Below are 288,358 nucleotides of genomic sequence, written 5' to 3' on the forward strand. Positions count from 1 at the left end.
GGTAGAATCCTAATAATCACTTATAAACTGTGTGGCCTTGGGAAAATAGCATATGTTCTTTGACCTGCCAATGTCTCAGCTTTCAAGAGGATCAATTACAATGTGCAATATTAATATTGATTGCAAAGACATTGTGAGAACTCACTGGGACATGGAATAGGCAAGTGCTTTGTAAATTCTAAAGCTACTAATATCAGCTGAGATTTTAAGAGCAATTTTTTCCCTTGACATCAAAGAGACAGAGTAATGATAAATGGCCTATTCTTCTTCTGCAAGATCATTGATTTTTGAACTCCTCAAGGATTGTAATAATAGTCTTTTTCTTCTTCGTCAGTGGGATTTAGTTTACCCTATTTTGAAGGCCAGGTATGGGCAATTGTATAGAACAACCTGTCAAGAAGTAGAATAGTGTTTGATGTAGCTTCACAGCAACATCTTCCACGAATTGTCTGAGAGCTGAGTTGGCAAGGCTCTCAAGGTGGGAAAATTCAAGATGAAGCACGTACTGGGACCCACTCAGAGAAATAGAGTTACACATGTCATTTTCATCTGCTTGTGATATCAATCTTTTCAGTGGAAGAGAAGCAATGTTTTGACTGCCTTGTGGATTTGATTAATTAAATGTATCTTGCTCAAATCCAGATTTACAAGAAAGAGGTGATAGTAAAAGGAGCAAAGGCAGTTTTTGAGACCAGGGCCGAAACAAGTGGACGAAGGCAATGAAGTGTTGTAAAATCTACCTGAGACTCTTCCTAAGTAAAAATATCAATTATCCAGATACAGTTTTGTTGGTATGATTTTGCTTTAACTACAAGAAGAGTCTATGGGGCTTACAAAGGAAGATTGTTCTGGCTGACCACAGATTTTCTGTGCTACTTACGTTGGTTGACCACAAATATTTAAGAGGCATCTAAGAAGTCCATAGGGCTCTATTTTCAGAATTACCTTATGTATAAAAGAATCCAATCACCCAGTCTGTTCCAAAGATGGTCTCAGTCTCAGTTAATGATTAAAGTGAGAACCAAAATAAATGTACATTAAAAAAAAAGAAGAAGAAACAGGAGTGACTGGCTCTCCAGCTCTACAGACCTATAAAGTTAGCACAGTGATTTTTTTCCCCTTATTTTTTAGTTTGCCTGCATTGTGCAACTTGTGAAACCCTAGTTCCCGACTGACCAACGATTGAACCCAGGCCACTGGCAGTGAAAGTGTGGGGTCCTAACCACTGGACTGAAAGGGAATTCCCAAGCGTGCTGATTCATAGGGCTGACATTGAGTGAGAGAAGTCTCTTAGCTTCATTCTACCATCAACTCTGGAAGCCACCTGCATTTATGATCTTAAATTGAGGAGAGACCTCATCTCTCCTTGTATGTATACTCCAGGAGTCATTTATGATCATTATCAGGATGGGACAAAATATCAAAAAATAGATGAGGATTAAAATCACCTCACACACTTAGGTAAATTTCCCTGGAAAGGAGATACAAGTGTGGTTGGTTTTTAACTTGCAAAACTATTTTCAGAAGCATGCACACTACTGTTTTGAGTATAACTGATATACAAACTGGTGCTTACAAATTTTGGTGCTGGAGGAGACTCTTAAGTCCCTTGGACTTCAAGGAGATCAAAGTAGTCAATCCTGGAAATCAACCCTGAATATTCATTGGAAGGATTGATGCTGAAGCTGAATACTTTGGTCCTCAGATATGAAGAGCCTACTCATTGGGGAAAAAAAAAACCCTGATACTGGGAAAGACTGAAGGGACAAGAAGAAGGGGGCAGCAGAGGGTGAGACGGTTCAATAGTATCACCAACTCAATGGACATGCATTTGGGCAAACTCCGGGAGATAGTGTGGGACGGGGAAGTCTGGCATGCTGCGATCCATGGGGTCCCAAAGAGTCAACCTCGACAAAGCAACTGAAAAACAACAACAACAACAACAACATACAAACTGAACCACAATAGAGTAACTGAATTCATTCAACCCGCTGATTCCCAAAGACAAGAACTGGCTATATTTCTACAGCTCACAGAACTCACTAGGACAGCTGCACTCACAAACCCACCAGCTCCTTTAGAAGGGAACACAAGGAACACGTCCTATTTCCTATTATCTTCTCCAAATTGCTTGATCATGAATTGATTGAGTCTGAACTGAACTGAATTCACTGCACATTACCCATTGTCCTTCAGGTTTGTGGGAGCAAAGCATATTCTGAACAGTGATCCATAATAACCAATAATACTGATTAACAAAAATATCTAGAATATTCTCTATACCATTCTTATAGTATATTAAAGGATATCTGCTGTGTAGTGAATACAAGATCAAATACAGAGAATGTACCAATTTCATCCTGAAATGAAAATATCTATCCTGCATATTCAATTGGAAGATAAACATGAGATGATCCACAGTTGTTCTTTTTTATAAATTCTAAAGACCTCACATGTATTTAGTTTAGTAGATTCCTAGATCAAATTAATTACATGAGTGTACACATACACACGTTAGGACCAGAGACAACTGTATTAGAACTCAGTTTTTCATAAAGAAATCCTCTCTTAGGTTTAGTTTCTGTAGAGAGAGAAAGAGAATGAATATGCTTGCTTTGAAATGCAATTAAAAATCATAGGCGTGATAACATGAAAGAAGCTGGGATTATTTCCTTTTCTTTCAGATAAAAGAAACATTCAATAATAAGGTTGTCTGCTATTTCCCTAGAAGATTTGGAATTTTATTCATTGGTAGTGGAAATGTCAAAGTCTTCCTTGATGGCCCAGGAGGTAAAGAATTCAGCTGCAATGCAGGAGACGCAAGAGAGTGAGTTTGATCCCTAGGTCGGGGAGATACCCTGGAGGAAAATGACAACATGCTCCAGGATTCTTGCCTGGGAAATCCCGTGGACAGAGGAGCCTGATGGGCTACAATCCAAAGGGTCAAAAAGAGTCAGACAATACTGACAAAATAAGCACACACACTGGAAATGCTGACCCTTGAATTAGTTTAGGGAATGGAGTGGACATATCTATTGTAACAAAATAAAAAGAATGGTATGCCAATACTGTTATAGATTCTATTAACTACATTTTATGCTATGATGGTAAAAGTCATGCTACATAGTACCAGCTACCCACAGTACAGAGATTTTACAAGGATGCACTGAACTGGCTGCTGCACATAATTTAGGGGCATAAATTTGGCAGCATAAAACAGAGCTGAGTAGCAGCTGTGGTCTAGACAACCCCCTTGCTGGTACAGCAAATATTCTGAGGTCTGTTGGGGTGCAACACATATCCTATTAGGGCCCCATTCAAGGATCCGGGGCGCTTTGCCAGCTCATGAACGCTGAGCACTGTGATTGCTTCTGCAGGTACACAGAGCTTCTTGGAAAGGTGAGCAACAGGTGTGGCTGAGAAGCCTACTGAGATGAGGAAGGAAATCAGGGATGTGATTCCAGACCCTGTGCTTCAATATCTGGCAGAACATTGAAAGGTGGGGGGAACCTGGAGGACCACGCAGAGTAAAAACGGTCCCACCTCAACAGCCAGCCCATCTGAGGGGCAAATACAAGCTACCAATCCATCCTCTAATCAGAGGATCTTATATTAAGAGAAAGTGAAGTGAAGTGAAAGTCGCTCAGTCGTGTCTGACCCCGTGGACTATACAGTCCATGGAATTCTCCAGGCCAGAATACTGGAGTGGGTAGCCTATCCCTTCTCCAGGGTATATTAAGAGAAGGCTGCCACTAAGTAAATTGTTCTGTTCATTTAAAAGACTGAGTAGAAGAATCAGTAACTCTCAGGGAACTAAGATTCCTTGATGGCAAAAGAAGTTGAAGAGCACAGAAACACTGCAGCCTTGGGTGTCGAGTTTTAAAATTGTGAGGGTGGCCTTTGACCTCTGGCTCTGCAAAGGCATGAAAAGACAAGTCAAAAATGGGTGGGAAAGGACTCAAAGATTTTAGAGACAGTCCCCTCCCCGGCTCCTTTGTTAACAGAGGCAACCGATTCAATGTTATGTCCTGCAAATGCTATGCTTTTAAATTAATAGAGTTTTGTTTCAAGTGGATATATTCTCTAACTGTAAGATAATTTTTCCCTAAATAGAAATATAAAATTCCTCTGAGGTTTATGGAATGTCCCTTAAAAAATAATGTGCTTTGATGGTTTGCAGTAGGTCTGTCTGTGCCCATAGCTTGATTCCTTTGCTACCCTGAAAAGAGCCCTTATGTGCAGAAGGGAGGGGATGGCTTTCCACACCTTTGCAGAAGGGTCCTCTTCAACCCTTTCTTTGAGGCCTCCCAGGCCTTCTTTAAGGTCTGAATATACAAACATATTCTGCACATGTGGGTGTTTAGAAAATGCTATTTGATGAAAATGATGATGATTTCCTGGAAGTGAGGGCTTTTCATCAGAGGGATGTGTGACTGTTGGAGGCTTCTGATTAGATTCTCTTGATCTCTTTTAAAAATAGGATGAATCTGCTCATCTGTTTCGGATGGTTGAAGTGTAATCTCATCTTAAGGCAGAGGAAGGATGGGATGACTTCAAGGTCCCATCTCATTTTATGAGTCTGTGAAGCAAAATCATTTGTGCTAAAGACAAAGTTGGAAGGTTCAGTGTATAGAAGATGGTGATCATCTGCTCTGTCTCCTTGCTGGTTATAGATGAGGAAATGTGCTTAAATTTGAATGTGAGGGATTAAGGCTTAGAGGGGAGAATTTCCTGACACCAAGGACGTGTTGAGCACAGAAGAGACCAGAAAACGCAGTCAGTTTACTTTCCTGGGTAGACCCAACTCCTGAGTGAAGAGGATCCTTGACTCAGTGGAGGAGAAGGCTCCTGTGTTTCCTTTCTCCTCTGTCCTTTTCCCCTGTGCCTACTCTTTCTACTGGAGTTGTTACATCTTCACGAGTTCTTCAAAAGGATCCCCAGGGAATGTGCTGACTGAGCTAGAAGCACAAATCCCTGGGTTGACACTCATCATTTTGTTTGTTAAAAGACACCCAAGAATCTACAGTTGCAGCTAGGATCCACCGGAAATGACTTTACTGTGCTCTCTTATTATTCTATGTAGCATAAGACTGACCACATGTTATGAATTGCACTAATTTTATTAATCTCAGAGGTGTAAACGCAGACATTAAAATATCATATTAAAGTCACTCCTCTCCCAATTTTCCACATTAGCTAAAACAATGATCAATTCTTGTTTTTTAAAGTCTTTGTGCTTGAGGATTTTAGAAATTTTATTTTAGAAATATTTGAAAATAAGTCAATTATCTAGACATTGTACTAATACTTGGTAGAGGTGCTCCACCTGTACTCTTGAAAAAAGAGAATAATTGGTAGAAACTATTAATAATTTTATAACAACTATTATTATGAGGGATGAAGTAACATGAGGACAACCAAATAATTCAGAATATCCATTATATAAAAGCTGTAGGGAGCTGATTATTTATAATAGTATTTTTGATGTTTAACAACTTAAAAAACATCTATTACAAAATATCAATAACATAGGAACTATATAATTTATTTAACATGTGTATCTTATAAACAGAGTAAGGTCTATGTACATATGGACAAGATATATATGTATAATATATAAACATGATATATTATATGTTAATATATATTTATTTATAGTGACATTCATTGTTGTTGTTTAGTCGCTAAGTCATGTCCAACTCTTTGTGACCCTATGGACTGTAGCTCCTCTGTCCATGGAATTCTCCAGGCAAGAACACTGGAGTGGGTTGCAATTTCCTTTTCCAGGGGATCTTCCCGACCCAGGGATTGAACCTGAGTCTCCAGCCTCTCCTGCATTGGCAGGTGAGTCCTTTACCACTGAGAAGCCCTATTTGATCCTAAAAAAAATATCAAAAATATCAAATAGTCAGAATGAAAGGTGACTGCTAAAATCCAGATTTAAAAATTTATTTCAAGTATGACCTAATAATACAATACAGACACACACACACACACAGACATACACTATAGCTTGAGACCCTGTGTTGTAACCACTATATAAATAACTCAAGTGTCGTTTAAATAGATGCTGAGTTCAGAATACCTAAGTACAGCCACTCAAACTGGCCAGATCGCTGTGCTGTGTGTAGTCGCTCAGACCCCAACTCTTTGCGACCCCGTGGACGTGGCCCACCAGGCTCCTCTGCCCGCGGGGGATCTCCAGGCACTGGGCCATGAAGAACAGAACGCGTGCAGAGCGGGGGCAGGCAGACTCCCGGGCGCAGGGCTCAGCGCAGCCTGCCCGCCCCCCAACCCACAGCGGCCGGCAGGCCCCCGGCTCTCAGCGGGCTCCGAAACCCGCTCCCTGCGCACGCGACGGTCAGGGCCGGCCTCCGGCCTCCGTTTCCCTGTCTGCCGAAAGAAGGCTTTTCCAGGAAGTCCTCCGGCGAGGTGCCTCACCTCTCATTGGTCAGAACGAGGTGTGGGCGCCACCCAGCTCCCAAGGACGATGCTGACCGCCCCGGGGAGCAGGGGTTTGCCGGCAGAGGCCTGGGGATGATGTCAGTTTCCATGAACACATGGTAACCTGGAGGAGGCGCCCGGACGCGAAAGGGGCTGCTGATTGGCCGACGGGAGTAGGGCCAAAATACATATATTTTTCTGTTTTATTGGCTAGGCCATAATATGACAGAGGGGCTTCCCTGGTGCCTCAAAAGGTAAACAATCTGCCTGCAATGCAGGAGACCTGGGTTCTATCCCTGGGTCAGGAAGATATGTCCTGTAGTGGAGAAGGGATTGACTATCCATTTCACTATTCTTGCCTGGAGAATTCCTTGGACAGAGGAGTCTGGGGGCTACAGTCCAGGGGGTCACAAAGAATTGGACATGACTGAGCAACTAACACCTTAATATGATAGAAATCCCTCTTTATGCATATCTACACAGATATACCAAAAAAAAAAAAAAAATACTAAAAACAGTAACAAAAGCAAACCAGAGAAATCATACTAATCATAGTCATTTGCGTCAAGAAACAAGAGATGGAGTCTCTCCTAGTTTCATTTGCTTACTGTACCAGCCAGATGGAAAGTCACGTTAAAACCACACCAGACTTTTCAAACCATCAAATAAAGATGCAGTTACCACTTTCCTATGCTTCGCATACAGAAGTAAAAAAAAGAAAAATAGAGTTAATCTTAATAGAATCAAAATCTTAATATTTACATTTATTCATTGAACTGGAAAATAACTTTTTAATAAAGAAAACACTGGTGTCTTTGGGTATTTTTTTCATCTGAAGAATGTGCTTGAAATTTTTATATTCCATCTATATAATTATGTGCTGCCACTGTAAGATTGTAATTCCATCCTGATTAAAGAACATTTTGTTGTTAATGCAATATGTGGTGATTTTTCTACAAGCCAAAAAAACCAGATTGTTTAAAATCCACATAAGTTTGAGATGTGTTTATATTTTAGATGTGATTGGCATTGGTATTTGTTCTAAGTTCCATGGAAGTCAATACTATTCCCATTCCTGAATATGCATGGGTGGATGGGGGTGTATTGAGAAAGGAACATTGATGATTTCACTATAACATGATACTTTGATTTGTGGTTGGAAAATAAACTAGACCCATACTTTTTTCTTAAATTGATAAAAGATACAACAATAAAATTAATAGAAGACTTAAAAGAATAGTCAATATTGCCATCAAGTAATTCTAAATACTATAAATATTAAATTGATATGTGTCCTTTATATATGTGATTCTTTAAATTTTATATATATGGTTGAATTACCAGTATAACTACTGAATATCGGATAGCTTTTCACAGTAAGGTTTCAGAGTCAGGTAATACAGTTCAGTTCAGTTCAGTGACCCCATGGACTGCAACACGCCAGGCTTCCCTGTTCATCACGAACTCCCAGAGCTTACTCACAACTCATGCCTATTGAGTCGGTGATGCCATCCAACCATCTCATCCTCTGTTGACCCCTTCTCCTCCCACTCTCAATCTTTCCTAGCATCAGGGTCTTTTCAGATGAGTCAGTTCTTCGCATCAGGTGGCCAAAGTATTGGAGTTTCAGCTTCAGTATCAGTCCTTCCAAAGAATATTCAGGACTGATTTCCTTTAGGACTAGGAATGGTGATAACTGTTTATTTTCTACCCGATATTGATCCCCTACTTTCGCCTCAGCAGATGGAAAGCAAGTGGCTCAGTCAAAGATGCTCCTGAAGTTTCCACTTCCAAAGCCTCTTTCACTTGGATGTGGTCAAATGACGTAGTTTTTGCCAAAAACATGTAAATTATGTACAAATGGATGACAGTCAACAGGGATTTTAGGAAGGCTGCTTGCTTTCCAGATGAAGCAGAATGTACAAACTTTTCTCCTGCCCTCCTTTTCATGTTTTGAATGTGGGCATGAAGCTTAAAACATCAGAAATCACCACAGTTCAGTCCTATGGGCAAGGATGAAAAAATAAGATGTGATGGTTTTGACATCACTGTCACTAATGCCAAAAATCTACCCATATCCAGGAAAAGATAGATCTTCATTTTTTAAAAAGCTTTGTGAATCAGATTTCCTTTTCCCTGTAGCTGAAAACTTTAACTGACACAGTTTTAACAATAAAGCCATAAAAATATAAGATGTATTGTGTCTTCACCTAGTTATTTGAAAAATTGCAGACAACTCCATAATCCAGTCATCATAGTCAAATCAGAATTGAAATTTGTTTTAAACATGAAAGTGTAAATGTTAGTTGCTTGGTCATATCCAACTCTTTGCCACCTCAAGGATTGTACCCTGCCATACTCCTCTGTCCATGGGATTCTCCAGGCAAGAATACTGGAGTGGGTGGCCATTCCCTTCTCCAGGGGATCTTCCCAACTCAGGGATAGAACCCAGGTCTCCTGCATTACAAGCAGATTCTTTATCATGTGAGCCACCAGGGAAGCCCAGCTGACTACCTAAAATTGTCCCATGGAACACAGAAAAGTTAATTACTTAGAAATTAGTGGATATAATTTCATCACCCAATTCTTGAGTAAAATAATAATTTTATATTTGGCAGTTACTGTATCATTTTGATTGTTCATGACAACAGGGAATGTGTGGGAGTTTCATTACAAGAAGGCACATTTTGGGCAGAGAGGTATTTTTATAGTTGATCAAATTTTAAGAAATTTTAAAAATATTCACATTGTGTACAAACTTACAAGTTTCTTTTGGTCTCACACACTGTCTATGGCATTTGCAATAGCCAATGTTTAAGGGGAAACATAAGTTATTGTTAGATAGTGAATTAAATACATACTCTGCTACATTTTGAGGAGAACAGTGCCCCACTGCCTGCTTCTTGACTCATTCATGATTTAGAGGAAAGTGGTCAAGAGTTTAGGCTCAAGTTGTTGTTTTTATTCAGTGTCTAAATCATGTCTGACTCTTTGCGACTCCATGGACTATAGACAGCCAGGATCCTGTGTCCATGGGATTTCCCAAGCAGGGATACTGGAGTGGGTTGCCACTTCCTTCTCCAGGGGATTTCCTGACCCAAGGATTGAACTGTGTCTCCTGCGTTAGCAGGCAGATATTTATCACTAAACCATCTGAGAACCTTAGATTCAGGAGTCAGACTTTTATTACACACATCACCTTGGGCCAGTAATTTGCCTTTTCAGATCTCTTTACTTATTGCTAAGCTTGGAATAAAAGTAAATATATCTGTTTTAAATGGTTTGGGGAGGGGGGGCGAGGTTAAGCATATCAATAAATGTACATCATTTAGAACCGTGACTCTTATTAGTTATTGAGTAAAACAGAAAAAAAAAGCTTCCCAGGTGGTGCTGTGGTAAAGGATCTGCCTGTCAATGCAGGAGACTGGTTCGATTCCTGGGCCGGGAAGAGCCCCTGGAGGAGGAGATGCCAGTATTCTTGCCCGGGAAATCCCACGGACGGCATGGTCTGTCGGGCTGCAGTCCTTGGGGTTGCTAAGTCGGACACCACTGAGCAACTGAGCACGCAGAATAGAAAAGGAGACAGCTATTAAAAAAGAAGCTGGAAGTAGCCTGAACTGATCAACTTAAAGGAAGATTGGAATCCTTTTACAAACAGAGCTCCTCTTTCTACTAGAAGAGAGTTAACAGTCACACTCACTGATGGTGGAGATGCAATCTGCATAAAGCTTGGACAAAGTCAATGGATTTGCTGGAGAAATGGCGTTGGCTATTGAAAGAGTGAACAGTTGCTCAAAAATAGACAGCTAGGGAGATACTCCCTGAGGCTGAGGCCAGCACAGAGGCACGATGAGGAGAACAGCTTTGAGGGATGAGCCCCGTAGCTGAGTAGGAGGAACAGAAAGTGCCCACCTGGGGGAGGGGGCGGTGTCCCGGTGGGGGATGGGGCGGGGGCGGGGCAGGTTCTTTTCATCTGCAAAGAAACCCCAGCTTCCTGCAATGCCTGGGGTGGAACAGGCACAGCTTCTTACACCTCTGCTGTGATACTGAAAAGGAAGGGTTACTAGAGCTGGTCAAAACTCTATATATATTTGTTGACATTTTTTCTCTCTTTGTCTATTTCTATACAAGTTTTGCTGGGTGGTTTCCAGTTGGATTTACCGTCACTGCACAGGTTTGCCCAAACAGGTGCCCTTGGTCATCCCCATTCTGCGAACCTTAGTCATTCATTCTTTTTACGTCTGCTCAGAGTTAACTCAGATCAGGCACAGCAGTATTTGGATGCCATTATTGAGAGTAACTTTCAAGCGTCACCACTTCCAATCATGCGTTTGTGATTCTGGTGCCAAATGAGGTATGTAAAGGACTGATGAATTTCAACGAGTCCTCCAAGCGGCTGCTGACGGAACCCGGAGGTGCTCAACACCAAATGGAAAATAAAACTGAAAATGCTGTCTTTTAAGACTTTGATTAGAAAATTGAAATTTTGTTAATAATACCCAGCTATAATTGTGTCTGTGTCTGTTAGGCGCTCAGTCCTGTCCAGATTCTTTGAAGCCCCATGGACTGAAGGCCCTTAGGCTCCTCTGTCCATGAAATCCCCTAGGTAAGAATACTGGAGTGGGTTGCCATTCCTTTCTTCAGGGGATCTTCCTGACCCAGGTATCGAACCTGGGTCTCCCACGTTTCAGGGAGATTCTCTACTGCCTGAGCCACCAGGGAAATCCCTGGCTGTAATCACTTTCCTATTAATATGCCATTTAATGGGACTGATAAAGGGTCAATAAATTGCTTCTTGACAATTACAAGCATGATATTTAGGCTTTACCCAAATAGAACCTGCAAAGCTGTGGTCAGGCTGTCAGAGTTGTATGTATGAATTTAACTGAGTGTTTCTTGTTTCAAAGTTCAGAACTGCATAGCAAGATTTGGATTAAACTGACAAAAGTAGAGAACTGCAGAGTTAAACCTGTCATATCACATTTGAGAATCCCTCTGATGTAAACCACTAATACTTGATGTCATATTTGTAAATACTGAAATGTGAAATCACTCTGAAATGTGAGTGCTACTCTTCTTGCCCCAAATGTATTTTCCTCTTCTTATTTACAACTTCCAGTGCTCTGACGATAAAGAGCGAGTTTTACAAGATGTAGTCAGCCAGTTGAAATGTTTGATGTCTCTGCATTATCTAAGGCAGAATGGAGTTGAATCGCAAAACACATGGAAATCATTTCCATCAAATGACAGGACAAGAAAGGTGTCCTTGGATAGCTCAGCGTGATGAATTTAAACTGAACATTAGGAAATTGATCTCTAATGCAGGTGTCTTTCATTTAATTTCTTCTCCAAGGTAAGGTCATTTATGATCTATTGTATAATGCTGTCAGGAAATTAGGCTATTATCAAGTGTTTCTTCTTCACAAAGAAATCCTATTAAAATATACTACTTGTATGTATAAATAGAACAAAGGTCATGTTATAATTATAGAACAAGTAGGATAGAAAGAAATGAAGCTAATTATTCCTTTAAACACTTGTGAATAATGTTAACACTTGAGGGCACAATTGTCAACAGTAAAAATCTTTCTATTCTATTTTTATTTCAAAGAAAAAAACTAACAGAATTTAGTGCTTTAAAAAAAAAACACATGACAGTAACAATAGATTACAAAAACTATCTCTGAGAGTTAATTATAGAACTATAATATATATACACTGGCATAGCAAAAGTAGATGCGTTAGTATATATACAATCTATATATATGTATGTGTACATATATATACAGACATACATATGCACACCTGTATGTGTAATGTAATGTTCCTTTCCTCTTTTCCAAGACAGAAATGTAGTGAGCTTCAGAAAAGATGAAAAATTAATGCTCCTAACAATTTTATCACCAAGGTTTATGTTTTTCCCCAAGTAAACATCTTTTATGTCTAAATATTTTTTTTTTTTATCTTAGTGAATATATCTTTGGGTCTTAAATACTAACAATCATGCCACATTTTTCCATAGTGGACATTACTAGTACTCATCAATACTTCCTGGACAGATGATACAATTGACTTGTCTTCTCTGACTCCCATGAGCCATGACCACGTATAGCAATGCTTTTAGGCCAATAAAATACCAGGGGAAGTGGAGTGTGTCAGCCCTCACAGGAGACATTTTAGAAGCAGTTCTTGATTATCCAGGTTTTCTCTCCCTGAACCCTCAAGTGTCATGTTCAGATGGAGGTGTCACATGTTACAGCATCAGGCTATCAGAGCTGACATAGAGCAGAAACCTGGTTCCCTTGGCATGTCTCTGAATACCCAGGTGGGCAGTGTGTGAACTGGAATCATTTTTGTGCTTTTAAGTCTTTGGGATTTTGGTGCTCTATGTTATTTCAGAAAAATTGATACTTTTCTTGTCCTGTTGGCCCAATCCCTCCCTTATTTTACATTCATATTTTAAAGAAAACATTTTCTTCTAGTCCTGTGTGTTTAGTGGTAATATTAGCAAATCTAAATCACCATTAAAATACGCCTTTCTTCATTTTTTATCTTTATTAGTATAAAATTTATAAATATATCATTTGCATGTATATGAAAAGGAGCATATTTAGTCTCAGAATACTTCTTTTCATATGGAAATCTGAATAAATTCATCTTCTTCCTTAAAAAGCAGTTATTGACGTGTGAACGCGGGATGAAAGAATGGATTGAAGGATGTGTGGGAAGATGGATGGATGAATGAATGGATGGAATACTGGTTATTTCATTATATGCAATAAGTAAATAAAACTAAATCTCTGAAACTCCTTAGCTTACAAAGGATGTCTCTGTACTTTGAGCTCTAAAAACGCACTTACTTTCATCACCACTTACTTACTTTAAGCCATATTTTATTTAAGACACCCTGTTTTCGAGCAATATTGGTAACTGGACGTGTCTTTCTTCTTGATCTAGACAAAAATTTAGAAATCAAGAACTATGTGCTGTATCTTCATATTACACTTCCCTACACGGAACCAGAGAAAATGCAAAGATTTCTAAAAGTGGTAAGAACTGGATATAGAATGTTTTTACTCCCCCTTGAATTCTGTAACACACTTAAATCTTATAACTCAATTACTTAAGCCTCAGTTTCTCCATTCAAAAAGGGAGGCAGTGTCTGTCTGAAATACTTTTTTAAATATTTAATATAAGGCACAAAACTACATATTAGGTCACCAAATGCTAGGTTTCTTTCTCACTATTTACCTCACACACACAGTTCACACACTTTGTGTGAAGTGAATCAGTAAATAATTAATGCAGCTACTTAATCCATCATCATTTGAACTAATTTATTATTTGAGATAAAATGTTTTAAGCTGAGCAGATGTCTGCCTGTTCGACCTTGTCTGTGAATGATAAATTTCACTTCTCTCATTAGGAATTTCCCTATAGGCTTGATACATCTAAGTTATTGTCAAGATTTAGAGAAAAAATAATTTTATGGAAAAAATTGAGAAGTTTTCTGCAAAATCGAATGTCTTTTTTGTAGAAAATAATATCTGCATTTTAGGCAAAGGATTCAGGGCAATTAAAATGATAAACATTGCACACAAGAACTTCCATGCCAATGGTATTTATTACCTTCTTAGAATAGTATAATCTTTGTGTGAAAAAATCATTGTCTTACGTTTGTAACATCATGGATTGACTTAAAAATGTACCTGCCCCCCCCTCCCCAAGAAGTACAGTTAAAGATAGAATGTTATTTGGAAGAAAACTGTCAGATTGGTGACTAAATTTAATACAGATGGCCAGCAATTGTCTATCCTGTTTATGTAGATTGAAATAAGCACAGATTTCAGAGTTACAGAGATGAGCTTGAAGTGGCCTGTGATTCGAGAGGAAGGACTAGGGAAAATTCAAGAGAACTTCTAGAGTTAAAATTCGTACAGCAACGTGACTGAGTCCATGTCAGAAGCAGGAAGGGCTCAAGTGTCTGGGTAAAATAATTTTTGGCTTTCCACATTTCCAAACTCTGTTGAGTTATTTGGCCTCAAAAGTTTTCTCCTTGGACCTTGCCTACTTATTGTCTAATTCTTCATATGCTTTATTCTAAAGGATTAGCAGGATTTAATGTTTTCAAAGCAATACACGATCGGAACAGGGAATGTTTCAAAGAATCCCTGGGTCAGGAAGATCCCTTGGATAAGGAAATGGCAACCCACTCCAGTATTCTTGCCTGAGAAATCCTTAGACAGACAAGGCTGGTGGGCTACAGTCCGTGGGGTCACAGAGAGTCAGACATGGCTGAGCATGAGGCTTCCTCTGTAGCCTATCTGGGTTTGATCTTTAGTGATGGAGAGCAACTGGTAATTATACTCTGTCAAAAAAAAAAAAAGAAAGAAAAAGCAAACTGTGGAAACACAGACAGGGTCATTGTACATTCAGCTGCCTCCACTCCCAGGGTAAAGAGCACTAAATTTCTTCCAGGGACTATAACATGAAAAAATGCTACCTAAATTCAGACACTTATCTCCAAACTTTACTTATCTAGGATAACGTGTTGGGGATCAACAGGTAACTACTTCAGATAGAAGGTGTAAGAACTGAGTCACCAGCTCAGTGATGTGTTAGGGCCAGCTCACACCCATCAGCAACAATCATTTGTGCTCATAATTTAAGGACATCATGAAAGTAATTTTAAATCCACCGCAGTGGGAATATTTACACCAGAGGAATTAGCAGATGCTATAATCAGGCCCTCCCCACCAACCATGATAGCCTAGTGTTAGGCATTTCCCTGTGATTGACTGCATGGGTTACAAATGCACAGGAGCGCTGTAGCTAGACTTTTTCTTTTGGTTATGCAAAACAAAGCTTTCTAAAACCAAGGCTTCAGGTTGCCATGAAAAGATGATTAGAGTTGGCTCCTAAGTGTAAGCCTACTTGGCAGTTTAATATGTCTACAGTATTTATGAGAGGCACTAACTTGGATAAGTAATGAACATCCAGAAAGATAGTAGACCCTTGATCTTGAGCCAAAAGAAACTTCTCTATAGCTATCTCCCTAATAACGCTGGAAGTGTTTTAGTTCAATGAAGAACCACAAGGGCTTCAAAAATACTTTCAGGTTAAAGAAATCAGGTTGTTTACCAATTATTTTTTGTAGTCTGTCTCCCAGTGACCTTCCTTTTAAAAAACGCTCCATAATAAACTCATTCCAGTAAAATGAAAGTTCCTGGGACCATGACCTTGTTATTTAATGATATACGTATCCTTTGATTCATGTCAATTCAGTCTCGTTAGTCAAGAGAACTTGAAGGATCTCACATCCTCTAGTCAACTCAAGAAATCCATGGTTAAGGAGTCTTCTCACAGGCCGACTCCATCCTCACGTCTGCCCTGAATGTCTTCATTTCCTCTCTACCTCAGATTAGTTACCAGAGGAACAGAAGCATTCAGATGTGCTGATCATCAAATGTTACTGGAAGAAATACTAAGCAAATGGGATACTTTGCAAAAGAAAACTGATCCCAGATGAAAAAATCAGGTTGCAAGGCACACTATACTTTATTCTGTCCCCCACCTTAACCTTAATTGATGTTTAATCTGATAATAGAATTGTAGAGTCGCAGATGTTTCTCCCTCTCTCTCTTTTTTTTTATTAAGGTGCAGGAGATAAGTTTAATTGTTATTTTATTTTATACAGGGTTTTCCTCTCTTGTAGTTTTTCAGAATATATATTTTGAAGTTCTATGATTTCATTATTCTGTGGATTTATTTTCATTTCCTTTTCTCAATACTAGGCCTGCACACTCAATCTGAAGGCTCACGTTTTTCTTCAGTTGTGTCAATTTCCCCACTTTTTTTTCAAACAGCATTTTTCTGTTATTCTCTTTCTCCTCCTATTTTGGGCATGTGTTGGAGTCTCTCAGGCTACCCTCTTTGTTTCTGAATTGCTCTTTTATATACAATCTGTATGTACACCTGTGTGTGCATGTGTACACACACACCTGAGTAAGTCATTCTTTAGTATATTCTATCACAGTTCAGTCACTCAGTCATGTCTGACTCTTTGTGACCCCATGGACTGCAGCACACCAGTCTTCCCTGTCCATCACCAACTCCCGGAGTTTACTCAAACTCAAGTCCACTGAGTCGGTGATGACATCCAACCATCTCATCCTCTGTCGTCTCCTTCTCCTCCTGCCTTCAGTCTTTCCCAGCATCAGGGTCTTTTCCAATGAGTCAGTTCTTTGCATCAGGTGGCCAAAATATTGCGATTTCAGCTTCAGCATCAGTTCTTCCAATGAATATTCCGGACTGATTTCCTTTAGGATGGACTGGTTGGATCTATTACATTTGGGGTGAATTCTTTCCTGTCGTCCCCAGTCTAGAAACTACCTATCAAGTATTTTTATGACAATGATTACCTCTCGTTTCTACTATTAAAATCTCTAATTCATTTTTTCCTGTAGCTACAAATGTATTTCTGCATCTGTTTGTTTCCTAATCTTTTTAGTTCTTTATATGGATGTTGCAGTAGACAAATAAGATGGTAGACAAATCAACACCCCCCTCACAGCACCCCAAGATGTGCGTCTCCTCGTCCCAGGACCCTGTACATATGTTACCTTGTGTGGCCAGAGGGGACTGTGTGGATGTGTTTATGTTAAAAATCTTGAGATGGGAAGACTAACCTGGATTGTGTAGGTGGGTCAAAAGCAATGTCGAGAATCCTTATCGGGAAGGAAGTCGTTTGAGAGACAAAGGGTTGGTTGGATGATAGAAGCAGAGTTTGGAGTGACGGGCTTTGAAGACAGAGGGAAGAGCCCAGGGCCAAGGAAGTCAGGTGTCCTCTGGCAGCTGGGAAAGGAAAGGAAGCAAGCTCCTGGTTAGAGCCTCCAAGATGAAGCAGCTCAACTGGCACACAGATTCTGACCCAGAGAGACCCCTGTTGGGCGTCTTTTAACCTAACGTAAAATGACACATCTGGCTGTTCCAAGCCACTGTATTTGAGGTCATTTGAAATTACAGCAGGAACAGGAAACTAATTCTCTTATGTCTGTCTTCTTCCTTTTGAGAATATTTACCATATTTAGAATCTTCTTTTCTATTGTTCTACTTGTTCTACTACATTTATTTTATTTGCAGTAGATTTATTTTTTTTTTTCTCCTTTCCCCATAATCCTACTCTTCCTCATTAGAGTCACATTTCTGACAGTTTCTCTTGTCTACACCCTGCCATTCCCCCATGTGGCTCTGACGTAAAGAATCCGTGTGCCAATGCGGGGGACACAGGAGACCTGGGTTCGATCTCTGGGTAGGGAAGATCCCCTGGAGGAGGAAATGGCAGCCCTCTCCAGTATCCTTGCCTGGAGAATCCCACGGACAGAGGAGCCTGGCGGGCTGCAGTCCACGGGGTCGCAAAGAGGTGGACACGACTGAGCATGAGGCTTCCCCCCTTGCCTGTCCTGAGGTCCCCACTCCAGAACTGAGTCCCAGAACAGGGCACGCTTTCCACTGGGATAAACTGGATGCCTCGGGTCCCACAGTGCATCCAACAGGCCACCCGGCCCCCCCTGGCTTCCTCCTCTTCCTGCCATAAACCTCGCTGCCCAAGCCTTAGCCCCAGGCAACAGTCAACCTTACATCTTTTCTCAGCGTCCTTTCCCAAGTCGGGTAGCCCAAATGCAGATTCTTATTTAAGCAGTGAAAGTGTTCCTGCCCACTCAGCTTGGATGTGGCACCCAGGCTCCTGGTCCCCAGAGGAGATGAGCAAGCCCCTGCTTTTGCCATCCTGCCAGGCCCTCAGCTGTGCCTGCCTTTGCCCTTTCTTCCTGATGGTGCCCGTTGGCGTGTTCATACTGCTTTTGACCATCCAAGTGTTTTCTCTATAATCTATATCATATTGTTTTTCTCTGCAGTTCAGGGGTGTGTCTCAAAACATGAATGTCAAAAACATCACCACAAATAGACACCTTCACATCCATCTTGTGTGTATATGTGTGTATCCTTTGGTGCTCAGTCATATCTGACTCTCTGCGACCCTTTGGACTGTAGCCCTCCAGACTTTCCTGTCCATGGGATTTTTCAGGCAAGAATACTGGAGTGGGTTGCCATTTCCCTTTTCCAGGGGATCTTGCCAACCCAGGGGTCGAACTTGTATCTCTTCCACTGCAAGCAGATTTTTTACCCGCTGAGCCATCAGGGAAGCCCTTTAGTGGGCAACAATTTCATTTTAGAAAGAACTCTTCGTGAGAGACAAAAGAAAATAAGCTCTCTATCTTGCAGCTAAGCAAGATACTATTCTTTCCAATGCCGATGCAATTGAATGTGCAACGTTTCCTGGAGCTCTGAGCTGAGGACAATCCTGAGCGTACATCTGTGCTTGCTGGAAAAGTGTGCCATCCTCGATTAATGAGGGTTTTAGGGTAGGGGGTGTGCCCCTCACCCAAACGTATTTGCCAGGATGCAGGCAGAACCCTGAGCTGTTAGAGTTACTTCTTTTCAAGCAACAGTGTCATGTGTGTGTGCTCAGTTGCAGAGTCCTACTTTTTGTGACCCCATGGACTGCAGCCTGCCAGGCTCCTCTGTCCATGGGATTCTCTGGGTAAGAATACTGGAGTGGGTTGCCATACCCTCCTCCAAGAGATCTTCTGGACTCAGGGACTAAACTCGAATCTCTTGGCAGGCGGGTTACTTACCACTAGCGCCACCTGGGAAGCCTGCGACATCATTAACCCTAAATAAATTAATTTTGGAAGGAAATTTCTTCCCTTGGATGAGTCAGAGTAGATCACCTCCCCAGAACCCCTGTCACTAGTTCAATGAAGAAGCATGCTGCCACTCCCTCGGCAAAGCCTCATGGAAATTGTTTGGTGTAAGAGTTAACGTATTGTCTCCTACAAGGCAGTAAACGTCAAGTATGGTCTTAGAGTCAGTGGAGAACATACCATTACAAAACATAAAGGCCCTCAAACCTATGCTGAAGTCCAAGATCAATATTTTCATGCCTTTTACAGCGTTCCAAATGAATCCTGAAAAGGATGTTCTAAATACTTTAAGTTTCCTTTTAATCTGGTTAAGCAAATAGCAACAACAAGATGTGAAAATTTGGCAGACCCAGAAATGTAAGCAGATCTATAAATACAGGATATCTTTTGTGGTCAGGCAGTTTTAATGTACTTTACTCATATGGAATATATATTTCCATGAGCCTTTGGGGATAGATTCATTTTTTTTTCCAGTGTGTGTGGATCTATCTGTAGATATGTCTATACATCTCTCTGTAGTTCAAGTTAAAATACATATCCATAGAGGTGTTAAAAGAACTCAGGTGATATTAAAATTACAGAATTACTGTTCATTCTTATTTTAGGAAAAGAGCACCTTCATCTATAAGGAGTCATGTGAACACTGATTTCAAAGAAGAAAAGAAATTAAAGTTATATGTTAACTGAAATGAGCATTGATTTAAAAACTTAACCCAGATTGAAAATTTGCTTAACAAAAGTTTAATTGCTATAATATTATTCCCACTATGAGAAATGATTTAAAGATAATTAAAATATATAGCAAAATGCCAATATTCTTTTAATAATTCATAGCACAGTGATGGAAAAATTATAATTGTATAGTTATAAGTAAAGACATTCAGAGGGCCAGTCCATTCATTTATTGGCAAGCTCCCTTGCTTTGCCAAGACCCGTAAAAATGAACTTGCTCATAACCTTAGACTTGACTAATATTCAAGTGATGGCACATGAAAACTCTGAGTGCAAATGTTTCAATTAGTTAAGAAATGTCGTTTCTAGTGCTTTTATTTCCTCTTGCACATTCTGATTTACTATTCACTGGGTCATACTGCATTAGGCATTGATTTAATATGTCCAGTTTAAGATATTATCCTTCTCTTTTACTGTATTTGGTTCCGTGTTCCGTGTCTAATCTCGTGTCTGTCACTTACTCCCAGACAACACAAATCCCATTCACAAAGGAAACAGCCTTGGTCCTCTTTGCTCTTCAGATGCACCAACAGAATTTCTTTTTCACTTTTGCTTCTCAAGGCCACTGCGCACAGAAAAATATCCTAATTAAAATACAAAGTTTGATTCTACTTTCTTCAAGGATTACTGGAAACTAAAAAGGTGAAAAGAATACAGATTTTTTAAAAAATTGTCTGAGCCCTAATAGAGATGTCTTTGTTTCACATTGGTAGCTTTCTTTTCTTCAACACCCTGTACCTTGTGAGAGGGAAAAACAACACGCGGATGCACGTGGACATCACTGGAGCTAGTTTAACGCACACGCTGTTGCACTAGTTTAATACACACAGGTGACCGCGGACAGAATTTCAGAAAGCATCTCAGCAGCGATGCATGGTACATGCAGAGAAGAGCTCCCTGTCACCTACTTTGTTGTTGTTCTTTAGGCACTGAATCGTGTCCCACTGTGTGTGACCCCAGGGGCTACAGTCCGCCAGGTTCCTCTGTCCATTCTCTCCAGGCAAAGAATACAGGAGTGGGCTGCCAGTTCCTCCTCCAGGGGGCCTTTCTGACACAGGGATCGAACCCACGTCTCATGTGTCTCGTGCACTGCGGGTAGATTCTTTGCCACTGCATAATCTTTGCTAAAAGATTCTTTCTCTCTTCCTGTCTTCCTCCTTCCTTCCTTTCTTCTTTCCTAGCTTCCCTCCTTCCTCTTTTTTCTTAATACTTTTTTCTTTCTATTCGCAGTGAGATTGCATGCATAGCAAAAGAAAAAGAAACGCAACCCTGCGTAGTAATCCCTTCAAGGTATTTAATTTCAGGATGATTTTCGTAAGGAGCGTGTAACTAGTTCCCTCGCATTTGTAGTTCATGGCAGGGTTCACACTCCTATGAGAATCTAATGCCACCACTGATCTGGCAGGAGGCAGCACCCAGGCATTAATGTGAGCAACGGGGAGTGAAGTACAGATGAAGCTACAGCTGAAGTCTCACTGGCTTGCTGCTTCTCACTGCCTGCAGTGTGGCCGGGTTCCTAATAGGCCACGAACCAGGACTGGGGTGGGGTTGGGGTTGGGGATGAATGCTCAGCCTCATCTGCCCTAAAAGGTCCAATTTAATCCAGAAAAGAATTACTTTGATGTTATGAGATTCTATTATCTCTATTTCCCCACTTTTCGGTAAACCCTGTAAACACTTGCTTCCATTATATTTAAAAATGACTTCCACCAAGGAAAAGTGAATCAGTTGAGGAAAAAAAAAAAGAAAAAAAACAAGAACCATCCTTTAGAAAGTTATAGTTGTACATGGATTATTATTAGAAGAAAATAGAGGAAGATGCATTTAATGATGTATATATAGCATACAGGAGGGTCGAGATGTTGAGAAATAAGAAGCTGAGAAATAAGCCCTTTGGAGTTTTCAGTACAATGTTTAACTTCATGGGAATCCAGCCTTGGGTTTGGAGTCATCATTCAAGACCTTTTTGCTCATTCTCATCATGAAAACCAGTCAATCCTAAAGGAAATCAGTCCTGAATATTCACTTGAAAGACTGATGCTGAAGCTGAAGCTCTAATACTTTGAGCATGTGATATGAAGAGTCAACTCACTGGAAAAAAACCCTGATGCTGAGAAAGACTGAGGGCAAGAGGAGAAGGGGCCAACAGAGGATGACATGGTTGGCTGGCATCATCAGCTCACTGGACATGAGTTTGAGCAAGCTCCGGGAGATGGTGAAGGACAGGGGAGCCTGGTGTGTCCCAGTCCATGGGGACACAAAGAGTCAGACACGACTGAGTGACTGAACAATAACAAGATTAAAGAGATGTTTGATATACTTGAACTTTTGATATCTTTGGATTACTTGAGGACACTGTTTATAAGCTTAGTTTTCAATTTATCACCCAAATTCCGTGCTATTATACATGCCCCAAATCTAAAAGCTGAGTTCCCATAAGGGAATTCTTTGAAGCTGTGCACATTCATTTTCACATGAAGAGTACATTGAAAGAAGCTCTTCTGTCGGAATGGAAGAAGTCAAGCTCTGCATTCTGCTTGATGATACTCTGGGCAGCAGCATCCACTAGAGTTGAGAGGAACGTGAGAACTCAGAGGTGAAATGACCAGCCCGAAAGAACACAGACAGCAGGAAATCTTGGCAGTAGAGCCCAGATCTCCTCGCTGTCTTTCTCAAGATACAACTACAAAAATATGGTGTCATCAGGGAGAACTAAGCTTTAAGACACACCATGGCAAATTAATTTTAAGATTTTTTTTTTTTGCAGTTTGATCTGTTTTGTTAAAATGATGCAGATATGTTCAAAAACTACATCTAAACAAAACAAACATAATAAAATGGAAAGGCAGGTAAAACACCCACCTCACTGACATTACCTTGCTAAAGGACGTGTTGGGGATGGCGGCCAGAGTTCTGTCACGTCCGTGCAGGCGCTGTTTGCTGTCACACACGTATCTCTCTCTTCCTTTCGTCTTAGTGCAAGCACACCTTTTTACATTTGGCCAATCCAATCTCTTTCTTACCGTTCAACAAAACATACAGTAGTTCATCAGAGCAGAAGCAAGCGAGTGCAGTTTTGACATTTCAGCGGCCAAAATTCTAAAGCTCTACAGCTATTAATAAATGTTTGTAAAACAAGAAAGGCAATTTTAAAATGTCACAGCACATGGTAATGAACTCACGGGGCTGAGGCTCCTGACGATGAGGAGTTCCAGTAGGGGAACCGCTTCCTCTTCCACAGAAGACAAGGAAGCGGTCACCCACATTTGGTGAAGTTGTTACTGAAAGGGTGTATGTGTCTGGCGGCTTGCCACTCAGAAGCCAATCAACAGGCCAGGCTGGTGGAAAGACGAGTTTGTTTTATTTCAGATGCCGGCAACTGAGGGGGGCGCAGGGTGGTGGACGTCCGCCCGAAGGCGAACTCCCGGCTCCCCTACTGGGGAAACCAGGGGGGCGGGAGCCTTCACAGACAGGAGGCGGGGGCTACCTGCAGAAACAGCCCACTCAGCTCTGCCAGTCATCTAGTTGGTCATCGGGGGTCTGACTAACATCACCATGGTTGTTTTGGGCACCGTTAATCAGTTCCAGAGTCCATTCATCCCCATTTCTTTGAGGTCAGTTCTTGGAATTGTGGCAGCTCACGTCCTGGGTGCAGTCTAGTTAGGTCCTGGGTCATCATTTGTTAACTTCTTCCACCTGGGGTTTCAGTATCTGTAAGAGAGCTCACAGGATATGGCTCAGAATATTATCTATAGCCTTTGAGATAGAACTAAACATCTTTGACTATGCTTAATGACTATGTTATTATTATTCAGTCTCCTTTGACTATTTTCCTTTGCTTCTGCATTTTTCACTTTTCTGATTAAACTTATTTTTTGGCTACAGTTTTCCAGAGACAGAAGGCAGGCTGAGGACACATTGGGGAAGGCGGGGCAAGGACCACAGGGTCTTGTTCCGCTTCAAGGTGACCAACGACACCTACTCAGGACCATGATTTTTGGAGAAGAGCAACCCATCTGGGTCGAATTGAAAGCTAAGTGGCTTTCCATTTGGAAAATAGTTAAATGTTCCTGCAAGTCTTCAGAAGACCACTAAGCATCTTACTCTAGATGGAGTGCCTCCCTGGGGCGCCCATGAGTGCTTTCAAGTTTAGGGAGGAAATATTCCCTCTCAAGAAACTTGGGTACTGCAAGGACCCGGAAAAGGAAGGTCCCCAAACTTCTGAGTGGGCCTCAGCTAGAAGCCCCTTTGCGGTGCTGACATCCCAGGCGGGACCCTGGGCAGCAGCCCATCAGAAGTGGCTTTAGGACCACAAGGGCTTTAGGATCACAAGCCCTAAAATGAAATGAGAAGGCGAAAGGTGGAGCCGAAGAACAGGAGTGCCTACAGCAGACACAGCAGATGAAAAGGCCGTGTGAGAAAGCCCGAGTGCTTGGTTTCTGCTAACTGAGGGGAAACCAGATCACTGAAGTTTAGGTAATTTCCAGGCTGATGGTTTCAGCGCTGATATGTTAGCCGTTCTACTTGGGGTGTGTTGTTTACAAGCTGAATTCAAACAGAACAGTCATATTTCACAAGACTCGGATTATGTTTCTTTCATACTGTATTGTCTGGATAGTGAGGTCCATGACAGGAGCCCAGGGACCCAGGAACAGGACTGCGGCTCACCCGCTGACGCCCAGCTGGGCTCTTCTGGTCCTTCCTTTCTCCGGTTCCTGCAGTGCACAAGTTTTCCTCCAGAAACTTTAGAGAAATCATGACGTCCCCCGCGGTGCTACATGTAGGGTAAGCAGTTTAATGCTCTTAGACAAGAATTGCCATAACATCTAAATATTTTCCAAATGGAAAGCATTTGAGCTTTCAGTTCCATCCAGACTGGCTGTTCTTCTCCAAAAAGCATTTAGGACGCCCATTTCACTCTCTCTCTCTCTCTCTCACACACACACCCATCCCACTGCACTGTTGCTCTGTAGCAACTGTATTTTATCAGAAGAAGCAAAGCTGGCAACAGAATTATAAAGACTGGGTTTTTTTTTAAGCTTTATTTGCCCATCTGCCAATGGAAAAACCAGGATTGTCTGAAAATAATAATACTGATTTTAACACCAGGAAGAGATCAGTCCCCTGCATAATATTTGGAACAAGAATGGTTAGTGATTCACAGAAGAGAGACCAGAGAACTTGGATGGTATTGAGAAGACACTACCCCCTGGAGAAGAGGCTTCTCTACTTCATTGAGGAAAAGCAGCTGGAAGATAGCATCAGAAACCATGATGCACACACGCACCAAAGGTATCAAAGTGAAGCAGGAAGCTCTTTGTGACTCTTATGACACAATGTGGACTCAATACACCTAAAGTTATGCCTCCATGAGCCATATAAAAGCCGCAGAAAAGAAACGCCTTCAGACTGTGACATAGGAATACCTGGACTTTATGAACATCACCTCACTATGAAAGTCAAGATTTTGATGCAAAACCTGGTCCAAGCATATTAGAGACATCCCTTATGGAAACTTCCCAGAGCACACTTTTATCTAGTGTTGGTGTTAGTCACTCTGTCATGTCTGACTCTTTGTGACCCCATGGACTGTAGTCCACCAGGCTCCTCCGTCCATGGGATTCTCCAGGCAACAATACTGGTGTGGGTAGCCATTCCCTTCTCCAGGGGATCTTCCCAACCAGGGATCCAGCCCATGTCTCCTGCATTGCAGGCAGATTCTTCACCACGTGAGCCAACAGCGAAGCCCTTTTATCTAGGTGCTCTTAATCAACTGTCTTAGACAGCCCCACTGCACAGCTTTTATTAGAGGAAAAATTATTAATAGCATCTCCCTTTTCTCTCACTTTTGTTCTGGTTCAGAAAACAGATTATGTGGTAACTAGACTCAGCCAAATGCTTTCACAGTGCCATCGTTTTACACTGAGGACACAGCATGCTTAAATACTCTCTCTGGTTTGCAAACAAAGCAGGGAAAGCATCATCTACAAAAACTGTTCATATAGGGGTTATTGGGCAACAGTCTTGTATAGCGTGGTATAAAGCATTTGAGGAGAAAGGATTTGGGGAGCCCGTGGAGTAGGGAGTCCTAGAAATCCGTCGTCCTGCACAGGCAACAACTGCACTGGCAGACTCTGATATAATTGCTTTGGAAGTCTGCAACCTATTGAAGGTTTACAACCCAGGGAAGGTTTGGGCAGTAAACTGGCTAATTTCCATCATTACAAGTTCTTAGCACAGCAGAAACAAACCATCCTACACCCCTCAGCTTCAGGGCCCACAGTAGTGGGTACCTTCTAAGAATGGCCTGCACACAACCTGCAAAGCCAGGCTGGACATTCAAGGGCCCTGTCCACCAAGCACGGAGGATCTGTGTTCTGGTGTTTCTTCTGGGCACAGAAGTGAAGATGGCGAAGCCAAGGTCATGATTGCTACCCCTCCCTCACCTTCCCTTTGGCTGGGGTCACTTCCAGGGGTTTTAAAGAGCCAACATGTTTCCCCTTCACTCTCTTGCACTTTTTTTTTCCTTTTTTTCTTTTGGGAGCAGGTCATTGAGGACCAGGGCACTCAAAAGCAACTGTGTATACAATCAGTTCCTGACCCATCATAGTTCAACTTATGATTCTTCAACTTGATGATGGTGGGAAAGCAATATGCATTGAAAACTGTATTTTGAGTTTTGAATTTTGATTCTTCTTGGGCTAAAGATACAGGGTCTCATACTCTCCTGCAGCAGCTAAAGCTCCCACTCAGCCATGCAATCATGAGGGTCAATAACTGACATGACAATTATGTAGAGACAACCATGCTGTTTTCCACTTTCAGCACAGCATTCGATAAATTACATGAGATACTCAACACTTTACTATAAGTGTGTGAGATGCATTTGCCCACCAAAGGCTAATGAAAGTGTTCTGAGACATGTAAGGCAGGCTGGGCTTAGCTATGATGTTCAGTTAGGTAGGAGTACTAAATGCATTTGACTTAAGATATTTTCAACTAAGCATGGGTTTAGCAGGATGCAATCCCACTCTAGGTCTAGTGGTAAAGAATCTACCAGCAATGCAAGAACCACAGGTTCGATCCCTGGGTCGGGAAGATCCCCTGGAGGAGGGCATGGCAACCCACTCCAGTGTTGTTGCTTGGAGAATCCCTTGGAAAGAAGAGCCTTGTGGCCTCCAGTCCATAAAATCGCAGAAAGTTGGACCCGACTAAAGCAACTGAGCACACACGCATACACACACGCCCACTGCAAGGTGAGAGAGACTTGAATAGGAAAATCAGAGCATCCGTGCATGTGGCTGGAGGAAGGCCCAGGCCCAGGACAGACAGGAGAACCTAGGTGTACCCCTCAGGGTGATGCTCAGCACAGAGCCAGCCTACAGCAATCAGAAAACAAAAGTAAAAACACAAACAAAGAAACTAAAAACAGCAAGCCACAGGGAATGGGAAGAATGTGATGTCCTGAGTTATCAAATTATTAGATTCAAAAGTCCAGTTTCCAACCACAAAAAAATCACAAGGCATACAAAGAAACCGGAGAGTGTGGCCAATTTCAAGAAAAAAAAAAATGAATAAACTAATACAAACTGTCCCTGAAAAGGATCTGATGGTGGATCTACTGGGCAATTTTTTTTTTTTTTTAACTGTCTAAAGCATGCTTTACTAACTAAAAGAAGATGTAGGGAATGTCAAGACAATGAGGAAGGAATAAAATGAAAACATCAATAGTGGCTAAACGGAAACCAAAAATAAGTTCTGGAGCTGAAAAGTGCAATAACAGAAGGGAAGCATTCGCTAGAGAGATTCGAAGGAAGATGTGAGCAGGCAGACGAAAGAACCAGTGAACTTGAGGATAGGACAGTGGAAACTGGTGAGTCTGAGAAACGGAAATGAAGAGATTGAACAAATGCAAACAGAGCCTTGGGGGCCTGCAGGTGGCTGTGAATTGGACCAGCACATGCTTGACCATTCACCCTCTTGAATACTAAAAACAGGATCAATTCTTAACACTCCCACGAGCCACACTAGTCATACATACTTTAAAAAATGTGTGTGAATGCACATCTGTGATCTTAACTATGTGATCATTCAGATTTTAAGTACTAAACGGTATTAGCTTTAAATAATCATTTCTAAGCAAGAGTTTATTATTTCTCCAGGACCACTCTTTCTATATTTTTCTTATTCTTTACATGTCCCCTCTCTGCAACGTCTTATCGATGCTAGCACTATGATGCTATTTTTCCCTATTTCTGTAAATCTCTTTCTCTATCTCTCTGTCTCTGTCTCTTTATCTCTCTCTCACACACACACACAAGCACACATACTATTCATCTCTCAACTGTCTCTGAGCACAGAAATTGCGTTCTGCTTAAGGCTGACACAGTTATTTGTATCTAAAACCTTCAAGGAGAAATGGGAAGGTATAATGACTTTAGTTTCCTATCGAAAGTATCTTTATCACATGTATTCTTGACACTGGGCCTTGAATGGTGGGGTGATGTGGGAAGAAAAGAGATAAGCCTTCTGGGTTTATTACTAAGCTGTCACACAAAAACCAGGAGGGAGGAGCTGGAGGAGGGAAAGGAAGAAGTTGAAGAGAAGAATCAAGTGCAATGAATAGTTGCAATTACAAATTAGGTAATTGGGCATAGAAACATTTGCTTTAATTTGAACATGTACTGTGCATTCTGAATTCACTACTATCTATTTGTGTCAATGCATCCCTATTTCTCACTCTTTAGTTGCTTTAAAAAAAAATAATTATCTTCAGCTGGAAGAAGATACTGTATGTGATACACTACAGAGAGGAAACCACATCACACATAGGATAATTCTTTCTGTTTTGGTTATCAAATAAATTTTAGAAAGTCTAAAAAAAAGGGAAAATAAATTCTCAATGCCTGATAAACTGATGACTGGAAACAATAGAATAAATCTCTTAACGTTACAGTTGTGAAACTAGAACCATTAAATATACATCAAGTTATATAATCCTCTGATTGAAACTGTATTTTTTAAATATGATTCAACAAAAAATCAGGGGGAAATGTTAGGCATTCTAAAATGAGACTGCTAGAGGAAAAATACTTGAATTAGAATTACTTAAAAAAATAACTCCTATACTCATAACTATAGCACAAAATTATCTCAGAATGGTAGCAGAATGATCCTCAGCTAAAGTCGGATATATTGGTAGCTAAAAACTATTCTATAACATCTTAATTAGAGAGTATTAGGGAGGTTCAACCACCTCCAACAAAATCTTTCTCCCAAAAAGTCCAACATCACTACTTTTTAAAGACATTTTTGTCACTGTAATCGGTAGGATATATTTATTATTTTTCTCTTCTAGGAGAGGCGCTACCATAGAGATTTGATGAGATGATTGTTATGAAAATGCTACGGCCACAACCTAATAAACTGTCAAACAAGCTACCAGCATAATTATGGAAGTTCGGTTGTTTTCTCCTACCTGCCTGTCGAAACATAATAACTTCTAAGCAAAACTTAAAAGTCAGCAGCAACGTACTTGATGTTGTGGTGTGCCTCTACGTGTGTGCCTTACAAAGTCTGGGGAGACTTTTTCCTTCTAGATGATATAATCCATACAAAACAATTAGAGCAAATCATTCAGCAAAAATTACTAGCTCATGAAAACCTCAGCTTTCTGAACTTTTTTATACTCTGAAGTGAGTATACTTCTATACTCTCTAAGTGAAATTTAGGACATTGATTTTGGATATGAGAAAACGATTTGCCTGGATGTTCTTTGTTTTCTGTTTTTCAGTTTATATTAGATTTGGGTGAAAATATGTAAACAAAAGGGATACAAGGAATAGTGAAAATCAATGACTAATACCTTTCTACAGGCTTCCGTGGTGGCTCAGTTGGTAAAGAATCCACCTGTCAGTGCAGGAGACCCGGGTTTCATCCCTGAGTGAGGAAGATTCTCAGGAGAAGGAAATGACAACCCACTCCAGTATTCGTGCCTGGAGAATCCCATGGACATAGGAGCCTACAGTCCTACAGGGCTGCAAGGAGTCAGACACGGCTGAGCGCGCACCTGATTATGCTGGTAGGTCTTAGCACTGCTCTCCCTGCTCTGACACCGTTATCCTCGGGTGCACTCGTCACTTGTTTCATCCACGAAACGTGGGCATGAGAAACGTGTCCTCTCCACTGAGGCCTTTTGAGACGAAACACGAACATATTCACCATGCTCCTTCTCTCTCTGATTGTCGCCAGTCTTCCAAAGAGAAGGTGTTCTGTTGTTTGCATGCTGGAGTGAAGGAGATGTGGGACAGAGTTTAAGCCAGTTGGTAAAGAGGACGTAACAGAAGTGGGAAATAAACCTCTATTGCAAGGTATGAAGGTGCAAGGTCAAGTGACTACAGTATAACAGCGTGTCCTGACTGATGAAGGAGGTGGCATCAAGGAGGCACGTGGTTATCCTTAGCAAATGATAAACAGGGTAACCTGATTAGCAAATGGTAAACATGTCAATACCCCTTGTGAACTAATCCACATCCGAAACAACACGCCCAATGTAGCTGAGCCCATTACTTTCCAGTTATCCAAGAAATTCTAGTGTCTCCTCCTGAAATCACACCCAACACTATACTATTTACTGTTTTTGCAAAGGATATGATGAAATAATTTATAAACACCCCAAAATATCACATCCTCAAAACTTAGAACAGCAAAAATGTAAATTGCAATGGTTTAAATGTTATGAGTACCACAACATTTAATAACCAAGGATAACTAGAAATAAGGCAGGACATTGATGAATGCTTTCTACAGAAAAACTTCTTAAAACAGCTGTTCCCTGAGTCTGCAAATTGCATGAAATATACTCAATGCTGACCACATTTATAATCAAAATTTAACTGAAGCAGGAGCATCTCATATTAGAATGATGAATTTTAATTGCCAGCACAGTCAGCGTGTACTGCTCACAGAGTAACTATTAAGCAAAACCATGGTAATGATCTGTACCTAAATACATGGTCCCTGACCAAAAAAAAGAAAAATTGTTTCTACTCCCAGAGATCCTTCTAAGCTCCAAAATGTTCTCCTTATGCATGCCTAGTACCTTAACAAAAGTATTTCGCTTTGCATGTATTTTGTTTACCTCCTGGTATCAGAATAGAAACCACCAACGTTAGTGCTTTTGTGTATCTTTATCAATGTGAGGATCTTTTCTTTTAGCTAAAGATACAGATATAAATATGGATATACAGCCATTTTTACTTTTAATTTTATATCATGGCTATATTTAATATAAAGAAACGCTACCATGTGAAAGTGATTCAGTGCGCACGTGGTTGCTTTGGCTACTGGCCAACAAGTCACGATTTTCAGAACTACTTATGAAAATCCAATGGCATGCACCCCGCAATGACAAAGTGGCAAAATCACAGTGTATGTAAGGCATTTTTAGATTTCTTTAACTCAATTTCTAAAGGTTTGCATCTTTCAAGAAAACTCTCTTGGCCAAAAGTTAATCTCAGAAAACCTGCTCGACTTCCTCCAGGATTAAGCCAAATCAGCCTTCCCCGGGGAAAGAGACGTGGGACCATGAGCAGATGTCTCAGCCTTCACAACTCCTTTGCCTCACTGACTTCAGTTCTAGAACGGGCTCCGGTCCTGACCCAGCTGCAGTTCTCAGCTGCCCCTCTTCCACTGATGAGACTCTAAGCGACCACATGCTTCCACTGAATCAGCTGGGGGTGGGCGTGGGGTGGGAGGTCTTGTAACTGGTTTGTTCAACTGTCTTATTAACCACGAGCAGATTAACCAATCAAATCAACAATATACTTTGGCTATTTGTTCATCAGAACACCTGAAACTTCTCTATTTGCTTTATCCTATGTTGCATGTATAGAATGTGTGTGTGTGTCTGTATTTGTCCATGTATGTATTTCAGAGAGAGAGGTCAGAGATAGCATTTATTAATTATGCAGTGCTGCCGTTTAGTCACTAAGTCATGTCCAACTCTAGCCCACCAGGCTCCTCTGTCCATGGGATTCTCCAGGCAAGAATACCAGGATGTGTTGCCATTTCCTCCTCGGGGGGATCTTACCGATGCAGGGATCTAACGCGCTTCTTCTGCGTGGTAGGCAGATTCTTCACCAGGAGTCACCTGAGAAGCCCTTTATTAAGTGCAAACATCGTAATAACAGTCAAATCCTCAAAATCTAACCACCTAGAACTTGCACTCCAGTTGTGGATAATATGTATATCTGGCACAGTGCCAGGAAAAGTGTAGAAAAGACCAGATTTTACTTCATTTTCAAAGCTAGTCATCCATGATTTAGTTCAGAGACTATATAAGAGAAAGATCAGTGTAACGAATACTCACAATGCTGACCGCACCTATTTTATTAAAGATTATTGTAAAAGAGAGAGTCAAGTAAAGTAATATGTGTGGCAAAGAGAGCTGATTTTTTTTTAATTTTTTTAACTGTTAAGTAATGTGTTCAAAATAGAAAGAAAAAGTCATTTGGGTGCAAATCCAGACGATGTGCTTCAGCAGCAGGTTAGAAGCTGAAAGCTCTGGAGACGTGGAGAGAAGTGTAGAAATCCAGGCTTGGGGCAGAAGAGGCAAGAGAGACGGGCGGTGGGGAGATCTGAGTGAGAACGGGGAGCAGCACGTGAAGGATGCCTCTTCAGGGTGCGCTTTTCTGCCAGGAGCAGGGCGCAATTCACCACGCGTTCACTGCGTAAAACATGGAGCTCACCGCGGGGAAAAGGAGACAGCCTGCTGGCGAATTATCCAAGGCCAGCGGCCAGTTCCATGAGAATGAAGTCCATTTTCAGACTGCCTCCAAATGATCCATAAATCATTCTAAGTCTCAACGATGTGACTTTCTCTTAAAGGTAGTTTTGCATTAGAAATTTAGATTATTTGTTGAATATCAGATTTCAAGATTCTAGCCAGCGCCCATACAATGAGTAACCAAAGACAGGTGTACGTATGTGTGTGTGTATTTCTGTAATTTGTCTCCTTCTGTGTGCCAGGAACTTGCTAACTTTATATATGTATGTATATGTGTATATATATGTTTATATATGTGTATATATGTATATATATACACACAATAAATTGATATATATTATAAAAACTTTACATATATTTATTATATAAATATATATTTATATATTATATATCAAGTATATATTATATATTTTCCATAGATTTTTATGGAAAATATAAAATATATATTAATACTTATATATATTATATAAGTATATACATATAAGTATATATATATATATATATGTATATACGTAAGTCTCTCTCTATATATATATATATGGGACTTCCCTGGTGGCTCAGATGATAAAGCGTCTGCCTTCAATGTGGGAGACCCGGGTGTGATCCCTGGGTTGGGAAGACCTCTTAGAGAAGGAAATGGCAACCCATTCCAGTAGTCTTGCCTGGAAAATCCCGTGGATGGAGAAGCCTGGTAGGCTAAAGTCCCTGGGGCCGCAAAGAGTTGGGCATGACTGAACAATTTCACTTAACTTCATATATAAGTATACATATATATATATATGTACATATAAGCATATATATATAAGGGAATGATAAATACTTATTCAAATATCACTGACTTGATAAAATTGATGCATAAAAATCTATGGAAAATGCAAATCTTTAAGTTTAAGAACATAAACGTTTCCTAAAATATATGCTATATTAGGAAACAATAAATGTTCCCTTCATTCCCCTTGGCTGCAGGGTTTTCCAACTTAAATGATACCACGTCTGCTATGTAATGTGTAATTTCTGCCTTCAGGCATACGATTCTCTGAACTATCTTCATTTTTCAGTTCTGTCAGTTTCTTAGGCATCACACTTTACATTCTGTGTCTTGGAACAATTACTGATATTCATTTTTATTTCAATGGTTATTTCTAAAATAGATGTCTGGAAAGACATGTGATAGATCTAATACACAGTTGCCCTAGTTCTCAGAGTTCCTGAGTGGATATAACTTGAAGCTCTGCATCCCTCCTTCTTTCCACTGCTGACACCTTCTCTTAGGGAGTCACCAACAAAAGACACTGAATGCCAAGGGGTCGAATAATATCATGAGCAAGATGGCTTAAAATGTTTCAATTGATTACTTGTCCTACCCTCAAGATCCTGAAAGGCAGGTGAGAACTTACTAATGGATTGATCATACATACATATCAGAGCTGCTACATGACAGCAGGAAGAGAGAAAGATGAGGCTCCAGGAGCCAAAAGGAGTGGAAAGGCTTCCAGGTTCGAATGCTCAACTCCAGATGTCATGAAGAATGTGTTAAGGCTCATCACTACGGCTTTCAGTATGTGAAAAACGGGGGCTTCCCAGGAAGTGCTAGTGTTAAAGAATCCACCTCCCATTGCAGGAGATGGAAGAGATGTGGGTTCACTCCCTGGGTCACAAAGATTTGCTGGAGCGTGGCAACCCACTCCAATATACTTACTTAGAAAATCCCATGGACAAAGGAGCCTGGTGGGACACAGTCAGTGGTGTCACAGAGTTGGACACTATTGAGCAAGTGAGCATGTGAAAAAAAAGAGCTAACTTGCTGCTAAGTCAATATAGTCTTTGAAAATACCACTTGATATTCTCAAATATATGAGGACAGAAAGTTTATGTGAGGGAGGTGCAAAAATGCATGGTGTCATGACCAGCAATAAGGAAGGAAACATTGGAGAAATACATGCTTTTATCAGGAAATACAATTTGCAAAGAATTATTCATATATTTAAAGGTAGACTGGTGGCTCAGATGGTAAAGAATCTGCCTGCAAAGCAAGAGACCCAGATTCGATTCCTGGGTCGGGAAGACCCCTGGAGAGGGATGGCAGCCCACTCCAGTATTCTTGCCTGGAGAATCCCATGGACAGAGGAGCCTGGGGGGTACAGTCCATGGAGTTGCAAAAAGTCAGACACAACTGAGTGACTAACATGCACACACACATGCACAATCTTCCTAGCAGTGACAGGATGTGTCTCCAGTAGATCTGAAATAAAAGTTTAACAAAAGCAGAAACTACTTTCAAATCACCATTGCTCTGCGTCTATCATCAACAACACATGCAGGGTCTTTTACAAGGGCAAAATCTTGGCATAAACCATGCTAAGCAAGACCAAGAGGTCCATCCTTCTTTTCTTAGAGCCAGTCTCTTTCAAGACCAGTGTGAAGAAACAATCGAGTGTCAGGAGAGGTCAAAAGCCAGGCTGAAGAGCCAGTCTGATTAAAAGCCTTCCCCGAGAGCAGCCAGCCTTGTCTCTGTTCTCCAAGTCAAACAGAGAGACATTTCGCTCATGCAAGTCTCCTGGTTAATTTTTCAAGAATATGGATTGTTAGGGATCAGAATACTGTATGAGCTTCAAAAGGTTTGCAAGGCTCTAGCTGGACCCAAACTGTGTGAGTTGGGTCTCCCTGCGAGAATAGCGCTCATTTTTTCCTTTAATTTCTGCTTTTCTTCCCACTACACATTTCTTTCTGACAGCCTTCCGTTCTAAAAGACACATTTTTAGGCTATATTATTTAAGACAAAGAATTTCTACAAAGCCTTGGAGGGGAACTGAGTCTTTACTTTCGAATGAAGCCAGCAGTAGAATATATATATTTTTTAAATCGGTGGCATTGACAGACGATCTTCAAAATTTTTTAAAGGATTAATTTTTATCCAAGTTACTTTAGTGCTGAAAAGCTCAGAAGATCAAATTTTCTTTTTATATTCCTATTACTTCCTGGTTTAAGCCAGATCTGAAATCTCACAAAATGGCTTGACTTGGAATCTTTTTTTTTTTAATACAAAAGTTTCCAAGTTTAAACACTGATGGAAACCCAGATTTCTCATTTATGTGATACAAGAAGCACAAGAGAAGAAAGAAAGAGAATAACATTCATAAGGATGGACAGACTGTATCTATGGGCCCATAAGACCCTGATCATTAATATCTGCAGGCCCCAGAGCTACCATGGAGGTCCACATACCATATGTGCAAAGAGTGCAAGTTAAAACCGAGGATACGACTTGGCAAACTTAACCATTTATTTTTATTAAAATCAACATAAAGATAAAAATTCAGAAAGTAGTATAAATGTGAAAATTATTAAGAAAAGAGACAAAAGAGTACAATTATTTTTAGTAATCTCTTCTCATTAGTCTACTTTAATGGGGCTTTTGTGGTAACCCAGACGGTAAAGAACCCACCTGCAGTTCTGGAGACCTGGGCTTGAACCCTGCGTTGGGAAGAGCCCCTGGAGGAGGGAATGACAACACACTCCAGAATTTTTGCCTGGAGAATTCCAGTGACAGAGGAGCCTGGCAGGCCACAGTTAATGGGATTGCAAAGAGTCAGACATGATTGAAGCAACTTACCAGGCACACATAGTTGATGTACAATGTTGTATTTTGTTTTGTTTTGTTTTGGTCATGCCACATAGCATGCAGGATCTTCCCAGACCAGGGATCAAACCCATGCCTCCTGCACTGCAAGTGTGAAGTTTTAACCACTGGACTGAGAGGGAAGTCCCAGAATGGTTTAAATCCACACCTAGCAACTCCCTCGTAAGCTACCAATGGTATTTTTCACAGAACTAGAACAACTAATTTCACAATTTGTATGGAAATATAAAAAACCTCAAATAGCCAAAGTAATCTTGAGAAAGAAGAATGGAACTGGAGGAATCAACCTGCCTGACTTCAGACTATACTACAAGCCACAGTCATCAAGACAGTATGGTCCTGGCACAAAGACAGAAATATAGATCAATGGAACAGAATAGAAAGCCCAGAGAAAAATCCACGAACCTATGGACACCTTATCTTTGACAAAGGAGGCAAGGATATACAATGGAAAAAAGACAACCTCTTTAACAAGTGGTGCTGGGAATACTGGTCAACCACTTGTAAAAGACTGAAACTAGAACACTTTCTAACACCATACACAAAAATAAACTCAAAATGGATTAAAGATCTAAATGTAAGACCAGAAACTATAAAATTCCTAGAGGAGAACATAGGCAAAACACTCTCCGACATAAATCACAGCAGGATCCTCTATGACCCACCTCCCAGAGTATTGGAAATAAAAGCAAAAATAAACAAATGGGACCTAATGAAAATTAAAAGCTTTTGCACAATAGAGGAAACTAAGCAAGGTGAAAAGACAGCCCTCAGATTGGGAGAAAATAATAGCAAATGAAGAAACAGACAAAGGATTAATCTCAAAAATATACAAGCAACTCCTGAAGCTCAATTCCAGAAAAATAAATGACCCAATCAAAAAATGGGCCAAAGAACTAAACAGACATTTCTCCAAAGAAGACATACAGATGGCTAACAAACACATGAAAAGATGCTCCACATCACTCATTATCAGACAAATGCAAATCAAAACCACAATGAGGTACCATTACACGCCAGTCAGGATGGCTGCCATCCAAAAGTCTACAAGCAATAAATGCTGGAGAGGGTGTGGAGAAAAGGGAACCCTCTTACACTGTTGGTGGGAATGCAAACTAGTACAGCCACTATGGAGAACAGTGTGGAGATTCCTTAAAAAACTGGAAATAGAACTGCCATTTGACCCAGCAATACCACTCCTGGGCATACACACCAAGGAAACCAGACCTGAAAGAGACACGTGCACCCCCAATGTTCATTGCAGCACTGTTTATAATAGCCAGGACATGGAAGCAGCCTAGATGCCCATCAGCAGACGAATGGATAAGGAAGCTGTGGTACATATACACCATGGAATATTACTCAGTCATTAAAAAGAATTCATTTGAATCAGCTCTAATGAGATGGATGAAACTGGAGCCCATTATACAGAGTGAAGTAAGCCAGAATGATAAAGACCATGACAACATACTAACACATATATATGGAATTTAGATAGATGGTAGCGATAACCCTATATGCAAAACAGAAAAAGAGACACAGAAGTACAGAACAGACTTTTGGACTCTGTGGGAGGAGGCGAGGGTGGGATGTTTTGAGAGAACAGCATTGAAACATGTATATTATCTATAGTGAAACAGATCACCAGCCCAGGTTGGATGCATGAGACAAGTGCTCGGGCCTGGTGCCCTGGGAAGACCCAGAGGGATCGGGGGGAGAGGGAGGTGGGAGGGGGGATGGGGATGGGGAATATATGTAACTCCATGGCTGATTCATGTCAATGTATGGCAAAACCCACTACAGTATTGTAAAGTAATTAGCCTCCAACTAATAAAAATAAATGAAAAAAAAAAAAAAAAAGAATGCCAAATGACATGAGAGACTCCTAAGTGTTCAGCAATATGTTTCAAACGTTCCCTTGCAACTACTAAGATCTATTACTGATAACACTTGAGTCTACAAAAAGGCAAAGGCTGCAAAAAGAGCTGAACTTCTCTTCATTTGAAGTGTTTTCCTAGAGGTGGCTGAGCTTGAGAATAAGGTCGGAGCATTCTTATTTTAATTCATTGTTTCTCCTTGTTTTAACAAGAACAGCTTTTATTCTTGGCAGCCTTTGGAAAAGAAAATATTTTCCTCTTTTCAAATTGCTGTTTAGGAATTCAAAAAAAAAGCAAATGAAGAGTCGCCTAAGCAGTTCAAAAATGAGAGGTATTTCTTTTTCTTGAAAATGCTAACTTCAGATCAGTTCTGAATCAATGCTGGTTCCCAAGTGTGCACCTCGATACCTGGAAGGGCTGGCCCTGCACAGAGGGGACGATGTCCATTTCGCAGAATCTTCAGGATGGCGATTCGCAATGGTGCGTGAGTAACATCTGAGGCAAAGTGAAGGTCCCACGCATCTCAGAGATGAGGAGCTGGGGACACATCCCACAGAATGGCCAGCATGGCCGTCACCTCTCGACAAAAGCAAACCCCTGGGCCAGGGTGTATGCGGCAGGCACTCTGCCTCGGCCCGACTTCTCTCCCCATCCTGCGTCCTTGTCTACCTCTAATAGATGTTTAGTTACTATGTCATGTCCCACTCTTCTGCAGCCCCACGGACTGCAGTCCTCCAGGCGCCTCTGTCCATGGAATTTTCCAGGCAAGAATACTGAAGTGGGTTGCCATTTCCTCCTCCAGGGGATCTTCATGACCCAGGGATCAAACCCACGTCTTTTGTGTCTCCTGCATCGGCAGGTGGGTTTTTTACCACAGTGACACAAGGATCCCATAGAACAGCTCTTAGACACCTGGACTGATGCACTCTGGTCTCTGTAACTGAAGCAGCTGAACAGAAGAACTGTGAGCTTTCTACTCTAATCTATGTCTGTGATTAACCAAGGCCCTGAGCTCTTCTTATGCCTATGGAGAATTACTTTCCTTTCCCCTTATGTTAAAAAACATCTGTTCCAATTACCTTATAGATATAAAAGAACATCCAAAGTATTCAATAAACTCAAAATTCAAGGAAAATTTAGGAAAGAATTTCCAATACTTTTAAAAAGACTAGATTAAAAAGTATTAAAAAATCTTCTATTTCAGGAACATTTCAGGATTCCAAGTTAATATAATTGAATAAATCTTTGGCAAATTAGACTAATTTGAAGATGTTGTAGTTTTGGAAAGTGTAATCTGTATCTTTTCTCTCATCTACAAATGTCAACTACAATTCACTCCTACAGTTTATTTTATTTTGGTTTGTTTTCTCATGATGATAAGAGTTAAAAGTGCAATTTCTAAACTGATACACACCTACTGAAAATCAAAACTTAACATTGCTTTCACATGCTTAATACACATAAAATTGCATTTAATTAAGTTAAATCATTATTGGGATATACTTTTTAAATTAACAGTAATTATGTGTTGTGGAGTGTCAGCTTGACATTTAATTTTCAAATCCTTTAGGTTACTTAAGATCTTGGCTAATATTAAACTGACTTAAATATTGGGACCATTGGGAATCCACAGAAATCAAAATAATTTCTCTTTAAGACACAACAGTGAAGACAGTCACGAAATACAAATTCAAGCTTAGGTACTTCCGCTTGTTATTTTTATATGCCATACAGAAAGCTCATATTTTGGAATCCTGTTAAATGTTAAAGGCATAATCATTTTTGTCATTTAGAGACAGGTGTGCAGAGGTTCGCGAGGCTGTAGAAAGGAACGCTGTGTGTATTCACCACCTTTGCTAATATGCTAAGTGATAGTGTGTGAGGCCAGTTCTCACTTATTCATGCTCAACTTTTTTCTCTAAAATAATTATAATCCGATGGGTGATGAGACTGTACTAGGATTATCAGAGTCACAGAAAAGCAAGAGAGTCTGTTCTCCAAGGAAAATGAGCAGTTTCTGTTTTCAAGTAAAATAACTGATATTTCCAGAACTGGAGAGAGCAGAGTTAAGGACAAAACCTGGAGAGTGAATCTTCTGCGTCTTTGTTTATAACACCTGGGCCTGACAAGAAACTCCAGGGGTTTCAATTTTGGCAGATTTCACTTAGTTTTGATGGGCTGATTCCCTCGGTTTGTTGATTCATGACTCACAATATGAACAGTCATTTTTTATCTTTTGTGTGAACTGCCAATAGACTAGAGAATCTGCATCTTACATGAATCATTTTCTGTATTGACTTTAATATAGTCTTTTTCATTAAAAAAATGCTTTCCAGTTTATGAAATACCTAAGATTATTTGCAATTGGATACTTCTACATTTACATAAAATCTTTTATTGTCATTTTGATCGATTACTTAACCAAGCACTCTTTCTCAGGTACCCATGCTTTTATCTTAAACAAATGCTCAGATCTCCTCTGATAAATCTTTAGATTTTGCCTTTCTGAGATTGTATCCTAAATCAAGAAAAAATAATATTTTGTAAATCTTTTATATCTAAAACTATTTTTGATATTTCCTAAAGGGTCCCTAAGAAAACACAAAGGTTTGTTCCTTCATGTTATTTAAAAAAAAAAAAAAAAAAGATATTAGAAATAACTAGGTTTTTTCAATGTCTTATCTCAGCACTGTAGTAAGACCATGGACATGCACGCTTAGTCGCTAGGTTGTGTCCAACTCTTTGCAGCCCCTTGGACTGTAGCTCACCAGGATCCTCTGTCCATGAGGTTTCCCATGCAAGAATACTGGAGTGGGTTGCCATTTCCTTCTCCAGGGGAATTTCCCGACCCGGGGATGGAGCTCACATCTTCTGAATCTCCTGCATTGGCAGACAGAATCTTGACAACTGAGCTAAAGCAAATCTAACCCTTAACTTCATAAGACCTGCTTTTGAAGATGAAACATTTTTTCAAAAGTCTGATTCTCAAGGACTCCCCAGAAGTCAGAAACTTTATTAAGTCTCCTAACGATTTATGGAAGTGCTGTGTAGATATCTGCATGGGTTCTCTAAGAATGTGGCTTCCTTTTCATAGGATACAAATGGGCACTTAGATTGTGTAGCCAAGACTTCACTTGGAGAGCCAAATTTGAACATGATTCCCAAATTACCAGGCCTGATAAATCCACTGTTGAGTAACAAGGACAACCTTATTTATGCAGCTGAAGCCCAGAACCTTTCCTGAGAAACCAGCCAGATATCTGGCCTCTGTTGTCTCAGCCTCAGATCTGACAAGGGCCTTAACCTGGCCCATCACATACCTGAGCCAATATAAGGAATTCACCCAAAGATACAGAAAATGCAAATGGCATCTGTGGAAAGAGATTCCTTTCCTAAGCCTGGTTTCCCAGTCCTGGAATAGCAAATAATAGAGGCTTTTAAAAGCTCAATCCAAGATTTTTAGTGAAAATTTCCAGATGCAACTTTATTTCCTGGCCTCACTAGTACCTTAATAATCCATAGATTTCTGTCTACAAAGCAAATTCAAGGATGTCCATATGGCTAACTGAAATTCTGTTGCTCCTAGGTAAATAATCAGGCCAAATCTGATGAGACTGTCTTTCTGTTAATCTGTTATTTCTGTAAATAATTTTCCAAGAATTATTTTTGGAGATTAATTTCATCACAAGTATAGGGAAACAAGTATATGAAAGCAGAATTACTGGGGATTTTTTTACTAAAGCACTGGGCGTTAGTCCAAGTGAACCTCTGGGTGATAATTTGATTATTTTTTTTAAAGGCTTTTTTTGATGTGAACCATTTTTAAAGTCTTTATTGAATTTGTTACGATATTGTTTCTGTTTTATATTTTGATATTTTTGGCCACAAGGCATGTGGGATCTTAGTTCCCCAACCAGGAATCAAACCTACATTCTGCTTTGGATGGCAAAGTCTTAACTAGGGGGACCACCAAGGAAAGTCCTGATTGTCTGGTTCTTTAAGAGTATTAAGATTGTCTGGTTCTTTAACAGCTTTGGTGGTTTTATGATTCTGTAGAGAAACAACTTCAGTTGAGTTCTTTTGAGTTGTAAAAAAAAAAAAAAAATTGCAATACAAATGTTTCCTTCCATAGGCATGCAAATAATTACTACAACAGCATCCTGTTCTCTGGGGAATATATATCTCTGCTTGTCAAATCCTCATTGGAACCAGTTGTAACTTCTTATTTCTTCCCTCATTAATATGTCTCCAAGGAGACGAATCAGGAATAGTCAGAGCTGTAGAAGGAAAACAAGGAAATTGTGATATTAATGTCTCCAAAGAGAGGGCGTGCTTTCAAGAAAGATGAAGGCTTAACTGCTCTTAATGCTCCTGAGAGGTTACGTAGGATGAGGAGAGAAAAATACAGAGCCATTTTAGTGGAGTGAGGGGCAGAGGGAGATTATGTCAGTTGAGGAGTGAGTAAAAGAAAGCTCTGGAAATAGGTATTGACAGCCATGGTCTAATACAAAATATATTTGGTTTTTGTCTCCAGTTCCTGGCTCAGAGTTCCTTGGGATATCCTGAAAGATGCCTTTTGTTATTCATTATAAGCTCCTTTCTACCATTTATGCTAATAAGATGATGGGGGATGGGGAAAGGAACTCTTTTTATTCAAGAGTTTTTATAACCCTATTTCAAGTCTCTCTTGCCCCTGTCCATTGGATTTCCCAGGCAAGAATACTGGAGCGGGCTGCCATTTCCTCCTCCAGGGGATTTTCCCCAACCAGGGATCAAACCTGTGTCTCCTGCGTTGGCAGGCAGATTCTTTACCATTGAGGCACCAGAGGAGCCCTCCCAGGAAGTTAGTTATTAGGTTATAAAGGAATGAAATGAAAGTTAAAATGTCAGTCACTCAGCCGTGTCCAGCTCTTTTCAGTCCCATGGATTAGAGCCCGCCAGGCTCCTCTGCCCATGGGATTCTCCAGGCAAGAATACTAGAGTAGGTTGCCATGCCCTCTTCCAGGGGATCTTCCCAACCCAGGGACTGAACCCAGGTCTCTTCGCTTTCCTGCATTGGCAGGCATGTTCTTCATCACTGCACCACCTGGGCAGCCCAAGTGTAAATTACCCACTGGGAGGTTCTGGCACTCAGCTCCCAAGTGTAAAAGAAGGAATGAACGCAGTGAACACAAAGATCTTTTTACCTCATGGACTTTGCGCTTCAGTTTATTGCTTACAGTTCTTGGATTGTTTGAATTATGGTGCAAAAATTTCACTCTCAGAGAAACTATTTACAATACCTTGACTAATGTAGTCCTTTAACAGAAAATCGGATAAGGTTCATTTCAGAATACACTGCATGGTGCTTTAAAAATGAAACGAATCTCTAATAGTTTCCTTTAGTAAGTAAAGAGCCACGTTAATCTTTCAGTTCATCTCATTTAATGTAGATTGTGGAAATCCAGTGAACAATTTCCAGGTTTTCTTACTCATTAATTATTTATGTTGCCATCTTTGGCACTGTCCTGGTGGCCCACCTGGTAAAGAATCTGCCTGCAATGTAGGAGACCTGGGTTCAGCCCCTGGGTTGGGAAGATCCCATGGAGAAGGGAACGGCTAACCACTCCAGTATTCTGGCCTGGAGAATTCCATGGAATTCATCTCTGAGAATAAATGTCTCCACCAAGACCAAGACGAAACTAAAATGTCAATGTCATTTACAGTACACACAACAAGAAACAGTACGCTCCATGTCTTGAGCTCTCATACAATATGTTTTCCCTACATATATTTTCTGGACACCATCTTTACTCAATTAAAAGAACACATTTCTGAAGCATTAGTGTGAGTTTCTATTTATGCCCATCAATAATCCGCATCAACTGCAGAAAACATGTCTGACTCCTTTCGACAGCCTTTAGAGATGAAAGGAGGGAATGTGTGTGCTAAAATGGCTTCATGTGCCCAAATCATGCAAATTCTCTCTGCTGTTTTCTAAGATTTGCAGATGTGTAAATTACTTCTTTTTTTTTTTAAGAGTAGGTATACAGCAGTATGAATCTCAAATCAGCTTTTGTCCCACCTCATAGTTCTGAAATGTTCTTCAAATGATGAGGACTGATTTATTATTGTGGCATTGTGAAACTCTGAATGGAGTCTAATCTTCCATTTTAATCTTTTATGAGGCGACTGGTTAAAATATATCTTACAAATGCAAAAGATGTGTGTCAGTGTATGTATACACATGTGCTGACATGCATCTGCATATATGACACACACAGGGATCAGATCTCAGAGAGCCTCAGAGTGGCTTGAAAACAAAAAACCTTAAGGTTTGGCACTAAACAGGAAAAAGATTCGTGTTTAATAAAATCTGGACAACAATTGCAAGATTCTAGGCAGACGCTTTAACCTCTGAGCCACCAGGGAAGTCCATATAAATCATCCAGTACATAGAATACACTCAATAAAGTCTTCTGTTATATAATTCTGGCCACACTCTCTGTCAGCACACAGAATAAAGAAGCAATGTTTTAAGTTATTAGACTCCTTATGCCTATTTTGTTGAATTTATTTATTTTGTATACAATGTGCATATAACTACTTCACCCGTCTGAGGAGAAATCACCTTTTCAAGACAGCAGAGAAGCACTGATTCTATGGAAGAAATGTTATTTCGAAAGATATCCACACATCTTAGAAATAGTTCCTTTCCCCCTGCGGCTTTTGAGCCTATGTTAGAGTTTCCTTCACAAATATATAATAAAGAATGATGCAAGGTTTAAAAGTCACTCCAAAGGAAAAACATTTATTAGTGTGCATGCATGCTAAGTCACTTCAGTCATGCCCGACTCTGTGCAACCCTAGGGACTGTAGCCCTTGTAGATCTTGGGTTAAAAGCAAGTTGGTGATCAACACAGTCGGTTAGTATATGGATGAATACAGATAAAGTCTGCCTTCCCACCCTGCCTGAGCAAAGGCAGCTCTTTTGTCTTTTCCAAAGGAAAAGTCAAAGTACAATGGAATGACCCCTGGTGGATTCTCCCAGAAGGTCCTTTTTGTTTTCTCCAAAACAAAGCCATTCACACAGTTTGATAACTGCCTAGGCTATGAATAAAATGTACAGAGCTGACTAGAGCACTGCAAGGAGCCATTTGTAACGTTGAAACGAGAGTCTGGAAGAACTTGGGATGGGGCTGGTGTAGTGAGGGTTCTCTCTCTGGCTGGGAGTACAGCCTGGCTTCTGTGTTCTGTGGGATTCTGACATGTCCCCGCGGTGTTCCTTGGGCGGGGATTAGAGAGCAGGAGTCACAAATAGAGCAGGGTTGAGTTTCAATCGAAACTGTACCATCAGTAAAGAAGAAAACAAGTCCAAAATGGAGTCACATGTGCTAAGCCCCATGTCAGTGAACCAAGAATTACTATCTATACTGACTGCAGTTTCAGCCTCTTCCAGGAACGTGACCTTTAATCAGTCAATCTAGAACTACCTGGCCAGGACCAGCAAGATAATCTACCTGACAGATCCCTGCCTTCCCCCAAAGGAAGGGGAGAGTACCTGAAAACGGCCCACACTGCAAGACTAACTTCCTTGCCCCATCTCTTTCTGCCCATAAAACGCTTCCATTTGGTACAGATCCCAGGAGCTATTTTCTCAACTGGATGCTGCCCAAGTCATGAGTCACTCAGTAAGGTGGTCTTCAAGTAGGTCTTCAAGTCTACCAATTTAATTTTGTTTTTTAGCATCATCTTTTCCTAATGGTGCCACTGGTGATGATCATCGCATCAGTTCATTGCTAAATGTTCAATGATAAAATATGCTGTGCTGTGTGCTAAGTTGCGTCAGTCGTGACCAACTCTTTGAAAAACCCCATGGACAACAGTCCACCGAGCCCCTCTGTCCATGAGATTCTCCAGGCAAGAACATCGGAGCAGGTTGCCATTTCCTTCTCCAAGGAATCTTCCCAACCCTGGGATCAAACCCACATCTCTTAGGTCTCCTGCATTTGGCAGGCAGGTTCTTTACCACCAGCACCACCAGTGACATACATTTTAGCTCCAAGAATATTGTGGACACAAGTTATTGTGAAAACAAGCAAATAAAAGAACAAAACTGTAATAATTTGGAGTCTCTCTTCCAATTCAGCAGGAATTCGACAAACACTTCATGCCACACTACTTGGGGTTTAAATATTGCTGTTAAAATTTTTTTTTTTTTTTTTTGGTCTTCCAAAAGTTAAACCTTTCTTTGCCAAAAATGTCAACCACCTTTTTAACCATCTTTTTGAAAAATCCATTTTTGTTTACAGCACGTCCTCAAAGATTTTCTGGCCTAAAGTAGAAATGAAGAGAAAGCTTTTTCCAAAATTCCTTCTCAGAAATATAAGCCTTAGCTTCTGCTTGTGTTTGGGTTTTGGTTTTGTTTTCCAGCCCCCGGTTATCTTGGTTTCTCTTGCTCTGATTATTTACTTCCTTCAGTTGCTCCCAGATGACTAAGGTCCACCTGAGCGCCAGGCCATGGACTTCCTCTTGGCCAGCAGCATCCTCGGGCTGCTGCAAAACTTCCAATGGCTGGACGACGTCTGCCTTCTACAAATCTCACCTATCTAGGTCTCTGAGGATCACAAATTTTTTTCAGTTCAGCTTGTCTCACTCTTTAACTCTCTTACTGATTCCATTAATCTTTCTACTCCCATGTATGAGTTCCCACATTTTACTCATGTGCTAATTCATTCAATAAACGTACCCGTGACTTGAATGTCTGGGACCCCTGCCCCATCTATCTTCCCAAATAGAATCCCCTTGAATAATTGACTGTCACCTCAAACTCAGGGTGTTCAACTAATCATTTTTCATCAAACTCATCATTTTTCTTCAAAACCCAGCTTCCCTTGAAGACAATTCATTTCTGCCCCTGGTATGACATCATTGCATTTGCAGTACACTTTGGAGTTATCATTCATTACCAACTTTCTCCCCCGCCCACCACATAATCTCATCCCAACTTGTCCATGCTTTTTCTTTAAAAAATGATTTCTGTTGAACCATTTCTCTCCACTCCTATGGCTCCTTCACAACTGATTACCATCATTCTGTAATTCTGCATTTGCGTTACCACACAATTCTTGTGCCAAAACCACTCTGGCTTCCAAAGTCCACCAGTCTTCCTCAACACCCTGGCAATGCCTCCGAGATCCTACTGCTCCAAATCAAATCCTCTCCTACCGGGATCAAGCCTGTCCTCAGCTGAGGTTGTTGTGATTCTATGTGGTTAAAAGTTGTCATGGTGAAAATAAACACAGTAGTAACTTCATTAGATGTTTTTATGCAAGTTATTTTATTAAAAACCTTTCTTGGCTGGGAAATAATTTCATATTCTTTTGCATGAAGATGATTTATTACCATAGACCTCATTTAGGTTTTAACAACTCAAACCTTATCTCTCTCAGCAGTTTCACTGTTGCTTCCTTTAGAGAAGGAACCTGGCCTCTTCATTTATATCTATTTAGCATTTTTATTTCATTATCTCCATAACCTTTTCCCCAAAACCGACGCAAAACCTGGAGCTTCTCCCATTATTTCTTACATTGAGCTAGTAAGCATGAATATAATTCAGAAGCCACCAATACATCTTGATGCTTTTAACTTTACTCTCCTACCGCTGAATAATTTGAAATTCACTCTGTTCACAAGCCAGTCTGTCCTTCATCTTCCCAGTCTCATTCCCGCATCCCCTGATCCTCGCCCCACTTGGTCAGCCTCACCCACACACCTCTCCTGAGTCCTCCCACTGCCTCCTCCAGCTGCTCCTCCCTCTGCTGTCTAGCTGACCTTAACAGACCGCCTCGAGAGCTGACTTCACTCTGCTCTCCTCGCGTTAATCCCTGGAATTACCCAACTCTCAAAGCCAGGTGGACTTAACCTGCTCTTATGCTTTGCTGCTGCTCCTTCCTGTATGGCCCTCTCCAACTCTAAGATCTCTTGAATAAAGGGGTTTGGAAATAACTGGTAGAGAGTCAAAGAAAGGCTTCCCTGGTGGCTCAGACCGTCAAGAATTTGTCTGCAATGCGGGAGAACCTGGGTTCAATCCTTGAGTTAGGAAGATCCCCTGGAGAAGGGCATGGCAACCCAGCCCAGTATTCTTGCCTGGAGAATCCCATGGACAGAGGAGCCTGGCAGGCTACAGTCTATGACACGACTGAACTACTAATCCTTCCAAAGTTTGTCTGGCTTATTATTATTATTATTATTTTAGCTATTTCACTTTGTATATAATATCAGAGCATATTCTTAGTCAATAAATATCATATGACCCTGGCAATAGCCTCAGGTTAACATTCTAATAGATTAGAGATGATATGGTCAAATAAAGATACCTGTAGTTCCTGAAAGATATTCAAACTTAAGGAGTACCGATCAAAGCTTATTTCATCCCAAGACAGATAAGCAAACATGCTCCCCAGAAGACTGGCTCTCCCCAGACCGCCTCTCAAGGTCGGATTATGGCTCAGAGCCCCCAGCCCAGCAGACTGCAGGCAACAGACCAGCTATTGAGTCGCGTTCCCCCAGGGTCGTGGTGTTTCCTGCTGGCAGCCTAAACACCTGTACACCAATGCTTTTCTTTGTGGCTATTTTCTATGATCTCGAGTTGTTTTCAAGTGTAAGTCTTTACATTGGACATGCCAAGACTTCTTGCTTCTACATGTTTATCCCTACATTCCATATTACATCCTTTTCTTAGTCTGTGCCTCTGCCTTGCTAATGAATATTCTAAAGTATTGGCAAATATTGTTGGTGAAAGAAAATGCCCACAATTTTTTCACATGATGAAAATATCATGATTTGGACCTCACACAGGATCAATATGGGAACTACAGATTGAAAGTCAGTTTCTCTCCAGAATTTTTAAGAAATCTCTCTATTGTGTTTGAGCATTCAGCTTTTTTGATAATTCTAAATTTTATACTGAAGCTATATCAGACTTACAAAATAACTTCAAAGATACTACAAAGCTTTTCTGTATCTCTTTCCTTAATTTGTCCTAATGCTATTGTCTAACATAACGGGTTTCATCCGTCACAACGAAGAACGCTGGTACAACACAACTAACAAAGACACAGGCTTTATGTGAATTCTGCTGGTTGTCCCACTGTTGCCCTTTGTTCTGTTCGAGGAATCCACCAGGGAACCACATGCATTCAGTCTTCATATCTTCACAGACCCCTTCAATCTGAGCAGTCCTTCCACCTTGTGTTTTCCTTGGTCTTCACAGCTTGAAGAGTGCTGGTCACATGTTTGATAACACACACCTCAGTTTTGCCTTGACTGATGCTTTCTCTTGATGAGACTTGAGTTATAGATTTTATCTAAGTCTGATTCCTATTTTTTTGCTGTTGTTGACCATATTTTCCTTTGTGGGTATTTTCTGTGATTTCAAGAGTTGTTTACATCTGTGCATCTTTATATTGGACATGCCAAGTTTTCAGTGAACTCTTTTTGATGTGACTGTTAGCGTCTGTAAACTCTGGAAAATTCTATTTTATTTTTCTTTGATATTTCCTGCCCCCTTTTATCTTTATCCTCACTTAATCTTATCGAGAGCAGCCCTTATCAGCTGTTTGCATACAAGTGTGTCGAGTTGCTTTCCTTATTTTGAGTAAATGAGTCTTTGAGGATAATTTACGAAAAGAGATTATCTCTTAACTTGGCTCAACTCCAAGCTTAAAGAGATGAAGGAAATTGATAGTCTTTCTGATCTCCACATGTTCAAAACTAAAGTACAAGGAGGCATAATGTTGACTTATTTTTCTTCTGTTGCTTTATATAATTCTGTTTAAAAACAAAGCTGTCCAGTTTTGACTTCTGAAAGCTTGGAGCGATGATCCGTGATAGACAGTGTTGTCCATCTTTTTCTGCCTCACATCTGACAGGACAGCACCCTGGACGTATGCCTTGGCATTCTTTCCACAGTCCTCAAGGGGCGGGAGCCAAGATCGTGGCCCTTCCGACACGCAAAGTGCGGCTGTGTTTTATTTGGCGAATTGGGAAGATGCCCCGTGCTTGACGTTGACAAGACGGGTTCGGTTACCAGCCGTTCAGGCTGTGGGCTACGCAGGTGCCCCTATGGCCCCCCACCCGCCACCAGCCTGGGGTAATGTTTCCTTTGTCATCAGTAATGCTTTTCAAAACCGAGTTTTAAACCCGTTGGATAAAAGCTAATTTTAGGATTTTCATTTCCTCATTAAAGTGGGTCATATGCAGAAAATGTAAATTGTGGAGGCTGTCTTCCAGATTTCCATGTTGTGGTTTACGCTGGCTTCTCCAATCCATATTGAGTTACTTAAAAAAAAAAAAATTTTTTTTTTCAACAGAAATTCTAGCATCCCTTTCAAAAACCAGTCCATCAAATGCATACAACTTGCTAGGAAAATTAAAGGTTTCTGGCATAATATAACTAGAGCCAACAACAGATTTTACAGCTAATTCTGGATAACAGAGAGGCTGCTTACCCAGGTTGCACGCTGAACCTTCATGGTGCTTCCAGCTACAAGCTGCCGTCTAGCCTTTCCTACTTCAGTATCAGCACTTCCATAAAGGTCGGGGAGAGGCATCAAAAGTTGACTCTGGAAGTGCCTTTCAAAAAATATTCACAAATAAGAAAGTTCAAACAAGTGGCTAAAATGAGATTTTATATTATTAATGGATTACAGTAACTGCCTATCAAACATTAATGACTACAAATGAAGCTGTGCTATCTATTTTGTGCAAAAAGTTCTATTTTAGACAAATACATGAACAGAGGATGATTTTGTTGGTAAAAATAACACTTTACAAAATTTCAGCAGTTGTGACAATCTTCTTACTATTAGACATACTTGCTCCTGAAATAAAATTTCTTCAAAGTGTAACTTGGTTCATGTCATGAAGACAGGAAACTCTGTCAGTAGCTGTGAAGGACTGCCTACCTGAATGTGTGGGAGGATCTTCCCTCTTTAGGCCTCAGAAGCCAGATGTGCTGTTAGGGATCAATCTTGTTTCTATCCCTTCATTTAATAACATCACTGTTCATGCAGCCTCCAGATCACACCACTGGATACACAAGACTCTAGAAAAGTTTCAAGATTCTTTTGAGACCAAACAAGCATAAAAACACTTCTGACTCTGTTTGGTCATTTGTGTATAATGGATCTACAAAGTAGGTTCTTTAAAAGTGAAGTTTAGATGTTTTATTAATTTAAGAAAACGAGATGGTTGGATGGCACCATCGACTCAATGGACATGAGCTTGAGTAAACTCTGGGAAATAGTGAAGGACAGAGAAGCCTGGTTGTGCTGCAGTCCATGGGGTCGCAGAGCTGGACACAGCTGAGCAACTGATCAAATGGCAACAGGTTACTTCCATGGCTACGGATGTTCAGTGCTGCGTGTCAGGGAAACGCAGGCTTGGAAGACAGATCTGCAGTTAGCTTTACTCCTTTCTAGATATGGCAGGGTCTTTGGGAAAGTTACTTAATTTGCATAATTTCAAATCTCTCCTCCCATGTATAAATGGGATACTTTGCATGTATTCACATGTTTGTCATGAGGACACTTACTAGTAACATATACAAGTAATGGCGATGCTATCTGCCATTTAGAAGTGCTCAATAATTGGAGCTACAGCTTTTTAATCATGATATAAAAATAAAAGGAAGCTCTCTCCATTCTTGATGATATGAATGATCATATGAAAAACAATCACACATCCCAGGGTGTGAATAAAATCTAAGATTAGATCTGAAATAAAATCATCTTAGAAAGAAATATGAGTGTGAAGTGGAATCGCGTTAGGTGCTCACATCTGAACAAGCTGCGTTCTGGGCGCTGCAGTCGGCTTCCACACCTCTGGAAGGATTTATGCTCCTTAGGCACTAAGGTTCTCAGAGCTTCTCACTTCTCTGTGTCTGTGAAAATGCTCTTGGTAAAGAGTCCCATTGCCCCTTCACATCTTCCTTTCCTCCTTTCATTCTAACAATGACCTGTAGCTGCAAAAAAATTACTGTCAGGTAGATAAAAGCCTTTTAAATAGATCCTGCAATGAACATTATAATTACCCTAAAGCAGTTAAAGTCGTGATCCTAACAGGTAACACTCAGGAACATCTGTCCTAAACACTCATTTAACTCTTCAGTGGTATTTTCTGAAGCTCAGTTAGAGTTTCCCCTTTTAAAGAGCTGACACATAAAGTATATCCATCCTCCCACTACAGATAAGAGCCACTTTAATCCCATATTTTATTATTGCAGGGATAGATAAGTGGAGTAACACATGATGTCAAGCAGTCAAATGATCAGATCTGTAAAGGGTTAGACGTGGGAAGTCATAATTTTCCAAACCTCTTCAAAATTTGGCCTATTATGGCTCTACAGGATATAATACAAAGACACAACCTTAAAAATTAAGATTTAAAAAAAAAAACTCAGTTGACTGAACACATAGTGATGTCTCACAGTTGGCTTTCACTATAGATTGATTCTGGATTTGTCTATGTGACACTTAATATTCAATTCCTGGGGGACTGGGGTAAGTATGTTGTGTGGAGTCAACACTTTCATAAAGATAAGAATTACCATTTTACTTAAAACTTGTATGATGTGCCAGAGCTATGCTAACTGCTCTGAAGAGGTCATTTCATTTACTGTTTTAAGTATCATTATTCCTCTCTATTTACATTGCATAATCTGTGGCTTGAAAAGGCTAGGTTGCTTGCACATTCATGTTCATCACAGCATTATTTACAATAGTTAAAATGTAGAAGTGACCCAAGTGTCCACTGATGGATAAATGGATAAGCAAAATGTGATATATACATACAATAGAGTATTATTCAGCCTTCAACAGGGAGGAGATTCTGACATAGGCTGAAACATGGATGAACCTTGAGGATATTTTGCTAAGTAAAATAAACCAGTCAAAATAAGACAAATACTAAACAAGGACCTCCTGTATAGCACAGATAACTAAGCATTTTTCAAAAATCTATATGGAAAAGTGTATGAAAAAGCAAAGACATCACTTTGCTGACAAAAGTCCACGTAGCCAAAGCTGTGGTTTTTCCAGTACCCATGTACAGATGTGAGAGTTGGATCATAAAAAGGGTTGAGTGCCAAAGAATTGATGATTTTGAATTGTGGTACTGGAGAAGACTCTTGGGAGTCCCTTGGACTGCAAGGAGATCAAACCCGTCAATCTTAAAGGAAATCAACCCTGAATAGTCATTGGAAGGACTGATGCCAAAGCTCCAATATTTTGGCCACCTGATACAAAAAGCCGACTTACTGGAAAAGACCTTGATACTGGGAAAGATTGAAGGCAGGAGGAGAAGGGAGCAACAGAGGATGAGATGGTTGGATAGCATCAGTGGGCTCAATGCACATGAATGTGAGCAAACTCTGGGAGACAGTGAAGGACAGGGAAGCCTGGCATGCTTCAGTCCGTGGGGTCACAGAGAGTCAGGCATGACTTAGGGACTGAATTACAGCAACAGCATTTCAAATACTGAAACTTTTCAAAGAGCACACTAAACAACTAACAAGCATGGAACACCATCCCTCAAGCACCCACAGCATCTCTATCTGGCTCTAAGCTCCAGAGCCTTGAGCTTAGCCTCTTCTCTACTCAGCACCTCTTTCTTAGCATTTTGCTCCTTTGAAGAATGAAGGTCTGTTTTCCCCATCCTCCGCACTCGGATAGTGCAGTCTTCTTTGACAGGGGACTATTTTACAGTATTTTTCATTTCCCATCTGGTGCCCAGTAATTGTGCTCTGTACAGCAGCAAGCCTAGAAATATTTACTAGCAGAAAATACAACTTCACACCCAGTTCAGACTCCTGAGCCAACTCCTTCGGCTACTGTAAATGTCTCCCTGCAATTTAGTTTATGGCTAGTGACTATGTGATGGCCTGCATCATGAAATGGGGTCAGCAAGGTGAGATGAGGGAGGTATCCCGAGGAGAGAAATGTGTGGAGGATAGAAGAAAACATGGGGTGGGAAACATTATGTGATCTATTTGGTTTTCTCCATTTTGTTTCCCTTTTATTTTTTTAAAGAGCAAGTAGCCATCTCGTCATCTATAATTAAGTTCCAAATCCCCATTTGCTGGTGCATTCTATAAAACTGCCAATATAATGATTTATTTTCCATTCATTCTCTGTCTTTATTAACAAGGGTCACCTTGAAGAGGAAGACAAAATCAGTAGCACCGAAGGAAAAATATGGGATTCAGACCTGAACTTTTCTTTTCTCCCCTCTTCTCATCCATTTATCCAACTTCATCTCCCGATGACTTGTAACCATAGGCTGCAGGGCAGCCTTCAACTAGCTCTCAAGGTCACCCTAGTTATGGAGCAGACAGGACACTCACATTGACCCCAACACACTCTCGTTGCACATGGGGGGTTAGGGGCAGGGGGCTCTCTAGAGTGAGGGAAAAGGGGAGAGAGACAGACAGGCAGACAGACAAAAATAGACAGAGATATGTGAAGGGAGAGCTGAAACTGTCTTTCTTCTTACTTCTTTAAATTCCCACGATATTTGATTCATCATTTTCATATGACTTATCACTGTCTCCTTTATTAATGATGTGCTAATATTACTGAGTATGTGCTGTGTATCAAGCTCTGTGTTATGTATTTTACAAACATCATCCAACTTAATTATTGAAATAATGTAGTCAAGTGTCCTTATCTTGTGGCCCCTTTTCTGTACAAGGGCACGGAGACAAAATTTTCTCTGATATTTTTTCAAACTTGATACACAAGGTCTTCACATGCATCGTTTCAGACAGGAAGCGTGTAATTTGATGTGTGTGTAAGGGAATGAAGGAATAAAGGTCATTAAAAGAGCATTTTGCTATTACTCTTCAACCAAATATTTTATTGGTAAACCATAAGTGCAACTATGCAGAAAGAATCACAAATTTTCCACTGGCACACATTCTGCAGTGACTACCAATTTCTCTTTTTATTTGTATCACATGCTAAAGTGAGGTTTTTAAGCACATTTCTGGTCATTATTTATGAAACCACATTTGTGAAGCCCAAGTATTGTCATAAAAGTACTCAAAATTATCTTTGTTTCATTAAGGAATTGATATTCAATACATTTCACATGGTTAGAGTGCACCACTTAATACATTTTGGCATTTTAAATCCCTGAAGATTATCACTCCAATGAAGATAATGAACATTCCCATGTCCCCTAAAAGTTTCCTGTTGTCCCACTGAAACCCTCCCGCCCGCACTCTTGGATCCTGACTCCTTATCTCAAGACAGCCACTGATGTGCTTTCTGTCTCTAATATTAGTTTGCATTTCCTAAGACTTCATAGAAATGGAATCAGAGAGCACATTTCTTTTTGGTCTGGCTTCTTTCATTCAGAACAATTATTTCATGATCCATCCACTTTGTTGCCTATATCAACAGTTCATTCATTTTTATGAAGACAGCACCATCTTGACTACTCTAGCTTTGCAACAAGCCTTATAATCAGATCGTGTCAGCTCTCCATCTCTGGTCTTTTTTATCCAAGTTATTCCATTAACTCCATATCTATTTTAGAAAATTTATCAACTTCTACCAAAAAGTAGCCTGGAATTTTGATGAATATAGAGTTATAAATTTCTAATCTCAGTTGTTTTTCTTTCTTGATTTCACAGACTAAGAACTCTCGTAAAAACGTTGAGTGGAGAAAGGAATCCCTCTTTTGCTCTTCATCTTGGTAAGAAACAATTAAGCCTTTCATGGTTGAACTTTATGTTAACTGTAAGTTTGTTTCTGTTCACTTGTTTTTGATGACATTTATCAGAGAAAGATGTTTCTAACTTTGGTAAGAGTACTCATCAGGAATATACTCATATTTATTAATATACAAACTTGCATTTCTTAATTTTCAAATGATAAACTGAACTTTAATCCCTAAAGTAAATGCCTCTTCCTCACTGTATATTGTCTGTTTTGAATATTGTTGGGTTTAATTTGCTAAAATTTTGTTGAGAAATTTGCATCTTTCCATTTAGGTAATATGATTCTTGTTTTCCTTTTTCTGAAAGTATCTTTGGTTATGATATCAGGACTAAGCTGATCTCATATAACATGTTGGGAGGTGTTTCCACCTTTTAAAGCTTTTGGAAAAGTTTGGACAGAATTAACATAATTTATTCCTTAAATATGTGGTAGAGATCTATGGATGTGAGCGTCAGATTATGAAGAAAGCTGAGTGCCAAAGAATTGATGCTTTTGAACTGTGGTGTTGGAGAAGACTCTTGAGAGTCCCTTGGACTGCAAGGAGATCCAGCCAGTCCATCCTAAAGGAGATCAGTCCTGGGTGTTCATTGGAAGGACTGATGCTGAAGCTGAAACTCCAGTACTTTGGCCACCTCATGCGAAGAGTTGACTCACTGGAAAAGACCCTGATGTCAGGAGGGACTGGGGGCAGGAGGAGAAGGGGACGACAGAGGGTGAGATGGCTGGATGGCATCACCAACTTGATGGACATGAGTTTGAGTAAACTCTGGGAGTTGCTGATGGACCAGGAGGCCTGGTGTGCTGCCATTCATGTGGTCGCAAAGAGTTGGACACGACTGAGCGACTGAACTGCACTGAGAGACCACTAGTTAAGACACCGAGGCGGGGGTTTTTCTTTGTGGAGTGGTTTCTAACTACATTCACTGTAAAGCACTTATTGCAGTGAATACTAGCAGTTTATGTTTTTCAAAGAATGTCTTTGTTTTCTAGGTTGTTGAATTTCTTGGCATACAGTTGTTCACAGCTTTCTTTTTTCTCTCTTAAATTAGTATATATCATATTCTATGAGAGATGCCACTTCTCTCATGAACTGGTAATTCGGTTATACTACTTTTTTCCAGATCATTCTGTCTAGATATTCATCAATTTTATTGATCTTCTCAAATAACCAGCTTCAGATCACTGATCTCCTCTATTATGTTATACTCTGCATCATATTGATTACTATTCTGATTATTACTATTCTAATTACTTTGTGATTGATTTATGTACTTTTTTTCAAGTTTTTTAAGGTGGAAAGTCAAATTACTGGTTAGAGGTCTTTTCTGCTTCTAATAAAAATGGACATGTACACACTGTTACATTTAAGACGGCTAACCAGTGGGACTCTGCTCAGTGTTATATGGTGGCCTGGATGGGAGGGGAGTCTGGGGGAGAACGGATACAAGTGTATCTGCATTTGATTCCCTTTGCGGTTCACCTGAAACTGTCACAATATTGTTAGTTGGCTATACTACAATACAAAATAAAAAGTTTACAAAATGTTGAGTACTACATATTCTACCTGAAGCATTGCCTTAGGCGCATCTTACTTACTCTGAAATGTTACATTTTTATTTTGTTCAAAATATTTTCTAGATTTCATTTTGGTTTCCCACTTGACACATGGATTATTTAGAAATATGTTATTTGCTCTCCAAGTAATTGGGACACTTCCAGAGATCTTCCTGTTATTTATTTCTAGCTTAGCTTTATACTCATCAAAGAATACACCATATATGATGAAGTGGACTATGTTAAATGTATTAAGACTGAACATGTCCTGAACATGGTCTATCTTTGTAAACATTACATGTGAATGTGAGAATAATATAAATTCTGCAGGTGTTCAGAGGAATGTTCTATGTGTGTCAATTGGGTTAATTTTGTTGTTCAGGTCTTCTATATCCTCACTGATTTTCTATCCATTTCTTTTATTAACTATTAATAGACAAAAAACTTTTTACATGATTTTAATAGGTTATGTTGGACTTCCCAGGTGACTCAGTGATAAAGAATCCATGTGCCAATGCAGGAGATGTGGGTCTGATTCCTGGGTTGGAAAGATCCCCTAGAGAAGGAAATGACAACCCACTCCACTACTCTTGCCTGGGAAGTCCCATGGACAGAGGAGCCTGGTGGGCTACAGTGCACGGGGTCACGAAGAGTCAGACACGAATTAGTGACTAAGCGACAACAACAACAGGTTACCTTGGGGTTTATAATACACAACGTTACTTTATCACAGTCCAGGCTCATCTCTCCAGAACACTCTCCTGAAAAGTCAACCCACCTTGATCTTCTCCCCAGCTCAAGAATCCCACTGGCTTCTTAATGGGTCCCTTCTTCACATGCTATAACCTGAACTGTAGCACTCACGCTATTTATTGCTGCTCTCTTAGAGATCACTGCCCTTTTTCCCCTGAGCAAAGTGTCTTGCAAAGCATTGTTTCTGTACTTTGTCCACTTTCTTAGTTTTTCCGAAGTAAGAGAATAAATCCACTTCCTATTAATACTTATACTATTATCCATTGAAAAGCTGTTTTTTATGTGGGTTGTATTTTTTTTTCCCAGTACTGATTAAATAGAGAACATTATATAGACAATTTCATGTCTGCAACCATGATATTTCCTTTTAAATATTTAAATTTCTTTTAAATATTTCAGCACTGTTTCAATTAGACAATGAGTCTGCATCACATTTGGATAAAAATATTTGCAAGTTTGAAGGTTACTTCAGTTTTAGGACAGTTGTAAACTAGTACCGGCAGGTGTCTTTGAAATTCATTGCAGTGCCTTGCTAAGGACCCAAGAGATGCCATCTGCAAATAAGAAAACTAAAGAATAGCTTTATCTTGTAGCTCTTGATGAAAAAAAAAATTGGCAACAGTTAAATCAGCATTTTGCCAATAAATGAACATAAAACAGAAATCACAATCTGTTGGCAGTGACGGAGAAAAAAATTCATCAGAAAAAAATTGCCTCTGCACAATCTTTCTTTTGTCCTCTAAAATATTCACATCAGCAAAAATATATAAGCAGCTGATGGAGAAACACTGCTCATTCATTCTCCTCTAAGGGTCTGAAATATATTTAATGATCTGCAAATTTGAAATTATCGACAAATATGCATCTATTTACTAGCAGATTTAAAATTAACTTTAGAAATGTCCATTCTATTTAATAGACTTAGGTCATAGATTTTTAGGATCACACATTTCCAAGGATTCTTTGGAAAATCACACAATAAAGCAACGTCTGCCTGCAGGGGATCAGCTTCAGTGTTCTGACTTCTTTTTTACTTCTTTACGATAAATGGAGCAACAAAGGTGGGAAATGAGATTCTTTTCTGTTGACATAAGCTGTTTTAACTGATAATAACATATCGAGATTTTTTTTTGTTTACACTAGAATTACACATTGGGAGATTTTCTGAGACCTCAAATACTTTTCTATCACAAGGAGACTTTTACTGCATGCAATTTTGCTGGAAAACTCTTTCAGAGTTGTCCGAAAATACCATGATGTCTGGATCTTGGTTTATTTAGATGAAAGGCAAAAGGAATGACGTAAGGAAAGCTATTATGAAAAAAGGCCATCATTAACATTTCAATGAAATTGAGTAGGCTGAAAGGGTTCATATCTATGTTGAAATAGTTAGACTGACCTTGCTATTTTACACCAGGAAATGCTATTTGGTCATCATTACTTATAATTATTACCATAGTTCCAATAAATGATTATAAGAGTTCATTGAAAGGAACAATCCTAGCTATTATTGCTTATGGTCTAACACAGGAGTCAATGGCATAAATACAGGACAAAAATCCCATGCTTGCAAATCAAATATGATCAAAGACTGTTATTACATATCTGCGGAGGAAGAGTATCCAGTGACAATAAGGTGGGAACACTAGTGGAATCCTCTGAGGTAGAACCATAACAAAGCACGCAAATGAACCATAGCATGTGTTTCAATGTGTCCATATCACTAATTTTATTAGATAGAGAATAAGGTGTAAGGAAGAAAACTACAAGATCCAATTTCGGTCTGCCATAAAAGAGCAAGCGTCTTCAGACTTATTCTGCAACCTCATCCCAAGGGGAGGATGCCATCATTCAGAGGGGAGGACCCCCACCCGCAGACTCCCAGAGGATACCTGAAGCAATCCACAGACAGCTGCCAGCAAAATGTTCAAAACCTACAAGCAGATGCAAAAGGCATGCATGTGTATTTAATGTTTTGTGAGACCAGGGAAACAACTAAAGAGGTTATGTTCACTTAGGTTCACTGCTGGGCTACAATTGAGAGAAGCAAAGGATCAGTTCAGTCGCTCAATCGTGTCTGACTCTTTGTGACCCCATGGACTGCAGCACACCAGGCCTCCCTGTCCATCACCAACACCTAGCGTTTACCCAACCTCATGTCCATTGAGTCAGTGATGACATACAACCATCTCATCCTCTGTTGTCCCCTTCTCCTCCCGCCCTCAATCTTTTCCAGCATCAGGGTCTTTTCCAATGAGTCTTCGCATCAAATAGCCACAGTATTGGAGTTTCAGCTTCAGCATCAGTCCTTCCAATGAACACCCAGGACTGATCTCCTTTAGGATGAACTGGTTGGATCTCCTTTCAGTCCAAGGGACTCTCAAGAGTCTTCTCCAACACCACAGTTCAAAAGCATCAATTCTTCGGCACTCAGCTTTCTTTACAGTCCAACTTTCACATCCATACATGACTACCCGAAAAACCATAGCCTTGACTAGATGGACCTTTGTTGGCAAAGTAATGTCTCTGCTTTTTAATATGCTGTCTAGGTTGGTCATAACTTTCCTCCCAAGGAGTGAGCAAAGGATGCGAGCTGGATAAACATGAATTGACCAGGCACACTCCCTGAATCGCTTGGTGCTGGGAGAGTTCCTGGTCCACATTCCAAGCAGCCTGCGTGCTGAGAAGGATACACTAGGTCAGGGTCAGAGCTGCTTAACTTCTCCATCATCCGATCTGAGCTTCCATCTCCGCCATACACACAAACTCGTGACCTTCCACTTAGATATTCCTTCCATCAGTCAAGGGCTACTGAGTAAACAGGCACTTCACTCCTACGTGTCTAGACCAAGACAGGTATTCTGTTTTCTGATAGAAGCTGTAATTCTACCAAGAATTTCAAACATGCGAGAAGGGGAGAGAGCATCAGTGTAATATCTTTTAACTTTTAAAGTATTAAATTTCTTCCCAGTGGAACATCGGTGCTTTTCACGCTACACCCTACATCAAAGCACAGTGACCTAAAGAAGTAGAATGCTGGGGGGGACTATGGTAAAGGAAACTTTGGTCTTTCCTTCTTTACATATTTGTTTCAATTGGTTCACTTTCCTGACAAAACCAGATAGAGAACTCTCCCTCGCTAGAGGTCCAGCCTGGAATGTGGCGCTAGACTCTTTCTCCTGCTTCCTGTTGCTGTTATTGACCACCTCTCCTCCTGCCATGACTCAGTGCTTTTAATATTTGTCAGATGATCCTTTCCAATCACCTTGCCTCTCAGATCTTGAGAATCCTTTCCTCCAATGAGCTTGTCCTCATGCAACCCCCCATTCCTCCCACAGCCATTTCACACATCTGTTCACCACCAAGGATCAAAGATTCTTCTCTTCAAATACCACCTACTAGAACTCTGGCTCCCTTTGACCTCACGGGAACCCACAACTCATCAATTCCTCTGTATTTTTACTCTCTCCCTTGCGACCTCATGCCTCCTTTAATTCAGAACAATTGCCATGGCCCGTGGAGATAACCACTCCCTTTCACATGGTCTCTATCTTCCTATCACTCCACTGCATTAACCCATGAAACCCCGTTTTGCAGGGGATTTTATGCACTCTCTGCCTCCTCCCTTATTATATGTGTACAAGCATTTATGGAGCTAATGACGAATGGAGGAAAGAGTCACGCTGCTAAGTCTCACCTTAAGTTCACTGTCACTACCCGTCCATGGGTCCTTAACCCCTCCCCCCGGAAACCATCAGGGCACTGAGTCTTCCTAGAGCTCTCACTCTTTCTGCATCACGTGTCTCTTTTCTTACCTTGCCTTCTCGCAAGTGTCCAAAACCTCCTTCTCCTCTCTCTCTGTGTTGATGATCCTGATTGGCATTTCAGTTAGAAAACAGAAGCAGTCAAAAGGTACGCCTGCAGATTCCCACGACCTATGAACTACGAGTCTGCACATTCTGCCGTACAAAAGAAAGAGATTCTGCCATCTGCAACAACATGGATGCAGCCAAACAATACTAGGCCAACTGAAGCAAGTCAGACAGAGAAAGACAAACACAGTATGAGATCGCTTGTAAATGGAATCTAAAAAATTAGCAAGTGTGTAGAGCAAAACAGACTCAGAGATACAGAAAACACACTAGTGGTTACCAGTGGGGTGACAGAAGGTGGGAAGGGGCAAGTTAGGTTTATGTGATTAAGAGATTGTTGTTGTTCAGTTGCTCAGTTGTGTCCAACTCTTTGCGATCCCGTGGACTGGCGTACACCAGGCTCCCCTGTCCTTCGCTATCTCCTGGATCTTGCTCAAACTCATGTCCATTGAGTCGATGATTCCATCCAGCCATCGCAATCTGCCGTCCCCTTCTCCTCCCGCCTTCAATCTTTCCCAGCATCAGGGTCTTCTCCAATGAGTTGACTCTTTGCATCAGGTGGCCAAAGTATCGAAGCTTCAGCACCAGTCCTTCCAGTGAATATTCAGGCTTGATTTTCAACTACTATGTCTACAATAGATAAGCAATGGGGATATACTGTACAGATCAGGGAACTATAGCCATTATTTTGTTATAACTTTTAATGGCATATAGTCTGTGAAAATAGTGAATCACCACACTGTACACCTGAAATTAATATGATATTATAAGTCAATAAAAATGTAAGGGAAATATTAAGAGGTGGTTGTTGTTGTTGTTGTTCAATTCTCCTTAAACAAAGTGCCCATATTTATGAGACAGAACATTTGTCATTACGGTCTTTGTTCCTTAAAACGCCCAGGAAGCATTGCCAAAGCATCCTAGTTCTGTGTGTGTGTGTGTGTGTGTGTGTGTCTCTCCACCCTCTTATTCAAATGGAGGTATTAATGCTTATCCCTTGCCCCTTCTAATGGAGGAATATTTGGGTTGGATGAGCAGGGCAATATATTTACTTTCATTAGTAAAAGCTATGAACAAGAAATGATTTGTAAAATTGTTTAAAGGAACCAATAAGCCTCCCTCACTTCTGAGGAGGCTAATGTATACCCTTCCAAAAACAAGGGGAAATGAACTACTATACCTAAAACAACTCCAGTTTTACTGGGAGATTCAGACTGGATATACAACTAATGATATCTACTCTTGGGTCTACTGAACCTTATCAGAACACTGTATCTAACTCTCCTCATTTTCCATTTATTAATAGGTCCTATTTAATATTCCTGAGAAAAGGAGCACTATGTCATTCAATCTTCACGTGATACCACGTAATGACCATGATGGGATGACCTCTGAACCCTGGAGTTGCCATGGTAATAGCTGAGTTACAGAATCAGTCCACTTTTTCAGTCATCCAAAAGTTTCTGTTTTAAAATTTCATCAATAGTAAATCTATATTGTTTGATTTTAAATTATGTATAGCACTAATCCAGAGAAATAATAAGTCTTGTATCAGCCCCCAAAATAGCAATTCTAAATGTACATGTACATTTGCAGATCAAATATGCTTGTGTGTGTATATATATACATGTTTATACATTTTGCCTAACAGAAATGTGCATGCACACCTATTTCCATACATGTTTGTGATAAACTTCTATACCAATAGATTAACAACTCAAAATAATTTTTCTTGGAAAGCTGTCAAGAGTTTAACAAAAATCACATAGGTATATTAATTATATAATATGTGTAAATATTAAATTTATTAAATGTACTTATGTTAACATATAAACATATATCATAGATAGACACATATATATATATATACAGAGAGTGGTCTTACCTGGCTTATTTACTCTGAAGTCAAATGGGTCAGTATAAATTTGAAGAACAGAGAAGATAAACAAGATTTTTACTTTTGTTACTTCCCATGTCTGCTCTTCTCTGCATTTTTATGGTGCCTAATTAGAAACACAATAGAAAACAAAGGAAAATGATTTCAGTCCCCATACTCTACAGCTTATAAAGCTCTTTAGTGTTAAACTCCCAGAGGAATGAGGATCATTTTATCTTTCTAGGGATATAATAGCTGTTTTTCCCAGAGCTGTTGCAGATACTTTTATAGAGCATCATAATGTAAAAAATATTTTTAATGTATTCAAAATATGGCACAGGAAGAACCACAACCATATGTAGAATTCACAAAAATAAATCACGTCATTTCTGGCTGTTAATTAAGTCTGTTTAAAAGCTCTTCTCTCTTACTTAATGCATCTCTGAGAATAAAAAGAAAAATAAACTCATTGACCAAAATGTGCTAATATGCAGTTAATTTAAAAGATGAGAAATTTTAGAATCACTATATATCTAAATTAATTACTGACAGGGGTAGGGTCTTTTTTCAGTCTGACAGAAATAGCCAATTATAATTCTGTACTGTAAATGCTATTTCTTTGAAATATAGAGACTTCAAAATTCATCCAAAGCAGCCTGATTATTTCTCAAGAGCAAGTTTACCTTGGAAAATATGTCTTCCCTTTGGTAGCATACCAGTGGATTAACTCCTTCATAAAGTGGTCTGTGGTGGGTAAAGGGGAAAAATTAATAATTTCATTTGATTAATTTTTGAAACATATTGAAGGTCTTGATGAAGGCATGTTCTTTAGAAAACCCAGAACCCATTACTCAATGTGATTTTTGTTAAGCTCCTGTCAACTTATCCAAGAAAAAATTATTTTGAGTTCTTAATGTGGTAGAATAGAAATTTGTTACCAAGATGTATGAAAATTGGTGTACACAGACATTTCTGTTTGTGCAAAATGAAAGATTTCTCAGATACTGACAGGTTGTCAAGCATTCTAACCAAAGGTTTGGCTTCTCTCTTCAACTGTTCTCCTGGTGTCCCCCTAATGGGGGATCTATCCTGTGCAGCCAGGAGGTGCCTGAGAGCCTGTCTCTATACAATTCTGTGGAGCTTCCCTGGTAGCACAATGGTAAGAAAAAAAAAAGTCTGCCTGCAATGTAGGAGAGGTGGGTTTGATCCCTGGACTGGGAAGATCCCCTGGAGGACATGCAACCCACTCCAGTATTCCTTCTTGGGAAATTGCATGGACTGAGATGGCTGGCGGACTATAATCCATAGGATGGCAAAGAGTCGGATACGACTGAGCGACTGAGCATGCATGCATGCGTAGTATGACGCATAGAGGTTTACACATTTTTACTAATATATTTCCACAACTATCTGAGAGATGAAATGGAAGCAATGCAGAGAAGTCAGTAGTTAACGCAAGGACACATCCAAGTGGCACAGGCAGGATTTGAACCCAGCATTCCAGCCGTGATGACAGCTTTCCACCATTCCATTCTATTCTCCAGTGGTCAGGTAGTCATTAAAGATGTTTCAAGCTCTCACTTAATTGAGGAGGTCTGGCATTATCCGGGCCTCATTTTAAATGAGTTCCACAGGCTGTCTTATGAAACCATAGTTGGATGTTAGGAAATTACCTAGGCTTTCTCTAAATTTCTTTCTTTATTCATTCAACAAGCATTACAAATTATGAGTCAGATCTCTGCTGAACCTGGGGCTGGTGTCTGCAGGGCCTGTTCTGAGCTCTGGGCTCACGTTCTCCTGGGGAAAATGGGAACCAGTGGTTGTAAGTGGGGTGAGCATTTCAAGAGCAGAAGAGCAGACCAGTCTGAGGCTAAGTGGCAGGTCTGGGTGAGGCAGGGCCAGTGGAGACAGGAGAGGCCAGCAGCCATGGGTGGGGAACATCCTGAGATTAAGGGCAGGGAGGCGTTGACTGGGCAGCCTTGTGGAGAGCAGGCCACAGCCCACTCAGAGAAAACCTACGCGGTTGAGGGAACAGAGCAGGAGGACGACGCTGGCCAGGAGGCAGGGCTGGGCCCAGTGGGGTCCCACGGCCACGGTGAGCACCGGGGACCTCAACGGGTGGGGAATGTGGAGCCATTCAAGGCCTAAGACATTGCGAGGGTCAAGCTCCAACTACAGGCTTTAAAAGACGTCTCTGGTACGGCTGTTTGTGAGGAGAAGAAACCTGCACACCAGCAGAGAGACCAGAGAGGAGTCACCCACGCTCAAGATGGCGGTGGCTTGTCCTGGGGAGGAGTCTGTGGGGAAGGAACTTGGGAGATCAGGTCAAGATGGCGGGGGATCGGGTCAAGATGGCGGCGGCTCGTCCTGGGGAGGAGTCTGTGGGGAAGGAACTTGGGAGATCAGGTCAAGATGGCGGGGGATCGGGTCAAGATGGCGGCGGCTCGTCCCAGGGAGGAGTCTGTGGGGAAGGAACTCGGGAGATCGGGTCAAGATGGTGGCAGCTCGTCCTGGGGAGGAGTCTGTGGGGAAGGAACTTGGGAGATCGGGTCAAGATGGTGGCAGCTCGGGTCAAGATGGCGGCGGCTCATCCTGGGGAGGAGTCTTTGGGGAAGGAACTCACAGGAGCCGGCCGTGGGGTGGAGGGCGAACGGGACTGAGTGACGGGCGAGTGGGAGGGCGGCAGGGTGAGGCGGGGAGGGTCCGGAGCGCTGGCCACAGCCCCCTTGTTCTGGCATCAACACCTAACTTAGTTCCTCTGCAGGCTCTGACGTCTAAAACACGATGCCTGCAGTATTTATACCGCGATGTCCTTCGCTGCTCCACATCTTTCCAGTATTCAATGCTTTGTAACCTTCTATGAGATCTATGTTCTTTGCCCACTTCTGTAAGTGAAGGTGTAATGGAATCAAACTTTTCGATTCTTGTCGTTAATACTGTCATCACACGCAGGCACAATAAAAGTCTGTCGCTGTTCAGCCGCTGGCTCGTGTCCAGGTCTCTGCAACCCCGTGGACTGCAGCCTGCCAGGCCTCTCCCTGCCCCTCGCTGCCTCCCAGAGTCTGCCCAGGTTCGTGTTCACTGGGTCGGCGATGCCATCCAGCCGCCTCAGCCTCTGCTGCCCTCTTCTCCTTTCGCCTTCACTCTTCCCCAGCGTCAGGGGCTTTTCCAATGAGTCGGCTCTTCACATCGGGTGGCCACGGCATTAAAACACCTGTATGCCATTTTTATACCTATGTTCACATTTATATTTAACTTTATAGATAAGGATCAGAGCCCCCAAAGTGGGTGTACCAATAGCACTATGCAACAAGCCTGTCAGGAAAACAGCCCTGGAAAGAGCATGGATATTCAGTTCCCAGTGTTTAAACTGACTGTGAGGGATGATATGGTTTGTCAATATCATTGAATAACGTTACTCAGACTTTTCTTGGGTGTCACTCAATGTCTATAACATCCCTGGACAGCTACATCTGTGCCATCTTAAATAATGGTAAATGCAATGAAAATGCTATCCCATCAGTCACGGGGGCAAAACATCCGAGACCAAATAAATATTAAATGATTCCTAAAGTGCACTAAGACACAGTCACTAATGCAAAAACAGGGCCAGGCAGAGAACTAAGAGTTTCACTCCTATTAGCTTATTTAATCCTCGATACAATACTGCGAAGAAGGCGATATTTATATCTCTGCTTTGTGGCTGAGGAGTGAGGTTGCAGGAAACACCCTGCCCAAAGCCCAGAGCTGGTAAGCTGCGGAGACAGGCCTGAGGGCAGCCGCCTGGCCTCAAAACCATACATCATCAGAAAAATGTAGGGCTTTTCTTCAGAGAGTTCTTCCTCTTCCCAGAGATGGAAGGCTATAGTTCTTATTGCATATTTGAATAAACACACTTCGAAACAATTCCATTTAATGGACATCTATGGTGTCTTTTCTTTGGCAAAGTTAACATGAATAAAGACGATCACCTAAAACAGAATAGCTGCCAGGACTTGGAAGGAGGTCTATCCTATTCTAGGGCCATTTGGCAGATAACCTTCTTATCATGCAGAAAAATATCAGGGCAGACAAACAGAGCACCAAGAAAATAAGGCCATCAGCGAAGAAGATAAAGAAGTTTGTACAAAGCCCTTATATATATATATATATATATATATATGTAAACGGATGGCTGTCAGGTAAAAATCAATTTCCTGTGGACAAGATCAAGAGCAAGACACGGGGAAAATAAACATGCTTAAAGTATTGGAGAGTCCATAATTTAAATACAGATTCTCCTGCTGAGTGGAGGTGTGCACCGAGTCAGTCCCAGAGCTGGTGATAAGGAAGGTCATGCTGCATTTTGGGAGGCCAAGGGGAGGAGGCAGGCCTAAGGAGAACCGGACGCTCAACTGATGCTGAATATTTGGAATTGCCTGGAGCGAAGGAGGTCGGGCTGCATAAAACTCGATCTTTGAAGATTTAATAGATTCCTCATTCTATGGCAGTTGGTCCTTTTAGGTTTTTGTCAAGACTCAGCTCAGATATTCCTTACATTTAGGTTATTTAGCTCTGGCTTTGGGGATAAAAAAAGAAAGAAAAGCAGGTCGAATTTAAGCTAATGAACAATAAAACTTCAAGGTTAGAGGTACTGCTTTTATTCAGGGGCTAAATGAGGGTCTGCAGCAAATTAGAATTTTTAAAATGGATGTTTGGATAATGACACAAGCTGTATCACTATGAAGTGTGCTGGGGAGGAAATATTTGAAATTGCTGACATTTGCATGATAAGTTGGATTGTGTGGAATAGGCAAGAAGGAAAAAGACAAAGCTCCATGGTCAAATTAAAGATTGCTTGTTCAGACCAAGGCAAAGTTCTAGTCGAATTGGGGGGGAAATGCTGCTAATTGTTTTTCTCTATACATGGAATGTAAAACCAACTGTAAAAAATTCATGAGTGAGACTCAGGGACTGGCATTACAGCAAATTCAATGATTTTTGAAATGCATGCCTCTACAAAGAATGCACTATTATTCTGTCTAGACTTCGTGGCACAGTATAATAAATAAAGACTGACGGCATCAATATATTTCATAAATACATTACTGGAATTTACATTATTTCTGACTATTAATAGTTCCTGAGCTACCCTAGGTAAAGCAATATGCACATCTTATAAAATAAAATCTATTGGTAATGTCATTTGTTAACAGACAAAGAAACAGTAATGGCATTTATTTCTCTGAATATATTCATCTTCTTAAGTAAACCCAGGAAATCTGGACTTGAACCCATAGATAATTCATTAGCTTCAGTCCATAGGTTTTTTTCTTAGAGTCTTCTCATACATATAATGTCCTAACACAGGTTTTATAAAGCGCCTAAGGGATTTTTTTTTTCCTAGAAAAGTATATCTCACATAAAATAAATTATGACGGGGAACTTGCAAAGCTATCAATTGACATGGGGCTGAAATGACTTCTTTCTAAAAAAATTTCTTCTAGAGCTACACACATTTTTGTAATGAAACCACTAACAACAGATGGAAGTCCACCAACAGGCCTCAGTTTTTTCGGTCTAACATTTCCTAGAGCCCGGGGATGGAGAGAAGGCAACTAAAAATATAGTTTTAGAGAACAATTAGTCATTCTCAGGAAATCTATAAATATCCTGGGAAAGCAACATGGTATAAACATTCTGCCCCACAGAAAATATGAGTTATATTGTATTATATTATGTCATGATTTGCAATTTTATGTGATGTTAGAGATGCTTCACCAATTTTTTTTAACTTTTATTTTTAGAAATCACTGAAAAAGAAATAGTCCCTTTGGCTGAAAAATGTGTGGAGAATGTACAAATGCACCATCCTTCTTCCCTAGTCCTAGCCCTGGTAACCATGGTCCTTCCATCACTTTCACCAAAGGATGAAAATGTTCACCTGCATGGTACCCATGAAAAGTCCCTTCACAAATACACCTTCCTGGGAAAAAAAACCAAGAAAGACAGAAATGAGCACATAGAGTGGGCTTGTTTTGTTATTTTTTTTTAATATGGACTTTTTAAAATGTCTCTTAGAGATTTTTAAGACAGTGACTGGCACTAAAGTTCACAGATAGAGTAAAATCTTGTATACACCTGCCCGCCAGTGCGGGTCAACTGTAAACCAGGTCAGCTCCCTCCTCAGAAGCTGGTGTTGCTCTAAGTTCTTACATATTGAACTATAATTTAAAAAACCCAGTGTGTGACCGTTAGTAATGTTATGGCATATGATCTTGTCAGTATTTCACTGTTGTTGTTTAGTCACTCTGACTCTTTGCAACCCCATGGACTGTAGCCCTCCAGGCTCCTCTGTCCATGGGATTCTCCAAGCAAGAATACTGGAGTGGGCTGCCATTCCCTTCTCCAAGGGAACTTCTTGACCCAGGGATCAAATCCGCATCTCCAGTATTAGCAGGCAGATTCTTTACCACTGAACCACCAGGGAAGCCCCAATACTTCTCTACAGAAGAGCAATTTCATATGGCTCTTCCTAATATCAGTTATTTAGAAGTGGCAGGTAAAATAATTTATAGACTGGTTCTTTTCAAATCCATGCTTATAAATGCCATTCCTTTCATTACTCATTAGGAGTTAATTTTCAAATATTCTCTCCAAACCCCTAGTATGATTTCACAAATCCCTATATCTTGAGTTCAAATCTATCCTGACTTTCTTACTAAAAATCATAGCCTCAAATTCAGATTAGTAAGTAAAACAAAATAGAGACATGAGAAGAAAATTTTAATTGATCCTTAAAAAGCAAATCAAAGACTTTTGCTACAGATTTCAGATTCATGAATTCAAACAGCAGTCATCAAACTACAGCATGAAGACCAAATCCAACTCAGTGCCTGTTCACATAAATAGTTTTATTGCCACAGGATCACACTCATGCCTTTATTTTTTATCTGTGACTGCTTCTGCTACATGGAGCTGAATAGTTTTAACAGAGACTGCAAGGCTCACAAGCCCAAAATATTTACCATCTAGCCCTTTACAGAAACAGTTTGCTGAGCCTTGGTTTAAGACACTGGTTAAATGTGATACTCAGAATCAACCCTAGACTAAAAGAATCCTGGAATATTTTTCTATCAGTCAAGATAGACTGGATTATACTGAAGTAACAAAGAAGCCTAAATGAGGTTATACAATTTAAAGTGATTTTCATGCCAGTGTCTATCAAGGATGCCGGGGGCTCTGTTCCCTGTGGTCATCAGATAAGAGGGGCCGATGGAGCAGCTGCGACCTGGAATTCTGCTGTAGCCTTGGCACTGGCTACACGCAACAGCATCTCACACACACGGTTGTGTTGTCTTGTGTTGGGAAACGGCACACATCGCTCCCACCCACAAGTTCTTGGTCAAAGTCACATGGTCTTGTGGTGCCTGAGTTCAACAACATAACAAAGGAAAGGCCTTCTGGGCGAAACAGAACTTACAGGAGAACTAGATATTGAATAACAGTGATCCCAACAGCTACAACTTCCCAGAGGATGCTAAGCCAGGGCTAAGTCTTAAAAAGATACAGCAATGAGGGAGGCAATGAGGCAGGGCATTTCCATCCCAGAAACTTCCTGTGTTGCAGTTTCACTGCAGAGAGCAGAAAGAGAAGGAGCTAGCAACAAGACTCAAGAGGTAGACAGTGTGGATCCTGGAGTCTCCTGATGCAATTCCAAGGAACTTCACCTTCACTCTGAAAGCCAGGGGAAGCGGAAGAAGATTTCTTTTTTTTTTCTTTCGTTTTAAACAACAGGCCTATTTGGAGATAGTGACATAGCAATAGAACTCTTTGAAAAGCCTAATAAAAATATCCGTAACATGTTTCACATCCATAAACATCCAAAGGATGTTTATTTTTTAAAACGCTCTATATGTTTATGTTTTAAATTTCCATGACTCTGGGAGATGGGATATTATATAACAACCTAAATGAGGAAAGAATTTGAAAAAGACTAGACACATGTGTATGTATAACTGATTCACTTCTCTGCACACCTGAGCCTATCACAACACTGTTAATAACTATCAGTTCAGTTCAGTTCAGTCGCTCAGTTGTGACCGACTCTTTGCGACCCCATGAATCGCAGTACGCCAGGCCTCCCTGTCCATCACCAACTCCCGAAGTTTACTCAAACTCATGCCCATCGAGTCGGTGATGCCATCCAGCCATCTCATCCTCTGTCGTCCCCTTCTCCTCCTGCCCCCAGTCCCTCCCAGCATCAGGGTCTTTTCCAATGAGTCACCTCTTTGCATGAAGTGGGCAAAGTATTGGAGTCTCAGCTTCAGCATCAGTTCTTCCAATGAACACCCAGGACTGATCTTCAGGATGGACTGGTTGGATCTCCTTGCAGTCCAAGGGACTCTCAAGAGTCTTCTCCAACACTGTAATTCAAAAGCATCAATTCTTTGGTGCTCAGCTTTCTTCACAGTCCAACTCTCACATCCATACATGACCACTGGAAAAACCATAGCCTTGACCAGACGGGCCTTTGTTGGCAAAGTAATGTCTCTGCTTTTTAATATGCTATCTAGGTTGGTCATAACTTTTCTTCCAAGGAGCAAGCGTCTTTTAATTTCATGGCTGCAGTCACCATCTGCAGTGATTTTGGAGCCCAAAAAAATAAACTCTGACACCGTTTCCACTGTCTCCCCATCTATTTCCCATGAGGTGATGGGACCAGATGCCATGATCTTAGTTTTCTGAATGTTAAGCTTTAAGCCAACTTTTTCACTCTCCTCTTTCACTTTCATCAAAAGGCTTTTTACTTCCTCTTCACTTTCTGCCATAAGGGTGGTGTCATCTGCATATCTGAGGTTATTGATATTTCTCGCAGCAATCAACTGTACTCCAATATAAAATTAAAAGTTAAAAATAACTTTAAAAATAATTAAAAGATTCTAAAAAGTCATTTTGATAGGACACTTAAGATTGAAAGCATATGTGAAAAGGACAAATCCAGTGTTTATCACTGTCATCAGCGTTTTGAAATAGACTCATGTAAAACACATCTGTGACTTTCCTTCTAGACACTCCAGGATCCAGGCCAGCTCTTCTCCCCAGATCAGCCATTCTAAAATGCCAGGTTCTCCACTTAAGAACTCATTTATGTCTCCTTTTTTGAAATTGAGTCATGATTTCTATTTTAATTAGAAAACCAGCATAGATGTAAAGCTAAGAACTAAATACATAACAGATCGTAAAAAGTAGAAAGAGCTTCCCAGGTGACTTGGTGGTAAAGAATCCATCCGCCAATGCAGGAGTCACAAGTTCCATCCCTGTCTCAGAGAGATCTGCTGAAGAACAAAATGGCAACTCGCTCCAGTATTCTTGCCTGGAGAATCTCACGGACAAAGCTTGGAGAACCCCGTGGACAAAAGAGCCTGGTGGGATACAGTCCATGGGTTGCAAAGAGTTGGACACGACTGAAATGACTTAACGACAAAGTAGAAAACATGCTTGAAACATCCTTACACTCACTCTCCAGAGGCCTAGCTCTATTTTTTTTTTTTTTTTTTTTTTTTTTTTTTACTTCAAATTCTTCTCAAATCAAACTTTCTTGGTTGGAAGCTCACCTGACAGTTCTAGACCTTTGGGACTGGCCTTCCTTGGACCGCAAGCAGCACCAAGAGTCAAGGTCATCCAGCTGCTCCTGCTTGGGCCCCAGCTCCCCATCTTAACAGAGTCCATTGACAGCATGCCCCTACCTTCCCCTGCATCCGTGTTCTTCCCAACGGCGTGAAGGATGCTCACGGCCAAGGTGGGAGCCCAGTCCCGATGCGTGGAGCATGAAGATCTCCAGGAAAGCAGAGCCGGCAGCGGTGGAGGACCACGTGGCCTGGGATGTGAGGGGAGCCAGTAAGCGGGGTCCTGATGGAGACGCAGGAGCCGTTGGGCTGGCAGGCGCTGGGCGACAAAGGCAGCCGGGGCCTCCCTGCATCGAGCCGGGGGCGCTGGGCCCTGACTCCTGGGAGGGACCCAGATCTGCGCTGTCCGGGGTCTCGGGAGTTCTAGGAGGCCCACACGGGGTCCTGGGATAAGAGAGGAACCCTTGCAGGCCTACCAGAGGCCCTCGTCCCACACGCGCCTGCAAGGAGTCTGGCAAACCCCAGTCCTCGTGTACACCCCACCACAGCACCCCCAGAGTCCGAGCGCAGGGGTGCCTCTCAGGGAGCCGGCCAGGTGGCAGGGGAGCCGGGGAAGGACAGAACTTGCCACGGCGTGCCTGAGAGCGAGACTGAGCATGCGCAGGCCGGGTGATGAAGATTCAGAGCATCTCCGTGGAGATCCGCCTTTGCTGCGGTCCACGTCCGCCCAGATGCACATCCACCCAGGTCCACGTCCACAGCAAGCCAAACAGGCCATTCCATGGCACCACCTCTAGGCTGAGCGCTCCTCCCGGCAGCTGCGAGGTTTTCTAGAATTTATCACAGGAGACCCTCGCGGCTTCCTTCTCGAGCCTTTCGCCTGAAGAACAGACTCAGGGATGAAGGGACGGCGTCTCCATCTGTGGTTCGTTAATTGGTCCAGCAGCCATTCCATTGCCTTCTCAGGGTTTTGATCCAAACTAACATCGGAATGCGTGTGGGTAAAATTACTTGGATGTTCCCAGGAAAATGTCTTCTCTCTTAAGAGCGAGCCACGGGAGTATCATTGTCACTTTTGCTAAATTCTGTGTGATCCAGTAGATCCCTGTAAAGGGGGTGTAGACATTCCATACCTGCGCTCCCCTACAGGATCGCTACCAGACACATGTGCGTCTTTAGCCCTGAAATGTGGCCACAGAATAACTGAACTTTGAGCTTTATATAATTTTCATTAAATACTTGCACTTGACTTGTGACTACCGTGTTGAAGAACTAGACAATGTCATGCCAGACATAAGGTCACTGATACACGGCTAGTCTGCAAAGGAAGACAGCAACGTAACAGATGTCAGAAAGGAGCAGTGGGAAAAGTCTTCCTGCAGCACTGAGTTTCTGAATAAACCGGCTGGGTGACTGCCTTAATTCTGCTGCTTTGTTAGATATTTATAAAGTTCTTCCTTGCTTAGATTTTGGTTTCTATTTCATGCCTTTAAAGCATCACAACTAATTTTAGAACTCCCTATATTCCCCACCCTTACTCTGATTCAAGTGTAGCTATTTCACTGCAGCAGTCATGCCTCAGTCTTCCTCTGGGTATCCCACGTGACTGCAGGAGGGAACACCCACACGGTATGTAACGTCCCAGATGGCTCAGTGGGTAAAAAAACTCCACCTGCAATGCAGGAGACACAGGAGACTCAGGTTCAATCCTTGGGTGGGGAAGATCCCCATGAGGCGGAAACGGCAACCCACTCTAGTAGCCTTGCCTGGAGAATCCCATGAACAGATTAGTCTGGCAGGCTACATTTCATGGGACTGCCAAGAGTTGGATCTAACAGAGCATGCATGTGTGTGTGTGGACACACACACACACACACACACACACACACACACACACACATACACACACAGGCACAATATGTATTCACTGAAAAAAGCCAGAACCGGTGCAGTCCTTCGTTTCATTTCCATCACTGGGTTCTAAGCAGCAGATTGCCCTGTGACAGTAGTTAGTACATCAAGCAACTAGAGGTGGAAAGTTTAGTTTGTATCCAAACAGAGAAGGTTATGTACAACTCTGAATATAAATGTAGAGTTCTTTCTGATATTTCTCTCAACTGCTCTCCTGCAGGGTAGAAGTGAGACCATTGGACAGCATTTCTACCATTTAAAGCAGTGAGTCCTTTCATTACTGAGACTTGATTTTCGCCTAAATAAAAATGTGCATAGCAATTCACTGTAAAAGACAGCAGATCAAAGTACAGCTTCTCTAAGTAAAGGCCGTGGTCAGAGTGTCAAAGTCTCTCTTTTTCTCTCCAGTTACCCAACTGGTCACTTCTGCTGGTCAGAGGCTTCCAAGCTAACTCCAGCCTTCCACTGACTTCAGCTTGAAAAACTCAGATCTATGTGTAAATCTGTACCTTGCTAAAATGAAAAGCTATAGATAAAATTAGTTGTTTTGTAAGACATTAAGTCTATTAAGTCTTTAATTACTATATATCCAGTGTTTTTATAGCATGCAAATGGTTAAACGACATGTTCAACATTTAAGGGAGTAGTGTCTGTCCTTGCTTTTATTTTCACACTAAAAGAATTGACTTGACATTATTCTGAAATAATCGCATATGAACCCAGATTTGTAAACTACAGTATTCCTAAAATAAACATTTCTTTCTTCATTTGTTTTCTTAAGTACTTTTTTTAAACTTCCAACATTTTCCAATGTGAAGATAACATATATTTAATAAAATCTAGAAATGTAGGAAAAATTTTCACCTATAATTTTCTTAATAATATCTGCCAAAATTTCTGTATATTCCATTCCAATCTTGTTCTCTGCCTCTATTTTTTCAGTTGCAATGATATTAAACATGCAATATTCATTCTATACTTATTAAGAATAGTTTTTCTAAAAACAGAAAAGAATAGTTTTTCTATATTGTATTAGTCAAGAAGACATTTCGATAAGATACAGGTGTGCATGTATACATGTGCTGTGCTTTGCTAAGTCACTTCAGTCATGTCCGACTGTTTCTCGACCCCAAGTTAGCTAGCTCGGTATGTATATGCTAGCTGCTGCTGCTAAGTCACTTCAGTCGTGTCCGACTCTTAGCGACCCCATGGACTGCAGCCTACCAGGCTCCTCCGTCCATGGGATTTTCCAGGCAGGAGTACTGGAGTGGGGTGCCCTTGCCTTCTCTGATATGCTAGCTAACTATATCTAATACATACGTACAATGCATTTATTTGTGGGTGTGTATTTCTTAATGATTATTTCTCTGCAAGAATAGCATAAATCAAAAAATTTTATTAACAGAAAACAGGAAATTTTAAGAAATGATTATAATTCTATTAACCTATCAGCAATATGTGGAATGAACTTGAAATTGTGTTTATTAGATGGAATGTTTATTAGGGAGTTTGGGATGGACACGCACACACGGTGATATGTAAAATGGACCAGTGCCTGGTCTACTGTATTGAAGTGCGTCATTCCAGACAGCGTCATGCCTGGATCCAGGGTCCCTGTGGTGCTACAAGCCTGCAGAGAGGAAACCACCACGGATGGCACAGAGGAGCAATGAAGACAGCCAGGAGCATCACTGATCCTCTAATTCCACAAGCCCTCGTGTGCGCTCCAACTTCAGAGGCCCGGACAAGTGTTTTTAAAGGTCTGTATACTTAAGTTGGAGTAGAAAATGGCGACCCACTCCAGCATTCTTGCCTGGAAAATTCTATGGACCGAGGAGCCTGGCAGTCCATGGGGTCACACAGAGGCATAGCTGAGCATGCATACATACACGCACGCATACTCAAGTTGCATAAACCTGAAACCACCCTAACTGAAACACATTTTCCCCTTAATTATATCAACTATGCCCTATCCTTACCAAGATATGTTGCCTATCCTCATTAGCAATGAACATTGCAATGAAAAAAAACTTGCTGCAATAATGACCAACGGATAGGATGGAAACTAACCTCCAGTGCTGGCTGCATGAGTCACCGAGAGCTGTTTTTCTTATTACCTCACGTAATCCTCACGATCGTCCCGGAGCTGGCATCACCACCACCACTAATTTGCAAAAACTCCCACACAGGCCCCCAGTGGGGAAGGACTCACTCATACACAGACAGGCAGGCACACAGCCCAGTGTTGGTTGCATTTTCCACCAACGATATGGTTGCATTTTCCACCAACGATATGCAATAAAATAACCATCACAGGGCTTTGCTCCTCTGCCGCCTTCGCCTTCTCTGTGTCTGACTTAGACCTGTTATTTCTGCCATCTTGCTGGCCATGATGATCCCTCCAACTCCTCCTATGCTTTTTCTCTTGCGCTTCATGCTAAAGTCAAATGACATATGATTTATTTTCTATCATTTTTGTTATCCCCACCAAAAATATGAGCTCGATGAAGACAGGGATTTTTGTCTATTTTGTTTATTGCTACATTCCCAGTGCCTGCAAGGAGACAACTTTTTTTTTTTTTTTTGAAATTTTATTTATTTGTTTATGTTTTTATTAGTTGGAGGCTAATTACTTCACAACTTTCAAAAATAAGTTTTTAAGGAATGAAGGAGCAAAGGGATCTTCTATTTTGTTTCTCTTTAATTAATGGCTGTTTTTGTGCTTCAGTTGTTAAGCCGTATCTGACTCTTTGTGATCCATGAACTGCAGCACCTCCACCTCCTATGTCCTCCACTATCTCCCAGAGTTTGCTTAGATTCATGTTGATCGAGTCAATGATGCTGTCTAGCCATCTAACAGTGATACTAACTTTTAAAATAATAATTTATCGGGTATACTGCTTTCTTTTGAGTTCTGCCTATTTCTGCTCTCAGCTGTACATCCAATCAAATCTGGTCCACTCTCATAATGTCATGGAAGCTCTGTTGTCAAAGCCCAGGTGTGGACAAGGATGTCTGATTCACACTGTCTTCCAGAAGCCTCTTCTAGTGCCCAGTGGAGCAAAACTTCTTGGGCTTGGTTTTCTGGATTCTAGCTCCTGGCTCTTGCTCTGCAGTTGAATCTCGGGTGTTCTGACTTTATCCAGAGAGACCGGAGTCACTTTTGCTGCGGGAAACCAGTGGTCCAGCCCACCTAGGGACTTGCCTACCCTAGGTAGCCGGGGCCACCTGCCCAGCTCTGGGGATCAGACACTTGTTTGTTTTGACATTTTGTGCTTTTACCTGATACTTTTCTGTTTATCTACTCGTGTTTGCTCTCTTTATAATATAGGAGCAATTTTTCATTATCTTTGTTGAAAAATATCTGCTGTTTAGCATATAATTTGCTGCATGGATTTATTTATTAGTTTTTTTTTTTTTTTTTCCTTACAAATAAACTTGCAAAACAGAAAAAAACTCACAGACTTAGAAGGAGACTGGGGGCTGCTGGAGGAAGAGATAGTTAGGGAGTTTGGGATGGACACGCACACACGGTGATGCTTAAAATGGATAGCCAGCAAGGATCTCCTGGATAGCACAGGGAGCACTGCTCCGTGTTATGTTTCAGTCCGGATGGGAGGCGGGTTTGGGGGAGAATGGATGCACGCATGTATACGGCTGAGTCCCTTCACAGTTCACTTGAAACTATCACAGCGCTGTTAATTGGCTATACCCCGATACAAAATAAAAAGTTAAAATAAAAACTCTTTTCTTTAACAAATGATTACATCTTTACAGTTTATCTCTACCTCCTCTTTTTAAATGTAAACAAAACAGTTCATCCATTTCCCCCATACCCCACCTTAACTTTTTGTCAAAATATGCACAATTTTTATTCAATTTGTCCTTGAATAATATTCAAGATATATATATATATAATATATATAATATCAGTATTATATGTATTTACATATTTGTGCTGCTGCTGTTGTTTTTCCGTTGTCTTTATGTCTAGATGTAATGTGAATTTCATGAGATTAAGGCCTTTACTCTTCTTTTTCATCGTCATACATGGATACATAAAACTCACTGTGACTCAGTTTTCTCATCCATGAAGTGGGTACACTGACAGTACAATATGGGATTTCTAGGATGGTTAACTCATGTCACGATGCAGTTAGAGTGATGCCTGGTGCAGAGTGCCTGCTGCCTGTGAGCTGTTACTGTTTCTGTTATTTTAAAGATGCTATAAAGCATGCATAGTCCTGTCCTCTGATTGTTTTCCTCCTCTTAAACTTCAGTCTCTTTGGACTACTTCAAACTTGTGTCGAGCTTAATGAACCTCTGCCATGCTATGTATGTTAATAGCTCTACCTGCGCTTAAATACTTAGCAGCTGGCATTTTAAAACACATTTATATAGTGTTTTAGATGACAATATTTTTCCAGTAAGGAACTTGAATATGGTTTAAGCTAATTAAATAATAATGAAAGAACAATCATAATAATACTCATTCTACATTACGAAACTACTGTGTGCCAGAGACTTTTTAATGTGTATTTTCCCTAACACTTACAATTATCTTACAATCCCCCCAGGAATTATTACACCAATTTTTCAGGTGACAACACTGGATATCAGAACAATTAGGGGTCTTGTCTCTTTAGACCACATACCCACCAAGTGGAGGATTTGGGGTCTAATCCCAGGTTGCTCTGGTTTTAAAGTATTGCTGTTTTCAATCTGATTGAATCATGTCTCCTATTAGGGAAGCTTTAAGGGAACATAACTCAGCAAAGTAAACTCCTACAGTGAAGATAGAAGTGAGGTCCAGAAATGATGTCACTGATTCCAAAAGGATGGCCTGACCCTGAGCAGAGAAATCTGGAGGGTCTCAAGCAGGCCACCCTACAATTTCCATTGTTGGTTTTTGTTGTTTTGTCTGTTTGTTTGCAGAAGGCTTACTTGGAGGACTGAGACGCTTCCTAAAGGGACAGAAAAAATATTCACTGTCTTGTAGCTTTCAAGAAAGCATGATTAAGTGTGAATGAATTGCTGATATTTTGTGTTTGAGAAAGTACAGATCATCTAGTTTAAGTAAACTGATAGATCTTGTAATATAAGATATACAGTGATTTAACATCTCATTGTTAGAATTTCAGTAGCTGCTTTTAGAATACCTCCTTGATACTTATATTCAATCTTTTTGCTTGTTTTTGGTTTTGAGGCTGAGTGTGTGTGTGTTCGTATGTGTGGTTGGTTAGTTGGTTCTTCCTCCCCCTCACTTTGTCCTGGGTTGAAAACAACATTAATGCTATTTTTTTCCTTGAATTAGATATTGGTGATATTTTCAGAAGCAGTATCCACAGGGAGATTTTTCTGGGTTAAAGCAGTATTAGGAAGGTAGTAGTAAAGAGTTCTCTTATTCTTGCTAATGAAATGAATTATATGCAGTTCTTAATTTGATAATCTATATTCAAAGTCAGTTTTTTTCCCCTTATACCAGAAGACTTCCATCTTCCTTTTTTTTTTCCTTTCTGATTTTGATAGCTGACTTAAATATTGAAATGTTTAAAGGAACCAGATTCTTTAATGAAGAAAGAAACAAAAAGTGGCAAAGGCTACTACTGAAGTTTTAAACATTTTGAGTGATATGCACTCCATTGATTTTTACCCACCATTAAAACTAAATGTTAACTCTTAAAGCCTGAAAAGGGCAAATGATCACCAAAATGAGTTACTTAGAGAGCAAGTCAAGAGTGATAACCCCTCCCCAACCCTTAGTTCTATTAAGAAAACAATTGTGGAACTATTTAATCCTTAATGTAGACAAATCCTTCTTAAGGGTAACTACATCTTAGTAATTCTTTGCCACCTGAAGAAAGAAGCACATTTTCAAAATCTTTTGGGTTTGCAACCTATATATATTTTTTTAATTGTATTTTTTTTCCACTTAAAATTCTATTGGGACCAACTTTCCTGATCAACCTTCAACACATCATCGTTTATTTAACCCACCATTAAACTGTTCTGCCCGTAGTCCGAGTCCCCGGTCAGGAAAGAAGACTCCTCGGAACAATGCAACTCACAATAGGGGAATTTATTACTGACTCGAGCCAGGGCCTCCCACCCTCACCAGGTGTGTGAGGACGAAAGGCCCCGAGCCCCAGTTCTCTCGGGTATTTATTAGGTCAAAACAAGCAGCAGGTAGTTGGCGCAATCAGATTGGTTACACAGTGGGTAGCTGGCGTAAGCGGATTGGTTACACAGTTGCAAGGTAATTTTTGTTGGCCCTACGTGGGACTTTCAGCTTTCCCCTGATAGGTTCCCTTTCTTCTGGCTAGGCATATGTTGATTGGCTGGCTCCAGGAGGCCTGATAATTATGTTACCCTGGGAAACCAGGCCTACTCCTACTCTAGGCTGCCTGCCATGGCATTAGCCGTGACAGCCTCACATTTCCCCCCGTCTTTATACTTTTGTAGAGGAATCTTTCTCGTCACCCTGTGAAATTGACTGATATTTTTGTCTCAATACCATAATTTGGATGGTATTTAGGCGCTCCCTAATAAATGAGACCAGACGGTTTAAAATGCATGAACCAAAGGTCAGTAACAATATTAATATTATGAGTGGACCCAGGAGGGTGGAAATCAAAGTGGTCAACCAAGGGGAGCGCTGAAACCAAGATTTAAACTAGCCTTGTTGGGCTTTTCGTTCTCTCTTTCACTGGGCTAGTCCCTCTCTTACTTTCTGGAGAGATTTTTGTACCACCCCTGAATGGTCGATATAGAAACAGCATTTTTCTCCCAGTGTTGTACATAATCTTTCTTGTTGCAGAAACAACAAATCTAAACCTCTCTTATTCTGTAACACTACTTCAGCCAAGCAGCTCAAGGATTCTTGGAGGTGCGAAATGGACTGTCCCGTGGTTTTGTAACCCCAAGCGGTGCAATAAAAAGAGTCAACTCTCCCACACTTCTCAATTTGGTTCTGATCCCTTTTTCCCCCTGGGCAGACATAGACATGCACCTGTTCGTAGTACTGTGGGCCTTTTCGCTCACAGTTACGGGTGAACAGACCGAAAGAGCCATGGGCAAAGAACTTGGTCAGTTGGTGGGGACCAAACCCATTACTGTCAGCCGCCAGCACGCACAAATCAAAGGTCAGTACTGGCCACCATGTCCCTTTGGGGGCCATGCTGGAGCTCGAATTAAGCACTTCTCCAGTCTCAGGATTGTAGATCACCCAAGTCACGTTAGCTGGCTGATGGGGGTTGTGGCTGGTTGCTCCTGGGCCGATGAAAACTGTCATCAGCAGGAGAGTTAAGAGGGCTCCCGTTGTACGAATTTCAGTTTCAAATGGTTTGACGGGTGAGGTCTTGCCTCTCATCCTGATTGCATCTTTTCCTGTTCTTCCGGGGTGGCTTGCCGCACGTGATTGCAGTGAACCTAGGGCCCGATACCGTCGACCTTAACAGCAGTAGGAGTGGTAAGGAGAACAACATAAGGGCCTTTCCATCTAGGTTCTAATGCTTTAGATTGGTGTCGTTTTACCCGAACCCAATCACCCGGGCCAATATTATGTGAGGGGATGGTTTCTTTGCTTGTTCTCTCGTGTATCTCTCGAATTAATTTTAAACATGGCTATGCACCTTACTTAATGCCATCAGTGATTGCTGGAATTGTCCCAAGGTAGGGAGTGGTAGGCATTTTCCCTCGAATATAGGACACACAGGAGGGGGTCTTTCATACAGAATCTCAAAGGGGTAAGATTCAGCTTATAAGGGGTGTTACGCGCTCGAAAGAGTGCAAAGGGAAGGAGGGTCACCCAGTCCCCACCAGTCTCTATTGCCAACTTTGTCAAAATTCTTTTAGGGTCCGATTCATTTTCTCAACCTGTCCTGAGCTCTGGGGATTATATTCACAATGTAACTTCCATTTCATCCCCGGAGCTTGGGCCAGCCCTTGTACAGTCTGGCTCACAAAGGCAGGTCCGTTATCTGAGCCCATAGTCACTGGCAGCCCATACCTAGGCACTATCTCCTCTAAGATCCTTTTTAGCAACCACTGTTGCTGTCTGTCTCTTAGTGGGGAAGGCTTCTACCCATCCCGAGAAGGTATCTACCAGAACCAACAGATAGCGATACCTGTACTTACCTGGCCTTACCTCAGTGAAATCTATCTCCCAGTGTTGCCCTGGCTCTTCCCCTCAGTACCTCGTTTCAGTGTGCTGCCTTTTCTCTGTCGAGGGAACCTCAGGCAGGCTGTCTGGAGAAGAGTCAAGGTCTTTTTCTCTCTCAAGTGTGTAGTTGTGCGCAGGTGTTCACATAGGTGACGACCAGGATGGCAGGCAATATCAGGTGGTTGTTTTGATCTCAGTATCATCTATCTTTGTCATCCTTCTGGAGGGTGGTATCCTCGTTGATCTGGCGGCTGCTTTAAAACCCCTTCGATGGCGTGGGGGGTGTAAACCCAGAGTTGCTGTCCATATGTCAACTTGTCGGCATCGTGGATGAGGAGGGCAGTGGCTGCAGTGATGTGGAGGCAAGGGGGCCACCCAGAGGCCACTGGGTCCAATCGCTTTGAAAGGTATGCTACCAGCCGTTTTCATGGTCCCCATTGTTGCATCAAGACCCCCTTTCCTATTCTTTGCTTTTCATCTATAAACAGCTGGAATGGCTTATTTGGGTTAGGCAGGGCAAGGGCTGGGGCTTTTAGTAGGGCCCGTCTGAGTGTCTGGAAAGCCTGTTTCATTGGCTCAGTCCAAGTCCAGCTTGGGATCTCTTTACTTCCCTTATACAAGGGTCAGGCCTTCTCAACAAACTCCATGATCCACAGTCTACAATATCCAACAGTCCCCAAAAACTCTCTCTCCTGGCGGGGGGTCTTGGGCTCTGGTATCTGCAATATTGTCTCCTTCATGGCCTGAGTTAGCCACCTTTGCCCCTGCCTGATCTTATACCCCAAATAGGTGACCTCTTGCTGGGATATTTGCACCTTCTTTGCCCTAGTATGATGTCCTAAGGTGCCTAGAGTCTGTAAGAGGTCACTGGTGGCACGGCTGCATGCCTCCTCTGTGGTTCCAGCCAACATAAGGTCATCCACATATTACAGCAGGATTACCTCTGGGTGGCGAGTCTGATATTCATAGAGGTCTTTACTCAAAGCCTCATTAAACAAGGTAGGGGAGTTTTTGAACCCTTGTGGGAGGCGGGTCCAAGTTAGCTGCACTACCGGTTGGACTTCCCCCTCAGTCCACTCAAGGGCAAATATTTCCTGGCTCTGGGCCGCCAGGGGTAGGCTGAAAAAAGCATCTTTCAAGTCAAACACAGTGTACCAAGTGTACTCAGGCAGCAGACTGCTCAGGAGGGTATACGGGTTGGGGACAGTAGGGTGTATGTCACTCACCTGCTTGTTGACTTCTCGTAGGTCCTGGACAGGTCTGTAATCCATACTCCCTGGCTTCTTCACCAGTAGTAAGGGGGTGTTTCAAGGGGATTGGCACCGCTTGAGAATTCTGGCATCCATGAGCCATCGAATGTGGGGAGTGATCCCCCACCGAGCCTCCTGGCTCATAGGATATTGCTTCACCCTCACAGGCGTCGCCTCAGCTTTTAGTTCGATGACGACTGGATGTCTCTGTTTAGCCAGTCCCATTCCTGCTGTTTCTGCCCATGCCAACGGGTATTTGTGGACCCACGGTTGTATATCTGGTGCTATAACCTCTGAGGGCTTAGGCACAAGAAGTCTGTATTCATCTCTTAAAGCTAGAGACAAGACGTATTGACTGTCCAAGTCCATCCGTGACTGACATTCCCCCAGGGTCAAAATGGATCTGAGCATTAACTTTAGTCAACAAGTCCCATCCAAGCAGAGGGGCTGGGCATTCTGGTATCACCAAAAACGAATGGGACACCTGATGGGTCCCCAGATTTACTTTCCACTCTGTGGTCCAACAATATCTGTTTGTCCCCATGGCTCCCTGCACCAAGCTGGTTTTTTCAGACATTGGTCCCAGTTTTTGATTTAAAACAGAGTGTTAGGTGCCAGTGTCTACCATGAAGCCAACGGGTTTCCCCTCTACATGTATGGTTACCCAGGACTCAGGGAGGGGTGTCGAGTCTTGACTCCCCTAGTCACTATCTTTCCCCGCATATAGAACTTGAGTTCCAGGGGAAATTTTTTCTCTTTGGGTCCCTCTTAGGGCACTCATTTTTCCAGTGTCCCCATTCTTTGCAGTAAGTGCACTGATCTTTCTTTAGGGCCTGCGTTTTTGGTCTCTCTATTTTTTCCTGTCTGGGGGCCTCGAGGCTCCCTCAATTCTGTTCCGGCCTTTATCCCCGCAAAAAGAATCTTGGCTAGCTCTCTCTGGTTCTTCTGGTTTTCCTTCGCCCTATGTTCCCTATCTTCTTTCCTGATCTTCTCAGCTAGTTCCCTTTCCTCCCGACGAAGTCGTTCCTCCCTTTCTCCTGGAGTCTCCCTATTATTAAACACCTTTTCAGCTGCTTTCAGTAAGTCTTGTATTGTCTGTTCTCTTAACCCCTCTATCTTTTGTAATTTTCTCTTAATATCTGGGGCTGCCTGATTCACAAACGCTAGTATAACTGCAGCGCGTGATTCCTCAGCCTGGGGGTCCATGGGTGTATATTGCCTAAAGGCTTCCATTAGCCTCTCTAGGAAGGCTGACGGGCTCTCAGTGGGCTCTTGCCTTACTAAATTTACCTTTGCCAAATTTGTTGGCTTTTTAGCTGTGGCCCGCAGGCCAGCCATTAGAGTCTGGCGGTACCATCAGAGACGCTCCCTACCTTCCACTCATTCAAAATCCCAGTTAGGCCGCAACAGAGGAAACCCCTCGTCCACGAGATTAGGCTGGGCGGTTGGTCTCCCGCTGACCCCCAGGACCCGTTTCCGCGCCTCTGCCAGGATTTGCTCCCGTTCTTCTGTGTTGAAGAGCACCTGCAAAGGCTGCTGGCAATCATCCCAGGTGGGGTTGTGAGTGAACAAAATGGGAAAAGGGCCAGTATTGATAGGTTCGCTCTCTGTCCAGGTTAGCTGGTCCCACCCGGATGGGGAGTGCCTGTACAGTAGATGAAGGTAACTCTGGGTCCCCATGATCTCGCTCACCCCCACTCCCTCTATTCTCTCTTCGGGGTTGGGACTCCCTTCTGACTCATCGGGGGGGCTCTTCCCCCCGGGGGAACCTGCAACAGAGGAGGGGCATATGGCGGGGGCCTAATTTCCGTCTCCAAGTCAATCAGGTTCCAGTCCGAGGATTCCTGCAAGACCGGTTTTGGACCCTTATTGGCTTCTTCTGGGGGAGTGGGAGTTTCTGTAACCAGGGCCTGTACATTAGGAGAATCAGGAAGTTTGTGAACAAAAGGTTTTAACCATTCGAGCGGATCTTCTACTAGATCTTACCAGACCATAACATATGGGACTTGGCTCAGGTGGTCCCAGGGACCAGGAGCAATAACTTTTTTTTTTTTCACCGCCTGAATAATAGAAGGTTGAAAAGTTCCTTTTGGAGGCCATCCAACTTGGAAGGTGGGCCACTCTGCAGAGCAAAAGGTTATTAATTTACTCTTTGTAACCAGTAGCAACAGATCATACACTGTAGCCCTGACCTCCGAGAAATGATCAGTCATGAGAGAGAGTGAGGTAGATTTTCTTTGCCTCATAGCGAGAGTCAGAAGAAAGTCACCAAGAATTACCACGAATAAATCCTATCGGGAGTGGTGGCGGCCAGGAGGTTGGGCTTGTGGTATGCTTCGTGTAACTATTTGAGTGGCTTAGTCGTTGCACGGAAGTTTTCTTGCTGGGGGCGGGCACCCTAAGGGTTTCTAGCCCGTTCCATGACCCCCTTATCCTTTCATGGGAGTCTTCTAGTGGCAGGCGCCCTATCGGCTCTTAAGTGCCTGTCCCGTGCCCACACAGACGGGTTTTTATTTGGCCAGATTCTCGGTTTAGAATACAAGAAAAAAGAAAGGAGTTTCACCCTCTCGGGCTCCCGTTACTGGGGCAGATCTGTTGGGAGGCCTTCAGAATCCGCCAGGGAGTAGCCCTGGCTGGGACCCATCAGTTGCCCCGACAACTGTCAGCCTGTTCACTGAAACTCCCAGAAACAGAAATGAGGCTCCAAGGCTTTATAGGAAGTAGACAACAACATACCAGAGAACAACGAGACAGGAGACAATGCCGGCAGTTATACAGAAAAACACACAGGCAGACACACATCGGCCAATGACACAGATCCTCTGGAACAAGGGTCACCTTACCGTATGGCGTCCACTGTTCCCCAGATATGGGCTTAGGAGAGGAGGTCTCCTTCTCGCAGAGCTGACTGCCTCCCAGCGCGCTCGCTGGCCTCGGCCTCACGCCAGCCGGAACGGCTAGTCCGTTCCCTTATGGAAAGCTTTCCCTAATGCCAGACACTTTCCCGCTTCACAGTGGGGCCTCAGCTTTACTCTGGACTTTTTCTGCGCCAGACACCTTCCCCGCTTCACAGCAGGGCCTCGGCTTTACTCTGGACTTTTTCTAAACCTGCCTGAGCACAGGTGCTATTACCTGTCTTTTTTCCCCTTTGTTCCAAAGAGCATTCTTCCCCGGTCAAGGGATCCCGGACGAGCCCCCAAATGTTCTGCCCGTAGTCCGAGTCCCAGGTCGGGAAAGAAGACTCCTCGGAACAATGCAACTCACAATAGGGGAATTTATTACTGACTCGAGCCAGGGCCTCCCACCCTCACCAGGTGTGTGAGGACGAAAGGCCCCGAGCCCCAGTTCTCTCGGGTATTTATTAGGTCAAAACAAGCAGCAGGTAGTTGGCGCAATCAGATTGGTTACACAGTGGGTAGTTGGCGTAAGCAGATTGGTTATACAGTTGCAAGGTAATTTTTGTTGGTCCTACATGGGGCTTTCAGCTTTCCCCTGATAGGTTCCCTTTCTTCTGGCTAGGCATATGTTGATTGGCTGGCTCCAGGAGGCCTGATAATTATGTTACCCCGGGAAACCAGGCCTACTCCTACTCTAGGCTGCCTGCCATGGCGTTAGCCATGACAGCCTCAAAAACCTACCATTATTTAGCCTACCATCAACCTGCCAGGTTTATGTAACCTCTGCCATTCAATGGGGCCTCCCAGGTGGCGCTAGTGGGGAAGAATCTGCCTGTCAATTCAGGAGGCACAAGAGATTTGGGTTCAATCCCTGGGTCAGGAACATCCCCTGGAAGAGGGAATGGCACCCCACTCTAGTCCTCTTGTTTGGAAATTTCCTTGGAAACAAGAGCCCCTGAGAGCTCCAGTCCATGGGGTTGCAAAGAGTCAGATAAGACTGAGATATTGAACACCATTCAATACTAATGGAAACAGCTATTTCCAGTTTCTGTTATTGAAATGCTTTAATGACGATCCTTATACGGATCAGTCAGTTCAGTCACTTAGTCGTGTCTGACTCTTTGTGATCCTACGGATTCCAGCATGCCAGGCTTCTGTGTCCATCACCAACTCCCAGAGTTTGCTCAAACTCATGTCCATCGAGTAAGTGATACCATCCAACCATCTCATCCTCTGTCGTCCACTTCTCCTCCTGCCTTCTATCTTTCCCAGCAACAGGGTCTTTTCTAATGAGTCAGTTCTTTCCATCAGGTGGCCAAAGTATTGGAGATTTAGCTTCAGCATCAGTCCTTCCAATGTACAGTCAGAACTGATTTCTTTAAGATTGACTGGTTTGATTTCCTTGCCGTCCAAGGGACTATCAAGAGTCTTCTCCAACAGCACAGTTCAAAAGCATCAATTCTTCAGTGCTCAGCTTTCTTTATAGTCCAACTCTCATACCCATGCATGACTACTGGAAGAACTCTAGCTTTGACTATGTGTATATGTATAAATTGCCACTTATAGTTAAGTTTCAGTATGATAAATCCCTAGAGGTGAAATTATAGATTAAAAAGGTATGCCTGTCTTATCCTTGGATGAATTGCCCCAATTTCCCTCTAAGTTTGTACATGCAAGAGTACCTAGGAGCATCTCCACCCTAATGCCCTTAAATGAAATGAGTCATATTTAGTACATGCTCAAATTTGGTACCATTTGAAGAAATGAAACATTTTAGAACAATGAGAGAAATAAAATATCCTAAACTTTATTTTTAAAATTGATTTTAAAACACTTATGTCCATACAGAACTTTACTCAAGATATCGCTGGGGACCATTTTACAATCACCCTTAATCCGCAAGCAAGTCAGTAATGGAGAAGCTCCAGAAAACAGTTTCCCTATGATCAGATCCTCCTAAATGCAATAAAGAAGCAAAGCATTGTAGGAAATTATGCTGAGTATCGCTTTTTAATAGTTTTTAGCTTTCGACCCATTGTTTGAAGAATTTTAAGGAAAGAAAAAATTCCCTGAGAAGGAAATATATAATAAATGCCACTTAGGGAATACAGAGATATAAATATAATTATGAGAAGAATGTGTTATTTCTGCCAAATTACTTGTGGAAATCTAAAAAGGAAATTAAGGCTCTTTTAAACCCATGAAAATATGTTTGCTTCACAAAGACTAAATCCTGCTTAAACCCAACCTCAGGTGAGATTTGTGAAAGATAAACTTGACATCCACAGCCTGAGAGAGAAGTAATGAGAACCTGAGTGCAAACGTGCTGATGACTGTTCTCTCACGGTGTAACGGGACTGTCCACCTGTGTACTTTGTAAGAGCAGGATCACTGTTGTTCTTTCACATAGCTTCCTTTTAACAGCTCATCTTAAATTATGCTTCCCAGGTGGCGCTAGTGGTAAGGAATCTGCCTGCCAATGCAGGAGAAGCAAGATTCATGGGTTCCATCCCTGGGTCAGAAAGACCCCCTGGAGAAAGAAGTGGCAACCACTCCAGGATTCTTGCCTGGGAAACCCCATGGATGGAGGAGCCTGGTGGGCCACAGCACATGGGGTTGCAAGGACCATGACTGAGCAAGTGAGCACACACATGTGTAAGTGAGCACATGCACATGTAAGTGCAATTTCCCTCAAGTAAAATGCAGAGATGGAGCCTTCCCTTCATTAAAGTTTAAATAGATTTCATGTTTTTTTTTTTTTTTAGAAAACAAAATGCAAGAGATCAACCTCTACAGAAAACCAAATTCACCCTTTATCATATCAAATTTAACCTATATCATATCAAGAACACCTCCATGGCAAGGATTTTAAGATAGAAGCATAGACATTCTCTACACTGAAATGAAATTAACTTTTTTATGTCTTCCGATCATTACTTTTCTTACATTAATAGGCCCAATTCTTACTTTTTCAGTTCTCATTTCCCTCTGAGTACTTAATGATAGTAAATGACTTTTATCTGTATTAGTAGAGATTCAATGAAAAAATCAATGTATTACTTTATATCTATCCTTATCTGCTAAGAGAACATTTTGCATCCTTCCCTTCACCCCGTATCCTTCATGAAATGAACCAAATCAAAAGAAATATGGTAACAAATACACCACTTTAGAAATGAGAACATATTATGTTTATGAAAGTAGCCTAAGAATCGATTGAAGTAATATAGCATTAATCCATTCAACAAATACTTATGAAGCTTCCTATGGATTAATAACTATGTAAGATGTTATGAAGAATGTTAGAAAGTATCAGATATTTTCTTCTTAAAAGTTTAGTTAGGTAGTGTATATAGGTAACTATGGAGAAAAATTACAAAAATATTCGCCCAAAATTGACAAAAGAAATGGTCCATTGACAAGTGTAAAGCTCTCCACTTGGTTGAAAAATAATGTTTCCCAGGTTCTAGTTGCAAAGAACTGAAAACTAGCTGTAAATGGAAGAGGAGGGACCAGTGCAACAGATGCTAAAATCCCTAACACAAATCTCAGTCTAAAAACTCTATCATTACCCCAAACCAAGATTCAGGGCACCAAGGAAAATGTGATAAAGTTCTTACAGTTTAATAAGAACCAGGAGCTAGCATCAAATGGGGAGCAAACCTCTGTGCCTGGCACATAGTAGATGGTCAGCCAATTGGTGGGGATGAATGAAACGAATGATTTATCTGCAAACATGTTTGCAATAGAAACCTGAGATAAAGTGAGCTGATTCCCTATTTTCATTTCTCTGGGAAGAAAACAAACACCTTGGAACTGTGAAAAGAAAGCAGTTTTCTCAGGATGTTAGCTGTCCAGCTCTAGACCAGGGGCCAGCAAAGTGTGACCCTCGGACCATATGTGGTCTGGTTTCTTAAATAACGTTTAATTGGAAGCAGTCATACGCACTCAATTACCTCTGTCAATGGCTCCCTTTAAAGAGTAAACAATTACTCTGGTCCTTTACATGCATCCCCTGTCACCATCAGCACTCCTGCAGGGTCTGTGGCACATTTTTATGATAGAGCTGATGACTGTAATAAATGGATGTGACAAGAAAGGGGGAAAGGAGAGATGTCAAGAGCACCTTCCCTGTCTGAGCTTCTTCATTTTCAGGCAGCATTTCCAAGCTATTTTTCTCTGTAGAATGACTTTCAAACAAATATATATGTCTGTGACCTAACACATTTGGGAAGAACTACATGTAATAACTTCCCACTGGAGAGTCTTCATACTGATGTTTTATATATTGATTATGTATGTGTGTATATAATATTGATATTCTGTATATGCTTGACTGTATTTGTGTATATATACTATTGATATTTTGTATACTGACTATATATGTATATGTGTATAAAATATCAATATTATATACACTTGGACTGCAAGATGATAAAACCAGTCAATCCTAAAAGAAAGCAATGCTGACTATTCATTGGAAGGACTGATGCTGAAGCTGAAGCTCCAACATAGTGGCCACCTGATGTGAATTGTCGATTAGAAAAGACCCTGATGCTGGGGAAGATTGAAGGCAGGAAGAGAAGGGGATGACAGAGGATGAGATGGTCGGAGGACGCCTGGCCTTAGATTCTGTTTATTGTTTGTCTGCTTCTGATTGTCTGCTTCTCCTGGCCTTTTTCTGAGTTCTCTCAAAGTCAGCAGCTTCTGAGGGCACTCCTGTTCTGACTCTTTCCACTGCCTGGAGATGAGTGACGTCTCTGACATATTCCCAAGGAAGCTTTGCTTGCTGATCAGAAGGAATAGCGGTGCTCCTCTCATGGTACATTTTCTGAGAATTTGAGAGCAATCAAATGTATCACGGAGAGTAATGAGCTCTAATTTAGAGTGAATTGAACAGGCTAAATGCTATATTTGCCTGAAACTGTCCTTCAGAAGCCTTGTTTGGTGGGTTGACTTCATCACCCTAGGATCGTGTCACCCTCTGGGTTGATTCTAAGACACTGAACCCCCTAAATATGATGTAGCAAATAGTTTACTTCTTTAAGATGAAATTTAGTTAAATATAGCTTTCTAGAGAACAGAACTGTAGACACAGGGGTGAAGGAAAGGTTGGGATGAATTGAAAGAGTAGCAGTGAAATATATATATTACCATAGGTAAAATTCTATAGCCAGTGGGAATCTGTTGTACGATGCAGGAGTACAAACCCTGTGCTCTGTGATGACCTAGAGGGCTGAGATGGGGTGGGAGGTGGGTAGGAGTCTCAAGAGGGAGGGGACATACATATATCTACAGCTGATTCATGTTAATATATGTCAGAAACCAACACAAGAGTGTAAAGCAATTATCCTCCAATTAAAAGTAAATAATTTTTTTTAAAGTAAATAAATTTTTTAAAAATAGAAAAAGAATTGCATACCAATTTTTAAGGCAGTAATTTTCAAATTGTTTTAATATTTGAAAAGGAGAAAACAGATGAAAACTTTATAAGACTACAGTATTCCTGCCAGTTTAAAGATGAACTTCTTCCTTCCACTCCGCCTTTACCCACTTTAGCCGTCTTGAGTACCTCTGCAGAGCCCAAGATGTCTGAATAACGTGACAGTGATTTCGGTATTTTCCCACCCATAACAGAGTATCTAGTGTGATTTGAAATCACCGTTGATATCGTTTCATATAGAATTTCCACTTAGGACTCTTCAGAGGATTTCCTCCTATTTACCTTCCTGCTTGCAGAGAACAACCTCTCATCAAAAATCAAGTATATTAATTTTGAAGTATTAGTTTGTAGCCCACTCAACTATGGCTGAAACTAAAGCAATTGAGAGAAACTAGTTTAATCATTAACTTCAGAAAGTCACTTTATATGTATGTTTCGTTACAATTTTGTCATAAATTCCAACTCATTATTTTTTCTCCTCCCAGAAAAATCTGTTGAACTTTGAGAAAAATCCATCTTCTGAGTGAGACTATTCTTTCTGCCAAATGGTGATAGTTGGCATTTGAAGAAGAAAGTAAACAGAAAGTGAAATGGTGAGATAATTATTTTTATAAAAGTCCTATCAGTAACAATCATACCAAAGTTTGTTCTTTAATTACTTTGGACTATAAACAGACAATCAGGACAGGATGATGGGAAGGATGATTCCAGGCTTCTATTTGAGCTACGCTACTTACAAAACATGAAATTATTTCATATTCTCCCAGATACTAGCACAATTAACCAGACAGCAGATGCTACCCTTTATGGGTGCTTGCTCATGTATTGGATGAGAAGGATACAATAATTGGCTTGATCCAGATGTCCATATGAAGTAATTGAGATTCTGAGATGGTAACATTTCTGAAGAAATATGAAAAGGATACTAAATCCAAAAAAATGCTCTTAATTCATGGGAAATCAATTCAAGCAAAAGATAGTCCTTAACGATTGTGTGACTTTAAACTGCACATTGAATAATTTCAGATGAGATGGGATTAAAACTAATGCTACAACCCTACTTTGTTGTATAAGATACTTGATTTGTCCAAGATTGTAACACTATTTCATCAGAACAGTTGATTCTCTAGGCACAGTTAGATCCAAAATGATAATAAATATGTTGTTAATACTCTGTAGCTCCAATTTTTTGGAACTCTAGCCATCATTTTTTTCTGTCTGTGAGACGGGTCACACAGATTCCTTTGCAGGTTCTTGTACTATCAAACCTCTGAACTTAGGTCTAGTTATTCCCAAATAATCATCTGAATTACAAAATCCTAGCATTTTTATCACACAGGGCCACCCTTTGTCCACTAAGGCCGCTGTTGGAAACAAAAGAAATGAACTCAGCTAACAGGAGCAGAAAGGAATGAATCACAGGTGTAAAGGTAACTCTGAGCGGCAGCAGGGAGCCGGGGAACCAGACTGGAGGACCCGGGTTCAGAAAGATGGTGAGCTGTAGCAAAAATTAAGGTCACACACAGAAACAGCTGAGGTTGTACACGGTCGCTGTGAGCCCTCAACCAACGCTCACTGCCGTCTCTGTGCTGTGGATACTGGAAACTCCAGTGGAAGAAACACTAAAAAGTCCCCGCTTGCCTTGTATGCCAGTGGCCAACTGCGGACATTCCCCTGGGTATGCTTAGTTCTTCTAGGCTTGCTGGACATAGCAATGTCTTGGAAAGAGAGTATGTCTTCCCTTCAATCCTTGCTTACCTTTTTGTTTCTTTTCTTTGTAGTAAGGCATACTCAGAAATGGGCTTCCCTGGTAGCTCAGCTGATAAAGAATTGGCCTGTAAGGCAGGAGACCCTGGTTCAATCCCTGGGTCGGGAAGATCCCCTGGAAACGGGACAGGCTGTCCACACCAGTATTCTTGGGCTTTGCTGGTGGCTCAGCTGATAAAGAATCCAGCTGCAATGAGGGAGACCCTGGTTCGATCCTTGGGTCGGGAAGATCCCCTGGAGGGGGGCATGGTGACCCACTCCAGTACTCTTGCTTGGAGAATCCCCATGGACAGGGGAGCCTGGTGGGTTATAGTCCATGGGGTCCCAAAGGGTCAGCCGCGACTAAGCCCAGCACAGCACATGCTCAGTCAGCAGAGACCCTGGGCATTTAAACAGGAGGTGAGAGGGTTAGTCGCTCAGTCCTGTCTGACTCTTTGGGGGCCCGTGGACTATAGCCCGCCAGGCTCCTCTACCTTCGGAATGCTCCACGCAAGAATACTGGAATGGGTAGCCATTCTGGCCTCCAGGGGATCTTCCTGACCTAGGGATCGAACTGAGGTCTCTCACATTGCAGGCAGATTCTTCATGCTCTGACTCACCAGGGAAGCCCATTAAACTCAGGAGTGATACCCTTTCTGCATCGTGCCAGCACAGTGGCCAGGAGAGGCCGTCTCTTAACTGCGGCTACTTCACAAGAAAAGAGGGTCAGTTGAGAAAGAACACTAGTGAAAAGTAGTGTCTTGGTTGAGGAATAGGCAGGAGACGGAGGCATGGAGAACACGTGTGTGAAGTCCCCACACCTTCCAAGCAGAAGTTTGAGGACAGGGGTGAGGAGATTGTTGTAGAAAAGAAAAATGTGTTAAGGAAGCAAAAACAGAAAGTGGAGAAAAAGGAGCTATTACTGGGATTAATTCTAAATAAAGACATTTTTGTGAATGGCAGTATCTTAATTGTCTTTAAAAGATAGGTACATAGGATTTTGATATTAATTGATGGGAGTAGGAGAAGACAGGAGATTTTTCAAATTTGCTGGCTAATGACAGGGCCCTGTTTCTGAAAATCTCTGGAGTGGCCATCAGTGGTTCATATCTGGTTAAGCTTTATCTTTAAATAGTGTAGAGAGGAGAAGCTGCTTCAGAATCTAGTCTCGTAAATAAGATTACAGCTTCTAAAAACATCACTTGGATGGATCCAATTATAAGTCAGCTGCTGTTAACTACAGGATGTGAGCTCTGTCAGAGTTAGATAATCTGGAACTTTTGCTTTCATATAAAAGGCAATTAGATAGCCCCCTTTGATCCTGTAATAAAACCAGTCTCAAAATTTATCCTAAGAACATAATTATACACTTTCTATAAGGATGTTCATTGTTTATAACAGAAAAAAAAAAAATACTGTGAAGAGAAATCCCTGATGGGCACAATTTTGGGAAGGATTAAATAAATTGTGATAGAGTAGTGTAATGGAATTCATTGAGTAAGTGGAAATCATGTTGAAGAAATGTGAAGATGTAAAGCATGCTTATGCTGTACTGTTTGGCTCAGTTCCTAGTATATCTTAAGATTCATTCTGATTGCACGTATCTGCTCTGGATTCCTTGATAGGATCCTGACAAGGAAAGCATGCAAATAGCTCGTTCTTCATCACTTGCTCCTCTGGTTGAGAAGGCAGAGTCAGCTTCCTCAAACCACACAGGTGATCATGGAGGGAGAGGTGGCCTGTCAAACCAGGTGCTGCTACCTAGAAGGATGGGAAATGATGCGGGCAACTAACAATTGTACCCAGGTGCCCTGCCCCCTTCTCTCCCACCGCCGCCCTCTGTCCAGGCTTCCAGATCCTTCTGCGGGACCCTTGGAGGAACTCCCATGCTCACCTACTACCCTGCTGACAAAACTCATCTTCTGCTTCTGCCAGTATTATCCATGCACGTGGGGTCACTGATCCTATAAAAGCAGGGATGACCTTCTCTAAATGTTTTTTTACATTTTTGTTGAAATGGAGTTGATTACAGTGTTGTATTAGTTTCAGATGTGCAGCAAAGTGATTCAGCTTTACATATATATATATATATATTTATTTATATAAATTTTGTATTGCTGTTTAGTGGCTAAGTCGTGTCCAACTCCTTGGTGACCCCGGGGACTGTAGCCAGCCAGGCTCCTCTGTCCATGGGAGTCTCCAAACAAGGATACTAGAGAGGAGAGCTGTTTTCACCTCCAAGGGATCTTCTCAACCCAGGGATGGAACCTGTGTCTCTAGCATTGGCAACTGGATTCTTTAATCCCCCAGGCAAGCCCCATAAATTTTATACATATACATATATACATAGATATATCCCTGGAGAAGTGAATGGCAACCCACTCCAGTATTCTTGTCTGGAGAATTCTATGGACAGAGGATAATATAAACATACATAATAATTTTAAATATTAATTATCTTTCATATTATTTTCTATCATAGGTTACTGCAAGATATTGAGTATACTTCCCTGTGACACGCAGTAGAAACTTGTTGGTTTTCTGTTTTGCATATAGTAGTACATATATGTTAATTCCAAACTCCTAATTTACCACTCCGCTCACTTTTCCCCTTTGGTAGCCATAAATTTGTCTTCTACGCCTGTGAGTCTGTTTCTTTTCTATAAATGATTTCATCTACATCATCTCTTTAGACTCCACATGTAAGTGCTATCATATGATGTTTGTCCTTCTCTGCTGGCTGACTTCACTTAGTATGACAATCTCCAGGTTCATCATGTTGCTGCAAGTGGCGTTACTCCATTCTTTTTAACGGCCGGCAGTTTTCTGTTGTATGTGCACACCGCATCTTCATCTATTCACCTGCTGATGGACGTTTAGGTTGCTTCCGTGTCTCTCTATGGTGAGTAGTGCTACTGTGGCCTTTAGACTGCATGTATCTTTTCAAATTGGACTTTCTCAGATAGGTGTGGTCTTGTCCCTCTCCTTCAGCACATCTTAATGGATCCTTGTGAACAAATATATTCAAATCCCTAAGCATAGCCTTTGGGTTATTCCAGCATCCCTTTAAGGCTCCATTTCTAAAGACTGTCCAAGCTAGACTGCTCAGAAATAAGATCCACTTTTTATCCTTTCATGACTTAAGTTGTTCTCTTAGCTGGAGTAGCGTTTATGCTGTAGAGGCTTCCTCTTCCTCCTCTGTAGGAGTCCACCACTCCCTCTGACAGTTATCATTGTTTCTGGATCTGTATTTCCAAGAAACATTGCAAATATCCCTGTTCAGGTAATAATCAAGTAGATAGGCAAGAGTTATGCTTATATTTCAAGCTCTCCTAGTTCCCAAGATTAAGCCTTCTCAACTTTGTAAACCAAGATGCCCAAGAAAGTGCTCTGCATATAACAGAGACTCAATAAACACTGGCTAATTTCAACTTTTGTACACTTAGCAGAAGAAATATTTGACTTGTTCATTTCATTTTTCTTAATTCAAGCAACTTTGATTATACAACATGGAGTAAGAAGCTACACACTATTCCAGTGTGGCTGACACAGGGAAGTATCATACTTACTTGTCAAAATTACTGGGGAAAGAATTTGTATGATGAGCATGCTCTACAGTCCTTACAGAGTATTTTCTTATAAGCAAACCTATTTATTAAATATCTAAGCACAAGGCACGATGCTCGATTCAGAGGTTGTTGATGTCTTATATCGACACAACCATAGTGAGGTTCTCTTCTCTCAATAATTGAGGGCTCTGAATAGCCATCCATGATGAAAGGCCAACTAGAAAACATCTCTGAAATGGCGATACGCTGATTTCTCCATGCTCAAATGCTACAATTCCAAGTTGCAATGCACTCCATTAATTAAACAAGTCTGCATGCCCATAATTTAATTTGCTGAAAGAATTCACAAGAGGGATGGGAAACCAGGTTCCCTTGCTTCCCATAAATGTAATTGACATAATGAGCAGCTTTCTCTTTTGAGTCACAATGCCTTACAGTAATACCTGCCTCACGTGACACCAGACTCTCCTGGCGTCGCACAGTGAAATAATTTCCTAAGTGCAATTCAACTCAATGTAGATAGGTATCAAATAGCATCAGAGGCTTCAGAAGTAAAGGAAATGAAAATGACTTCAATGAACTTGGTGGGTGGAAATGGTAAGAACCTGAGTCAAATAAGAATTCACATGAACACATCCTACACATATTTCTCTTTCTCTAGGTAATTTCAATGCTTGCAAAGTTTGAAATGGAAGGGAGGAAAATCTTAGACTGAAATGTGAAATATATTGCATGTTATTTTTATTAGCAGTTTGCAAAGCACTTTTCTATGCATTAGCTTGGGGTTTTATGCATCAAATGTATGAGTGAGAGTATTTTTTTTTTAATCTATTGAAATGTAGCTGATTCACAATGTTGTTCTAATTTCCATTGTACAGCAAAATGATTCAGTTATATATACATATACATATTCTTTTTCATGTTCTTTTCCATTATGGTTCGTCTGAGTGGGACATTTTTATTCTCATCATCATCCCTTTTTACAAATGATAAAGCAGAAGATTCAAAGGATTTAGTAATTGACCTGAATGCTACGGTTTTTCTACTAAGTAACTTCAAGATTGGGTCAATACTTATCAAGTATTGAACTGAGATCATACTGGATGCTCAGTAATTATCTACCCAGTGAATGGATATAATACATTAAAAAATAACTTGCGTCATGTCACTTGTTTTTACAAAACGTTTAATTTATCCCTAATGCTTACCAGTACAAAATCAAATATCTTTATCAGAGATGTCAGTCTCCTCTAAGATTGTAGTCACAACTCTCGATTTTTTCCTTAATTTGAAAATGGAATTTTTAGACTTCTAAGATAAAATGACCAATGAAAGACAAAATGTGAATCCTTTATTTTCTGGATGTGCGTTCCTCTATCAATGTTTAGTTTCCTTCTTGTGTTTCTCTCATTATTCCCACTGACCTTTTCTGTTTTACCCCTAGTTAGTGATTTGTAGCCTTCTCAGCTTTCAAAAGCAAGCCTTTTCTTTCCTTCCTGGGCTACATTGTTCACAATCACAAAGAAAAATAACCAGGGGGCTAATAAATGCCATTTTTTACACATTATATAAAATATTTATAAGGCAATATGAAATGTTAAAGTATCATCAGAACTGGCCTTTTAAGACTTTAATATTTGGCACTGAGAAAAATAGTACTTTGAAAGCTTTCATTCTGCACCTATGCTATAGAAAGTCCATCACCTACTGACGGGTGGTGAACAGGTACAAGGGAATGAAACAAATTAAGTGACTAACTCCTACCAGTGTTTGAAATACAGCACTTTAGTGGCTCCTTTATTTATCAAATAAAACTAGAATACCCAAGCAACTACTCAGTTAACTCAGCTTTATGATTCTTTGAACCAACTTGGTTAAAATTTCCTTTCTACATGGAAAGATATGTTTTATAGTTTTTCATTCATTCAACCCATATCTGGGATCTATAGAGCCTACTTCAGGGTCTCTGAGTATCAGAAAGACTCTGTGCTTTTAGCTACAATATCTGGATCTGTGTCTATTAGAACCTTCCTTCCACAAAGCTTATTTGGAACTGTTAGCATGAGTGCTTATATTTATGATATTTGTTTGGTCTCTCCTTTGCTCCTCCAACACATTTTAGCTAATACCTTAGGTCTGACAAGGCTACTAGCTCAGGGAAGGAGAGACACGGCAAGAAAAAGGGTTCACGTGAAACACCATGTAAAGGAAAGTTTTTGAAAGCATGCCCTGTTGATGGGAAGGGACTCCCAGCATCGTATATACGCAATAGGATACAGAGGCAGAGAAAAGGCCCAGTCACAGGAGTCGGTTTCCCTGTCTGGGCTGGTTTGCTGAGCAGAGGCTGGCACAGGTCTCTGAGTCTTTGACTTGAGTCCTCCTCCTCTTCTGGACCCATTTCCACCCCAGGAACTGTGTCCAATGGAGAAATAGCAAAACCTAGATAGTTTAGTTTTAGGGATATAAATGTAAAAAGTAGCACATTCCACTTTCTACTTAGAGATGGAAGAAGAGGAACAACAACCTCACGGAGCTCGCCAACAAACCTTGGCATGGATGCCAAAGGTGCTGAGGATGGTGTCAAAGTACCAGGGCCTGTAATAGCCCCCAAAACTCACTGGTCTCCCTGGGAAGCAGCCAGCGCTTCCCTTGCTCTCAGGAAGGAAGTTAGCAGAGAGTGGGCAGCTCACCTGGGTAAGTCCCAGGATGGGGATGAGGGAAGTGCTTGCAAATGACCGTGTGAGCTGTTGGCCGGGTGACTTACGAGATCAAACCCACCTAATCTTGGTGGGTGCTCACAAGGATCGTGCAGGACAGTGTTGTTTATAACGATGCCAGTGAGGACAAGATGACCATGACCAGACGTTCATACCCCTATACTGTTATTATAAAAAGAAGAAGAAGAAGAAAGGAAGGAAGGAAGGAAGAAGGAAGGAGGAAAAGGAAAGAAGGAGCAAAAGCAAACACCCCCAAGCCCCAGATTCTCTAGAATTGCAGATCATTCCCTGGGAGGAAATGGGATTCAATTTAGACAGTCCCTAATTAACTACATCCCTGGAGGAGGAAATGGCAACCCACTCCAGAATTCTCACCTGAAAAATTCACAGACAGAGGAGCGTGATAGGCTGCAGACCATGGGGTCGCATAGAGTCGGACACACACATACACAATTAACTACACAAAATTTCTCCCATGAAGGAAATAAGCTTAAAAAAAAAGATGAGTTTGAAAAGAGGAGCTTATGAAAAGATGCACACCCAAATTTTTGCTCTGCAAATAGTATATCTGTTCTAGATATGTCCACTATAAACAGCTGGGTAGAGTGTTGCATAATCTTGTTTCTTAAGGATAGATATCAAAGTTTAATGACAGTTCAAGGAAAAAAGCACAAGATAAAGAATTAAGTAAAAGTAAAGATTTACTTTAAGAGATAAAGTTTGGGGCAAGTTTTAATGGCATTTGTGTGCCATATTAAAATGATTGGACTTTAGTGCCATTAGAATAATGAGAATCTACTGCAGGGAACCCAGGAGAACTGAGATTTTTTAATATAGGAGTGATATTATTATATCTATGACTTAGGTTAATTCTGCAGAAAAAAGGAAGTGAACTATGGATGTGAGTGAGATTTAGATATCAGAATGTGAACTGAGGGGCTTCCCTGGTAGTCCAGTGGCTAAGACTGCACTCTCAGTGTAAAAAGTACAGGTTCAATCCCTGGCCAGGAAACTAAGAAACTGAGATCCCATGTATCACCTGGCATGGCCAATAAATAAGCAGAATTTTCACTAAGTAACAATATATAATCCTTTAATTTAAAAAAAGTGCACATAGTCATCGAGCAGCCCATGGTACTTGGAAATTATGGTGACCATACATATTAAAATATAAAATCTAGAAAGAATGAATGTGAATTGAGAAGCTGTACCACTTGTCCATGCAGGAGATTAAAAGGCAGAGATGGTGAAGAATTGGGAGATCAGCAGAATGTGCGGACGCCAAAACATCCTAGCAAATACTCTCTTGTGATTGCTGACAAGTAGTGTCTTCTCAGATGGCTCAGTGGGTAAAGATGGCTCAGTGGGTAAAGAATTTGCCCGCAATGCAGGAGACAGAGCCGACCCGGGTTCAATTCCTGGTCGGGAAGATCCCCTGGAGAAGGGCACGGCAACCCACTCCAGTGTTCTTGCCTGAGAAATCCCGTGGACGGAAGAGCCTGGTGGGCTGCGGTCTATACAGTCGCAAAGAGTCGGACTAGCACAGCACCGCAGACTGTGACTCACTTTGCCGCTGGTTCTCAGAGGTGTCTGGGGAACAAAGACGCTTGCAAGTCTCCTAACAGCGATTGCCAATGTTGACAATGACGTTGAAGTGTGCCTATTTCTCCTCCTGGATTTTCCAAGAAGACTAACGGTTCTTTTTTGCTCATCTTTCACATGTGCATTTTGATTACAATCTCGGTGCCTAGTATCTCGGTGCCTAGTGTCTCATCCTAAATTTTTTATTTTCCAAATGATTTTCCATTTTAAAGAGACTAAATAAAGATTCTGACTGAGCTGTACTTGTGGGAATTCCTAGATCTTTTTATAGGAAGTTATTTTAGTCCCATGGAGTTGAGAATCCGATTTCCAGTTGGATAGAATAAGAGACATGCAAATTCAGGGCTGAGCTGTAAGCACCCTTGTGTTGGTGAAGACAGAACATTGTCAGTCACCTGGATATGAACCCTTAAACATCTGGATATTTTTTAAATGTGGAAACAGGGGAGCAAAACGGTGTGTTAATAAAATTTTCGTTCAATTTAGTGAACACTAGATGGTAAAGACATACTCACTGTGACAGAGACCGTTCTTGGCTCCATTAAATCCAAGTTTCTGTCTGCTACTTGGACACACAGCAGAGTTTTTCTGTTCCAGGGCCTCTTGTAGTTCCCTGTGGGCAAGAGACGTGGTGGTCATCGTTTAGTCGCTAAATGGTGTCGGACTCTGTGACCCCAAGGACTGGGGCCCACCAGGCTCCTCTGTCCATGGGATTTTCCAGGCAAGAATACTGGAGTGGGCTGCCGTTTGCTTCTCTGGGGGATATTCCCGACCCAGGGATAGGATCTGCATCTCCTGCATTGGCAGGCGGATTCTTTACCACTGAGCCACCTGGGAAGACCTTGACGGAGATTGAATTGTAGCCAAAGGATTGTCAATAAATCTGTGACATCTTCAAGCCTGATTCCCTAAACCAACCATAAATACTTTCCCATCTCTTCACTCAACGTTTCTTCTTCATGAGCTATGCAAATGTAAAAGCTACTGGCATCTTAAAAGTTAAAGAAGGGCGATTTGCATTTGTATCAATGTGAATGGACCTGAAGACTGTCCTACAGAGCGAAGTATGTCAGAAAGAGAAAAGCAAACATCATATATTGACACATATATGTGGAATCTAGAAAAATGGAGCAATCTTATTTACAAAGCAGAAATAGAGACACAGACATAGAGAACAAACACAGGAATACCAAGTGGGGAAGGAAGGTAAGAGTCATCGGGAGCCTGGAGTTGACATATATACACTACTGGTACTGCATATAAAATAGATAATTAATCAGAACCTTCTGTGTAGCATAGGAAACTCTACTCCATCCTCTGCGGTGACCTAAATGAAGAGGAACTCCAAAACAGTGGAGGTATACGTATAAATACAATTGATTCACTTTACTATAGAGTAGAAGCTAACACATTATAAAGCAAGGATACTTCAATAAACATTAATTTAAAATCAATCAATCAAAAAAAAATAAAGACGGATGGAACTTCCGTGGTGGTACACTGGATAAGAATCCACCTGCCAATGCAGTGGACACAGGTTCGGTTCCGGGTCCGGGGAGATTCCACATGCTGCAGAGCGACTAAGGCCCTGCGCCACTTCTCCCGAGCCCGAGTGCTTTGGCTACTGAAGCACACGCCAGAGCCGGGGCTCCGCAACGGGAGAGGCCGCGACAGTGAGCAGCCCACACACCGCAGCAAAGAGCAGCCCCCGCTCTCAGGACTAGAGAAAGCCCGTGCAAAGCAGCAGAGATCCAGGGCGGCCAAAAACAAGTAAAGATGGACAATCCATAGCGGTAAGTTATCTAGGTGGAGAGCACATTTTAAAAGCCCCTCCACCCCTGAATCAGTTTTGATTCCGGGCTACTGAGGCCTGAGACTTTAAAGAATAACCCAGCTCAAGGAGGACAGAAGAGGTCTCAACAAACATGCAACACAAACTCAAGTGTCAGTGCACTGGTGATGATCATGGGGCCTTCAAGATGGGAGAAAGAAATCATAAGATGAGAAGAACAACACTCTTAGTAGAAATGAGAATGCAAGCTAGATTGGGTGAGTAAAGCCCTGAGCAAGAATGGGATAATGGGATCTGATCTAATCTAAAGAAACGTACCTTCAGGCAATAGAGTCAGAGTTTAGGACTAGATACTGGAATCTGGGAATAATGAGCATATAACCACAATCTCCTCTCTGGCTTTTAGTACATTTAAAAGAAAAAAGACACACAACACTTTAATTCTGTGTGTATAACATGTACATTTTACAGCAAAATAAAATGTACATTTTTCTAAAAATACATTATTCCATGGTTCCTTAACTCTGCACTAAAAACAGTGCAATCTTGAAAATCTTGTGCTTTTTAACAGGAAAACATTTATAATATAAAAATGTACACTGGAGAGTAGAATCATTAAATGTGTACAGTAAGTTTGGTCCTATTAAAAGAATTTTTATTGTCTCTCTTAAATGCAATGTCTCTACTACCTACACAGAGTGAGTTTTAGTAAACTAGTCTAATACAGCAAGACCAAACTTGTCATTGTACTGATATATCTCCATCTTCCTGGAGGATGGGGGTGATCTTGCCTTTTCTCCTAAATGAGGTAGCATCATTTGTGTCGCTTAAATTAGAAGACACCGTTTCAATACACACCTAGTTGGTGAAGCCTAAATTATTATGTGTTGAGGGACTCAAATTTTGGCTTTAAAATTTGACAGCAAAAGAATTCAGAGAGCAAAGCTATAGGGAGGTGTCAAATGGGGGGAAAAAGTCCAAAGCGCATGTTTAGAGGGAAGAGTCTGTGGAAATCAACTGTCTAATATGACGGAAGTTTAAGGCCTCTCCACTGGAACATACCACCATATTAAAGAGGGGGAAAATATATCACATTTAATATGCTCTCTTGAAATTCTCAGGAGTTAAAAAAATGGATGATGGGAGTTCTTATTTTCTGTTAACAGTTTAGGCAGAATGGACTAAAATGCTGTTTCTTTTCTCTACTGCTAAATTTTAAAGAATACCTCTTCCATTTTAAAATAAGCTTTATTTTTTAAATATACAGAGGCATTGACAAGATAGGACGGAGTGCCCCTATACTCCATGCCCGGATTCTCCTCTTATTAGCTTGCTATGTTAATCTAATAGTTTACTACAATTAATGAGTAAATGCTGCCGCATCGATTTTAACTGAAGCCCATGTTATTTTCTCAAGGCCTTGGTTTTCGCTGGTGCCATTTTTCTGTTCGGGGATCTTATCTAGGTTCCCACATCTCATTTAGTCAAAGCATCTTGGACTTTTCTTGACTGTGGCAGTTTCTCAGATTTTTCTCTTTTTTTAATGTTAACTGCTTTGATGAGTTGTTGTTTAGTTGCTAAGTCCTGTCTGACCATTTGTGACCCCGTGGGCTGCAGCCTGCCAGGCTTCTCTGTCCCTGAAATTTTCTAGTCAGGAATACTGGAGTGGGTTACCATGCCCATCTCGAGGGGATCTTCCCAATTCAGGGATCAAACTTGGGTCTCCTGAATTGCAGGCAGATTCTTTACTGTCTGAGACACCAGGGAAGCCAGAAGTGATCAGAACCAAAACTGCGATTGAGTTGGAGAAAGCAGAGAACTGAAAGTGCAGCTCTGGAAGATGACACAACCCTGGGATGCCCAGTTCAGAGAGGCAAGACTGAGGCTGGAGGAGCCAGCTACAGCAAGGACCACGGGGCACTGCTGTTTATAATCATGGTCCGCAGACAGCCTGCATCACTGCCCCTTGAGATGTTTAGGAAAATGCAGGTTCCGGAGACACGTGCGGACTCGCTGAATCAAAATCGCTGATATATATTTTCTTCTGCATTCTCCCAGACAGTTCTTTCGCACACAGAATTCATAATTTCCTTTTCAGAGTAACCAGACAGAACAGAAAGACAGTGAGAAGGGATGTCATTTTTTGATGTAATACCCCTGAGAAGTTTCAATTCCAGAGGACTCCTTTAATTGGAGCCTGAAAATCCTGGTGGATAGGACCGCTTTTGTGAAGGCTGTGGTCTTTGTTTACAATCTGCAGCCCCAGGAAGGTAGACAGGAACAAAAGTCCTCCTTATGTGATCACCGGGTGTCCTTTGATCTCAGCATGCTTGCTTTAGCAGTATCTTACCATCCTCCGGCTGGCAGTCTGGGATAGACCCACAGAGTCGGCAGAATTCTGCCTTCCATCAACCTGCAAGGTCACGGCTGAGCGCTGACAGCACTGCCTTTCACATCTTGCATTTTTCATCCCTACCATTTGTTCATTTCCAGGTGAATTTTTCTTTCCCTTCCTTATTGATCTATTGGCATAAAAGCATACTTTATCCCATAATGATTGCACCAGACATTGTGCTCACCTTCACACCCTAACGCTTAGCTGTTTACACTTCATGTTACTAACATGTCTATTGCTCATTCACTATTTCAGGCTTTCATTAGAATAACTGCAGGCATCACTGTCTGCAACAGGCAATGAACCAGTTCATTGGATCAAGATACACAGACAAAATGATTAATCCAGTTTCCTAAGTTATCTTTGATGGTCTACACTGAACAAGAGAGAACAGATTCTATGGGAGAGAAGCAGAACCAAACAGTGTGAGGAGATTCCTTGAGGACTGGCCATCACAGTTCACAACCAAGATGCTCAGATGGACAAAGGTTTCTAGTATATCCATATCATTTTCTGACTGCACAACTGGGTATAAAAGATCAGATGAAGCAAACACTCTGGACACTTTTCATTCTGCTGTGCAAAATAATGATGCTGTTAAGAAGAATGACACAGAGGATGTCTTAGAACAGCAATCCCAATCTTTTTGGCACCAGGGACCAATTTCACGGAAGACAATTTTTCCATGGACTGGGGAAGGAAGAGGGGATGGTTTCAGGATGATTGACATGCATTACATGAGCTTTATTTCTATAATTACATCGGCTCCACCTCAGATCATCAGACAGTAGATTCCAGAGATCGGGGACCCCTCTTAGAAGAAGAACTTCCAATTACTGAAAGCTCACCATGAGCTATTGCATACCTGTTGCAAAATCAGCAACCCTACCAGGAAAGCAAGACAAGCTGAATAAACTCCCCAAAGCCACAGACATGACCATCAGAGGAAGACATGTTTTATTTTTTTTTTTATTTTTATTAGTTGGAGGCTAATTACTTCACAACATTGCAGTGGGTTTTGTCATACATTGACATGAATCAGCCATGGAGCTACATGTATTCCCCATCCCGATCCCCCCTCCCACCTCCCTCTCCACCCAATTCCTCTGGGTCTTCCTAGTGCACCAGGCCCAAGCACTTGAGGAAGACATGTTTTAACTAAGGGAAAAATCTCAGTCAAGCCTACCTTCTTTCTGTGATGCTACAAACCACTCCAAAAGTAGCTGAGTTACTGTCTGAATCTGGAAAGCTACTCTCAGGTTTTATTTTTCTTTCATCAGATTTCTGTTATCTCTGTATTTGAATAATTATATTACCTATTCAAAGAACAGATCTAAAGGAGACGGCACAGCATTTCCAGGACTTTATTGTTGCTGTTCGGTCACTAAGCTGTCTGACGCTTTGTGACCCCACGGACTGCAGCACCCTAAGCTTCCCTGTCCTTCACTGTATCCCAGAGTTTGCTTAGATTCATGTCCATTGAGTCAGTGATGCCATCCAACCATCTCATCCTCTGCCATCGCCTTCTCCTCCTGCCCTCAGTCTTTCCCAGCATCAGGGTCTTTTCCAATGAGTCAGCTCTTTGCATCAGGTGGCCAAAGTACTGGAACTTCAGCATCAGTCCTTCCAATGGATATTCAGGGTTGATTTCCTTTAGGAAACCCCAAGACTTTAGATCATACCACTTATTTAGGGCAATAATTGTCTCCTTCCAAATTAATTCAAAGATTTTCCTCTCCTATTTCTCTAAATCCCAGATCTTTTTGCCCTCTTCCCACTCTTGAGTGTCTCCATTTTAAGACGTTCAGAGAGGCAGCCACCATAACACAATTAATTAGCTCCCACTAATCAAATAGGGACATGACCTGTATGCTAGGCAGGCATGGTGTTTTTCAGCTATGGGAACAAGCTGGAAAGAACCTTTCTTATTTGCATGATTCCGACCTTTCTCAGGAAGAAGAGGTTTCTACTTAATCCACCCAGTGATCTGCTCATACACTCCATGTAAACAGTAAAACCACCTTAACTTTCTGTTTACAAGCAAGGGCCACCTGCGGTCCCTGGTTGCCCAGCTCTGACTGTCAGTTACATTAATCCACAGAGCTTAAGACAGGAAGGGAAGTGGGGAGTCAGGAGGCAGGAATTTTGCAAACTGACTTCACATGAAAAGAACAAGGTTCACAAGCAGAGGAAGCTGGGGGTGGGAGGCATTTTTGCCCCCGAGTTCTCTGCTCTTTTGGATTCAATTTCACTAAATAGAAACTTTGCCTTTTCTGTAAATATCAATAGAAGCATTTCTGTTTCACATGGTCTGTCTCCTCTCTTCCAGTCCATTTTCGGCCCCATAACATCTGCAAACTTTTAGAAGCTGGGTGTAAAATTTCCTGCCCTTTGATAAAAGGAACATCCAAGCCCGATACGCCTTATGCTCTCCTGGTATCAAAAGACTCAGTCTTTGTGCATGGTGAGCAGAGTTGCAGTTGGTCCAATCTTTGGAGAAGATTTTCTGAGGAATCTGACCGAGGCCACTAAAACTCTAGGGTCTCCTCCAAAGAGGGTTGCAGAGCTGCCAATGCTATTGTGGATTTTCCCAAAACTTTTTGGAGGAGTTCTGGTACTGGGAATTCCCAGGTGGTGCTAGTGGTAAAGAATCTGCCTGCCAGTGCAGGAAATGCAAGAGATGCAGGTTCGATCCCTGGGTCGGGAAGATTCCCCTGGAGGAGGAAATGGCAACCCACTCCATATTCTTGCCTGGAGAATCCCATGGACAGAGGAGCCTGGTGGGCTACAGTTCATGGGGTCACAATGAATTGGACGTGATTGAGCGATTGAGCAGACAGACCGCTGTGCTCCTAACCAGAGTTTTGCTTCTTAATGAGTGAGCAGCAACTCCTCTGTTCAAAATTCTAGAACTCCGGAGAGATCAGCATGAGAACATAGGAAGCATACCTAATTAAGTGACGGCTGCGCTGGATCCATTAGCCAGCCATGTCACTCACCCAGTGAAGTTAATTATTCTGAATCCTAACCATTTTTGAAAGATGAGGAAAACTATGCTGATGGTTTCTACCCCATGGAATGGCTGGCTATGCTTTTGGCACTGGTGACTCGGATGAGATGATAGACGTTAAGAATGATTCATATCCATCTAGGTACCAATCAATTGTAAGGGAGGTGTGTGTGTGTGTGTGTGTGTGTGTGTATGTGTATGTCTGTGAGTGAGTGTATTTATCCAGTCAGTATTAACTGGGCTTCCTTAGTGGTTCAGTGGTAAAGAATCCACTTGCAATGCAGGAGTCGTGGATTCAATACCTGGATCAAGAAGATCCCCTGGAGGAAGGCATGACAACCCGCTCCAGTATTCTTGCCCGGAGAATCCCATGAACAGAGGAGACTGGCTGGCTACAATTCATCTTTAGGGTGGCAAAGAGTCAGACAAAACTGAGAGCATGTGGTTTCTTAACTAATTACCTATGTATACTAGGCTCTACAATAACCTCTGGCCTTTGCCATCAAGGACCTTATGTACTGGACAAAAATAGTGAGACAGGAGAAGAGAATTCCTGTTTACTCAGAGCTTGCCAGATTTCAAGAGCTTTGCATGAGGTGCATCAGTTAATTTTCATCTCCATCACCAACCTCATGTTGGCCTGATTTACTGAGCACTTACTATGTCCCTCATACTAAACACTTCCAGTTGGCTTATTCAACCTGGCCGTTGTGAGAGATGCTTCTTAGTAGCCTTATCACAGACTAGGAAAGGCAGACTTCTCTAGAGGGCGATCTTCTTGCTGCCCATAGGTCATACTGACAGATTTCAGCTCGGGTCAGTCCAGCTCTGTAACCCGTGCTCTCAACCACCAGCCCAAACCGGCTCACCCAATTTGAGGATGATTAATCCAAGGCCACGGAGACTGAGAATCAGTCCAAAGTCCTATAACATGAAGCAGGACCAAGATTTGAACTTGATTTCATTTGCTTGCAAAGCCCTGTTTTTTGCATAACGTTCACCCCCAGAGGTCAAGACCCCAAGCCAGATGGAACTGTAGAATAATAGCATTTCACGGTAAGAGAAATTATTGGAAACAGTTAAGCCTCAGACAATGAATACCTTTGAATCATTTTCTTTTTAAAGACTGTGAGAAATCATATTTATAGTGTTTAATTTCACTTCCTATTTTATTAACATGACTGAGGTGGTATTTTTCCTTCTCTGTTATAACCTGCTGATTTTGTGGGCCATATTATTTTATGATGCATCCTTTAATTTTTTTTTCTATTATTTCACACTGGGTGTTTTCATGGGCTTTCAGGAAATTTCCCTTTCTTTCTCAGAAAAAAGTTTCTTTCTTGGAAAGGTTTCCTTTGGTGCATTTCCAACTGAGGATGAGCCTCCCAATCTATATCAAAGGTTGTTAGCCCTCTGTTCTCCCTTATAGGTCTAGAAGGATGAGCTTTTAATATTTATTTCTGAGGGCTGTTTTCTCTGTTTTTATGCTGCTGTTGAAATGAGCAGTTCAATAAACTTCTTAACGAAGCTGGTTGAAGCATTTTCTTTTTGCTTTCATTTCTAGTGCTTCAGAGATTACAGTGGAGTGAGCAGTTTCTGTGCTTTGAAAACTTTCTGTGAACTTGAGATGCCCTAATAAATAATCCTGAAGTCATTAATTGGTGTAGAGAATCACTGAGCTTAGAATGATAATGTTTTTAGCAAACAACCATGCTTTCAAGCTTTATATTATCTCTAACATTAATTCTTCTGCAATTCAATCTCCATAAGGTGTTTGTGATAAAGGCAGCGTCTGGCATGAAGGTTCATTATGCATTGTATTCCAATATAATACAGAGCTCTGACCCCATGACACTAACTAAATACTTCTGCAAAAGAAAATTGTCAGGGGGAGAGAGGAAGATTTTCTAGAGTCCTGTTACACTATTAGTTTGACTCCTGAATATTTATTATTTCATATTAGATTCTCCAGTGAATTTCAAGCAGATTAAAGAGTGTTTCAGAATGTGGGCTCTGAAAAAGTTGAAACTATATCTTGTCTAGGGTCCAATATCAGCTAATAGATGTTTACTGTATACGTAATACTCCCTCTGAGTAAACTAGTCCCTGGAAATAAATTGCCCACTCTTAGAAGACACTTCTTTTCAAGAAAAAATAATAAAGCAACCTCTTTCTTTGGTCAATGATACCTTTCTGCCTTAATAATAGACAGTTCACCTCCTCACAGGTAGGTAATTTTCCAGCAGGTGTGAATTATTCCCTGGGAAAAAATTATTCCCAGGCCAGGCTATACCATCTATCTGGTTATCTGTCTATGTACCATGTGCATGCTAAGTCGCTTCAGTCGTGTCTGACTCTGTGTGACCCCGTGGAGTGTAGCCACCAGCCTCCTCTGTCCATGGGATTCTCCAAGCAAGAATACTGGAGTGGGTGGCCATGTCCTCCCTCCAGGGCATCTTCCTGACCCAGAGACGGACACTTTGTCCTTGCATCTCCTGCATCGGCAGCAAGTTCTTTACCACTAGGTGCCACCTGGGAAGCCTTATCTCTATACCATAAATCTACCTGTATCTGTGTATCCATCTATCTTTGTATCTATCTCTCACCTATCATCACTGACTTGAAGGGAAGGATTTATTCAATTGAGAAGTTATCTATCAACATTTGAGCACATACAGCATACGATGACCATGCCACAAATTGTAAGAGGTTTTATACGTGCATATATATATATATATATATGTATATATACACATACACATATATATAGAAAGAGAGAGAGAGAGAGATATGAATGAAAGACATGGTCTTGTTGCTTTAATTGCTTATGATCTACTCAAAATTTAAAATAGATCCAAAATGCATTACAAGAAATAGCACTAAAACAGCTTCTAAGAAAATGAAACTGGTTGTTTTAGAACAAACAAGCTGAAAATTCAACCACCAAGACAATACATAGTAACCTTCAGAGGTGAAGTGAGTGGGGGTAGTCGGAATAAACTTGGGAGGGCCAGGCCTAGATTTGTTATCCAGTCTGGACTGGGATGGTGGGTCAGGACCCCTGGGCCCCCCAGTCCTGAGAAGGACCCATCTCTTTTCTGGTCTGGACTTCAAACAGGGCCTGCGGAGGCGTGAGCTTTGGAAAGTTCTGGCTTTCCCTAGCTTGACTCAGCTGGACAAGATGGCCACTTGATGATGTCCTTCTTTTTCTCCTTTCTTAATTGTCATCTGGTTACAGGGGGCGATGTAGTCAAATAGGGAACTGATCTTTGGCCAGGGATGAAGAAAAAATTGCTTGACACTCCCATGAACACTCATTCTCCAGTACTAGAAAATGTAATTCGTGACTACCCTTCTTTTCTCTCCTGCTTTCCATCTGCCCTGGAGAGCATCTCTCTGATCCTCCTGCTTCCTTTATTAAAGATGCTCAAGTCTTGGGCTCTGTGCCTGCCACACCTTGAATCCTCCACAGGACCGTCTAATCTCACTGTTGTCAGGATCTTTAGCTGAGTCCGGATTCACACAAGTAGTTATTGTGATTCACAGGTCCTCACTGCACAGAGTTTAAGATAGTTGTTAAGAGCAGTGGTTTTTATTCACACTATTTGAGCCATGTGACATTAACCAGGTTACTAGGTCTTCCCATTCCTCACCTGTAAATAAAACGGTGTATTCACTTGTGCACCATTTGCAAGGGATATTGAGACCCTACCAGGAGGTAGATTCCATTCTGTTTTCCATGGGCTCAGTCACATTCGACCCTTTGTTACCCCTGGGACTGTAGCCCGCCAGGCTCCTCTGTCCATGGCATTTCTCAGACAAGAATCCTGGAGTGGGTTGCCATTTCCTCCTCCAGGGGATCTTCCTGAGCCAGGGATTGAAACTTCACCTCCTGCGTCTTCTGCAAAGCAGGGTGGATTCTTTACCACTGAACCACCTGTGAAGCCCAAGTCCTGCCCTAGACATGAGGACACATCAGTGACCTAGACAGGAAAACTCTTGTCCACACGAAACTTACATCCTTAGGGGCTCCAAAGAGGAGGGAAGCAAGACCCTGATCAAGGGACAAACACAAAGTAAGCTATGATTTGGGTAAATAGGAACTTCATGGACAAAAATCCCTTCCATCCTTAGTATTTACTGCCAGAAGTGATGAATTGTGCACAAATATGGTAAAGATGAACAAAAAGTCTAAATATATTTCAGCATTCCTACTGAAAACATAGCTCATCTCATGAGAGATTGCGAGTAACTAGCTTACAAAGTTGTTCAAAGTAACAAATGATATACTCCACGGAAAGTGACCGATACAGTGCTTGACACATAGTAAACATTTCTCAAGTCTAATGTGTGACCAGAAGCACTTCTTCAGTTGCTTCCACCCTCCCCTGCCCCCCTCCCCCAGCTACCCCATCGCACACCCCAACCCCACAGAAAACCAACACCCCATAGCCTCGATGGACAGAGGCTGCCTGCTCCCGCCTCTGGGACTTCGTCTGAGATGCCTTTCCCTTTTGCATTTTCTCCCCTCTCATCAGGATGATACTCAAAGCTAGGGGGGGTTTATTTGCATGTGGGAAACCCTGAGAAGTAGCTTGTAAATCAGAAAATTAAAAACAGTTTTGCATTGGATGAAACGGAATGGTGTAGGATTTGTTTCTATTTGTTTTAAAGCTTTGAGGATCCCCGCTGCTGAGGTATACGGAGGATGAAAATAGAAATGCTACTAACCGAAGATGCCGGGACACCTGTGTTGTTTGCCTCAGAGAGGGCTTTACAATACTGAATGTGAATGTCTTTCTGTGGGGTGTTTTCCATTCAGCGGAGACACCACCGCTGGAATCTTTTGTTCTAAACCAGAAGCCCTCACTCACTTAAATTATTACCTGCCCCTGTGGTCATGCAAATTTCTCATCTCTGGTTCAGGAAGATAAATGATAACCTTCTCCGAGCCAACATACTTGGTTAAAGAGAACAGCACAATTCTGTTTTTTGTTTGTTTTTTTTTAATACTTATCCAACTCAAAATAGAAACCCAGAGGGCATGGTTTGGACTCTTGAATTTAGACTTACTAGTAATACTAGTAGATATCTCTAAGGAGCTGCCCAGCACTCTTACTATCCATGCTAGGTGAAAGGTGATCTTATTAGACTTCAGACTTTCATCAAATTATGTGAAGGAAAAGATAATTCTAAGACTCAAGAAAGAAATAAAACCAGAGTACAATATAAAGAATTCTTACTCTTGTTGTAAATAATACCATAAGCCCTAAAACCACCCCCATAACATTTTGGAGAATGATGAAAAACATATCTAAGTCCAAATGGCTATTTTTAATAAACTATCTTGTTTTATGATACACAATCCATAAAGCTAATACAACTGAGAGAATTTATTTGGTGGGGCTATTTTTGAAGCACTGATAATAAAGCCTCCTGGTGCTCTTGAATTATATTAGACATTTTGTATCAGTTATTACAAAGAATGAAAATAATCAAATTCCTGGAGGAAACTTTCTGCAACTTGAATTCAAAGATATCAGAAACTTCTAGAAACTGAGAGCTAAGAAATCCCAAATTGGAATTTTAAGTTCATGCTATTGAAAGGATATTAAAACTAGTTTGTGGACAGTTTATGACAGAACCACAATGAAAATATTTAGGAACTTTTATAGCAATAGGACCCAGCAGTGACATTATATTGTATTTTACAAAAATATTAGTCCTCCATGGGCTGGAAATTTTAAACAACAAAAACAATACTTGGCACTTCTCCACAGATACTTTGAAAGTCCTTCTTTGACATGGTAACAATCCTCTAGCCTCAGTCTCGTAAATTGCCTAAGAGTAAGGGGCTTCCCTGGTGGCTCAGAGAATAATGAATCCACCTGCAATGCAGGAGATTCGGGCTCAATCCCTGGGTCGGGAAGACCCCCTGGAGAAGAGAATGGCAACCCACTCCAGTCTTCTTGCCTGGAGAATCCCATGGACAGAGGAGCCTTGCGGGCTACATTCCATGGGGTCACAAAGAGTCAGACACGACTGCGTGACTTTCACATTTCACTTCAAGGGGTTTTGCTATCAAACCCTTACTAGTCAGTACTAGCACTGCCTTTACTGATCAGGGGCCCTAAGGATGGATATTTAACTGTCTGGGGCTCAGTTGTCCTTGAGAGTAAGACCTACTTCAAGCATTCCTTTGGAAGAATAGAATGAGATGATGTCTATAAAGAAATCAGCATATTTCCTGGGACATTTTTCTCAAAAAATTCTGTTACTGATAGAGAAAAATGTAACTTACGCTCAGATTGCCCCTAGAGAGTATATGAAAAACTGGGGGAAAAATAACTTGGTATCTTTTCAGAGCATTGATTAGAATAATCTAACAGTTGTAGTTTGTATACGGATACTAGATCATCTATCACTGAATACCATACCTTCTAGCATGAAAAGCGTAATTAAACTGTCCCATCACTAACACAGTTCTGTGAAATCACATTTGCAATCTAGGGTTATTCTATGTGTTAAATGTTAATTGTTTTCTTTTTCTCCCCTCTTGCATACAGATTGTACAGTATATAGAAATATGTATTTATAAATATATATTTCTAAAATTACATATATAAATATATATATGTATGTGGCTCCCATGTATTTTTCTTGCCATTCTTGGTTGGATCAATAGCCTCCACGACAATTTTTAAAGCAACTGTCTTCCACTGCAATAGGTAATTTCCCATGTCCCTTCTAAGTTTAATATTTCTCACTAGAGCTGCCTGCAAGTATGTTTTATAGTGTTATTACCCAGTCCCCTTAGTGAGATGGATGCCTTTCCTTGGGCAATTGAAGCAAGGTTACCCACTGTATCTTCTAAGAGTCAAACCCCCAAATTCTATGTGTCTACAGGCAACAAGGCTGCAAGAAACAGCCTCCTGACGGCTCTTTAAAGCCCTTCTAACTAGTGGAAAATCTGTCTTTTGTGATGAGAAGAAGAAGAAGAAATGTTGCATTTTACCTTAAACACTCAATGGGCTTTCATACACATTGCTTTATGTACTCCTCACTGCCCAGTGGAATGAGATGACTCATCTCTCTCTCTCTCTTTTTAATATTTTAAAAAGATGTGTTTATTTTTAATTCGAGGACAGTTGCTTTACACCATCATGCTGGTTTCCGCCGTCCATCGACATGAATCAGCCAGAGGTATACATGTGTCCCCTCCCTCTTGGACCTCGCTCCCACGCCTCCCCCCCATCCCACCCCTTTAGGCTGTCACAGAGCACCGGAGAAGATCGATGTTCTTTTCAGCTTCTGAGCAAGTGGAACAAGACCAGCAACAAGCATAGCTTAGCTAATAGGAGCCCATGCGTCAGGAGGAGACATCCCTGGACCAAAGAGCTGTCAAGGTGACAACTGTGGGTTATTTCTTTTATAATAGATCTCTTCCTGCTGAAAGACATGCTGCACCTCCAAAGCCACATACACTTCTCTTAATTCTAGATTATATTTGATTACCGGATTTTCTTTTAATGAAACATTTATGATCATTTCCTTTACAACATCAATGTGCTCGGTTCCAGGAAAAATAAAAAGATTCATTAAATTATCAAATGCCAGTAATAGTTTTATTTAAGCCAGTAACTCCATATACATATAAATACCCTAGAAAATAGCTTCCAAATGATCAACAAGGCTGTTTTGCTCAAGACAAGAAGATAAGCAGAGGAGAAAGACAGCACAGTGATAGACTTTGCTCATAAACATTGTCTAGCTAGTGAGATAAAGCTGAGAGGAAAGAGATAGGTGATGGTTTATACAAAGTTCATGCAGAAAGGAACTATTTTTCAGTTAATCCCCCAAACTTGACACTTGATGTGTTTTCCCCGAGGGGATAAAAATGAGCTCGCGGCAGAATGAGGGCTGCCCTCAGTTTCCAGACTCCAGACGTGGTTTTCTTTCTACCCCTGGTCCAGGCAGCCAAGGAAGCTGAATTCATGACCTCAGCCCCGCACCTTGCCAGCCCATCACACGTATAATCCAACGCTGTCTACCTGGGATCACTAGTATGTTGAACTATCGAATCTGAAAAGCCTAAGATTGTGTTTGCCGCGGTTGGGATTTAAGCCTGTCTGAATATGCCACTCTCTAGCCAAACAAACCAAACCGAAACCCAGGGAAATCTGCCAAGACAAACTTTCAAACCCCAAGTTTAAAAACATTGGAATTACCGTCACGTTGCACTCCAATGTAAATGTTGTCACGTCAGGCCAGACCATCAGCTTAGGAGAGGCCAGAGCTGTGGGAGAAGTCGACGGAAAAGTGCTCAGTGTCATTGACGGCTTCTTGTTGACAATGGCAGAGAACCCTACTTGGCTGTCCCAGGATCCCTGCTCTCCTCCCTTCTTAACAACACTCTGCATTTTAACTGGACACATGCTTTCCTATCCCAGAAACTGTAATTCCCAGGGGCCCTGTTCCCGTTATCGCCTCCTGCTTTGATTCAAATTCCACCACTTCTGGACAAATGGATGCAATGCACATCAGTTACTTTCCCTGCGCCTTGCCTTGCCAAACGACATGCCGCTTTGCCGATCACTGAGGGTGATCTTCATAAAATCCAAATCCAATTATATCATCATATTTTCTTCTGCTTGAAATTCTTCATTGTTCTTTATGACTTAGAATGCCATAAGCCTTGCAGTGCTGTGAATGGCCCTGGAGTCTGTCATACAGAGTGAAGTAAGTCAGAAAGAAAAATAAACAAACAGCGTATATATTAACACATGTATACAGAATCTAGAAAAATGGCACAGATGAACCTCTTTGCAGGTCAGGTAGGAACACAGGCATGGAGAACAGTGGGGGACTGGGAGAACAGAGGGTGGGATGAACTGGGAAAGTAGCGCTGACATATGTACCCTACCTGGTGTGAAACAGATAGCAAGTGGGAAGCTATTGTATATCACAGGGAGCCCAGCGCGGGGCGCTGTGAGGATCTAGAGGGCTGGGAGGCTCTCGAGGAAGAGCATATATGTATACACACAGCTAATATGTATACACATTGCCCTTCATGGGTCACAGTCTTGTCATGGCAAAGGAGCTTGCATAACTCAATGAAACTATGAGTCATGCTATGCAAGGCCACCCAAGATGGATGAGTCATAGTGGAGAGTTCTGACAAAAAAATGGTCCACTGCAGGAGGAAATGGCAAACCACTCCACTCTTCTTGCCTCGAGAACCCCATGAATAGTACAAAAAGGCAAAATGATGTGGATCATAGCAAACTCTGGAAATTCTTAAAGAGATGGGAATACCAGACCACCTTACCTGTCTCCTAGGAAACCTGTATTCAGATCAAGAAGCAACAGTTGAAACCAGACCTGGAACCTCACAATGGTTAAAAATTGAGAAAGGAATACAAGGCCGTATGTGGTCACCCTGTTTATTTAATTTATATGCAAAGCACATCATGCAAAATGCCAGGCTAAATGACTCACAAGCTGAAATCAAGATAGCTGTGAAAAATATCAACAACCTCAAATATGCAGATGATACCACTCTAATGGCAGAAACTGAAGAGTAACTAAAGGCCCCCTTGATGAAAGTGAAAGAGGACAATGAAAAAACTGGCCTAAAACTCAACATTCAAAATACTAAGATCATGACATCCCATCCCATCACTTCATGGCAAATAGAAGGGGGAATAGTGGAAGCAGTAACAGATTATATTTTCTTGGTTTCCACAATCACTGCTGATTGTGACTGCAGCCATTAAATTAAAAGACACTTGCTCCTTGAAAGGCAAGCAATGACAAACCTAGACAAATATTAAAAAGCAGAGGCAACACTTTGCTGACAAAGGTCTGTCTAGTCAAAGCTCTGGTTTTTCCAGTAGTCATGTATGGATATGAGAATTGGACTATAAAGAAGGTTGAGCACTAAAGAACCATTGCTTTTGAATTGTGGTGCTGGGGAAGACTTTTGAGAGTCCCTTGGACTGAAAGGAGATCAAACCAATCAACCCTAAAGGAAATCAGTCCTGAATATTCATTGGAAGGACTGATGCTGAAGCTGCAACATTCTGGCCACCTGATGTGAAGGGCTGACTCATTGGAAAAGACTCTGATACTGGAAAAGATTGAAGGCAAAAGGAGAAGGGGGTGGCAGAGGATGAGATGGTTGGATGGCATCACCAACTCTATGGACGTGAATCTGAGCAAACTCGAGGAGTTGGTGCAGGACTGGGAAGCCTGGCACGCTGCAGTCCATGGGGTTGCGAAGAGTCAGTCACGACTTAGTGACTGAAGAGCAAAAAATAGCTGATTCACTTCGCTGTGGAACAGAAGCTAACACAGCATTGTAAAGCAATTATACTCCAATTAAACAAAATTAAAGAATATTATAAGCTTGGCACACAGGATCAAATATCTAAACTTTGGCCATCTTTCCAGCCCCATTTTTGTCATCATCCCTTAATACACCCAAATGATAACAATACTGCTGAACATGAATCTCCCTGAACAGATTAACTATGTGTAAACTCACTATTTCCTAGCTTTGAAAAAATACCTACTTGTTTTTTTTGAAAGCTCAAAGCTTCTCCTGACCTTAGTTAGCCATCTTTCTGGGCAGAAGCCAATATTTTCTGTTGGGTTCTCAAAAAGCATTCAATGTATTCCTTTTTTATAGCTCTTAGAACACTTGTAAATAGTTGTTTTTCCTCCAAACTGTATGGTGTCTTCAAGAGAACTGTTTTTTCTTGTTCACCTTTATGCCCTCGGGCCCTTCTGAGAATCTCAAACAATGCAGGCGGTCAATATACATTTAAGTACAGAGTGAAACATAGAGTTGGTGATTTTGGGGTGCTGTTGATCATTTTTACACCTTAACATAACTTCCTTTTATCTTCTCTCCTGAGGTTTCACAGTCTCTCAAAATAGGAGATTCATTGAGATGCCAAAATGCCGAAAGAGGCTTCCTCCAGTTGCACGCAGCAAGTGAAGTTCCCAACATAAATCCCTTCTTACATAATACAATTTGGAACTGCTTCATATAAAGCTTTTGAGACAGACTGAGATGGAGAATCTGTGGTCAGTGTTACTTAATTTAATTAGCTTACTTGATATGCAGAATAACTCTGGAATAGATGGTTTTATTATTCTGATTTCATCATTATTAAAATATCTGTTATGTTGTCATGGTCAGTCATTAGCCAAGATGTACACTGTACAGATTCCAAAATCTGCATGGGAACAACTCACGAATTGATATGATTGCTATCTTTGAAAAGCACCTCTTCATCTCTTCCTGCTGGATTCTGACATCTTTTCAATGTCCTTTGAGAATTCTTGACCTGCTTCATGGAGTATCTGGTATTTAAGGACAAGAGAGTGGATCCAGGGAAAAGCCACATTCTGATATTACCAGGTTTTCCCAACTAGGATCTATAATTGACCAGCAACTCTCAAAGTCATAACTATAATCTTCCAAAACTGGATATTGTAGTCATATATTTACTTCTCATGTTCCCTTTATCCATGATGGGCAAAGATCCTAAAAAGAGAGAAGCCTGCCCACACTGTACCTATCTATCAGATATTTAAACTCCTCAAGCTCATTTTCAAGGCTTAAGTGAATAAAAAAAAAAAATATTAGCTTTTCATCCCAGAAAATCTGAGAATGTTCTAGTCACCAGGTTGATATCGGGCAGTGTATTAAAAAGTAAAGTCATCACTTTGATATTGGGCACACGTCATTACATCAAATTATATTAGATCATTTGGGAAGTCATACTCCTAGCTAAAATTGTCTTGCTGATTTTGTTGACACTATATCTAAAAATTTATCATCATGTCTTTCTTCTATTGTGGTGCAACTTTTAAAACTTCAAGAATTCCCTTTAAAACTAATCCATCTCTCTCCAAGTATTAATCTATTGTCTGTTATGAGTACTTTAGTTGGGTGTTAGCTTATTAGATACTTTACAGAGTTATCACAGTCCAGATCAAAGCCAAGTAGAATATATTCAATTATTGGAGGTACTTAGCTAGAAGCAAGGATAACAGATCGGGGTGTGACATCATCATGCAGTACCCTAGGTGCCTTTGGAAATAAAGGAGTGATAACAAGACTTACTGGGTGTCTGATTTATTCCAAGCCCTATCCTAAACATTTTATGTCTGCTGCTCATTTAATTCAATGTCCTAAGAGTAAGTGCATCATTCTGTTTTTTAAATGAGATAACTTGGGCTTAAAAAGTGTAAACTTCCTGTCCCCAGTCATAGAACTAGTATAATCATTGGTTCCAGAATTCAACGCAGGCTTATTGTTATTCCTGGGCAAGCAGTAGTCAGGTGCCAGTGCTAAGAACATCCTATCAGGCCCTTATCATTCACAAAGAGGAGGAGGTTATGCTTTTTTCTTTTTTTTATTCAACAAAGACCTATTAAGCACCTACTGTGTACCAAACCCTTTTTTTAGTTCCTGGGAATACAGTTGTAAACAAAATTGAAATGTCTTTATTCTCATCAAGCTTATATGATAGTGGGAGCACATTTAGTTTTATTTGCTATGTTTTCTGTTCTGTCTATAAATATTTCCAATATTGACAAAAATTCAGTATACCATATATTCTCTAGTGTGCATATTTGAATATGTATTTGTATACACAGACTTTCCTGGTGGCTCAGTGGTAAAAGAATCTGCCTGCCAATGCAGGAGACACAGGTTCAATCCTTGGGTCAGGAAGACCCTCTGCAGAAGGAAATGGCAACCCACTCCAGTATTCTTGCCTGGGAAATCCCATGGACAGGGGAGCCTGGAGGGTTACAGTCCATGCGGTCGCAGAATCAGACATGACTTGCAAATAATCAGCAGCAATAGTACACACACACACACACACACATGCCTCAAATGGTAAACAACTAAAATGCACTTGTGTTTAATTTTTAAAAATTTCCTCTGTGGAAGAACCATGAAGAGGACACACTGGCCAATAGAACTAAAAATATTAACCGAACGGTTCACAGCTACAAGGCTTAGTATGAACACTTAATTTCCAAACGTTGGATAACGCAACATCTGAATCTGATACAAGCTGAAACCTGTTTAAATATGTGCATTTGTAGACATCTTAACTGAGCCACTAATGGATTTGTAAGGTATTTTTAAAGTTACTGAATAAATCTTTCATCTCACAGTTGCAAATGACCGAATATATGTCTACTTCTGTTATGATGTGATAATTGAATGCATCAAACTATAATTAGTTTCCAACTTAGATATATTTTTCTTGAACACAGCGGTTATGAGCATGACAGCCCCATCTCCAGTTTGCACTTTTTAATTTTTACTGTTTAGGTTATTCGAAAAAATTGAGTATATAACACTCATGTTAAACTAGTACTATGTGAATGAGAAATAGTTTCATTTTAAGACACTGTTTCCATTGATCTAAATAATTCCCTTCTGCTCACTCTATCCCTTATACTTACTGGAATAAAAGATAAGAAAAATGTATAAATCTGAGGGAACCTAATTCAAAACCTAAGGAAAAAAAAAGTATTTTTTTTTAGTTTTAGAGAACTAAAAGTATTTCCACGTTTTAATTTTATGCTTCTCTAATTTACATAGCAAATATTAACAACTTATGAAATACCTTATAACCTCTGAGAGGTCAGATATTTTAGCAAGTGTTTCTAATAAGGCATTCTATATACACATCGATAAAATGAAGATATGAATACATAGAAAGCCAAAGTCCACAATCATTATCAGATAAGAACTTTTAGTCAATCCAAGGCTCAGAATTACACTTTTGTTAGCAGTCATGTGCATCACTTTGTTTGGAGTCATAATCATTTTGTTCACAGTGATTTGTCAGTTATGAGAAACCATGGTTTAAAGAAGATGCGGCATATATGTATATAACAGAATACTACTCAGTCATAAAAAAGAATGAAATAATGCCATTTGTAGCAACATGGATGGACCTGGAAGTTAGCATACTAAGTAAGTCAGAAAGAGAAAGACAAATACTATATATCATCACATATAGGTGGAATCTAAAATATGATACGCAGAAACTTATCTATGAAACAGAAAGAGACTCACAGACATAGAGAACAGACTCATGGTTGCCCAGAGGAGGGTAGAGATGGGCGGGATTGAGAGTTTGGGATTAGCAGATGCAAACTATTACATATAGAATATAGAAGATCCTCCTGTAGAGCAAGGGGAGCTCTCTTCAGTATCCTGTGATAAACTATAACAGGAAAGAATATGGAATATATATATGCATACATGTAATGCATATAGATACAGAGATATAAAACTGAATCACTTTGGTATACAGCAGAAATTAACACAATATTGTAAATCAACTATACGTCCATAAAACAAATTTCAAAAATTCCATGATTGAATTGTACAATTCTATGCAAATTTAGAGATCTTATATCTATTTGGGAAGACCCCATACCTGTCAATTTTGCACTCATTAACTTTAAACAAGGCTCAGGGTCTTAGCTAAAGTGAAAAGAAAATTAGACCACCATTTTTAACCATAGAATGACACATAGGAACTTAATTGATAAATATATAGAAACAATGAGCATTTTACAAATTGATAAAATATATAAAATTTTACAAGTTGAAAATGTATTGAAATTAGAGAGAACAGAGGCTCACGTAGTTTCTAGGATTAAGGCATGACACGATGGAAAGGTGTTTGGGGAAGGCAGATGAAATAAGCAAAAGAGACTCAGGAGTCATTAGGTGGCAATTAATGCGATAAAAAAGAAGGAAAAAGCCTAGACGGAGCTCCTTAGTTGTAAGAGACACACATTAACTCATCACATACACAATATACTCAATGGAGAGCAACGTTTGTACATTTGTGGTTGTTTAGCTTAGAGGGGCATTAGTCAGATCACTTACTATCGCCTCCATTGTACTTGAGACTTCATAAAAATAGATATCATTAAGATGTTCCACATGTATTTCTCCAAAGCTCTTGTAGCCAAGCCAATAAACCAATTAGATCAGCCTAAATGAATTCTTAACCTTTGGAGAATTCCCTGTACCTAATGCATGTGTAAACATTTATGGCATTATAAAAATTGCAAAAGTAAAGAAATGCAATTCAGACATCTGTTTGTCCAATGACATTCTCCTAACTAAATGGCGTTCCATTTCCACAAGTTTCACTAAAATTTTTGTGAAGAAGGTTCAATAGATGAAAACAAACAAAAAAGTCCAAACAGTTGTGCATCTACCATGTGAAGAGCAGATTGCTATAAACACTGTAATTCCATCATTTATTAGTCCTGGATATCCACTAATGTGCTATTACTCCACGGGAGAATGCATTGCAAAGGAGTAAGAGCTGACTTTCTCAGAAAAAACTTTTAGCTATACAAAAACACACACTTTCACATGTGCCTGTTTGTGCCTGCATGCTAAGTCACTCAGTTGTGTCTGAATCTTTGCGACCCTGTGGACTGTAGCCCACCAGTCTCCTCTGTCCATGGGATGGGATTCTCCAGGCAAGAATACTGGAGTGGGTTGCCATGCCCTCTTCCTAGAGATCTTCCTAACCCAGGGATCAAACCCAGGTCTCTTATATCTCCTGCATTGGCAGGCAGGTTCTTTACCTCTAGTGTCACCTGGGAAGACCTGTATGTACCTTTAAAGGTCTCCTAAAATAAATATTTGATTGAAAGTGTTCTTAGCCAAGATAAAGCAACCAGTCACCTAAAAGCATACTTTCGCCACATAATGCAAAGAGTCAACTCATTGGAAAAGACCCTGGTGCTGGGAAAGATTGAAGGAAGGAGCAGAAGGGGGAGACAAAGGACAAAATTGTTGGATGGCATCACCGACTCAATGGACGTGAGTTTGAGCAAACTCTAATAGTGAAGGATGGGGAAGCTTGGCATGTTGCAGTCCACGGGGTGGCAAAGAGTTAGACATGACTTAGCAACTGAACAGCAACAACAAAAGAAATACTTGATTGAACGATGTTCTTTAGTCAATATAAAGCAACCAACTGAGAATTTTTTCTTTTAATCTTGAAATTGAGCATCAAAACATGAATCATTAAAAAAAAAAAAAACAACAACAACAACTTTGTTTGTTCCTTGACTTGCAGAGTATCACTTCCACTGCATACACACATTTTAGTCATGATGATGATAACCAGGATGAATATTTCTGCCTTGGCAATGACAATGTCTTTGGTGCCCAATAGAAATAGTTTAAAGGCCATGTACACTGTAGACAAATATGCACCATTTATCAACACGTGACATTGGCTTTCAAGCATTTCCTTCATCCCCCCTCTGTGCCCACCCCTACACCACCACCATCACCACCCACCAGAGTCAGATCCTAGTGCATCTCACTGAACACAACATTTTCTTGAAGCCTTGTTTTTATCCTAAAAATGTATGTGATTTCAAATATTCTACTATAGTGTGACCGAATTTGTTTTGCTATAAATGGATTCTCCCACTTCCAAATCTCCCAGGAAGAGGTAGCATGTTGATCATGTGACTTTGGAGACACTGGCAACTTTGTCACATATCTCCAGCTTGGCTGGAGAGGCGTTTTTAAAATTTCAAAATATATCAGCCCCCAATGAACCAAAATTGGAGTGAAAAGAACAAGCCTCAAAGCTCCATCCTTCTGGCTGTTACCTGGCCACCCACTTATCCTTCTGATGGGTAAATGCAAAAATACTAGAAAGCAACTCCCTCATGGCCCAGTAGTAAAGAATCCACCTGCCAATGCAGGAGATGCAAGTTCGATCCCTGGGTCTGGAAAAGGAAATGGCAACCCATTCCAGTATCCTTGCCCAGAAAAATCCCAAGGACACAAGGAGCCTGGCAGGCTACAGTCTGTGGGGATCACAAAAGAATCAGGCACAATGTTGTGACTAAACAACAAAACAAAAACAAAAAAATCTGAGGGAAGAGCCCTTCATCCTTTGAGTTCACCGTACCTATACATAGCCACAGACGGAAGAGCATAACAATGCAATTCAAACAAGGAACCAAGAGGATAACAAAAGATCCAGCACAAAGAACAGAGTTGAGCTACCACGTGAACAAAAAAGCTTTGGGTTTCTCTTTGTTCCTTCATTTTCAGTTCTCACTATTTAACTCTGTAGCCATCAGTGTTCTTAGCCTTGACTCATTAAAATGTTTCTCCTTTAGAATTTATTTTGTACTATCATTCCTCCTAGAGGCTGGATTCTGAAAATGACCATTCCTCTACAGTTTAAATTTTCTTCTGTTAGCACAGCGAGCCTTACACGGAACCATAGATAATGTTTTTGATAATAAGGGTGTTAGCACAATTTAACAACGGTCCCACCTGGAACATTAGGAGGTTGACTCTCCATCCTTGCTGCTTGTTTTAAAAATCAAACTGGAGCTGATGGATAACAGCCCCAATTTATCAGCCCCATTTATCAGATGAATAAATCCAATTCTGATTCTCTCCCCGGGGTATATCTAGAAGCTATATGAATAAAATCCGGTCATCAGTAGCTCTGTCGGTAAAGAGTCTGCCTGCAGTGCAGGAGACCCAGGTTCGATCCCTGGGTTGGGAAGATCCCCTGGAGAAGAAAATGGCAACCCACTCCAGTACCCTTGCCTGGGGAATCCCATGGACAGAGGAGCCTGGTGGATTGTAGTCCATGGCGCCAGTCCATGGCGTTGCAAGAGCTGGACACGACGACCACCACCACATTGCTTTAAGAACTTTTACCACAAGTCCTACTGCTCATTCCATCAGGACATCATCCTCTGTTTGTTTTTCACCTTGTCACCTCGAGTTACGATGTGGGAGCCACCAAGATCAGTAGCGAGTTTATAGGATACATGGCAGATCATCAAAAAAATACAAACCCAGTGAAACAAATCATCTCATGACACCTCTGTGGGATAAGTATATTTTCTGTCATTTAAGGACCAAGGAACTCAAATTAGTTCAATGACCCGAGGACATCCAATGAATGAGCAATAGAGCCAGAATTCACACCCAAGCCTGACTGACCTCAGAGTAAAGTCCTTGCTGACTCCTCTGTCCCGGGTCCTTCCTTCCTCCAATGCCCGTCTCAGGGAATGCAAACACTTAAATTGCCTTTTCTGATATGTCTACCATTCTTTCAGTTTTTCCTTTCCCCAGCAATTTAAGCAAAGAAAAAAAAGAATCTTTTTTTAAAAAGAGATGGTTTACTAAGGAAAAGGAAATCCAAGAAAAGTAAACCTTCAAAGTGTTTAAATATTTACCATTATTTTCAATTTATTTTCTGAAAACTATTTGGTGAGTAAAAAATGGCTAAAAAATGTTCGTTGGTGATACTGCTTAAAGAAATGCCCTCATGTTCACTATAAGAAGACACTGCATAATTTTTCCCTATTTTCCTTCCTTAGAATTACAGTATAACAATGCTGGGCTGTCACACAAAGCTTAGAATTCTTAGATTATAAGAAGCCTAGAGAGAGCTTAGGGAGGATTGATGACAGTTTGTTTGAAAAAACCCTGACGATAATAAATAAAAGGACGTGGAGTATAAACACATATATGTGGGGGAGACAGCTGGAACCCAAAGCTCCCCAAAGTGGTCAGGGAAGCAACTTGCCCTTTATCAGGTTGATAAAAAACTTGCCTTAAAAAACAAACAAACAACAAAAAAACTTCTGCTGCAATTACTCAGAATTGTGGCTAATTAGCTATGTACTTATTAAAACCTAGAAGTCCAGTCAATAAAGTTGAAGCAGGCTAAATGGGCTTAGAAAAGAAAAAAAAAAAAAAAAAAAAGTACGGCTTTCATTCTTTAAAAAAAAAGAAAAGTCTTTCGGATAATAGCTGTCTTTAGGGTCACAGAGCAGTTTCCTACGGGCTAAATTTATCTTAGGATGATACCTCTTATTTCTGTTGTTGGTTTTATCATCATCATTGTCATTATCATCATCGTCTTTGCCATCCTGTTGCTTTTTCAATTGTCCTTTATTTCCAGCTGAACTAGAACATGTTCAAAGTGATGCTTTATGGTTAAGTACATTCATGTATATGATCATTTGGGATGCTGCAACAACAGTGTTTATATCCTCAGTGATTTTCAGAGTTATATAGTATCAAAATTAAAGAAAGTAAGAAGTCTTATTTTTCTGAAAAAAAAATGACAAAAATAATATAGAACTTTGAATATTACTTTTATACATATATGATTATGTTCTGTGTTTTTGCCTGTCTTTAAAAATCTTTCGACACCAATTCAAATATGTTTGAGTCATTCTAAATCATATTACTTATATTTTACAGATTGCGTTTATAGTTCCTTCACTCCCTCCCCCCCCAAAAAAGTGTCATGGTCTGTGTTTATTAGAAAGAATTTCTTACATTTTCCAGCTCCAAGAAATTACAAAACAAATCACTTATACAGTAGTATATCCAAGAGTGTTTGCACAGGAAAAATAAAGATCTATATTATTTCTTGTTTACAATTCCTTAAGTCCACTCAGGCAAACAGACGTGACCCTCTAGTATATCTTAATCTGGAGCACTTATGCGTGTGTGTGTGTACACACACATATATATATTTGTTTTTAATTGGTTAGCTGCGTGCCTATGTAAGACAGTTAAATCTCAATGACTAGCTGACTGTGAGAACAGACTGAACACTTATTCATAAGCAAACGCATTACGTATATTCTCCACACAGTGATGGCAATAGCAGGCAGACTGCGGATATGACTTGTGTTACAAAGAACCCCTGATGTGTAAATGGAATACATCATTCGGCCAATGTAAGGAAAACATCTGAAACAATATGTTTTCCATGAACATCTTTTTTCTAATATTGGAAATGTAATTAACATATACGCAACATGTCCCTATCTCTTATTCTCTTAAATTGCCAGAACTTGAACACAATTAAAGCAATAAGGCTGAGTCACAGAGCAATATGAGATGAGGGATGCTAAAAGCAGTACTGTGCTCCAAAATCTGTGTAGAAAGATCACACAACAAATAGCACACTTCCAAGTTAGCCTGATGGACGCATTTTTAGCTTTCTCCATCCTCAACTAATCAAGCATAGCTATTTTTTCCCTGCAAGCCTCTAATGGCTCATTGGCAGCGGTGGTATAGCCGCTGAGTCGTGTCTGACTCTGGGCAACCCCGTGGACTAAAGCCCGCCAGTCCCCTCTGTCCATGGGATTCTCCAGGCAAGAATACTAGAGTGAATTGCCATTTCCTTCTCCAGGGAATCGTCCCCACTCAGGGATCGAACCTGTGATTCTTGCATGGAAGGAGAATTCTTACTCCTGAGATACTAGGGAAGCCCATGCCTAGATCTTTCGGTTTACCAAAACCATTGTTCAAACATAGACACATATGTCTAAATGTGCAATTCCAAGGTGAGTTAGAGAAAACGCCAGGCAAAACAATGAACAATCCAGATGGTCCACCAACAGTTAATTAAGTAGCAGGCCCTGAAACAGCGATGAAACTGCCCATCCAAAAGCTGTAGTCAGTATAGACGTCTAAAGAGAAAACCCAAACATCCGAGGAGCAGACCTCAAGGTCTGAGATATCACTGGCCAAACCAGACAGGAACGCATGCACCTTCACGTATAACACACACGATCTTCAGGACAGACAAGAATAATGGCAGCATAAGACATAAGTGTGATGTGGGATCTGGGTAATGAGATAGCAGTCGTCAGCACAGATCCTTAGTCCTTGTTGGCATCTTTACTCTTGTTTAACACAACTGGGACTAAAAGTCGTTAGCCTCCCCCATCTGTTCACATAATTATATAAAACAGAAGTGGGGTCCACAGGCCTGGATATTCCCATCTACACACATGGGCTTCTTGGGACCCCCAAAACCTTTAAACTGTGAATATGAGGAACAGCACTGTTAATAACTCAGGCAATATTTCATAATAACCAAGGCAAACCAATTCTGATAGTTTGAAATTGTGCAAGGTACCCAAGCTCTTGGAGCCTTGAGTTCTCCGTCTGTAATATGGAGATCCTGATGCTGTAATATAGGTAGAAATGAGATAATCCATGTGAAAATAGAGGCATAGTGGGACGTATATTTTGCCTGTAGAAAAATATATTAGCTGCTGCAATGATGATGACAATGATGATGTATGTCTTAATTTCCACATCTTTTTTTTTTTTTTTTAAATAAGAAGCTTATTTATTTTTGGCAACACAGCATGTGGGATCTTAGTTCCTCAACCAGGGATTGAACCTGTACTCCTTTCATTGGAGGTGCAGAGTCTTAACTGCTGGGCCACCGGGCAAGTCCCTTAATTTCTGTTTCTAATACAGTAGATTAAAAAAACACCGACAAAGGTCCATATAGTCAAAGCTATGGTTTTTCCAGTAGTCATGTATGGATGTGAGAGTTGGACCATAAAGAAAGCTGAGAACCAAAGAATTAATGCTTTTGAACTGTGGTGTTGGAGAAGACACTTGAGAGTCCCTCGAACTGCAAAGAGATCAAACCAGTCAATCCTAAAGGAAATCAACCATGGGAAAAACTGATACTGAAATTGAAGCTCCAATACTTTGGCCACCTGATGTGAAAAACTGACTCATTTGAAAAGACCCTGATGCTGGGAAAGATTGAAGGCAGGAGGAGAAGGGGACGACAGAGGATAGGATGGTTGGATGGCATCACCTACTCAATGGACATGAATTTGAGCAAACTCCAGGAGACGGTGATGGACAGGGAAGCCTGGTGTGCTGCAGTCCATGGGATCACAAAGAGTCAGACAAAACTGAGTAAGTGAACTGAGCTGAACTGAATACAGTAGGTTATTATTTAAGCATATAAATCACTACCTTGCACATAAATAGGCACATTCAATAAATATGTTGAAAGAATCAGTGAATATAATAATATGTCCCTATGGGATGGACAAGATGCCAACTTGTCACAAAGAACACAGCTCATTCTCAGAGTGGCTAAATGAGTATTCTTGCCCAGCTAGAAACCAGTCCAAGTGGGTGAGCAGAGATGTCTTCACTGTATCCCATTGTTGAATCGTAAAGTCAATCCACTGTCACTGTTGTGGGTCTTGATCAACACGGCACACCTGTGAGTCAGAGAGACCAGGTATTTTAACCTCAAATGCAGGTGAGCTAATGGATATCCAAAGAGGTTGAGCATTTTGTCCAAGATCATTTTGTACATCACAGGCAGATGGATTTTAAGCTGATTTTAGTAGGCAGAGGAATTTTTCTCCAGCCCCATTATTTCCATGTTCTAGGTGATGAGTCAAACCCATGGACATCTCTGGGCAAACAGGAATGAGAGAACTGACATGTTATATTCACATACTTCATCATGGCTGTCCTTTGACTACTCAGCTGGTGACACAGTGGACCAGTTACAAAAAACTTTTTATTCCTCCCCACTGACTACCACTGTGAATATTCCATTTTGCACTTGAAGAGTACACCACTGTATACTTACATACAGCTTCCTTTCCTTTTATGTATATTTTACATTCCATGTGAAGAGCAGTCTAAGATGTGACAGGCATTATGAATGTTGATTTCCCAGTGAAAACCTTTTTCAACAGTATCTTTGAAGCAATAGAACCTGATTGTTCAAAACGCTGTGATTACCAGATGTGGGAGGGAACAAAAAAAAGAGCTGTCTACTTGGTCACAGATTCTTTTTTACTAGGATGCTTTTGCAGACATAGAATACCTCTGGTTTTGAAAGCCCATGCTGAAAATAATACCAACAGATAAAAATAATAATGTCTAACTTGTCTTAATGCACTTCATATGCATCAGACAGGCTCTAAGTGATTTACTCCTCGTACAAAGATGCTGGTTAACACCCTGCCCTGCCCAGGGTCATGCAGGAGCAGATTTGGGGTTGAATTCAGGTGGCCTGATTCAGAGCCCGTGTCCTCATCAATGATTACAGCACAGAGGCTGCGCTTCACAGGTGCTTGAAGACGCCAATCCCTCACTTAGGTGTTGACAGTCGAGCAGATAAAGTACGTCACGCCCTCATGAAGCCAAACAATGTCTGCTAGAAGCTTTTCGAAAAGATAGCTGTGAGTTATAGCCATAGGTGTAACATCATTTTGTGTGTGTGTGTGGTTTTTTCATCTTTGTAAAACTGTTTTTAAAGATAGCTTTCCCCATGACATTCAAAATTCCATAAAAAAAAAATACACGTGAGAAAACTCAGATAGACAAAAAGTTGCTCAATTATCTAATTAACATACTTCTTTTTTTTTCATTTATTTTTATTAGTTGGAGGCCAATCACTTCACAACATTTCAGTGGGTTTTGTCATACATTGACATGAATCAGCCATAGAGTTACACGTATTCCCCATCCCGATCCCCCCTCCCACCTCCCTCTCCACCCGATTCCTCTGGGTCCTCCCAGTGCACCAGGCCCGAGCACTTGTCTCATGCATCTCACCTGGGCTGGTGATCTGTTTCACCCTAGATAATATACATGCTGTTCTCTCGAAACATCCCACCCTTGCCTTTTCCCTCAGAGTCCAAAAGTCTGTTCTGTACATCTGTGTCTCTTTTTCTGTTTTGCATATAGGGTTATCATTACCATCTTTCTAAATTCCATATATATGTGTTAGTATGCTGTAATGTTCTTTATCTTTCTGGCTTACTTCACTCTGTATAATGGGCTCCAGTTTCATCCATCTCATTAGAACTGATTCAAATGAATTCTTTTTAACGGCTGAGTAATATTCCATGGTGTATATGTACCACAGCTTCCTTATCCATTCGTCTGCTGATGGGCATCTAGGCTGCTTCCATGTCCTGGCTATTATAAACAGTGCTGCGATGAACATTGGGGTGCACGTGTCTCTTTCAGATCTGGTTTCCTCGGTGTGTATGCCCAGAAGTGGGATTGCTGGGTCATATGGCAGTTCTATTTCCAGTTTTTTTAAGAAATCTCCACACTGTTCTCCATAGCGGCTGTACTAGTTTGCATTCCCACCAAGAGTGTAAGAGGGTTCCCTTTTCTCCACATCCTCTCCAGCATTTATTGCTTGTAGACTTTTGGATAGCAGCCATCCTGACTGGCGTGTAACGGTACCTCATTGTGATTTTGATTTGCATTTCCCTGATAATGAAACATACTTCTTTTTACTAGAAAAGGAGTGCTCTGGAACCTCTGATTTTTTGTGTTTGCTCTGGCTAGTAGGAAGCTATGATTGAAGCTTTGAGTTAATCTCAGTAGCCTTACAAAGCTGAAGGCTTTGGTTCTGATTACTCTCTTATTAATTCTTTCTATTCCTTGACTCTGTTATTTTCATTTTCATGCAGTGAAGTTAATGAAATGCTATTGACTTAATATAAAAATTTTTAGTTTTATTTTGTATGTATTTTAGTTTTCCCACCTTGAAATAGATATGGACTTTTAACATTTTCAACTGCACTATGTACTGTGGAAAAAAATAAAGTTGGTCTTTTTAATTTAATGGATTAGATATCTTATTTTTCACAATGAGAAACAAAAATAGTAAGAAAACATAAGAAAACCAAAATAATAGAAATAAAATAATAACACTAAGAAGAAAGAATATGAAGAAAAATAATAGATGTCTGGTGAAATATCTTTTATTTCTTTTTTCCCTTTTAAAAAATGGGTTTCTCTCAGATTACATAATAGAATAAATTATACAACCAAGTACTTTTACAGCTCATATGCTAATAACTGGGAACCCAATTAAACTAGGAAGAATACCCACAGAATCTATAAGATTCAAAAGGACCTAATAGTTACTTGTGGTGAACTTTTCAAACTAATATTTAGAAATATGATGCTAAATGTTGTTTGTTATGTTAATATTTAAATGAGTCAGAGTTTCTTGTTTTTGAAAGTTTCATAGAATATGCTTTGATCTTGATGAAGTCTGCCAAATAATTCTCCATGGCTCCTTAAGAACCAATTTTTATGTTGTATTTTTATTCAAAAAGCCTTTATATTGCAGTGAGGACTTTGGATCGATTTTGCCAAGAGCTATGTGTCAAAGATCAGCTCTTTTATTAGTCTGATGTGAATAAAGGTTATAATTATAATCAAATGTGATTGATTTATGTGTGTGACTTTCATTAATTTATAATAGTCTTTGGGTTTCATGTAACATAAGAGGAGTCTGTTGAAAGATGGCAAAGAAATTTATATTTTTTTTCTCAACTGCATTTATACCTATTAGAGTTCTAAACAACAGTAAGTCTATCTTGGACAGTGAATAATGCAAAGCACAAAACTCCAGAATTCACTCAACCAAAGTCGTAGAAAAAAATTGCCCACTAAAGTCTAGTTTGGTAGCCTTTCTAGAAATTGTAAAATTCTGATGTATAAGCCTCTTTATTATGATAAAGCGGAAAGACTTAAGAGTCCCAGATTGACAGAAAAGGAACATCTGAATTGGATAACGATGTCTGAAAGTATTCTACTGCTACCCAATGTATTATAATACTTAAAAGCAATGATAATTGTAGGACATCAACAATAAATGCAAAGAAAATCCAGGTAACATATGGGAAAGAAATATAATGTACTCTTTTTTCTTCTCCTGCTTTTAATTAATACTAGCACACGAGCATACAGCCCTGTTTGCACTTTAGACTGATTGGTGTAAAATTCTTGTGTGTGATCTCAGGAGGCAAAGGCAGAAGGAAGCCTTCAAAATAGTGATTTGCCTACTTCCTTCGACTTGAGTTATCCTCCTGAGAAGTGAGGAAGACAGGTGATCTCTCCCCATGGCCTGGAATGGATGCTTTTTGGAGGCTATGAAAGAGACAGGTACGTGTAGAACAATGGTAACCTTTTCACTACAGGGGAAAAAAAAAAAAAGACTCATAGATTGTAAGTTGAAAGTACTTGTACTGAATAAAATGCCGGAAATTGTTCTTCTAAAATTATTTAAAATAATGATTGGCAGTATTGTGCAATCTATTTCCTGCAGAAGAAAATGTGGGCATGCACAGAAAAAAAGGAAGATGAGAGTTTTATTCATATTAGCCCATTCAACTTGGAGCTTCTCTTGAAAGTAGAGTTCATCAACAAGTGAATATTAAAAACGGTCAATTTTCCAAGTAAGCATTTCTCTTCCAGTAGTGTATTCTAAGGTGGTTCAGTGGTAAGGAATCTGCCTGCCAATGCAGGAGACGCTGGGGGACATGGGTTTGATCCCTGGCTGGGGAAGATCCCCTGGAGGAGGAAATGGCAACCCACTCCAGTATTCTTGCCTGGGCAATTCTGTAGACAGACGAACCTGGTGTGGGGTCACAAGAGGTCAGACACAGCTTAGCTACTAAACAACAGCAGTAAGAGCATATTCTAAAAACTCCAGGTTCTCTTCCTTTCATTTGACCTCTAGGGATTGGAATTGGTGTGTTGTTTTATAAAGAGGTGAATTTGCATCTTTCTGGGGCAACTGATTCCTCCAGGAGGCTTCCAAGGAACACTCTGACACAGCCCTGCGTTAACTCTCTGGCTGAGTCTATGTTCTGCATCTAGAGTTTGTGTCTACCATCCCTGATGATGCTATTGTCCTCGGTCATTAGGAGCATAAGGCTTTTGGTTTTTTTGGTGAGGGTGCCTGTGCTGGGTCTTCAGTGCTGCACGAGGTCTTTCTCTAGTTGCAACGAACAAGGCCGCTCTCCAGCTGTGGGGCATGGGCTTCTCATTGCGGAGGCTTCTCTGGGTGGGGGGCATGGGCTCTAGCCTCATGGGCTTTGGCGGTTGCAGCACATCGGCTCAGTAGTTGTACCTCACAGGCTTCGTTGCTCCACAACATGTGGAATATCCCTAGACCAGGGTTTGTACCTGTATCTCCCGCATTGGCAGCTGGGCTCCATCCACTAGTCCACCAGGGGAGTTCAGGAATGTGAGATGTTATTTTTTTTATTTTTTCAGGAACAACATGAGTTTGAAAGCCAGGTTAAGAGTGCCTCTGAGCGAAACAGGAACCGAAAATTGAAAGCTGTGGACTCTGGTGTCAGTTTTTAAGGGGTGACTCAAAGTGTCATCTCAGACAAATCGCCTAACCTTTATTGAAAGTGCTGGCCACTCTATCGTGTCCAACCCCATGGACTGTAGCCCATCAGGCTCCCTCTATCCATGGAATTTTCCAGGCAAGAATGCTGGAGTGGGTTGCCATTTCCTTCTCCAGGGGATCTTCCTGATCCAGGGATCAAATCTAGGTCTCCTACATTGCTGGCAGACTCTTTACCATCTGAGCCACCAGGAAAGCTCAAAAACCTTGAAAGTGTTAGTTGCCCAGTCATGTCCAACTCTGTGATCCCGTGGACTGTAGAATGCCAGGTTCCTCTGTCCATGGGATTTCCCAGGCAAGAATATTGGAATGGGTTGCTATTTCCTCCTCCAGGGAATCTTCTCAACCCAGGGAATGAACCAGTGTGTCCTATGTCCATTGCATTGGACTTGGATTCTTTACTGCTTGAGTCACCTCAGAAGCCCCTGTAATTCATTTGTCCAGAAGTGAAACAGGAAGCGAGATACAACTTCAGAAAGAAAATTATGAACTCAGATTTATTTGAAGAGGCATTTAGGCAATATTCTTGAAAATGACTAAGAGACTGTACCTCTAGCTGCTTTTTAATGTCTCTGAGATGGAAAAGAATCTAAAATTTCTTCAGTTATATCTGTCCCCAGAGCTTCATCTAAGTCATGATATAGAATAATATCTTGGTAAATCAGATTTTTTTGCTTTTGATTGAGGATAAATTCTAGTATTTTTGAAAAATACCTTAAGTAAGCCTTACTTCTCAATTATGAATATAGTTTATCCAGTTCTCCCTTCATATATCCACAAGCTTTTAGCAGACCTTTGCAATGGGAACACACAGAGTATTTGTTTTTTTAATTAGAAGATTATTCAAGCTGAGTTTTATTATTGAGTTCGAGCAAACTCTGAGAGATAGTGATGGACAGGGAAGCCTGGCATGCTGCAGTACATGGGGTGGCAGAGTCAGACTTGACTCAGTGACTGAACGACAACTGCATTAAAGGTGAGGAGCTCAGTATAAACTAGATATGAAGATCTCTGTCAGGTCTATAAGTTAAATTGACTGGCTTCTTGTTTATCCACAACTAGGGTAGATAAAATACAGAATGCCAGTTAAAGTATAGTATATGATAAATTTTGGATTTTTTTTTTTAGGTTAAGAATATACTTATATTCAATGTTAGAATATACTTATACTAAAAACAAGAATTCTTTGTTTATGTGACATTCCAATTTATCTGAGCAGCCTGTACTTTTATTTGCTAAACCTGGCCCTCCATTGAAAGTGTAGTTTTCACCTTGATCCTGTCTAATTGCTGTGTCCTGAGAGGACCTTAGACCTTCTGGGGCCCCAGGGTATCAAAAATCCCGTTAGAACTCCTGACAAAACAAAATGGAATATTGTGCTTAGTTATCCTCCCCTCTCATATGGAAATGTGTTCTCTCAGGCAAAGAGCAAACTGTATTTTTGCCATTTTGTTGAAACACAGTCAGAACTCTCAGTTCAGTTCAGTTCAGTTCAGTCGCTCAATCGTGTCCGACTCTCTGCGACCCCATGAATCGCAGCACGCCAGGCCTCCCTGTCCATCACCAACTCCCAGAGTTTACTCAAACTCATGTCCATCAAGTCGGTGATGCCATCCAACCATCTCATCCTCTGTCATCCCCTTCTCCTCCTGCCCTCAATCTTTTCCAGCATCAGGGTCTTTTCCAACGAGTCAACTCTTCACATCAGGTGGCCAAAATACTGGAGTTTCAGCTTCAGCGTCAGTCCTTCCAATGAACATCCAGGACTGATCTCCTTTAGGATGAACTGGTTGGATCTCCTCATGGTCCAAGGGACTCTCAAGAGTCTTCTCCAACACCACAGTTCAAAAGCATCAGTTCTTTGGTGCTCAGCTTTCTTCACAGTCCAACTCTCACATCCATATATGACCACTGGTAAAACCATAGCTTTGACTAGATGGACCTTTGTTGGCAAAGTAATGTCTCTGCTTTTTAATATGCTGTCTAGGTTGGTCATAACTTTCCTTCCAAGGAGTAAGTGTCTTTTAATTTCATGACTGCAATCACCATCTGCAGCGATTTTGGAGCCCAGAAAAATAAAGTCTGACACTGTTTCCACTGTTTCCCCATCTATTTCCCATATAGTGATGGGACCAGATGCCATGATCTTAGTTTTCTGAATGTTGAGTTTCAAGGTAACTTCTTCACTTTCCTCTTTCACTTTCATCAAGAGGCTCTTTAGTTCTTCACTTTCTGCCATCAGGGCGGTGTCATCTGCATATCTGAGGTTATTGATATTTCTCCTGGCAATCTTAATAACCCTACTAACTCCTAAAAAATCTGAGTCATGACCCATAAAGCCTAGACCATCTTTGGGGCATTTCACCTGCTTTCTCTGGTTTCAGCTTTCTTTTTCTTGACAAATGAATTATAGGTATTTACCAGAAAAAAAGGCTGAGCACTAAAGAATTGATGCTTTTGAACTGTGGTGCTGAAGGCTTTTGAGAGTCCCTTGGACTGCAAGGAGATCAAAGGAAATATATACATATAAATTTCAGTATATATGTATGTGTATATTTTCAGTAGTGGTGGAGAGCAGGACTTGAGAATTAGAAGTTTGTATTTATACCATTGCTGTTCCCTTCATTACCTCCACTATGTTTGGCCTCAGGTAAAACAACAGGGAGGGAACACAGCCCCGCCTGTCAACAGAAAATTAGATTAAAGATTTACTGAGCATGGCCCTGCCCAACAGAACAAGACCCAGTTTCCCCCTCAGTCAGTCTCTCCCATCAGGAAGCTTCCATAAGCCTTTTATCCTTATCTGTCAGAAAAAGTGAAGTCCCTCAGTCCTGTCTGAATCTTTGTGACCCCATTGACTGTAGCCTACCAGGCTCCTCAGTCCATGGAATTTTCCAGGCAAGAGTATGGAGTGGGTTTCCATTTCCTTCTCCAGGGAATCTTCCCAGCCCAGGGATTGAACCCAGGTGTCCCACATTGCAGGCAGATGCTTTACTGTCTGAGCTACCAGGGAAGCCCTCTTATCTGTCTGAGAGCATACAAAATGAAAGCCACAGTCACAGAAAACTAATCAAACTGATCACATAGACCACAGCCTTGTCATAACACAATGAAACTCTGAGCCATGCCCTGTACGGCCACCCAAGACAGACGGGTCATGGTGGAGAGTTCTGACAAAACATGGTCCACTGGAGAAGGGAATGACAAACCACTTTGGTATTCTTGCCTTGAGAACCCCATGAACAGTATGAAAAGGCAAAAAGATAGGACACTGAAAGATGAACTCCCCAGGATGGTAGGTGCCCAATATGCTACTGGAAATCAGTGGAGAAATAATTCCAGAAAGAATGAAGAGATGGAGCCAAAGCAAAAACAGCACCCAGTTGTGGATATGTTGAGTGATAGAAGTAAAGTCCAATGCTGTAAAGAGTAATATTGCATAGGAACCTGGAATGTTAGGTCCATGAATCAAGGCAAATTGGAAGTGATCAAACAGGAGATGGCAAGAGTAAACATCAACATTTTAGGAATCAGTGAACTAAAATGGACTGGAATGGGTGAATTTAACTCAGATGACCATTATATCTACTACTGTGGGCAAGAATCCCTTAGAGGAAATGGAGTAGCCATCATAGTCAACAAAAGAGTCTGAAATGCAGTATTTGGATGCAATCTCATAAACGACAGAATGATCTCTGTTCGTTTCCAAGGCAAACCATTCAATATCATGGTAATCCAAGTCTGTGACCTGACCAGTAATGCTGAAGAAGCTGGAGTTGCAGAGTACATCATGTGAAATGCTGGGCTGGATGGAGCACAAGCTGGAATCAAGATTGCCAGGAGAAATGTCAATAATCTCATATATGCAGATAACACTACCCTTATGGCAGAAAGCAAAGAAGAACTAAAGAGCCTCTTGATGAAAGTGAAAGAGGAGAGTGAAAAGTTGACTTAAAGCTCAACATTCAGAAAACTAAGATCACGGCATCTGGTCCCATCACTTCATGCCAAATAGCTGGGGAAACAGTGGAAACAGTGGCTGATTTTACTTGTCTGGGCTCCAAAATCATTGCAGATGCTGAGTGCAGCCATGAAATTAAAAGATGCTTGCTCCTTGGAAGAAAAGCTATAACCAACCTAGATAGCATATTAAAAAGCAGAGACATTACTTTGCCATCAAAGGTCTGTCTAGTCAAAGCTATTATTTTTCCAGAAGTCATGTATGGATGTGAGAGTTGGACTATCAAGAAAGCTGAGTGCCCAAGAATTGAGGGTTTTGAATGGTGGTGTTGGAGAAGACTCTTGAGAGTTCCTTGGACTGTAAGGAGATTTAATCAGTCCATCCTAAAGGTACTGAATATTCATTGGAAGGACTGATGCTGAAGCTGAAACTTCAATATTTTGGCCACCTGATTCGAAGAACTGACTCATTGGGAAAGACCCTGATGCTGGGAAAGATTGAGGGCAGGAGAAGAAGGGGGCGACAGAGGATGAGATGGTTGGATGGCTTAACTGACTCAATGGAGATGAGTTTGAGTAAGCTCTGGGAGTTGGTGATGGACAGGGAAGCCTGGCGTGCTGCAGTCCGTGGGATCACAAAGAGTCAAAAATGACTGAGCAACTGAACTGCACTGAACTGTTACCCATTCCTAACCTCTAAGCCTAGTCTTTGCTACTACGTAGGGCTGGTGTGAAGGTTAAAAGAGATAATACTTACAAGACACTTAGTTCCTTGTGTGGCCCTGTTGAGTAAGAACTCAACAGAGGATAGCTGAGATTTTTATTAGAACAGACTCAAGATCACCTTTTAAAAATGATGTTATTGATTTTACTTGCGTGAGTTCAAATATGCTTTCTTGAGGATGAGAAGAAAATGGAATTATATGTAGGATTTTAGTCTATCTTATAGGTTAGGGTTATCCAGAGGAGCTTGAGAGAAAAAGAAAAAACAAACAAAGGAAAAAAAAAAAAAAAAAAAGAATAGTTTGGGAGAAAAAATGACTCAGAGCTACATCAGATGGTTGTATGGCAGAGGAAATCCCTCAGTCTCATGGAGCCTCATCTGCAAAGGAAAACTACCACCTTTATTTGAAAAATGAGTGACTTACACACCTTGAGCACCTCTGCCACGCACACTAAAGGTTATTTAGTAAAGGCAATTTTCTCTCATTCTCCTCCTTTTCCTTAAAATACAAATCCTAAGTTCTCATTATGGTTTCAAGTTTACCTAAAGTAAATGCAGTTGCCTAAATTCACACTGAATTCTTTTGAAGAAGACCTCCCCAGGGTTAGTCACTCAAGTTGAGTTCCAGCTTTCTGGGTCTTTCACCTTTATATTTCTTGGCACATTCTGTGCCATATTCATCTGCCTTTATACTAACATTGGGCTATAAAGGTAGAGGAAACATATCAAACTCCTGTAAAGGCTGTCTGTAGCAGACATACCTGGCCCACCCACGAACTTTCTCCCATTACTCTGAATGAATGATCATCATCAATCTGTCAAAGTACCAAACAGGTAAAAACTCTTTTCAGCTCACTTCTATTATAACACCCTTTTGACTTATTGGTTTATTAATTTTCTAAGCTGCTTGTAAATCAGCTCTATGCCTTTCTTGCTTACCTTTATCTTCATGCTGACCTCAAAGATTGATCAATTGCATAAATGTATATAAAAACCAGTTTGTTTTTAAACATTTGATCCCTCAAAAGTAATGCTCAAGTCATTTACATCTTAGGGATTTTTTGGACACTTTCAGGGGCTATGGTTTTTCCAGTAGTCATGTATGGATGTGAGAAGTGGACTGTAAAGAAAGCAGAATGCTGAAGAATTGATGCCTTTGAACTGTGGTGTTGGAGAAGACTCTTGAGAGTCCCTTGGACTGCAAGGAGATCCAACCAGTCCATCCTAAAGGAGATCAGTTGTGGGTTTTCACTGGAAGGACTGATGCTGCAGCTGAAACTCCAATACTTTGGCCAGCTGATGTGAAGAGTTGACTCATTTGAAATGACCCTGATGCTGGAAAAGATTGAAGGCAGGAGGAGAAGGGGATGACAGAGGATGAGATGGTTGGATGGCATCACCGACTCCATGGACATGAGTTTGAGTAAACTCTGGGAGTTGGTGATGGACAGGGAGGCCTGTGGTTCTGTAGTCCATGCAGAGTCAGACATGGCTGAGCAACTGAACTCAATTGAACTGAGGGGCTCAGATGCTGATGGCATCCCTGGAAGGGTCACAAAATGAAAACAAACAAAACAAAACCCAAAAAATCAGAGAGAAAAAGAGACATTGAATCACCCATCTAAAATACTCACACTTAAAAAAAAAAAAAAAATGTAAGTGATTTGTGACCCCGTGGACTGTAGCCCACCAGACTCCTCTGTCCATGAGATTTCCCAGGAAAGAATACTGAAGTGGGTTGCCATTTCCTTCTCCAGGGGCTCTTCCTGACCCAGGGATCGAACCTGCATCTCCTTCATTGGCAGGTGGTTTCTTTACCATATGAACCACCAGGGAAGCTCCCCCCCAAAAAATAAAGGAAGAATTTTCTTCTACCTCTATCTTTTAATCTTTTGTATGGAGTAATTGTATTCTTCTGCAAACATCCTCTAGTTACATTTTATGATTTAGGATATAAGCTTAACTCTTTACAAAGATGCACTATTTTGTCCTTGTTAAGCGAGCTTCTTAAGGTAATTTCCTTACCTTTAGTATAGCAAAACCAAGAAACTAATGCCTTTTGAAAAATTAGAAATAGATAAAATTGCCCCCTCTGGCAAAGAATGGCCAATGTGCACCAACACATTGTGCCCTAAATTTCATTCTCACTTGCTTAGTTTTTTTGATAACATACCCTTTTCGGGGGAAAAAAGCCTCCAAAAACAAACCCAAAAAACTCCAATAAAAATGTTAACAGTAAAAGAGTAATTTTTTAGTTAAAAAAAACTATCATTATTGAGTGATAATTCACTTCATCTTAATTTCTTCTGTAAAATAGATATAATGGTCTTCACTTTGTTATAATCCATGCAAGTGACAAATTTATGAATGCTTAATGCTTATGAATGGTTCCCAGGTGGCACAGTGGTAAAGAATCCACCCGCTTGGGTTCTCTCCCTGGGTGGGGAAGATTCTGCAAGAGTCAATTTCTAGGTAGGTTGATAAGAAGTCTGGGATCCCCGAGGCGGAAAGAGGGGTCTGGGGCTCTCAAAGAGAAGATAGGGTCTGGAATTCTCAAGGAGGAGGAAAGGGTAAACGTCTTTTTTTTTTTTTTTTTTAATTCCTTAGTCTTAGTCATGTAAAATGTTTTTTGTTTTTTTTTCTTTAAGCCCGGAACTGATGATTACACAACAAAACAACTCCGCTTAAACTCTGTACTAAGGATTCATATCCTGCTTGAGGACAGTTTCTCCTTCCTGAGAATCTTCTGACTAATACTGTTATCTTAAAATGTAAAGTATGGGAGTGGGTCTGGTAAGATCTTTCTATTAAGTTCTAATCTTATTATCTTAAAATGTAAATTGTGGGAGTGGGTCTGGTAAGATCTTTAGGACCTTGAGACATTCTTTTGATTTATTGTAATAACTAATTTAAAAAGAGCTGACTGTGGCACAGACCATGAACTCCTTATTGCCAAATTCAGACTTAAATTGAAGAAAGTAGGGGAAACCACTAGACCATTCACGTATGACCTAAATCAAATCCCTTATGATTATACAGTGGAAGTGACAAATAGATTTAAAGGACTAGATCTGATAGACAGAGTGCCTGATGAACTATGCACGGAGGTCCATAACTTTGTACAGGAGAGAGGGATCAAGACCATCCTCGAGAGAAAGAAATGCAAAAAGGCAAAATGGTTGTCTGAGGAGGCCTTACAATTAGCTGTGAAAAGAAGAGAAGCTAAAGTCAATGGAGACAAGAAAAGATAGTCCCATTTGACTATTCCAAAGAATAGCAAGGAGAGATAAGAAAGGCTTCCTCAGTGATCAATGCAAAGAAGTAGAGGAAAACAACAGAATGGGAAAGACTAGAAATCTCTTCAAGAAAATTAGAGATACCAAGGGAACATTTCATGCAAAGATGGGCACAATAAAGGACAGAAATTGTATGGACCTAACAGAAGCAGAAGATATTAAGAAGTGGCAAGAATACACAGAGGAACTACACAAAAAAGATCATGACCCAGATAATCACGATGGTGTGATCACCAACCTAGACCCAGACACCCTGGAATGAAGTGGATCTTAGGAAGCATCACTCTGAACAAAGATAGTGGAGGTGATGGAATTCCAGTTGAACTGTTTCAAATCCTAAAAGATGATGCTGTGAAAGTGCTGCACTCAATATGCCACCAAATTTGGAAAACTCAGCAGTGGCCACAGGACTCGAAAAGGTCAGTTTTCATTCCAATCCCAAAGAAAGGCACTGCCAAAGAATCCTCAAACTACTGCATAATTGCAATCATCTCACACACTAGCAAAGTAATGTTTAAAATTCTCAAAGCTAGGCTTCAACAGTACATGAACCGTGAACATCCAGATGTTCAAGCTGTATTTAGAAAAGGCAGAGAAACCAGAGATCAAATTCCCAACATCTGCTGTATCATCGAAAAAGGAAGAGAGTTCCAGAAAAACATCTACTTCTGCTTTATTGACTATGCCAAAGACTTTGACTATGTGGACCACAACAAATTCTGGAAAATTTTTAAAGAGATGGGAATACAAGGCCACCTGACCTGCCTCTTGTGAAATCTGTATGCAGGTCAGGAAGCAACAGTTAGAACTGGACATGGAACAACAGATTGGTTCCAAATAGGGAAAGGAGTACATCAAGGCTGTATATTGTCACTCTGTTTATTCAACTTATATGCAGGGTAAGTACATCATGAAAAATGCTGGGCTGGATGAAGCACAAGCTGGAATCAAGATTGCCCGGAGAAATATCAATAACCTCAGATATGCAGGTGACATCACCCTTATGACAGAAAGTGAAGAACTAAAGAGCCTCCTGATGAAAGTGAAAGAGGAAAGTGAAAAAGTTGCCTTGAAACTCAACATTCAGAAAACTAAGATCATGGCATCTGGTCCCATCACTTCATGGCAAATAGATGGGGAAACAATGGAAACAGGGACAGACTTTATTTTTTCAGGCTCCAAAGTCACTGCAGACGGTGACTGTAGCCATGAAATTAAGATACTTGGTCCTTGGAAGAAAAGCTATGACCAACCTAGATAGCATATTAAAAAGCAGAGACATTACTTTGCCAACAAAGGTTCGTTTAGTCAAAGCTATAGTTTTTCCAGCAGTTATGTATGGATGTGAGAGTTGGACTATAAAGAAAGCTGAGTGTTGAAGAATTGATGCTTTTGAACTGAGGTATTGGATAAGACTCTTGAGAGTCTCTTGGACTGCAAGGAGATCCAACCAGTCCATTCTAAAGAAAATCAGTCCTGAATAGTCATTGGGTGGACTGACACTGAAGCTGAAACTCCAATACTTTGGTCACCTGATGAGAAGAATTGACTCATTGGAAAAGACCCTGATGCTGAGAAAGATTGAGGGCAGGAGGAGAAGGGGATGAAAGAGGATGAGACTGTTGGATGGATTCAGCAACTCAATGGACATGAGTTTGGGTAAACTCCGGGAGTTGGTGATGTCCATGGGGTCGCAAAGAATCTGACACGACTGAGTGATTGAACTGTACTGAACTGAATTTTAAATATACATAGCTCTTTTGCTAAGACTAGTGGGGCACTCTCCACCTCCTTCTGATGTCCATGTCAGAAGCTTTCTCTCTCCCTTTTCCCTGTAATAAAACTTTTGCCACACAAGATCCCTGAGTATTCAAGCCTGATCTCTGGTCCCGAAGCTAAATCTTCTCTGGAGATCACTGAAATGGTAACCCATTCCAGTATTCTTGCCCATGAAATCCCATGGACAGAGGAGCCTGCTGGGCTACACTCCATGGGGATCACAAGAGTTGGATACAACTGAGCATGCATGCAAGCATGCAGACCAAAATTCAGTCAATAATTCTAATTCATTGGGTTCAGCAAGTACTGTGCAACTGATTGATCAAGAAAGTAGGGAATTAGGGAATGAGGGTTGGTAATCAGAAATAAAGGAAGAAAAAGAGCTTCATTAAAACCCCCCAGCACCCCTTCACTTACCTGTAATTATTACAGTGGATGCATTCATTGGCCCAAACTTTGGTCTCACTGTCAACCAAGTGCCCAATGCAGTCCTGAGTGCTGAAGATAGAAACAAATGCCCTGTCCCTTCTCCTTAATGGAGCTCGGGACCGAAAGGGAGCACCAGCTACCAGCACCATTTTTTGAAGGATGGGGAGACCCAGTTATTCAGAAGAGATCCTAAATTCAGAATCCTTTGAATCCATCTCTTCAGATAGACTACTCAAATGACAAGTAAAGTATGCCTTGGACCAGAAAGGGCAGACTCTAGAGGGCAGGAAGGAATGACAAGGAGATGTGAGCCACAAGCTTCAGGACACTGCTTTCCAGGAGGAAACGCTCACTGTCAGGAAGACACAGGCGGTAGCAAACAGTTAAGCAATATGCAAACACGGTGAATGGCACCAGTCACCTAAATGTAATGTTTCTCTCTAAGAATGATAAAAAATTTTTTTGCAAAAAATAATTTGGCTTTCCACATTCATTTGTTCATAGATAATGTTTTGTTTCCACGTTCATAACTGCTTCATCTAAATGATACTGTTCATAGTGTCTTGCTGAGACAATGTGCAGAGCACTGGTGGCTATTTGGTTCCCTTTTTGCATGTTCATACATGCAGGACCAGTGACTTACACATTCTAGCTTGTCATCTGTGACCTGTAAAGTTCTAAAACCTCACACTATTCATAGTTTGACTGCATAGATAGGTCAATGGTTATTGTTCAGCTTTCTATGAACTAACCACTTGAAAATGGCATTTTTTTTTGTCTCAAAAAATTAATGTTTCAGATCATGCTTTTGGAAATAGAAAGGTCAAGGACTTTCATAATTTACTTTTTGTATTTTTTTATAAAATGCAAAAGTTATAGTCAAAGACTCATTACGCTTCATATATGTATTTATTTACTATGGCTGATATTCAACGTACCGTAAACTGGATGTCTTAAGACAGCAGAAGTGTATTCTCCCACAGTTGTAAAGGCCAGAAATGTTGACAGAGCTGTTTTCTGGAAGGTTCTAAAGGAGAATCTGTCTCACATCTCTTGACTTCTGGGGGTTGCCAGAAACCCTTGCTGTTCTCCGACTTGCTGCTGGATAACTCAGCCTCTCCCCACCTCCATGTCACATGGCTTTCTTCCTCCATCTCTTCTTACAAGGACACAGGTCATATTGACTGAGGGGCCACCTTGATGATCTCATTTGATCTTGATTACAGGTACAAAGACCCCATTTCCAAATAGGATCACATCCTGAAACCCTGGGGGTTACTATTTCAATATATCTCTTTGCAGAACAAATTCAGAACAATATGTAATGCTGATATCATTGTTCTCTTGAGATTGATTCAGTGAGAAAATAGGATATCCACATTAGCAAGTAGCTTCAGAAGAAACAGCCGTCCTGTAGACGGGACACTGCGGGGTATTTAGAGCATAAAACACTGAGTAGAGACAGAGGACCCACTTTAGGAGTGTCGTGTCAAATGGCAGAAATTTCATACCTGAAATTTTGAAGTGTTGACATTTAAAATTCATCTGGAGCCTAGATATATAAGCCAACAGTCCCCAAGAGAGAAAGGTTTAATAAATTGAATATGGCATTAAGAGTTCTGTTGATAGAATAAGTGCAAATGAATCCTCAATTATATTGCTGGTGTTAAAAATTTGCATAATATTTTTCTATGCATTCTGAAAGGGCTACCAAGATATCTCAGCAGGTAAAGAACCCACCTGCCAATGCAGGAGACATAAAAGATGCAGAGGAGATCCCTGGGTCAGGAAGATCCCCTGGAGGAGGAAATGGCAACCCACTCCCATATTCTTGCCTGGGAAATCCTATAGAAAGAGCAGCCTGGCATGCTACAGTCCATGGGGTTACAAAGAGTCCCACACGGCTGATGACTAGGCACATATGCACACAGGGCTGCTGCAACAAACTGCCCCACACTGGCTTAAACCAACAGAAATACATTCTCGTACAGTTCTGGAGGACAGACATCCAAAATCAAGATGTCAGAAGCGCCGTGATCCCTCTGAGGCCCTGGGTGGAAGCTCCCTCCGCCTTTTCTTAGCATCCGTCCTTGGCCTTCCTTGAGTTGCCACTCCATCCCTCCAGTCTCTGCTTCCATCATCGCAGGGTGACCTCCCTCTTTGTCTGTATCTCTTCTCTTCTAGTACCAGATATTGTTGGATTAGGGGTTGCCCTAATTCCTAATCTGAACTTGATTATATCTGCGAAGACCTATTTCCAAATAAGGTCTTATGCACAGGTCCTGTGGGTTGGATCATCACCATATCCCTTGGAGGACAAAATTCAAGCTTCCACATGCTGTCATCATTATTGATTTATTATAAGACTCATGTGGATTGCTTGAAAGTTGATCACTTGGCCATATGATTGATGTTTTGGGCATCAATCAGGTGTTTTCAAAATGTATTTTTAAAACATTTTTTTAATATATAATACAAAATAACTCCTAGATTGTTTGGAACTGGGAACCCTTCTGGGTTACGCTGGTTTGAAGGAAATGTAAGTTCCAGTGGTCCTCTACATCAGCTTGGAGGGTCATGTAATAAGTGCTCATTTGGGGGGTAATGGAGAATTACACTGAGTTTCATTTAATAAATTATTTTGACGATGCCTTTTCTTTGAAATAATTGGAGACACCATCAGCAACCCAAACTACAGCTCAGAATCATTGATAACAAAAATATCTTTTTATAGGGATAAATATCTGAATGTACATTAAAAATGAAATAATTCAAACCTGCTACTTTTCTCCTGATAAACTCTATGATTGATTCTTCCTTTTGCTTCAGCTGTCTATTTTATAAAATGCTTTTATTAATGTCTGTAAGGCAGAATTACCTGTTCAGAATGGCACAATGATAAATTGTTTTTATTAGTAAAGGTGACCTTGGGGCTTCCCAGGTGACTCAGATGGTAAGGAATCTGCCTGCAATGCAGGAGACCTGGGTTTAATCCCCGGGTCAAGAAGGGCATGGCAACCCACTCTGGTATTCTTGCCTGGAGAATTCCATGGACAGAGGGGCCTGGTGGGCTTGGAAAGAATTGAACACAGCTAAGTGAATAACACTTTCACTTTCAAAGGTGACCTTAAATCTCTTTAAGTAATTTTAACATAGTAAAGGATCTGTCTGCAATGCAGCAGACCCTGGTTTTATTCCTGGAGCAGGAAGATCCCCTGGAGGAGGGATAGGACACCCAGTCCAGTATTCTTGGGCTTTCCTGGTGGCCTAGACAGTAAAGTATCTGCCTGCAATGGGAGAGACCTGGGTTTAGTTCCTGGAGTGGGAAGATCCCCTGGAGGAGGGCATGGCAACGCACTGCAGTATTCTTGCCTGGAGAATCCCCAGGGAGAGAGGAGCCTGGCGGGCTACAGTCCATGGGGTCGCAAAGAGTCAGACATGACCCAGCGACTAAGCACAATTATTTTTAAAAAGAAAATATAAGGGAAGTTCTAAGCAAAGTCTAAAATTTTGAGTTCTGTTTTTAAATCATTTTGGACATATTTGAATAATATTTAGTAAGGTTTCCATTTATGCATACATTAATTATTCAACAAAATTTTTTAAAAAATGAGTTTCCTCAAGAATTTGAACTTTTCTTCTTGTAAGTATAAGTCTATTATATACAGATATACATAGATAGGGCTTCTCTTGTGGTTCAGATGGTAAAGAATCTTCCTACAATGCAGGAGACCCCAGTTCAATCCCTGGGTTGAGAAGACCCCCTGAAGAAGGGAATGGCAACCCACTCTAATATTCTTGCCTGGGAAATCCTATGGACAGAGGCGCCTGACAGGCTACAGTCCACGGGGTGGCAAAGAGTCAGACGGGGCTGAGTAACTAGCCCTTTCACTTTCACATGTAGATAAGAGACATAAATCTGTCCTTCCTTCCATTCCTCAATGCCCCAAGCTTCCCTCACTAAGAGGATGGGTCTCAGCAGACGCCAGAAGCTCCGTTTGGGGGCAACTTCCTTTAGTTTCCCAGCGTCTCTCCTTCCACATTTGTAAACTAAGGGGAATTGGATTAGGTTCTTTGCAAGCAAGAAATGCCAAGGCACTAACTAAATCAGTTTTGAAATATTTGTGGAGAGTCTTGCTTGATAATAACACACTCGGACAGTTAAGTATTTAGACAGAGCTTAATGAAGAGGGTGTGAAAACAGCAAAGGCAGAGTAGGCTGATTCAGGCATGAAAAATCATACAGCGAGCTAAAGTGGCACACCTGCCTTCATTCTGGGGACAGAAGAATGTGTGTGACTAACCGATAATCCACCCCAACAGTTACAAGGGCGATTAATTAACTGGGAATGCATGGTTCTTGACTACAAACGTGTTCTTATTCAGCGTGAGTCATGCCATACAAATTAATGTTGTCTCCTAGACATGCAATTCTGGGTAGTCGAAGCCAAAGGCTCTTTTCTAAAAGGAGCAAAAGGAGCAGATTATACGTCAAGAAATCTCATCAGGTCATGTCAAACTCAACTCAGGCTACAACCGACCCAGCCCTGTGCCACATTTTATCATTATCATACACCCCGGCTCAGTCATTCTGCCCTTAGGTGTCCAAAGGTACTTAGAAAACAACAAGACAACTTCATTAAGATTGGCACACCACCAGAAGGCCAGATGCTGAATGCAGCGGGCACGGAAGGGCTGGCTGGCACACGCGTCCGGCTCACGAGACCGCCGGGGCGATCAGCAGTCAGGAGGCATGAAGGACACGTCGATGGAGGAGGGGGCAGGCTGACGGCACAGAAGAGGTGGCTGCTCAGCGAGCTGCATGATGGACACGGATGTTTAGAAAGAGCCCGGCTCTCTCCTCAAGTCCTTTCTTACGTATCGCCTACCTGCCCTTCATCACAATGCATGCTAAGCCGCTTCAGGCATGTCTGACTCTGTGCGACCCCATGGACTGTAGCCCGCCAGGCTCCTCTGTCCCTGGGATTCTCCAGGCAAGAATACTGTAGGCGGTTGCTAAGTCCTCCTCCAGGGGATCTTCCCGACTCAGGGATCGAACCCACGTCTCTTGCGTCTCCTGCATTGGCAGGCGGGTTCTTTACCACGAGAGCCGCCTGGGAAGCCCGGATCACGATACTCAGGGTGAATCTCACATGTGCTTCCACCAGGATTAGCAAAATGTATAGTGACCTTGAAACAAGGACCCTGTGGGGCTCCTGGGCAAGGAAGCCTTTCTTTTTAAAATTTTATTTAATTCTGTAATTTGTGGCTGCCCTGGATCTTCACTGTGGTGCGTGGACTCTTCATTGAGACATCTGGGGGCTTACTAGTTGTGGCTCAGGCTTGGTTGCTCCCTAACAGGTGGGATCTCAGCTCCCCAGCCCAGAATCGGACCCACGTCCCCTGCATTGGAAGGCAGATTCTTACCCACTGAGATACCAGAGAAGTCCTGTCCCCCAGATTCTTGTAGGCAAAACGCTGCAGCCTCCATGACCTTCCCCGAGTCCCAAAGGGCAGACTTGAACTGTCACGCTAATCAGGGAAGGGAGGAGAGTGCAGAGACCAGGGTGGAGCAGTCAAGAAACAGACAGCCTCTGACTCAGGACCAAGATGCTGGGAAAGACGGAGGGCGGGAGGAGGAGAAGGCGACGGCAGAGGATGAGATGGTTGGATGGCATCACCGACTCGATGGACACGAGTTTGTGCAAACCCTGGGAACTAGTGAAGGACAGAGAAGACCCCCTGAGGCCAGATTAAAGGAGTTTAGGCCCTGTGGTGGTGGTTTAGTCACTAAGTCATGTCCAACTCTTGCGATCCCGTGGACTATAGCCCGCCAGGCTCCTCCATCCAGGCAAGAGTACTGGAGTTGGTTGCCATTTCCTTCTCCCAATCCAGGAATCGAACCCAGATCTCCTGCATTACAGGGAGATTCTTTACCAACTGAGCTACAAGGGAAGCCCCTGGCACACCCGAATCTCATCAGGAACCCCGCCTTTGAACCACTGTTGTAAAAACTCACCAAGGCTTCCCGGATTGGGGCATACGGCTTTGGAGGGCAGGCACTCGCCCAGGGCCCCCTTGCACTCGGCATTCCCACGGATCTCTCTCTTGCTTCGACAGTACTTGGACAGACCAGACCCAGGACACCCCTTCCTCCAGCCTCCGACCACACTGGGACCTTCTTTCCAGCCTCAGCCTTCAGAGTCAGCCCCTTAGCTGACCTCCAACGCCGGGAGCAGCCAACTCCAGTTGTTGAGCTTAACTCCTTGTAACCAATCAGCCGTGAGTTTCCAGATTCACCTAGATTTTTACCCCCGCAAGGTGGAGGCCGCCATCCAGCACCCTGTGGACCTGAATCTGCAGGCCTCCCGCACCTACCTGTCTCTGGGCTCCCCTTTCAACCGCAAAGTTGTGGCTCTGGACGACTTGGGCGGATTTTTCTGCAAGTTGGCCCTGGAGAAGCTCAAGGGTGCCAATACCCTCTCCCCAGTGCAAAAGCAGAGCAGTGGCTGTGCCCCCTTCCTGGAAGTGGAGAAGCTTTCCCACATGAGTAGGGCACAGCCCAGGATGCTCGAGGACGCCCTGCTCATAGAGAAGAACCTGAAGCAGGCCCTTCTGGATCTGCATGGCCTGTTTTCTGCCTGTGCAGACCCCCACTTCTGTCGCTGCTGGAGGTCTACTTCCTCAACGAGGTGGTGAAAGTCATCAGGAGGATGGGAGACCACCTGACCAACCTCCGCAGGCCGACTGGTCCCCAGGCTGGGCAGCTTAAGTTTCTCACCTGCAGGAGGCCAGGAGCCTTTGAGGAGTGACCCGCACCCCCACCTCCAATCTCAGGGCTTCTGCCTGAAGCCTCTCTCTGCAGCCACTGTTGTTCACTCAGTCATGTCTGACTCTTGGCAACCCCACGGACAGCAGCACCCCAGACTTCCCTGTCTACTATCTCCCCGAGTTTACTCAAACTCGTGTCTGTTAGTCATGCCATGTAACCATCTCGTCCTCTCTCGCCCCTTCTCCTCCTCCCCGCAATCTTTTCCATCATCCGGGCCTTTTCCAATGAATTGGCTCTTTGCATCAGGTGGCCAAAGACTTGGAGCTTCAGCATCTGTCCTTCCAAAGAACATTCAGGGTGGATTTCCTTTACGATTGACGGATTTGATCTCCTTGCTGTTAAAGGGACTCTCAAGAATCTTCTCCAGCATCATAGTTTGAAAACGTCAATTTTCAGCACAAAGTCCACCCTTCACATCCTTACATGACTACTGGAAAAACCATACCTTTGACTATATGGACCTCTGTCAGCAAAATGATGTCTCTGCTTTTTAAATATGCTGTCTAGGTTTGTCATAGCTTTTCTTCCAAGGAGCAAACATCTTTTAATTTCATGGCTGTGTTCACTGTCCACAGTGATTTTGGAGCCCAAGAAAATAAAGCTACTAGGCAGCTTTTTAACACCCTGGAGGCTTTTCCCAAGCCTTGGATCAAATGGAAACAGTAAAGTTTTCAAAAAAAAGCCAATTGTGGGCAAAGCAATAAAGCTATTCTTCTTCACCCAAAACTGTCTCCAAGATTTGATTCAGTACTGGTGCACAGAGGCTGAGGTTTTGGCATCAACCTCAGGGGGTCAGGACCAGAATTCATACTAGGACCTGATCTTTTGATCCAGAGAGCCTACACTTCCCAGACGATTTGAACAAACAGTGCACAGATAAAATACTACAGTACTTTCTTTGGTTTGTATTGTTATTGAAAAATGGCTTCAATTCTCAAAATTCTGTTTTGAACAGCAATGAGAATTAGCAAAGAAGAGTGAGATATGATTACGTATTTATGAGTACTATGCTGCTCAGTTGCTTCAGTCATGTCGAACTCCTTTTGACCCCGTGGACAGTAGCCGCCAGGTTCCTCTGTCCATGGGATTCTCCAGGCCAGAATACTGGAGTGGGTTGCCACGCCCTCCTCCAGGGGATCTTCCCGACCCAGCGATCAAACTCACGTCTCTTGCATCTCTTGTATTGGCAGGCAAGTTCTTTAACACTAGCGCCACCTGGGAAAAACCCAGATTAGACATTCAGGTGACCTAAACCTACCCAGATAAATAAGGTGGAGTTACTATAACAAATCATTGACTGAATGTCTTCTTTGGGTATATTTGGAGTGACTAGATACCATCCAAAAATATAATAAACTAAAAAATATAATGAAAAGCAGAGGGTAAATAGGTAACTTCCCAGGTGCTTACCACCCAAACCATCTTGTCATGTAGTCACCCCTAAGTATCAGTGGCAGAGGTCTGCACCAACTGGTCACTACACTGGCTACTTTCAAAAACTCAGAAAGGAAATCCTTCTGAGCCTTGGTTTTGCATCTGTAAGAAGAGGCTTCCCTGGTGGCTCAGTGATAAAAAAACAACAAAACCCACCTGCCAACGCAGGAGACATAAGAGACGCAGGTTCAATCCCTGGGTCAAGAAGATCTCCTGGAGGAGGAAATGGCAACTCACTCCAATATTCTTGCCTGGAGAATTCCATGGACAGAGGGGCCTGGTGGGCTACAGTCCATGGGGTCACAAAGAGTTGGACACAGCTTAGCAACTTAGCTCTCTTGCTCGCTTCAATAGCAGGATTGTGTGAGATGACTCAACTGGAGTGAATTTGAACGTAAGTTCCTCCTCGCCATTCAGAGTGAGCTTTGAGTGGAAATGGACACCTTTAGAGAATGCCATCAGAACTCGGGATAGGGACTTCCCCGGTGGTCCAGTGGCTACGACCCTGCACTCCCGACGCAGGGCGCCTGGGGTCATTCCATAGTCAGGGAACTAGATCTCGCAGGTTGCAACTAAAGATCCCACATGCAGCAACTAAGACCCAGCCAAATAAATTTTTAAAATATCTAAGAATATTGAATAGTTTCATCATAAATTATCAGTATCTGATCCTAGGCTTTCAAAGTATAGTGCCTAAAAACTGCAGCAGGTTTTGCAAAAATAGAGTTAAAGACCTGTTCATTTCACTTAGGGCCTTCAGGTAATTTGCCAGTGTTATCCGAATCTAACATGGCCCGAGAAGAAAGGAAAGGTCGATGGATGTCCTGAGGCAGTTTTCATTTATTATTTAAGGAAATTAACTTATTTTCCATCCTTTTGTGTTGACACAGAATATTGCTTTTCCAAATAATTGCTTATAAAATTAATTATTATGCATAAATGGCATAGGTTAAGTCTTAAGGATTTTTGAACCACAGGGAGAGAACATACTTTTCCCCATGGTTCCTGAATATAAAGCAATGAGGAATTGATCTGAAGATTAGAGGAGGACAAACAGGTGAAAACACAAGCTTGCCCTTGACATTCAGCGTTTGTGCCAGACACAGGCAGCTCCAGGGAGATTGTAAGTTCACGCATGAGTGTAGGATGGCTGGAGACACTGCATAAATCAGGGTTTTTTATCTCTCTGTGTCTCCTTCATTCATCAGTCTCTTTATGTTTCTGGAAAACTGACTCGCATCAGGACCCCTTCTGGAATCCCTGCACATCCCTATGTCCTTCTCTGGGCCCTAAGAACCAGAGACCTCCCCTCCAGCTTTATGACAAGTCTGCTTCTGATAGTGACCCAGACTGGAACAAACAGTATACCACCAGGAACGCAGGCAGCCTGAGATGGAAGTGATTATTTGGACCTCATTTTGAACCTCACTAAGTACAGGGACTTGACTCCACTTTAAGTCTTGCAAATAAAATAAAAAAATAAAGACCCCAAAGCTGCAGGCCTGACTTTCTTTGAACTTCAGGTCCTACCTGAAGCGGCAGCTAGTTCCCATAGTCACAGACAGGTCAGGAATTTGATTGTCTCGCATTCCTCAGAATTTATGGCCTTCATCATCATGAATGAGATCATTCAAAGGAGCACTCCTCCAGCAAGAGTTTCGAGAGTTATTACACGGCATCTGTTAGCACTAATGGCTGGAGAATGCCTGTAGCAATTCAAGATGCTCCTGTATGCATTGATGTATAAAAAGCAAGGCCAGATCCTTCTTAAACTTGACCTGGACGTATCCCTTGATAAACAATCCCAATAACTGGAGCAAAACTGAAGAATTATCAGAACACACGCTCTCTCGGTTACCCTGTCCTGCTGAGGTTTGAGCAGCAGGTGAAGAGGGAAGGCTGGGAGGAGTCCAGGTCCGGGACGTGTTTGGAGGCCTGAGCATTAGGCCAGGTGCTGCCCTCTCCAACCCCTCCCATCACCAGAAAGACTCACCTTCTCCCTGCAGGTTGAGCCTTGCCCAGCCTCAAAGGCAGTGCTGGCCCAGCCTGGCTCATGAGAGCAACCAGAAGACCTGGGCAGGAAGCCAGTCCATTCGACACGTGTGCCTCGCGGCGTGTGTCTTAGAGCCCAAGGTTCACGCGGATGCCCGGGAGGCCCACGGAAGCCACGTTCCAGGTCACAGGGAAGTTCGCCTGCAAAGCGTCTGTCTCTACGTGACGTTTACCCTTCCACCTCTTTCTCTTTCGCACGCGTGCGTACACACACACACACACACACACACACACACACACACACTCGAGCTCTTAGCAGAAGAACACTGGAGCTCAAGCTAGGTAGGCCAAGCATTCTCATGGCAGGCCAGACTAGCATCCCCAGAATTCAAGGAAGACCAGGGGTGGTTGTGTGGGCACCCAGGACTGGAGAGGCGGGCCCAGACCTCGGGTGTGAGTCATGACCGAGGCTCGACCGCAGAGTCCCACCCTGGGGATCAAGCGTCCTCAGCAGCATCGAAGCAGGTAGGAGGCCTTGGGGCCTAGACGCACGAGCGGAAGAACACAGGTAGAGAAGGAGAAGCGTCACGTGGACAATGATGCGGTCAGACACGTGCCCCTCAGCTTTGCTACTTTATGATTCCTTTGTGCATTAAGTAGCTTCTCTCATCAGCTGCTGCTTCTAATAAAGGAGCAGACGGTATCCAAATTGCTGAGGACTAACCTGGGAGGTGCAGAAGCATGACGCCTAGTGAATAACAGGCCCTTAGCGGACACCAGTCCATCGTCCTCAGCCCACCTCCTCTGCTTCTGCTGCAATCCCTGGTTTCAAGTAGGACTGGTGTCCGGTGTCCAAGTGCCTAGGACCTCTGATGGATCAGCGGGATGAAACAGGAAGACAAGTACATAGGCAGCTCATTAACATAACTGCTGAACACAAGTACCCCTTCCTCCAAAAGTCCAGTCATTTCCGGTGTAAGATGAAAACGTAGGTTCACATAAAATGGAATTCACAGCTAAGAAGAAAAATTCAGTTGGGTGTCATTTTAAACACCAAGATGTCACAGCCACTGGAGTTATGAGATAGCTTGGATATTCTGGTGGAAGATGCAGAAACCTCAGAGGCCAGGGGACCCAGTCCCCATCCTATAACATTACATATGGTTTTAACATCTGTGCCAAACACTTTCCACAAAGCGCTCCCCTCCACTGTACGCTCATGTATCCAGGCACTCTTCCAGAAAGTTCTCCCAGGAAACTTTCAGAAAGCTGATTACTGTTAGGTTGAGATTTAAAAGATATTCAGATCTTCCTGGCTTGTGTAGCAACTAATGAACATGAAGTATCATCTGAGATAGAGATCTTTATAAAAATTGTACACATGGAGACAACACGTTTTCTTTCTCACTGGTGAAAGGGAAGGACCAGGCTTTTAGCGTCAGAGAAAAATACCCCTTTAGCTTAAAATCCTATAGCAAAAGCATTTTAAGCCTAGAAGACTCAGAAGCTGTACTTTTCTAATGTGTTTGTCCAGAGAACATCTGCTTCAGGAGCTTGCAATACAACAATTGGCCTTCGTTGTATCTCTAGACCTTGGTGACAAATCTTAACTCTAAAGGTTTGAATGGGTCATAAAAGCATCTTCTGACACTAGAGATTTTTTAAATCTCTAGATTTTATTTCAAAGTTTTTAAACTTGCTGTACGGATATACATGTTTTTAAAAGGTGAAGACATTATTATATTATCTTAAAATATCAAAAGCAAAGTATACATTCACATATAAAATATAACTTTGTCCGCTAAAAATTGCCACAGAATAGTTACTAGATCATATATTATAGGACTTGGAGATTTCTAATACAAAGACTATGGTTGTCCAGAGAACATGGTATTAGTTGCTTTTTATCTGCCCGGAATCTGAGTCAATAGCATCCCGATTTATGCAAATGATTACATTTCTTGCTCATTCAGAGTAATATATTTCAGACACACGTTCTGCCCTGGGACAATACTTGTCTGAGAGCTCTCAGCCTGTCAGGAGATGTTAGTAACTATTGCTGATCATACGTTGTGCCTCTATCACCCTGGGCTCGGATGAGGGCTGTTTGTTCACAGGAAGAAAGGAAGAGAAATACACCAGAGCTGAGAACAAATATATGTGTGAGCTAATCTAAAAAGCCGGTCCTCATAGAATGAAGCTGGAAATGGAACCTTATATTAGAAAATGCAATCCTGAAAATTGGATTTGCAAAGTCTGGTTTCTGTTTATTCAGGGAAACAAGCCACCCAACAAACCAGGTGTAGAACTCTTAGGTGGTGTGTTGGTGTTTGCTCTTCAGTTGTTGGGGCTGACTCGTAGTGACCCCAGGGACTGTAGCCCACCAGGTTCCTCCGGCTGTGAGATTTCCCAGGCAAGAATACTGGAATGGGTTTCTATTTCCTTCTCTAGGGGATCTTCCTGATCCAGGGTTCAAACCTGCATCTCCTGCATTGGCAGGAAGATTCTTTACTGCTGGGCCACCAAGAAACCCAATAGGTGGTTAGAGGCTAAAAAGTCATCCTGAGTCAGAATTCCAGGGTTCCTATCCAGATAATCATGTCAATTTCTTAAATACTCAGAGCCTAGTTCCTCCATCTGTGACATGGAGATTTTTATCCTACTGATCTCACAGCGTTGTTTGGAAAACATCTGAAATAATCCATGTCAAACGCTTAAGCTAATCCACAGCAAATCTCGCTTGCTCTCAGCAACTCTTAACTATCATTATTACTATCTTATTGATTTACTTTGGGGAGCAGGAGAAGTGCTGACATGCCATGTACTGTCTGTAATCAACATCATATTATTTTTCCATTTGGGTGCTGTCTTTATGTTGAAACGGTACCTCGCCCGCATAAGCTCATTTAAGCTTCACATAAACTCTGCAGAGTAGATAGACATCAAGTCTAATTTAGGAGACTCTAAGTGTCCTTTTCCTTGATGATCTTAAGCTAGAAAAAATGGGAAAAACAACATCCTGGAAAATTAAGGAGCTCTCTCAAAACAGCAACTCAATGGCAACCACGTGTGTATGAAAGATACAGAGTGACTCGACGACATGGCCTCCCCTATGTAACAGAAGACTCATGCTGAGCCATGAAGGAGGCAGCTGGAGCCATATTATGGGAATCAACTGGGGATCATGTTTTACTCATCCAGCTTCTCATACGGAACCCTGTATGCATCCCAAATCTCCCATTAGGACAGGCAGGCAGAGAAATACTGGAGTCCATCCAGGAGTCAAGACAGCCTAGTCTTCCTTCTTTTTCCTGCCAGTTTTGTGACCTTAACACTCCCTCAAAATTTGAGCTTTCCTGTGTGGGAAAATGTGGAAGGTGGATGGTATTACTAATCTCATGAATTTCTTGCAAAGACCATGCAATATGACTTGTATAAAGGGCTCAGCATACCAGGTAGAACACATTAAATACTCATGTACTGGTAGTTCTCACAGTATTGGTAATATTTCAGAACTCAACTATGAGAATTGTTGTTGTTGTTCAGTAGCTAAGTTATGTCTGACTCTTTAAGACCCCCATGAACTACAGCACACCAGGCTCCCCTATCCTTTACTATCTCCCAGAGCTTGCTTAAACTCATGTCCATTGAGTCAATGATGCCATCCAACCATCTCATCCTCTGTCGCCCTCTTCTCCTCCTGCCCTAAATCTTTCCAAGCATCAGGGTCTTTTACAGTGAGTCAGTTCTTTGAATCAGGTGGCCGAAGTATTGGAGCTTCAGTGTCAGCATCAGTCTTTCCAATGAATATTCAGGGTTTATTTCCTTTAGGATTAACTGATTTTAATCTCTTTTCTGTCCAACATGCTCTCAAGAGTTTTCTCCAGCACAGTTTAAAAGCATCAACTCTTTGGCGCTCAGCCTTCTTTATAGAAGTGAAGTGAAAGTGAAAGTCGCCCAGTCATGTCCAACTCTTTGTGACCCCATGGACTATACAGTCCACGGAATTCTCCAGGCCAGAATACTGGAATGGGGAGCCTTTCCCTTCTCCAGGAGATCATCCCAACCCAGGGATCGAACCCAGGTCGATCTGCAGGTAGATTCTTTACCTGCTGAGCCACAGGAGTTTTAAAAACCTGAAAATCCTTAGTCAACAAATGACTACACAGACAAAGATATCAGTAGCTCCTGGAAGCTCCATGTTATGGGATCCTTATGTTATGAAAACACCAGAAACCTCAGAAGACCTGAATTCTGCCGTGACCTCCTTAATACACCTCCTAGCATCAAGAGGGGGTCTTGCAAATTTCCAATGCCATAGCCTTGGCCTTCTGTTTTAGAGACAGTATTTCACGGTGAGTTAGGAGACTGATGTAAACTCTAGATTCTATTGCATGTCAAAGATAGCTGGAGGTCATGGAGACAGGTGGGAGGAAGGAATGAAACACGTGAGTGTTCTGTGCTGACTGTGTTCCAGGCTCTGTTAGCTCTCATCAATGATCTTGAACACTCCACCCTGTGGGATAGCTCTTGTTGCTTTGATTTTGCTCAGGAGGAAACTCGGGCCCTAAAATTAAGCAACAAGGGAACCCACTACTAGAAGGAGGAGTGGAGATCTGACTACTGGTTTCTGAAGCACAGACTTTATAGAAAAGTGAGTAATCTCTTACTTTTTTCTGGTCCCAGGTAGTAATCAAGAGATATAAAGTGTGTGGTTTCAAGCTGGATCTTAAAGAAGCAAGATGAGTGGGATCTATGCCCACAACAGAGCTCTGGTCCATCGTGTTGACCAGGATACCTCATCTGTGGTTCTCTCCCCACATCTCTCACTCTCCACTGCAAATGGTTTGATTCCGCTGCTCCTCTTCCTCCCCATCTGGGGGACTCAGGATGCTGGGGGGTAGGCTGGACCAGGCCATCATTGCCCTGAGCGTCTGATAGCAGCACATCTGGATATAAATGCACACTATCACCCAGGGGGAAGCTAAGGGTCAGAATATCCCGTTAGAGGGCATGGGGGGCAATGGGGCGGGGGGGGGTGCTTAGAGAGCTCCAGCCTCTGCTCCTGGGCTTCCCAGGTAGTGCTAGTGGTAAGGAACCAGTCTGCCAATGTAGGAGATGCAGGAGACCTGGGTTCGATCCCTGGATCAGGAAGATCCCCTGGAGAAATAAATGGCAACCCACTTCAGTATTCTTGCCTGGAGAATCCCACAGAGAGAGGCGCCTGGTGGGCTACGGTCCATAGGGTCTCAGTCGGACACAACTGAAGCGACTTAGCACGCAAACACAGCCTCTGCTGCTGCTTCAGCACCCGCTCCGCCTAGGCTCTAGGGTCTCCCAGACGCGCCATGACCTCCCGTGCCCTTGACTTTGAATGAGCCAAGTTCTGTACCTGGGGCTCCTTTTTGACAATGTTATTGTTTGCTGCTTATCAAACACTGTGCTCAGTCCTTGACGTATTGTCTTTCTTAATTTAGACAATGATCCTCCGGAGTACCTGCTATAATTATCTCCCTTTCTCACAAATGAACACATGGAGACAGAAGAATTAAGCGGATTCCGCAAGGTCACAGTACTAGTAAGAAGTGGCGGCCAGTTTCTGACCCTGGCTATCCTGGGCAAGGGTGTTTTTAACCCTATACTGTCCCCTTTTGTGCAACTGGCAAACTCCTCCTTACCCTTCTAGGCCCACATCCGGTGCCGCCTCTGTGGAGTTTTCATCTAGTCTACAGATGAAATGATGAATTCTGTTTTCTGCTTTCAAAACATTTTGACCCTTCTCCTGTTACATTTACCATATGACATCATAGTTATTCATTTGTGTGGATTGTTCCCCTATCAGAAGGATTTCAACCTTCTTGGTCTTCCCGGAAATTGTCCAGATCTCCTGGCATAGAATAGATAATCAATAAATATCTATTAAAGTGAGTGAGTGGGTAACTGAACTATGATGAGAAAATAGAAAAAGGATGTCTCACTCATTTCAATGACTTCCCTAGATCTGCTGTGCAGACTCTGTTGATTAGAAATCTGATGATTTTTTCTCTTTATTTCCTATTCTCTACCCCTGCACACCATTATCTGGCTCTGCTTTTACATAGATGCTCTTTTTCATAGATCATAGCTTTTTATTTACTCTTTGAAGTCAATAAAAAATTATATAATAATAACATAAATATGTGTGTATGCATAAATGTACATACATTTATATACATACATGTGTCTATGCATGCATGTTAAGTTGCTACATGCATGTCCAGCTCTTTGCAACCCTATGGAATGTAACCTGCCAGGCTCCTCTGTCCATGGGATTTCCCAGGCAAGAAGACTGGAGTGGGTTGCCATTTCCTCCTCCAGGGGGTCTTCCCCACCCAGGGATCAAGCCCACGTCTCCTGTGGCTCCTGCATTGCAGGCAGATTCTTTACTGGTGAGCCCCCAGGGAAGCCCTATATGTATTTATGTGTGTGTGCATACATACATGTGCATATATATACAAAAGCATAAAATTATATTATGCAAATGTATAAAATTAGCTATACTTCAGTTTTGAGTGGGGAGTTTGGGGCTTCCTTGAACAGCTTCCTGGATCTCAGTTTCCAACCAGGGATGAACCCCAGATCACAGCAATGAAAGCACTGAAATCCCTGGACTGCCAGGGAACTCCCTATTCTTCAATTTTTAAAAATGACTTAAAAAAAAAAGAAAGAAAGAAATCCTGATCTGAGTGCAGTTGGTGTTGTGACCAAGCAAAACCACTAAACTGGCAAAAATCGTCACCAAACCTGCTCCTCCCTCCTCACACTCTACCTCCCACCCTCCCACTCCCTCCCTCCCGGCACACTCCCCACACTCAGAATGTCCCTCTTTCCCAGGGTTGTAAAACACACTCCCTTCTGCTTCAAAGAACTTGGGAAGCTCCCTCTCTTTCGCCCTGGAATGCATTCCTGTGGAGACCTCAGATGGCAACTCCCAGGCCGCTTCACATGAAGAAATGATTCATGCTTGGGAGCGAGAGAATTCACTCCCTACAAAACCCCAAATGAGAGCTGCACTCTTTGGTCTAAAACAATAACATGTTTCTTCATTCAGTTGACTCCCAGATAGATAGTCATCTTGGGGCATCCACATTCTCCTCTGTAGCTAACTCTTTTTTTTTTTTTTTTCCGATTTTTTAAAAATCCAAGTATAGTTGATTGACCATGTTGCGTTAGTTACAGATGCACAGCCAAGTGAATCAGTTACACATATACATATACCCACACTTTTTAGGATCCTTTTCCTTTATAGGTTATTACAAAATGCTGGGTAAGAGTTCTCTGTGCTACACAGTAGGTCCCTGCTGGTTATCTATTCTATAGATAGCAGTGGGCTTCCCTGGTGGCTCAGATGGGAAAGAATCTACCTGCCATGAGGAAGACCTGGGTTTGATCCCTGGGTGGGGAAGATCCCCTGGAGAAGGAAATGGCCGCCCACTGCAGTATTCTTGCCTGGAGAATCCCATGGACAGGGAAGCTTGGGGGGCTACAGTCCATGGAGTTGCAAAGAGATGGACATGACTGAGCGACTAACACTCCCACTTTCACAGATAATAGTGTGTGTGTGTGCTAATTCCAACCTCCTACTTTATCGCCCCTCTCCCACTTCCCCCTTGGTGACCATGAGATTGTTTTCTGTCTGTGCTAAGTCTGTTTTTCATCTCTGCTTGGACTGAACGCTCCAAGTGGGCAGGGATGACATTGATTAAGAAACCAGCTATCTCCAATGGTTGATTAGCTGCCCGGATTGCCTGAGCTCTTCTGTGCTCTCACCTTCCCCTCCTGTTGCGGGGGGTTTGTCTGAGAGATAGGAGTTGAACACCATGTGATGTGATGCCCTTTGTGATATTTACCCAAAGACATTTAAGCTGTGGGTTCTGGGAAGAATTTTCTACCCACCTATCAGATTCTCTTAAAAAGCAATGGTTTACTGAATGACAAATTTGTTATTCTGTATATGCTAACGAAGACATGAGTTCCTAAAGCCTGTTGTTTTTTTTTTTAAGGAAGATAATTGAAATCACAGAACCGCTTCTCACACCAACGTGAAGTGGATGTCTGTCTGTAATGCAAGGTAATGGAGAGATGAATACACAGGCTGCCAGGTTCGTTTAGTCCCCTCTCGCTTTTAAAGAGCAGGTGTGAGGCCAGGTGGCTCCTGCCAACATGTGCCTAACACATGATCACGGGGATGATGGAGTGCCTATCTTAATAACCCACAGATAGTGGTAGTAAAGTCAAAGTAATTGATGATAAACATCTTAAGGGCTTGAATTCTCGTTCTTTGTCCCTGAAACGCTGCTGACAGAGACAAGATTTACCTGGGATGCTTGAATCCTGACATCCTCATCAGGGACAGGCAGCTCTTAAAAAGGAAGAATTGCTTTTCAAGATGCACATTTCTTCCAAGGAGCTCCAGTTCCAGGCTTTCCAACCACCCAAGGCTTCCCTGGCAGTTCAGGCTCTCCTCTATGCACACGCTGCTGCCTGAACTGGTGCTCACCACAGCATCACTTATTTGGAACTGGAATTTTGGATTAACACAAGCACACTGCTAAAATAAGTGCTTGTGCACTTAATCGTGTCTGACTCTCTGTGACCCCTGAACCGTAGCCCACCAGGCTCCTCTGTCCATGGAGTTTCTTCCAGGCAAGGACACTGGAGTGCGTTGCCATGTCCTAATCCCAGGGACCTTCCCAACGAGGGGATGGAAACTGTGTCCCTTGTGTCTCCTGCATTGGCAGGCGGATTCTTTACCACTAGGGCTGCCTGGGACGTGTTCCTCACCATATTGTTAGAATTCATTACTATAATCTGGGTAGGTTTTTTTTTCCCATTTGTATTAATTGCTTTAATCTTCACAGTATCTCTGTGAGTTAGAAGGATATTAACCGCATCTGCATTTTTCACTTTTCTAAAACCTTTTATTTTATATTAGAGTATAGTTGATCAGGCTTCCCAGGCAGCTGTAGTGGTTAAGTACCCACTTGCCAGTGTAAGAGAAGCGGTTTCAATCCCTGGGTCAGGAAGATCCCCTGGAGGAGGGCATGGCAACGCACTCCAGTATTCCTGCCTGGAGAATCCCACGGACAGAGGAGCCTGGCCATTGGGCCGCAAAGTCAGACACGACTGAAGTGACTTAGCACTCGCACATACTTCATTCATAATGGGATAGTTTCGGGTGTGCTGCAAAGGGGTTCAGCTATACATGTGTGTGTATCTATTCTTTCTCAAATTCTTTTCCCACTTACACAATGCTGAGCAGAGTTGTTGTCACGTTATACTGACAGAGTTGCCTGTGCTATGCCGTGGGGCCTTGTTGGTTGCCCATTTCAAATGCAGCAGTGTGCACGCGATCATCCCAACTCCCCCGCTATCCCTCCCCTACGCACCCCCCCTGGAAAAGTTCTCTAATCCTGTGAGTCTGTTTCTGCTTTGTAAATAGGTTCATCTGCATCGTTATTCCGTGTACACTGTCGGAGTCCACGTCCTGACGGATGCCCTGTGTTCAGGAGAGCGCCTGCCGTCTCCTGATCAGGGGCAGAGCCCGGCAGCTCTGGCTCTGCCATACCCCCCACGTGCTCAGACAAGACACAGCCGTTAAGCTGTGAGCGTTGATGGAGGGCTCCTGCCAGCTCGGAGCTGTCCCTGTGACCACTGAAATGGTCCAGTAGGGACATGGGCAGTGACTTCTTTACTTTCAAGATAAACCATGGAGAACAAGATAGGCTTTAACCAAACAAATTGTACTTTGTAGAAAAAAAGAAGCTTGATTTTTCACCAGATTTAAGAAACATGTGCTTGGCTTCACACTCACCCCTACTTAACCCCAGATCTGTTCTAACCCTGAGCTTGATCACCCAATTCAATTCCCACAATAAGGTCATTTATACTACTCTTCCTCTGTGACTCTGGCTCCTTATTGAATGCATGTTTCTCTTTTTGGGGGGCTTCCCTGGTGGCTCAGACGCTAAAACATCTGCCTGCAAAGCCAGAGACCTGGGTTCAATCCCTGGGTGGGGAAGATCCCCTGGAGAAGGAAATAGCAACCCACTCCAGTACTCTTGCCTGAAAAACTCCATGGACTGAGGAGCCTGGTAGGCTACAGTCCATGGGGTCACGAAGAGTCAGACATGGGTGAGCGAATTCACTTCATTTCACTTCTGATTTTTTAATAAATTTATTTTTTTTATTGAAGGATAACTGCTTTACAGATTTTTGCTGTTTTCTGTCAAACCTCAACATGAATCAGCCACAGGTACACATATGTCCCCTCCCTTTTGAACCTCCCTCCCATCTCCCTCCCCATCCCACCCCTCTAGGTTGACACAGAGCCCCTGTTTGAGTTTCCTGAGCCAGACAGCGAATTCCCGTTGGCTCTCTGTGTTACATACGGTAATGTAAGTTTCCATGTCACTCTTTCCACACATCTCACCCTCTCCTCCCCTCTCCCCATGTCCTCCAGTCTATTCTCTACGTCTGTTTCTTCACTGCTGCCCTGTGAGTAAATTCTTCAGTACCATTTTTCTAAATTCCATGTATGTGTGTTAGAATACAATATTTATCTTTCTCTTTCTGACTTACTTCACTCTGTATAATGGGTACTAGGTTCATCCACCTCACTAGAACTGACTCAAAGGCATTCATTTTTAAGGCTGAGTCCTATTCCATTGTGTATATGTACCACAACTTCTTTATCCATTCATCTGTCGATGGACATCTAGGTTGCTTCCATGATCCAGCTATTGTAAATAGTGCTGCAAAGAACAGTGGGATGCATGTATCTTTTTCAATTTTGGTTTCCTCAGGGTTTATGTCTAGGAGTGGGATTGCTGGGTCATATGGTGGTTTTATTCCTAGTTTTTTTAAGGAACTGCCATACCGTCTTCCACAGTGGCTGCATCAATTTACATTCCCACCAACAATGCAAAAGCGTTCCCTTTTCTCCACACCCTCTGCAGCACATTTCTAAACTAGCTCAGCAGTCTGATTCCCCATGTGGATGTCCAGCGTTTGGAGTCGTGAACTAGAGGACACTGGGGAATTGGGTGGGGTCAGATGGCAGCCACATGACCGCCCTGCTTCTCAAGGGGAAAAGATGCTGGAAAACAAAAGCACAGCCAGCATAGAAGCGTGCAGTGACCACACACCCGTCCTTCCTGCGACCGAGCGGCTCCACACAAGTCCTGGCAAAGTGACGAAAACTGATGATGATAATGCCGCTGATAGGGCTTCCTGCGAATCACCAGCTAAGGACCAAAATGTGATCATTCCTCTCTCTTAGGAAAGTAAGAGAAATAGACCAAGCGTTCTAGGCCAAATCCAGCAAAATCCACTGGGCTGAGAGTTGACTTAGCGATTTGTGTAAGCCGTGTGCTCAGTCACTCGGTCCTGTCCAGATCTTTACGACCCTATGGACGGTAGCCCGCCAGGCTCCTCTGTCCATGGGATTCTCCAGGCAAGAATCCTGGAGTGGGTTGCCATGCCCTCCTCCCGGGGATCCTCCCAATCCGGGGTTGAACCCAGGTCTCTTGCATTGCAGGCGGGTTTTTTTTTTTTTTTTTTTAACCGCTGAGTCAACAGGGAAGCCCCTGTAGAGGCCTCCTGTATCTGAAAATTCACTTAAGAAGGTCTTATACTAATGAAGTGTTGCCGTAACAGCCTCCAGTTTTTCTACCATTAGAAACAGTAACTGCTGACTGTAGTTCTAGGTAAGTGTGCTTGCTCCCTTGGTTTTAATTTGCAGTTTTCTTCTCTCACGTCCCTTCCTGTCCTAACTTCTGTACCTGACCTTTCATGTGGCCACAGATTTGAGATTTTTCCTTGTCTCACACCAAATAAGACCCATTTCATACGGGGTCCTGCCTACCAGAAGGCCAGCATATTGTTGCGTTTCTGTAAATGTTACATTATAATGACAAAAACACAAGTTATTTTGGAAAGAAAAGAGCCAACTTCCCATCTGGTTTCCAGGAAACATTATCCACAAGGATTTCCCTTAACAACACTGAGTGTCTTCGCTGGTGACCAGGGTTGATTTCAGCTTGATCATATTAGTTTTACTTCTTTTCTGTCACTTTTCCCATGCTTCAAGTACTTTAAATTTCCAATTAAGATAAGATTTATGGTTTGTTGAAATATTCTTGTTCAGCTGCCTTCCTCTTGTTTCATCTGAAAGGTTATATGTGGTTTAGCTCAATGCCAGTCAGCGAGGGAACTTTGCATGCGTGTTTTTACAAGCACACATCAGTGTGTTCCCCTTAGTGTTATTTTTAGCAAGCTGAGCCGGTCTGGGTCCCACCGTCCACACGCACAAGCCGATGTGCTATTTATTGCCTGTTCCTCCCTTGGGCGATAATAATACCAACAACAAAAATCAACATATGCTTTCAAGGATCCGATTTTTTTAAATGCAAGACGTGGGAAAATTAAGCTAAGTACTATGGGGGAAATAAACAATAAAAAGAGATCAACATGATAATGATCAGGCATTTTTATTGAGCCGAAAAGAACCCAGGCACTGTTATTCCATTCATTTCTTTCCTCTGTGTGGCTAGTATAGTTGTCCTTATTATCATCATTGTAATTAATGTAACAATTTTATTTTAGTAGGCAAAAACAAAATAATATTTTGATCTTAGTCAGAAATGATCAGGTGATCTTATGTGGTAAAGATTTGTTCTTTTAATTTTGATAAAATAGCGTCAAATGTACCACCTTAAGCAGTTTTTTTTTTTTTAACTTTTTATTTCATACTGAAGTATAGCTGATCAACAAGGGGACTGAGCCACACACATGCGCATGTTCCTTCTCCCCCAGAGTCCTCGCCCGTGCAGAGGGCCAGAGAACGCTGAGCAGAGTTCCCCGTGCTACACCGTAGGTGCCGGTTTGTTACCCAGTTTACATATAGCAGTGTGTACCAGTCCATCCCAACCTCCCTAACTCTCCCTTCCCCCCACACCTCCTGCCTATCAACTCTAAGTCCCACCATAACCTGTATAGTTGTGTTAAGGATATTCACACTGGTGTGTAATCAGACTCCAGAATTTTTTCATTTTGCAACACTGGAACTTTACCCCCATTAAGCAAGATCTCTTCCTTTCCTCCCCCCAAGGGCCTGGTAACCACCACTTTACTTTTCATTTCTATGAATTTGACAATTTTAGACATCTCTTGGAAGTGATATCACACACTGTTCGTCTTTTTGTGACCAGTTTACTTAAGTGAAACCATTTTCTCCCCGATTCCCCCAGACCTGATATCAGAGTGTTTGCTCTAAAAGGAAAGGGTGGATGCACACTTTTATTCCCAGTGCATACGTATTGTTTTCCCAGATAACTAGAGGATGTGGTTAACCCAGCAATCTGAGTCTCTGCTGCATTCTTATCCTCCTCAAGGGAGGCAGCCACTGAAGAGAGCTCAGTTTCAAAAAGGCTGGTAAAATAACATCCTTCATCCTCAAAGGAGAGAGAGGCAGGCCTTTGATCTCTGAGTTCACTGGATGAGGAAGGGTCACCATAGGACCTGTCGGAAGGAAGAGGAGTGATTAAAAAGAGGCGATGGGTCCAAATATGAACGCCCATCCATAACGGGGCTTCCCGTTATGGGACGTCCTAAAGATTTTAAGAGATAGGTACCAACTTTCTAAGATGACTTTCATGTTTACATATTCTCCCCACATTTATGTGTAATTAACACAATCCAAGGCGACTTCACAGATATTACTGTAGACGGATGCTGAAGCTTCAATACTTTGACCATCTGACATGAAGGATGGGCTCTTTGGAAAAGCCCCTGATGCTGGGAAAGATTGAGGGCAGGAGGAGAAGGGGGCAACAGAGGATGAGATGGTTGGATGGCATCACCGAGCGTCTCAATGGACATGAGTTTGAGCAAACTCCAGGAGATGGTGAAGGACAGGGAAGCCTGGCGTGCTGCAGCCCGTGGGGTCACAGAGAGTCAGACACAGCTTAGCGACCGGACAATAGCAAACAACTGCTGTATCCAGGCAGAAAATGCTGTTCACCTTGGTTAAAAGCAGTGAACTGTTCTTGGTTTTCTTTTTTTTTTTGACAAATTTTTGAGTAAAATCTCCAGGAATAAAACTTTAGAACTTTTGCAGAAATGGGCTTTGGTGGTAAAAATTTTTGGTCTTGGTTTTGCTGTTTCAACTATGTGAGGTTTTCCCGTATTCTTCCTTTTAAATAGCTTTTTATTCCTTGACTAGCTGTCATGTCGTACTAGAAATATTCTGGGCAGCCGGTTTAATACGGACAGCTGGTGGTAAAGCCCCTTCAACTATTCAATGTTGCGAGGAGATACAGAGTTTTTTCCACCTAAATGGCTCTTTCCCAGACCCTTCCTTGTCTATTACTCCCACTTTCCACAGCCCCCCTGCCAGTCTCCGAGCCAGCCAATTCCCCAGAAATACACCTTATTGAAAACGAATTAGACTGACTATTCCCTCTGTTCTCTTGCTTATTGCTCCTATTTTAAAATTTAATAATATCACTTGCATTGCCCTAACGCTTAAGATTTTCTCCTATTAATGAAGCATGCTCCTGATTTTTCATTTATAGCAGTTTCTTATAAAAGACTTGCACTTTAAAGTGCAAACCAAATTGAAGAAAAATATTAGGAAAACATAAAAGTTTATATTTTAATTTATAAATATATAATTGTATATTTATAAGTTGTATATTTATACTTATAAATATATATATTTATATATATATTTATATTTATATATTATATATATAATATATATATCATATATATTATATATATATTTATACTTATAAATTGTATATTTATAAGTATATAAATATATATTTGTATTAAATAAACATATTTAATAAATTAAATATACATAATTTAATATACAAAATAAAGTGAAAATAATGCAGGTTTAAAGAAGATTTAGGAAAATTTGTCCAGTGGGATGCTCTAACTGAAACCTGGGACATGTGTCTTTAAAAAGGGAACACTTACCAGGTGGAGAGAAGAGCTGAGGACAGGGAGCAAAACGCGCTGGGCGAGTTGAAGAGGGCAGGAAGCACAGCCCAGTTAGAGCGGATTCTCCGCGAGTGGTTTCCAAGCCTCGACCTTAAACCTGTGGTCCACAGCCTGCTGCTGACTCTTTGCTGGGATGCCGCATCTTTATTTATTATTTCTAAACTAGTTGAGAATGAGTCATCTCCTCTGAGCTCATCAGTTTCTCATCAAAACTGGTGTCTCCCCCTGGTCTCTCCTGATGGTTTTCCTGTTTGGCGAGGGGCAGGATGTCCTTTTTAGACTAAAGAAACCTGAACACTATGGCCAGTGAATCAGTGAATGGAGGAGATGCGAAAAAAAAACAAAAAAAAAAAAACAGGTAAACAGCCTCATTTGGAAACTGCCATGAATGAAGGAAAAGAGAGAGTCTCCCAGCTTATTTCAATTCAGAATTTTAAAGTATTCTCACTTCTTTGACATCACACTGTGAAGAAATGATCTCAGAGGATTCACCGAACCGTTTACCTTCTAGCCTAACCTCCTTAAATTCTCCTTTCTCCCTTCCCTAACCACCTGGCCATCCTTCTCATCTCCCTGTTTTGCTTTTCTTCCATTGATCTCTTTCCTATTCAATGACTGACCATCTATTTGCATATTCATTCATGCCATTTAATTACTTTATGTTAATTCTGCTTCCATACCAAAATCATACTTGGAATTTTCAGGCACCCAAAACCGCAATACATGTAATTGCCCACAAAATTGCTACCAAATACAATGAATTAGAAAGTGACCGAGTATTCACCAGATTCTATTAAATCCAATTATCTGAGATCCTTTGAATTACAATGGGATTGTTCATAGTTAAAAACATGGCGTCGTGCATAGTTAATCTGTTAATTTTTAAAATGCTACTGACTTTATATGGTGCTGTTATCAAATTAACCAGAAGTCGATTAAACTCACATCCGGCTATGAGGAAGGCAAGCCACTCAAAACCTCTTGTCTCAGTATTTTTACATTATTGTTGTTCAGTCGCTCAGTTGTGTCCAACTCTTTGCGAGTCCATGGACTGCAGCATGCCAGGATTCCCTGTCCTTCACTAACTCCCGGAGTTTAATATCTTTATACTGCAGAAAAGTTGTCAGAATTCAGGGAACTTCATAGGCCCCTGGGCAGGGCCTCGATTGGTCTCTGAGGATAATCAAAATTCTCACCAATGCAATCTACATAGCAATAGTTGTCAAGATGTTTTTTTCTGAGTCATTTCTTCCTTCCAGTTAAGAGTTACCTCTGTTATGGAGATATTTTGGGGCAAATTTCTGATTCCAAATTAATCTCTCACTAACGTGTGCTGAGAAGGCTGAGCACAGAAGAACTGATGCTTTTGAACTGAAGTGTTGGAGAAGGCTCTTGAGAGTTCCTTGGAATGCAAGATCAAACCAGTCACTCCTAAAGGAAATCAATCCTGAATATTCATTGGAAAGACAATTGCTGAAGCTGAAGCTCCAGTACTTTGGCCGCCGGATGCAAAGAGCTGATTCTTTGGAAAATACCCTGATACTGGGAAAGATTGAAGACAGGAGGAGAAGGGGGTGACAGAGGATGAGATGGTTGGATGGTTGATGACTCAATGGACATGAGTTTGAGCAAGCTCTGGGAGATGATATTTCACAAGAATACTGGAGTGGGTTGCCATTTCTTTCTCCAGTGTACCTTCCAGACCCAGGAATCAGACCAGTATTTCCTACATTGACAGCTGGATTCTTTACCAGTGAGCCATCAGAGAAACCCAGTTAAAAAAAAAGAAAGAAAGAAAAGAAAGAAAAACACAGTGATGAGGCATCTACTTCTCAAAATTGTCCTGGCTGTCTGCTGAGCCAGGAAAGAGGCAGCCCTTAGTAGGGGCTCAGTAGCCTTCATCTCACTCTTGTTCTCTCCACATTAAATTTGCTAGAAGTTACTAGTGAGATGGTGACCTAGCACCTTGCTGTTCAGTTACTAAGTTGTGTCCGACTCTTTGCGGCCCCGTGGCCTACAGCACGCCAGGCTTCCCTGTCCTTCTCTATCTCCTGGAGTTTGTTGAAAGTCATGTCCATCGAGTCGGTGATGCCATCCAGCCATCTCATCCTCTGTCATTCCCTTCTCCTCCTGCCCTCAGTCTTTCCCAGCATCAGGGTCTTTTCCAATGAGTCAGCTCTTCGCATCAGGCGGCCAAAGGATTGGAGCTTCAACCTAGCAACTACAGCACGCGTAAATCTGAAGTGGCCAAACAGATCCAAAACAATCGGAAAGATGACCTCACTCTCTGGAAGCACGTCTGACCCTCCCGTATCACTTTGCAGACACGTTAAAATACACATTAGAAATTCTCCGGCTCAAAACCTCTAGACTCTGGCAAGGATGCAGCTGAGACTCGGAGAGGTCTGGGGACTTGCCGAGGATGACAGTGACAAGAAACAGCAGAATGGGGACTGAGGTGCCTCCTCTCCCCCCGGGGGAGCATCTGCTGGGTGGACTGTGCCTCTTCCCCAGTTAAGGGGTGTTAGTTTAGCAGAAAGGGAGAAAACCGGGAGGGAAAAGCTGTTTGGAAGCCGACCCCCACCTTTGCCCGCTTCCCTGCTCCCCACACATGCGGGCTCTGGAGCTCCGTCTGGCTCTGGGTTGCCCCACAGCTGTCAGACAAATCAAAGACCCACATGCAAAACGCAGCGCTCACAAACGGTCTGTGATGTGGTTTTCCAACACTTACTAGAAGACTTGGGGTCTCAAAACTAATGAATGGATCACACTTGGGACTAAGAATAGAGTTTACATGTGTGACAAATGTAATCCTGCAAGGGGGAAAAAAGTTTTCATGTCGTTTGAAAGAAAATGTCACTTAGACTTCTAGCAAATGAGAATTTGCTACCATCTCTGAAGACCTCCTATTTCTGTGGTGGACATAGAGGTTCCTGTTTCTGTTTTCCGTTTGATGAAATGTGTGTTGAGAGAAACTCCAGAAGGTCTTTTCCCGTGGCGCCAGTGGTAAAGAAGCCACCTGCCGATGCAGGAGACGCCAGAGATGGAGGGGGTAAAGAGTGGGACCCGACCGAAGGACCTAGCAAAGCCACGCTGCAGTCTTCATAGGGCTTCCCTGATGGCAAAGCGTCCGACACAGCTGAGCACGCACACGTCACCACCAGCAGGGAAGCAGAAGCCTGGGGGAGCCATGGCCGTGTCTGCGGACACAGGAGTGGACTCTCATTACAACCAGCCCCCTTTCGGAGGTGCTACTGCAAAGCAGCTAGGTCACCTCCTACGTTAGAAGCCCCAGAGCACAAAAACTCTCTTGTCCTCTGCTGGGAAAAGAGAGCGGACTTGCAGACTTAGGATCAGAAGTGGGATAAATATCCAATTAAAAAAAATTATTATTATTATAAGTATGTAGATTTCTATTGTGGCCAAGTCTTTTATAATATTAATATATCCAACAACTCCATAAGTGCTACACTGGAGTACTACTAGACAGCGATAATTCATCTGTGAAATTTGTCAAAATTTCCCCAGCCAAGTCAGGAACAAGAGGAACTACTCAAAAAGTGCTGTTTCCACAAAAGCACACAACGTACCCCAATTCCTCACAAGGTCTGTTAGTATAATCCTCAGAAGAGAGGACCCTAGACTTATTGTAGGCAACATTCTGGGGCCAGCTCTGCAGGGGTACTTGGATGCAGGAATTTTCTTAGACAAACTCTGCCTAGCAATCTATCGGCCAAAGTTTTGTCCAAATCACTTCATCTTCGAATAGCAAAATTATCATGAATTTGATTTGGAGCTATCTGAACTAGTGACATTAATCAAAGCTTATTTTCTTCTAGGACTCCAAAAAAAAAAAATAATAAGAGCATTAAATGTGTCTGAAAGATACCATCCTTGTGAACAATTGTGCTAAGAATAAAAGGTTATAGATTATCGATGATGCTTCTTAGGATGGTAGACTTAGGAAGGCGGGCATGCAAACCTGGGCTGATAACTTCAAAGGAAGAAAGATGTGGAAAAGAAAGTACGTGAGAGAGGGGCAGCCTTGGAGACACAGCCTTCATGCTCTCTCTTCTCTTCAGTCTATTTTTCTCTTGTTCCAGTTTCACAAGAAAAAGTACAGTGGAGGCAGGTGGGCGGTGGTGGGGCAAGGAGCGGGAGACCTAAGAACAGGTGGTGGAAGCCTGGATCCTGTTCGGCCCTAGGGCACCTAATAATGGTGTCCTTCCCAGATTTTATTCACATGTGCACTGTGTTTTCTCCTGCTTTTGAAGTTTCCCCCAGCAATTCCTGGCCCTTGGACCACAGGAGGCTGCAGAGAAAAGCCACCAGCCCATGATGCTTTCTCAGTGGTCCTGGAAGCTGCATTTCACATGTGGGGAATTACCAGTCCTCCGAATTAAGACACAGAACAAAGGTCCCCTCTTTCTTAAGAAAGTCTGGTCCACCAACAGAAACAGCCTGGGAGTGTTTGGAGATGCAATCACCCAACACGATTACCCTTGAATTCTGCCAGCCCAGAGACATGCTCTCTGTCCCAGCCGCCTTCCGGAGGGGGACCAGCTCCCCCGGAAATCCCACCAGCTCCTTACAGAAGTCACAGAAAATGCCTCTCCCAGGAATGGCCACGACCAGCAAGAAATGCTGGACTTGAAACACTCCACGTTCCATTCACCGCTCCGTGGTCTCTGCGTGGTAAAAACACACAGCGTGGCCGAGTGTCCTTCGCTCTTTTTCAGTCGCATCTGCAAAGCCCACTTGCATCCACCCAGCATGGGGAGGTGTTCACGCCCAAGGAGAACCTGGGTTCACAGATAAGGTAGTGAGACCAACTGACCACAGAGCCTAAGGCCAAAACTGGTAGGCGCAACTCTGCGGGCATTTAGCCTTTTAGCTGGGACCGACTGGGGGAGTGGATATTTAGATATACATATGCACATTATGGGGCTTCCCAGATGACACTCGCATTGAAGAACCCAGCTGCCAAAGCAGGAGATGTAAGAAACAGGGGTTTGATCCCTGGGTCGGGAAGATCGCCTGGAGGAGGGCATGGCAACCCACTCCAGTATTCCTGCCTGAAGAATCCCATGGACAGAGGAGCCTGGCGGGCTACAGTCTTTGGGTTGCAGAGTTGGACATGACTGGAGTGACTTAGCAGAGAACAGTACAACATGCACATTATAGATACACACAACATATATGTGTATATGTATATATATATACTGTGTGTATATTATATATATGTTCAGAAGTATTAAGACAATCATTATGTTATATATATAAATACATAGTGTGTATATATATTGTGCATATATATGTGTATATATATAATCCTTCTCTTAATACTTCTGAATATTTATGGAATTTAGAGTTTTTCTCCAAATATTTGAAAAAACAGCTGCCAAATATCCCATAACACATTTGAGCAAAAAATAAAATCCTATGTATAACAGGCTCATTGACATTGACCTGTATTGCAAACCAGGTGTAAAAATACTGTACTCAGTCTGTTTCTCTTTGTTTTCATTCCTTTGGTGCTAGTGTGTTAGCCTATGAAGATTCACACACCACACACAACCTCAGTATTACTATGTGACAAGCATGTTTGATGCGTGTGACAATTTAGCTAAGGAGACCTATGACCTCGTATTTTTCCTACTATTTGAGCTAAACTGAATTCTTCAAGGCTTAGAAATACTCAGGAATCCCATCTGTAAAAACATCCAGAGATTTTCAGATTGTACTAAAATGAGTGAAATCCATAATTAGCAGGAGATGCCTTCTCTTACTGCTCTTTCTGGCAAAAACCAAACCAGGAAACGCTCACCTAAGCAAATGCAGTGAGGCCCTGAAGGCGCTGGTAATTACTCCAGTCACTTCAGAAAGCCATCATTCATCAAAGGTGTGAGAAATCTTGACTGACAAAACAAGGTGCTTCCCTTTCAGAGTGTAGCATCCGAACACAAATCTCTTGATGTATCATTTTCTGCTGGGTGCTGTGTTCCTGGGTATTGTGCCTCTCCGGCGGCTCAGACAGTAAAGCATCTGCCTGCAGTTTGGGAGACATGGGTTCGATCCCTGGGTGGGGAAGATCCCCAGGAGAAGGAAATGGCAACCCACTCCAGTACTCTTGCCTGGAAAATCCCAAGGACTGAGAAGCCTGGTAGGCTACAGTCCATGAGGTCATAAAGAGCCAGACACAACTGAGCGACTTCACTTATTGTGTTACAGTAACTCGTTGTGGAAACAACTGAATTTTAAAGATGGCTTGTTCACTTTTAATGGGGAAGGAAGTGGCAACCCACTCCAGTATTCTTGCCTGGAGAACTCCATGGACAGAGGAGCCTGGTGGGCTGCAGTCTGTGGGGTCACAAATAGTTGGACACGACCGAGTGACTAACACTGTTCACTTTTAAAGTTCTTTTAAGAATAGGAAAATACTTTGATAATTCATTTCCAGGGATTAAAAAAAAAGAAAAAAACACTGGCCATCGTATGTAAAACTTAAAAGAATTCTGGAAAGACATAATCAGTACATTTACTCATTCAGCCACCCCTTGAATAGGAATTTATTGAACATTTACTGTCTCTACCTTAGAGAGTGGGGAACAGTTATTTTAAATTGTAAACATTGTTAAGTCTCTTACATATCTGTGTGGAGGTGACTAATAAAAACCAAATGAGTGTAGTTTAGAGGGTATTTGGAAGAATAAAACAGGGTGATGTGATAGAGTCTGGGAGTGCATGGATTAGGGCAGTCTGGAAAATTCTCTGTAAGTAAGTGATGTTGGAGCCCAAGTTCAGTGTCAAGCAGGTGGAAATGAGGCAGAGTCCTATGAGGATGTGGTCAGAGGGGAGATGTGGGGGGAGGCTGCACAGAGTTGGTTTCTTAAGGATCCCCATCAACCTTGGGTCCCCCCCTACACAGAGCCAGGAAAAGATGAATGCAAGAAGTCTATGCTGAGCAGGCTCAGAGGGCCTCTTTTAAGAAGAAGCATTTCAGCCAAGACCCAAGAGACTGGGTTCACGTTTGGAAAGCAAGAGTGGGAAAGAATCTGAGAGTGGGAACCACACGTGCGGAAGCTGTGATCTCATGGTCCGGACCTCATGTGTCTGGAAAACAGGAAGGAAGTGAATTGGTTTCTCAAGGCTGAGTGATTCGAATAGTACTGACTTGGGGGCTTGAAACAACAGAAATGCATCTTCTCACTGTTCTGAAAGCCGGAGGTCAGAATCCTGGCATCCCCAAGGCCACGCCCCCTGCGACTCCGGGTGGAGCTCTCCCTTCCCTCCTGCTGGCGTCCAGGGCTGCCTTTCCATCCTCGGCTCCCGCGTTGTGCAGCTGCATTGGGCCTGTCTTTGCTCTTGTCATTACGTGGGTTCTCCCCTTAAGTCTATGTCTTCACGTGACCTGCCTGCCTTTTCATAAAGACAGCAGTCATATTCCACGAGCCCCGCACTAAAGACCTAATCCTTTTTTTTTTTTTAACTTCTTGTGCAACATGCGATACCTTAGTTCCCGGACCAGGGTTTGGACCCACACCCTCTGCAGTGGAAGTGCAGGTCTTGACCACTGGACTACCAGGGAAGTCCATCAGTGACTCATCTTAACTGGATGCCCACAATGTCCCTATTTTTAAATAAGGTCACATGTATAGGTTCCAGGAGTGGACATAGTTCAGCCCACAACCCACCATGGCAGAAGTTGGTGAGCAAGTTGGAGTGATCTCAGCTGATGCTGGTGAGGGAGGTGTCAACTGCCGCCTTGTAGCCTGAGCTGAGCACTTAGGATTTTATTCCAAGTGAAAGCCATCATATAAAGGAGAAACAGGACACTGTTCACATTTTAAAGTAAGCTCTAGATGCTGTGAAGGGACTAATTTGGTGGAAACTGTGGTCTTGGAGGGAAAGCTCACTGTAGGGGTCCAGGGGAAAGGGCTACAGAGGTGGTGGCCGTGGAGAATCTGATGGACTTGACACACATCTTGGAGCAAGCAGCCGAAGGACTTGGCAGTGGATTGGGCATCAGATGTGCGGATGACGGATGCAGAGGCTTCAAAGATGACTCCTAGGTTTCTGGCCTGAGCAACAAGATGGATTATAATGGCCAATACTAAGAACAGGAGGAAAGGATGTAAGCGGATCTGGGGGGAGTTAGGTTGGACATGATGAACCCAGTATGCTTATAAGACCCTGGAGAGTACAGTTCAAGGAAGGGTCTAGACTAATGAGTCTAGGATCAGGAGAGAGATTTAAACTGAAGATAAAAAGATTTTTAGAGTGTATGAAAAATATTAATGAGTTCTATTTTTGTTGTTAACCATCTTGATGTGCTATTATTTCTAGATCCATATAGTTGTGTATACATATGTTAGCTAACTCTAACATCACCAAAATATTTAAGTCCAGTTCACTAATTATGGCTCAGAAGACAATCTGATGACACCAAAAAAAGTGATAGGATATGGTGTCTGGTTCTTTCGAAACTTGCTGTATGGTTTACAAGTCTAAATCCTTATTCTACTCTTATGGGGCATGCTTTGTATCTGGGTGTTAATTGGAAGGTACTGCAAACTGAGGAGGAAGCCAAGAGGGTACCACGTTTATACATATGACCAAGCAGGTGAAAAGGATGATGGCCTAATCCTATCCAGGTGGGTTTTGCGAATTGTTTAAATTCTTTAGGAGACTGCTCTGTTATGGAGCCACACCTCAATGCCCAGCCCTCTCAGTGGGTCAGGACAAAACTACTTTGTAAGATCCCTTCACTTTGCACAGAAATCCTCCTGAGGCCAGGCTAAGGGGATCAGGTTACTAAGAGTTGTCTAGTGAGAAAGAAGAAGGTGCATGGTTTTCCAGTTCTGTAAACATGAATCTGAACAGCTCATCTTCTTGTGCTTTCTGTCAGCCCCTGATGTCCCCACAAGGAGCAGTTAGGGCTCAAGTGACAAAGGCTTGGTTCAGGAAAATTGCATTTTAATTCACATTTTAAAACATATCCATTTTACCCTCACAGCGTGACAAAGTAGGCAAAGTAGTTGGAGCCAGTAACATCCTTGAACAGAATCTCCAAAATGTATATTCATTTATAAATGACTATTACATGTGAATGAATGAGTGACTGGCATCATAGCGTTTAACGTTCCCCAAAACTTTCAGGAAGAAAATATCTTAACATTATGTAAAATATGCATCTAGAACATATTATGAAAGTATTATATGTATATATGCTTTTAAATTTAAGTGATGGTATGTTTATTTTTGCAGTAGAATGCCTGCCTAGGCTGAAAGTCAATCCCTAGCCTACATCATGTATTTTCAGAATGGAATGTTTTCCATTTTTGTTAATCTAGAGAGACAGGAAAGTGCTTTCAAATGTTACATATTTAAAAAATAGATTATTATCATGAATGCTTTTTCGGGAGAGGGGAGAGTGCTGAATTACTCTGTAAAATATGGGGGTTCAGAGCCAGGCTAATGTGGTTCCCGTGGTTGTAGACTTTTGCCTGGATCAAGCCCGCAAGCATCAAGACCAAGTAGCGTTCCAAACAGCACATCAGCACAATGAATATAATTAACTACTGTCAGGAGGCCAAGTTCAGGAACCTAGGGGACGCTAAAGATATGGGGGCATATTTTACACTCATTTTCAAAGAACAGAAATTCCATGGTTCTAGAAAGTAATGCTCCTACTCAATCTGATTCCATCCATTAGATAAATATCCTGAATATCCAGTGTCTCAAGTGAGCCCATGTGGCACTCAATCTGGAGGAATTTGTTTGTTTGTTTTGGGTCTGACTTTAACACTGGGTTATATTTCATCATTAGAATCAGCTATTGTAACCAGTTGGCATATGACTGGCCGTGATTGGCTTTGCCTGGTTTAGTTTAATAAAGGGATTCAGTTCCAGGGTTGGCAGTGCTAATGCAATTGGATAGAACCGGGTCGGGGTGGGGAAGACTTGATAAAAACAAAATTTGCCCAATAGATGAAGTACAATTGCTGACTTAAAACATCTTTTGTGACTTTGTCATTGCTTTACGTTGTGTGTTACTGTAACTGAAGACGGAGAAGACGCAATGCTGCGAAAATGAAAATCAGGAAACTCCCCTGCTGCCTTTCTGACTCCCAGTGTATAAGTCATGATTCTAAACAATGCTTCTGAAGTGCAGTTTCTTCAAGCCAAACTCAGAGCTCAGAAATTAAGTGCTTTCAACACAGTCCTGCAAAATGAAACCCTCTGTATTTAGAGAACATGGCACGGCCTTATTCCTTTGCACGTACTCTATGAGCACCTGAAATTTACATGTGAGTGAGAAGGCCAGATAATCCACACTGGCTGGTTAATTCCGGCATCTCCTTTCAAAATCAAAGTTTGTCAATCCATTCATGTCCAGATCTAAACTAGGCTCCCATTGTGCCTGAATTTTGCAGTTAATTTTATTTAAAAATTACATTTTGATATTTTTAATTCCTGGGACAATAACAACAGAGCTCATATTCTGTTACTTGTAAGAAGCTGGTTTTATATATATTTATATATTCCCAACCCAAGGATTGAATCTGGGTCTCCTGCATTGCAGGTAATTCTTTACCATCTGGGCCATCAGGGAAGCCACTGTTTGACAAATAGGCAGATGTCTGAACCTCAGCCCTCTTGTAAAGAATGCTCCTGGACCACACTTCAATGAACATGGGATTCCTTTAGAGACCTTATCAAACAGATTCTGGTCCAGTAGGTCTGAGGTAGGACCCAAGAGACTGCGTTCCTAACCCTAACCTTGATGATACTGGGTTAAGGTCCACTCTTTGAGTAGCAGGATGATAGAAACTGTGGTGTTGGAAAAGACTCTTGAGAGTCCCTTGGACTGCAAAAAGATCAAACCATTCAATCCTAAAGGAACTCAACCTTGAATACTCACTGGAAGGACTGATGTTGAAGTTGAAGCTCCAATACTTTGGCCACCTGATGGGAAGAACCAACTCACTAGAAAATATCTTGATGCTGGGAGGAATTGAACACAAAAGAAGAAAGGGGTGGCAGAGGATGAGATGGTTAGATAGCATCACCAATTCATGGAGAAGGAAATGGCAACCCACTCCAATATTCTTGCCTGGAAAAGACCATGGACAGAGTAACCTACTGGGCTACAGTCCATGGAGTTGCAAAGAGTCAGACACGACTGAGTGACTTCACGTCACTTCACTTCACCGACTTAATGGAGATGAATTTGAGCAAACTCTAGAAGATAGTGAAGGACAGCGAAGGCTGGTGTGCTGCAGTCCATGATGTTGCACAGAGTTGGATACAACTTAGCAACCGAACAACAACAACAACAATAACAACCGTAGAAAACTCCTTGTCTTCTTCCAAAGTTGATTTTTGTCCTGTGCTCCATCTTTCAGGCAACAGCTTTATTATTCACCTATCAACACCCCTACACACTTCCTTTTGCTTCACCATCATACACATTTATCCTCTCCACCTTACACCCTGCAGACAAACCCTGTTTTTCACTCACTCCGTGAATCCAACTTCTAAAGCATCTGGACTCATGACCTACATTTTATGTACCTAGCCACTGTCATATCTGATCTCGTGAGATTCACCCAAACTTTCCTAACTGTTTTTTGTTGCCGTTTAGTCGCTCAGTGGTGCCTGACTCTTCGTAAACCCACGGCCTGTAGCCCGCCAAGCTCCGCTGCCCTTGGGATTTCCCAGGCAAGAATACTGGAGTGAGTTGCCATTTCCTTCTCCAGGGGATCTTCCCGACCCAGGGATTGAAACTCTGTCTCCTTTGCTACCGGCGGATTCCTTACTGCTGAGCCATAAATCCTATGTAAGCAGTCTTTTTTTTCTTCCAGTTTTTTTTCCCCTCCCATTTCAGTATTTCCTACCTACTGCAGCAACAACAAAAGCCTACAAGTTTATCATTCCATTGCTTTAATATCATCCCCTCCATCCTCACCTCTCTCTCTTCCACCAATGACAAACTCTCACTTTTCTCTCGGGGTTCTCCCAAAGTTCCCTCCTCTTTCAAAGCTCATCCTCTTCCATTCAAGGCAGAAAGAACACTGTTTCTTCAAGGCTCTTGTAGCATTTATTAATAACTCATGCAACCAGTAACATAATAATTACATATCACCGAATTTTTTTTTTTTTTTTTTACTTTCTAGACTTTAAAATGTTGAAATGTTGAGAGTGGGTCTTTCATATTATTTTATTCTCAACACTTAGCACAGGGCTTGACACTGAATAGACTCATAGTAAACATTGGTTAAAGGACAGACTTTAAAAAATAAATATTCCATTTGATTCAATAGAAAAAAGGGTTCTCCATATCTACTATAAATAGGAAAATGAAAATGTTGACTATAATTAATTTCAGAGCTCAAATGGTTGATTCTATCACTTGAATATAATTAGCTAGAACCTATTAAACACAAATGATTTGAAACAAGAATAGCCATAAGTATGAAATCCTAATTTCCCAAAAAGTACAATCTTGAATATTTTACTTGGATTTTGAAAATCTGAGTCCTTATTGCTAATGAAAGTCTACTAATGTGAAACAAGAGATAACTGCATGTAAAACAGTAACGTGTACACATACCACACAATGAACTGCTTTCAGTGCATGCCATATTTATTTTATTTATTTTTATTACATGCCATATTTCAAACACCAGTGTGGTGCCTTGAAAGAGCAAGAACCAGTCTCTGAATCCCTCAGAGAGCCATGGATGAAGCTTGGTGCCCAACTCTGCCCTCACCCCAAGCTTCCCTTCTATCCTGCACAAAGGCTTACAGGAAGGACTGACTCATGGCCTGTATCCTTTGAGCAAGAGGAGAGCCGTAGAAGGTTCTGGAAGGAAAGAGCCAAAGGTGGTACTAACAACACTAGGAAACCATCAGCCTCAAAACACATCCCCAAACTCACGTCCACGGAGTGAGCATCCTTAGAGTAATAGCCACTGTCTACACAGCATTCTGAAAATCACTTGCTCCTTTGATCCTGTCAAGAATTCTGGAAGGGAGGGAGGGGAAATGTAATTGCTTTGCTGGACGGTGGCATGGATCGTTAAAATATCCTGTCCCAGGTGACACAGACATAAGCAGAACCAAGCCCCTTCGTCCATCTGTAGGCGCCCCTTCCCTCGGGTTCCATCACAAAGGGGCTCACCCACCGTCTGAAGAGCAGAGCGTTGCAGTCTGGTTTAGGTGCGAGGATCTTCGGCTTGAAACCATGACACCTGTATATGACCCTGAAACTCCACTAGTTCTGTTTGGGATTTTGCCTTCCCACTTGGTTCTAACTCAGCCAATGGAAGGAATTAGAGGTTCTGTAACAAGGACTTAAATGGCAACGTGAGCAAGTTTTGGAGGTGGGGAAGCAAATGGAATAAGAATAGGGACTTGGGCCAAAGTGGAAATGGAAAAATTGTCGAAATTATCAGTAAGTGGAGTTAAGGACAATTTCCCTGGGTTGTTGTTGGACCTAAAAAAAAAAAAATGAGACACCCCAAGAGGGATTCAGAGTTCTGACAGTCACCTTCAGGCAAGAGGACTCTGAAATTATAAAGTTACTAGAACAACGATAAAACCACAGTGTCAGGCACAGACAAAAACACGCCATCTCAAGGACTTCTCCTCGTGATGACAAACCGTGACTTTGCAGGAAGCCATTCAGTCTTGAAAACTAATGAGTTAAAAATTTTGAAATTGATGTGGAATCTGGGCTACACATTTCTTTCGAATTATTCTTCATCCATGTTTGGATTTGTTTTCAAAGTAGTAGGGTCTGCAAACCCTGCTCCTGAGGTACCGGAAAAATACGTGAAGTTCTGAAGACTGCAGCTATTATCCTGGCCTGTCTGCTTAATCACTTGGCCATCCACACACTGTATTTTGATTGTAAAAGTAGTCTCAAGAGATGTCAGGCTGAAGGCAGGTAATTTTCTTTAAAGGAAACAAGTGGCATAAACAGAATCCTGATGGGCAGAAACCAGCACTGTCAGCGTCCATATGCTTGTATTTTTAGAACAGGATGCAAAGAAACAGAAGGAAAGGGATCTCAATAAATAAATGAGACACGTTTGTGACAAGCAAAAGCTTTTTTTTTTTTTAAACCTATTGAACAAACACGAAGATTCCAATCGTCTTTGGCAGGAACTTCACAGGACAAAGCCAAGACCGTGTCATGTTATTTATGTAGTGATTCAACCCTTTTCCTTAATGCCTTTCTATAGAAAAGGCAGACCATTAACAATAGGATATTAACCAATTTAAGTGGAATTGCTTGCCCGTGTGGAGAGGCTGCTGTTGAAACGTATTCCAACAATTATTCACGGGTCTCCACAGCTCTTTCTGTGAAAGGTGGGGGAGGCGGGAGCTGAGACCACAAAGACATTTTTTTTCATCTCCAATAATCCACGATACGTATAAACATGATGATGTTCCTTGGAATCTATTTAATTGACCTGACAGTAATAAATTACAGCTGGATAGTTTCTCTTTACGCTCTTGTAAAGCCACTCACACTTCAGATATTAGGAAGTCATCATATTGAGAAAGGTCTATCTCTGAGTCGAAGAATGGCAGACGGAGGAAGCTGCAAGGGGCCTTTTTCATCACTCCTTTCCTTTCCCAGAAAGCCAGGTCTGGGCTTGGCTGTCAGCCCATACAAACCTTCCAAACCGCTATCAAGAACAAAATGGGTTTTCAAAGTCTGCATAATAGAATATATAAAAGCCCCATTATTTATTTTTTAAATATGTAAAAAGCAGCTGCACACATTTCATGGACATGGTTTTGAAAGGAAAACAAAATGACAAAAAAAAAAAAAAAAACAACCATGATGGGCAACTAATTAGCTATTTGTGAATAAACAGGTAAAGTTGATCACTGGTATCTGGTTTTCTCAGCAAGAAAACAAGACCAACATTTTGCAATTGCTTTTTTCTTTTCTCTCCTGTCTGTCTTTTTTTCATGCTTATTTCATTTCTTAATATTTTTTGAAGTATAGTTGATTCACATACTTAACAATACTAGGGCTTGCCTGGTGGCTCAGATGATAAAGAATTTGCCTGCAATGCAGGAAGCCATTCCTGGGTCAGGACGATCTCCTGAAGAAGGAAATGGCAACCCACCCCAATAGCTTTGCCTGGAGAATCCCATGGACAACGGAGCCTGATGGACTACAGTCCATGCGGTCACAAAGAGTTGGACACTTTGCTTTATGCCTGAAACTAACACAACATACATAACAGTAGGAATAATAATAATAATGTTTTTCAGATTCTTTCCCCTCATAGGTTATTACAAAATATTAAGTATGGTCCCTGTGCTATACAGTAGGTCTTTGTTGGTTATTTATTTTATATAAAATAGTGTGTATGTTGGGCTTTCCTGGTGGCTCAGACGGTGAAGAATTTGCCTGCAACTTGGGAGACCTGGGTTCGATCCCTGGGTTGGGAATATCTCCTGGAGGAGGGCGTGGCAACCCACTCCAGTATTCTTGCCTGGAGAACTTCCTGGACAGAGCAGCCTGGAGGCTACAGTCCGTGGGGTCGCAAAGAGTCAGACAGGGCTGAGCGACTAAGCATTTCACACTCAGAGTGCATGTTAATTCCACCCTCCTAATTTACGCCTCCCCCAACTTGCCCTTTGTTAACCCTAAGTTTGTTTTCTATGTCTGTGTATCTATTTCCGCTTTGTAAATAAGTTCGATTGCACCTTTTTTCAGGTTCCAAGTGTAAGTGATATTTTTAACATATTTTGTCTTTGTCGGGCTTACTTCACTTAGTACGGTAATTAGCTTTGTCTTGTATTGAAAAAAATATGAACATAAAGATAGCTAAGTAGGAAAGCAGATCTTAGGCAATAAAATTGAGCTGGGGCCAGAGGGTTTGGTTCGGTTTAGCCAGAAGCCCACTGCTTGTCTGCACAGGTGCCAAACAGCGCAGATTGGGACTTGCACCCAGACACATCCATCAGGAACGTGCCTAAGTGTCCCGTCATCTGATCTGCCGGAGCCGGGAGCTCCCGGAAGCCTCCTCGGGTGTCACCAGGGAAGATGCAGGCTCAAATCTTGGAGCAATTTTAACCATAGCTGGATAGAGGGGACAATAATATTAGCACAGACAGGGCCATGTGCAAACACCAATATTTCTTTTAAGTCACATTCATACACAAGTAGAGCTACATAGTCAACCCTAGAGGAAATCAACCCTGAATATTCATTGAAAGGACTGATGCTGAAGCTGAAGCTCTAACACTTTGGCCACCTGATTCAAAGAGTTGACTCAATGGAAAAGACCCTGATGCTGGGAAAGATTGAAGGCGGGAGAAGAAGGGAATGACAGAGGATGAGGTGGCTGGATGGCATCAGTGGACTCAATGGACTAGAGTTTGAGCAAACTCTGGGAGAAGGTGAAGGGCAGGGAAGCCTGGGGCGCTACAGTTCATGGGGTCAAAGAGAGTCAGACATGACTTCAACTGAAAACAGGGCTACCTGACTAACGGAATCATCTCTGAAAAATGATGACCTGGAAGAAGTATCCTCTGCTAGATTCAAGTGGGTGACAGACATGTTTTGATTAATGTTTAGTCGTGTTTTCTCAGAGTTACAAAAATAACTAGGGAACAATGTGGCCTGATACAAGCAGCCACTGACCACAGTAGCTAATTAACACAGCAAGTGGGGCTGGTCCAAACAAGATGCACAGTACATGTAAAATGCATAGGAGTATGGTGAATTAGTATGAACAAAGAATGCAAAATGCAGCAGTAATAGTTCTGTATTGATTCTATGCTGAAATTGTACTTTGGATGCAGAAGTTTGCATGAAATATATTCAAACTAATTTCATCAGTATATATATTTTTCATGTGGCTACCAACAACATTTAAATTACTTTTATGGCTTGTCATTGTGGCTCATTTTATGATTCTATTGGACAGGGCCACTATAGAATATCTGACCAATTTTCAAGCTTAAAATATTCATTTTTTAATTTTCACAGCCATGACGAATGCAATGACTTTTTCAGCTGAATCAGAAATTATTTCAGAATTTTATACAATCTCAAAATACATTTGAGGCTGCTGTATTATAGATTCATCACTTTTAGTCTACATCAGATAAGGTATGTAGCCTTTGCATGGGTTTGACATTCTCTGGGAGAAAAGTATAACACTCTACAGACTAATTAAATACAGCGTGCGAGCTCAGTCATGTTCAAGTCTTAGCGACCCCACGGACTATAGCCCGCCAGTCTCCTCTGTCCATGGGATTTCCCAGGCCAGAATACTGGAGTGGGTTGCCATATCTTTCTCCAGCGAATTCTCCCCAACCCAGGGCTCGAACCTGTGTCTTCTGCTTGACAGGCAGGTTCTTTACCACTGAGTCACCTGGGAAGCCCTGATTACAAGTGACAGAACTCTTCTGAAAGTCACTTTATTTAATCCTGACAACCAATCTGAGAGGTACATCTTATTCCCTCCTGTTGACAAGTGAAGAGACTGGCTCCTCTCCCCGGAGATCCCTCTGTTTCCCTTCCCGTAGCTCCATCCTGCCACCGGCAAGCTCAGAAACTGCACTCCAGGTCACTCCCCGGACTCCAGATCACTCCCCGGATTCCAGGTCACTCCCCGGATTCCAGGTCACTCCCCAGACTCCAGACCACTCCCCAGATTTCAGATCACTCCCTGGACTCCAGGTCACTCCTGGACTCCAGGTCACTCCCCGGACTCCATGTCACTCCCCAGACTCCAGGTCACTCCCCAGATTCCAGATTACTCCCTGGATTCCAGATCACTCCTGGACTCCAGGTCACTCCTGGACTCCAGGTCACTCCCCGGACTCCATGTCACTCCCCAGACTCCAGGTCACTCCCCAGATTCCAGATTACTCCCTGGATTCCAGATCACTCCTGGACTCCAGGTCACTCCTGGACTCCAGGTCACTCCCCGGACTCCATGTCACTCCCCAGACTCCAGGTCACTCCCTGGATTCCAGATTACTCCCTGGATTCCAGATCACTCCCCGGACTCCAGGTCATCACTCCCCAGACTCCAGACCACTCCCTGGACTCCAGAACACTCCAGGACCAGTGGGTTCCTCCAATCCCTGCTTTAGTGGTGCACGTTTACAACCTAGGAAGAAGAGACAGCAAAAAAAAAAAATCAGTGCCTCATTAACTGTATTCACCCTCACAGAGGGAAGAGAGGGCCAGAAGAGAAGCAAAAGGAACCAGAAGGAGAATGCAAACTCACCCTTGTCTTCTGACCTTCTCACACTTAGCGCTCCTTCATGCCCTAATCGAGAGGGTCTTGGCATTTTTGTGGAGAGGGAGTGCCAAGAGAGAGCTTCTGAAATGAGGGCAGTGCAAAAGTCTGTTTTAGAGTTTTCTTTCTGGAGCTTCCCAGCTGGCTCAGCAGCTGGGAATCTGCCTGCCCTGCTAGAGACCCAGGTTCGATCCCTGGGTTGGGAAGATCCCCTGGAGGAGGGCATGGCAACCCACTGCAGTCTTCTTGCCTGGAGAATCCCATGGACAGAGGAGCCTGGCGGGCTACAGTCCATGGGGTCGCAAAGAGTCAGACACGACTGAGTGACTGAGCAGGCACACGTCGTTTTCTTTCTAACTTTACATGTTCATTACAGACAACTAGAAACACAGAAAAGTATAAAGAAAAAGAAAAAACAATAATAATCACCTAAAATATCTAACCCCCGGAGATAACCACCATCAGCGTCTTGATGGATTTCCTCGATTTTTTTTTTTTTTAATGATTGAAGTATAATTGACCTACAACTTAATTCCAGGTATACAATAACGATTCAGTATTTCTATACATTACAAAGTGATCAGAAAATTAAATTTTCATGGCTCTAACCATTGGCATTTTTAAAATACCATTTTAATTTTGTCTGTTCATCGGCAAGAGTGGTTTCAAATACAAAAGAGTTTGCATTCTAAAACCAGGAAACTTTGATGGTTCATACCAGTTGATTGCCCTGGTGTATTATCCTTTGTGGAAAAGTTAACTGTGATAACGGTACCACCTCTTGCCAACCCGTCATTAGGAAGGGGGTTAGGAGACAGATTTTCAGACCAATTATCATCCCAGCTGCTTGTCGCTGTCAATTGTATTAACACAGCTGAGACTTAGCATTAAACCTGAGCTACAATCTAACGATTATGTAGTCTTTTCCTATTAATCAGACAGTTGTTTTCCCCACATGCAGTACTATGTGAATTCTCTTCACTGACTGATAAAATAAAAAGATGGGGTCATACTCAACATAACATATGAATCACCACTGTCTCACTTATTGAAATTGATCAGTTACATCAATGTTTGTATGAATGGCTTGTGTTAATGGAGAGAATGAAGAAGCATTCCAGGATAATCCAAAATGAATTATCCAAATCAACAATCCAGAAAAGGAATTTTTATTTTGCTTTATGATTTGGCTGAAAAACTGCAAAAGCTCAGAAGTGGTATTTCTATGCATGGGAAGAAACTTGAAGAGTTTTAAAATCACCAGGTCCACTTGGTTTAGTTTCATAGGGGCAATTTGGATTGCCAACAACCACAGTGCTATGTGATGTATGATCACTTTCCTTGCATTTGAATATGAATATCGGAAAATATGAGAATCCATTTAAAAAATGTTGATGTTCTGATTCAGTCTTCTGGTATCAACAAACCGGCCTGCCAGTGGCTAAAATGCTTAAGTCTCTGACAAAACTTGGGGCCACAAACTATGTGAATTGAAACAAACTTCTAAACTCTGAGCCTTGAACACTGGTATTCCCACCACACTTTCTGCTAAATTGTAGCCTACTCAGTCCCCAGGGTGTGTGGGGAATATGTATTCCAGTGTGTACGCATTGGATCCATGAAGTAGGGGAACAAAATCTCAGAATATCTACTTATGCTTTTTAATGTACAAAAGAAAAAATACGTTTTATCTAAAGTGTATATCAACTCAGATAGCCTTGCTCTCTTCATCCTAGTGCATCATAATTTTGAGAGATCATAAGATCCAGTGCTAACAAACTAACCCTTACGAAATAGACAATGCCTTAGCAGTAATGCACTCCAGAAAGCAAAAGCAAAATCCCCCAGTTCTGCATCCTCCATATCTAAAGTGGTACTACTGATCCAAACACACATGAATGACAAGAAACAGCAAAGCAGAGGGCAAAGCTGACACTTCCTTTGATAGGAGCCATAGCGTCTTCTGCTCCTTAGAAGTACTTCTCTCACTGCTCCTTAAAAGTGACTTTTCAATCATATTTTCTTTAAAATAAAGAAAAAGCTTGCCAGGGGATAGAATTTTGAAAGCAATATGTTTTATGCATGTTTAGAGATGTAACAGACTACATGATAATTTTGCTGGAAACAAAGTGTCAGTTGTAAAAAGCAAAGTGCCACTTTCTTTTTTGTGTACTTAAAAATATTGAGTATAGATTTGTTTCCCCTCTAACCTATCCAAATAAATCTTCCAAGTGACAAATTTCAGTGAATCTTGAATTTGTTGAAAGTGAAAAAGTGCAAACAGCAATGCCTTCCAACACATTTGAAGAATAACTTACTGATTTCAGGAAAGACAACGACTGACCAGCCTCATTTCAGTGAAAGCCTTGATGTTAGAGGAAGCCAACGCTGCATTTCCTCCTCCCGACTCTGTGATGTCTGATTACGTCACTTATGATACCTTAAAAACCAAGGAGGGAGACATGCCAGGTGAGTGAAAGGATTTCCATGCCGATTTGTCCAACTCATCTTCTTGACCAAATTGCTCTTGCTCTTCCTAAAATCCTGTAATGAGGTGGAGAGCCTACTACTTGAATTTGCAAGGCATGCTTGCAATACAGGATAAATAGGTGCAGTTGCTGAATCATTCAGGTTCAGATGGCGATGAATAGCTGCTTCCAAAACTAACTGCTGAAGCTGTGAATACAGGGATGTTTCACTAAGGGAGGTGCTTCCAGGAGATCAGAAGCAAGTCTTGTTGGAATATGTCCCACCAGTGTGTTCTGAGCAAGGCAACAGAGGTTCGCTGCATATATGCCCACAAGTATCTGATCTCCTCCACATTTCTGCCATTTCTGGTCTATAATAGCAATAGCGTACTTCTATGTAGAGATCTACATTTATAAACACTTTCATCATCACAGACTTTTTGATATAACCCACAGGGAGGATTATCTCCATTTGTTCTGAGAGGTGATATTGACTAGGTCAGGTTGGTATCTCCACAGATTTAAAAAAAAAAAAAAAAGTCCTTAAGAGTTTGTAAAAGCGATATCATCTAGCTCCCAACAGAATGGTTTTCCACATCTGAAATCATAAGGACACTTTGTAATTATATACACATGAGTAATGAGTGTCTGAAAATACCTTTAAGGCAAGAAAATCAGAGAACATACAATTTAATTTCAAAGTGGCCATCATAAGGAAATATGATGAATTCCTCAGGCTAATATAAATTATCTGCAATTCTTTTAGAATAGTATCAGCAGGTAGTCAGTAAATTCAATCTTGAATGTTGCTGTTGGAAATATATTGAAATGTATTTATGTGCACTTCCGAGATACATTTTATATATGTGTCTTATTTAATAAATATATTAACATTCATAAATGTCAATATATTGGCAAAATGAATATTAATTAATTTACAATCAGACATGCTTGCAGTAACGCAAAGACTGATAAGATGATGCTCTGTACGTGTTCCCAAAGCTCTAACTGATGAAAACGCAGAAAACCAGTGAATTAAAGCACATCACCATTGTGAAGACAGTCTTAGTAACTCTACTTGTAAATGAAGACTGAAGTCACATATGTTAATTTATTTAAAAAGACAATTGTTTCATCCCAGAATATATAAAAAAAATTATACTTTTTTTTTTCAAAGGTAACCATTATATAAATTGTGATAAAAATGCCTGGTCCTCATTTTCAAAGGATCCATGATTTGGGGTGTGTCTCAAATGTGATTGTCCTTCAGATGACTGCTTTACATCTGTCCTCATCTAAGGTGCAGGACTTGAGTGAGAACGGCTAGGGGAAAGGGTATGACGTACACAGTTATCTTCCTGAACCTGCCCCTTCACCCGCTGTGTCCCTGTTGGTGCAGCCAATGATCTGTAGTCGGTAGAGTTGTCCACCCTATGGTGACCAGCATCTTCTCCCTCACCACGTCTGTCTTGTTCATTTTCATATCTCTAACACTCAGCAAGCGTCTGACATCTTGTAGATGTCACAAAACTAATGTTTGTGAAATAAATGAATGCATGAAGAAAAAGGTGGTGCTCTGGGCAAAGAACCCACCTGCCAATGCAGGATATAGTAAGAGACTCAGGTTTGATCCCTGGGTCTGGAAGATCCCCCTGGAGGAGTAAAATGGCAACCCACTTCAGTATTCTTGCCTGGAGAATCCCATGGACAGAGGAGCCTGATCGACCACAATCTATAGAGTCGCACAGAGTCAGACAAGACTGAAGCAGCTTAGCACATGAGTTAAAGAAAAAATGTTAACAGCTGGACAAGTCCTTCAATTTCAGAGATTTCAAGATTATCCCTTATCAAGAATGGGGAAGGAGTGAAGGATTTGTGTTAAAACAGGGTGCTGACTAGGAGCTGGGCAATAACTCAGAAGCAACTGCTTGTTAAAAGGACAGACACTACCAGCTGGAGCGAGAAAGACCTGGAATATATGTGTGTATGATCAACCCAGAAAACACATTTTTTTTTTCCTCTATCAACAGCAGAAAAGCAAAAGAGATCTTCCTTTAGATACCTCATATACAATAACCACGTGCATGCCACCTCTGTGTGTGTGTGTACCTATGGGTATGCTCCTTTCAAGGCTGTCTCAAGATTAATTTTGCTGATAAAATTATTATGGAGTCAAAATTAAATATATAAAATCATGAGGGCTGATGGATAAAAACAACAGAGAAAAGGCAGGACATAATGAAATCGTAAGCCGAATGACTCCTAAGGACATCTTTAAGACAATAATTTAGCCATCTGGGATTGTCAATAAACTGGCATGTTAGTCCTGAAACCTCATAACACTTCCGGTTCTCTAGCTACTTGGTAGAACTTGTGCAAGTCGGCCTCTATTTCCTAGTCTCCTTTGAAAAAAACAAGGCTGATTTCAGCATATGTAAATTCCAAAGGATTCTGTGCTTCTTGCTTTATTCTCCCCTTGGGCTCTATTATCTCAAGTTATAAGAAAATAGGCAGAGGCATGTAGCGGGGAGGGATAAAAGTCGACAGAATCTAGTTTTACAGGATGTTATCCACAATAGAAAAGGGGAGGGATAAGATTTTCAAACAACTTCTAACTTCTATATTTAGCATGACTGCCTGAGAGTCAGCTCCAGTTGCAGCCACAAGGAAGGAAAAAAAAAAAAAAATGCAGGAGATCTTTTCCTTTGAGCCTCTTTTACTGCATGAAAGAGGGAAATAAAAGAGTCCATGATGGTGAATTATGGCTGACAGAGAGGAGAGGAACTTTGAACCTGATAATAAACAAAAAGTCTCTTTCAAAAATGGATGTGTAAGATCTCCTATTACAATAGGGGGAAAAAAAGAAAACAGAAAATAGGGGGGAAAGTTTTCAGTAAAAATGTAGACGCTTTCAGTGGATGGGGAGAAACCTAAGGACCATTTCACCTAGAAGGCATAGGCTAATATTGTTAACTACAGACAATAGAATACCTAGCTTTCTCACTAGGTCATGCATAATGGAATTTATCAAAGACAGTCTGATGCCTCAAAAAATCTCTGGGAGGCTTAGAAAAACTGGACTTGGATGTAATCATGGGCACTGAGCCTGAACGGATCCTCAGTTGCACCTTCTCTCCAGGAGGCCAATGTGCTGTGAGCTAGTGGTCATCACCGGTGCTGTTTGGGAGAGCGCTGCGGAGGAAGCACATACTTATCACGAGCTCGAAAATCTGGTGCCTGCCCCCATGTGCACACCGCCTTACAATTCCCATCTTCACACCCCAAACTCATCCAGCAGCATCTATGTGCAGAAACCAGGTCAAAGTCCTGTTTTCAATTTTCCCTTCTCAAAGGGACATGAACGCAGGCTGCATGGTGTTGAGTATGTTGGGTGAGCCTGTTCTAGGGTCTTGGGATCCTTGAGGGAATAAGATGGGCAATGCTAATTACCTGACTGAGGTCATCAATTTGTGCATGATAAGCCACTTCATTCATGTCTGACTCTTCGTGACCCTGTGGACTGTAGCCCGCCAGGCCCCTCTGTCCATGGGATTCTCCAGGCAAGAATACCGGAGTGGGTTGCCTTTTCCTCCTCCAGGGGAATCTTCCTGACTCAGGGACTGAACCTGCTGCGGCTCCTGAGTCTCCTGCATCGGCAGGCAGGTTATTTACCACTAGCGCCACCTGGGAAGCCTGAGACCATCATCAGGCTTTAGCAAGAGAGCGCTAAACATAAACTTACCACACAGAGACTTGGCTTCCAGGCTTTATTTCATCCTCAACTCCCTTGAAGTCCCCTACTTCCCCATGCTTTAATTTCCCCATGAACAAAATCCACGGCTAATAAAATATGCTCAGTTTGTTGGCCAAAGCAGACGTAGGAAATAGAATTCACCCTAGATCGGTCAGATGAAGATGGAGATAAGGCACTGCTTACAAGTGTGTGGACGGGTGTAAAACGTGGTGAGAGTGTTAACAGAAGGAGACTGTCAGCCACCCTGGCACTGACCTGGGCTTCCCAGGTGCCTCCGTGCTAAAGAATCTGCCTGCCAAAGCGGGAGGCGCAGGAGATGCAGGCTCAGTCTCTGGGCCGGGAAGATCCCCTGGAGAAGGGAATGGCAACTCATTCGTGTAGTCTTGCCTGAGAAATCCCACGGGCAGAGGCGCCTGGTGGGCTGCAGTCCAGGGGTTGCAAAGAGTCGGACACGACAGGGCCCTGAAGGCATAAACGGGGAAATCCTGTAAGGTGACACTCTGATCCCTGGAACCGTCTACACCAGCAGCATGGTGCAAACCTAGCTGAGGGAAGCGACCACGCCCAGAATATCACTTCACCCCGTCTCCCCATGCTCCTTGGACCTCCTCCAGGCGATAATCTGAAGACCAAACCCAGAAAGCCAGCTGCAAGGAAAGCCTGGTGCAGACCAAGCAGCCGGGAGAAGATCCACCCCAAACGGACTGGGCGGAAGACCAGTGGGAAACAACCACCACGCCTAAATATTCCGCAGGACTGTCACGAGGCCTCCAGGCGACAGCGTACAGAATCACACTTCAGAAAGCGTCTGAAGCGCTGCTTCTAAAGCTGGGTAATATTTGTCTGATGGATCGCTTCTCTTCGGGACGTGTTCTTCTTTATTTTGTTCTTACCAAGGGATTTTTGGGCTTTCCAATTAGTTCATGAGACATGAGAAGTGGTTGGAATAAGTTCAAAGAAAGTAAATGCAGGAATGAGTCTGAGGAGGGTTAGAGTCGTGTCAGGAGGGGCCAGGGGCAGGGTCTTGAGGGGAAAGTTGTCAAACAAAGATTGCTGTGGCCAAATGGATAGAAGATGAAGGCAATGGAGTTTAGCCATGTGTTAGAAAAGATCATCGCAATAAATCGTCTTGATTCCCACTTTAAAGTAAATATTATTCCCAGGATTTAACGTAAATAATAGAGCAGTAATGGAACAGTAATGACAAGCACTGCAATCAGGTCATCAACTTACACTCTCCCTCATTTCATATAAGGGATATATTTATTCATTGAGAAAATAAGTCTATTTTCAATGAATAGCATTTCTTCATGAAGTAAAAAAAGAAAAAGGAGGAAAATCTAACTTCCTTAGTTTGGGAGATATAAATGTTACCAACTTAAAAATGAGCTGCAGAAACATTTTTCTAAAGCTACAAATATCCTGAACAAAATCCTTCAGAGATGAAAGATCAGCAGATGTGAGTGGTGACAGAAATCACAATGATTGGAATTCTGGCTTAAAGAAGGCGCATTTTATGTTTCTGACTGATGATACTGTTTTCCATAATTACTTTCTTTTGCTGAAGGTGAGTTAAAAATGAAAGTGAGACATTGAAAACCATGTGGAAAGGAAAACCTGAGCTCCGCCGTGTTTGTTCAGACTTTGGCCGGATATCGTATTGGAATCTGCAGTTGAAAATTTTAGACTAGAAATCAGACAGGAATAAGACACCCCATCATGTTTTAGTAGTTTCTATTGGCAGTGGGGTCTGAAACTTAAATAAAATCCTTTGTTATCGTGGCACTTCTGTAAGAAATAAAGGAGTGAAACTAAGCTTTAAAAATCCTAAGTCTGCCTTTTCAAGACTGTGACTTGGGGAGGGTAAGCTAGCTCAAGGCCTTGAGGCTGCATACATAAACCTCAGCGGATGATAACCAAAAACACAGACTGATTGAATGTTGTCAAGAAGGCACCACTGGGATATTAGCAGCCTAGCCAAACCTCAAAGCAACCAGGTATGTTTGCTAATCAGGAGCGAACAAGAACTCCAGAAGAGATCCAGGCTAGACAAAATCGAAACGAAAGGTAAAAACTCTCCCTCCGCAGAAGTCTGAATTATTCAAGTGACAAATATGGTGCCCTAGTGTATGAAACCGAAAGTTGGAGTTGGGGATTAACAGACGCATATTCCTATATATAAAGTAAGTAAACAACAAGCACTTACTGTATGCATAGGGAACTGCATTCAATGTCTTGATAACCTGTAATGGAAAGCAATCTGAAAAAGACTGTATGCATATGCTGTGTGCTATGCTCAGTCACGTCTGACTCTTTGCAGCCCCTTGGACTGTGGACCCCCAGGCTCCTCTCCCCATGGGATTTCCCAGGCAAGATACTGGAGTGGGTTGCCATTTCCTTCCCCAGGGAATCTTCCTGACCCAGGGATCAAACCCGTATCCTCGCATATCCTGCACTGCAGGTGGATTTCTACCACCAGTGCCTCCTGAAGCACTTTGCTGTACACTTGAAACTAATGCAACATTATAAACTAACTATACATCAATCAAGTAAATAAAGGCATAAATAAGCGTGTTCTTCTTTTGACAGACTAAAGCTCGTATCATCACACCATGGGTTTTCCCAAAACCTACTAGCCCCACACTCACTTCTGTAGGTGTGAAGTCAATTTCCCACCAACCGGCAGACCTGCTTCAGGTTAGCCTTATGAATGGACACTCTTTATGCCATTCACCCAGTACCTTGCCTTTCTGGAGCAGAATGAAATATGAATCCTCATTGTATTACACTCTGAAGGTAAAAGCTGTGGCTGGATTGACGAAATAATTATGTAAATAGTGGCAGACGTCTGAGGAAGACTAATGGCTGAAAAAGCTGAATAACATTAAAAAGTTAATATATTTAATGTTAACCTTTGTCGCTTTTGGTAATAATTCAAAGATGGGAAAATTGTTGCAGAAAGCACAGTAATATTAAAGCAAAGAGAAGAATGTCATGGTAATAAATGAGTCTCTCGGTTTTCCGGGAAACTAGCAGGATATTATTATTCTACTTTAACACTAAAAGCTAGACCCACGATTTTATTAATACTGAGTGCCATTCTTCTTTGTTATTTTGGACTTACCTGGAAAATGCGGACTGTTTCTTTCTAATCATCTATTTCAATCAAAAACCTGAAACACTCTCAATGCCGAAGCTTAAAAACAAAAACTGCTACCATATAGAAGAGAAGTAATAATTTAAAAATCAAAATGCAAACAATTTAACTGGGTTTTCCATTAACACATAGTGAGTAATGTATTAAAACTTCCCAGGAGTGAATATTATATAATTATAAGTAAATTATATATCCTTCTGCAAAATATTAGGTACCAATTGGAACACAAAGACAGAATTAGATGATGATTTTTCTTTTAATTTCACAGCTGAGAGATAATTTGGGAAGAGAGGAAGGAAAAGAGGTAAACAATATAATTAAGGAAGGTAACAAATCCCAGAAAAATTCTGGGTTATTTGAATAACTCGGTCAATCTTGACATGGAACAAGGGTTTGGCTTCTCAGTAGGTTCCTTTCTACAGATGAGACATGAGATCATCTCACGGTGGGGGGAAAAGTTTTTGAAAAGGTGTTTAGGAGGAGAAGTTTGTTATCATATGGGAAGATGTTGAATCCTGAAGATAATGAGGCAAACTTGAGACTCTAAAAATGGGTCTCCTGACACTTCTCTGCTTTTCTGCATGTGTTTCCTCTGCTGGAAAAGTTCAAGGCAGAAGGAATGCGTGGTGTTGTGTTTTTCTATTCCATCAACAAAATAATAAAAGACAGCAGTCACTGGACAAGCCTACTCATCGATAAAATTCTAAGACAGCAATATTTTTTGAAATCTCCCTAAATTGCCTAGCATTTGATTAAAATCAAGATGTTGCCTGTGACTCAAATAGACTTAAAATGTGTATCTCACTTTCCACGGTAAATGATAAAATGTTTCTGGGATTATCGAAATAGTGGATTCATCTGTTACTGTTTAGTTGCTAAGTTGGGTCTGATTCTTTTGTGACTTCATGGACTGTAGCCCACCACGCTTCTCTATCCATGGGATTGTCCAGGCAAAAATACTGGAGTGGGTTGCCATTTTCTCCTCCAGGGGGTCTTCCCAACTTGAACCTGAGTCTCCAGGGTCTCCAGCATTGGCAGATGGATTCTTTACCACTGAGCCACCAGGAAAAACTGTAGATTCATTTTAGGCTTTGTCTATCAGGAACTAAAGTCAATGGAAATTCATCTGTACACCACCAAAATACATGGAATTGAGTGGATCCATGGCCTTCTAGAATTTGAAAGACACATATTTTTTTCTCTTTAAGAACATCAGAAAATAAGCAAATAATGGGAGAAAGTAGATATTTGAGACCACACTTGACTTGCTTAATATGGAGGATTCTGAACAAATACGATACGAATGTCATGCTTTTGCCATGACACCAGGAAACTGGAAACATACGACTTACTGAGACAGACTCTCCAGCCAGGAGCCGTATTGTAATCCAGACTCTAGGAGGAGCGTGTTCAGTTATTACTCCCCAAACACATTACTCTGCTCAGTTCTGTCTGCTAGCTTGAATGCGTATTGCTCCCTGGAAAGAACTTACAATTCCCTTTACAATGCATTTACAGTTGATTAAAGAATGGATTTGCAATTCAGAGTCTATAATTAGAGCAAAGGGTCTCTATAATTTTAGTTACCCTCATCCAGTAATGATGATGTTATGGAGATTAGCTTCTATTATAAGGACCCATGGCCACTGAAATGGTTACTGGAAAGCATGTGTTGAGGTTTACTAGCCCATTCTTCTACGACGGGAAGCCTATTATAAACAGTGTTATACAAGGCTACCAGACAGGAAAAATGAGATTAACAATTAACACCTTGCTCAAAGGATTAGTATATCTCTTATGCCGTGATGATTTGGATTCTAATTAAAATTCCCAGAGATGCGTGTGGTATGTGGTGTGTGTGTGGCGAGTGTGTGTGTGTGTGTGTGCATCCATGCCTACACGTGTATGAGCCCTTTTTCCGGTGTTTGCTGCCTTCTTGGAGTTTTTTAAAGATGCATTACTTAGGCTGTCATCTAAGCTGGTAGCAAACCTTTTTATTAAGAGGGATTTCTCGTTGACCTTGAACCAGAAACCAGGTAGTGTCTTCTAAGGAAAATCTCAACGTTAATGTAAAGTATTTCAATTTCCTGTATACCTACTTGGCTACTTTTTTCATGTCTGATGCAATTTCACCATTGATTTATGCAGTCATTTCTACGGGATTCTGTAGTTGAGAGCAGACTTACTAGAATCTTCTGTAGCAAACAGTCTACAGTTTTTTCAGAAGGCAAAATCTGTCCACTTTGGAATTAGGGGCTGTGAAGCTAACACAGGGGTGTGGTTAAAAAAACGCAAATTTTCTATTCTCATTCAATTCATTCTTTTCTAATTTCTGTTTGTGATTTTTTAAAGTGCATATGTACAATGGATATAGTAGTACATGTTATTATACAATTTATAAATAATTTGCATATATTAAATGTGTGCAGGATTTCTTTTAACTGAAACGTGCTAAGATAAGTCCAAAGTACTCAGGCTCTCATTCTTTAGCCTATTTTGAATTCAAATTGGTGGGAAAATATGGATATTTAAATTCATTTTCTCCTCAAATTCCTGGATATTCTTGCTTTAACTGACTTCCAATTATTCATGGGATGGTTAAGCAATTTCATTGCTGGGGTGAAAATGGTAATGAGAAAAAAATGTTTAATAAATAGAGTACATTAGATGATTCACTGCAGTGTTTCAAGGGGCTAGAGAAAATGTGATGGGTGGAATGAAGCTTCACTTTAGGCTTCATTAAAAGTGGTAATAACAGAATATTTAATATAATCTCAGTTAATGAGAAAAGGGCGAGGTTACCAGCCAGAAGAGGCCAGAAGAAAACCTTCTTCAACATGGAGAAACAAATCAAGCAGATTCAAATCTGAGACTGGGGTTTGGCCATCTTGTTAATTCTTGGCTTAGCATAGTGTCTGGGGCATGGTCTGTGCTTAGAAGGTGTCTGTTGAATAAATGAATGAACAAATTTATGGTATCATTGAAGATAATTCAAATATTTAAACATTTAGGAGGATTAGTAATAACACTCAATGATTTTTTAAGTTGAAGAAGATATATAAGATGCTGAATACGTGTGTGTGTGTGTGTGTCTGTGTGTGTATTATTGAATCATTTTGCTGCATATGTGAAATTGACAAGGCATTACACATTGACTTTAATTAGAAAAAAAATGGAAAGCTGACAAATACAGAGTAAAAAAAATGTAGATCATGAATGACATCCTGACAAGACTAACCCACTCCAGTATTCTTGCCTGGGAATTCTCATGGACAGAGGAGCCTGGCAGACCACAGTCCACAGGGTGAAAAAAGAGTCAGACACGATTGAGGGACTAAACAAGAACGAAAAGTAGCTACAATCTGACCACTCCTGAGCAAGATCAGACAAGATTCTATAGCACTGCATGTTGGGCGTTCTAATACATACTTGAAATTGACATTTTCACTTGTAATTTCACAGGGGAATTTTTTTTTATAGTAAAGGTAGTGATTTGAATAACGACAAAGAAATAACAGAAATCTGTTGTTTTTCACTTCTTTTATTTACTGTAGATATTCTGCGTGCCATTTTGTTCAGGGGTTTTACAAAATATATGTGCTAATGGTGTTGCAGCTAAGCAAATGACTATTTGATGAAGAGAACATGAGCAAAAAGTAATTAAAGGAGTTTGTTAGTAATAAAGCAGATTGGGTAATTAAGCAAGATATGGATCAGTTAACATCTCTGATGATAGTAAGGTGGAAAAGATCATTTTAAATGACTTTTATGATTGATGGAAGAATGAGAATTCCAAAGCTATTGTTGCAGTTGTAGGAAAAAATGAACTATAGGATGATCTCTAGAGGTTTAGAAAGAAAGAAAGAATAAAGATCTTAAGCAGAAGAAGAATATAAGTTGGTCTCATAGGAATAATAATTAGATATTTTCATTACAGGCGGTGCAGTATTTCAGTGAAGGTTATTCAGTCATGTCCCATTTTTTGTGACCCCATGCATGCCCTCAAGGGTCCTCTCTCCATGGGATTCTCCAGGCAAGAACACTGGAGTGGGTAGCCATTCCCTTCTCCAGGGAATCTTCCTGACCCAGGGTTTGAACCCAGGTCATCTGCATTGCAGACAGATTCTTTATAGTCTGAGCCACCAGGGAAGCCCTTAATTATACATAAAAGAATATTAATTAAAGTTAATTAAATAGAGTAAGAATTGTTACATGAAGAAGAATGCCTACCTTGCTAAAGAAATGCTATTTAGTAGAATATGATATTGAAGATGAAATTACTCCATGTGTCCATATGTTAAAGCTTTCATTCTTACATAATATGTAATTCAAACATGAACTAATGCAAAAGAGGTCATATGAAAATTTGAACAGATTAAAGTCTGGAATAATGTGTGATTTTATAAATATTAAAAAACTGGACAGGTTCAGTCTACAGAGCCTAAATAAAGAAAAGATGAGGTGACTGTCTGAAAAACCTTTTACAAACATAATGCAGTAAATGATTCAGATCAATTATTCCCCTTGAAGGACGAAACCAGTCACAGGATTGAAAGGAAGCAGAAATAATACTGTTTAAATGCACCATCATGTTTCTCTGATAGGAATGCGTGAATGAGAATTGATCTTTGGATGGCTTTAAGATGATATTGGCATTCTGAACATTCAAAAATAAGGAGGAATAACTTTTAAAAATGTGTTCGATTTTTCCATGCTTCTACAGTGTTTTAGATATGTTGCAGAAAACAAAAGTAGTTTGTCAATTTTAAGACAAAAGAAAAGAAATATTCCATTTAAAAAAGATTTTCAATTTTTTGTTTTTTAACATGATTTTTTTATTGACTTACAATCAATAATTATTGTATTGTTTACAATGCAATATTGTATAGTTGACTTACAATCTTGTGTCAGGGTGGGGAGTATAGCAAAATGACTCAGTTATACATACATATATATTTATTTCTTCAGATTCTTTTTCTTTATAGCTTATTACAAAATATGGTATATAGTTCCCTGTGCTATACAGTAGGTCCTTGTTGGTTATCTATTTTATACACAGTAAAGTGTATATACTACTAATCAAAGCTCTACAGCAGAAGTTAATACAACATTGTAAATTAGTTTCAATTAAATAAATGTTTAAAAAGTCATTTTAATACCAAATAGTGGTGTTGATGAGTTCCCCTCATGACTCATGGTTAAGAATTTGCCTGCCAGTGCAGGAGACATGGGTTTGAGCCTTGAGTCAGGAAGATTCCCTGGAGGAGGATATGGCAGCCCACTGCAGTATTCTAGACTGGGAAATCCCAGGGACAGTGGAATCTGGTGGACCACAGTCCATAGGGTCACACATAGACAGGACTGAGCAACTGAGCACCCACGCATGACCCTGCAATAAGGAGACAGACATTACAGCCCTTTTGGCAGAAAGAAGAGCTTCTCTTTCTAACCCTAAGGGGAGATAGAGGATGAACTTGTTGGATGGCATCACCTCCTTGATGGACCTGAGTTTGAGTAAACTCTGGGAGTTGGTGATGGACAGGGAAGCTTGGCAAACTGCAGCCCAAGGGCTCACAAAGAGTCGGACATGACTGAGCGACTGAACTGAATTGCAGCTTCTCTTAGGTATATCAGACTGAAAACAGATTTTCCTAGAAGAATGAATCAATTGGCATGATCTTTCCCATGAAACACCATTAAACAGCCCACCTAGTTGCAGTGGCTCATTTGTCAAACCTGGAGCATTTTCATGACCATTGGTTTTGGCCTGAGCTTTGTTGTAAGGGAGTTATGCAGAAAGTACACGGAAGGCTACAGCAAGGGCCCCGAGCTTAGCTTGTGGCTCTTGGAAGTCTTCTCGGGGCAAGCCATGCTGAAGCATTGGTTTCCACTTTTCTTCCTCATTCATCTGACTACCCTGGCTGCTGCTGCTACAGCTTACCTTCAACCTATAAGGCAGTGGTTCTTAACCTTGTTTTTGTATTCAAACCACACAGGGAATTTCACAGTTCCCAACATTGAGATTATATCTCACACCAACTAAGCCAGCATCTCTAAGAATGGGTCCAAGACACTTTTTAAGCTCCTGGGTCATTGCAATATACAACCAAGTTTGAGCAATGGCATTCTACTTACCCAACAAGATGCATTTGATACTTATAACAAATGAGAGTATCTCTGTTTTGATAACCCCCTCTCCAGTTAGTTATTCACAATAATTCTTCAACTCTTGCTTATTTCTTCCCAATCTACTCCTTCTATAATTTTGTTTTCTTTGAATTCTTGACTTTATTCTTCATTTCTAAAATTGGCCCTTGAATGTGGTCTCTCCAGATTGACTCCCAATGATCTCTGAAGAACTTGGCTTAAATTCACCTCTAAGGCTTTCTCTCTCCAAGTACCTGGATATTTCCTCCTAGTCAACCCATCAAGACTCCCCATGGGTAGCAAGATCATGCCACCACCTAAGTAGTCTCCCCAGGCTCTGTGCACAGAGGAATTTTTGCATTTCTATCCCACACATCAGTAATATCCATTCTGTGGTTGCTTCCTGAGCACCAATACGTACTTTTTCTGACTAATTACAGGAAAGATTTAAGCCCTATGCACCCCTCTGAAGACTCCAGCTCCTAGAATTCCTGGTCATGGGTGCTCAAACTGAGCAATTAAATCTGCAAATTTGTTGTTGTTATTGTTCAGTTCCTCAGTTGTGTCCAACTCTTAGCAACTCCATGGACTGCAGCACACCAGGCTTCCCTGTCCTTCACTATCTCCTGGAGTTTGCTCAAATTCATGTTCATTGAGTCGGTGATGCCATCCTCTGTCTCCCCTTCTCCTTCTGCCCTCAATCTTTCCTAGCATCAGGTTTTTTTCCAATGAGTCAACTCTTGTCATCAGGTGGCCCAAGTATTGGAGCTTCAGGTTCAGCATTGGTACTTCCAATGTGTACACAGTGTTGGTTTCCTTCAGGATTGATTGGTTTAATCTTGAAGTCCAAGGGATTCTTGAGAGTCTGCTCCAGCACCACAATTTGAAAGCATCAGTTCTACAGTGTTCAGCATTCCTTATGGTGGTCCAACTCTCACATACAAACATGACTACTGGAAAAACCATAGCTTTGACTATACGGGTCATTATCAGCAAAGTGATGTCTTTGCTTTTTAATATGCTGTCTAGGTTTGTCATAGCTTTCCTTCCAAGGAACAACCGTCTTTTAATTTCATGGTTGCAGTCATCTTCTGCAGTGACAAATTGTCACATTATTTCACATACCATTTCTAGAAGATAAAAGTATGTAGAAAAAGATAAATAATTGCTGCAAACAGTTTCAGATGGATGGCAAAAGAAAAAGAGAGAGAGAGAACAAAAGAAAGAGTAAAATTTCAGTTGGTTGTCTTTTTAACACTTGATTTTGGAGAAGTCATAAAACACATGTCTCTCGTAAATGAATTTTACCATATATGGATTCTCAAATGCAGTGACTAATGCTCACATTTCTGAGAATTATTCTTGGCAGTGAAGCTATTTAGATACTCCCTTTAAGCCAAGAGAAACACTCACCATCATAGGCCTTCCTAGATATTGTACACAGAAACACTAAAAGCCATACCATGAAATGTGTACCATTTCACATAGATGCTATCTTGTTTTAAAAATCTAAAAGACCACTTTTGAATTACATTTACTTCTCCATAATTTTATATAAAAAATATTCCTCTGTAGGTAAGAAATAATAATCCTTTGCTCCTATATGTCACTATTTCTCCAAAGAAACTACACAAATTAAAAAAAAAAAAACCACTGCCAGTTACTTTACACACATGTATGAAAAGAAAACAGAATTAAAACAAGCTAGAAGCATGTCCATATCCTGAAACGCCATTAGTCAAAGAATGAAGTGATTTTTGACTATTTATTTTCACCTTTATGGTTAAGAAAACATAATATTGCATGTATGTTTAAACAAAACTTGCTCTATGGTGGACCATACACACATATATATTCAAGGTTTAATTCAGGGTGTTGACATCATCCTTTACACTACTCGATACTGTCTGGATCTTGGTTTCCTCAGGGATTACTTCAGTAATAACTAGTAGGATAACTTGGCTCAGGACTCTGCCTCTAGTTGAAGAATTTATCCTGAGCATCAAGGCATAAGTGTCTTAAATTCGGTTCCAACAGGGACACACGCGTAAGACAAATGATCAGCTTCCCGAACTCATTTTCTCAGAAGGATGTCCTACCCCAAGTCTTTGCTTCATAGCACCTGTCTGCTGGTTCTAACCTCGGGACAACGTTACTGTGTGAACTTAACTGAAGACCCATCCCTTACTGCTTGCTGTGTAAAGTGTCAGAAGCCCACCTGGACAATGCCCAAGAGGCAGATATGAGTCTGTGCCCTCAGCCAAGTCCCCAGAATCCACTGTGAAAATAAGAGACTTCCGACCTTGGCTTATCACCTGGCTCTTCATTCTTCTATCTCAAAGGGACTGAACATCTACAATATGTTAGTGCATGTACCACAGACTGGGGACCCTCCTTCTCTGCCATTTTAAGATTTACAATTTAGCATCTTCCTATGTCAGTGTTCACTCAGAGGAAATGGCAACCGACTTCAGTATTCATGCCTGGAAAATCCCATTGACCAAGGAACCTGGTAGGCTACAGTCCATGGGGTCACAAAGAGTCGGGCACGACTGAGCGACTTCACTTTACTATGTCAGTGTTCACTAGGTGATGAGTAAAGGGTAAATTTTTAGAATCCATGTGCTTGCTCTAAAAGAACAAATATAATGTGAGTTACCAAGAACCTTTTATATATTATATATATATAAAATATATATATAATATTTTAAAAGTTTGTAGGGGACTTCCCTGATGGTCCAGTAGCTTAGACTCTGACCTCCCAATGCAGTGGGCCCAGGTTCAATCCAGATCAGAGAACTAGATCTGGCTTTCCATAACTAAGACCCAGTACAGCCATATAAACAAATAAATAAGTAGTAAAAAACAAAAAACAAGAAGAAAATTAGAAACATACGGGATTAGTTAAAGACTCTAGGTAGTTAAATGGTCCCTGGAGAAACTGCTTATCTTACAAGAAAGATGAACATCTACTGAGACTGTAAAATTCACCACACATTCTACACACGTTCTCCAAAAGTGAAAATGAAAGTTGCTCAGTCGTGTCCGGCTCTTTGTGACCCCACAGAATATACCGTCCATGGAATTCTCCAGGCCGGAATACTGAAGTGGGTAGACTTTCCCTTCTCCAGGGGACCATCCCAACCCAGGGGTCAAGCCCAGGTCTCCCACATTGCAGATGAACTCTTTACCAGCTGAGCCACAAAGGAAGCCCAAGAATACTGGAGTGGGTAGTCTATCCCTTCTCCAGCAGATCTTCCCAACCAAGGAATTGAACTGGGGTCTCCTGCATTGCAGGCAGATTCTTTACCAGTTGAGCTATCAGGGAAGCCCATGTTCACCAAAGAGAGAAACTAATGACCATTTTCAAAGAAATATTGAATTAATATGAAATGGTGGCTTGAGTCAAACCCCAGCCACTGCTCAGCTAGTCCTTGCTAGGCTGCAAGGATCTTCAGTCACATTTTGGGAATTGACACAAGAAAGACTCCAGAGTCTTAGGGCTATGGCATATTTGTGGAGAGTGAGAATGTGATCCTTTATCTGAAAGCGGCCTTCAATTTAAGTGGCTGACACCCAATTCCTCTTAAAAGATAAATCGACATTGATTAGCATGCATCGAGATTTCAAAATGTCTGTAACTGGGAAGATGGTGTTGCCCTTCAGGCCGTCTTAATCTCAGCCAGTATTAGCTCTGAACCCTGGATCATTGTCACTCTGACCAGAAAGGATTTTCCGTACTGACTCCACTCTATTGCCCAGTATGAGTGAACGGATAAAATACCTCCCTTACAATTCAAAACTTTTGTAGATGAGGTAACAGTATCTTGGCAGAAAGGAAATGGCAAATCGGACCACCATCTTTTCCCTGGAGTAAAAGAAACAGATGAACCTAAGCAGGGGAGATTGTCCAGAATAGCAGAACAAACGGAAACTACCCGGGGGCCAAGACACGGGAAAGACATGATTCTGAAGATGAAATCACACAAACTAACAGCTTTGTCTGGAACTGGGGGGAAAATCCACTTAGCATCTTTGAAGGAAAAGTGGTGGCTCAGTGCCAAACCATACACTTGCCAGTGCAGGAGACTCAGGTTTGATCCCTGGGTCGGGAAGATCCCCTGGAGAAGGAAATGACAACCTACTCCGGTATTCTTGCCTGGAAAGAATCCCACGAACAGAGGAGCCTGGTGGGCTACAGTCCATGGGGAAGCAAAGAATTGGACACAAGTTGGAGACGATGCACCAACATCAACATCAAAGTTACACAAGGCATAATCCTCAGTTCAACTGGTTTTTCTTTCCTTGAAAATTGAACTCAGTAAATATCACCCTGTCTCTTTTAGCTCTATGGCTTGAGCCAAATAGGTCACACTTAGCTATTCCCCATAACTTAGACTGGCACTTGTTTTTAAAACCAAAAAGGTAAAGCTCTTAGCCGAGAGTTCTGAGGTGAGACACTCAAGGTGACGGATACCTCAGCCGAGACCCGGTGTTTGCTCCTGGGGATTCCTTCACTGTCTGATCTCCTCACATTGCAGTCACCCTGCTCCCACCAGACATCTTGTTCTAATCATGGAATGCCTCTGTCCCTTTAAAATGTTTCTAAAACTGGATCAAGAAATTTCTTAGGACTGCAAGAGAGGCTGGCATTTCAAAACTATTTTTATTGAATAACAAGAGCCTAGAAAAAGGAAAAGAAAATTGTGGGAGAGTTCCTGAGTACCAGTTCTGAATCAGACAGTAACTGTCCATTTCCACAAGGAAGATACAGTTTCCCTAGATACATGCAACGTTTAGAAGGTTCTGGTTCTTGCCCTGCCTGCTGTTTCTATCAGCCAAAAGCTCTCTCTTCTCCTTCTTCAAACAACCTGCTCTAGCCTCAAGGAATTCCAAAATTCCTAATATTTGACTGTAAGATGCAGGTGTGATCCTATGGTTACTATTACAGGCTGTGCAAACGTCTGTGTGAGCTTCTGGAATCTACCTGAATGTGATCCCTAAAAGCTTTGTTTAAGGAAGCTGAACACCTAATATTCAGGAGGGGAAAGGGAGGGGCTGTATTCCTTGGACTCCCTTCAGATGAAAACGGCTATGTATATGCTGCCCTGACTTTGCTGTTGAGGTCATCGCCCAAGCAATGTGTCATCTTTTTTGAATTTCCTGCTGTAGAATATAGACAATTGGCACAAAGGTATTGGATCCAACATGACAATTTGAGTCCATAAAAATAAATAGGCTGGTTATGTTTAGGCTTTGTATTTAAATGAGAATTAAATTCTTTGTTACTTTATAAGACTGTTAGTAGGGGCTTCCCCCCTGGCGCTAGTGGTAACGAACCTTCCTGCCAGTGCAGAAGACACAGCAGATGAGGGTTTGATCCCTGAGTCAGGAGGATCCCCTGGAGGAGGGCACAGCAGCCCACTCCAGAACGGCACAGACAGGGGAGCCTGGTGGGCCTCAGTCTATGGGGCTGCAAAGCATCAGGCAAGATTGAAGCAACTCAGCAGCTGCAGCAATGTTAGTAGCTGCTCAGTAATTACCTTTTGTTCAGGAAGAAAACCCTGATTATAAAAGAACCTGTTAGAGAAATAGTTTTATTTTTTTCAAGAAGACTAAACATGGCTGAAAACAGATTTACAGTCATTAGCGAAGGGAATCCCAGTTGGTTAGTGATGTCACGCTTCAACACACAGAAGTATGTGCAGTCAAATAATCGTCTGCCATCATGTTTCCTATTTCAGTCACTAGTGTTACCTGAGGATATGGGATAGTCTGCATTTCCTTTCATTATTTGCTGTATGTTCTGTGAACTTCCCCTCTTACTGTAACATTTGCAGGGGAAACAATGGTGTACATGAAAGCTTAGCATAGTCCTCTCCTTTCCTGTATTCACAGGCTTTACACAAAACAATCCTTGTTGAGATTAAATTTCAAGAGTTGGTCTCAATCCAAAGGCAAATTGCCTTGGAGAAGTTGAAGAAAATATAACAAGATGTATTTGATTTATATGATTTTTAGAAAGCCCTTGTTGATTTAAAAACAATCTAAAGCATAAATACTCTAGAACATTAGTAATTTAGAAAAGAGTACATGTACTTTCATCAAATTATGAGGATTATAATTTAAATAGTGTCAAGACAGGAAAAAAACGTTTCCAAATTTTGTGATTTCTCAACTGCAAACAAAACAGAAGGAGTTACAGGGTCCCTAGATAGCACTCCGTTCTTCCAGATTCTAAGAAAGGAAATTAAAGAACAAAATTAATATTAAGAAACTATAATAGGGTTTTCTTTTATAAACAGTAGGTAGGTTAACCAGTTCACTTCAGTCACTCAGTTGTGTTCAACTCTTTGCGACCCCATGGACCGCAGCACGCCAGCCTCCCTGTCCTTCACCAACTCCCGGAGTTTACTCAAACTCATGTCCATCGAGTCAGTGATGCCATGCAGCCATCTCAGACTCTGTCGTCCCCTTCTCCTCCCGCCTTCAATCTTTCCCAGAACCAGGTTCTTTTCTAGAGAGTCAGTTCTTTGCATCAGGTGGCCAAAGTAGTGGAGCTTCAGCATCAGTCCTTCCAATGAATATTGGTTAATAGGAAGCATATATTTTAGTATTAATGGATTTTATCAATTATTGGCTAATTTTAGAACAAAGATAAAATTTTGGAAAAACTATGATAAAATAATACCAATAAAGCTATAATAATGCTAATAATACTATGATAAAATAAAATGATGACAATAAAACAAGTACAAACGATTGAATGACAGATTTGTAGTTTACACTGACCTATAGTACAATACCTGTGTGGACCACCAAGTTGGCAGGAAGTGACGTCATTTAAAAGAATACATTTTCTCTTATTCAATTTAGAAGAGCAAAAATTGAAGCATTTTCTCCCCAAAGGCTGTTTTTATACATAGTTCTCTTTATTGAAAAAAAAAAAAAGACAGGATAGTGCCTGCTCAAAAGAAGTCATGAATGGGAAACTCATACTCTGAATTCTTATTTTAATAAAATGTATATGTAAGACTAGTTTGTTCAAGTAAGAGATATTAGTAAACCTGTTCTTAGAATAATTTGCACTCTTCCTTTTACAAATGAAGTCCATTATCTGGAAAAGTTGTTAATTTTACATTTCCCTTCTTATTAGCAAGTTCTCAGTAAAACAGTGATATTCATGAAAGCATGTCCTATTACACTCTGTTTTCACTTATTCATAACTTTTCCACAGAAAAAAATCTCTCTTTTAGATTAACTTTATAGGCTTGGTTTCAACCCAAAGCTAAATTACTCCAGAGAAGCAACATTCTTTCCAAGCTCAACTGTTCACTTTAGCAGGTGGATAAGGACAAAAAAGTTTCAACCCCTATTACACATCTTCCATCCAGCCTCTTGGATTAGATTTAAGCCTCAGTGAGTTGAGAGCTGAAAGTCAGGGGCCATTTTCAGGAGAGAATGGGGTTTCATGGACCAAATAATTCTGCTCCAAAAAAAAAAGAAAAAAAAATGAAGTGGAGCAGTGAATTGGCAAGACGATCCATTGCCTCATTTCTGTGTAAAACTCACGGGCATCAGCTGGTTCTGACCTGTTAGGATAGATTGCATTATGCTGTGATGACCCCAAGCAATCCCAAAAGGGTTTTGCTATTGTTGCTCATTTGTTTGGCTGACTGTTGGCCTGTCTTTTTGCTCTCTAGGTCACGACTGTGGGTCACCTGGGGTCTCTGGTTCCCCTCGTCTTCACTTTAGCACCAAAGCTGATGGAATGGCTTGTCTGGGATGTTGCCTTCTGTGGGCCAAGGAAAGAGAGGTGGTAATTCACAACATTGATAGCCTCTGCCAAGTTTGTGCATCGTTCCACCGGCCAAGAAGTCAGAACACCAAGCCTCGTGTCAATAGGAAAAGGAAGCATAGCCATCCCCTTGATGAGGTAATGGTCTTAAACAATAATGCAGTCTGCCGCATGGATGTTGCTGAAATAGACAATGTGTGAATCTCCTCGGTGGTATCAAAGGGAATGCAAATACCAGTCTTAGACAAGTACAACCCTTCCTCCAAAATTCAGAGATCCCTAGTCTGGGATCTGTCCTGACAAGGCAAAGAATTCAGAGGGCCAAAGAGAAAATTAATAAATCTGAATGTTGTTTCAATAAAAAAAAGAACAAAAAAACAGTTTTTAAAAACTGATAAACACTGTTAGCAGCATTGAAGAAGAATAATGAGAGAAAACATTAATAATAATATCAGAATACAAAGGGAAAATGTTGACAGATCCTAGAGACATCAAAATGATAATACGGAAGCATAACTAACTTGCCATTAAATATGTAACACAGATAAAGAACAGATTCCTTGAAGGACAAACCTTATTACAATTGACAAATGAAGAAACAGAAAATCTAAATAAATGGAGAAATACCCTATGTTCATGGGTTGAAGACTCTATTAATGTGTCAACTCTCCCCAAATAAACTTGTAGAGTCAATACAATTCCAATCAAAATGCCAACTGTTTTTTAAGAAAAAAAATAAGTTTACTGTAAAATATAAATAAAAGAGATCTATATCAGCCTAAATAAGCCTAGACTTAGGAGAACAAAATTGGAAGACTCACAAATGAAATTGTTTCTACAACTTACTATAAAGCTTCAGTAATCAAAAGAGAATGGTATTTTGGCATGGATAGAGAAATAGATCAATGGAACAGAATAGTTACAAAACAGAACATATAGGAAAATATGTTCAGTTGATTGTCATCAAAGGCACCAAGAGTACTCAACAAGGAAAAAGTATTTTCCTAAAACAACTTGATAAATACATTTTGCTTGTTTTATTTTGTTTTGGATATATGCATGTTAACAAATGGATCTCAACTCCTACCTAGCATCAATACAAATAATAGCTTGACTAATAGGGCATGGACTTAAATGTAAAAACTAAATGTGTAACACTGAGAAGAAAGCATAGAAAATTATGTGCACATCTCCCTGGTAGGCACTGCTTTCTCAAAGAAGACCCAAAACATATTTTAAATGTTTTTATGTTTATGCATTGTTTTTCCATTTAAATGTCTTATGTTTTTAAACACGCAGAAAAATATCAATATATTGAACATCAAAATAAAGAGATTACCTCTGTTTATAAATAGAAGACATTAGGAAAATGTAAAAGCAAGTCAGTGAGTCACAGAAAATATCTTGTATGCTCATGGTGGTGGTTTCATAGCTAAATTGTGTCCAACTCTTGCGATCCCACGGACTATCGCCTGCCAGGCTCTTCTGTTCATGGGTTTCCGAGGCAAGAATACTGGAGTGGGTTGCCATTTCATTCTCCAGTATCTTTTATATATACATATATGTACATATCTGACATAGGATTTGCATCCAAAATAGAAAATGATCTACAATTTAATAGCGAAAGATAAATAACTCAATTAAAAAATTGGCAAAAGACGAGCAGTTACTTTTAAAAAACATAGAGAGATGTACAGAAAGAACATAAAGCGCTCAAGTCATCAGGGAAATTCATGTGAAATCCACAATGAGATATCATTTCTCACCTACTAGAGTTGCTAAGACAAAATAGAAAAACACATGAACACATTAAAGTTGTGAGGATACAGAGCTAATGGAACTCTCATACATTTCCTTGTGGGAGCATAAAATAGTACAATAACTTCAGAAGAATGTTTGGCAGAGCCTTATGAAATTAAGATACACCTACACTCTGAATCAGCAAGTTCTCTTCTTTACATTTATCCCAGAGAAATAAAAATTGGTGTGTATGAAAGATGTGTTCAAGTATGTTCCTGTCAGCTCTAGTCACAAAGCAATAAAAAATAGCAAGAGAATGGACAAGCAGCTTGTGGTACGTTCAGTGAAAAACTTCTCCATAAGAAAAAGAAATAAAAATAGTGATTCACACACCAATATGGATGAATCTCAAAAACACTGAGTGACAGGAAGGCCAGGCGCATGAGTGTATACATTATGAGTTCATGCATTTAAGGCACATGAACAAGTGAAACTGAAATATGGTGTCAATAGTAGGAATCAGGGGCTTCCCAGGCGGCATTGGTGGTAAAAACTCCACCTGCCAGAGGAGGGGACATGAGAGACACAGGTTCGATCCCTGGGTCAGGAAGATCGCCTGGAGGGAAGCATGACAACCCACTCCAGTACTCGATTCGAGAATACCATGGACAGAGGAGCCCGGCAGGCCCCCGTCCATGGGGTCGCAAAGAGTCAGGCGTGACTGACGCATGCACACACGCAGTAGAAATCAGAATGCGCATCACCCATCAATGGTACACTCGTCCCAGAAGAAAGCACAGGGAAAGTTTCAGAGTTGATTTAGGCGATTGTTACTCAGGTGTGTACATTTATCAAAATGTATTGAAATCATACTTGAGATTTGGGCACTTTATCATTTCACTATATAAAAATTTGTCTCAAATTGTACACACATCATCTCAGTACACACATGAAACATTCTCCAGGATAGACAGTGTGCTAAATTATATAAAAATCTCTAAAATTTGAAAAGGATTGAAATCATACAAAGTACACTCACTGACCACAATGGAATGAGATTAGAAATCAATATAGAAAGAAAATTGGAAAATTCACAAATGTGGAAATCAAACAACATACTCCTAAATAACGAAAAAGCCAAAGAAAAACTCTAAAGAGAAAATTAGAAAATACTTCGAGATGAACAAAAATGAAGACCCAATATACCACATTTTTTAAGATACAGCTGAAGTAGTATTTAGCTGTAAACATCCACATTTAAGTTTTTATATAAGCATTATTCATTGTAGCCAAAAGGTAGCAAAACTGCAAATAGCCAGCAGGTGATGTAAGGATAATTAAGAAGTGATATAGCCATAGGATAAAATATTACTCAGCAATGAAAAGGAATGAAGTACAAATACATACCATAACATGGATGAACCTTGAAAACATTATACTAAGTGAAAGAAGCCACTCACAAAAGATTAGATATTATATTATTCCTTTTATATGAAATGTCCAGAGTAAACACTGATGCAGGGAGAGAAAATAGATTAATCATCACTAGGGCTGCAGGGGAGGGGAATGGAAAATAACTGGTGTGTGTATGAGATTCTTTGAGGGATGATAAAATACCCTAAAATTAGCTGTGATGGTGGCACACCATTGGTGAATATATTGTACCAGAAAGCATTGACATGTGCGCTTAAAAGGGGTGAATTGTATGGAATGCGAATTACATCTCAATGAGAGAGTTTTACACACACACGTGCACATACGTAGGTACAAGTGGCAAAAGCAAAATCACTGTTCCAAACTCAGTTAAGTAGAAATTCCCTAACTGGGAGTGAACGTTTTCTGAGAGAGCAGTGTTGTGTAGATCTGAGTTACGCAGGGTGTTACCAACTAGTACAGAAAAATCAGCCGGAAGGAGAATGAAGACAGAAAACACAACAGAGTCGGGAGTCTTGGTTCCCAGTCGTGTTTAGCTACTAGCTCCTCTGGTGGCTCATCTTTACTCTGATGGTAAAGAGACTGCCTGCAATGTGGGAGACCCGGGTCCTATCCCTGGGTTGGGAAGATCCCCCGGAGAAGGGAATGGAGACCCACTCCAGTATTCGGGCCTGGGTACAGTCTGTGGGGTCACAAAGAGTTGGACACAAGTGATCAACCAACACTTTCACTTTCCACTTGGGAAAGTTGTCTAACATCTATGAACTTTGATGATCTCACCTGTAATATGAGGGTTTGAATCACAAAACCTCTGAGCTTCCCTCTGTCTCCAAAATTGTGCATTTTTTTATTGTTGTTGAATAAATGGGTTTACACTTTCCTTACCAGAATAGTATCTTTCTGTTCAACATGTCTCCTAAATTTTTTTTTTTTCCATTTAATACCAAGCTATCTGAAGCCTTTTTCCTAAACTGATATAAATGTTGTCTTGCTTCTGAATGAGGACAAACAGCGATCTGTTATTTGAATGCCCACTCTGGCTATTTGCTCTCCACCAATTTTCTTGGAACGGAGTCCAGTTAGAAACAAAACACAGAGAGGATGAAATGTGCATAAGGCTTCCTCTTACAGCCATAGAGGTGTTAATTTTGGATTTAGCTCTGTTTTGGAGAAATCAATCCCAAAGCATATGATATTTGCTCAGATTTTAAAACATCTGAATACCAGTTGGCCAGTAACAGAGAGATTTGTTATTCACGCTCTTCTTGACACATAATGCTTTTCCAAACATAAAACAGCAACCTCCAACCATGCAGAATAAAGTGGTTCCGATGCATTACTAAGAAATTGAATACTGTATCAGTGGGGTAGAGAATGGACTTCGAATGGAGGGTACATTAAATTGTGCGTAGTTGTCCATAATATTGAGTCTCAGGGAGGGATGGGGCCAAACTGTTTAAAATCTTCTCACTCCGGCAAAGGTCAGTGCCTCCATAAAGTGGGAGAAGATGCATTTCAAACACTTTATTACTAATAGGAGAGTCCATTATTATGTGAGTTATTGATGCTCGCGGTGGAAAGTCTGGAAATTGAATTTCTACGTTTCACACATAACCACAGAAACTCACACCAGATATTTTTGTATATTGGTTTTAAAGAAGTTTCTTTTAGAATTATGTCTAAACTCTTTACATTCCTTTTCTTTTCCAATTATTGAATAGCAACAAGAATAGCTAGTATTTTGCTTAAGTATCCTTTTTTGCCCAATGCAAATTTCACAGTAATGACGTGTGTTTTACCTGTGAAGCACGTATTGTCAATGATCCTGAAGTACAGTTCCTTTCTGAAATATCTGACTATATGACCTGCAAGGGAAAGGTCAGGCTGCCATAAACCATGAGAGAGAGAAACACTCTGAAGTTCCCTAGGGTCTGACAATAAAGACACCCTTAGGAGGGAATGAGGCGTCCTTTGGGAATCCAGGACCCTTGAAGACTTCACGCTATGAGTTCTTTCTGCCTCGCCCTCCACTCTGAATAATAACATACAAATCAAGCCAAGTCAGAAGGCCTAGGTGGAGAAGTGTTACAAGAGGAAGCCTGACTCTCGAGGCAAGAAAAATAGGACAGACCTGGACTCTTCTTTAGACAATGTTTACAAGCTGATTGCAAAAGGTTTTTCTTCTCCACCAGGAAAATTGCTTGGTTGAAATTCTCTCTCTCTTCTCCTCTCTTCCTTCTTTCCTGCCTCCCTCCCTCTCCTTTCTACCTTGTGTGTGTGTGTGTGTGTGTGTGTGTTAGCTGTGTCTGACTCTTTGCGACCCCATGGACGGTGGCCCACCAGGCTCCTCTGTCCATGGGATTTCCCAGGCAAGAAGACTGCAGTGGGCAGCCTTCCCTCCTCCAAGGGATCTTCCCGAGCCAGGGATCAAACCCACATCTCCTGCATGTCCTGCATTGGCCGGTGGATTCCTTACCACTGTGCCACCTGGAAAGCCCCTTGAACATTCCATCTTTTGTACTAAAACACACACAAAATCAACTTAATCCTGAAGAACATTTCAAGTATTTGAAGACAAACATCATATCTATTAAGGATTGAGTTGTGTCCCCCTAAAATGTATATGTTAAAATCCTCAACCACCCCCACTCCAGTGCCTCAGAATACGATGTTTTTGGAAATAAGGCCATTGCAGATGTATTCTATTTGTGATTATACAATAGTGTCTGTATGCTAAGTAGCTTCAGTCATGTCTGACTCTGTGACCCCATGGACTATAGCCCACCAGGCTCCTCTGTCCATGGGATTCTCCAGGGCAAGTATACTGGAGTGGGTATCCGTTCCCTTCTCCAGGGCATCTTTTCAACTCAGAGACTGAACCCAGGTCTCCTGCATTGCAGGTAGATTCTTTACCATCTGAGCCACCAGAGTGTTAGTATTATTTGCCCAGTCGTGTCTGACTCTTTGCAGCCCCATGAACTATAGCCCACCAGGCTCCTCTGTCCATGGGATTCTTCAGGCAAGAATACTGGAGTGGGTTGCCATTCCCTTCTCCAGGGGATTTTCCCAATCCAGGGGTCGAACCTGGGTCGCCTGCATTGCAGGCAGATTCTTTACCAGCTGAGCCACCAGAGAAGCCCAGTATTTTCATCTGTCCCTTCCCCCACCCCACACATGTCCCATGCCTCCTCTCCTTCCAATGGTAAAGGTTCTAGAATCTTCTCTGAACCTAGAAACTACAGAAATGGTTTGCATTCTTCCTCAGTTAAAAAAGGAAACGACACATCTTGCCCTTTGCAGTTGCCTCATCTTCTCAGCCCCTATCACACAGATCACCTCATCTCATGACTGAGCTCATCCTGTTTTTCATAAGAAACATCTCATGAAGTAATTTGATAATTTATGACTGGGTGCAAATATTTAATGTTATGTATGCCAGATTTTGTATGCCATGTTGAAACTTCAAACTTAATGACAGACTTTAATTAGAACAATCTAGGGTTCACACAGCTTAAATTAAAGTGAGGTATAAGAAGTATACCAGCTAAACTATTTTTGCTATTTCAGAGAGAAAATATTTTCCTAAAATCATTTTCTCAGGCAGACAGTTAGATCACCTGCCTTTAAAACCTTTCAAGATTGCTTTTCTCATAACCCAGCTCCCTAGTTACGAATCACCATTGTCAGTGGTTTGCAAGGCGCTCAGGGCCTTGGGCTGTAGCAGATTCACACTCAGGAACTGTTTAGTCTGGGCCTCCCAGCCCTCCAGGGGTTAAGGCAGCGCTGACCTGTTCTGACTCATTTCTACACTCTCCTCTGAGTCTCTCTTGGCAACCCACAGACTGTGCCAAACATCAGTGCATTTTGTGAGGAAGCATCAGCCCCGTCCCTTTTATGCTGAAACAACCACCTTCCCATGTATTAAGTACTTTGTGGTTGTTTGGGCTTCCCTGATGGCTCAACTGGTAAAAAGTCCACCTGGAATATGAGAGACCTGGGTTTGTTCCCTGGGTTCGGAAGATCCCCTGAAGAAGGTAATGGCTACCCACTCCAGTATTCTGGTCTGGAGAATTCCATGGACTGTATCATCCATGGGGTTGCAAAGAGTTGGACATGACTGAGTGACTTTCACACTTGTTATTTAGTTGCTAAGTCATGTCTGACTCTTTTTGACTCCATGGACTGCAGCCCACCAGGCTCCTCTATCCATGGGATTTTCCAGGCAAGAATACTGGAGTGGGTTGCCACTTCCTTCTCCACAGGATCTTCCCAACCCAGGGATCAAATCCAGGCCTCCTGTATTGCAGGCAGGCTCTTTACCATCTGAACCACCAAGAAAGCCCCATTTAGTGACTAAGGCATTTCATTTAATGTTTTAAGTATTATTATTCCTCTCAATTTATAGTGTGAAATCTTCAGCTTGAAAAGCTAGATTGTTGCACATTCATGTTCATAGCAATATTTTATAACTATTATTCATAATAGTTAAAATGTAGAGGTGAGCCAAGTGTCCACTGACAGACAAATGGATAAGCAAAATGTGATATATGCATACCATGGACTATTATTCAGCCTTCCAAAGGGAGGAAACTCTGACATATGCTGCAACATGGGTAAACCTTGAGGATATTTTGCTAAGTAAAATAACCCAGTCAAAACAAAACAGATACTGAAAACAACAAGGAGGACTTACTGTATACCACAGGGCAGGGAAGATCCCCTGGAAGAGGGCATGGCAAACCACTCCAGGATTCTTGCCTGGAGAATCCCCACGAGAGAGGAGCCTGGCGGGCTAGAGTCCACGGGGTCACAAAGAGTTGGACAGGGCTGACAGACTAAGCACATATGCACATACATACATATGTACATATATATATACACACACATATATGCCTCAATCGCTCTGCTGTGTATCTGAAAACTAACACAACCTTGCAAAGTAACTACACATCAGTCAATCATAGGGTTATATCTATGTAAGGTAACAAAATTATATCATCTTTTAAAACAATGTTTACCTGAAAGCGTTTAGAAATTGAAAAACAAAACCAGTTGGCTTTAAAGAAGAAAAATCTTGGGCATAATAGGGCTGCTTGACAGAAGTTGACTTTGCAACAGACTCTGCTGCAAACTACTTCCTTAAGAAATAGCTTAAATGATTTAAATTAAATTATTTTATGGAGAATACCTATGACATGTGTTCTATCTCTAGAATTAGAAAACTTAATTTATATGCTAAATGATTCATAGTTTATAGTGATCTGTGTATATTTTATATATGAAATAGTGCGTCCTGTTTTTAACAGATAGATGTATAAGAGTTTGACAAATAGGCTTTTGATCCTCTATCTTTAAATAACTCTTTTTTTAAAAAAAAGCTTAGCTCTTAGGCCAGGTCCAGCTGGGCAGAGTGTGAAATGCAATGAACCATCCATAAGTAGCCTGTGGACTGAAGTTGTGGAACTGGGCAGTCAAGGTGATTCAGACCCTACTCTTCCGCATTGCTCCTCAACCAACTGGGTAATTGAAAGAGGGTTTAAAATGGGCAAAAGGAGATGAAAGAGTGACTCCACTTTCATGAGTGGATGGCAAGCAGGGGTTAGAAAGCATAGACATGGCGTTTCTTCTCCTGGATGTGCAAAAACACACGTCAACAGTCAGCCTGTATCTGTGAGCAACCCTTCTGCCTCTGGGAGAAACAAAGGTAAATATGGGTGTGGATAACAAGATATTTCAGGAATACATTGTTCAAACTCGTCTGTTCACCAGCTGCGAGGTGAGGCCACAGCTTATCTTCTAGATGTGCCTGATAACTCTTATGTCAACAATACTTTGACCTAGAGAGAAAAACAAACAAAAAAAAATTTACTACTGATTTATAAGAACTGCCTTCACAAAATTATCAGGTTTCTGGTTCCTTAGTCTGATTTTTAATCATCTTCTTTTTAAAAATCTTCTTTTTTAAAAAATGTTTATTTGTTTGGCTGTTCCAGGTCTTAGTTGCTGGATGCAGAATCTGGTTCCCTGGCCAGGGGTCCAACCAGAGCCCACCTGCACTGGGAGCCTGGAGTCTTAGCCACTGGACCACCAGGGACGTCCCTGATATGCATTCTTCTGATCATCATCTATAGAGAAAAGCGATGAGACCAGGCCACGAGAAGGTGGAGATTGGATACAAAGACCTCAGAGAAAGAAGGACGTGGGAGACCTACGATGCAAACATGTACAACATCTGTTGCCTCCTTTGTTCAGGCTCCTACAATTCACAATACATTGCTGATTTATTCAGCTAATATGTTTTGCTGCCTTCTGTAGCTAGTGAGGGGTTTCCCAGGTGGCTCAGTGACAAAGAATACACCCATCAATCAGGAGACACAGCTTCGATCTCTGAGTCAGGAAGATCCGCTGAAGAAGGAAATGGCAACCCACTCCGGTATCCCTGCCTGGGAAATCCCACGGAGAGAGAAGCCTGGCAGACTACAGTCCACATTAAGTCGTTTCAGTTATGTCTTGACTTTGCGACCCCATGAGCTGCAGTCCCTGCAGGCTCCTCTATCCATGGGCTACAGTCCACGGGGTTGCAAAAGAGCCGGACATGACTTAGTGACTCAGCAGCAACATAGCCAGGGGACAGATGTGTCAAGATATTGTCTCTACTTGATCGGTTCCAGAATACAGACTCTCAGGATTGGAAAGCACATTCTTGTTCAGTGATCCAGCTAAGATGAAGCCCTTCTATTAATACAAAATCTCTGCCAAAGCTTAAATCTTTGCCACCCCAGAGATAGCCTTCATAGCTAAGATGAATTTGTTTTTTGACAAATCCTGCTGCTAAACCACATTTTTCCTTGTCATAGTTATGCAGTAGATGTTATTTGTTTGTGTGAAATTAAGTGCACTATCTTACATCTCTCCCCATTAAATACCAACTTGAAAAAAACATTGTTGCATTGTTCTAGCTTATTAAGAACTCCTTAAAGCCAGAAGCATTCATTAACTCTCCCAACATCGGGTTGTTTGCATACATATGACAAGCAGGCCTGCCATAATTTCACCTGACTTGTCATAAAAATGTTGACCAAGGCAGAGTCATATTCCTGAAACACAAGTTAGCCTGCCAGGCCGAACCTCTGATAGAAGCATCTGGGGTTGATTCTGCAAGTTTCACTGCCAAGGCTTTGCCTGCATGCCATTTTAGTCATTGATTCATTGCCAATCAAACCGTAGGATAAAGGGCTGTAAGAATCCCCACTGATTAAATAGTGGTAAATTTCATAGAAAATAATTTGTTTCTTTAGTCCCCAAATATACATTGGATCTAAATGGAGATTAATTGTGCTTGCTGATTTACCAAAGACCCCTAGTTCACACCTGGTACCCTGGATCAATCTTGAAGCATCCTGGAATGGATGATAAGCTAAATGTTCATGGTCCCTGAGTTATGGGCAATGGAGTGGACGAGCCATATTTCCACAGCTATGCCCCTTCCATAGAAAAGTTCTCTGGACCACTTCTCAAGCAGGTCCAGGAAGGCAGCTTTCTCCCCTCCTTGTAACATCTGCTGAGTTCTTTGGCACCTTTGCCACCACAGAATGATAAATACTTGAGGGCCACCATCAGTCATGACTTTATTCCTAGCAGCTAATCAGGAGACTGAAACTTACAGGCACTCAATTCATATTTACTGAGTGAAAACTGCTCATCAACGATCTAATGTGCCCAGCGTCATCTTGTGACTCTGTGAAAGTATCCTCAGGACAGGGACGACATGCGGGTGTAAATGTGAGTTCTTGCCTCTCTGGGCTTTATTTGTCTCTTGGTGCAACCTATTTTGAGGATTTTATTTGTTCTGTTCTTTTAAGTTTTCAGCCTGCCATCTTGGCCTTCTGAGACAACAAATAGCATCTTACCTTCTAGCATGAGGCCTCTTTAGGCTTTCATTAAGTGACGGCTCCCCTTGCGGTGACTGCCTGTAGCCATGAAATTAAAAGACTCTTGCTCCTTGGAAGGAAAGCTACAACCAAGCTAGACAGTGTATTAAGAAGCAGAGACATCACTTTGCCAACAAAGGTCCGTCTAGTCAAAGCTATGGTTTTTCTAGTAGTCATGTACCGATGTGAGAATTGAATCATAAAGAAAGCTGAGCACTGAAGAACTGATGCTTTTGAACTGTGGTGTTGGAGAAGACTCTTGAGAGTCCCTTGGACTGCAAAGAGATCAAGCTAGTCAATCCTAAAGGAAATCAGTCCTGAATATTCATTGGAAGGATTGATGCTGAAGCTGAAGCTCCAATATTTTGGCCACCTGATTCAAAGAACTGACTCACTGAAAATGACCCTGATGCTGGCTAAGATTGAAGGCAAAAGGAGAAGGGAGTGGTAGAGGATGAGACGGTTAGACAGTGTCAATGACTGAATGGACGTGAATTTGAGCAAACTCTGGGAGATTGTGAAGGACAGGGGAACACATCGTGCTGCAGTCTGTGGGGTCGCAAAGAGTCAGACACGACTTGGTGACTGCAAAATAACAAACCTCTTGCAAAGATCCTGGGCATCTGCAACTGATCATAAACACGACTTCTGTCCCTCTTGGCTGCTCTGTTTATGTGAATGACTAAGGCATTAAGATTTAATGACCAGATCTATGGACGGCACTTTCTGGTCAGAGACCATGGTCTTTCATTTTTATTCACTCATATTTGCTCAAATCTGGACGATCACATAGCATGCTATTTTGTTTGTTTCCCATGACATTGATTAAAAAATAATCTGTACAAAAAGGAAAAACGAGTGTAAACATGACTCATTCTAACTTCAATGATAAATCCTATATTTAGTCTCTTTAATTATGGTCTATTGTTGGGAAAGTGAAAGTGAAAATTGCTCAGTCGCGTCCGATTCTTTGTGACCCCACGGACTATACAATCCATGGAAATCTCTAGGCCAGAATCCTGGAGTGGGCAGTCGTTACCTTCTCCAGAGGATCTTCCCAACCCAGGGATCGAACCCAGGCCTCCCATACTGCAGGTGGATTCTTTACCAGCTGAGCCACAAGGACGCCCCTGTTGCTGGGAGGCAATCCTCAAATCACCATTTCCTGCCTTTCAAGACATTTTGTTTAATTTAATTAAAAACTCATTGTTAATTCCCTGTGTGTGTCACATATATTTCCCTATAATTTCTGAATAATAAGAAAAATGAAATATTCAAATGGCATGACATTTGTCTCTAAAAGGAAAAACCTTCTGAGATGAAATCTTGGTGCCTTGGCTAACAGATGCCAGGGATGCAACTTATTTTTAGAATAATTTTAGGCTCACTACAGAAAACAGTTGAGTGCAATTTCATGAAGTCCTCTGGTTTCCATGGCAAATGGGGCCATTATTTCTTCTGAAACGGAAGGCTTTTACTTCCACTTTCCAAATGCTTTTCATATTGTGCCAAAAACTCAAGTCAGTCCAGAAACAAGTACACTAGTGGCTTATTGTTAAAAGCAGTTCTTAAGTAAAAATGTGCAGCAGGTCAGAGTGACCTTCTATTCAGGCCTGTGGAGAACACTGAATAATACACTCCAGTCAAAAGGCGTGCGTGTGTGCAGACAGTGGGACACGAAGAGTTTTAATGATCCGAAGCCCTTCATTGTGTTGTGTTATAAAAACAATAAGTCAGACGTTCTCCATGAAAGCAGTAATGATTATGTCTTAAGATACAAGATGCAGGCTCTGAGCATCACGTATATGCAAATCCATTTAATACTTAATATGCACTCTGCATATTAAAACATAAACCATAAAAACTATATGATTTTGTAAGCTCTGCTTAATTTCATGATAGGCGATGATATTTCTTCCTTAGAGGATCCTGGAATTTTTAATATTGAATATTAAATGGATGTTGGAAATGCAACTAATTAGACTAATAAATATCAACATGGTGCTTACATGGCTTACTGGGTGTTTTTCTTGTAAAAGAAAAAATGAGACTGTTGCTATGGGAAATTAAAAATTAAGACCTCTGGATAAAAATTGGAGTTGGATCACCTTTTCCTTTCAGCATAGACTGTAGTCTATTGTGTTAATTTTAAAATTAATGGAGTTAAATCTAAAGTCATGTTAATACTAAATCATACTCTTCGATTAATATCAGTGTTTATGAGTCATCTTTCTAACTGCCGGTTTAACTATACTGACTGCAGTATCTATCAGCATAGGACTAACATGTATTTGTAGCTAATATGTATGTGTGTATGTGTGCTAGTCATTCAGTCATGTCTGATTCATTGTGACCCCATGGTCTGTAACCTGCCAGGCTCCTTTGTCCGTGGAATTCCCCAGGGAAGAATACTGGAGTGGGTTGCCATTCCCTTCTCCAGGGGATCTTCCTGACCTAGGAATTGAACTCTGATCTTCTGCATTAGCAGGCATATGTGTTTTTTTACTGTCTGAGCCACCATGGAAGCCCATGTAACTAATATATAACTATTCAAAGAGGAGTTAAATTATGCAAATATTAAATCTATCTTTGATATGTGTCCTGGAAGAACTTATTGGCTCAAGTGAGAAGAGCAAGCTCTATCTGGTTGCTGACCACTGACCAACAGAATCTAGATTTCAATACAGATCGTCAGCGTTAGTTCAACCAGCTATTAATCCTTATTCTATACCCTAAGCTATGAAGCCAGCTTGCTACTTCCCCTTTCAGGCTCCCTTTTCAATATCAACATAAGAAGCTCTATTTTCATCCTTTCAAGATCTCAAATCGCGTTGATTGATAAAGTAACCCTAAGCTTCTGTTGATCGGTTTCATTTTTCCATCAATAGATTCATTTGGCAGGTAGTTTTAAACCATGTCCCATCCAACACGGATGTACTAGCCTAGCTGGGGCTCTGTTACCGAATGAGCACAAATCATGAAGAATTGGCAATTCATTTCAAAAGCTTGATTCACAAACATATGCTACCTACTCCAGCACCAGGATGCGCTGATCCCAGGAGAAGTGAGGTGGTTGCAGTACATAAGAATCGTCCAGGCGTCACTGTCATGAAATGGTTTTACTTTTCCGATGGATATTCTCTTCTGTGCTACACCCAGCATCTCTTTTGCAAAATAGTGCCTTTTGGTTAAAGTACGTACTGTTAGCCACTTTGAGTAATTTGAAGAACTTTATTTGAGCATTGGACACTTGTTTTCTTGATTGGATGGTCTTATTTGATTCAAAACACTTTTCCTCTCCTTTCCCCAAACAAGTAAGGATAAAACCCATAGGACCTGCTGGGTCTGGTGAGGAGCTGGACGTCTCCCCTGCTTCTAACTGGTCTAGATCTTCCAGCCACAGAGCAGGGAGGAGAGAGAGAGAAAGAGAAAGTCTCCTTCACTTCCTGGGCTCTCTCTGCTTCTATTTTTCAAACATCTGTGGCATCTGTAATGTGGTTTATATATACAATGGAGTATTTATTACTCAGTTGTACGAAAGAATGAAATTGTGTCATTTGTAGCAAATGGATGGACCTGGAGACAATCATATTAAGTGAAGTAAATCAGACAAAGGCAAATATCATATGACATCCCTTGTATGTGGAATCTGAAAAAAAGATACAAATGAACTTATTTAAAAATAGAAATAGACACAGAAAGCAAATTAATGGTTACCAAAGAGGAGGGAGGGTAGGGATAAATTAGAGGTTTGGGGTTAACATATATACACTGCTATATATAAAATACATAATCGGCAAGTGCCTATTGTATAGCATAGGGAACCATACTCACTATCTTATAAAACCCAACAATGGAAAAAAATCAGAAAAAGAACATATATAGGCAGCTTCCCAGGTGGCTCAGTGGTAAAGAATTCACCTATAATGCAGGAGATGCAGAAGATGTGGGTTCAATCCCTGGTGGGGAAGATCCTCTGGAGAAGGAAATGGCAACCCACTCCAGTACTCTTGCCTGGAGAATCCCATGGACTGAGGAGCCTGACAGGCTAGTCTCTAGGGGTTGCAAAGAGTCTGATACAACTCAGTGACTAAACAATCACCCCCACCATATATATATGAGACATTACTTTGCCAACAAAGGTCTGTCTAGTCAAGGCTTTGGTTTTTCCAGTGGTCATGTATGGATGTGATAGTTGGACTGTGAAGAAAGCTGAGCGCCGAAGAATTGATGCTTTTGAACTGTGGTGTTGGAGAAGACTCTTGAGATTCCCTTGGACTGCAAGGAGATCCAACCAGTCCATCCTAAAGGAGATCAGTCCTGGGTGTTCATTGGAAGGACTGACGCTGAAGCTGAAACTCCAATACTTTGGCCAGCTGATGCGAAGAGCTGACTCATTTGAAAAGACCCTGATGCTGGGAGGGATTGAAGGCAGGAGGAGAAGGGGACGACAGAGTCTGAGATGGCTGGATGGACATGGGTTTGGGTAAACTCTGGGAGTTGGTGATGGACAGGGAGGCCAGGCGTGCTGCAGTTCATGGGGTCACAAAGAGTCAAACATGACTGAACTGAACTGATATGTATATATGTATGTGTGTGTGTGTGTATATATATACACACACATATGAATCACTTTGTTGTATACCTGAAACTAGCACAACATATAAACCAACTATACTCCAATTTAAAAATATGCAGCCCATCTCTTCGGAGCTCAGACGTGTCTCATAGGTTCCTATGGGAAACTCTATGCTGCCCATTTTCCTAAAACGGGAAATCTGTCTCTTGCTACATTTCCCTTAGCAATTTCAGCTCTTCCTCAATTTCCACCAGAAACTAAGGAAAATCAACCCGAAGCCTTTGGCTATCTTTTTGTGCGGAGGTGGGGGAATGTCCACACAATATGGATCTGGCCCAGCCTCCTTGATCCTGAAGACATCTGTGAGAATGACACTTTGGCTGACTGGTTTGAGGAGCAAGGTGGAGACAGACAAGCTTCCTGGTGTCCAGGACAGGGATTTCAACCTTGCACGAGGCGAGCTTCCCCTCCCTTCCTTCCTATACACCCATGTCTCCATGAGGCTTCATCAAAACGTTTCCGAAGAACAAGACAAAAATCACAGTCTGACCTAACTTTAGTCCACAATTTCCCTTCAGTTTCTTTTAACAACTTCCTCATCTCTCATTTTAGAAAATATAATAATAATTCAAAACAGTTTCTAGCCAAGGCATTGTTTGATTTAGGATGCTCGTGTCCCATTACAAAATCCCAAGCACAAGAGTCTGGTTGGAAAAAAAAAAGAGAGAGAGAGGAAAGATTAGGATTTATGAACTGCTTTGATGGTAAAGATCCAAGGCTGGACAGCATGACAACACATCCCAATGTGCAGACAGAGGAAGATAGTCCAATGTAGCCCTGCCTTCCACATTTCTACCTAGAAGGAACCTGGGGCAGGTTCCTTATTCTGGGGGTCTTAACACTTATACTTAACACAACACATATATGGGGGTCACATATAAAACACATTCCTTATTTCTGGGGGCAGAAATAAACTGGAGGGTGGAAAGAGAAGAAGTAGGTGACTTTTCTTGAAACTCATGAGCTTAACACACTCAGTGTTTTCACCAAGATCAAGCGTTTATTGGGGGTGCTTGAGTAAATAAGAGGCAATTCCAAGAGGCACAAAATGTCTGTCCAACCACCCCTGGGAAGCAAACTCAAGCAAGTGCACCGTTCAGTCACCACAAGCCAGGTGAGCTCGCAGTGGGAAGAAGGTGGTGGTGGGTCCACCGCTCACCTGCAGTGAAGGCTGAGAACAGCAAGAGAGTGGTGTGAAGCAAGCAGAGGGCCCTGGGACGGGATGATGAACCAGATGCTCTGGCATCGAGAGGTGTGTAAGTGATGTCTGTGACTCACCTAGAAGCTTCACCGGGGGGGAGAGGCAGCAGGCTGAAGGAGGCCTAGAATTCTGACGCTAAAAATGAGAAAAATAATATTGGCTCCTTCCATTCTCTTTTAATAAATATTCTCTATATGCTGGTTTCCCAACTTGAGAGATGAGACTGGTGTTTAAAACCCTGATGGCTTTTTAAAAATGAAAACACAGAGACTTCCTAGGTGGTCCAGGGGTTAAGACCTTGAGCTTCCAGGGCTCGGGGCACAGGTTCGTCCCCAGTGGTAACTAAGATCGGCACGGCCAACAAAAAAAATCAGAATATATAGGTCTGAAGATATAGATTACATATGGAGATTTACAGAAGAACACATAGAAAACACATTTTCATTCATCTTACAGATGAAATTTGGGGTGTGTAAACATTGTCTTTGAGTTAATAATTATATGGTCAAAGTGGGGACATTCAATTTTCACAAGTCATAATGTTATTTTTTGGATAAATAAAAGTTTGTACCATTTGTTTGGAAGCCAGTTTTTAATGAAAGCTTGCTGATGATTATGGCTTTTAGTCCTTATTCACTTCTTGAAGTATAAGAATTTTTTAGAATTTCTGCTCTGTAACCTACAAAGTCTGTTTTCTCCTGCAAATCATTTATCAAACTCCTTATGCTTCAATTAGTTATCAACAAAATTAAGACAACAGTACTTGTTGTTCAAGGATTCTGTGCATGTGTGCTAAGTCGCTTCAGTTGGGTCCGACTCTTTGTGACCCCATGATGTGTAGCCCACCAGGCTCCTCTGCCCAAGCCATTCTCCAGGCAAGAGGGCTGCCAGGCCCTCCTCCAGGGAAGGATTTTGTAAGAATTTAATAAATATGCTTGACAAATGCTTAGTAGAACTTCTGGTGACTGATAAAATTTGATTATTAAATGTATATATTGATAGTGCTGGCTGACTTAACTGTCCAAGTTCTTACAGAGTTCAGTTGATAACGTTGTATTTGGAAATCTCTAGAAGAAAGAATATTTTGGCTCTTCATTGAGGACAAAATAAATTCAGAAACTAGTACAGACTCTGAGTGAAGAGATATGCAACTGACAAGCGATGTACATAAACTAGGATTGAGAACTGTGCGTGGACTGTAAGTAGATTCATTAAGAAAACTGAAGGATATATTTTTAGGACATATTGAAACCAAATGATTAAGAGTATAGACTCTTACTATTTGCACATAAAAACATATATATACATATATATACGTGGGATTTCCCAGGTGGCGCTAGTGGTAAAGAAGTCACCAGCCAATATAGGAGACATAAGAGACAGGAGTTTGATCCCTGGGTTGAGAAGATCCCCTGGAGGAGGGCATGGCAATCCACTCCAATATTCTTATTTCTGTTGGAAAATTCCAAGGACAGAGGAGCCTGGCAGGCTACAGTCCATGGGGTTGCCCAGAGTCAGACACGACTGAAGAGACTCAGGAGGAACGTATGCATACATACATATGTATAAACAGATAATTTGATGATTCAAATATATATGATGATCGATACATTTTTGAAAATAATTTTATTATTTCCTTTTTATGTGTCATAAATGAAAGTATGATCCTCTTACCCCACTATTCCCAACATGAGGCTAATTACATTTTTATGTTGCCAGACAAAGGATTTATTACTACTTTAGGAAACTATCAAAGATCTGAAAACTAGATGGTCCAGTTTATAGCAAACAGCACAGAATATTTTGGATAAAACAGTTTTCTGCTACTTTTTCTATTATTTTACCAGCACATTATGATTTGCTGAATATCTATTCTCAACGGCATTGAGTTTCTAAGAAAAAATTCTGGGTGGATCTGTATACAAGCATTATGCTGTTGTTGGTCAGTGACTAAGGCATGTCCAACCCCGCGATCCCATGGACTAGAGCCCGCCGGGCTTCCCTGTCCTTCACTGTCCTCAGGAGTATGCCCAAACTCGTGTTCACTGAATTGGTGATGCCATACAACCATCCCGCCCTGTTGCCTCCTTCTCCTCCTGCCTTCAATCTTTCCCAGCATCAAGGCACTTATTTTCATTTAACATTTCACTTAAAATTTCACCCATGATTCTCTTGAAAAGCATTAACGTTTCCATAGCTTCTATAAAAAAGCAAGCTGGCAGATAATGACCTCATCGCTTTCCCTGTGTTCCTTTGCTCTCTCCTCCTTTCACTGACATGTGTGCACACACACAAACACGTGTACATGTGCAAACACATACAGACAGCTGCGCGACACTCATTGGCCAAAGAAGTGAAAGAATGTTGTAACCCATTACCAATCCCTTCCTGGGGCTCTTTACTGTGCCTAAAATTAGAGAAATCCACACTAAATTTGGAACAGGCTTCTCATTACAACTGTAGTCAATGACCACAGCTGGTGACTTAAAGGGGAAAGAAACATGTTCTGAAGCATTATTGGGCTCCACCATAGAAGCCAGTCTGAACAGAGGCGTCAGCGGCCACCCAGAGTCATTGGCTGGACGACTACCTCCAGTAACTGACACCGATCAGTGTCTTTAAGCATTGCCCTACTGGGGAACAGAAAAGCCCTGGCTATACACACTTCTCTTTTTTTATTTCTAGCTTCTCTGAAGTACAAAGACCACAAACTCATTCTCTAGGAATAATTTCATCCTTCTTTGGGGAGGGAGATTTTTTTTATAGGCAAGTATTGTTTCACTCAGTTACCTCCTGGAGCTCTGATGGACAAATCTGAGTGCCATGTGAATGAATTCCCTTGTGGGCTGGCATAGACTGAGTCTGGCTCTGAGAAGAGTCGAGCACTTCTTTGTCCAAACTATCAAAGCACTGGAGGATTCTGGAAGGCCCCCATTTGGCAAAATTGTTCAGAGTCTCAAGCCTCTGCAGCACCTTGCAATTACCTGGCTGAACAAAGTGACACTGTGTTTCCAAATGTCCTTCAGTTGATCAACTCAGTTTTCAAAGCTCTACCAATATAAACATAGGCCACTCGACTAAAGAGATACACTTTACTATTGTGCTGTGGCAGAAATTTCTGTAGACAGATGATAATGGTTATAATGCTGTTGTTTAGTGGTTTGTTCATGTCAGACTCTTTAGTGACCCCATGGACTATAACCCACCAGGCTCTTCTGTTCATGGGATTCTCCAGGCAAGAATACTGGAGTGAGCTTCCATTTCCTTCTCCAGGGGATCTTCCCAACCCAGAGATGGAATCCACGTCTCCTGCCTCAGCACGTGGATTCTTTCCCACTGAGCCACCAGGGAAACCAAGAGATATAATAAATAGGTAGGGGTATTTTTAAAGTAGTCAAATAATTATGTTGCATAAGGAGCAGGCTGTTTCATCTTCACCTGAGTCTCATGCCTCTGCTAAACTTTCATAGCTAAGAGGTCATGGTTTATTACCCCAGAAGTCATGGGAATCCCTGGTTCGGTTGAGGATGACACAGCTCCTGTCACATGTGGTTGAACAGCAAGAGAGAAGGAGGACTCATGGCCCAAAGAAACTGGGAAACAGAAAACCCGAGTTCTAGAATCTGGGACTTGTGGCATGTAATTTTAAGCCAGTTAGATTTCAGGATTTCAGCTCTCCACCTGTTGCAGAGGTGTTATCAATCCTGTTCCACCTACCTTACTGCATTGCTGTAAAAACTAAAGGACACATGTGGTGTGAAGCCACACTGAAATCTATAAATAATTATAGAAACACCATTTAGGGTAATTCACTCACGCTTGCAAAGTTAAGGCATTTATTCATTTGGCAAACTGTCACAGACAGCCTGTCGTGTTTCCGGCTGCAAGTGGACAGTTGGAAGGATCACAACTTAAGTGATGCCAAGTTCAAAGCCTTTTTGAGTGAACCCCAAATCTGCCATTTCTCAGGGCTGAAACCTGTGCCTCTTAAATGTTTCCTCAAGTCAGGCTCCCCACAGGAAAACTCCATATATACATCTTTTTTTCATATTGTTTTATAACTTCCTTTCTGCTACAGAAAAATAAATTCACAAGTGGGATGAATGATACCCAGGAACTTGTTAGGTCCTAAGGGAATAGAATAATGGGTACTAAACTCAGAGAGAAAGGAATGGGACAATCAAGAGGTTCCTAAATTTCTCGAGGCACTAAATAAACATAAGCCATGAGAACACTAAATACTCAAGACATTGTAAGTGCCGATGTGACATGACACACCAACTATAGAAGAAGTCTTAAATATTTAGGACAGGCTAAGCTGGTTTTAGAAAAGGCAGAGGAACCAGAGATCAAACTGCCAACATCCCCTGCATCATTGAAAAAGCAAGAGAATTCCAGAAAAACATCTATTTCTGCTTTATTGACTATGCCAAAGCCTTTGACTGTGTGGATCATAGTAAACTGTGGAAAATTCTGAAAGAAATGGGAATACCAGCCCACCTGACCTGCCTCTTGAGAAACCTGTATGCAAGTCAGGAAGCAACAGTTAGAACTGGACTTGGAACAACAGACTGGTTCCAAATAGGAAAAGGAGTACACCAAGGCTGTATATTGTCACCCTGCTTATTTAACTAATATGCAGAGTACATCATGAGAAACACTGGGCTGGAGGAAGCACAAGCTGGAATCAAAATTGCCGGGAGAAATATCAATAACCTCAGATATGCAGATGACACCACCCTTATGGCAGAAAATGAAGAGGAACTAAAGACACTCTTGATGAAAGTGAAAGAGAAGAGTGAAAAAGTTGGCTTAAAGCTCAACATTCAGAAAACTAAAATCATGGCATCTGGTTCCATTATCTTATGGGAAATAGATGAGGAGACAGTGGAAACACTGTCAGACTTTATTTTTCGGGGGCTCCAAAATCACTGCAGATGGTGACTGCAGCCATGAAATTAAAAGACACTTGCTCCTTGGAAGAAAAGCTATGACCAACCTAGAGAGCATATTAAAAAGCAGAGACATTACTTTGCCAACAAAGATCTGTCTAGTCAAGGTTATGGTTTTTCCTCATGTATGGATGTGAGAGTTGGACTGTGAAGAAAGCTGAGCACCGAAGAACTGATGCTTTTGAACTGTGGTGTTGGAGAAGACTCTTGAGAGTCCCTTGGACTGCAAGGAGATCCAAACAGTCCATCCTGAAGGAGATCAGTCCTGGGTGTTCATTGGACGGACTGATGCTGAAGCTGAAACTCCAATACTTGGGCCACCTCATGTGAAGAGTTGACTCACTGGAAAAGACCCTGTTGCTAGGAGGGGTTTGGGGCAGGAGGAGAAGGGGACAACAGAGGATGAGATGGCTGGATGGCATTACTGACTTGATGGACATGAGTTTGAGTAGACTCCGGGAATTTGTGATAGACAGGGAGGCCTGGAGTGCTGTGATTCATGGGGTCACAAAGAGTCAGACACGACTGAACGACTGAACTGAACTGAACTGAAATACACATGAGCACTCAGGATCCATGAGGTCATGACCCACTCACCCTTTGGTGACACTCAATCTGTCCTCAGACTCATCTGCCCCAGAAATACCGATAAATCCCATGGCTGCTCAGCAGCCTGGTTGGCAAACCACAGTCATTGTCCAGGCTTACTCAACCCTGTGACTGTCCAAGGAAACATGTGTATGTCACTGACCCAGGGCACCCTGCTCAAACGTCAGCGCCCACCATCGGCAGGAAAGTCGGAAGTGGAGAGAGAGAAGGATCCTGTGGGCATTGCATGTCCCAGAATTTAGGCAGCTGGGTCCTTCTGCCTTGTTTGCATTCTATCCCAGTGAGTGATCCATCATTTCCCCTTCCTTCTAGCTGTATGTTTGAAACTGATGGATATGCCATGGTTCTCAAGCATTTTAAGTTCTTCTATGGGGATGACAGAGGATGGGATGTTTGGATGGCATCACCAACTCAATGGACATGAATTTGAGCAAACTCCAGGAGGTAGTAAAGGACAGGGAAGCCTGGTGTGCTGCAGTCCACGAGGTCGCCAAGAGTTGGACACAACTGAGTGGCTGAACAACAACAGTGACCAGACTGCCCCTCACACACCCGCTGCCCAGCTACTGCAATCGTGTCCCCGGCACTGCTTCTCAGCTGACAGCATCTCTTAAACCGTATCAAATACTCGCTAACACTAACACCTCATGTTAATTGAGCTGTGTTCCAAGCCCCTTATTTCTAGGATTGCATTAAATTCTCATGAAAAGCCTACGAGGTTGATAGCATAGCTATGCTCCTCATTTTTCAGATGAGGGAGCTGAGATTCAGAAAGATTAAGTCATTCGCCAAGGCCATACAGCGCGCAGGTGGTGAAGCTGAAATCCAATCTGAGGAGTCTTGCCCCTAGATCCTTGCTTTAACATCCTGTTGAAATCTGTCTACAGCCTGGCCTTTGGGTCTCACAGTCTTTTCATGCTCTTGCCCCCTTGAACTTGTCAACGGAGTTTGCGTTTTTGGATTCCCTGCTCCTCAGCATATATTGGGTGATAGTGTGAAAAACTGAGGTTATTCCAAAAGAGAGGATCAAGGGACAGTGACATGTCTGCATCTAGGACTGGAGTGTGGCTTTACATTAAGTTCTGAGTGACTCGGAGCAGTTCAGCCCTCAAGGAAGGTAGAGAGGGTGCGGCATACCCTTGGCAAGCCACTCTTTTCTCTGCCGTCCTTCACAATCCAGGGAAACTCAGAGCAGTTCACACGGAAGGGAACTAAACTATAATGTGAAAAGGACTCAGAGGCTTCAGAAGAAATTGCTTATACCTTTGTGCCCTTTCTAATCCGGCTCCACAAGGCTTCCCCGGCACTCAGGACACGTGAACACATTTAATTCACACCCTGTCCAAAGAAGGGGCTTCCCTGGTGGCTCAGCGTTAATGAATCCACCTGTCAGTGCAAGGAGTTGCAAGAGATGTGGGTTCTTTCCCTGGGTCAGGAAGATCCCCTGGAGGAGGAAATGGCAACCCACTCTAGCATTCTTGTCTGGAGATTTCCATGGACAGAGGAACCTGGCAGGTTACAGTCCATGGGGTCACAAAGAGTCAGACACAGCTCAGCAACTGAGCACACATCCCACAGAGAACCTGACCCTATTCTAGAAATGAGGAAGTACAGCCTGAGAAACACTGTCACAACCCCGGATGGCCCAGCTCGTAAATCGTAGAAGTTGGTCGTGGACTCAGGGCTCGATGGCAGCAGAACACACACTTATCTCATTATATCTCATCCCTGGGATGCCTACACCGATAAGAAGTACAAAGGGCCACCTTGTCACACTGCCCTCCTGCCCTGTGCTGAGACACCCCCTGACGATGATTCATTCCTGCCTGGGCCCTGCTGCTAGATGAGGCTGAGCCCTGGGAGGTGCAGAGATGAGCAGAAGAGAGCCCAGGAAACATGGGCACAGCTGAAGGCTTGAGCGTACCTTTTCTCTGAGCGTGGTCCATTTCTGGAAGTTGTGAACGTTCTCTACTCCACCTCCAAACCCACCCACCCACAGTCCTTGAGTGTTTGGATCAGCATATCTCACCATCAGCCTTCAAAGATATCTCCTGGGCCCCATGTGGCCCGCATTCTCAGACATTCAGGAAGTGTAGTGCTTGATGGGTAGGTACCCACATCTAACAGATCACTCAGGCAGCGCTGACCTGCGGAGCAGTTCACCCCGCGTGTCATCCACCATCTGTGCTTACCTCTGTGCAAGAGACAAGACATTCCCAAGAGAGCAGGGAATTTCCTCCTGACTCATAGACCCCTCATCGCTAGTGGGAACAAGGGGTACCGACTTGCTCTTAAAGCAGGGACAAATTAAGCCTGTTTGTAATTTGAATTGATCAAAGTCATTATCACATTCTAATTCTAGCTTTCAACAAATGGGGCAGAGTTGTTTCTGCAGATCATAAAACAGTCCATAAAATGAGTAAACATTTCCTAAGACTAAAATCGTACAAATTTTGGAGCTTGTCGATTTCTTTAACAAACCCCTTGATGGGAATGTACTGATTAAAATCTAGATCAGTGGACCCCAAAGAATAGGAAAGGGACCCCTGGGGGCTTTGACATTATTGCGAGAGGTCCAAGGATCCGTACAGACTTCAAAAAATGATAGTAGGCCTTGCACGTATATGTGCTATACTTCTCAAGCTTCAGTCAGTTCAGTCGCTCAGTCGTGTCCGACTTTTCACGATCCCATGAATCGCAGCACTCCAGGCCTCCCTGTCCATTACCAACTCCTGGAGCTTGCTCAAATTCATGTCCATCGAGTCGGTGATGCCATCCAGCCATCTCATCCTCTGTCATCCCCTTCTCCTCCTGCCCCCAATCTCTCCCAGCATCAGGGTCTTTCCCAATGAGTCAGTTCTTCGCATGAGGTGGCCAAAGTATTGAAGTTTCAGCTTCAGCATCAGTCCTTCCAGTGAACACCAAGGACTGAACTCCTTTAGGATGGACTGGTTGGATCTCCTTGCAGTCCAGGGGACTCTCAAGAGTCTTCTTTAAGTTTATGCTTCTCAAAATGCAAACTGAACAAAATGCAAATCTACATGTAATTGATGATGAATTCATGGAAATTCTCATTCTTAACCATTTATTTAATCAATCAGTTCTGAAAAGGACACTTCCTGTTCTAGGGAAAAATCCCAGGAGAAAAGGCACTGCAAAGGCATCCTCGCATTCTGACCCACTAAGAGTATCTTTGTCTGGCATCGCACTGTTTGAGTCATTCACAGTGAACCTTTGACATAAATAGTCGGGGTTTCTTCACAGACACAAGTGATTGACATCTGACTCAGTGTGGGAGTTCTTGGCTTTTTTTTCTTTTCTTTTTTATCACCATGAATCAACACCGTGACACTTTTCCAGTAGGTTCTAGCGGGAGCCCAGAGCAAAGGTCACTTCCTCTTTGGAGCCGTCCTGACTCTGCAGACAGAGCCGCTGTGTGTTCTGTGCCCCGACGCCCTGCTTCACAATCCCTCTCTGATATCACTTATCACAAAGCACTTTCACCATCTGCTTTCATATCTCCCAAAGAGGGGAAGAGGCTGAGACCTCACACCTTGCAGACAGGTAGCTCTTGATGCAGGTGTCTTAGCGTAGAAGCCTTATAGCGTTCATCTCGTAGGCTACACTGACTAATGCTGAGTCATAGGCCATAGTAATAATCAATAACCATTGACTCTCCTCGTGGCACTTCCTCATCATGCTCCCCGTGACATGAGTTAAGGAAATAAGCTAAATAAAGAAGCCAGTAAATGGAAACAGTGACCAGGGGGTGGCCACATGGTACGGTTGCTAGCATTGGGAACAGAACCAAGGGAAGATGGTATACGGTTAAAAATACGGTGCAGCAAATAGGGTAAGGACACCAGAGGCAAGTTAGGAGGGCAGTCATGCTGACAACAGTGAGTTCTTATAACATCCCTGTCCTGGGGTTTCTCATACCAGTGCCGATTTACTTCTCCGAAAAACCCAAAGGGGTATATGTTATTACAGTCCTCATATTTACAGGCAAGTGAACTTAAACACAGATGTTAACTCACTTGCCCCAAATCCCATTCAATTAGTCAGGAGCAGAGAGGGACCCACATCCGGATGCCATCACAGGGGAGGATGTGGACCTCTCTAGCATCCTCCACCCTCCCCAGCTCCTAACATGCGCTCCTCAGTCTGAGATAGTGTCAGAACCGGGGGGGACAGAGAATCGTTTGGGGGGAGCACTTGTTCTGAGATGAATCACCAAGTAGTTTTACATCTTTGTGACAAACCCTATTAGGAAGGTATTATTTTTAGCCCCTATTTAAAATTAAGAGAGCACAGACACAACGGCATTTACTAATTTGCCCAAGATGACACAAGAAGGAAGTGATGGAACCATTTATGAGCAAGGACTATCTTATTTATCTTTATTACATAGCACAATAACACGACGTCTGACTTAAGATAGGTGTTCAATACAGCATTTTGTAAATTAATTAGGTAATTAATTTCAAGGGCAGATGTGTCCTCTAGCTAGAGAGTTCATCAGAACAGGGAAAATAGAGAAGGATAAGGTAAAGATTTCACCCTCTTTCCCTCTCTGTCTCTTCCTGTCTCTCCTCTCCTTTCTTTGAAAAATATGTATTGAGCATCCACTATGTTTCAAAATCTCCAACCAAAAGTCTAATAAAATGGGGCTCCTTAAGCCCCCTTAAGTTTATAGTAAAATGGGAAATGTACAATCAAACAATTGAAACGCAAAGATGCCATGACGACATAGAGGTGTCCGTGGGTGGTGACATTTTAGGCAATACCGAAGGATGAACCTCAGGGTTTTTAAGGATGAGCCACCAATTCTCCTTGCTTAATCCTGGAACAAACTTTTCTCTTCCTCTGGCTCCCCCAAGGGAAAAAAAAAAAAAGACAAAGAAAAACTGAATGATGAGTAGAAATTGGAAGGACAAAGAAATGAGAGGAGGGGTCATTTCACATGGAGACAACAAAACAGTTACGAGGGAAAAACTTGTGTGATACAAAAAAACCCAAAGTCCTCCAATATGATTGGAAGTGAATGAGGAATGTGATAGACTCATGGGACCACAATCCAGGAAGAGCCTCTTGAACTAAGCCAAAGAACTGGAGCTCATCTCGAGAGCTATCAAGAGCGCTGGATGCCTTTAATCAGAAGACTGTCATAAATAAGCAGATTTAAATTTTAAAAAATCTCCCTGGCAGACATATTTAAAAAAAAAAAAGAGTTGGGACAGGAAGTGGAAGGGGAGGAGGTGGGCATGGGAGAAAGCCAGCTAAGTGGGTGCTCATAGGTATAAACGGGTTTCTTCCAAAAGGATGTGCTAAAACGGTCATGCCATACTCACGATGCCACATCCCAATATTACTTTTCCAACTTATTTTGCATATATTTCTTTTTTTTTTTCCTTCTAAAGCAGAGGAGGAATCATCTGGGCCCTTCTTTTCTTGAGAGCTCCCTGGAGAATGCCAATCCTCTCCTGGAACTGGCGCTCAGTCTTACCCAGAACACACATCAGCCAGATGACTTCCTGTTTAATCTTTGCAGACACGATTTCGCGAAAGGAGGAGCTTAAGTAATTCTATCCCCATCTCCAGAATAATAAAGCGGGAGGAAATCACAGCCCCCAAATTCGCCATTAATATTTAATGCTGCACAAGCTGTGGTCACTCCTCCTGAACAACGTTCCTTTGTTATCACTACCTACTCCCAGGTGGCGCTAGTGGTGAAGAATCCAACTGCCAACCAGGAGACCCGGGTTCAGTTCCTGGGTCCGGAAGCTCCCCTGGTGGAGGAAATGGCAGCCCACTCCGTATTCTTGCCTGGAGAATCTCACATACAGAGGAGCCCGATGGGCGGGTCACAAAGAGTCAGACACCACTGAAGCAATTTATCATGCACACGTGTTATCACATAGACTTGGCCCCATTTGAAAGGTGTTGGGTAATATGACCCACGATGAACTCCATTCCCCATTTTCCACACCCCAGTGTCATGGAGCCCAGAGGTCACTGTCAGCATTTGGGTGGAGACTCATCTATGCCTAGAAGCCCTGTGTTTAATCCGGTAGGTTCTGCTCAGCTCTAAAAATTGGAAGATTCAACAATGAAAAAAAAACAACTAGATAGTCCCAAGTGATATTTATTCATCTCTGACAGAAATCCCCAAACTTTGCAACCCTTGGTATCACTGCAATATATGATGGTTCTTCCAAAAATGGGAATCGCACAAGAAGCAGGCAAAGTGATGTCCTCACCGTCTTCGGGTGGACCTGGACTAAGCTCCCAGAAGCCATGACATCTGTCCTGATGGAGACCAACTCCAGATTCCCAAGCCTTGTGCCTCGGAGGGAGAGTTCACCCAGGCTGCCTGCAACTCTTTATTCTTACACCATTCTGCAGTGTCGTATTAGAATTGCTTAAAACTACAATTACTTCTCCTCGTTAATAGAAGCTCTCTCTTTTCATTTCTCCTCATTTGAGAGATACTGTGAATGCCAGTCAGCCCTGTACCTCATTCACGTTTTTCTGATTAGTGTCATTTAGCTGTTAAGTCCTGTCTGATCTTTTGCAGCCCCATGGACTACAGCGGGCCAGGTTCCTTTCTGTTCACGGGATTTTCCAGGCAAGAATACTGAACTGGGTAGCCACTTCCTCCTCCAGAGGGTCTTCCAGGCCCAGGGATCAAAGCCACATCTCCTGTGTGCCCTGCATTGGCAGACAGATTCTCGACCACTGAGCCACCAAGAAAGTCCATATTTTCCTAGTATCTTGTTGCAGACTTTCAACCTGATGGATTTGTGGCCCCGTGTAAAGCACGAAGTTACAAGTTTGCTTCCTCCTCCTCCTCCTTCTCCCCACAGACACACAAGCCACGCTTGTATGTGTGGAGGCGTGCCTGTAGGCCCTCACGCGCCAGAGACAGAAGAGTTTTTCTTTGTGCGTTTGTTCTGCACCATCAAGAAAAGCACGATTCGTGAACCGTTCTTGGGGGTCACTTAGTCTTTGCTAGGGTGTAAAGGTTTTAGGGAACTTACATCATTTGACTCTCGTCTCTGCCTTGTAAACTAGGAGTCAGCTCATTTTCTGCAAGCGTGGAGGCGTGTGCTGTGCAGAGACTATCACACGGTTAAGGGAATTGATATGACACGTTCAGCAGCTGAGTGATAAGCCTTGGACGGGGACTTGGCATGTCTTGTTTTCCTGTTCTATCATGCACAGCAGACTTTCTCGATACCCTTTTAAGTAGCTCTGACACATCTTTGGGGATCTTCCGCAGCTTTCTCTGTGTTCTTTGAGCCCCTTTATTCCTCTCCTTACATAGCCAGCCCTGTTCTATGTAGATCATTTTGCATCAGGGAAATGTTCTTTATTTCCTCTTTTCTGTGATCTTCTCATGTAGCACACACTCAGATACCTATACTTTTCTCTTCTTCCTTTGTTGAGCATAATGTCAAATTAAAAAAAAAAAATTGTCAGGCACTGCTCCTATATTCAGGGTCTGCCCAGGGTCAGGGTGGTAAAGAATCTGTCTGCCAGGAGACACAGGAGATGCAGGTTCGATCCCTGAGTCAGGAAGATCTCTTAGAGAGGGGCATGGCAACCAACTCCAGTATTCTTGCCTGGAAAACTCCATGGACAGAGGAGCCTTTTGGGCTACAGTCCACGGGGTTGCAAAGAGTCAGACACAACTGAGTGAGCACACACGCACATGTTCTATAAGAACTCCTCCAGGGAGTGAGTGATGACTCCCTGTATTGTATTTGGTACACCTGAACTTGTAAAAGGAATTGCATTTTCTCATAAGAGATGACTCTATTATTCCAGTGTTTTGAGTGGGATAGCCCAGGACTGATACTGTGTTTCTTGCTTGGCCTATTTTTGTGTTTTGTTTTGCTTTTTTTTCTTTTTCCCCATGAATGCACCTTTTTTTTTTTTTTTTTTTTTTTTTTTCCAGTTACTCAGTGCACTGTCTAAGGCTGATATGCCAGTGTTGGCTTCCAATCACCTTCAGTCTCATAACTTGGCGTGGAATGCTCACATGCAAACGATCTTCACAGGGATACCAATTACTAGCGCCTTTTTCTACTCTGCTCCACGCTGGTTTCACTCAAAAAACAAAGAGATTTAACACAAAGACCCCCTGCGGCAGAGAAGATGCCAACCCTCAAATTATAATAATCTTGTCTACATTTTGATACCGGTTTGCTAGGAAAAGCCCTTTTGGGCGATGCTTCTGGCAGAGCAGTAACACAATAATTTGTAGCAGACAGCATGCCACGTAGGACAGGAGGAGCATGCCTGAGAAACAAATAACCAGATTAAGGAAGAATGCAGGAGTCCTTTAAAACCAAATATCTAAATGTCACCTAGAAGCGTCAGACGAAACTCAGGGAGCACAGACTTACAAGGATTTTTTTATGTCAAGAAGCAGCTTTCAAATTTAAACAGCTAGGGGATTAATAAGATCTGGAACAAGTTGTGACTCTATCCATATAGATTTGAACTGACAGTTCTCTAAAACAGGGAGAGAAAGTTCTGGAAAGGCGGTCCTGAGCAGATGCAGCTCCATCTTAAGGCAAATGATTCCATTCATTCTGGTTCTTTTGGCCAATTAAAATGATTCTTTTTTTTTAGGTTGTACCTTTGTGTTTTTAATGTTTAGAAAGAATGGTGGCAGGGTCTTAATTATTTAACTGTAACATTTTTTTTTCTTTTTTCTCATTCAGAGCAATGGTTCTCAACCTAGTGTGATTTTGTACCACTTTCCCAGGGGACACAGGGCAAATGTCTGGAGATGCTTGTGGTTGTTACAACTGGGAAGGGAGGACTGTTGGGCTCTAGTGAGGAGAGACCAGAGAGGCTGCTAAACATCCCGCAATGCACAGCACAGCCCTCGTAATAAAACATTATCCGGGTCAAAACACCGATAGTGCCAAGACTCATAAACCCTCCTTTAGACCGACAGAATATGCAACTATGTTATTTTAAACCTTATGATAGATAAGGACAAAAACATAAGTTATTAACCAAAAACATACACTGAAGTTTCAGATGCTTATTTAAAAGTCATGAGCGCTGTTTCCTATTTCTATAGCTCTCCAGCTGATGTTTATTTCAATCAATTTGAGAAAGAAATAGCATTTTGTGTGATACAGAGAAATTTTTATGAGGCAGAGTTTTCACTCACCAAACAAGCCTAAAGCAAAATTAATATTTAAGATAAGCTTTATTTCTTTATTGATTTTTAAATAACTTTTATGTTCATCAGAATTAAAAACTGAATAATGTATATAACTGTTGATTTTTTCTAAATGATAATGACACATAGTTATTCATTTACTTTAGTCAATCCAGAACTCCATGATTTTGAGAGAATACAAAAGGAATAGATATATATTCCTAGTGAGAACTTCGAAAATAAAGCCTAAGGCATTGAAAAGAATGAATTCCAAATTATCCCATCTTCATATTTGAAAGCACTTTCTTATCTCAGTAATCAGTAATGGCCATAAATCTTTGTTTGGTGATGAAAATGTCTGTTTTCTTTTTAGTTGTTAAAAATCTCTAAATTGGCTACTTGCTAACCATGGTTTTCATGTCTTTCACTATTAAACGGATGGAACAATGTGGGTATTGACGTTTCTAAATTATACCATATCCGGTTTCAGAAAGGGTAACATTGCATGTTAGAAAGTGTATTGTGTCCTGTTGAAATCAGTCACAATATGATGCCATGATACTGTGATTCTCCCGAAAGGCTGGGGCCCTTGTGGCCTTGGCCCCTCCGTAGTGGGGTATTGGATGCTGAGAAAGCCCCTGGTCGGGCCCGGGTGACCTCAGAGGAATTTGCGGTGAGTGTTCACCCATGTGGGCAAAGAGCCTGCTTCCATCTTGTTTAACTTTTCACACCATGACTTCCCAGGGCAGCTTCTTCGGTTTTCCCTGAGGAGGATTTATGGGTTGTTGCTTAAGTCGTGTCTGACTCTGCGAACCCGTGGACTAAAGCACACCAGTCTCCCCCATTCTTCACTAACTCCAGGACGTTGCTCAATTTCATGCCCACTGAGTCAGGGATGCTGTCTAACCATCTCTTCCTCTGCTGCCCCCTTTTTCTCTTGCCCTCAACCTTTCCAGGCATCAGGGGCTTTTCCAATGAGTTGGTTCTTTGCATCAGGTGGCCAAAGTACTGGAACTTCAGCTTCAGCTTCAGTCCTTTCAATGAATATTCAGGGTTGATTTCCTTTAGGATTGGTTTGAACTCTTTACAGTCTAAGGGACTTCTCCAGTAGAGACATCTTGAAAACTGCTTCTCATACAATGTCCGGTTTAAATGCTTTCACAAGAGCGGACAGGGCCCCAGTGAGGGCCACGTCACAGCGCTCTTTGACATGAACCCTGAGCACGGGACAGTGGGAACAAGCTTTCCCGTCTCTGTTTCCCTGGAAAGGCAACCGCACGCTCGGTGCTGCAGGCCAGTGATGCTCTTCAGCTCATGGGAAGTGGAGGGGACGTTATGCTCCATCAGGGGTACCTTCTCCAGATCCTCTTGCCCTTTTCCTCTCCCTTTATGTGGTCATTTCTTTTGCTTCACTCTCTACGTCAAGTCCTTACTTTTACATTCTCCAAAACCCCTTATAAAAAGCCAAGCTTCCAAAAAGTCCTCCCTGAAAATCACTGCAGGGGTGGGCACCTCCTGAAAATGGTCTGAAAAGAGCACGATGCTGGTGACCGGGACCTCTCCAGGGTCACCGGCTCCTTCACCCTCACCACTAACACCAACCACTGTCAGATCCAGGAGCTCCCCGCACCACGCTGGCTTAGACGGAGGAGGTCGTGCCATGCCCCACAGAACCCCCACTGATGGCCTGGCTCACTCCCCTCCCCAGGACCCAGCATTGGCCTGGGATTCCCCAGTTTCTGCTTAGGTTTCTGGCTGCCCCAGCGCCCTTGAAGAACTCCTCTCTCCCCTACGCTTCCAGAGACAAAGCAAGATCTATGAAGCCTAGGCCAACAGACAGCGCGCCATCACTGAATGAAGGAAATGCAACTGAATGGATAACTGCTGAAGCTTCAACTTCTAAAGGAAGTTTCAGAATCAACCAGGGGAAGCTAATTATGGAGGAGCAAAGAGGTGAAAGTGATGTTATGGACTAAATAAACATGTGTTCAGCCGTGTCCAACTCTTGCAATCCCATAGACTGTAGCTCCCCAGGGTCCTCTATTCATGAGGTTTTTCCATGAGTACTGGAGTGGGTTGCCATTTTCCATTCAAGGGGATCTTCCTGACCCAGAGATTGACTTCTGCATTAGCAGACAGATTCTTTACCACTGAGCCACCTTGGAAACCTACGTCCCCCAAACTTTTATGTTAGAATCTTAAGCCCCAGTTTGACTGTATTCGGAGAAGGGACCTTTAAGGGGGTAACTAGATTAATTGGATACATTCTCAGGTGGCTTGGACGGTAAAGCATTTGCCAACAGTGTGGAAGATCCAAGTTCAATCCCTGGGTTGGGAAGATCTCCTGAAGAAGGAAATGGCAATCCTAGTATTTCCAATACTAGAATACTCTAGTATTCTTGCCTGGAAAATCCCATGGACGGAGGAGCCTGGTAGGCTACAGCCCATGGGGTCACAAAGAGTCCGACACGACTGAGCGGCTTCACTTTCTTCCTTTGTTTTCTTAGGCTAAATGAGGTCACAAGGGTGGGGCCCGGATCCAGTAGGATTGGTGGCCTTATGAGAACAGGAAGAGCTCTCAGGAATGTGCACACACAGAGGAAACGCCATGAGAAGACACGCTGAAAATGTGATCGTTCCTAACCAAGCAGAGAGATGCCAGGAGAAACCCACCCTGCCCTTCTGACACCTTGGTCTCAGACTTCAAGAAGAACTAACTTTTCAAACGAACTTCCTTTGTCTACAAAACAACAGCTCATGCAGTCTGTGGTCTTCCCAGCAGCCCAAAGCCCCTAATCCTATGTGCCAATGTGGCGTGAGGCTCTTAGCATCTGATCACCTTTCAAGATCCATGGTGTCTTTTTAGATGGTTTGTTAGCAAAATAAATCATTGAAACAATTTCATGTGGACTCCTTGACTCAGCTCATTTTCTTCCTGTGACTCGGATCTATTTAAAAGAAAAATGATCTATAAGTTATGTCTGATTTCTGCAACTTAAAATCATTGACATGCCAGACTGATCCTCAAACTTTGTGGGGCAGCAGATAATCATTTAATTAAAACATAAATGCCTTCAAGGTGTTAGAATAAAATTCTAGCTGGGATCATTAGAAATCTCGGGCTACTCTTTTGCAGTGCCAAGGGTGTGTGTTTCAGTCACCAATAAATTGATAGCTTAGCTGCATCATCCTTCTTTGGCAGGCTTGTGGTATTTTGACATGATCTTTCTGTGGGCTCTGAGATACTTCTGAAAGACTTTTCATCACTCCATACTTCACACCCTATTATTAATTGTTATTCATTTTCTGGCTTGCCCGTGACTATATATTTGGAGAAAGTAGGGGCTATATTGTTCCATTCCCTCATCTCTGCAGTGACTGGAGATGCTTCAAACCTTCCAGGCTTAAATGAAATCATGGATGTATGCACGGCACTCGGCACCACACCTGGCAGGCACTGAGGACTAGACAAATGCTCTGTGCCATCTGCTCTGTTATCGTTATTGTAATCATTACACCATCCCTCTTTCTACAGCTTCGCCAATCACAGTGCCTGGCCCATGATAGTGCCAGGGTGCTTGTGGCATGAATGAATGAAAATCATTCAGACATAGATATGGGAAGGCAGTCCTCTGTGGACCCAAGACCCTCTGAGCACAGGGAATGCTTTTGTATATTTTTGATCTTGTTCTTCACCAGACTATGTCAATCAACATTGGTCAGAGTTCACTGAACTCTGGGTGTTCAGTGGGTGTATGGAGGTGGAGGAAAGACTGCTACCCCAGAAGTACTCAAAATTTTCCTGAGCCAATTCCTTGCCAAGTTAAGGGCAATCCATTTAGACTTCTTCTTCTGTGTGTGCACACATGCTAAGTCACTTCAGGCGTGTCCGACTCTCGGCGACGCTAAGGACCATCGCCCTCTGTCCATGGGATCCCCCAGGCAACAGCGCTGAGTGGTTGCCATGCCCTCCTCCAGGGGATCTTCACAGCCCAGGGATCGAACCCACATCTCTTGCGTCTCCTGCATTTGCAGGCAGGTTCTTTACCGCTAGTGCTACCTGAGAAGCCCAGTATTCCTCTATGCAGCTTTATAGATAAGCTACTTCTGGGTTCCCAGGAGGTTTCTGTTACAGAAACCTCAGTTCAAACTGTCTAGCTCTTTACTCTGTTGATCAAAGAATAGGTATACGGCAAACGTCAGTTGGAATCTATCTTCTTATATTTTCTTATTTATTTTAGCATGTCTCATGAGTTATACTTCTCTGAATTCACCAAATGTATGCTGATCAGTTAAATGTTCATTCTTGAACCTTTAACAGACTGTTCTGTTAAACATCTTCAGTCATTTTTAAAAAGTAATCGTACAGTTTTGATGTGGTGTCTGACAAAATATGCAGTGTTGTAGTTCAGTCTGTAAGTCATATCTGACCCTGTGACCCCATGAACTGCAGCACACCAGGCTTCCCTATCCTCCACTATCTCACAGAGTTTGCTCTGGTTCACGTCCATTGAGTCAGATGCTATCTAACCATCTCATCCCGTGCCACCCTCTACAATGTTAACTTAAAATGTCAGCTAGTTATTCAATATCATATTGCATTTATTTACATACCATCTAACACTATTCATAAAATTTAATGGCAAACTTCATCTTTCTCCATCTAACAATGACATACACACTTCTACTTACTGTTAAATAATTATGTGAAAAATAATGTGTTTTTCTCAAGAAGTCAACACCAAAATTACATATTGTATCATTTTTCGTTTGGGTACTGAAAGCATATGCACATGCGTGCATTTTAAATTGTAGACTGAAAGTTAACTATAATTATAACATCAAATATGTTTTCATAAACGGATGCTTGTAATCCTTTTTCTGAAAAAAATGGGTATATTTTTATAGTTTTTGTGTGCTGTTTCTAAATTAGGGGATGGGAGTTTTCAGACTGCTCTTTGAAAGCTCTTTTCTAAAAATAATACGCTGAGGACATAGAAAGGCTTTATTCTCAACAAATGAAAAGACAATTTGGATATAATCATCACAACATTTTTCTTTTTCCAACATTTGTTTTTGAAAATCCTGGAGACACCCTGAGATGCCATAAAAGAATTTGGATTAGATGACTGCAAACTATTGATCTGCTGATCCGTTCCTCCTGAGCCTAACTTGCAGAACTAGTATCACTTTTGTGCACTCCAGGACTTACTGTATTCACTCATCATTGTCTAACAATAACACGTGCAGAATAAAGATTGTGCCCGTATGTATCAGCAACCTTCAGCTGTGTGCTTGATTCATTGTTAAAACCATCTCCTTGCCACCAGGAAAGAGCGGTTCTTAAATAACTCACTCTAAACAGCAACAAAAAATTAAGCTGCAAATCATTATTTCATTCACCTTTTTACAAAGCAGACTTTGAGATTAAAAACATTGCTGTCTTTGGTAAGGAAAACCCTTGGGAGCTTGTGACTCAACTGCAAACACCTCCCAGACCATCCTTGCTTTCTCTCTGAATCAGGCCTGTGTTACAAGGACTCGCAAAAGTTGACCACCATTTAAAGTGGATAGAAGGAAGACAGCTGTCCAAATTCTAATTCCAAAAGGAAGAAAAGAGATATATGAGATAGAGGATTACAGAAAACAAATGCAGTAATAATTTTTATTCTGTGAGTCAGTCTTCTGTCTGATCCATCTTGTTTCCCAAGTGTTATAATCACTTTACAAAGATATGAAGATAAAATTGTGAATGGTCTTTAGAAATATTAACACTATGTCTATTCTTTGTGTGTGTATGGTGGGGGAAATGTGTGAAGATCACAAGAGCACCATACTTCATTCCTAAAGCTATAAGTTCTTAGGACTAAGATGCCAGTCTGTCTGATAGAATCCACACAAAATAAGAACCTGAAATAAATTTCAACTCCATCTTCCCCTGGGCCACTATTGACTTCTATCTTAAAGCTTACTTTCTTGTGGTACTTTGGCCAGCTCCACTGGGTACCCAACACCTTCAAAATTCGGTTAACCAAATTTTCATCTTTGCTTAATCCAGATCTTCAAGTTCACTCACTGGCTCTTTCCACTCATCACAACTTCTGTATTTTCCCTTTAGTACCATTTCAGTGTTTCTCCCATTCAGCCCTGAGTACTTCTCACCATACATTTCCTGCTGGTCTTAGTTCAGTCTGCTATGGAATAAAGACTTTTCTTGTAGTTAATTTCAGCAGCCCCAATTCTGGGTTTTCATAGAAGTTGAAGCCCACATAAATTTTTGAAGCACCATATTTTCAATCCTTATAACTGACTATAAAGTTCAGCTCCTAAAATAGCTTTTGCCTTATGCAATATGTGGTGATTCAAATGTAGCCATTCATTGAAGCATATTCTTACCAGATTTATCTGCGCGTTTAAAATGCTTCCTTCATTTTATCATGACTCTGCTCACAGTGCAAGTCTCTGAACTTCAAAGCCCTCCAGCTACCAGTTCTGGAGAAGGAAATGGCAATCCATACCAGCATTCTTGCCTGGGAAATCCCATGGACAGAGAGGAGCCTGGTGGGCTACAGTCCAAGGGGGTCACAAAGAGTCGGAGGTGACAGAGCAACTCACACTTTCTCTTTTCTTCCTCTCAATTACTTACTCTTTCGATGCCTCATTAACAAGAAGTCTAATAGTGACTTTGTTTTCCAATTTATTTATTCATTTATTTTTTATTGAAGCATAGTTAATGTACAGTGTTCTGTTAGTTTCCAGTGCATAGCAAAGTGATCAGTTATACATAGATAGACATATATTGACTACATATGTATATATACATGGATATTCTTTTCCAGATTCTTTTCTGTCATAGGTGATGACCAGATACTGAGTATTCTTCCTTGTGCCAGGCAGTAGGACCTTGTTGGTTATTTTATATCTAGTGGTGTGTGTTGGTCTCTCAGTTGTGTCCAAATCTTTGCGATCCCTTGGACTGTAGCCTCTGTCCATGGGGATTCTCCAGGCAAGAATCCCGGAGTGGGTTGCCATGCCCTCCTCCAGGGAATCTTCCTGACCCAGGAAAAGAACTTGGAAAGCCTGCATTGCAGGCAGATTCTTGCCCATCTGAGCCACCAGAGAAGTATATATCGTGGTCAATCCCAAACTCCTGATTCATTCCTCCCCCACGCTTCCCCGCTGGTAACCATAAATTTGGTTTCTATGTCTATGAGTCTATTTCCATTTTGTAAATAAGTGCACTTGTACCAGATTGTGAATGTTAATCACATTTGGAAAGTACCCCAATTGGAGCACATGAGCGGCACGCTGCCCTTGTGAAGATCCGGGCTGTTGCCCCTGTGAAGGGCAATTTGCAAACCCAGGGCCCAGGGCAGAGGAATCTCAAGTCTTTTAAGCCCCAGCTGTGGTTCTTATTCCGTGTGATCTTTACCTTCTATGCCATCTCTGCATTCAACAGTCTCTCTCCTTGTACCACTGCAAATGAGAAAATAAGCTTACAGCTCCAGCAAAACTGTACTGCAAACACATTCCAGGCTTTCCTTGCATATGGTGGCTTGTTATTACATCACATTCTCTAGGTAAAAATCTCCGTTTATCACAGGGACCTCCTGCTGATCCAGCATGGAAGTGTCCACAGCCGTTGCTTCTGCCTTGAAGTGGAAACGCTCAGATGGGTGTGAGTCGTGTGCGTGGGGAGCTACATGAAGGGGAAGTTGGGAAGCAGGACTGTCGTCCTGTCTCTCATTTCAACTCGAAGGCCACATTTTCACTTCTTTATCAGGAAGCATGCAGCTTACCCCTGGCAGTGAACCAACTTTGGCGGCCCTAAGTCCCCACGGGATTCCTGCGGATAACATCAAACAGGACAAGTAGAGCAAAAAACTAGGGTGAAATTGAATGTATCTTGGGGAAGCAAAACCTTAAATAGGATCAGAGGTTTTTATGAAAATGGTAAATAATGTAAACATAGTTGGTTTGGAGGAGTTTAATAAAATATGTATAAAACAGGGATAGATGAAATAAAATTAGGCTGAGCTTAGCTAGTAAAACTCCGTTTGGGTCTCTCAAACAGGTGACTTGGTATTATTACTTTGTTTTCTTGATTAATTTTTATTGGCGTATAGCTGCTTTACTATTGGAGAGAAAATGGCAACCCACTCCAGTATTCTCGCCTGGAGAATCCCATGGACAGAGGAACTTGGTGGGTTACAGTCCATGTAGAGTCCAACTCTTTACAGTTGCAAAGAGTCAGACATGACCGAGTGACTGACTTTCTTTCTTTTCTTTTTGTTTTACTACATTGTGTCAGTTTTTACTCTACAGCAAAGTGAACCGGTCATACGTGCACATAGATCCCCTCTTCTCTGGATCTCCTTCCCAATATAATATTGCTCAAAAGGAACTAAATTAAGTCATTTGTAGAGATGTGACTGGACCTAGTGACTGTCATACGGAATGAAGTAAGCCAGAAAAACAAATATAGCATGAAATTAAAAGATACCTGCCCCTTGAAAGAAAAGTTATGACTAACCTAGATAGCATATTAAAAAGCAGAGACATTACTTTGCCAACAAAGGTCTGTATGGTCAAGGCTATGGTTTTTCCAGTAGTCATGTATGGATGTGAGAGTTGGACTGTGAAGAAAGCTGAGCACCAAAAGATTGGTGCTTTTGAACTGTGGTGTTGGAGAAGACTCTTGAGAGTCACTTGGACTGCAAGGAGATCCAACTAGTCCATCCTAAAGGAGATCAGTCCTGGGTGTTCATTGGAAGGACTGATGCTGAAGCTAAAGCTCTAATACCTTAGCCACCTGATGTGAAGAACTGACTCACTGGAAAAGACCCTGATGCTGGGAAAGATTGAAGGCGGGAGGAGAAGGGGATGGCAGAGGATGAGATGGTTGGATGGCGTCACTGACTCAATGGACATGAGTTTGAGTAAACTCCAGGAATTGGTGATGGACAGGGAGGCTGGCATGCTGCAGTCCATGGGGTCGCAAAGCGTCAGACATGATTGAGCAACTGAATAGAACTGAACTGACTGAATGCATCTATGTGGAATCTAGAAAAAAAAAAATGGCATAGATGACCTCATTTGCAAAACAGAAGTATAGAGGCACATGTAGAGAACAAACATATGGATACCAGGGGGAAGTGGTGATGGGAGAAAAAATGGGAGATTGGGATTAACACATACGCATAATATGTGTTATTTTAAAATCCAAAACATGGGGGCAATATCAAGTGTTTGAGAAAGTGAAGATTCTGAGTGAAGAGCAGGTAGAGGGAGAGAGGGATGGGGGTAGAGTTCTTCGAAAGCAAACTCACATTGGGAGGCCAACACAGAGGTGAATGCTGTGGACCAGGACAGGGGAGCAATAACAGACAGCGACGTCTCCAGCTACACTCACCGAGAAGGCCAGACCTTTCAGGGGACAGCTGCTGTGCTTGCAAGCTGATCGCTGAACCCAAGCAACCTGCTGCAATGAACCAGCCTCAAGTCCCTCACCCTCCAACCTTCATGTCCCCTTGATGGATGCTGAAAATCCCTCTAACAGAAGTCTGTCTGAGATCACCCAATAGTACTAAGGTCTAAAGTGCCTCAAGGGTAACTTGCAAAATTCACAATCAGACAAAATTAAGTAAATCAGATTTAAGGTTTTCGTATGATCCCAGAACCTGGGAACCCAAAAATAAGTAAAAGAGGAGAAGAAGGGTAAAGGATCTCACTGGAGGAAGTTTGAATTTATCGAGTTTTCTTATTTTGTAACTTGGTATGCCAAGAAATAAGAGCAAAGGTTTCATTTCTTCATTAAGAACCCATTTAGTGAGCACCCACTATGTGCCAGATCTCCTGCTAAAGCCCTGGGCCTGTATCGAAGGACACAAAATATACATCCCCCATCGAATGAGAAGGTCTCCTTGACACACAGACCTGTAACTATTAAAACTTCTGAAATCCCATAGGTGACATCCCCTGAATGCACACAGGATGGGACTTCTCTGGGGCGTAGACTGTGGATCTGTCTCCATCTTCGCTTCTCCTGAGATTACTGCCACTGGTTCCCATCATCACCACTTCCTACTCCAGTAACAATGAATAGAGTCACCAAATACACACAAGCTGTTCAAAAGATGCTCAGCATTCGTCTTGCTTATTCTTCAAGATCCTGGTCCAAGGCCACTTGCTGGGAGAAGCCTCTCTCAGATTACTCTCAGAAGATGCGTGTGGTACCTGAGGGCTGAGTTTGGGCTGCTCTGGGTACCAGCTGCGTTTGTAGTTAAAGGGCCTCTGTACAGCAGTGATGCTCAGCATGACACCATGACTGTGCTAACCAGCATCAGGTCAGCTGGGTTGACCAGTTAGTTGTTCAGTAGCTAAGTCGTGTCTGACTCTTGGCAAGTCCATGGACTGTAGCATGCCAGGCTCCCCTGTCCTTCACTATCTCCCGGAGTTTGCTCAAATGATGACTAGTTTAGTCCTTAGTTTATTCTACTGTTGATAATGGTCCCTCACTGTCATCCCTCAGTAAGATTCTGTGGCATTCTTCATAGCATTCACTCTTTTATTACTTACTTCATAAAACAGAAGGCCAACATTGTTGCATTTTCAGAGGAGGTCCCCATTTAAAAAGAAAAAAGAAAGCCCTCTCCTCCACTTTCTAAAAAGCTGAGGAATAAACTGAAGAAAAACAATCAAGTATGAAGGTAAAAATAGACTTGGAGAGACTGGCTATAACCCTAAGTGCCAAACGGACTTGCTAATCCTGAACACCCAACGTAGGCAGCACTGAACTTGGGCAGACCCAAGTCGTGGCCAGCTGGACATGAATAGGAGCTCTATGTTTCTTTTGAAATTCTGATGTGGTCTTTGACTTAAAAAAAAAAAAAACTAGAATCTTGGGAAGCTGTAGATCCAAAATAGCCTGTAAAGCTTTTAGCTTTACAACAGTCTGTCACCAGTGCAGGACCCCCAGTGACAAATTATCATTTCTTCTCCCCAAAGAGAACTTATTCTACGGATCTAGCGGAGGAAATTGCTGTGTGATGTTTTACATTGTGTGGGAGTGCTTCTTATTATTTTTAGAAATTTTCTATGTCTTTGAACTGAGGATGAAAAATTGTATTTTGCCTTGAAGATGTTTCAGCAATAACCACAGAATTCAAAAGTCAACTGTCATGTGTTTATTTCTTGTTATAAAAGTGTGACAAAATCTAATTTCCCATATTTGGGTGTGTATGATAGCTAAACTTTTTCCTTGACATATGTAGTAGTTTATAATTTCAAAAAAAAAAAAGCACTTTTGTAGGACCCACATAGTTACAATATTTTATTAAATCTTAATTTAGCTTCAGAGTGTATCAATTGTGTATCCAGATAACTAGGAAGTAAGGAAGCATCTTACATATTTCTTTACATGAAAGATCACAGCCATTATGATATATTGAATCAGTTCTTATTGACCAACCCAGATACACTGGTGTGGATGACAGACCCTTAACATATCAGATCAGATTATCTCTAATTTCTTCCATGTCATGCTTGAGTAAAATACAGAAATGTTTTGCTTTAAAGGACACATTATGGCAAATCAGAAATCTTTTCAAAACTGGCTGCCCAACAGCAAATTTGAATAATATGGATGAGAGGCTCAACCATGTTAACCTTTTGAATTCCTTCACTGAACAAAGAATTTTATGCCAACAGGATATGATTAACCATTTACTAAATTTATAATCATAAAGTGACTCATGTGAGGCTGAGAGTATGATTTTGATAGAAGAAAGCACAGTGTAGTGGATGGATGTAATGACAGGAAATTTACTGATAAAGTTAATAAAGCCCTGGTCACATACAGTCATGACTGAGTTATTTGGTTATTATCTGATGATTACCTTGAGAGTTCGCTTTTTTCAGGAGTCTAAGCTTCTGATTGAGACAATAATAAAATAAGGAAACTCTCCCTTGTGACTGATGGAAAGTCACATGGGTGTGCCTGCCACGTTTATGTGGTTTCCCAGACCAGCCTCCACGCCAGCACCAGCCTCCGCTGTACCTGCACCTTCTCCCGCAGCACCTCTGGCTCGTCCAGGTCAAGGGAACTCAGGTGTGTCGTGTTCCACGGGAGCAGTCTCTGCACTCCCAGTTGAAAGGACAGAGAATCCTCTTTTAATAGAAAAGACTGTGCAAGTACACTGAATGAACTTTAAAATTCTGTCTTTCTAAAAGTTGTCAAATGATCTGCCATTTGTTTTCTGCAAGAATCAAAACTGCAAGAATAAAACCCCAAAATGCACAAAAAAGCAACATCTCCAAACATAAGCCAGGGTGTTTGTCAGTATCAAGGAAAGAGTCCGCCAACCAAGAGTTATTTAAAAAATCCAATCATTCCTTGAATTTCTTGAAGAGTATTATTAAAAGAGACCTACTGCACACACCTCAGCAAGGCTTCAAAACTACTTTCCCCTCGCCTCCAGTTCTCAGATTTCCTGAGTTGTTTTGCCCAGGTTTGCCCACTGATTCCCCCAACTCCCCACTGCCTGACCCTCCAGAGCCCTGCCCTCACCTCCTTCTCCTCCCACCCCGCCACCATTTCCCCAGGCCCCTGCATCACCCTTTTGACAAGTCTGCTTCTTGAATGCCCAGGAATATTCTCAAGAATATTTACCTTTTGCACACAAAGGAAGAAGTGAGCCAAAGTAATTTCTTTTCCTTCTGCTTCAGGTGAAAAGCAGTGAACATCACGTGATGTTTAGCGTTCATGCACGCTCAGTTGCCCAGTTGTGTTCTGCTGTTTGCAACCCCATAGACTGTGGCCCGCCAGGCTCCTCTGTCCATGGGATTGCCCAGGCAAGAACACTGGAGTGGGTAGGCTTTCCCTTCTCCAGGGGATCAAACGAGGGTCTTCTGCATTGCAGACAGATTTTTACCATTTGAGCCACCAAGAAAGCCCTTTAAGTGACCATAGGTCTTCCTTTTTCCCTAAAAATTCAATCTTGAAAAAACAGAAAATTCACATGGATAAAGCCATTATGCAATTTTAATCAATCTCATAAAATGACCCAACCAAAAGACATAATTTTAGTGACAGCCAAATTATTATTTTAAACTGAACTAAAGAATTTTGACATTTTCAAGACATATATAATTCCTATTTTATAAGACCAAGACCAATAATGTCCCTACCTCAAGATAGCAGTGAATTACACATATTAACAAAAAAAAACCTTCCTCTTGCAAAAAGCAGAGGCTTAACTCTTAGATGGAGCCATTTGAACTCACCACAGTAAAATAAAACATATTTTGCGCAAGAAAGTTTCATTTTACATAATAAAATATAGTGGATATTTTTGAATGTTACTTCCGTGAGTTCAAGCTTTCAAGACATTGGGTATATAAAAAAAAAATTTACACAGAAATAATATGGCTCATAGTGTTTTGGATCAATTTTGCAAAAGTGATGTGGCAACTATAGACAAACCTTATGGGGAAAACACAAATATAAAACTTTGAATGCCTAGAGTATAAGAGGTCTTAACACATGATGATAACTTCCTGGTCTCTTCTCAGATCAAGTGAAATTGTATTCCGATAATTTGCCATCTGTACTTTTCCTTCCTGTCGATCCCTTTCCTTTCCCTACATTAAAAAAAAAAAAAAAAAAGACTAAAACAGCTCTGCAGAATTTTGGCAATCCAGGGATTTTTAATTTGAGGCCATGGTCAGTATTCCCTGTCAGAACCACTTTGCCCAGAACATTCGCTGATATTCAGTTCATGTTCCTGCTTTGCAGGTTTTCCTCCTATTTTGAAAAAGTCAGTAGAAGGAGGCTGGGGTACATGAGTTTGCTCCACACATGGGGCTGGGGTACATGAGTTTGTAGTCACAGAGAAGTTTCCCACTGCAATCCAATCTGCTGTGAAGGTTGAGTATCAGACTATATTTCTCAGGTGTCTGGTCCTGTAAGTGGAAGGAGTCATGGGATCAACCTGGGCTTCAAGGCAGGAGAATGAATCCCCAGATCTCCTACTCACTGGAGGGTTTTGAGGCTGTTCTAAATCTCATTGCCCTCCCAGAAATCAAAGCGGTGGTGCTTCTCTCATAGGAGAGGTGTAAGGATGAAGCAAGACAAAATGTATGCAATTGCATAAGAAATAATAGAGTGCCAGACACATGCAGAATACTGTAAGATGCGTCTATGGGTCAGTGGCGGTCCTTCCACTAAAGCAGATGATGGGAGAAGCACCCCTGGACCAGTCTCCTGTTGTTGTTCAGCAGCTAAGTCATGTCTGACTCTTTGCGACCCCATGTACTGCAGCACGCCAGGCTTCCCTGTCCTTCACTAACTCCCAGAGTTTGCTCAAACTCATGTCCATTAAGTCGATGATGCCATCTAACCATCTCATCCTCTATCGCCCCCTTCTCCTCCTGCCTTCAATCTTTCCCAGCATCAGGGTCTTTTCCAGTGAGTTGACACTTTGCATCAGGTGGCTAAAGTATTGGAGTTTCAGCTTCAGTATCAGTGCTTCCAATGAATATTCAGGACTGATTTCCTTTAGGATGGACTGGTTTGATCTCCTTGCTGTCCACAGGACCCTCAGGAGTCTTCTCCAACACCATACTTAGAAAGTATTGATTCTTTGGTGCTTAGCTTTCTTTATGGTTTAACTCTCATATCAACACAAGATTACTGGAAAAACCATAGCTTTGACTATATGGCCCTTTGTTGGCAAATTGATGCCTCTGCTTCTTAAGCTGTTGTCTAGGTTGGTCATAGCTTTGTCTGCAGGTGTCTCTGGGTGGCCTCGAACGTGACATCTAGAATATACCTGCCTGTAAACAGTCATCTTATCACAAGCCTCTTACCACCATTATCAGGCCTGGACATCATTTATTCATGCCAACTTCCCTCGTGACCCCACCAGCTTGCTCACCTCCATTCAGACGAGGATATGTGCCAGGCCCCCTGCCTAGACCCTGATTGCCCCAGAGTGATGCAGTGAGCAGACACCACTGGGCCCCTCTGCTACAGGACTGTCCCCACAGGGGCCCTGCACGCTGCTTCCCACCTCCCTGCTCTTCTCAGTAAATGGATATAAGCTTAGTCTTGAGTGGAAGCCAGAAAGACAATTGAAATAATTAAAAGGATATAACTCAGCCATGAGAATGAATGAAACAATGCCATTTGCAGTAACATGGAAGGCCCTAGGGATGATCATCCTGAGTGAAGTAAGCCAGACAGAGAAAGACAAATATCATATGTCACTTAGGTGACATAAGTCACATATACATTATAGATTATTAATATGTGACATAAGTCACATACGTCACTTATCTAGAAAGAATGATACAGATGAATGTATTTATAAAGCAGAAATAGACTGACAGATATAGAAAGCAAATCTATGATTACCAAAGGGGAAAGGGCAGGGAGGGATAGAGTAGGATTGTGGCATTAGCATCTTCACAGTACTATATATTTAAAATGGGCTTCCCAGGTGGCTCCGTGGGAAGGAATCCGCCTGCCAATGCAGGAGACACAGAGATGCGGGTTCCCTCCCTGGGTCGGGAAGATCCCCCAGAGAAGGAAATGGCAAGCCCCTCCTGTGTTCTCGTCTGGGAGATCCCATGGACAGAGAATCCTGGTGGGCCGCAGTCCGTGGGGTCACAGAGAGTCGGACACAGCTGAGCAACAATAGCACACGATGTGTATAAAACAGGTCATCAGTGAGGACCTGCGGTATAGCACCGGGAATCGTACTCAATATCTGGTAATCAGCTATAATGGAAAACAAGAAATATATATAAACAAATCTATATGTGCGTTTATAACTGAGTCACTTTGCAGTGACCCTGAAACTGACGCAACGTTGCATATCAACTATATTTCAATAAAATTTTTTTAAATAAATAAAAGTGATGATCAAAAAACAAAACAAAAGCCCGCCCATTATTGAATGTTTTCTATGAGCTAGGTATATGGCTAGGTGCTTTACATGCATTATTTCAGGTTATCCTAGCTGCAAAGTTTGAGATAGGTAGGAAGCCTTCGTCTACCGTTGAGCGGCAGAACCGGATCAGCCCAAGTCTACACTGGGTGCTCCGAGAACAGAGAGTAGAACTCACTTCTCAAGTGCAGACCTGAGCAGGGCCTCCCCGGGGAGGAAGCTAGAAATACAGACATTCAGGCCAACGGGTCCAGTCTCAATCTGGAATTCTCCCTGGGGGACTCACAAGCTAGCAGAGTTTTGAGAAGGCCCTATCTAAACTGTATTTCAAAACAAGAGGCAGGTGGATAAACAAGATCTGACAAAGAGAAATCCTAAAGGTCTTTGAGGGCTGTGAAACCTAAGTCATGAATAATACAGAATAATACATTCATATTATAATAATACATATAATAATACATATCTGCCAACAGCAGAATAATACATTCTGTTCGGCCATTGCGCTGAAACATCACTAACTAAATGACCTCTTCCAAACTTTTAATGTAACCACGAGACGGACTCAGCCCACTTCCTGTAGAAAGGTATTGATCTGCGTAGAGAAGAAAAAGGTTTTGAGCAATTTGATTAAAAATAAAAGTTTTTACCCGAGAGGTAAAGAGACTGACAGTAACACCCACAGGCCTTGCATTAGTTAAAGGTTTTCACTCAGTCTGTCTTCTTTTTTTTTTTTAAGAGTATGTTGCTGAGAAGGAATAAAATGCAGACACTAATGACTCTGGCAAAAGATTCTCCTCATTCATCGATTACCACCTGGGCTGGATTTTTGGATGTGTGTTCTGGTAGATGTTCAGACTGCCAAAAATGAAACTGTGAATGGTACATGGGGCAAAAAAATGCTGTAAAATTAAAAAGGTAATAAATTTAAAATCAGTAACACCAAAGTGCTTCCTTGTATAGCACACTTTGTGTATTACCCAGAGCAGGGCCCTGAGATGATCGCTGATATAGGAATAAAATATAAGAATTCGTCCCCACCATAATCCATAGCCATATAATAGCAAGAAAAAAAAAAAATGTCTCGGACTGCACTAGTGAAAGTTTGACTGAACCTCGTGCTGTAGTGGACAGGAAAACATGTTGCCAAATCAGGTAAAATGTTTTTGCAGATTTAATCCACTCTGCAACTGGAGTTTTTGGGTCCTTCCCAGGAGGAAGCAAAGCTACATTAACTGGGATTAAAATAGATGACCAGGCGCACTGTCCCCCTCTGTCTTAATCCCTCCTGAGCGAGGTGGGGTGGGAAGGCGGCAGGTGAGGAGGGAGGGAGGCAGGATGGGGGAACAGCTGGGGATCAGCTGAAATCAAAGGGCAGCCTGAAGACAGTAGGGGGGAGGCAGGAGACCTGGTCAATTTCTAGCAGCGCTGGGTTTTTTCTGGCCTGGAAAAGAGAAGGAAACAGCTGTGTTTTGAGCCTGGGTCCCCTGTTTAAACCCCAGGACTGGCCATAGCTCATTTGTTCCCTAATGAAATCCAGAGTGGACACTTTTTATATTGAGCATTCTCAATAATCTCCTGTCCAGCAAATAAAATTCCACATCTGGCCCTGCCGAGAAGCCCGATACATCACTTACAAAAACGCAGGGATACTGTGAAGATTGATTCAGTCAGTAAGAGGCTGTTTTCGAATCTTTCCTGAGTTGAAGCTGAGGCTTTACTTAGAATAGCCCAAATACTTGAAAAGGAGGACTTTCCTTCCTCTGAGAGAATCCACAATTTTTCTCTTTTGTCCTGAAGACTTAACTCGGCATGCTGAATAGTATTTCTCTAAGTGTTTTAGTTTTATTAAGCATGCGTTCTGCAGACACTTCCTTGTTAGGTTGCTTGTTGGTGGGTAGAGCAGGTGCTTTGTGGTTCAGTTCCTAAGCCATATCTGACTCTTTGCAACCCCATGGACCACACCAGCTCAGGCTTCCCTGTCCTTCAGCATCTCCCAGACCTTGCTCAAACTCATGTCCATTGATTTAGTGATGCCATCCAACCACCTCATCCTCTGTCATCCCCTTCTCCTCCTGCCCTCAATCTTTCCCAGCATCAGAGTCTTTTCCAATGAGTTGACACTTTGCATCAGATGGTCAAAATATTGAAGCTTCAGCATCAGTCCTTCCATTGAATATTCAGAGTTGATTTCCTTTAGAATTGACTGGTTGGATCTCCTTGCTGTCCCAGGGACTGTTAAGAGTCTTATCCAGCACCACAGTTCAAAAACAACAATTCTTCCACACTCAGCCTTCTTTAAGGTCCAGCTCTCACATCTGCACATGACTACTGGAGAAACCAGTGCTTAAACCATCTGCTTTGACTATATGGATCTTTAGTGCAGCTGCTTGATTTGCTTTAAAGTCCTAGAAACTGGGGCAGAAAGTACCTAGGGCAGGAGCCCTGGGGCATTAAGGCCTCTTCTCTGGGCCAATTTTCTCATGGATCTGCAGGTCAGATGCCTAGGTCGCTGGTGTCTCTGCTCCCGGTCTCATAAACTCAAAGTCCGGGGTCCACCGGGCTCCTAACTGAGGGCCCTGGAGAAGAATCTTCCTCATCCATCAGGATGCTGGCAGAATCGAGGTCCCTGCTGTGGTGGTACCGACGCCCCTGCTGTCAGCTGGGCTTGCTCTTCGTTCCTAGAGCGTTTCCCCTGGTCCTGTCAGGCAGCCCCCTAACTCAGAGCTGGTAACAGGACCCCAGACTCCGCCCGCTCCTGGATTCTCCTGACTCCCACTCCAGCTGCGTCCCTCTGTCTAGCTGGAGAGAGGACACCAAAGAGCTCATGTCGCCGGGTGAAGTCCAAAGACCATTTAACTGTTTTAAAGTTCTCAGTCCTGATTACGTCTGACCAGTCTCTTTCGCCATGTAATACAGCATACTCAGGTTCCAGGGATCAGGGCATGGGCATTAGGGGGCTGAGTGTTTAAGGGCCTTATTCTGCCTAGCTTCAGTCTTGGAGTAAGGCCAGGTGATAAATTGCTGTGCCCCACTAGCGCACCATGGAGGCTGGGGCTACCTCTGGGCACCCCCTACCTCTGGGGCTGTCTTGAAAGGAAGAAAGATGTCCCAGCAAAGATTCTTTTTTTCTGGATTTGTCATATTACTAGAACTGTACATATTTTATCTTTAAAATAGCAAAATATCTTGCCTTTATGTTTAATACCATGCATCTATGCTTGTATATTATGCATCTAACACTATGTTTTGTGTGTGTTTCTTTTCTTAAAATAAAAAATCCAGGAGTTACGATTCTAGCTTTTTAAATTAAAAACATGAAATTTAGAAAGGATAAATAAGTAGTCTAAGTTTTCACTATAAATGCGTGTAGAGACAGCCCCTAATGCAGGCAGTCTGAACGCCTATATAGAGTTTGCCGTGTTGTATCAACTTGCACAGAAATGTTATTCATAGAAGCCATGACATAGTGAAGTCATAAAAAAATAAAGTTGTGGGAAAAAAATGCCTCCTTGTGTAGTTCTCCATGTTTTACCAACATACAAAAATGCCTCTCTCAAATTTGGTGAAAATTGAAATAAATGAAATGAATTTTAAAAATACTAAAAAAAATTTTCTTTTCCAGATGATAAAGTTTAAATAATTTTTTAAAAAGAAGAAGGAGGAATTCTGTACATTTTCTAAACTTTATCTACTGAAACCATCTTTCTAAGTTCATAAGGTAAAAATTTAATGCCAAGTACTAAACATTTTTTTCTGGATTTTTCATTTTCTAGGTTTTTTTCAGGAGACTAGAGTTCAATCCCTGGGTAGGGAAGATCCCCTAGAGAAGGGAATAGCTACCCACTCCAGTATTCTTGCCTGGAAAATTCCATGAACAGAGAAGCCTGTTGAGCTACAGTCCATGAGGTTGCAAAGAGTCAGACATGACTGAGCGATTAACACTTTCACTTTCAGAGTAACTTCTAATACATCAATCAATGTCAATAACACACAAGTCAAACAGACAAGTGCAAGTATATTTTAAACCAAAATTAATAGGAAAACAAATAGACAAATTCTAAGTTGTTTTTTTTTTTTTGTAACATCTGTTAGCCAATATTATTGTTCAAATGGCTAATCACAGACAAAATATATTTTGTGAAAAGCTTGGCACAGTCAGGAGTCATCCTAGAAGGAAGGATATGAAATCTGTGTCATGGGTATTTCTCTGTAACTGCTCAGCCTCCAAATGTCAGATTGAGATACTGATAAATGAAGAAATCCATCTTGGCTAATGTGGCAGCACCCAGGAAGGGAAATAGCCTTTAATACAATCTAACCTAAGGTACTTGAAACAAGCACTTGCACAAAGAATTTGTTTTGAATGAGACTTTTTCAGTTTTCAAAGATCTTCACGAGCATTCATTTTAAAAAATCTTTCCTAATGAGAAAATGTAGATGAGATATGTGTATTTTTAGAGAGCACAAAACCTTTTTGGTTAAGTATCCAGTAAATAGTTGATACAGGATTAGAAATTTGTTATTGACAGTAATTAGTTCTGTAAAAAGATTTCCCATAAAATGTGTCAGAAATCGTACTGAGGGGAAACATAACAACACAAGAATAAGAGAATGTGATTTACAAACCATCTGCAGGTTAGATAAAATCTCTTCCTGAAAGAATTTAGTTCTTCTAATTAATATCATAAAATAGTAAGAACCAGAGTAATATGAGCTTTAGCTATCATTCTAAATAATTAAAATAAAATGGAATGAATAATAATGAATTTAAGATAAGTTTGCACTGAAACTGTCAGGGTTTGGGATAAGGAAAGAGAAGGGAGGGAGTTAAGATTAGGGAAAGAAAAGCAACAGAGCTGCCTAACTATTCACCAGACCCTCAAAGTCAGCCTACACTTACACAGCAGATAAATGCAAAACATAAAATTGTCTCTGATTACAGTTTTAAGTGAAATAAATATAGAAAAAAAGAATTCCCTTCAAATAAATCTGACAAGATGCAGGGAGAGAATAACCAATAAAATATATATGTGTATATATATATATGTATGTATTTTTACTAACAGAATATGCTCAGTTGCTCAGCTGTGTCTGACTCTTCGTGGCCCCCCTGGACTGTACCCCACCAGGCTTCTCTCCCCACGGGATTTCCCAGGCAAGAACACTCAAGCGGGTTGCCTTTTCCTCCTCCAGAGGCTCTTCCCAACCTGGGGATTGAGCCTGAGCCTTCTCTGTCTCCTGCATCGGCAGGTGGGTCTTTGGAAGTAGGTGTCACTGGTGACGAGACCAGGTTGCTGGGAAAGAACTGGAACACGAGGCCATCCCATCAGCAAAGGTGGGAACATGGTGAAAGGTGTTGTGAGCTGAAAGAATGTGGAGTGAGATGGAGGACTCTGAAAACCCACCGTGTCCCCATGCCATGCATTTTCCCCACCACACACTCAAGCAATATGTTGGTACTTCCAAGATGACGTGCCTTATGACATCACAGCAAGTCTTTGACAGCGATGAAAGCGGGGGATCCGGCAGGCCTCTCCCCAACTGTGCTGCTCCACTCGGGAGCAGGTGTCAGTGCCCTGGGTCTCTTCTTGGCCAAAGTCACAGCTTTTATAGCAGGCAATTTAAAAACATCCTTCGATTCTCTATAAAATATTGGTATGCTTTATTTAATGAAGCCTTTACTTTTGAATTATTTGGTGTGTTATACTAGGCAGATATTATGTAGTTTTGTATCTTGAATGTGTCTTTCATAGACTATAAAGAAAAAATTTACAAAAACAGGTGTAATATGACCACCCTATATTTAGCTCATTGTAGCCATATGTATATCAGACATATTTTACATGAGAATGAAAAATCAAAGAAAGCAAAGTTATTGCTTGCTTGGTTCATCTATAACCTGGAAATATACCTGGCATATAGCCTGTTGATGGTACCTGTGATTTCATCATTGAAAAAGCCAAACATAAAATAAGTGACAATATGTGCAAATTTTTTTACATAAAATAAGTGCTTTTAAAATTTGTAATAAAATTACAAATGGAATTTTAAAGTAACCATAGCAAATTATGAAGTCACCTAAGACTTTCAAGCCAACACTACACCCCAAAATGTTTGTTGCTCACCTGGACGGATAGCACCCTGTCATACTTTTGGAGATCAAACGAACACTTTTGCTGAAAAATGCATACAAGTTTAAGGTGGGTTTTCTTCATTATTCTTCCTTTTCTGTTTCATTCCTTAAATACTTACTGGTTACTACTCCAAAAATATGGGGTTTCACAGATGGTGCAGTTGGTAAAGAATTCACCTGCCAATGCAGGAGATGCAGAAGATGTGGGTTTGATCCTTGGGCTGGGAAGATCCCCAGGAGTAGCAACCCACTCTCGTATTCTTGCCTGGAAAGTTCCAAGGACAGAGGAGCTTGGTGGGCTACAATCCATGGGGTCGCAGAGAGCTGGACACTACTGAGCACAAACAAGCATTCTAAAAATATATGCAAAAGAACAAGCTGTGGTCCCTGGTGACAAGGTGATGGTTTCTAAAGGGATAGAATAAATGCACCAATAAATAATTAATGACAATAAAAAGAGATGAAGGTAAAAATCAAGATATGCATCAAGGGTTATGGGAACATGGAGCGAATCTGGGCTAAGCCCAGGTGAAGACTTCACTGAGAAGCCTAGTTTGAGCAGGTATTCAAGGATGAGTAAGCAGCCATGTGTCAGAGAAGGGCCTTCCAGGCTCAGAGATTAAAGGATGTGATTTCAAAACAAAACGAGCAGTGAAAGCAGCTCTTTTGCCCTCCTCCTGTTTGCCCATTACTGTCCCCCTTTAACCTTAAAATAGCCTAATTATAGGAACAAGATCACTAGGCAATTGGACCCAATTCCTGAGTTATGCTCGCCTGAAAACACACTATGTCTTTCTTAGCCTCTTCATTCTTCTCCTAGATTAAAAGAAGCAAGAAGAAGAAATTAAGTGGTGAAAGAATGACTAGATCTCTACCCCAAGTGCCCCTTCAGCAATCCCACAGGCCAATCACATGGGCAAGAGAACCTTCTAGGAGAGAGTCAGCCAGTCTGCACAACGGAGAAGGAAGCAGAACCCAGGCTCCTGCCTCCAAGACTCACTGAGCGTCTCCTCTTCCCCCATGTTTACCTTTGAAAACTGCCAGCTGAGCTGCATCTTCAGCATTGTTCTCCAGACATGAGTCTACATCCTCCCCAGATTGCCGGCTTTTCTGATGAAAGCATCCATCCCTTCTACAGACACTAGCGTCTCGATCATTGACTTTTGAGTGGTGGTGATTTAGTCGCTATGTCGTTTCCGATTCTTGCGACCCCACCGACTGTAGCCCTCCAGGCTCCTCTGCCCATGGGATTTTCCAGGCAAGAACACTGGAGTGGGTTGCCATTTCCTTCTCCAGGGGATCTTCCCGACCCAAGAATTGAACCCAGGTCTCCTGCGTTGCAGGCAGATTCTTTACCACTGAGCTATGAGAGAAGCCCTGACCTTTGAGTGGCGAGCCCCCAAACCTGAGCTCACTGACAGCAACGGCGTGCCCCGGACGCCGTGCCCTGGGTGAGACCTGGTCACGGAGCATGAGGGAGGCAAGAGAAGGGGACACTTCTCTGAAAACAGTGTGTCCCTCAGGAAGGCGCTTATTTGACTGATGACAGCTTTAAAAACAGGGGTGCTTTTCTCACATAAAAGCATGTTAGAGCTGGTGCATCCTGGTGTCATTCAGCCACATGGTGATTTTGGGTTTCATCTCTGTTATCCCCTTGGTCTTAGCCTTTCTCTCGTGCCTGTGAGATGACCGTCCACTGCGTGAGTCAAAGCTTAAATGGAAGAAGATGTGGCTGCCGTCAGAAGGGGAAAACTCTGCCAGACGTTCCCAGGAGTTTTATTTTCTAAATATATTACATGACTGGAGAAGGAAATGGCAACCCACTCCAGTATTCTTGCCCGGAGAATCCCACGGACTGAGGAGCCTGGCGAGCTCCAGAGGGGAAGATTGAGTCCATGGGGTTGCAAAGAGTTGGACATGACTGAGCGACTAAACACACACCACACACACACATGACTTGACAGAAAAGCCTCTTGCAGATGTCTCGTAAAATTAGGTTCTGGAGACAAAGAAGAGAGGGTCCCCAGGTGGCAGAGTGGTAAAGAGACTGCCAGCCAATGAAGTAGACACAGGGCACCAGTGTTTGATCTCTGGGTCCGGAAGATCCCCTGGAGGAGGAAATGGCAACCCACTCCAGTTTTCTTGCCTGAAAAATTCCATGGACAGAAAATCCTGGTGGGCTTCATTCCATGAGGTCTCAAGGAGTTAGATACAGCTGAGCAACTGTGAAGACAAAGAAGACAGTGAGGGACGGAGGTGGGCAATAAATACTGCTTATCACAAGTAGTTGGAAGGATAGACTGTGCCATGATTTGCCATGCTGAATATACAGGGCTTTATCAAGTAGTGCGTGAATACCCATCAAAACGTGTGTGTAGGTTATCACTATGACAAGAGAGAAGATCTGAGTAACGTTTTTAAGTCACTTACATGAATATTTCACTGTAATGATCAACATTTCTTAGTATTTGTGACCCTGGTTGGTTAGGAATAAGTGGTGGTGATCGTAGAGCTCGGGTAGGGCTCTATGAAGACTATTTTGTTGTTACTGTATCACTAAGTCATGTCTGGCTCTTTGTGACCCCATGGACTGCAGCTTGCCAGCCTCCTCTGTTCTTCACTACCTCCCGGAGTTTGTTCATGTCCACTGAGTCAGTGGTGCTATCTAACCATGTCACCCTCTGCTGACCCCTTCTCTTTTTTCCTCCCGTCTTTTTCTAGCATCAGGGTCTTTTCCGGTGAGTTGGCTCTCTGTATCAGGTGGCCAAAGGATTGGAGCGTCAGCTTCAGCATCAGTCCTTCCAATCCGAGAAGATGCTGATAGTCAACCATGGTTAGAAGACACCACTGCTTATTCTGACTGAGACCAGGCTGGGTCCCCTTCAGATACCGGCATGAATTACAGTAGGGACTTCGCTATTCATTAGAATCAGAAAGTTAGTTCCACTGGGAATGACTTAAGGGGGCCAATTAGGCCAGGATAGATAGACAACCCCATTCTCAGCCACAGTGCTTCATGCTGATCTTGGAGGAGGCAACAGTAAGATAATATATTCGCTGCACCCCTGGAACTTAATGGAAAAGGCTCATCATTGCTCTCATTCCACTAAATGCAATTCTTGAAATGATTTTTAATTCTCTCCATTTACTTGAAGTAGTTTATTGGATTGTACAAGATGAACAAGGCAAAAATTAATATTTCAGTTTCTTGAGGAAGGATTTGGAGTTACTTAGACATGTTACAGGATTTTTTGTTGATTTCCTGTTTCTTTTTTTTTTCATCCTAAAATTAAATGATACTTTAAAGTTTACTTTATTCAAGTATATTTGATTTATGCATTCTAAGTCGCTTAGTCATGTCCAGCTCTTTGCAGCCCATGGACTGCAGTCCACCAGGCTCCTCTGCCCATGGGGATTCTCCAGCCAAGAATACTGGAGGGGGTGGCCATGCTATCTTCCAGGGCATCTCCCCACCCTAGGAATCAAACCTGCATCTCTTATGTCTCCTGCATTGGTGGATGGATTCTTTACCAGTGTTAATTTCTACTCTACAGCAAAGAGATTCAGTTATACATAGATATTGATATAAACATACTTTAAAAATTCTTTTCCATATGGTTTATCACAGAACACTGAGTACCCCGTGCTATACAGTAGGACCTTGCTGTTTATCCATTCTATATACAATATAAAATTAAATGATATTGATACTGCCTCTATGAACGCTGGCTATTATCATCAAAGGGTATTAAAACAGAGGTAAGTGAAGAATGGTTATTTACCTTGTAAACAATGACAATCAGAATACATTTTAATATAGTACTCCCTTTCGGTGATCGTTTTACTATAACATAACTCAAGTATGCTAATTGTTTGCAAATAAACTATTCTACTATCCTGGGTTATGTGCTTTTGACATTACATTTATAAGAGAAAAGTTTGGGGTTTTGATCACTATCTTGAACTTTTAATTTTTAAAAAGGCTTTCAAGAACATTTTTTGATTTGAAGCTGATATGACTCACATGTTTGAATAATATACATAAAGTAACACGGAATCAAGGGACCTGCCATTCTAGGTCATGCTCATATTCCCTGTGCATATGAATGCTCTCTTTCACAATTTTGCTGACAGATGATAAATTAAAGAGAGATTTACATTGTCAATTAAATCAGAATTTACTGTGAATAAATCATAAAAATGGAACAAGGAAAATGACTTTTAAATTCTGAATTTGCCTTTCATATCTGGCAGGAGTTGGTTTGGAGATAGGAAGGACTCCTGCTGTGGAAAATGCTTCCCTAGAGTACAATATGGTTTCAAGTGCCCTTCCGAAGCCTATTCCTTTTACCTTTTAATTCTTTTATATTGAAGTGTAGCTGATTAACGACTGTATCTGGAATATAGTTGTAATAGTTTCAGGTGGACAGCAAAGCAGTTCTGTTAAAAATAAAGGGGCTCAGAAGGTAAAGAATCTGCCTGCAATGCAGGACACCTGGGTTCGATCCCCAGGTCAGGAAGATCCCCCGGAGAAAGGAATGGCTACCCACTCCAGTATCCTTGCCTGGGAAATCCCATGGACAGACGAGTCTGGAAGGCTACAGTCCATGGGGTCACAAAGAGTTGGACAGGACTGAGTGATATAGATGCACATATATCTACATGTATCTATTCTCTTTCAAATTATTTTCCCATTTAGGTTGTTACATAACGTGGACCAGAGTTCCCTGTACTATGTAAGTAGGTCCTTGTTGGTTTTTCATTTTAAATATAGCCGTGTGTATGTGTCAACCTCAAACTCCCAAACTTGTAAACAAGCATGTTTCTGATACAGTGCAGTCAATACTCCTACCAACCTTGTGTTATGCACCCAGGAGAACTTAATGCAGTCAGATAATCTAATGCATCAGGCTTCACTCCTCTCACTAATGTTGACAACTGGGTAATACCCCACCAAACTGCCTGCATTCCATTTCAGGGGAAATCAGTTCAAAGACATGGTCTCTCTTCTGAGCTATGCAGCGATCATGTGGCTGAGGTCTGATTAATGGAAGGGAGGGAAGTAGCGGTTTCCTAACCAAACTGGAAACAAGTCAGAAGTCCGTCAACAGATAATGGATAAGCAAGTGTGGAGCTCTCATACCATGGAAGATGACTCAGCACTAACAGAGAATTAACAATTAATAAATGCAGCAACCTCGATGCATCTCAAAATAGTCGTGCTGAGTGAAGTCCACAGAAAAGAGTGTGTGCTGTATTATTCCATTAAAACGAAGCTCTTGAAAGTGCAAACTAATCTCTAGTGACAAAAAGCAGAGCAGAGGTTTCCCAGGGAGAGGGTGGAGTTACAATGGTGCAGGGGAAACTTTGGGGATGACAGCCAGGTCCTCTGTCTTGATTATAACGTTGTCTCCACAGGCTTACATATGTGTCCACTTTACCACATGGTACACTTTAAATATATGTCAAGTGTACCTCATTGTAGCTGTTTAAAAAGAGATATAACATTAAAAAAAAAACTAAGTTCATGACATCCAGTTCCATCACTTCATGGCAAATAGGAAAAGTGGAAACAGTGACAGACTTTAATTTCTTGGTCTCCAAAATCACTGCAGATGGTGACTACAACAGCCATGAAATTAAAAAGCGCTTGTTCCTTGGAAAGAAAGTTATGACAAACCTAGACAGCTTACTAAAAAGCAGAGACATCACTTTGCTGACAAAGGTCCATATAGTCAAAACTATGGTTTTTCCAGTAGTCATATATGGATGTGAGAACTGAACCATAAAGAAGGTTGAGTGCTGAGGAATTAATACTTTCAAACTGTGGTTCTGGAGAAGACTCTTGAGAGTCCCTTGGACTGCAAGGAGATCAAACCAGTCCATCCTAAAGGAAATGAACTCTGAATATTCATTGGAAAGACTGAAGCTGAAGCTCCAATATTTTGGCCACCTGATGCAAAGTGTTGACTCACTGGAGAAGACCCTGATACTGGGAAAGAGCAAGGGCTAGAGAAGACGGTGATAGATGATGAAATGGTTGGATAGCATCACTGACTCAGTGGACATGACTCTGAGAAACTTCCAGGAGATAATAGAGGACAGAGGATCCTGCGTGCTGCAGTTCATGAGGTCTTGAAGAGTCAACACATCAGAATGACTGAACAACAGCAACAATGAACCAGAGTTAAGTGTGTAGTTGCTCAGTCGTGTCCGACTCTTTGTGATCCTATGGACTGCATGTAGCCCGCCAGGCTCCTCTGTCCACGGGATTTTCCAGGCAAGAATACTGCAGTGGGTTGCCATTTCCTTCTCCAACCAGAGTAAAGGGCAGGTTAAACATGCATCTTTGGTATTTAAAATGCAAATTTTGGGGGTATGAAGATGCATATGTGGATGATAAATGTTTGAAAATTACTTTTAAAACTATGCTGGTCTGAAGAACTTCCCTGGTGGTTCAGTGGTTACTACTTTGCTTTTCCAATACAGGGGGTGTGGATTTGATTCCTGGCCTGGGAACTAAGATCCCACATGCCTCACAGCCAAAAAATAAAAAAACATAAAGCAGCAGCAATATTGTAAAAAGTTCAAAAAAGACTTCAAAAAATGTTCCCCATCAAAATACATAAAAATAAAACTTTACTGCTCTGCACCTCTTTATCATATCAAGCCCAGGTTCCTTATTCTCTTTTAGATTTTATCAGCCAACACTTCTTCCCAATACACACACACCCTACATTTTAGCCACACTATGCTACTGACCATGCCCTAGGTCGATGATGTAATTTCATGCCTTTATTTTGTTCATATCCTTCCCTGCATTTACAGCTGCTTTTCTCTAGCTTCCTCTGCTCAGAGGAACTTCCCATTCCTTCTGGAGCTTTCCAAGTCATGTCTAGTTGTTTTTTTTTAAAGTTTTAGTTCCAATAGCACTTAGTAGACACGGAGTCTAGAATTTATTATATGATCTTAGGCCAAGGATATTTCCATTTATCCTGTATGTCCAGCCACTAGCCTGGTCTATAGGTGCTGCCAAGGATCCTCAAACAACCTGTGGATAAAACAGTCAATGAATTCATCATCTTATTAAAGATTTTAATAAAAAGAAATTACTTTTGGCAAGATACACATGACAGGCACTTCAAATCAAGTATTTATAAATGTCATGACAACTCCACAAAATAAATGTTATCATCCATTTTTTGGATTAAGGAATGGAGGTTCAGAAAGATAAATGAGGTTCCTAAAACCATGGTCAGAACTGAAAGCCAAGTTTACTCCTGATTCCAAGCTTGCAGGTGAGGGTGGCGAAAGGACCTTCCTCTGTGTTCTGACCCAATGACTTTTCAATCCATGTTCCCTTCCTTCAGCGATCTTCTTACACAGTTTATATGCTGGAGTCAGATTTCCTCATCGCCAGCTCTCAACTTTTTCTTCAGAACATTCCACGTTTGTTTTTGGAAGGAGGCACATGCTCAGACATCCCCATGGTTTTCTCCTAACACTGCCCTCAACCCACGTGTACGCAGACCTTCAAAAGACCCCGTTGTTCTGAGCACTTTCAAGTCATATGTATCTGTCTTCACTCTTAAAGTATACTTGGAACAAAAACGAGCCAAATATTCGCCAGAGACTTGGGACACTGAGAAAAGGTGTCTGCACATCCCCTCATGAGGATTATTTAAAGACATATCTAAGCTCTTACTGAGGCAATACATGTTGGGTGCTGAGTTAAAAGGGTGGTATTAGCTCAGTGATCAGTACCCGAGGTTTTTTCAGGAAGATGGCAGCAAGAAGATTATGCAAGGTAAATCCAGATGATCTGAAACAATCATGGGATCGCAGAACCTGTAAAAGAGGGGCGTCTTCAGCATCATTCCAGCTACTCAAGTTGGAAACCAGAACTCGTGCGGGACTTTTTTCTCTCCCTCATCCTTCGCACCCTCCTTCAGTAAATCCTGCAGACACCGCCTGCAAAACACACCTGGACCTGTTCTCTCCTCTGTTCCCACGCAAGCCCACCACCGCTGCCAAGCTTTGCTGCTGCGTCACCCAGTGCAGCTGTGATCTCTGCATGAGCAGGCAATTCCGCTCTCCAAGCCTTCCCTCCAGTCTCCCCTGGAAGTCCTTTCAAACTTCAGATCAGATTAAGGACCGCCTGCTTGAGCCTCCAAAGACTTCCGATCAAGCGTGGGATGAAATCTCAACCCTCTCTCGGGTCTCACGAGGTCTTCTGTGGCCTGGCCCGGCTGCACTCCAGACTGCATCTCTTCCTCCGAGCCTGGCGGGGCCATCTGAGCATCCGTTTAAAGGTTCTAGGAGCGGGCGCTGTTCCGGCCCGTGGTGGCAGCCCTTCAGGCTTTGCTGACTTCACCTACCCTTGCTCTGCGCAGCCGTTCATCTCATGACCTTTTTAGGCGCTTGGGTTGTCTACCTCTGCCCTAGGTGATTTCAGATTCTGCCGGGTAAAGCATCTGTATCCCTTGGTCAGCCATTATGAAGATTCCCTTGACCCTCATTCTAGACCAGGCCCGTTCCTGGTGTCCAGGAGCCTAGAGAATAGGGACTCAAAGACCCCAGAACTCCTCTCTGGGGGTCCACTCTGCTCCTTGGACCCAAATTCTCCAGGCTCTGGTGTTTATATCTGGCTTTGATTTCAGTGTTCAGAGCGATACTGGAGCTTCCTAACCTGCAAGATTCCCTTGACACTGACTGGTCTTGAATTTCTAAGAACAATCTTCTCTAGAACTTCCAGACTCCCGTCTCCTCTATCTTGTTGACCTTTACAAAATACTATTCTTCTTGAAATCACTTAACTTTTTTAGGTAACAATTTGTTCTAATATCTCCAGACATACATAGAACTCTATCTATGAGTATATTTATTTTAACTCTTAAAAGTTATTATTATAATTGCTTCTTGTTGTTCAGTTGCTCAGTCGTGTATGACTCTTTTTTCATTCCACCAGACTCCTCTGTCCATGGAATTTTCCAGGCAAGAATACAGGGACAAAAAAAATACAGGAGTGGGTTGCCATTTCCTTTTCCAGGGAATCTTCCCAACCCAGGGATCTAACCGATGTCTCCTGCAATGGCAGGTGAGTTCTTTACCTGGGAGGTCCCCCTTGTTATAATTAGGTGAAGACAAATTACTCTGAATACTAACAAATAATTAATGTTTTGCAACAAGGGTAAGAGTGAAACAGTTTATTAAAGCCTGTTCTGTTTTCTTTCGTAGGAAGGAAACTACCATGTTGATGCTGCTAAGGTAGTACTAGCTTTCAATTGCAAACTAAGAAATTGATTCACACATATTTTGTAAATTTAACTCAGATGTGAAAAAACAACAAAATCAACTTAAAGTCATGTGCTTTAATTTCAAAATATGTGTATTAAAATTGAATGGATTGAAAGTGAAAGTTGCTCAGTCGTGTCTGACTCTTTGCGATCCCATGGAATATGCAGTCCATGGAATTCTCCAGGCCAGAATACTAGAGTGGGTAGCGTTTCCCTTCTCCAGGGGATCTTCCCAATCTAGGGATCGAACCCAGGACTCCTGCATTGCAGGCAGATTCTTTACCAGCTGAGCCCCAAGAGAAGGATTAACTCATCATTAATGATTTGTTTAAGAATTGAAAATTCTTTCCATTATGTTTTGGACTAAAGTGAAAAAAAAAGCCTTAGAATTTTAAAAACTAACAATCAATCCCAAAGCCAGTTACTTCTCAAAAGTCTTCCAGAAACTTGAGACAGTCTGAAAACTTCAACAGGAATTGCCTAAAATCTACAATACTGGAATAGCTTAGTTTTATCTGTATTAGTTTAATCTCTTCTTCAAGTGAAACCCGAAGCAAAGTTCAGACTGTCTGCCATACCCAGCCTCCAAGCCATCTCATGCTTGTATGACATCTCTATTAAGATTGTAAGTTCCCAGAGCACAGTATCCCCTTAGGTAATTTATTCCAATACATTTGTAGGTTTGATCTCAGCTGTCACTCAAAAGGACCAAGAAGATTTCCAAAATTAAAAATTAGAACTCAATTAATCTTCCACATAACGTCAACATGTTTCATATTTCCTTTAGTGAGCCAAGAAATTTTGGAAGGTGACATCATGTCTGCGAAAATGTCACACCCGGCAGGAAAGATTCTTTGACTAATTAGAGTAGCCCTTTGAGGTGATACTGTGCAGAGAAAGTGCTGAAAATGTGTCGTTGTCCAAAAAGGGACAGAGAGGCTCACTTTGCTCCCACATTACACAAGATTTGAGGTCCTTTGCTCAAGAATTCACAGCCTCGTGGAATTGCTCTGTCTGGGAGGACATGGGACACATAGATTATAGGAACGGTTCTTTTTCTGCTTTCCAGTCCATTATATCAAGGACAACAGAGTGAGAAGGGCGGCGGCTAAATACAGATCTAGGACAGCAAACATAAAGTGCAGCAAAAGGGTGGTATCATTGCTGGAAAGTCTAACGAATTCCCCATTCATTGCAGTCATAGAGGCTGAGCACAAACCAGCATTTCCTTTCATGAAAATTTTTCCTGGGAGAAGGCTGCAGAAAACTGTTGCTCAGATGCAGCTAAAAAGACAGGCTTCTCAAATCTCAATAAAATATTATTATATATTGTGGCTTATTAAAACATTTATCAGTTCTTGGCTACAAAATATTATGTTTATCACAAAGATATTAAGAAGCATAAATATTTTGTTAAAGACTTTGCCTCATGTTCATTCCATTGCTAAAATAAACATGAAATAAAGACGAAGGTTAATATAGGAGATCTTTTCTTTTCTCTCAGAACCACTTCACTCTACAGGAATACTGCCAAAAAAAAAAAAATGTCTTCGAATCTCTAGGTCCACCTCACTCTTTTAATGAAATACATTTTTAAAAATAGCGTGTAGTTTGTATTTTAAGAAGCTTACATAATGCATAAAATATATGTCGTGTTTCCTGCTTGGTTATCTCATCCTTTTATGTTAATACAAACAGATTCCTTTGTGGATCACTTTCAAATTTATTTCCACTGAAGCACAGGGACTCTGCACAAGTGTGTCCCAAGTCTCCAGCTGCCCACCAGCATCCAGGCGTGCCACCTCCTACAGCCCCTCCACGCGGGATGCTCGCGGCGCAGCTCAGCACAGCCTCCTCAAGCCTGCTTCTAAGGTCTTGTCACGTCTCCTGTCCTAAACCCACATTCCGCATCCTGTCAACCTTAATTCTAACTTCACAATGTCTCTCTTGTAGCCGTCTTTCTCCTTGATTCCATATCAGTTTCTTTTATATATATACATATATGTATGTGTATATACATATATATATATATATATATATATAGAGAGAGAGAGAGAGAGAGAGAGAGAGAGAGAGAGAAAAGTTGAGTTGCTTTACAGTGTTGTTAATTTCTTCTGTACAGCAAAGTGGTCCAGTTACGTATACATTCAAATACTTTTTCATATTCTCCTCCATTACGGTTTATTACAGGATACTTAACACAGTTCCCTGCATCCTAAGGTAGGACCTCGTTGCCTATGCATCCTGTATATAAAAGCTGACATCTGCTAACCCCAGCCTCGCAAGCCTTCCCTCCCCTAACCACCCTCCCTTGGCAACCACAAGGCTGTTCTCTATGTCTGTGAGTCGGTTTTTGTTTCATAGATATGTTCATTTGTATTTTATTTTAGATTTCAGTGTAAGTGACCTTACATGGTATTTATCTGCTTTAATCTTCTAGTTCATGTTTATCTCTGATGTTGATTCTGAGAGTATCTGGCTGTCTCACTAATTCTCAGTTCAGTTCCGTCGCTCAGTCATGTCTGACTCTTTGCAAGCCCATGGACTGCAGCACGCCAGGCCTCCCTGTCCATCACCAACTCCCAGAGTTTACTCAAACTCGTGTCCATTGAGTCGGTGATGCCATCCAACCACCTCATCCTCTGCCGTCCCCTTCTCCTCCCACCTTCAATCTTTCCCAGCATCAGGGTCTTTTCAAATGAGTCGGTTCTTCAAATCAGGTGGCCAAAGTATTGGAGTTTCAGCTTCAACATCAGCCCTTCCAATGAACACCCAGGACTGATTTCCTTTAGGATGGACTAGTTGGATCTCCTTGCAGTCCAAGGGACTCTCAAGAGTCTTCTTCAACACCACAGTTCAAAAGCGTCAATTATTCAGTGCTCACTTTTTTTATAGTCCAACTCTCACATCCATACATGACCACTGGAGAAACCACAGCTTTGACTAGATGGACCTTCATTGGCCAAGTAATGTCGCTGCTTTTTAGTATGCTGTCTAGGTTGGTCATAACTTTCCTTCCAAGGAGCAAGCATCTTTTAATTTCATGGCTTTTAATTTCACTAACTCTATCGTCTTCCTATTCTAGTCAATCTTATCTGTCACTTCACATTCATCTTCAAAATACAGAACAGCTATCCCTCATCTGCTTGGAAGGATTCTCTGGTGAGCCATGTGCTAACAGTCACAGCCCGAGTTCTCGTCCACGGCTTCTCAGGCTTTGTGTCACCTGACTCTGTAGGCTATTTCCCACTAATGCCTTTCAAGTATCTGAAGCCATAGCTTCTCATATTCTCTCTCCTGCCTCCATGTGTTGACTCTGATGTGGCTGCTGCCTAATTTCCCCCTCATCATCTGTAGAAATGCTGACTCTTCAGACCCTTCAGGCCCTGCATAAACGCCACCTTTTTCCTTCACTTTCCAGGATTATCTGGCTCTCTTTTCTGAACTGAAATAGCAAATGAATGGTACCATTCTGTCATTTTGGGCTTCTCAGGTGACTCAGTGGTAAAGAAATGCCTGCCAGTGCAGGAGATGTGGGTTTAATCCCCAGGTGAGAAAGATCCCCTGGAGAAGGACATTTCCTTCTCCAGTATTCTGGAGAATACTGGACATAACCCACTCCAGTATTCTCACCTGGGAAATCCCAAGGACAGAGGAGCCTGGCGAGCTACAGTCCATGGGGTTGTAAGGTAGGACACGATGGAAGTGACTTAGCATGCATTCATACATACACCCACTCTGTCATTTGACATATTCCGTCTAGTGCCATCATCATTTCTGTATGAACTTCATCTTCCTCCCACCAGCATCTAAACTTCTTGAAAGATAGTATCTTATTAATTTTCAAGCCCCATTTGTCTTAGAAATCAAAAATAGCTCATTACATTAAAGATGGTTTAGTTCATATTTTAGTCCATTTTTATCTCTAATGAGGAATGATAAATATCTTTTCATCAAGAAAGAAGTTGATTCTTTGATGTTTGTCTTATCAGAAATATTCGGTCAGTTGAAATAAAAACACCTGTAGTACATCAATTGATCCAATGCAACCATGACAAATAGAAAACCTACTGATACATTCACATAAAATCCAGGATTCAGGGGTTCTGCTGAGAATTCACCTTACTTCCCATGCCAGAACATTAAGTGTTTTACAAGGCATGACCTTAAAATTGCAAGATTGATTCCACAAGCCAACTATGAAAATTGGAATCATTTTTTAATGGGTATATACCAAGTGATACCAACACATCATAACCACTGTGATTAAGAGCATTATGTGAAGGATGAAAATACATCGGATAGAAACATTTAGCCATATGGGAAGGAAATGAGGTACTAATATATATATGGGCTTACATAAATCATATCATAATAGAATCGAAGTGGATTCTAACAAGGATTACCAACCCTCCTCTCAGCTAGGACACTATGCTTCCCCCACACCTGATGAATCAGTGTCCACCTCCTCTGCATATTTTTAATAGAAGCTAACAACCCCTTAGCCATTCTTCCTGTCATTTATATGATTTGAACAGTTGTTAATGCCATTTTCACACATTTGAAAACTGGTCAAATTGTTGTCCCCAGTCCTGTATATCTAAATAAAAAAAAAATATTCCAGTGTACCTGTGTGTGTGTTAAGTCATTGCAATCATGTCCAACTCTGTGACTCCAAGGACTGTAGCCCTCCATTCTCCTCTCTCCATGAAATTCTCCAGGCAAGAACACTGGAGTGGGTTACCATTCCCTTCTCCAGGGGGTCTTCTCGACTCAGGGATGGAACCCTGGTCTCCCGCATTGCAGGTGGATTCTTTACCATCTGAGCCACCAGGAAAGGCCTCTGCAACAGTTATTAGATTAGATACCACTTCCATGCTACACACCATCCTGGTCAGTATCACCTGACACACTCCGTTTTGCTTATTCATGTAGCAATAATTTACTGAGGCATTGTCCAAGCAAGCATTAGGGTCTAAGCTGAGAACGATACAAAGACAGACAAGGAGATTTATTTATAAAGTAGCCTTCTTTATTTCTATGTCATTATTCCATTATATTTGCACTGGGAATCTCAGATCATTTGTTTCCATCTGGACATCTGCAGGTGTGACAGCCAACATTGAATTATGTGGGTCTGAGAATTTTTCCAAAAACGTGCTGTTGGTCAAAAGTTCCAAGAAAAACTAATATTCTATGTAAATTCCCAATGCAAGGTTTAAGCAAGTCCTATACACTTAAACAAAGAATACATTGCTTGGTCTGTGCGTGTGGCCTGTATAGAAAGCAAATACACAAAGGCTATCTTATAATATTTGTCTTACAAATGATAAAGTTAAAAAAAAAATCTGTGCCATGTGTTTCTTGCTGATTTTGATTTGACCACCTGTAATGTGAGAGTGTGTCCAACAGTTGGCGAAAAGAGTCAGCCTGAGCATAAGAAAACACCCAAGTGTGGCTGAATTTTGCACAGAAAGGGACTTCTTCCAAGGATCACATAATATGATATGTGTACCCACTCTAGGGGATGGAAACTAGTTATATATTCTAGCTTTTACTATTTTTTAAGCCAAAGCAGAGATGTGATGAGTCCCTCTCATAAAAATTCAGGAGGATATATATATATTTTTTAACAGATGTGGTGGCCTGCTATTTCCAACAGCTGAATGAGACAAACTTGGAAGTCTAACCCCGGCTCCTTGACTGCCTCTCCGAAGTCAACCATATAAATGATTTTAATTACCCTGCATAAGTGGAGCCATAGGACAATAATTTGGGTGTTACCATAATTTCAGCTACCACAGCTAGCTTCCTGGACACAGGTGTCTGCAAGCAAGGTTTTGAACTTGAAACTTGCAGCCGCCTGATGGTGAGGCCTCTGTTTGGACCCTGTCATGAAAAGCTCAAGGTCTAGTTTCTCTGCCAGCTCCAATGCCAGGCATGCCCTTCACCTTCTCCCCCCTACAACACTGAAAGGAGAGGCTGATAAACTCATAAAATGGTATTAATGATTTATTATGCTTCCTGAACCTCTTGCATTTTTATTGGGGTCAAATGTGTAAAGCATTCCTGACTTGGGGTGGAATTTCAGGCATGACTGGCAAGCAGATTACCATCTGGGTCCCCTTCATGAGACCCCGCAAACAGGTCCCCATTCTGCCTCCAGGTGAGGCAATTTCCACCGCTCTGGGGATGACCGTAATCCTCTACGATTCATAAGACAAAGACAGTTATTTTAAGGACTTTCCCGGTGGTCCAATGGTTAAGATTCCACATCTCCACTACAGGGGACTCAGGTTCGATCCCTGGTCAAGGAACTAAGATCCCATGTGCCTCAGGGAATAGTCATAAAACAAACAAACAAACAAAAAACAAGTTATTTGAGATGTTTAGGGTTTAAGGATGGATGACTAGACATGAGTAAAATTACTCCATAGAGTCCCTACCATGAAAATGTCCCCATTCCTCCCAAAGAAATGTGCTGGCTGTTACATTTGTGGCTGACAATAGAACACAGTCCTTCTTCATGCCTAAATAACCAGACCCTCAGCAGAACTGTGTGTTCAGGCCCACAGCGGTGCTGTGGCCTCTGCACTTTTAAAAAACCCATAGATGAAGTTGATCCACACACAAGAAGCTCAGTCCTACTGGCATCACAGTGGTAGGCAGATCATGTGTGGTCAATTTCACTTGTGATTTAAGACAGCCTTCCAACACAGAGGGTACAGGTTCCATCCTTGGCTGGAAAGCTAGGATCCCACCTACCTGTCGGCCAAAAAACCAAAACACAAAACAGAAGCAATACTGTATATAGTAGGTTCAGTAAAGACTTTAAAACGGGTCCACATTAATTTAAACAAAAAATCTTTTTAGAAAAATCACAATACATATGAAAGAAAGACACTGATCTCAAAAGTCTTCTGAAACAAGAGGCTAAGCGCAACACTGAAGCAACGGTTCTACCATTTTGAACGATTAAAGCTGATAACAGGAAAAGGGCGAAAAAAGAGATAAACAAAATTAATACAATCTCAAGATTAGAAACTAAGCTGTGTATTAATAAAAGCAAGAGCTCCAATCAAAGAATAAAATATTAACTGCAGAGAACGGGGCTGTTGGCTTCTGCATTGCCCCCATCCAGCTATACATGCACTGGTTTTTGTTTGGGTTTTCCCAGCGTCTTCCCTTTCCCCTTTATAGTCTGTTCTCCCAATGGCAGTTGACAAGATCCATTCAGTACATAAACCAGGTTACACTTTGCCCTTGGCTCCATCCCTCAAGTAATGCCCTGATTCGCTCAGGCTGAATGTCACATCTTTACCAGAGGTGAAGAGATGCTACCTGATCTGGCTCTGGCCACCTCTCAGGTCATCTCCCACCCCTCTCTAGGGCATGGGTTCCAGCGCTCTGAGCCCCCAGCCCCCCATGACACTGCCCCAGGCTTCAGAATTTCCTGATCCTGTGCCTGGAATGTTCTTTGGATGACTGCAGGACTTAACCACTAAATGCAGGCTTCTGTTCAAGTGTCACATCATCATAGGGCTTTTTTTTTTTTTTTTTCTTTAAAAAATGGAAGCATAGTTGATTTATGCGGGTTTCCCTGGTAGCTCAGCTGGTAAAGAATCCACCTGCAATGCAGGAGACCCCAGTTCAATTCCTGGATCTGGAAGACCCTATGGAGAAGAGATAGGCTACCCACTCCAATGTTCTTGGGGTTCCCTGGTGGTTTAGCTGATAAAGAATCTGCCTGCAATGTGGGAGACCTGGGTTCGATCCCTGGGTTGGGAAGATCCCTTGGAGAAAGGAATGGCTACCCCACTCCAGTATTCTGGCCTGGAGAATTCCATGGACTGTATAGGCCACGGGATCACAAAGAGTCAGACACAACTGAGCAACTTTGATAGTTGACTTACAATGTCGTGTTAGTTTAAGGTGTATAGCAAAGTGATTCAGATATATATATACACACACACACATATATGTGTGCTTACATCTCAGTTCTCAGTGGTGTTCAACTCTGCAACCCCATGGACTGTAGCCCACCTGGCTTCTCTGTCCATAGGATTTTTCAGGCAAGAATACTGGAGTGGATGGCCATTTCCTCCTCCAGGGGATCTTCCCAACCCAGGGATAGAATCCACGTCTCCTGCATTTCCTGCATTGGCAGGTGGATTCTTTACCACTGCGCCACCTGGGAAGCCCACCTATATGTATGTGTGTATATATACATATATGTACACACACACATATACAACCCCATGGACTGTAGCCATCCAGGCTCCATCCATGGGATTCTCTAGGCAAGAATACTGAAGTGGGTAGCCATTCCCTTCCCCAGGGAATCTTCCTGACCCAGAGATCGAACCCACATCTCTCAAGTCTCCTGCACTGAAGGTAGGTTCTTTACCTGCTGAACCATTGGCAGAGATATACATACATACATGCATGCATACATACATACATATACATGTTCTTTCCCTTATAGATCATTACATGATATTGAGTATAGTCCCCTGTGCTGCACAATAGGTCCTTGTTGTTTACTATTTTACGCATTTTATATATCAGTTCAGTTCAGTCACTCAGTCGTGTCCAACTCTGCAACCCCATGGACTGTAGCACACCAGGTCTCCCTGTCCATCACCAACTCCTGGAGCTTGCTCAGACTCATGTCCATCCAGCCGGTGATGCCATCCAAGCATCTCCTTTTCTGTCGTCTCCTTCTCCTCCTGCCTTCACTCTTTTCCATCATCAGGGTCTTTTCCAATGAGTCGGCGCTTTGCATATATATTTTATATACAGCAGTGCGTATATGCTAACCCTCCGCCAGCCCATCACAGGACTTTTCTTGACTATCCACTAAAATAACACTTGAGTCTCACTTGTGCCCCAACTTCCCTTTGTCTTCTTCATAGCCCTTCATGTTGCCAGATGAGGATGTATACTCTCTCCCCCGGTAGGACTTGAGAACAGGGACCACGACTTTGTCCGCTGGCTTTAAGGCCCATGACAGTGTCCAACACATAGTAGGTGCTTGATAGGGTTGATTAATGAAATAATGCATGAAACAGCTGTCCCCATCTGTGTAACTCATGCATAATTTCATTTTTTAATCCCCTTTACTGATCTTGTAAGTATTTTGGCTGGCCAAAAAGTTCGTTCAGAGTTTTGTTAAGATGATTCGGAAAACCTAAATGCGCATTTTAGCCAAGCCAGTATCACTAATACCAAGCTCACAAAGGTTAGGAGAATTGCCCAAGAAATAAACAACCAAAAGGTGGAAGAGTGCTGTGCGGGTAGGTTTGCCAGCCCGACAGGCTGGGCTCCGGGCCACCCGATGCTGCTGACTAATGTAGAACGGAGAAGCACCGCCTGCCATCCCTGCAAATCCAAGTGTCTCCCGGTAAAATGAAAACGCCCTTCTGGTTACGAGTCGTGTGGATGGGAACTTCCAACAGCAGGCTGAAAACCATCCGAAATCATCGGTTGTCTCCGAACGTCCACAGAATCCTGGGCCCAGGTCGATTTACAGCCTCCAAAGTAAGAGAAATACCACTTACATTCAGGGAGTTTTAGGAGCTCGCTCTTTTGAAAGGGAAAAAATAAAACTGAGAGCAAAAGAGAATGTAAGGCAGGAAAAGGGGAAAAAAAGCACTTCCCCTTTCCAGATACGCTGAAACAGAACTGTCAAATGCAGGAAAATCTTGTAAAGTTTTCCTCCGCTGTAGGCCATTGAATAGAACTGTAATAAACTCTGACCCATAAAAAGTCATGTAAACATTATAACCCAGTTTTACTAGCCCTTTAAGCACGGGGAGGCATTGATCTAAAACAGCTTGGGTCTCCTAAGTTCCCAAAGCCTTCGCGAGCATCCAACCTCCAACATGGGTGTTCGAAGGCCTCCGGCACTGAAAGCCAAAAATAGGAGAGAGCTAGAAAATTGCAGCTATTTAGCTATTTGCCCCAGGCAGATGTTTGATATTTCCAAGAGCAAAACATCCAAAGGAAAGCTCCCGAGGAAAAGCTACCTTGTAGCACCTACCGCCATGGAGCTATTTAACGCACAGTGTCCACAATCGAAATAAATATTGGACCTCAGCTGCCGTGTTTCACTGTCCCTAAAAATCATACCAAGAAATTATTTCATGCAGTAAAAGCAGTCATCTCACTGCCTTAGGACAGATCAGCTCTGACTATCTCCCTGCGGCTAAAATGCTTTACCGCATGAAATATAAATGTGGAAACATTCAAGGGAGATTTTTACAGGTGTCAACACGAATGCTCATTCCATTACCCATCCGTGGAATGCTAGTTAAGCCTGCCTTGAAAATATCTTTTTCTTCTGGTTTCCTAGAATCCAAAAGAAAGCAGGGTGAACGAGGTGAGAACTGGGCAGGACGCCTAGTTAGCTGATTGCCAGATTGCTCTAGCTTCCTGATTTTTTTTTTTTAATTTCAAAAGCACTTTATCATTCTGTTTTTTTTTTATGTAAATATTTTAAAAAATTTTTACAATGTCGTGTTGGTTTCTGCCATACAACAACACAAATCAGCCATAATCTTGTTTATAATTGTCCTTGCAAGGAAGTAGCGTCCGTGAGTCAGTCTCTGTTGCCAGATAGGTGGTCATCCCGGTGGAGGATAAGAGGATTTCTAGAATGAGGGCTTAGTTGGTGGATGTGCAGCCGGGGGTGCGGGGAGACGTATCCTCCAGGGAACGTCTTTGCCTGGCTTTGCTGGGCATCCCTCTGGGGGCCTCTTTGTCACTCACCTGTTTCACTGGTAGCATCATGTCATGGATGCACAGTGACTCAGTTCAGTCCAGTTCAGCAAACATTCTTTTACGAACTGTCTGTAAAGAACCAAGGACAGCACAGAATGATGATGAGTGGCACAGGGTCCAGGTTTCAGGGGTGTTC

Source organism: Muntiacus reevesi, chromosome 11 (assembly GCF_963930625.1).
Source record: "Muntiacus reevesi chromosome 11, mMunRee1.1, whole genome shotgun sequence".
Taxonomy (NCBI): Eukaryota; Metazoa; Chordata; class Mammalia; order Artiodactyla; family Cervidae; genus Muntiacus; species Muntiacus reevesi.